This window comes from Numenius arquata, chromosome 6, assembly GCF_964106895.1.
Source record: "Numenius arquata chromosome 6, bNumArq3.hap1.1, whole genome shotgun sequence".
NCBI lineage: Eukaryota > Metazoa > Chordata > Aves > Charadriiformes > Scolopacidae > Numenius > Numenius arquata.
In genome coordinates this window covers 27,588,937-27,874,422 of record NC_133581.1, presented here as the reverse complement: position 1 = coordinate 27,874,422, position 285,486 = coordinate 27,588,937, and the positions used below count along the sequence as shown (strand labels likewise).

Sequence of the window (285,486 nt, the reverse complement as noted above, 5' to 3'; positions counted from 1 at the left end):
CTGTAAGAAATTCCCACATGGCCTAATGTTCAGCTAAATTTAGTGGTGCCAGCTGGGTCTTGTTCTCCGGGTATAATAACCTTAATATCATAGGACTGTCTTTGACAGGGCAAATGTTACTGCATCAGAAATGAATTTTTCATTGCCAGTCCTTGGTGCGCATATGACAACTCTATTTTAGAAAGTCTGTTGAAATAAACCTGATTTTTCAGTTTGTATGTTGCTCTGCATTTGCAGAACCCTGAAGGTCCTTTCTTGTGCCTTTCTACCCTTCTCATCTCCTGATGGACCTGGGTGATCAAAAAGGAGGTTGAAGCTGGATTTACTTCATGCATAATATGTAAGATGTAATTTCTTACTATTCCTGAATCAGGACATAATGTATTTGTTGGAACTAACGCAGTCAGTGCTCTTTAAAACTGTTAGGTGATTGATATATCTGTCTCGTTCCTTTCCTCATTTCCTTCTCCCTTTTTCAAATACCATTTTAACTAGGAAAAAATGTACTTAAAAAAAGAAATGAACATCCTCCGGGAAATGTACTGGTTTGAATTATTATGTGGAGAAAAATAATTCACTAACTCAGAAAAGCCTGCCAGAGCAAAACCAAAAAAATGGCTGTGAAAATCTTTTTATTTCCCTGGGTTTGCAGAACTTTCACAGATCTGAATTTTAATTGCTGAATGATGAACAGTAAAGGAGAGAAGATGTAGACAATGACTCAGTGATCCTATATTTTTTAATGACTGAAATGCAAAATAATGAGTTTTATTCATTTTACGGAGTTGTTTTGACTTTATTTTCACAACTGTAGGCAAGAAAAATAATTTGGACAGTGGCTTCTGCGAAAAAATATTTGGTTTGTCCATTGATATAGGTCTAATCCTTCTAGTGTGCAGCCAGGTAAGGAAAATGCTATGTCATGGCAGTGAGGAAAAGACGTGTGTGTTGCTCTTCTGGTAGCAGTTGGTAACGGTGGTGTCAGCAGTTCAACACCCTTTTCAGAATATGCAGTTCTTAACGTACCAAGAACATTAGCTCTTAAGCTTGTAAAGTGGTTTATTCACTTGGGAGTCAGATAAGGCATAGTTTTTATCGCAAGCAAAAAAACCGTGAAAGATTCAACTACTCCTATAAGTAGAAGCCTGTAAGAACAGATTAATTCATGGTGCCAAAGAGAGAGGTTGTGTATTACACCTTTCAGTGTTAATCTATTTACCATATTCCATGAAGCTAGAAGGACAGTAGAAAAAATCTGTGAAATATAAGTGTGGATATATGCTAGTAAGTTAGTTAACATTTCTTTTATACTTTGCAGTCTATTTTTAATTCATAAATAGATTCATCTGCGCACACCCATCCACCAACCCTTCCACAATTCGTACAGTAGAGACAGTGTAAGTAGTGTAATAACACAGACTTAAACAGGCCATCATAGGCCAAGTGATAAGATTGTTATCTCTCAAAAATCAGCTTTAAAAGTGGGATTAGAAATATTTTACACAATAAGCATACCTTAGTGATCTCAGAGGAAAACAATCAACCAACCAGATGCAACAGTAGAAAATGGTCTTGCCAGGCTGCAAGTTCAGTCAGCAACTACTACAGGAGCACTTGAAGGCTTTTCTCTAGTCATAATTTTTTTACTGACATTATCGTTCCCCTTACCAGGTTTCTGTATAGTGAAATATTCATACCGAACACATTTAATGTGTGAAAACATCCCTGTGCTGTGCTCTGATAACTGATCAGAAGTATCCTGGCCTTACAGTTTTGCAGGCCTGGACCTCTCATGTTGGCTGCACTCCCTATGAAAAAGAGGTCTTACATTCACTTCAAAATTTAAATATTTTCTTCCTCCAAAAACTAAAGCTCAAATGTGCCAAAACTTGTGGGATGTGTGCGTTTTTACTCTGCCTCCTTTTCCTGAAAGCTTAGCGGAAATCAAGATAACCAAGCTTCAAAACCCATTAAATGCTACTCAGCCAAGTCTAGGAGCATGTTGCTATGGGCATATATATATAGTGATTTGCTAATGAACAGCCAGTTCACTTCTGTGGCCAATACTTCTTATTTCCTACCGTAGGAAGTAGGAGACTTGCCCATATACTGGGGATCTATTTTGCTGTGGGTAGTATCAAAACAAAATAAAAAAGGGCTGTCCTCAAGACAATCTGTGAAATATGTTTTGCAAGATGGTGTTCGTTGTATGTGTGTTGCAATTTCTACAGACAGAATTATTAGACTTTTCAGTTGTCTTGTGAAGTCCAAATAAAAAGGGAAAAGGAGGATGTTTGGCTTTTGTGTCTCCTGATCTTTTTTTCCTTAAGTATTTAAAGAAGGAAGAAAAAAAAATTTAAAAAACAAAACCAAAACAAACAAAAAAATCGCACGGCATGATGGGTTTGAGAGAGGAATCAGATGATGGGTTTGGTTTTTTTTTTCAGGGAATTTCACTGTCTTCATCTATGAGAGTTGGAAGCCTTACGAAATGTCTTGAGCAGGTTATGCTTGGGATATGTTAGTCAGGAAGCAATAGATTTGGCCTGTCATAGTAATAGCTTTGTTGTCAGTTGCACAGCGAATAGGTAAGTCTCAGGGAACGTGCTTCACAAGGGCGGAATATAGATAAGACAAGAAAAAAGTAAAAGCAAAAAATCCATCTCTGCATGGTAAAAAAAATGCCCCATTTTTCTAGTCTGATACTTATTATTACTGTTCAATGAGACGTTAGAACCAGGTGGCAAAATATGTGCAATGTCTCTTTTCATATTCATTCTGCATCTTTGAAGGACCTGTTTTATTCTTTATTTCATGTTTCTCAATCCACAGAAGAACCGCAAGGTGATTCCCACAGTCGCATCCCAGTAGGTACGTACATTAGAAGCAGCTCCCCTGTCTTTTTTCAAGGTGGTTGTAGGCACACCCTGCTTCTCTCTTTATCTTTCATCATCTGCGGAAGTCGGGAAGAGCTGTTTTAAATTGGTTGCTGTCCTAGCATGTATCTCTCCAAATTAAAGGATGGCTCAGCTGGCGGGATGCACAGGCGAGGCGCCAGCTTTCTTCTGCTTCCCACCAGCCCCGTGCTGGGGCAGAAGGGAGAGTGCCTGTGAAACCAGGTGCATGTTTTTTGGGGGGGGGGGTTAAGACAGCAGTGTGGAAGGCAGCTTGTGACTGATATTACAATGAAATGCAGTAAAAAGTCAAACCTGGTAATTTTGAGTGCCAGCCTTCTCCTGACACCTCCGACTGCATTGCTAGGCAAACATCCTGCGTGTCGTGTGGAGCAGAAAAAGAAAAAAAAAACCAACCACGAAATCATAGGTTACTGGAGAGGGAATAAAAGAAAAGCCTTCCTCTCCACTCAATCTTTTTCTTTTAATTAAAAATGGTTTTAATGTAAGTAGAAGAAAGCAGACATTGTCTCCCTGCTATTGTTCTAGCTGGCGGGGTTGAACAGCTCTAATCCATAATATCTGCAATATCTCATTAATTTAGGCATATTTCTTGTTTTTTCTCCTTTCTTGTAGTCTTGTTAATTACAGTCTCATCTACAGAAGCAAAGAATATTCTCAAATAATGGAAAGGAACATCTTTTTCATGTTAATTAAGCAAAGGAGTGGAGAACGAAGGGGAAATTGCCATGTATTGCACATACCAGCAAGGAGGAAATCATGCTGTTGAAGAGTATACAGGCTGAGCAGTAATTCGTGCACTCTTCCCTTTCTGATACAACAAATTTCATGTTTTGTGGCAATTAAAGGACCTGGAATTTGTTCTTTTTACTCCCCAAAATGGCATGTTAGGAGGGGTGAGATTGTCTTGGTTTACATGGGATTTATGCAACATTAATAATGAAGTTTTATCCTGTCAGCCCTTCACAGAGTCTATTCTATAGTGTTTGGAAGTGAACACGAAATGCTTTTAAAGAGAATCTGTGACAATTATAATAACAGCTCATCTTGATTATATATTGAGAAATAAGCGTTACATCTGTTATTTATCCCTGTCTTCCTCTGAGCTCTCTATATAAAAATAGCTGTATTTCTATAGCACAAATGTTAACAAAAGGGCAACAGCATATTGTCAGAGAGAACATGCACAGTTGTGGAGATATTCTGTACAATTTCCCAATGCACGTATCAAACATTTCACAACAATTAATGTTTTGGCCAGACTGGTAGGGCGAGAAATTCTGTAAAGATACCTTAAATTTTTTCAAGGTTATATATACTTCCCTGCAGTGGGTCCAGGAAATTAAATTTGAAGGAACAGAGAACTACTGTGCATCATCTTTTTAGCATCCTTTATTATCACAAACTACTGTCACTGATAAAAGATCATAATCAGATGCTTCAAAGAACAGGGCAACTGGTTTTATGTAGTATTTTTCTGCAGAAGTTACTACATTTTATAGTTGTCAAAGATTTGCTTGAACCTTGAAATAAGAGTTAACACTACTTCCAAAGCTCTTGGTTGCCTAGTATCAATAGAAATTTTAATTTTAACTGAATTCTTGGGCAGAAATAGAATTTTCTTTCTTTATTTTACTTGGCAATTTAGTTGAATGCAAAAGAATATCGATTAGTAAATAACAGAATAGATCTTGGTTCAATTCTTCTAAATATTTTTATCTCACAGACAATTTATAAACATTTAATTTATTTGTTTACAATTTGAATTTGTCTGCTCTTCCATTTCATTATAAATTTGTGATGCTGTTTTATGAGATAGGCAGTGCAAAACTCTTTTCTTTGATCTTACCTTTATTATTTGGTAATTTCATAAGATTTAAAAAAAAAAAGTGAAGAAATTAGAGGATTTTTTTTCAACGTTCTTACTTTTCAGAGCATTTGAAAACATGAAAATATTTATTTTTCTTATTTCTTAAAAAAAAAAGTTTTCTAGGTAAGAAAGAAGTATTCAGTTGCCAGGTATTTAGATGGTTCTTGTGATATATTGCTTTTTCATCTCGGTATACATCTTCTGAAGAAATTTTTGGTCCTGTTGGCCCATTTCAGCCAAATTCGTTGGAGAAGTCAAGGACTCAGATATTCAAAGCTTCGGTAAGTGTCAGGAAAATCATAGAATCATAGAATGGTTTGGGTTAGAAGGGATCTTAAAGATCATCTAGTTCCAACCCCCCTGCCATGGGGAGGATGGGCAGGGACACCTCCCACTAGACCAGGTTGCTCAAAGCCCCATCCAGCCTGACCCTGAACACCTCCAGGGATGTGGCATGCACAGCTTCTCTGGGCAACCTGTTCCAGTGCATCACCACCCATGCAGTAAAGAATCTAAATCTTCCCTCTTTCAGTTTAAAACCTTTACCTCTTGTCCTATCACTACACTCCCTGATAGAGAGTCCCTCCCCAGCTTTCCCTCTGATTATCTTCGTGGCCTCCTATGGACTTGCTCCAACAGCTCCATTGGCCTTCTTATGCTTGAGACCCCAGAGCTTCACGAAGCACTCCAGGTGGGTTCTCACCAGAGCGGAGTAGAAGGGGAGAATCAGTTGATGCAGGATAGAAAGTATAAAACCATTCACAGGGCTTTCATGTGCCTCTTTCCCCTGGAATATCTGCAGAATTCTTCTAAGTACCCCAAAAGAAGAAGAGGTTTAAATGGATTTTGCACCTTCTTGTACTCACTTTCCAATTCAGACCCCAAGGCAACCAGGCTTTCTTGGGTTTGATGCTATAATGAATAATTTGTTTTTTCTTTTAAGCTGAGTTCTATGGGTGAAAGGGACATGCAGAGGAGAGGAGAGAAGGCATGTGTAAGTCTAAAGTACACATGTAAGAAGCATAAATGTTCTCCTTTTAATAATCCAAAATCAAATAGCCAAACTGTGATAGAAAGCGATTTTTTACAGGGGGGGTGTGCGTGTAATTTGTGGATTATTTCAAAACTACAGTTGTTATTTGGATGGTCGTACTACAGTTAAACACCTTTGAATATTCTGGCAATGTTGACATAATTTGTTTGAGTATTTCTCTATGTCAATTTGGTTTTGATCTGAAATAAAGTTTTCGTGCCAAGGTGAAATTAAGTTGGAAATATGAAGGCAATATTTTGTTTCCATTTGACACTGCTAGCAAAAGTGAAGAAAGTAAGAGCTGGAGATCAGTTGCCTCATGGATTATTTTTACTTCCGTGGCCAGGAAAGTCAGATGTTTTAGTTCAAATACCTCGTCTCTCACCCTGCCATTATTCCCATCTTGACCCTAATCATTCTGCCACGTTTTACACAGTCTTTTCTTTGGTAATGGAAAAATGGACATCAAGCAGTTTGCTGGGGTATGGTCTGCAGATCAAAACTCATAACTGTTGGAGAGTCCTAAGGATAGGATTTCAGAGAATGGCCTACCACTATACTGTCAAATCATTTGCATGTAAAATGTTAATAGGGTGGTTCAAATGACAATTAAGTCTCTCCAAGCAATTTAATTTTTTTTCTTTTTATTGCATTGCATTTTAAAACCAGGGGATGTACATTTACTTGTCAGCTACCATGTTATTGCAGATGTTTATTCACTATGTAACTTTTTTTGTCTAAGCAAATTTATGGTCATCAATGAGCAAAAGAAGAGGATGAAGTTCTTTTATCATACATTCCACTAGTTTATTATCAAATTATTATGGTCTATTAAGGAGTCAGCACTTGTGAAAAAACCCCTCACTATATTTTGCACATGTATGCAGATGCCGTGGTATTCACAGTCACCTTTTGTAAGAAGTTAATCATCAAAGGAAAATAATGAACGTTTACATTACCTTGCAAATTTTACCCAATTTCCAAGCTGTGTTGTACTTTATAAACATCTTGTTCTAAATTATAAAGTAAATTCTTTGCTTCAAACTTGTCTAAATATACCTCCCACAATCAAGTCCTGTATAATGCACAGAATGTAAGGGATTCCAGTATATTCAGATAAGAAACACACAACTAATTCATTGCTTATTCTCTGTAACCATGAGCTCCTACAGGCAGTTTTCTTGAATTAGAGAGTTGGTAAAACTTGGAACAAATATTCCTTCTTTTTCCATGCAAAAATTTTACCTGTTTCACCCAAAATTCCATAATGGTGGGTATAATAATGCTGGAAAAACACAGGCACTGGCACTCTCTCCTCATCGTGTCCTGTCTGTTAGCGGGTGAAGTGCACTCGGATGTAGAAGTTGTCGTTAAGGAACGTCACAGGCAGCTCCATATCTACAATAGGAGACTTTGGGTGGATCATTCCTGGGGTCAAGTGTGAAATTGCTTATGTTTTCCTCTGAAGCTTTGGTACAAGCACCTGTCAAAGGCAAGAGTACAGGTTACCATGCCAACATTGACATGACTTCATCCACTCTCAATGCTTTTCAGGGACCTTATTTTGCATTATCTTTACCTAATCCTTCAGAGTGAATTCCCATCAGCAGTTGGGGTGCATTAGGTGCCTCCTTTGGTGAAATATAATGATTTAGTTTCACCCAAAATGAATCCAGCTTTTGTGTTTGAAGGTGACACTGCTATGTAAACTGTGCAGAAAGAGGGCAGGTGATTTGGAAATTCACATTAATAGTATAGTCCTGATGTGAACTAAAATCGTGATATAGATGTACCTAATGAGACATCAGTTGGCTCCCACAGTAGGAGGCTTGTTATGTTCTTTGGAAAGAAATCGAGGATGAATGAGGAAATGGTGAAACTTAGATCAGACTTTTGAAAATTCTCTGGGGGTTTACAACCCAAGGATCTTTCCTCTATCCAGTGAAGTAAATTTTTCTCTTTAATGAGAGAGTTAACCTGTAAATATTCTGTCAGCTGGTTGTAGGTTATGTTTTTAAAATTTGCACCTACAATTAAGCAATATTTGTGGTGATTAAAAAAGAAGCTGTCCTGGGTTGGGAGACACAGGACTAACTTTTCTTCTAATGCTGGGGAAAATTGCACTTTTAGAAGACTCTAGTGTCTGAATTTGTGAAAATATTTACATTATAGCCCGCCGGGCTCTGTGGGATTCAAGGTTAGTGTTTTCGAGCCTTGCCAGGGGCAGGGACAAGGAGGAGCACTTGACCCAGGCTGGCCAACAGGATTATTTCATACCATGAAAGTCACATTCAATATAAATTAGAAAAGTTTGCTGTGTAGCTCTCTCTCTTCCTTGATGGTGGCGGTCCAGACAACTCCTTGCCCCGGTGCCGGAGCCCTGAGGCCTTCCCTTCCTCCTGAAGCCATTGCGCTCCCAGTGTCCCACATTTGCTGTCCCTGCTGGGAGCGCACAGCTTCCTGCTGAGAGAACTGGCTGAGTATGATTCCTGTATATCTTATATCAGTATCGGGATTAATACTGGTTCTTTAGTATTATTGTTAATTATTTAGTCTTAGTCTATTAAATCTATTTCTGTTTCAACCCTCGTGTTTCTTTGTGTTCCCCGATTCCCCTTTCTGGGTGGGGGAGGGGTCATCGGGTGATAGAATAATTGTCTACAATCTATTGTTATGCATTCTCTCAAACCATAACAGAAGCATATTTATGTCTTCAACTTACCTTTGCTAGCCAATTAAATTTGTTTATGAGTAGGTTCAAACCTATCAAATTTAGCATGCTATCAACATTATAACAGCCTACTTTAGAGCTTTAAAGAGACTTGAAATGATATTTCTTATTTTGAAATGGAATAAACTGGTGTTGAACGAACTAATTTTGGTTTGTGTTTTGGCTGTGTTTACGAATAATGTAAAAGGGGAGTTTGAATTGTATGAAAACCATTGTACAAAATTTAAGGGCTGCATACATAGCTAGCATCTATATTTCATAGCTGCTTTCTTTGTAGAGCTCTGTACATTTTAATAGTCTGAAAATTCTTCATCCAGTTATGTGAAAGTTTATGCTGTATTGAAATTATTAGCGGAGCTCTGCCCCTTGTCACCTTCTGGAAGACTTTTGATTTGCCAAATGTGCTTAGTGAAAATGATTTTGCACCCTAACACAAGGGAAAGGATGCAGACAGGTAGCATTAGGTTATTTTGATTGAACCCCCATTTCTAGATATCTAAACCACTACTTTCACAGTATTAGGAAGGCTTTGGTAAAGGTGATGAAAATTTTTTATATTATGGAACTATGTCATTTTAACTTGGATGTTTTAAAAGGAACGTGCAGTTTGACTGTAATATTCAGTATCATTCACTCTGCCTTCAAAACAGAACAGGCAGGTCCTTTGATTTGATGAACAGTAGTGCAGAACAAGTAGTCGAACCTAAGTAATAAAGAAATGATCCAGCTTCAGGTCTTATTCAATAGAGATTTCCACTGAAACAGCTGCAGCTGTTTCCAGGAGAATCTGAAATATATAACATACCTTCTGTCGTTGCTGAGTAGCATACAAAGTAAAGATTCTGCTATGTCGGGACTAGTATTTTAAGTTAAGATTCACGTAGCTAAACTAATGGGCAATATCCTTTATAATATGTTGTATCCCCATGCGTGAAAGTGGGTGAGAATTATACAACTGAAAACGATTCAGAGAAGCAGAAAATATCACAGATGAGAAAAACTGACCCAAAACACAACGGACTGATTTTGATATGATTGATCATGATCAGAAGTAACTCCATGAAATTAAATTATTCCTCAGAGTAGTCCCAAACATGTTCTGTGTGCCTTCACAGCCACCTGAGGTAATCCAGCCTTTCTACAGTCTATGGAAAACGTGGGTGTTTTAGTTCTAGGGCTGGGCAAGCCCAGCAGCCTCTCGCAACAAAAGCATGAGAGAAAGATGGGAGGTGGAGTGAGCCAGGAACTCAGACAACCTGTGCAGCCCCTGGCAAAGCCAAGCAGCTTGCTAGCACCTCTGGGCCTGAGGAGTTGTGTGTGATGGAGGTTTATTGTGTCCTCTGTGTGACTTGCAGAGCACTGTAACAGGCCCAAAAATGTTGTGGAAGAAGTGTTAAACCGGACGGCATCTTCTAGAACAGAAGAAAGGGTTTGCAGAGGGGTTTGTTCCCCAGGGCAGTCCAGCCTTTTATGAGCACATCATAGACTCACAAACTGGTATGAAGTGATCAACGATATATATATATAGAGAGAGAGGTATAGTATGTAGTATAGGGCTCACTGTGGGGTAGTGATCAAAACCCAAACTGTTGCAGAGTGAATTGTTTCTGCTTTTTTTAGCTGTGTTGCATATTTGTGACTGAAGATATATATTAAGAAGCTGGAAAGTGCCTTCAGACAAGGTGGTGGAAGGGACTGTGAGGAAGCGAGGTGATGAGTGCTGAAAAAGAGTTTCTTTCCACAGGAAAAGATGAACAGGAAGCAGAGGGGAGATATGGCCCTCCAGCGGAGGGCCATGAAGATGATCAGAGGGATGGACCACCTCCCCTATGAAGACAGGCTGAGAGAGCTGGGGCTGTTCAGCCTGGAGAGGAGGAGGCGCCGGGGAGACCTCATAGCAGCCTTCCAATATCTGATGGGAGCCTACAGGAGAGCCGGAGAGGGACTCTTTGTCAGGAAGTGTAGTGACAGGACAAGGGGTAATGGTTTTAAATTGGAAGAGGGGAGATTTAGATTAGATATTAGGAGGAAATTCTTTACTGTGAGGGTGGTGAGGCACTGGAACAGGTTGCCCAGGGAAGTTGTGGATGCCCCATCCCTGGAGGTGTTCAAGACCAGGCTGGATGGGGCTTTGAGCAACCTGCTCTAGAGTCGGTGTCCCTGCCCATGGCAGGGGGGTTGGAACTCGATGATCTTTAAGGTCCCTTCCAGCTCTAACCATTCTGTGATTCTGTGATATGGTGAAACTCTTGAAACCTTGTGTGAAGCTCATTTCTTTATAAAGGGAATTCTCCACCTAAAGAATCTGGAAGTCAAATTGGGGTTTCTCTTTCAGCAGTCAGGCCAACATATGTTTTCAAGATTGCAGAACATCCTTTTATAATGTGAGACATGATGGGGTGGCAACTGAATCCATCCAACCACCATTGGCAGCTGGTAGGTTCAGGTACCTCCTGGCCATCTGGCCCTGCTCTCCCTCCCACCCAGGTGCCCCCGTCTCTGCACGCCTCTGTTTCAAACTTAGGTTCTGCATGTTTTGCAAACCTAAAAGTCATTGTTTTTCTGACTTTTTTTTTCTCCTCAGTCTATACTCTCTAAATAATCTGAGAAAACAAATACAAACAACTTTTGACAGTTAATTTGTCCTAGAAATCAATCCAGAACTCTCTAGTAACCAACATTAATGTCCAGTTTCTTACTAGGACATAAATCTCTGGAATTCCATTAATACAAACAGACCCCCTGTGTCAAGTAATATTCTTTTCCTTTAAAACATCACAGATATTTCTCACATTCTCCACATGCAGCAAAACTCTTTAGTTTCATTGTAATCCCATCCCTATCCCTCCCCACTGATTTCAGAGTAATTTATATCTTACCCTGGTGCAAGGCAGAAATTGGTTTTGATGGTTCCATCTTTATGTAGATGGGAATTAGCAGAACTTTATATAAATTGCAGGAGATGTTGTACAAAGTTCTTCTGAAGTCAAACACTGAATATGATTATATACAGCAAATTATAAACTGATTTGGGGCTGCAAAGTTAATATGAAAAGTGTGCTATGCTTGTTATAGAGTATAAAACTCATGAAATGAACTTAGCAATAACTAGTTTTTTTAGTGTTTTCAGTTAGAATTATATATCACTAGAAAGTCCTTAAAACAAATTGGAAAACATGGAGTGCTTTCAAAATGTGTATGTGGACAGCATGGAGATATACAAAGACCTAATGATAGAAAAGTGTGCTCATGCAAATTATGCAGCCATGAGGCTTCTCTGAACTGAAATCTTCACAGACACTGTTTCTCTTCAAAATAGTTACATATAGTTCAGATGAAATTCCAGTTTAAAACTGGTTAATTTAATATTTATTTGTTTGTGGAAAAATTGGGTTTATTTTCTTTGCTTTTAATAAAACAGAAACTACTTCTAATCATGTTATGCTTTGTAACGAACATTTAATGCTTGTAAGTATGAGACATAACTGTGGCAAGAAAAAGGTTTATATGGAAAAAAGTAAGAAGTTCAGAAAGTTTTATGCATCATCTTTGAGGGGAGGAAAGTCATACTTCTTAGCAACAGTTTTATTTGTGAATGAGACAGTTTCCTTCATAGTTTATGCTACATTACAGTTCTATTTGACTATTTAAATATGCATACAAATTTTATCATGCCAGTTATGTTTTAAATGTTTATTTTCAACAGCTGATCTGAGCTGGGATGTACCAGTTTACCGTACCAGTATTTTGAAGGTACTGGTGGTCTCTGCAGCGACCAACACACTTCGTGGGCCAACCTCCAGCCTTAACATAAAAGGTAAATATCACTAAAACTGTGTGTGCTTCTTCCGTGACGTAGAAATGAAAAATATCCATTTGCTTATTAACTGTAATGCCCCCAAAGTTTTCACTGAAATAACTGAACTTTTAAAGTTACATTAACAGTCTAAGCCTAATCCAGCATTTAAAGAGTGTATGTGCTCAGTATATGTATATCTCGCTGCAGAGGTGGACCAGGTATGTGAACGCTGGATCATTTGCCAGAGGTAAGACTAATTGTTAATGGCAGGTTCCCCCAGGAATGTTAAGTATTTCTGCATTCAGGGGTTTGCCTGAGGCAGAGGGGGAGGGGGAAGATTTTAGAGGAAAACAAACCATCCCTTATCACTGCTCAGAACTGCAGACAGGTCAAGTCTTTCTCACTGTTAGAGTCATGGATTTCTCCCTACATTTCACTTTTCTGACATTGACAGTGCTTTATGCTTATTTAATTTCTATCTGAAACTGAACAGAAAGGGGTTTTTGTTCTTGGTGTAAAATCATAAATGATCAATGCAAGGAGATGGTTCTGGCCCCATGGACCCTAGAGAAGTTGCGCAGATTCCTGGAGCCAGAGCAGAGCTTCTCGGCAGGAACACACCACGCTCCTCTTGTTGCACAGAGATGCTGACTCTCATTTTGAAGATTTTGCCTGGGAAACTGCTACTGCACTGAAAAAAAGAGGCAGGGAGAGAAGAGGGAGCAGGTTTCTAAAGACCTAAAAGTAACTGAATGTTTGCCATCTGTGTTCATTTTAGGAAGAGAAGGGACGAGTTGAGTTATTTACAGGACTTCTAAGATGCCTGGTGTTACTAGAGTCAGGCAAACGTTTGAAACAATCTATTTTATGACCCCTTAACAATTCTCAGACTTTTATTTCTGGGCACTTTTACAAATCAGTTCATCTGAGCTAGTCTAAGGAGTTGAGAGCTGGGAGCAGCTGACTTCAAAGGCAGACAGGGTGAGACTAAAATTTCTTGCCAGGGAGGAGAGGGAACAGAAAAAGAGGAAGAAGTAGAAAGGAGCTGCAGAAGAAGCAGGAAATAGATGTAGAGGACATTGGGGAAAAAAATATGTATTTGGAGGAGGTGAGAAAGTGAATTGAAGCAAAATGATATTCACAATATATTTATGAAAGCAATGAGGAGATCTCTTATTCCCTAGTAACTGTCTAACAGTTTCCACTGACTGCCATGTGCTGTTCCCACTGCTTGTGAGATGAAAACTCGTGTAAATTCAGAGGCACAATGTAAATCTAAACTGCTTATCGTGTGGGCAACCCCTGGCTTTTCCCATGAATGCACAAAATGACATTTCATCTGTAGGGCCTCCAGCACTGCCCAGAGATAGATGGCATAATGACATAGCACCTTAACATCCATCTCCTTGCTGTGTCTCATTAAATACGTGCAAAAAGAAAATAGGAAGGAAAGTAAGGGAGAAGTGTCTCGCTTTTTCAAAGCTATATGCAATATGAACCAATAAAATATCCAGATGTGACCAGAACAAGTGATACAGACATGCCTTGAAAGCAGATTCATGCAGATCCGGGTAGTCTCTTTTCCTTGAAATACAAGGAAAGAGAAGAAGAGAAACCCCCCCACTGCTATTCATTGTGGTGCCTGACCCAGAGTATAAGCTTTTCTCTGGTCTTGGTAGAGCAGGCAATATTTACAACCAGGAAATATGTAGAGCTGTCCTTTGCAGTAGATGGCTAGTAATAAATTGTCCTGTCACTGGCTGGAGGCTCTCCAGGTTCTCCTTAACTGCAGAAGATGTGACACTTCACTCTATGTATTGTACTCTGCTTTGCAGCACTGTCCAGTGTACTTTGCTCATGTACTCTTCCTCTCGAGAGCAGTTCATGGAATTATTCATGAATTTATTCAGTTGAATAGGTTCGCTCTTCCCCTATTAGAGTCTGGCTTACAGTCTTTACAAAGCATTGCTTGGGAGCTGAAGGACTTCTTACTTCAAACTATTTAAAGAAAATTGTAAAATTAGTCTAAAAAATAAACCAGATTATAAAAAATAAGGACCATGAATGGGATAGCCAACTGTGTGGGAAAGCATTTGCCCAAAAGTCATCCTATAAAAAGATGCAGACAAATGTCGACCAGGTTAAGTGGCCATGAGACAACTGCAGTTTGCTGAGGTTGACTCAAAGGAGACGTGTGGGTGTGGGTCAGGGGGCCCTTGGCAGCAGGACGGGCACACGCAATGCCATGTCCCCCATCTGCAGCCTGAGGGACCCAGCACTGCTGGTGGAGTTTCTGGAAAACCTCAGGTTCTGAGGCACATGCGCCGGCACAACCTCTCAGATGCGATGCTGAGGGGCACTGAGAAACTGGCAGGTGCATATAAACCTTTTATAAAAGTCTAGTGTTATGGATTACCTGTTGCATTGCTGATATGGATTGCAAAGGCTTCATTTCCTGGTTGCTGGTTAATTATGTCATTAATAAACTGCTTCAGTCTTGACCTAGTTTAAACTACAGGAACCACGCAGGTTTTACCTGTGATGTAAATCCACACATCAGTCTCTCACATTTTAGTTACGAGACACCATTTCGTAAAGTTTGATTTGCATGCCCCTGTAAGCCAAATTGTTCACAAGTACAACCAAACATGTTAAGGCGGACAACAAGAACATTTTCTAATCACGTTTTCTTTTTGAAGCTGATGTGAAACTAATTCAGAGCTTGAAGGCAGAAAAAAAAGGGTGAGCTGTTCAATGGGGAAAAAAACCTCATCTCGCATTCTGACTATCAGACTATTTGAACGTCAGCCTGCCCTTCCTGGTAATCAGAGGAAAGACCATCCAAATTCAGCAAAACACTGTCCAAATCTCTTTTGGTAGAAAATTTAGGTTTACATATATGAAAAGATAAGTCTCTGGTGAAGTTGTGTTGGTGTATGGGAGGCAATGGACGTTGCTGATGAATGTGCACTAAATGGGAAAGCTAAATTATCCTCTCCCATAAGCTGCTGGACTCTAAATTTTGTAGAATACAACAACTCTCATTTTATGAGTGAAAGCGCATTGCTTTCTTATATTTGCACACAGAGCCACAGGTCCAGCAGGAGGTAAAATCTGCAACACAGAATCTCTGATACTAGCTTTTGGAAAACTTTGAATCTAATGTTTCAGGTATTTGCTCTGCTTTTGCTGAGAGGTAAATTGGTTTTGTTGTTTAAGTGGGTAGCATAGGAGGAGAGGGACAGGTGGAAGATTAGACTTCGGCAGAACAATGGGATCTCACCACCCTTTTTTGTGTTGAATCAACCTGTCCTGGAGAAGGGAAGTCAGTGTCAGACTCTGGTCTTCATCTCACAGCTAAGATACGGACAGCAAATTTACTTAAATCATGTTGGAGACCACAGCGCAGCAGTGAGGTTAAAATCAGGAAAAAAGGGAAGGTCGTTGGATCAGGAAGAGTAAACGTGGAAATTTGATATACAGTGTATACCTGTTAGAGTATCAATTGCAATATGCTTCAAACAAGAAAAAAAATGATGTTCGTACTGGTTTTAGTGAATTTCCCCTTTTCAAAAAGAGCTGCCTTTACGCTGCTGGGGAGGCTGGGAATTCCCAGCAGCAGGGTAGGTCAGCGCCTTCCTCTTACCTACCAACACTTGTCCACCGAAAGGCAGATTTTCAAGTGTCAATGGGGCAAGTCATGGAGCCAAATGATATTTTAGCAATCACATGCTGAATGGGAAAAAAAAAAGACCCCCCCCCGTACCTCATGTTAGGTATTTTTGACCATTTCCCCAGTGGGAAAAATGTTTATTCATTTTAGTGTGTCTCCTTCTGAATAACAAACAGAAAATCACTTTCATCATTGATAATGGCTATTGTACTTTTTTTTTTCCTCTGTGATATGTGCTGACTTTAATGTCCATTATCTCAGATACGAAATTATAGAAAATTGGGTCTGCAGCATATGCAGTTTGCAGTGTGTGCTGTCACTGCTTTCAAGGGCTGCATTTCAAGTGAAAGCTGCGGTGCTTACTCTCCCCCGAAAACTGGAGCAACCGCCTGTTGTTACACTCTAATCTCGGCATGTAGAGATTCAGCCATTAAACTCCTCTCAAGGTTAATTAAAGTTTTGAAGGCAAAGGTTTGAAATGCAGACATGCTAGAGAGAAAGACATTTCCTCTAAGGATTAAATACAAGTCAGTGGCTGGAGGGAGCTCTTTTCAGCTCCCTGTTAATTCAAGTCTTTGTCCAGGTGATTTTTACGCACCAGAATAAGACCTGGAGAGCTCAGGACACACACTTGGTGTGCTGGGACCCTCACTCTAGCTGAAGCCCCATAAATTAACCAGGAGCTGTCAGCTAGAAGAACATGATCTAACAAAAACTTAACAATAATCTGTTTAACAATTCAAAGATCTACAGCAGTGAGAAGGGAATTGAAAGTCAGATAAAAATATGCACTATGATCTGAAAGCATTTGCATAATCTTCTAAAAACCAACTGAATGCTTTTTCATTCAGTTTTTTTTCTTTGTCCAAACAGGGTGAATATTCATAAAAATCCATTTTTAACAGATCTATTACACCAGCTTGGTCTTTCTAAAATGAAAGAGAAGATTCAGCATTTGAAATACCACAGAAGAAGTATATTAGCTAACTGGATGCTAACAATTTCATACAGATGTCTGCTTATCATGCAAATAGTTTATTTAGATGCAAAGACACATTAGACTCCGCTGATCGGAAAGTGAAAAATGGTCGTTGCTTCATGTTGTTCCAGTGTATGTGACCAGAATTTCAGTGTATTTTCCCTAGTATATCAGATAGAACTGAAATGTGCAACAACAATGAGGGACACAGAAACTGTATACAGCGGAGGCTTGATTTCTAATATAGTGGGTATTAGTGGTAGATGATGGGCTGCAAAAGAACAGATGCCTTTAAATCAACGGACCGTTACGCAAACAGCTGTTAACAAGACAAAGTATCTAATTTCACCTACTGTACTCTTAATTTTACTCCTACCATGCTGATCACATGCTGATTTCAGTATGACATTTAAAAAGAGGTCTCAGCTGGTTTATATAGTACTTTATAACCCCTGATTTGCAAAAGGCCAACTGACTCGTATTACTTTCCAGTTTCAGAAAATAATACAGCATATAGCCTTCTGTGGAACATGAATGGGTTTTCATTAAATCTTAAACCTAAACCGCTTCTTGGCCTTTCCCCAATATCACACCTACCATTTTTCTCTCTAAATGATGCTCAAGCCCTAAATGTTAGTACATCACTTCTATCTATTACTATTCCTGAAGATGATTTAATCCTCCTAATATCTAGTGTAAAGGTCTTGCTTTTGCACAGAGCTGTTGATAGGGTGCATAATGAAGGTCCTCCATTCAAGGATAAGTCAGATAACTGAGTGTCTTATCAACACGTAGCCCACAACAGAGCACTGCTCTCTGTGTGCTAAACGGACCACAAAATGTTTCAGCTCCTGGAAAACATGCCATTTATTCGTACTAGAGGAAGTATTTTTGAAGGCAATGGATGAAAGCAGAAGTTTTTTCCTTGACAAAGATGGGCTTTTTGACTGGTGCAAGTACCTGCAAATAAGGAAAAAGCAATTTCTGATATTTCGCAGTGACATTGTGCTGAAGGGAACCACTCTACATGTCAAGCTAGACATGTAGAGTGAACATATCAATTCACCATGTTCAATGTAAGTATCCAATTTTGTTTTTTCTTCCCCCTCCATTATCACTTATCAAAGCTTAACTGATCATGCTGCCATTGAGGGGGTGGATGGATGTCCTCTTCCACAGCTGCATGGGACCATGCAGGAGGTCACTGCTCTCAGCTGTCCATCACCATCCAAGTAGCTTTACTGGATGGCAGCATCTGAGGGTGCTCGTGGCCACATCCCAGCTCTGTGCGGTGTAACACAAAACAAGGGCTTTCTCCATATGTCATGCATCCACACGTACCTCTGTAATGTTAAGAATCATGTAATGTAAATGTGTGAAAAATGTGTGTAAATGAAATATATCACAGATGAAAGATTTGTGTGATCAGTACCATTTTTTTTCTGCAGTGTACACCCAATATCAACTACTATAAGCACAGTGGAGACTGTGAATCCATCAGAGAGAAAGTCTACAACCATGATAAAGCGATGTCACGTTGCCCTCACTATTAGTTTATCTCTATTTTTTTTTCTTTTTACTCTCTCATAGGTGACAGTGGTGATAAAAAAAACATCTGAGGCAATGTGTTGTCCAAACCTTACTTGTTTCTACAGCATATTTATGTGTTTAAGAAGTCAGTGGTGTCATCAAAGGGATGGCTGACTAAAAACCAAGGCATTTTATTAGGGTGGAATAGAAGGATGTAAATTTTAATCCATTTTTTTTGTTCCTACATCTCCTCAATGAATAAAAAGGCCTTTAACAGACTTAAAATAAAAATATGGTGTTTATCCAAAGAGTTGGTGCGTGTCGCTTTATGCCTTTTTACATGCCTCCTCAAATATATAAAATCTTCTGCATAAAAGTTTTGCACTGTTAGTTTAACCCTCCAAAACAACTGTAATATATATAAAATATATATTCTCATCTTATTTTTCTTGATTTATGACCACTGAAACCCTCAAGGAGTTTAGTGGATTTGGGATTAGACTCAAAAATTGTGGCTGTAACATCTGTTATTGATAATCGTATGAACCATGTTCCTCCTCCAATGTCTCTGACAGCACCAACAGAAACGTTTTTCAGAGGAAGCAGATATTGTTCTCTTGACACAACCTCACCCTGTGCATGAACATAAATAATTTTCTCTGTACTCTTACTGAGGAAGAGCTATGCCTGTGACACGATGGAGTAGTTTTTGCCTCGGTGAGAATGTCTGCATGGAGAATTGAAATAACAGCAGGAGTAGCTGCCTGGGGAGATATGATTGCTTTGGAAGCATCCCCAAAATGTTAAAGTCACTGCTTCTGTCTTTATTTTAGCATCATTTATGTTTTCTCTTTCTGTCTGACTGTACTTAGCTTGGCACTATGCACACTGTGACTGATTCTCTCTCACCTAAGTGCCAGCTTTTCCTAGGTTGAGTGTGAAATTTGTGTCCATGGGATGCTCAGTCGATTTAAGCAAAGATGTCTGAGGTGCCAGACATGAGCGAGCATCAGACCTGAGAGACAGTCTGTGTACATGTCTGAACCCTGTGGATCCCACCCTGAAAGCTGTGCAAAGCCAGTGAATGTTAAAAAGAGAACAGCAACCTCAGACAGATTTTCAGTATGGGGTGTTAAATACATAAAAGAATGGCAATCGCTAAGTGTTTGGGGAAACAGGATCAAGGAATGAATACCCTTGGAGAGGAAGTGTTTTCTCTGTCATTTCTCCTACCCCTGTTGGTAGTTTTCATATTATAAAGCACCTGCTGCTATAGTGACATTTATACTTTTGGAATTAGGACCTGTCCTTCTGACCCAGAAAGCTTAAGTTTAATTGAGATAATGCAAACAGTCAATAAGCGAAAGGACAGAGACAGGTTTCACAACAAGGTAATCAGACTGGTGGAGAGGTGGTGAAGCGTGACCTCCTTCTGCTGTCAACACTGCTGTTCTTTGGCAAACACTTTTCTCTAGCAGAGACTTTTATTACATTTGGAAATCATCATCCAGACTTATGGCTGGGTTCACTGCATTGGAAACCTGAGTGCTGTAAATCACTACAGTTTTAATTGGTTTCACAATTTACATCAGATGTGTGTTTATTTACTACCTGAGCCAACCAGCCCATAAAGAACCATGTTTGTCCCAAGTGACCTGATTAGGAGTAGGCAGGGTGCCAGCAGAGACCAACAAAAGAGCTAATATTATTGGGGAGGCTTCTCATCAGGGCTTGATAGGAATCAGAAGTAAATCGCTGGAAGTCCTGCTACAAAGCAAAACAAAAATGGCTTGGGGCTTTACTGAGATGGCTGCTTGGTTCTGGAGAAAGTACACTAAAGAATGTGTTAGCAGTATTTGTTTGATATTTATTTAGGAAAGCTGGAAATGATTAGACAGAAGAGCAGCAGCAGTGTTTGTTTAGCAATTTCTCTTCCAGTGATGGACTGGAGGGCAGAAAAAAAGAACAGAAAAGGCAGAAGAGAAACTGCCTGAAAGGGCACATAGGTAGTTGCTGTACCTAAGGAAGGGGAAAGAGACAGTTCTTGAGGGAAGCAGCTAATAGAGGGTGGTAGAGGTACCTAGTTTGGCTGCTAGGCCACTAGCTCCCTGAGCAATAGGAAAGATCTGGGATTTCTGGGATTCAGCAGCTCTTTGTCCTGGTCAGTCATGACAGGTGCGATGTTTTGCAGTTGATGCTGTAAGATATCTATGCTTGTTTTCCCCCACTTTCTCCTTTGCAGACAGCTAAAGCTAATACAGTCAGGATCAACTCCTCAGTCAGCTTAAGAAGAAAATCTTTGAGGAGCTGCTTTTGGCAAAGGCACGTGGTCGCACACTCCAAATGCAGGGTGGAAGGAGGACACAGCCTCACCTCACTTCAGAGGTTGCTTGCCCCATAACATGGTTTTGGGCAGGATGAATTCATGCAATTCAAGATGGAGCCTAGACACACAAGTAAAAGGCAAAACAATAAGCCATCAACAGACTGTGATCAACTCAGGAGGGTGAAACCTCTACTACACTGGAGAAGAAGCATGGACAGCAAGGTCAGCTACTGTGAGAGCAGATGAATACGAAAACTCCTTTCTAAAGATCTCAGGTTTCAGAATGTAATCCCCAAAATCTCCTTAAATTACAGTCGATGCAATTGTCATGTGTCTCATGGGTCATCTGGGACCATTTCTTTTACCGCTCAAACATCCCACAGATTCATTTTCTGTATAAAGAATTTGCATTTCAATGCGAGGATTAAAAAGAAGTTTTTATTCTAACCATAGAAAATAAGCTCCTATAAAGGAAACCTTTGGTCCTTGGGGAACATTGGATAAAAAAAATCGTTTCTTAATGAAGAAAATTGCTTGCTGAACTCCAACCCTGAACATTTTCTCCTGTCAGCACAGGCTGAGCATGCTGCATGCATGCTTGTGAAGGATAACCTTAGGGCTGTACATAGGCCAACTAGATTGATGTCTCATTAGCAAAACCTTTGTCCTGAAAACAGTCATTTTCCACAACATCCTGGCACCAAGTGCCACTGAGTGCACAGAGCAAGGGTTAGGGTTAAAGTTAGAGTTAGGTTGGATACAACCATGTGCTCGTGGGCCCTGCAGCAGCCTCTAGCCAGGGCTCCAGCTTCAGGTGGCTGAGTAATCCTGGAGTGAAAAGGTGCTTCCTCTCAGAAAATATCTGGTGGCAAGCTCCAAAGTTACGTTTCAAAGCAGAACCATCTGTTGGTCTAATTTTCAAAATATCCAAGATGAGCGTTCATCTGAAATATCCAAAGCAACCAAGACATCAAAGCAAAGTCACAACTGCCTGACATAGCTACACAGCAGTACAAGTGGGCAAAGTGAACAGAAATTAGGCATAGAAGTAATTCATTTTATGGGTACTTACCTTATTTTACATGGAGAGTGTGAGATTTCCAATTCCTTGTGGTAGGACATCTCCCTTGAGCAACAGGAGCCTGACCCGCTCACAGTTTGGGGTGCCCGCAACTCCCCTGCTCCCTCAAGTTGTATACAACAAAAGCACTTACGGTATTTCCTCCCTCCTTCAGCTTTTATTTCTCCTGGACATAATAAAAATCAGGATATGAAGGAGATGGATTGTGTTCGAACTGCTCTGTGTATAAACAAACGATTTCAGTCTGCAGGGGTTTTCCTTTGGTATCCATCACACTAAACACACAACGAAGGGGCAAAATGCATACAAAAGTAATCGAGCCAGCGAGAAAGTGTAGTGGCTCATTTATTAAATTAAGAAATAAAATATGAAGATTTTTTTGGGGGGGAAGTACAGAGCAGCGTTGGCTTCTAAAACTTGTTATTGGCACTGGCTCAGCAAGTGCCTACAGAATACAGAAAAAACAAGCTGAGAACAAAATGTTTACATCAGTGGTTCTTTAGATGAAGAAGTAATACCAGCTGCAGTCTTCAATGTGTTTATAATTCACTAGTGCTTAAACAAGACACATCAACCAGGGCTTTACACATCAAATACAACGCTAAACTGTAATTTTTCTATATGATAGGCTATTTAATAAAATATTTCTACTCCATCTCCAGTCCCAATTAAGGTTGCAGTCAACAGGAGATGGAAAGCAATTTTGTTCCTGACACATAAATAAGTTTTAAAGTGATTCGATATGCTGATTAAGTTATTCATAACAAAAGAAATGCATATATTTCTCATTAATTTTACCTCGAAGCACCAAAGTACATCCACTTGAGAATATATAGTATTTTGTTTTTATTTATTGATATTGCAAGGCAGTGCTATGAATGCAGCAGCTTTGGTATGAGCCATAAAACTCATCTGTAATAATCAAAGTGCAAGCAGCTGTGGATGTAGTTTAAATGAAAAACATGCCATTTAATTATCTACGTTATCTTCTTTGGCAATTCATGCAGGATCCAATATATATAGATAGTTTTTTATAAAAAATCTAGGAATTGCATATACAGGCAAAAGTCACCTTAGTTTTAAATATAAGTGATCAGTAGTCTGGCATATTTTCCAGGAATCTTGGAAAATTTAGGCTTGAAGAGCCCTTTGGTGGTCATCTGGTCCTGCCTCATTTGCAAACCTGGGACAATGCAAAAGCTGCTCAAGGTGCTGCTCAAGGCATTGCTCAAGGCATTGTCCAGTTAAATGTTGAGTTTCCAAAATGGAGATCACACAAGAGAAAAATTCCTTCTGGGGAAACCTGTCCCAGCACTTGAGGAATCCATGTCATTTTGTGGATACTTTTTTTCCCTTCCCTGACTGGAATATCCCTCGCTGTGACTTCTAACCACTGCCTCACATCCTTTTTCCCTGTGTGTTTAATGTATACTATATAACACTTTGCATTTGCCCAGAGCATCACATCATAGGAAAACTTCAGTTAACTGGTTCCCATTCCACAGGTGACAGCATTTAACACCGATTTCCGATTGATTTCAGATTAGTACAGAAATTAAGTCTACAGAGCTCTTACATCTGTTTGGTTGGCATGACTGGAGCCACATGGGTTTTTTTGTTCTTTACATACTGTATCGACAATGTTGTTGGCTGAATTAATTTTAATTCACCTGGAGAATAAGATTTTATTTTTTGGCATGCTACTTAGTGCAGTATGCTTTCTACACTTTCACCGTCTTCAAATTAATGAACATTCTTTGGTTTCCAAATCCATTGGTCTGGCTTCTGAAGGACTTTTTGCAGTGAGTCCTCCACCTCAATTTCTACTGTACCCATAAATAAAATGAAATGTAGGCCAAAATAAGTTCCGGAGCAAAATAAGTTTGCTGATGTTTTACTTCTCTTGAAAGTTCTTCTTACCGTTTGCCATGTAAGGGAGCAAATAGCTTCACTGCTGTGGAAGGAAAGTATGACAATGGTGATGGACCCAGAAAAAGGTGTGGCTGCTCTTGGGACAAATTTGGACATGGAGCAGAGCCAAGGCTGTTTGGTCCATGACTGTAGGTGCTGCTAGGAGGGGACACGTTCCTCGTTGGTGCTCCTACCCATCCCACTGCAACTCCTTTGCATACCACCAGCCTGTGTTCAGGGCAGCTGCTAAGGATGGAGAAAAGAGAGCAGGTGAAGAAGTAAAGAGGCCTCCCTTTTTACCGGGAAATAAAATTATATTCTGTGAGAGGGAACAGCTGGCAGGAGGTTATAGCCGATGGTGGGTGCAGCCAGATTTACACTTATGGCTAAGTTACAGATGTACCTGTGAATTTATATTCTGCAGACAAGCTTTTTATTGCTCTAATGAGAACCCATGTACTCTACTGTGGAGCATTATTGCAATGTTAGTTAATAAAAATTGCCTTGATGGTTCTTCCTTTTGCCTTGCGGTGTGACTATAGTATTTTTCTTTTCATTTAGCCACATACTTTGTGACTACAGTTGATGTTGTTTGCAAGCCTGTTGCGTTTTAGAGAAGAAATTACTTCTGAAGAAAGCAGCTCATTACCCACGGAACACAGCAAAAGAAAATTGTATTTTTTTGTCTTGAGGGCCTTTGTATCTTAATTCTCCAAATGGCTTAGATACCACAGTTGTATAAAATAAGCCATGCTTGATACACATACAAAAATGGTTGCAGATACTTCTCTTGAGCTGTTTACTTACATGTGTCCTTTAGAAAAACTCGAAGAATGTAGGCTAACTTTACATGAACATGTTTTATTTAAAATGTCATGGATGTTTGTAAAACCATATTTGAATAATCTAAAACATATAAAAATGTGATCTAGAAAGAAGAGTAAAATAAAGTTTAAAAGCCTGGTTAAAAAAAGAGTTAGATCTGAAATGTAATTTAACCTAAGCTAGAAAATATCCACACTAACAGTGGTTGGAAATCTAATTAAGTGAAAAAATCTAAATCCATCTGGTTATTTTAGTAACCTAATAAATTTCAGCACTTCTGTCTGAGAGTTTATTATGATTTAATACATCTGCCTTACCACATTTATGGTCTAATTTAGCACTATAACATCAATTTCTATGGATTATATGTGTTGTAAACTGAATAATTCAAGAACCAGAACACTTAAACAATGAATGTCTAAAGGTTATTGTTATATCTTTCTTTTCATAGATTATTTTCCTGAGATTGCAGATTTCAAAACTATAAGAGAACATTATACATATATTTTTCACTCTCTATGTAAAAATGTTAAGATTTTTTAAAAGATATTACAAGAGTTTTGATAAGCAATATCTTTTTTCTTGGTGAAGGTCTATCTCATAATAATATTTCTCTTCCAAATTGTGGTTTTGACACGTCCTAAAAACAGACTAAAATATAGAAAAGCATAATAAATCTTTTTTTATTTATGAGTGTGTCCTTTCAGCGAGTGACATCTGAACCTAGGGGAAGTTTATTTAAATTTCCTTTAGTGGTGAGTCGGTCGTGCTGTCAAAACTTACTCACCTCTGTCAAATGCACATGGTGATTTTTTTCCTAGCAATCTCTTCTATAGCTATGCCAAGTTATCAACTATTATTTGTTGGAAAGTATCTTATTTTGCAGAATCTGAATCTCCAGTGACTAAAAAAACCCCAGTGATTCCACGGAATGAATAATTATTTCTTACCTTAAAATTGCAGGAATTATTATACACCCACTATACAATGACATATATTCTTTCAAGAATATTTTAGAAAAATAGATTATATGTATAGAAAAGAACTAGAATTAGAATAGAAAACACCTAATTTACTGTAATGTGAGATTATTGTAGACCAACAAGAGAAATTTTATTATCTCAGTTTTTGAAAGGAGTTATATGGATTTCCCAGGGGATTTCAGGGACTACTTTCTCTATTTAGAGCAGAGTGCTGCTCTAATTCTTCTTGTCCTTTGTGGCCATTCCAGAAAGGACAAACATTACTCTCAAACTGTTTTATAATTCCTCCACTTTTCACTTGCCATTTTAAATTTGTCAAAAAATTCAGTTACATTTGAGTGTCTTTATGTGTGAGTATCTCTATGGCATTAACACTTAAGTAAGAGAAACGCTGAATGAGAACATCCTAGAAAAGATTTATCACAATGAGAAGCCTGTTCTCAGCAGGAAGAACAGATCTATATATTTTTTTCTTCTTTATTTCACAACAATTGACCAAACCCCCACAACTTTTCAAGGAAAAAGCCAGGCTTGTTGAGTATAGGATTTTACACAATCTATCATTAAGCTTAACTGTGATTTCATTTGCATTTGTAGTTTTATTCAGAACCTGTCTCTTCAGGCATTAGTGTGATGCTGATTCCAGCCTTTCATGACTGATAATCACATCATTTTAAAAACAATGCCATCTTAACAGACAAAAGAAGCTGAACTGTGCTTTTCTGGTTTTAAACATAAGCAGCTGAGAAGGCATCAAAGCCCGAGCAAAGTTCTACTATAAAAAAATTCTTCATAGGTCTGCTTTCTAGAGCTTATTTCTACTGCAGGTACATTTTAATTATCTTCCCTACTTGGTGAATTAGAATAAATCCTTGAGAAGGGAGGGAAGCAATAAAACACAGCATAGTACAGCACTTGTCAGATCAAGAAGTTCCTGAAAAGTAACAAAGTTCTTCATATAAGCTTTGTAGGTTAATATTAAAATATTAACTTTGTTTCATAACTGTTATTTAAAAGACTAAGAAAAAAATCACCCTGTGCAGTTATTTGTTAACAGATTTCATAGCGACTTCAGGATGCGAAAGGTCTCTTTTAGGAGTAGGAAGTTCAAAGGTACAGCTAAGATCAAACGGGACATATTTTAAGAATATATGTGTTCTCATGATATGAAGACTCCCAGTTCTTAGGGATTATGAAATACAAGCTTTGGGAAAATCTGAAGAAGCCAAGTAATGACTTGGTGTTTAGACTGTGAGATTGTCAGCTCATAGAAAGCTAAAAGACTGACATCCTGAAAGACTGCCAGGAAACCTTAACCTCAGGGTTTTTTTTTCTTAATCTCACTACGTTTAAAAGCAATACATACTGTATTAGGCCCAGTACAGTTATCTGATAGATATTTAGGCAGGGACATCATCCTCAGACATGGCATCATACATGTAATTTTGCCATAAGTTTCTAGCTCATGAAAATGGACTCACTACATCTTTCTTCTGTTTTTCCTGCCAATATGACAATTAAAAATCTTATTAAAACTACTGGGCTTATTAAATTGTAGAAAAATATTGAAAACTAAATATATGAATGCAAGTCAAAGGTCTTACCAGGAAAAAAAAAAAAAAAGAAAAAAGAAAAGAATCACTTGTTCTGTTTATTTTTAATTATACTGCACACTGGCTTACATGACAGGTGAGAAAGAGAAGACTTTTTGGCATTGCATCAAATGAATTAATACACAGTGTAAATGCATCAGGAAGCACACATTGCAGTGGGACTAGATTTTTTTGTTTGTTTGTGGTCACAAGTGAGCAAAATTTTTATATGGCTTATGTGTTCTGGCACAGAGCCTGCTAAAAGACATTCTGCGAGTGCCTGCTACTGAAAACCATATGTGAATTTTAATCCATGTATTCTTACTCATGTCTCTTCAAGTAAACAGTATGTACTGGTTACCAGTTAGCAAAATCCTTCTCTTCCTTTTTAGTATTTTGGTTTAACTGACTTATTGCTTGGAACCGTGTGCATCCAAGGGTCCATTCCACATCCTGACGGTTAATTCTTTGTCCCAACCTGGATTTTTCTGAGAAGGTTCAGGCACTTGTGTTGTACTGTACCAATCTTGCTGGTTGTGGAAGTATGACATAAGCAGGCTTGCCGTGTAAATTTTACTTATTTTTTTTCCTGTCTCTTCTGCTGGAATATGTGACCCCTAATTTACAGAAAGGTGTGTGTTACGGCTCAAAGAGATGGGAGCTCTGGGATTGAGACAGAAGGATCTGGAGTCAGACTCCTGTTCTCACCGGGAAAGAATCCTTTCTCTCCCACTTCAGAGGAATACTATGCCAGGCTGAACTGGCTCTCCAGCCCTGTCTTCAGGTTTACTCTTCAAATGGTTAAACGTTTCTGTCATTGTAGTCTTATTATGGAAGCTAGTTAGAGTTTAGGTTAATACAAAAAATTACAATACTGATGTCAACAGGCTAATGTATGGGAAAAAAAAAAAAAATCTCACCATTTGGGATACTAGAAATTTACCTTCTAAACCAATAAAGCAGCACCTGAAAACTTTTGTGCTGCACAGCCCTAAACACAAGTTAGTCACACCGCATGAACGGGAGCAGAGCAGAATGACATGCAAACAACACATTTTCAGCCAAAACCAGGAAATATTAACTGTTCCACATCCAGAAGACTATATTTGATTAGATATTTTCCTTATCAAGATGTTGGACACCAGCAGAATGGGTATGAAAAATGAGAGAGAAATTATCATTTTGCTGCTGAGTAAAGCCTTGGTGTACTCATGACTTGAGCACAGAGACCAGCTATGGTTTTCTCACCTCAGAAAAGTCACCATGGAGCCAGAAAAGGGACAGTGACGTGAATTCAGGGCCAGAGCAGCTGCCCTGGGAATAGAGAGACTGAAAAGTTGGGATTACTGATGAGAAGCAGGGAAGGTTGACGGAGGGGTGCCTGACTTCACAAAACCCTGGTGGTGATGGAGACGGTGAACGTGGCACTGATATTCACCAAATCACAGCGGCTCAGTTTAAAACAAGTGAAAGAACGTGCATGGTGTTTAACGAACTTCAGTAATGGTTTGCCCTGGGATGCTGCTGTGGAGGTAGGCAATGTCAGCACGATGAAAAAAGGGGTTATTCAGAGATACCAAAAATGGACGTCGGGGTGTGCTCTCCCATGTCCCTGTAGAGCGATTGTGGATGGTGAAGGTAGAGGGGCAAAAGGGACGGCAGAGGGGCCACATCTATATGTGCTGTACAAACACCTGAACACAGCTGGGGAAAAAGCACAAGCCTAGGTGGGCTTAGGGAGCATTTCTTAAGTTCTTATATTTTTCCATTTTCATCCTCTGAAGCAGCACAAAGGCAGGGTGGGTGCAGGCTGGCTATCACCTGCAGCTGGGCTGCCCAGGTGGGTGCAATGCTCCCTGCTGCCACCCCTTAATGCAAAGTGCCACCACCTGTGTCACCTTCTGCCCGTGAAAGCCAGAGGCTGGGGCACAGCTTTGGTTTGGCTGGGTAGCTCAGCCTCTGATGGAAGTCTATAGTTTTGTTTCTGCTTTCAGAAACGACTTCTTGAGCTTGAGCTTTTCAGGCTTTCCTTGTGCTGGACTAATGGGGACTGTGCTTCTGCAAAGGCTCATTTTGGCTGCTCATCTGCAAACAGGTACGCTAAGCTAAGGCCGGTGAAGGTAATGGAGTTGGTTTTGGTATTTCTGCTGCTGGTATTTTCCTTCTGTCCTGGAGGGAAGTTTGCTCCCCAGTTGTCTGGGGGAGCCTTTGCTGTTTTCTGTTAGTTCAGTTGTGAGCTTGTTCTGGAATCGCATTCAAAATGCAGATGTGGAAATGGTAATAAACTGACTGTCTCTAGTGAGGGGTCTGATACCTGAGAGCAGGCTGTGCTGCAACACCTTTCCTAAATGCAGGGTGGTTTTTTCGCCTCTGTTTTTTTTAACTGCTGGTTGTGACAGTCTAGATAGTGAAGTTTGTTTAATGTGAAAAGCAAACCACATGTTAACATTGCACACGTATAGCTTTGTGTAAAAAAGTTATATTTTGAAGCAAAACACTCTGCAGATGTTATGCAGAAATATATATTTTCCTTTTCCTTCAAAACTTTGTATGCATAGACTTTTATGTTCATTATCTTCCCAGAATAGAAAACAGTGGTGTTTCACTTGCATTAACCGAATGAACATTTTCTGTTTGATTTCCTATTTAAAACAATTTTGCCTCATTCTATGTTATCTTGAAAATTTGTGTGGTTTTCTAGTAATGATTGCTGCATAAATTTAGCTGTGCCTTCTCTGCTAGTGCCTGCCAATCATGGTATTACATATAAAAATATCTCAGCTACTATCTTATGATGGGCAGCAGCATTTTATATACAACAACAAAATCTAGAAGAGTGGTTTTACACTTATTAAGTGTTGCAATTAAAATTGTAATAGCATGCAGTGCTTTTGGGATAGGAAAGGCTGTCTATACTGAATTAGAACCGAGCATTGTCCCAGGCAGGTGGCCTGGGATGTTTTATTGCAGGATTGGGCATGCGGTTGACAGACTGTATCCAAATGGCAGGTGGAGAAGGGCAATATTCGTCTAAACAAGTGTGGGTTTTCAGGCTACGAGCACCCTCTCCCAGTCCAGAGTGAATTCTTAGCAGTTATGAGTCCTCTCTAGCAAACATCAGAATAATTCCTTCATTCTATTAAAAAAAAAAAAAAGCAAACCAAAACAATGCTAAAAAACCACTACATTTTGATCAGTTCCAATTTTACTGTTACTCTAGGGGAGTATTTGCCTTTGCTGGCAAATGCAAATGTTTCTTTGCAAAATTTTAATTTTATAGCCTTGATGGTTCTGTGTGCCAGGTCTTTGTCATTATAGCACCCAGAAGCTTTGAACACACCTGTTAGCAAATTTTGATGCTGCTCTTTTGCTATTAGAGTATTTTCCCTTTTCTTTGTAAACCAGCTATTTGAAATCACGAAACAAACAGTACTTCCAGTATTTTTAATGTTCAGAGAGGGGAGATAAGAGAATTTTCATTATAGATCTTAACAAATGCATTTTCACTATCCTTTGCAAAGTCTGGAGCAGAAACTGTGGGTGAATCTAATTGCCTTTTATTAAGTTGATTTATTTATGATTTGTCATGGATCTTGTCTTACTTGGATCATGCCATACTTTGCGCTCAGCAGCATCATCAGCCCTCTGAGAGGCTCTGCCAATATGAGTCTGAGCTTTGGAGGGGATCAGTGGTTGTCCATTAATAAGTGGAATTTGTGCTACTTTGGGAAGGTGTCCACACGTTAAAGAGCATATTAGTCTTCTCTCGTGTTATGTGTATAGGTGGACTAAACTAGCTGGTTAACTATCCTTTTTTCCTTACCTTTACTTTTTCACCTTGATTCTTTAAATAATGGCAGCTAGTTTTGTTTCAGTTCCATTGACAATATACTCCTAAATACTTTATCCTCAAATGAGTTCATAAAATGCAGTTATGGCATAGAGAAGTATATATTTTCTAGAGTGTCTTGGGGAAATCCTGTTTGTATTCATCAAAATGAATTTCAGAATACTTTAACAGATATCTGCAACTTAATGAGTAGCTGCGTCTAGAAATTGGATTTCAGTTTGCAGTGGAAAACTACAATTTTGACAAGAAGTGCAGTGCTTTGAAGCACCAATTTAGAATTTCCTATAATGTAGATATTCTGAGAATTAAAGTTTTTGGGAATTATTTCATGTTTTTTTTTAAGCTGTTTGAAAGAAAAAACAACAAAAAGCATACCTCAAGATTTAGTTTTTTCTTTCCAAAACTTGATTTATGCTTCTTGAAAGTTGGAAAATCTATTTTTTTTGTTGGAAAGTCATTTCATGAGAAGAACTATTGCTATTCATAGTGGATTCTTTGAGACTAAACTAACATTTGAGGAAAGACTGCTTTTAAGTACATCTTCATGTAATCTACCTCCTAAAAGAACTTTCCTTGCTTTTATATTCATCTGTGGTGTGAAGTACCCCTAAAGACCTGAAAAATAAGCTTAAAATTTCCTCAGTTATGATGTTTCATCATAATTTTAGTTATGAGTTAACATGATTTAAAGAAAACTTCCTGACATTGCACAATGTGGTAGTTCATTGTTGTGTCACTTAGAAAAAAAAAAAAAAAAGAAAGTCCTAAGAGTTACAATTGTGATTGTAAAATCATGTCACTTATTAAAAAAAAAAAAAAAACCAAAAAATCCTAATTTTGCAAGAGACAACTGAGAAACTTTGTACCTGGCATGTTCCTTACTCTTTTCTCTTTTCAACCTGGGTTCATAAATGCACAGCAACCAAAAGGCTTGTTTTTATTGTCTGAAGGTATACATATGCTGGTGTTTTGACAAGTTGTGAAACAGGAGTAGAGCTACTACAAACATTTAGTGTTAATCATCAGTCTGAAAGGAAAATATCTTCTGAAACACTGTCGTTTCTTCAGTAAAGATCGCTAAAAAAGTGTGTGCAAGCAGTATTTTTATTCTACGTAAGTTTAGGATAAATCCTATTAAACTGAGTATACTGCATTATGGTATTATTCATTATGGATGAGGAACTTGGATTTAGCAATTCAGGTCATGAATACCCCTAGAATGAGGTGTCTCAGGTGGCAGAAACAGACATTGACTGATACAGTTTTATGAAAGCTGTTTGAGAAAAGAAAAAAAAAAGGAATCTATTGTGTTGTTCTGCTCCTGGAAAGCGATCATACGGAAGTAATATTTTACTTGAGCTGTTCTCTGGCTCTTATAGCCATGTGAGTTTTATGCTTTTCAACAATGTCAGGGTGAGATGACTTCCTATAATTGTGTGTTTGCTATTCACTCTTAACCAGTAGACACAGAAGACGTGACACAAGTATTTAGGAGTGAAAAAGCTTCCTGGAGGAGAAAGGAGGACATTTACTGCCCTGCTTTAGAGTGGAAAAAGCTGAGTGAACTACGTTGCCATTTCCTCATTTATTCTGGAAAGGGAGGACAACACTATTGATATTCTGGTGACCAAGCTGACATATGATAGCTTCTGCTTGCCTCAAAGCAGACCTTGCTTTATACATGCATTCAGAATGTCAATCAAATCCATTTCATTAACCTAAGAACATCATAAATATTGCATACTCTGGACTAAGGATATAAGCCTCATAAAACATCTGAGAGAAGTGAATGAGACTGTGAATATTAAGTCTGTGTAATCTGCCTAAAGTGTACCTGACTGTCAGAACACTATGGTATAGTTTCCTTACAAACAAAAAGCAGACTTTTGAGGAATTTGTGGCTCTCTTAATTTTTAACACACCCTCTACCCCCCACCCCAAATCAGCCCTGTTACTCTGATTTCACAGGAGCTGTGTCAAAGTGACTGCCTTGGTGTTAACAATTTGGTTCACTTTCTTCTACTGCAGGTAGCTGCTAAATAAATATTTGCCAAATTTTTTTTTTTGCTTTTTCTCAGTAGGAGATCAAGGACTGTGGAAATTAGATGATCTATGTTGTGGTTTGTTTCTACTAAATCTGGAAACATCTTTAAAAACCTGTGAGAGAAATATTTTTGTGCAGCAGCAATTTTAGTAGGCAAAGCTTCACGCGAGCCCTTTTCTCTAACATCGGTTCTGACAAATTAGTGAGATGTGACTGACATTCAGTTTTCCAAAGTTGACTTGTAGAACACTCAGTAGGTTGTTATCCTACAGAAGTGCTTTAATCACAGTACTGTATTTGAAACTGGTAGCAGAGGTGTGAGAAAGTGTGATGTAAAAAACGAAGTATATAAGCTCTGACTCCTTGAAAGAAACTTTCTCAATTCTTTAAAAAATGTTGTGTGTGATTGGTTGGAAAAAAAAATAAAATAGGACCCTGTTGTGAACAAGCAATTGAAGGGATTTGTGGCTATATCAAAGTTTCTTGAAGCTCTTCCTCTGTCCTTTCCTGCAAATACTTATCCATGTATTTCTTCACCAGAAAAGTGAGGTCTAACTTTACAAAAACGCATAAACTTCACCCCTGCCAGAGTGGATCTTAAGCTTTCCCTTTGGAGAAACTGTTATTTCTGTGATGATGTTCCTAAACTAAGCCTCAACAACAGGGGGATGGCGTGGTGTTAATGAAACTATTACAGCATGACGGACAAAGCAGCTGGCTTCATGGTGCACAGAGTGTTTGTGAAGTGGGTCACCTTCAAGCACGCATGGCATTCTGCAGGGGTCTGTCCTAGATCTGCTTCTGTTTAATGTCGTTATTAATGGATGAAATGGGCCAGGTGTTTGCTTGTGAAATGTACAGGCAACATAAAGTGAAAAGTCGCACAAAATTCAAACCTATCTTAAAACCTAGGGCCATGGCCTTAAAATAATCTATTATGCCACCTAAAATGGAGAACTGCAAGGTACTACTCATTTTCTACTGAGAGCATGTTCAAATGGTACCTGCAAAACAATCTAAAAAGCAAGCGTAGATGGGAAGAACTGAATGCTTCTTTTTTTTTTTTTTTCTGTCTTTAAGCTACAAATAAGTTTTTAGTAACAGAATTGAAAGAAGGTCCATTTTTTAATATGCAGAAATTACTTCAACACTGGCACCACAATAATATATTCCCTCAGACTGAAGTCTTGCAGAAAAAGCAGCATAATGCACTTTATAAAGTATTTATAATACATGAAAAGCAATTCTGCTTATTGGGGTGAGGAGGAAAGAAGTGAGATTAAACACTTAGCAGACTTTTTATGAACTTCATTCATGCTAGTGTCTTTGGGTTGAAAGGATAGAAAATAACTAACAGTAAATTGTGGTTTTAAACTCTTCTTAAACCAGTGTATGGTTATGGACTCTTCAGAGGAGTGGCGCTGGAGAGAAGTAACAGTGCTAGCCAAATACTATGCTTTGCACAAAATGTGTCTGGGTAGTCTTGAAAGTGCATTCAAAGAGTTAATTTGCAATTAATGTGAATGGAAATTTATGCTTCATTAATGATATTTTGGGGAAAATTGGAGCATAATAAACTGTCTAATAAATATGAATGTAATGAGTTCTGGGTTTAGATACTAGACTAATGGGAAATATGAGAGAAGAGACTGGGTTGTTATTCAAGCTTTAGACCATTTATTTAAACTCTAGATTGTTTTCAAGCAAGATAACACCTCAAAAGATGATTAAGTGCTACTCCTACTGAATTGTTTTCTACTTATACAGTCTAGTTTGCTTGTGAACTTCATTATTGCCATAATTATCTTAGGTATACAAATCCAGTCATTTGCATTTTTATATTAGAACCTTAATAGTATTGCAAATTTGTGCAAGTTATAAATAATGAAAATATTTTCACTTTTTCATCAGGGCAATAAAGCATCTCCTAAAATACAGCTACCACAGCTTCTGTCAAATAGCACTAGTGAGTGCTATAAAATAAGCTGAGGTCAGAGTCCATAAGTTCTCCATGAAGAAAGAGTGTTGAGCTTGTATTCAGGATATGGATTAAAATAATATAAAAATTGGTGAGAGGACACATAGGACACACCCTAAGCCCTCTATATTAATTGCAAACTTTATTTGGAGACCCTCCAGATTTTTATGATTATAAATCTCTGTATTTTTCTTTCCACAGTATTTCTTAGATCACAGATAAGTTATATACGTATGCAAAGCATCAAGTTGTTGTTTACTTTAGTGATTAATTGACTTTAGTTATTTTGCTGTTACTTTATGGCATCAGTATTTATGTGTTACATTGAATTTTTTGTGTGTTATGTGTTCTTCCCCAGTGAGATGAGGGCTTACCCAAAATAAGCAGTAATGACATTTTCCTCTTAATCTAGAAATACAAATCAGATATGTGTAATCAAAGCAAAGACTGTCACTAACCTGAACAGGTTTTGGCTGCTTCCAGTTTCCAGGCATTTGAGGATATTGAGAATAAGTCTGTATTCCCTAGGTGTTCCTCACTTGTAATGTCAGATAGTAATTTTTGGACAGAGTAAAAGGAATAATCTAAAATCTCTATGATAAGAGTTAGAGGTAACAGGGACATACAGATAAGAGTCAGATCAGGTAGAAAGAAATGGAGTACAATAAAATATGTTTTACCCTTAAAGTTCTTGATTTTACTTTTGGGTAATAAACTTCAAATGTTGAACTTTCTACTATTTCCTCTGCTTTTTTGTACCAAAGAAATATTTTTTTTTTTAAGTAAGAATTTAGAAGAGCAAGCCCTCTATCACCTTGATGCAACCTACATAATATTACTTTCTATTCATAGGAGTTAACATAAGATATGGCAAAATTACTTTGATCTTTGGAAAATAAATAGGAAAACTGTAGCAGTGCATTCCCACAAAACATTGCAGTTCTAGCTAAACAGCCATGCTTTTCACCTATTTCTTCCCATCTGCATTCTGGAAAAAAAAAATTTCTGTACCACAATAATTATCCGTTGATAGATATATTCTAATTGGTGTATTTTTCAGATGTAAAAGGTTGTATGATTGAAATGCAGCTCATTTCTGCCTAGAACATTTTTTTCTTGCTTCCCTGTGAGCAGCTGTATTAATGAAATATGTCCTGGCTTATTAGAATTGATGCTATTTAGGAAACTGAAGTAAATATTCTTCTTTTGCATATAACTACTAAGAGTTTTTCAAAAAACCGGGACACTGTGGTCTTAACTGAAAAAAAAAAAAAACACAAACAAACAAACAAAAAAAAAACCCCCCAAAAACCAAACAAAAGCCCCAAACTTAAAATGAGAGACTTTTAAAACATTGTAGTACTTTTTCTAACACAGTGACTTAAATTCTTATGGTCTTAAGTGTTTTCTTTCACATTTTACTTTCAATATAGGTGTGATGGCTTTTGTACACTCATATATGCATAGGTCTCATCAAGATGCAAGCTGATGAGACACGTGCAACTAGGATAAAATGAACTTATTTAATGAATTGCAATTTAATGTCTCTCATTAAGAGCAATTGCTGAAAGCCTGAATGTCAAGCCAGCATGAGTCAATGATAATTGTGGGGGAGAATACTCTGAGTGGGTAAAGTAAATCCTCCTGGAGAAAACAAGAAAAGAGACTTCAGTGGGAGGTAACCAATGTACAGTGAAGAAATATATGATAGAAGGGGAAAGTCCAGTACAAATGGTGTAATGCATTGTTCTAGGAGCATTATCTGTTGTGTTAATATTGATGCAGCAGTACGGAAGACGAGAATTTTTTGGGTAACAGAGGGGAGACAAGTCTGACTGGTGAGTTGGAACTGCAACAGCCATCGGTGTAAATAAGTATTTTCCTTTTCTGCAGTGTGTGTTTTATACTTCTAGTTTGTATGAAACTAGTAGATGTATGAAGATAACAATTCTGCTTGATCTTAGCTATTCATTTTGAGAGATCATAATTCATTTGAAGAGCCTTCAACTGTATGTGCAAGCTGGGAATATCTGTACTAGTTCACTTGGGAATTTAGGCTGATTCAACTGTCTTACTTTAGAATTCCTTCTTTTCTCAGTTTTCATCTTTAAAAGTGAAATTAGTCTATTCATCTTATAGCTTCTGCTATAATAAGTAGGAGTCTGAAGAGAGTTCTGCCTAACAATGACAATAACTAATTTAGCCAATAAGCTGGTCATAACAAAAAAAAAGAAAAATTCTTTCCTTTAAAATCTCTTCAGATGAACACTTGCACTTTGCAGGTGAAACAATTAAATGCATAAATCTCTCTTACGCTAACTCTCATTGAATCCGTATGTGCTGTAGTAATCTTTTTGATGTTATATGTAGGAGTGAAGATCAATGGAACTTTGTCTACCTTAGTGGTATTTGAGTTCTGTCTAGTGGGGTACTGTCTTGCCTGTCATGTTATGTTAATTGTCACAGTTTAATCAAATTCATGTGTGAAGTATTAATACTGTGATGTACAGGGTCTGTTAACAGAGCAATCTCCCTTTTAAATTATTTTTGGGGCAGTATGAATGAAGTTTATGATCAAATCAATATAAAGTCAAACTGAAACACCATTGGTGAAGACTTCAAAATTGGTTAAGCAATTTAAGTGTTGTTACATACTTCTTGACCTTTCAGCACTTTTGAGGCCTTTTCCTCAGCTAAAATTTTGTAGTTGTACACACGATTTATATAAACGTCAACATCATCTCTCAGATGCAGAAGGAGGAAAAACAAGGACTACTTGCTCGTTCAAAACAACGCAAACTAATAATTATGTCCTAGAAAACCACCATTATGTTCAGCAGGCTGGCTTGGAATCCTGCTGTATGGCTAGTGTCTGGTTCCAGCTGCCACCGTGTCATCTTGTTCTTACTGACAGATGGTTATCCATCTATTCCTGGAAAGTTATTTTATTGCTGTAGTTGCCAATGGAATGTAGAAAAGGCAAAAAACCCAGCTTGTGTTTAGGCTCAGTTTGTGATGAGTTTCACTAGCTCTTCTTCACTCACTCTGCCCTTAACCCTCTGTAAGTCCTGACAGTCAAAGCCTTAAGGATTTTAGGAGTATTTGTATATAATGGTGTCTTAAGTGAGATCTAAGCCTCACTTCATCATAAATGAGTTCTTTAGTATCATGACCACAGTTGTGCTTTCTTTGAGTGCAGCATAATTTCTTTTTTCACAGTTTGGTTTCTGCCTGGCTGCATTGGAAGGAACGGAGTTTCTCATTTTGCTTTCAGGCTGGGTAGTCCTGATTTCTTTTTTTCAGGCTGAGAACACATAAATCCCAAATCAGCTGCTCTCTTGACAGGCACTGAATGAGCAGATAAGAGAGATGACCAGCCTTTCATCCTCTAACCACATCTGAAAAGAAGACAGGACCTTAGGTCTCGAGTAAAAGATCAACTTGAGCACTTAAATGCAGGTTCAAGGCCATGAATATCAGACTGAACAGGCAGTTTGGAGTTAAGCATCTCTTCCACAAACTTAAAGTGCTTTGTTGTCCAAGCAGTTTTGTCGCTTTCTTCTGTACTGGTGCACAGGCTGCTCATGGCTATTACTCTAAACTGAGTGTTTAGGATACACCACACTTTGCTTTGGTCATGATATAAGAATAGTGAAAAATGAGAGATGTTTTGCTTGGGAGAAAAGCTGAGATTGATGGTTTTAAATGTGATCATTTTACAGCTGCTTCTGCTTGGGAGGGGAAGTCTGCCTGCTGTGCAGTCATTGACTTAAAGCCTGACTTGTCAGACCTTTCAGCTATATCTTTAAGGATAAGAATAATTAACACAATATTTTCAAGTCTCATTTTGAAAAGAAAATTAATTTCTATCCAACAGAATGTGTGATGCTTAGGTATGAACTTGAAAGTTTTATTAACACATCAGGCAAACTGTATTTCCATATTCTGTATATTCTGTGGTACACATTGACAAGAGTGCTAGAGAGCCTGGAGAAACAGTTAAGATTAATGAAAAATATACCATCTCTTCTATAAAGTACTGATGCTATGATGGAGGAGATAAACTATAAAATAGAGGTGAGAGGTAAAGACAATTAAAGATTCAAATCCTTCTCTTCCTTACTGGTACAAAGGCAGGAGAGGTTTTTTTACTTTTGTTAATTATGATTGCATCTATACTGCTGAGGTATATTATTTCCAGGATAAATTACTAAATATTAACATTTGCTGTATCTTGCTTACTGGCTAATGACTACTTTTTTTGTCAGTTGATAGAATTGAGAAAAATTCTTGACAAATACTTCTTAAGATCGAGCTGTCTTCCAATGATGAGTGTATTGTGTGGGGTGGTTGTAGATAATGAAGATGCAGACTGCCAAACGATTCTTGCAATAATGACTCCATGTTTCATATTGGAAAGTTATTTTTTTTAAATCATTATTCTCCTTCCAATTAACTCTGTGTACATAAAACAGCTAATGTCAGCACTGGGACCTTGGCTGAGTTTACATTGTGCTTCCAGTGTTCCTGGCTTTACAGAAGTTATGGTGCAATTTGTTTTCAAAATCTTCCACTGTACTTTTTACTTTGTCTCTTAGTCTGGCCCAATGTGTTTCAGAGGAATTGTACTCAATCACTTGGGGGCTAATGGAGCATGAGCAATACAACTGCAGATACATCCAAAGCGAGAGAGAGAGTGAGAGGAGCTGGTTTCTGTAAGTGCTGGCTATATAAAGACACTGTGCTGTACATCCCTCTTGTCAGACTCGTCTTGCTCATTCCCTCTTTTTTCCTAGTCTGCTCCTTTCTCCTTTTAAATCTTTACCCCCTGTTCTGTTCATTTTTCCAAATCTTAAATAAATCAAGGAAGCCCACTTTCTAGGGTGGAGCAGAAACATCAAATGTTAATATTCAAATTAAAAAACTATATGCAAGCAATGAAATTGCTTTATTTGTTACTCATTATTGTAACAGAATGAACACTACTGTTTCCCTTGTTTTAGAGGAAGACAATTCATCCTTCTTTTCATGGCGTTTCATCAAGTCAGACAGTGCTGCACGTGAAAAGTTATAAACTGATTTAAGATGTTTTCATTACCCAGTCAATTACTAAGTAAATGATAACATTTGTTATCTATTAGGTATCTAAAGGTAACTGATGTTATGAAATTTGATCCCATTGATTCTGCCCTCATTAAAAACAAAACCACAAAATGGAAACAGCAGCTTTTCAGCAGGGTCAAAGGGTTGTTAAGGTGTTTTGAGCTCTATAATACTGGCTGTTGAAAAAATGCAGTAGGCAGGTGGTTTTAGCAAATGCTTATAGCCTTTATGTAATGCTTCTTCCCTATGGTGCCTATGTTCTGTTTCTTAATGGTAATTTTACAATCCAGATACTTGTTACCCAGGTGACTTCTTCCCAGTATTTGCTTTTCCCACCCTTTCCTCCCCTCTCTTCTTTCTGTTCATCTCCACATTACATTTTGATGGCACAAAGCCCTATGCTCTCCAGTCTGCTCCCTTTGCAGATATTTCCGTGATGATCTCCCAGCCTCTGCCAGCATCCTACCTCAGGTATAAAGGGAGATGGATGACCTGTAGACACCTCGTGGCCCCCCTTGGTCCGTGTGGTCATAATGGACAGAGTGAAATGAGCGGCCTGAGATGCCAAGTGCTCTGATCACCCCTCTACTGCTGGAGGGTTGCTTTGTCCCTTTTCAGCTATGTGTGACAACCCCTCTCCATTTCCTAAATATTGTCTTTTTATCTTCCTTTGGTTTCTCTGTTGCACATGCAGTTCATAATGCTGCCCTGTAATTAGCAGCTATTCACCTAATCAATTAGACCTTTGCTTTAATGCATAAACTCATGTGAAAGTTTATAAACAGTGACAACATCATCAATACAACTCTTTTGAAAATAAATGCTCCACTATGTAATTTCCCATAACCATACTATAGAGGAGGAAAGCAAGTATTGAAACACTAATGTATTCCAACCCTTTAGGACCTTTGGTTACTCCTAGCTTGCTTTTTTTCAGAAAGCTTCTAAACATGATTTCTGTTCTAGCCGGGAAGTCTAACGCAAGTATTGTTGGTGTCTAGTGGCGTAACTCCTCAGCATTTTTAAAGCTGAAGGTGTTTGTAAGGGAGAAGGTAAAGATTTCATTTTTAAGGGCAATGTGTAATAACACTGTATATATGCAACAGTGAGTCCAGGCAGATATTTCAGATCAATTGCTTCACAAAGGTATTTAAAATTTAACAGGTGTTCTGAAGTATTCTGATATTTCCTTTTTTTTACCCTGTGGGTACTTATCATCAGTTCAGATCTTTACTCCCCAGACAACTTTTGGGGCTTTGGTTGAGCTGAGACACGATGCACCTGGGCGTCCTCTGATAGGCATTCTGAAATAGTTGGTCCTGTTAAAATAGGAAACTGTTCCTGGTCATTACCTGGTTGAGATGTGCCACCGGCTAATAATACACACTCCCTTGGGAGTGGGATCCATGGCTGCTCAACTCTCTGCACAACCTGGTCTGCTTTTTCTGTAAGAACTATAAATGTCAAGGTTTCATCCTTTTGTATCTTGATGCAAAGGTGACCTGTGAGCTTGAAAAAAACCCATTTCTTTGGACTCTAATTTACTAGGGTTAAAGGCACGTGTATGCTTTACAAGTTGAACGCTTACAGTGGAGTTTGAATGTTATATTGCTAAGCACCTTTGGCTTTTCATTGTGTTTGGCGATAAAATAATTTCAGCTGAGATGTAATATCATTATTAGTCATGGTAAACTGATCTTACTTTGTCAAGCACGTTCAAATTACTTAACATCATATTTCAAATTTAGTACAAACATTCACAAAGCAGCTGATGCTTTTCCAGATTTCCCCATTTTTTTTGTTAACTTGCTTTCTACACCTTCCTTTAAACTTCCCTCCCACATAAATACATGCACAAATGCTTCTAATAGGTGAATGACCTATGGGAAATGGTGAAAGATAAATACATTTTTTCAGAACAAGAAAAAGCCTGCTGTCTTGAACCTCTGTTTTCCAACGGTGCTGTTCACTTACTGCCATCCTTTGATGCCATATATATGCTTGCTATTGATGTATATCTGTCACCTACCTTTAGTTTGTTCATACTTGTGCTCATGTAATAAGTTGTTTGGTTTTGTGGGCGAGTTGTTTCTCTCTTTTTCCCAGCTTCTCTTTTTTTACTCACTGGGAAGCCGGTGAAAGCTAGCCAGAAAGTGGGGAAAGTTTTAGCAAAATTAACATACTAATCATGCATGTTTAGAGGCATGTCTGCCAGAGCCATAGGTCAAGAGGTGAGGCCATAGCTATGCTGGTCCCTAAGTAGAGGGGATGTGGTGTTTGCAATATGAGGGATCACTTCTCAGCATCCCTAAAGGGTTGTGCTCAGACCTGGACTTTGCTATTTGCATGGAGCATAAAGCCCTAGGTTCATAGCATCTTCAAGTAGTCCTTGAATTATCCCTGCATATCTGGAAGGTATTTTCTGTTCTGTCCAAGCCCTTGGCAAGTGTAGGCTCTGAAATTTTCATTTGAGACATAAGGGCTGTGTAAATATTTAACTTCAATTAACAAAACAATATTGTCTTTATTCCTTTGTTCACTCTTGAAGTTGTTCTGTTAGAGACTTTAATGTTCTTCCTTAATAAACCTGGTTTTATTACACCAATGGAACATACAAAAGGATTTATCCTTCTCTTTATATCTCAAAACAGTCTTATTCCAGAATATCTCGCTACTTATTGGGGCTTGAACCTATGATTTCAAGTGCTCAGGAAGTTCCTAGGCAGAGTCCAACTTATTCAGACACATGGTTAAATTGTGAGAAGTGACTTAACTCTGCCTTCAAGTCAAAAAGTCACAATGGCTTTTAAGGAATTTTTATCTAGCTCAAAATAGAAACTAAATAGCATTGTACACAGGAGTTATTGGCTGCCTTAAATATGGGAGTCTGGGAATGGGGTTTTATTGATCCCTCCTTTGTTGGTCTGAAGCTCCAGAACTTCTTACCTGTAATAACGGGGAAATTGGATTCTGCTTCTCCGGGTAAACCAGCAGCATGACCTGTTTCTGTCTTTGTTTTTTTTCTTTGGCTATGGATGCAGGGTGTTATAGTTATCTTTTAAAAACGTCTGGACAAAATGATTTCCTATCATCATGCTTCAATCATATTTGCTCTCTTAACCGTACATACGAATTTGCGTTCTAAGGGAAACGGATCACTGTCACAGAATTTTTTTTAATAAGCAAATAAAACTTTAAAATGTTGTTGCCTTTTTCCCAGAACTAAAACTATTTGGCAAATGCAACACAAATCCACTAATAGCTTTGGCTGCATTTGAAATGTCTTCTTACCTCCAATGAATAAATAGTTTGCCAAATGTTTATCCCTGTTGTATTTCTGATATTTTATTAATTTTAAGAATATTCATACAGTGCTGGAGCAAAAATAGAGTAGGCTGGTCGGTACCAGTGAGAAAATGGAGGGGATGAGGAGGGTAGCATAGCCTATAAGAAACTGTTTAGGGCAAGTGGAAATGACCTGACACGTAGTTATCATGTCAACTGATATTACAGATACGTACCTTGCTGTGTTTTTTCCTGAATATATACTGAAATTACTTCTGGATTACTTTTGGCCCAAATACCTACGGTAAGACATGACAAGAAGGTTGCATCACTGTTGGTTCTTCATAAGATTTCAGTCCAAATTATGAGTGAATGCTGATCAGGAGCTTGGTGCTGCTCAGATGTGGAGGAAGAGTCAGACAACAAATATTTTGTGTCAAATAAGCTTGTAAGAAAATGGTGAAACAAGCAAGAGGTGTAAAGCCTGTGTAAGATCAGGCCTGTGGGGGAGTTTCAAAAAGTAGTATGCAGGCTATGCAACTATTCTCTCCATGATTTTATCTCTGCTTGGATAATAATACACAAGGAGGGAAGTAAATAATGGAAGTATTGAAGATTTGGTGAAAGAATAGGTTTCCATCTTCACTTTAATAATTTACTGCAGGATATTGTGTTCTAATTTAAAAAAAAAACAAACACTTTTTTTCACAAGATTACCTTTTCTGGATGCTTGTGCTGCTATTGAGGGAAGCCACAGAAAGCTGACTGCAGTCCCAGTTTCTCACTAGAACCTGTATCTTAAATTTCTTGACTCAAAATCTCATTCCTCTGTGCAAAACAGGTGTGAAGAGCAATTGGTTATGATGCAGGAAAGAGTTGCAGATCAAGGAATAGTCTGAAATAAAGTATGTTTTTTTTAAACAAATGGCATGCTAACATCCATCCACTTCGTGGACAGTGAGAGCTTCAGTACAGAACGCGTGGTCAGACTTGGTGGTCTGCTCAACCTCCGTCTGACTACACCAGGCGTAGTTGTCTTCTCTGCCTTCCTGTGTCAAGTAACATGCCTCCTAAGGGAATTTTAAAGAGAAAACCAAACAAAATAAAATTCAAAAAGCTCCCACCAATACTGCAAGAAAGCTGTGAAGAAACTCCAAGCGTATATTTGCTGTGGATCAGTGGGACTACAGCTTGCTTGGAAAGAAAATTAAAAACTCATTCCAAAAAATGCTAGTGGAAGTGTGAAATCACTGTAAGATTAATTCTGGTATCACTTAAATCAGTGGAAGCAACAGTCTTTTATTTGGAACAAGATTTATTCTTAAGCAATTTTATTGTAAAAAGAAGCTTAGTCCACGTTACATAATTCTATTGTGAAACTCGTGTTTTGTTCCCTAAGAAAACAGATGTAATAGTCTATATACAGGCCTTTGGATGTTATTCCCGGTTATCTGCCCAGTCCTTACTCATGCAAAATTATTATTCTGAGTTAGCTATAGCAGTTTAAGTTTTAAAGGGAAGATTTTCAACAGGCTTCTGAGAATATTGGATAGGTGTTTAAGCAGCAAGAATGATTTAAGTTTTGGATTGTCATAGCATATCCTGGTTTCTTCGGTGCATAAAAAAGTCAAGGCACAAATGAGTTGTTGATTGCAAGTTGGCTGTTGCACTAAGTATAGAAATTGAGTAATGCACAAATGAATGCTTGCTGACAGAGGTAACAATAAAGCTATAAAATCACTTTCAATATTGCTTTTATATAATGGAAGCTTTAAGTGGCTGGTGGGTTATAATAGGAAAGTCTTAAATGTTTTGGAGAGAAACAGTTCAATGAACTTTATTGAAGAGTACTACTTAATGTTTTATTTTTCTTGTTGATAATGGAGAAGAAATAGGGGAAAGACATTTTCTCTTATGCTGCTGTAGCAAAGTACTGTACATCAGAGGAGAAAGGTACAGGCCAGGATGCTGAACCTGATGGTTACAATACTAAGCAAATGTATATGAAAACTGTTGTTCTTAACATCTGTTCAAAGGCTAAAATCCAGAGAATCCTGACTTTAAGCAAGCTTCAAAAAAATGAAACTGCTGCATTCATATCTGGCTTTTATTATTATTGCTAATACCTGGCTTTTTCATTTTTAAAACTATTTCAAGGAGGATTAATCTGGCAGAATAATACAAAGATATGCTAAACAATGAAATAATATCTTAAACTGGTTGTAAATGAGTGCCTATGCTGAAAGTGCATGATGAGACAAGCTCTTGTAACTGCTGCCAGTACTGATTTTACCCCAATGTTTGCATTCAAATGAAGACCGTTATTGTTCACTACAGTATTCTCCTTGCTCTCCCTTCAACTCTTAAACACTTTCTTTTTTCCATTCTTAATCCTGTGAACATTTGTCATCTTGGTCTTATTAACTGTTGCTTGCAAGACTCGCTCTTCTCCCACTGGTACCTGAAAATAATTGCATTGGATTAAAATCTGTATACTGTCATATAGAGCTTCATTTGTTGCACAGGTATTGTATAGAACCCAGCATCCAATATTTGAAGCAGATTTTCAAAACTGCTCCTGCTCCCATCAGGGCACCTAACCTCTTCACCGAGACTTTTATCTAGCATTCGCAGTCTAGTGACAGCTACTGCACTTCTTACATTTATGACAATTTGCTCCTTAATTTATTTTAAGATGGAGAAAAATGCTCGTAACTCACATGTTACTTTTGCATGGTTTGGGGGATTTTCATTTTCTGAAATTCAAAAGCAAAGCTGTAGTTTGGTTGGTGCAACTCTGTCATGACAGTTTTTCTGCTCATCTGCTACACACCATACCTGGAAAAGCAGTCAAACTTTGCTGTTGTGACAGAACAAATATCACTTGTCCTTGTAAATTCATTTTAATTTCCTTGTTTTGTAGGGATTTTTGCTTAAACAAATTCTCAGTTTTAATATCTGGCATATCTGTATGGAAGCACAGTAAGAATCTTGCACCTGAAGGTGGTTATCTGTATTCAGTACTAGTTTGGAACAGAGCAGTAAGATGAATTTGCAATTACGACTATTTGTATATTTACTTGTATGTCTTCTTCCAGAGATGCCTGGTTTAGGGCAGATTAAAAAGAATTTACTGCAAAAACAAAGCCATGGTTTTGTGTAGCTCTGGCTTGCTACTTTTTCCACTATTATGAGGAAGAAATTAATTCCACAAGTCAAAAACCAGTTTTCCTTTTGTAAAGAAATTAAACTGTAGAGACTCTGTCTTATGAAGAATTATAAGTACTGTAGCAAATAGACACACGAACATTATGAACTCTATCTCATGTGAAACACATTAGAGCTAATAAAGCATACATGAGTACTTATAAAGCAAACCAGAAAGAAGTCATCATTTCCATAAACCAGAAATATTCTCTTGTTACAACCCAGAATTTCTTTTTTAAAAAAGAGTGCATTTGGGTAGGGGGTTTGCAGTGAAGTGTGTGAAAAGCCACTAGGATGAACTAATGTGCCAAAAGAAAGCGAATTGAAGTTCTGCATTCAATGCCAACATTTCAAACAACACAAATCTTGCTGTTGGGCCGATCACTGCTTCTTGGTTCATTTTAGTTATTTATGAGATAATTATATTCAGTTTTGAGTGTATAAAGCAACGAATTGCTCCCACGGCTCAAATAACTTTGTTTTGTTGCAGTTTAGCAGTCCTAGGCATAGACTGCTTGTTAGAAAAAACCCACACCACCTTATATATCACACACTTTTGACCAGACCATAAAAAGATTGTTGTGGAATTATTCACAAATCCCTAGCTGACTTACTCAATCCATGAATAGTTGATATTGTTTTGTGTACGGCTGTGTCACCGTGGCATGGCTGAGATGGGGGCGCAAAGGGAGTTAAACAGATTAACTCAGGTTGTGGTGGGAGGACGGTGCAGGACCCTGCTGCAGACCCTCTCCCACCTGATTGATGGGGATAGGGAGAATGAGCAGGTTGTGCGGCTTGGGCGTTCAGTGCAGCATAAGCATCCTACACCCTATCCCAAGACTAAGCCCGTTTCTATGCACCACCATAAGCTATTGTGATAGAAAAGGCATAGCTGCCTGGTTATGTCAAACTGCTTAGTAATATTTGTCCTCCCTCTAGGCAAGGATGTAAAAAGAGGAAAAATTGTGTAACCTCTATCTGGTACTTTCTTAGTTTGACACCCATGCACTCCACTGCCAGCCACCCCACCAAAAAAAAGTTATCGGAAGAAGACGGGGTATAACTTCACGAGGAATATTCAACACTAGACCATTGAATTGGGTCTAGAGTATTGAATCTGAGACATTTAATTGCTCTCATGCATTGAATTTAGAGCAAGAAGTCTAAATCGAGGTTCCTGGGATTTTTTTGATTGTCTGTTGTTGTTTTTTTCTAAAATAATTAAGACAATAGGAGAAATATTATAGGCTTTGGGGCAGGAGAGAGGGTTAAGTACACCTGAAAGATTGGTCCTTTGATTTTTATGTATGTCTTCCAAGAGACGTCCTTTGGACATGGCCCTACTCTTCTAAGGATTTAGATGTCCCCCAAGACAAAGTAGTGTGACCGTGTTGGGAGAGAAAAGCATGTCACTAGATACTGACTATTGTAATGAAAGTAATGGCATTTTCTTTATTAATCAATTATTTTCATAATTTGAAAAATGTGATACAGGCTAGCTAATAGCTTACAAGATAATGGGTCTACCAGGACTATGAAACAGTATTTCCTTGTCTTAGTGAGTTTACTGAGAATTGTACCTGGATTCTCCCAGTGGAATCTGTTTTCAAATCTCATGAGAAGTCTATTAGGACCTGGAGTATTAAATTTAAATATAATTAAGAGATATCAGTTTGCTAATTACTCTCTAAAAAGTGCGTATCTGTGTTCTTGCTGAAACTATGGAGTTTTTTCTAGTAAGAATCAAATGTTTAGTTTGTCTTGGAGTGCAATAGTGTTATCTTTGCATGGGACTCTCAAGCCCTGCTCCACTAAAAAAGTAAGTATTTTGCATGGGAAATCTATCTCTAAGAGGATCACGGGTGCTTTAATACACTGAATTAAAAGAGATAAATAGCACTTGCAAAAAAATTCTCTATTTTCAGAAAATATTCAAGGAGTGTTTTCACAAAATAGCCTTTGTGGTGAAAGAAATTTAAGCTTCAGTATACATTTTTCTGTCAAAACGGTTTCAATGGTCCTTTTTTGTCTCTTGGTACATCCATAATGTCTACAGTTGGTGTGTAAAAGGAAGCCTATCACTAGATACCATGGTGATGAGTGCAATACAAAATGATTGACAGGCTCTCTAAAGCCAAGGTGGTCTCGTGCATTGTTCTGAGCCAACAGAACCTCCAAAAATACTTGTAAATGTATCAGTTTTATTTTCATTGAATGTCTAATGAAGAAAAAAATTGCATTTCAAAGTAAAATTACTTGCTAATAAAAGAACAGTGAATAAGATCTTCTGACAAGAGCATGATGATGATAATGACAAAGGGATCGTAAGAGGGAGGTTATGAAAAAGCAAAGTCACGGTGAGTGAGAGAGGTGGGGGTGAGAACCTTGTTAAAAGTCTTTACTGAATACTTGTGACAGCAGGTAAGATAAGAGAGAACTGAAGTATGTCAGTCAGAGCAGAGACCAAAGTAGCAGCAAGCCTGTTCAGATGAAGATATTATCATGCTGGGTTGTTTAATGTTACTTTAAGAGGGGTCGTGAAGGAGAATATTCCTTAAATATTACTAAAAGTGGATGTCAGACTCTTTTAATGGAGCGATTGCATTGCATAAGAAAGATCTGTAGTCTGAGGTAATTATGCTGAGATGGATACTACTGAGAAAAATAGAATATGCAAATTTTTTAAACTGGTGTGTGGAATGAGTGAGGCATGAAATCTAGGCATAGGAGCGCACTAAATATACTCTCTTGGTAAACTTCAAACAACTACAAACCAAAGAATGTGCATTGTAAATTAGAAGACATCTTCTGCATTTTTTTGTGCTTATATTGTATTGGGAAATGATGCAGGCAAAATGAAATTGTTCAGATGGAAAAATAATCCCATCTGTAGTGAAATGGAAACAGGTGGAAATTGGTTTCAGTTTTCTTTCCAAGAAATATCTTCACTTGAGTATACTTCAAGTATAGATATCAAAGGGAAATGAAAAAACTTGAGACAATCAATTACCACTTTTACTTAACTTTCTAAAATTGTAACCAAGAACATCTTCAATTCCCTCCTGTGTACTTCCCAGTCAGAATGTGGCAGTTTGTTCCAATGATGCAGCCCTCATGGGGAGCCAGAAATCAGGCATTCCTCAAGGATTTGATTAATTTTTTTAGGTTTCTAATTTTGAGTTATGATCAAGTGCCTTAATTTTAATCACTCTTCAGAAAATATAAGGTTATAATATAAATGTCATGGTATTGTATTGTCATGACAGTTAATACTGCAGAGGTTTGCAGGATCCTGATTGCTGATCCTTAGTATGTAGCACATATAGGTAGCAATGGATTGACTCTATCAAGCCTTGAAGGAAACAAAAGATATAGTAGGAAGGGGAACAGAATGCAGTCATATACTTAGACATCACTGCAATTGGTGTTGCTCGTAAACAAAATAAGGAAAAAAGTGAAAGGGTTTTTCTGCTTTTTCTTACTAGCTTGCACAATGTGCAAATAATTTTAATCATTAAAAACCCCAGGCCTCAGTCCTCAATGTTTCTTACTCTTAAATTTTAAGAGTCAGAATAATTGATATATTCAGTTATGACCAGAATTCAGAACAAGTTAAACTCCTAAAGGAACACAAGGGATTTGAAAAATCTAACATTTATGTTTATGTCTATCTTTTCTCTTCTCTTGTAGAAAGAATGTAGTATGTGCATGTATGCATCCATTCTGTTTCCTTTAGTATACACCTTTCATCAGTGTAAAAATTTAACTCTACAGCTTCAAAAAAATGTGATTGTTAACTTCGAAATAATAAGGGTTTTGTTATGCTATAAAGTAACCTAAGGATTAGTTTTAGAAAAAATGCACCCACCAGATAATAGAGGCAAACTTCTGGGCCTATAATCAGTGTATTAACTCAGTGATCAACAAATGTTAATGGCTGCATAGCCAATAACTCCTCTTATTTTTGATACAAGTAGTCATTGTTCATTAGGATGAGTCAGGATGCTTTGGATGAATCAGGGTGTTTATTTTTCTGCACTGGTATTAGAAAGACCATACTTGCAATTTTACTGTAAAATCATGACTGTTTTATAGATTCAGATGAGTCAGAAGAGGCAAGCTATTCAAAATATTTTTGAAGTATTAACTATTTCTAAGTTCAAATTTATAAAAATGGAATTATGTCCCCCGTTTACTTTGTGAAACATCTTACACTTACTTAAAATGACAAAGAATGGTAACGGATAGCAAAAGATATTTAAATAAAATGATTAAAGATGAATTATTTAACCTTTAAAAGAGGGGATAAAACAAAGGTTAATTAAACCAATAATACCTACAAAGTGGAAAATAAAAAAGACTAACTTTGGATCAAGACTTAACGTATTAATTTTCCACATGGTTTGTATATCTCCAGCAATGATGGTTGCTGGTGGAAAAATTTGTAGGCTGACTTCATCTTTCATTCTTTTAAGGACCAAATAGTTGGAATTCTCAAATTTCTTTGCAGATGTTTCACTGTTTCTTTGCACTGGAAGTTATTGAAGCCAATCAAGTTGTTGATATGCTCCGCAACCTCCTTAAACAAGAATGTAGCATATTCTAGAGCAAGAGTAGACACAATAAACCAACATATTATCTAGTAGGAGTTTTTAGAGAAATACAGTAAAGAGTAGTATTCTTGATTCATGAATATGTTCATGAAGTTGTTCTCTTTTTTGCCTTCAAATGTACAAAATTGATAATTTTCTTCTTTACTACAGTTAGAGGGAAACTAGAACAACGCTTAAGCATATGTTTAATACTAATGCATATTTGAATACAACTATGCATTTAATGATTTTTACAGATCAGGAATAAGTCAAATTCCTTGCATTCTTTAGTATTAGATCTTTCTTTTCCTTTCAGAGGGAAACCATGCCTGTCATCTTTCACAATGTGTTCAAAATTTATGAAGTCCCAGAAACTGTGCCAATATTGGATGTATTGGTATAGATAACAAAGTAAAGCCTGAAAAATGCAGATACTTTATAAATGATGATGAACTTAGAGATCTTTCAGTAAAAGCTAGACTTCTATCTAATTGTAAAAAACAAACAAAACTAAAAAAAACAAACCCCAATCCACTAGCACCCTGTCCAGACAGTGCCCCCCTCCACAACTTTTCATTCTTAATATTGACTTTTCTTGGATGGGTGAAAGGGGCAAGACAGCAGTAAAAGACTCTTTTCTGTCAGGGTTCTTTTTGTTATCAATGAAGGGAAAACAGATTGAATGTTAAGTCTTGAGTTGTGGCAACTGTGTGAACTTCAGTGAATTGAACAAATGGGATTTTGCCAATTTGAAACTAGAAGTAAAGGAAAACTTTCATTTAATATATTTGGGGTATATCTATCAATGTAACCGCTTCTGCTTTCAAATTTTTCTTCTGTATTTGTCCCTCTTGATCCAATGTTGTGATATTCCTCATATTAAACCCAGCTCTGGAAAAGACAAATTTTTGGTTTTTATATAGATTCTAGAGAAAAAAATAAAAAATAAAATTCTGTCACTCAATAGTCTGTTCCCCAGGTCACTGAGGTAACTCTTACTATTTAAATAAGTAGTTAAAGTATGGCTCACCAGCTTTCTAGCATGCATCCCTTGTCCTTATCTGTTGTTTTCTGCCTTGGAGGAAAGCACTCTTCCTACAGAGAGGAGGAAAATGGTGAGGGCTTGTGGCATGCAACCCTGTCCTCCCAAAACCTTACTTGTATCTTCTGTGCTTACTGTGGCAATAAGCTTAAGTAAGTCCTCAGATGGCATCAGACTAAAGGGTGTCATAAGCAATCAGGGGTATGTATCACTGGAGTTCTGTGATGATCTGTTCGTTCTTAACAGTGGTTGTGCTGCTGTTACTTCTGCCCCCCATCACTTGGGAGGATGCTCACCCAGGGCATAGGGTTAGAGGCATGTCCAGACCTCCCAGGGCAGCAGCTACAAGGTGTCCTGGCTACACCACCTACCTGGCCCAGCAGAAGTAGGTAATTTGGTTTTGGCAACTTAATTCGTGCAATCCCAGCACAATAAAGTTCTGCAGTTTCAGTTTAGTGGTATGGTGCATAGTCGCAATACTGTGACAGTATCAGGAGATCTTATTAATTCTGCAAAGCTAAAAAATTAGTGTCACAAATCCAAAAGAAAAGACTTATAATGAATCTGTACTCTTCTTGTAACTACATTCAAGAATGAGTAGAGAAGGGAGAGGCAATCCACCTCGATCCTGCATGAAAATCAGAATGCACTTTGAAGCAAAGAATTACATACGTGGAAACAAAGAGAAAGTACGATTAAATTATAGACCAGTTTTATGAAAACGGAAACAGTGACTGCCTTGGGTTTTTTTTTTAACTCCATTCTTATACACAATAAATGCAGTGCTGCAATTCAAGAACATCTGATGCCATTCCCTATAGGAAATTGTTCAAAGTGGAGGTAAAGGGGATTAATGCAAAGAGAATAATGACTTGGTTGGAGAGGAAGCTACAACAGGTTAAGCTAGAACCTTCATCAGTGATATTCTTTGCTAATGTTGGGAACCAGAATGTTTCTTAGTGACATGAGAGTAGGAAGAGAGTATGTGTACATGAAATCTGTGGACAAAGTACATGTTGGGAATATTTATAGTGCTCAGGAGGAGCTAATCATCTCACATTGTGTGACTTTGTCACCAGACTAATAGGAATTGGAATGAAACTAATCAAAGGATGAATTTCAGCTGCTAATATGATGGAGCTGTGAAAAACATTAATGTGATTTTAGAGGCTGTCGAGCAAGGTGTTTCTGTTGGAGAGAGGAAAGTGTTAGTGCTGCTGTTTGAGGACATGCAGGATCTTATTTGAAATACTGTGTACAGCCTGGTTGAAATTTTTCAAGATAATTATATGCAAACTAAAACTACTGATGTAAGTGAATGGAACAAATATAAAATCAAAGCAGTTGACTATTTATCTTGAGTTAATAAAATGAAGATTGTTTTGCAAGTTAATTAATAATATGTAATTCTTCTCTCTCCTTATGTTAAGGAAGAGTAGTGCTGTAAGAGTAAATATTCACCTTAGTTCACCATACCATTTAGAGGTCTTACTTCTACGTTTTTAGGTAGTTTAATATTTCAGATGGGACTAGGGGCAGAGTACAAGCTATACAGAGAAGGAGCTAGGTAAATTCATGGGGGGAAGCGGGGGGGAAGCTACAATAGGTGAACTCCTGGAGAAATTACATTTGAATATGATTCCCTGATATCTTCAAAAGCTTGTGAAAGGATCAGGCTGCACTTGCTTGCACCACGTAATTCTATGATTATCTTTTCCCCTGTAGAAGTCAAGAAAGGCTTCTCCTTTGATATGTGATACATTATATGGTTCCTCAATTATTATTTCACCTTGCCTTTCTCTGAAAACTTGGAATTGAATGTCTGCCCGTGATCACAGGGGACTAGACTTGATGACTCGGGTGGTTTGTAATATCCCTGTTTGCTGACACTAACCTGTCAAACTCCACTTTCCTTTGGCTGCAGAAATAAAGATGTAGCTCTGAAACAGAGTTTTCAACAGTAGCAATGAAACTCTTGGGAGGCAACTTAGGTCTCTAAGTTTCAAAATCTGAAACTTAAGTTCCTTAGGCATTGGCTGGGTTTTTGAAGTCTTTCTGTTTCAAGTCTGTAATTGCCTTGGAGAGTGTTACTGCTGAATAGGGTTAGCTAGGCTAGCTAAGCATATATGAAGTGCCTCAGGCAGTTGTCAGTAAACATGACATAATTCATAACAGTTAGGCTTGTTTTGATTCTTTCCTTCCCAAGCTATTCAGTTTTGTGTTTGTAAAAGCTTTTTCCTTTCTCATGCAAATGAATAACCCTAACTTCAGCACATAATACCTTTTTTGCTTTAAACTTTCTCTTCCTCTATAGTTCTTTGTCTCTGTCATGAAAAATGTTCTGTTCCCTTCACTAACATTGACAATGGAGATTGACACTATTTGCAGGTGTCTTTCTGCTTTATGAAATGCTCATGTTTTTCTCTTATTTTCTGAAGACTTGTCATTAAAATTTATCACATATTTCCTTTGCTTAATGAAGATCTCGAGTAGACTGAACTTCTGTGTGCCTCATTGTATGATTTTGGTTGTACCCAAAGCATAATTTTTCTTCTAAGATTAGATTTATGTCCCTTACAAGAGCAAAAAGCATTGTATGATAGGGAGCAATCAAGATGGTGATTTCTTGATAAGAGCACACCCTCGATTATTGGTTCAATTTTCTTCCGTAATTTTTAATATCCCCTAATGTGCTGTTGAATATGAGTGAGAAAGGAGGACTCTGGCCATATTTTTTTTTTTTTTTTTTGCGGTGTGGGACCTGTGCCTGTGGTCTAAGGGATGATCATCAGAACTATAGGAACTATAGTATAAGGGAGTTTTGACCAAACTTTAGAATATCAGTGCGTGGTACTAGGGTAGTGTTGAAAATGTGTTACTCTAATCACTTCCTAACTTGAAAAGAATCTGACTATTATTGTAATTCTTGAGGTTGGTGTTAAAGACAAAAAAAAAAAGGTTTTTGTGGGGAGGAGGAAAAGAAGATGATTAGAACTGGCAGTTGTTCTAAGGCTTGTCATGTTTCCCTCACACCTTCACATGAAACTATTGAGCTCTAACTGCCTGTCCAAATTGAATGCTACATCATCATTTGATACTGAGAGAAAGGAGAAGGAACACCAGGCCCAGGGAAACCCTGAGACACACAGGTCTGGCCACCTCTTTTCAAGATAGAGCTTGGTTCTACAGTTGCAGTTCTGCTGTGGGTTCTGGAGATGTTGCCTAGACCCACCTCACAGAATCACAGAATGATATGGGGTTGGAAGGGACTTCTGGAGATAGCTAGTCCAACCCCCCTGCCAAAGTAGGTCCACCCAGAGCAGGTTGCACAGGAATGCGTCCAGGAGAGTTTTGAATGTCTCCAGAGATGAAGACTCCACCACCTCTCTGGGCAGCCTGTTCCAGTGCTCTGCCACCCTCAAAGTGAAGAAGTTCTTCCTCATGTTTAGATGGAACTTCTTATATTCAAGTTTGTGCCCATTTCCTATTGTCCTATCCCTGGGCACCACTGAAAAAAGACTGGCCTTTTCCTCTTGACACCTATCCTTTAAGTATTTATAGGCGTTGATCAGATCCCCCCTCAGTCTTCTCTTCTCCAGACTAAAAAGACTCAAGTCCCTCAGGCTCTCCTCATAAGAGAGATGGTCCAGGCCCCTAATCATCTTTGTGGTCCTCTCTTCTGTACCCTTTCCAGCAGTTTCCTGTCCTTCTTGAACTGGGGAGCCCAGAACTGGACACAATGCTCCAGATGCGGCCTCACGAGGACAGAGTTAGAGGGGCAGGATGACCTCCCTTGACCTGCTGGTCACACTCTTCCTGATGCACCCCAGGATGCTATTGGCCTTCTTGGCCGTAAGGGCACATTGCTGGCACATGATCATTCTGTTGTCCACCAGTACTCCCAGGTCTTTTTCCTCAGAGCTTCTCTCCAGAGGAGCGAGAGCCTCCTGTGTCCATGCCTGCTCTGATGATGTTCCCTGGCCCCTGCCTGTGCCCACTTTGCAGGGGAAAAATGAGTGCTCATGGGAAGGGATTGCAGGCAGGTAACACTTGTGGAACCACAGGTTTGCAAGGGTTACAAATGAACCAATTTTGAAAAGAAATTTGCTATAAAACTGTCTACTGTAACTTTTGGCTCCAACACTTCTGAAAAGCACATCTTGACTTCAGGGTTTGTTTTCTCAGTTATCTAGGATGTGTTTAATTCAGAAACAACTTTTGTCCTGTGATGAAAACAGAAATCCACAGAATATTAGAAAATATTGAATTTCTTGAGATACTAACTCGCTTATCCTTTTTCAAAATTCATTCAATTATATCTGAACTTGATAGTTATAACAAACCAGATGCACAAGTTACCTTATCAGAAGTCTTTTCCTTAAGAGATTTTCAGCAAGATTTAAATCTCATTAAAGTTAACTCTGAAGATTTAAAACCTTGAAACTATTAAAAAAGGAGTAAGTATTGCATCCTTCAAAGTGTGATACCTTGAACTGTTTTCACCTATGCTAGAACTGTCTAGGCTTTAATTGATACCTCCAAAACAAAAATCGTCATGTGCACCATAGAGGTGTTTTATTGGTCATGTAAAGGGAAAAAATTATGAATGTATGTACATTTGTCAGGGCTAAACTTAATCACAACGGCTGATTAAGTCATAAGTTTGAAATTATAGAACTCTGGACAAAAGATGTGTTAGAATGATAATTTTCTCTTGATATCAACCAGCTAGTTTTGTGGAGATGGGAAAGCAGATGTCTGCCCTTTTCTTTAGATAAAGCATGGTATGTCTTAGCGGGATTATTGAATAATACCAAATTCAGGTAATTAACCAGTCTTTTAGTCCTTTCTCCAAAGGAGAACCTGCTGTTGGGGAAACTGTTGTACCATTTGTTTTGTATGCTTTCGTTTACAGAAGGGTATCAACAGCAGGGGCAGCTGGGGTAATGAAGCACGAAAGAAAGGGACAAAACCGACAAAATTAATGGCACTGCAATAGCTCTTCCAATCCAAGGGTTACAGAAAAACAAAGACTAATATGGAATTGCTATTCCTATGCTTTGGGACTTGTGAGAACATCCCTGAAATGCCAGGCCTGCCTCTGACATTTACTTTTGGCTAGCACTAAGCTCTCCATAGAGGGGAAACTCTGACCGGTGTTGCAAACAGCTCAGTCATGAAATTGCATGGTTTTTTCCCTTGTCTCCTTCACATTGCCCAAAAGAATTCAGACACATGTACTGTGGGCTTTGCTGTTACAAAGAGATAAAGCCACATGGTGTATATTTTTATATGTATATGAAATTTTTTTTTCTTTTGGGGTAAATTGCTCTGTGATCATTCTGATTTCCTTTTTGTTTAGCAACAAGCATATCCTATCATGAAGCGAGTCAGACACCTAGTGTCTAGTTCAAATTCACCGAGTCTATAATGTGCTCACAGTTGTTGCTTGCCACTGAGGAAAATTTAAAAGACTTTGCATATGAATTCTTAAAGGATTAAAAGTGACTTCTATTAATCTGATAGTAAATACAAGTCTGAATCTTGCAGGAATATACTGATTTACAATAAAAGTTACATGACTGGTAGCGTTTTGAGTAATATTTACTGCAATTGCAGTAAAGCAATAAGCATTGCATCCTTCAAAGGGTGATACCTTGCTTTTTAGAAGTAACTGATAATTGAAGGTCTGAGGATTTTGCACGATTTCCTGTTGCCTAGGGAGTACTCAGTATGTTATACTTCTACATGTCAGATTCCTTAACAGGTGGTATCTTTAGATTTCTTTTTCATTAATCTAGACAGCTGTATACTTTCTCAAATACAGAACCTCACATAATAAAATAAGAATTACAATGAGGAAATATCTTTCTATTATAAATGAAATTATAGAAATAATATTATTGATGTTCTGCTTTGCTTGTGAGGAGGTTATTTACTGAATCAAAAGTCAATTCTTGTGCGCAATTTCAAAAATTCTCTGGTGAAGTTCTTATGCAGTTGTATTATGATACTTTTTTTCATGAAAGAAAAAGGCTTCCGGTAAGAATTCACTTTATCCTGTTTCAGTGGAGCTTTTTTATACTAGCCACACTTCTAGTTTTTTGACATGTGTGTATAGATATCCTAACAAAACATCTCCTGTTAAAATGCCAGACTGCTAGAAAACTTGCAATTCATGAAAAATCTATTGATTATCTTAGGAACTCTTGCCAGGTTTGTACATATGAATAAATGTGAATCTGGACAGCTGATTTGACCCTTCTATCTTGAAATTTCTATTAAACGTAAACAAGTAGAACTTTTCCATATTTAATCAAGTCTCAGTTTCCTTGCCAGTGTGATTTGAAATGTGAAATTACCAGATTAGTCTTAGTGAACCTGCCGCTCATCTACATTCCTGTCTGTAAATAACTGATACTCTCTAGACTGAATAAATTACTAGAGAGGCTGGGTTGGATTTTAAGTCTGACACTGGTGTGTGTGAGGTTTGAACTATCACAGAGATATCTTCAAACTCCAAAGCACTTCATTCTACACATCAGTATCTTTAATGGTTAATCATTTCCAAATCACATTTAATTTTTTTATAGCTGAATTTAATAATTATAATAACACTTTGAGTTTAAACTTAATTTTATTAGAATCAATGTTGAAGCAGCTCATTACCAGAAAAAACCACACTTGCATAAGTCTCTAAGGACTTAGTCTGTCAAGTGTTATAGAGTAAATTTGAGAGAAGTAGCTAAGATGCATTTTGCTCTTGGACTTTACCACTGGTTTCCTTGGGGTTAATATTTTGCTGTTTCATTTCTTCATCTCTAAGTAAGGGCGATTACAGGCGTATGGAGATAGCTGTTGTAACATGCCATAAAGTTGAAAAAACATCTTCTTAGATGGTTAGGGAATGACTGGAGGAGGAACTGTCTTAATTGGGTAAGATCTTTTGCCTTTAATATTGGCTTTCTAGCCTTTGCTTTAGGGTACAAGTAACATTTTATTGGTTGAAATGGCACATTGCTTTCACCATATCAAGATTTTGTTGCATGTTAGCAACTGCTAATGGACTTCACGCCTAACAAAGCAAAAGCCTTCCAGTGCATTAGGGAAGCAGATTCTTATCTATGTAAGTATCTGATACCACAGTAAATTCATCTACATATATAGGGAGAGCTGGTGATTATGGGCCTCTTTTCTCATGTTCCTAGTTCTGGGAAATACTTTTTTCAGATAGCTCTGAAAAATGGTTATCAGACAAATATTGTTGGTGTAGAAGTAATTGTTTTGTGCCCGCATTTAGCTTTCCACTGTCAGTAGGTCTTAAGTAGTGGTGCCCTCTTGCCCTTCTGGAAAAAAAAATAATTAATGGAATGTATTTCTTACGAATAAAATAATAAGAGTACTTTCTTTTGGTAAGTCTGTAATGTCAAGTACCTAATGTTAAATCTCTTTGTTATTAACAAACTGCTAATCTATTTTTCTGTATGAATTCAGCACATGAAAAATTAAATACAATTTGAAAAGTACAGACATTACCTGGGGGACAAAATAAATGGCAGTAGTGGACTCCTAAGTCAAAATAGGTGTTTTATAGTCTCAGGAATATAAACTATGTTTCTTTGCACTGTAATGACAGAGGGTGTTCTGGATTAATTTTGTGCGTGTATATATGTTGATGAGATATCTATATAGAAAAGTCAAATTAGTTTAAAATATCTTTAGATAAGGTATTCATACAACTAGGAAGTCTAAACGTTTAAGACTCTTGAGATTTTTTGGACTGAAGCTCATTAAACTTGCCTCCATTAATGGATTTTCCCAAATTATTTTCCTGTTTCACTTCGTAAAGTTCGCTGACAGAGTGAGCTGTCTGGTTGCTTCATTGTTTTTATTTTTTGTCTTCCCCAGAGAGAATGATTGTCAATATGTCTTATTTTAGGATAGGACTTTATTGAATTCTGCAAGTAATGTTAAAAAAGGGAACAATTTGCAGTAAATTCTAAAGGGATTTTTAAATTGTTATGGGACAGTTAATTCAAAATTAAAAATTGTTATTTCCTCCCAACAACACTAAATAAAAAGATGAAGGGTATAAACCTATGTTTTTAAGATTGATTATTCAATATTGCTGGGAAAGCTGTTTGCAAAACATACTCAAGTGTGTTAATTCATCAGCAGAATGTAGCCAAAAATTGCCTCACTTTTCTACCAGCTCAAAAATTATAGAGATTATATAGTGAAATAATCAAATTCCAGTTGTGCCTGCATTGATTTAGCAGACAGTCTCAGGTGTTTCAGGGTTGCTTACAGAAGACATACGGCATTTTCTTGACTACCTTTTTGTATAATACGGATAACTGCTTCTGTTGAAATCTATATGGGTAACTCTTCATTTAATATAGAAGACACCAACAAAAAGTGTGATAAAATATAAACTTTGTTGCTATTTAAAACCTCCCTTGGTTTATTAGAGCATAATGTCTTTATGGTCTCTTTTTCTATTAGGTAAGACAGGAATTGTTCCTTTCTTACGTGTAGATCAAATTCCTTCTGTATGCGTTGAAGCTGTCCTCAGTACGGTTTTTTACTTCTTGCTTGCAGAATACCAATGCTTTTGAAATCACAGATGTTCTGATGTGCCTTAGGTTTTGTTCTAGAGACCCAGCATTTTGTTGTGGAGCAGCGAAGTCCTACATTTTTACATGGTAACCAATTATTTAGCCTTTCAAAGTTGATGTATGCTAATTAGACTTGGAAAGTAAATTAAATCAATGTGATGGGTAGATTTCTGTGTGAAAGAAGGAAATACCCTTTGACCTGTACTTTTGTGAAACTGTCACTGCTTTACTGAGAAAGGATAAACACTCTAATTACTGTTGAAGTCCTACTGGGTACTTGGGTGTTCAGGAAAAACCTGATTTAGATAGCCAACCAGCAATAGCTGGCTTTGCATTAACTGCAGTGGAAAAACTCTTGCATAACCTTTGCTACACATGAAATCTTGTCTATTGTGTGGGGAACCTATTCACACAAAGCTAACATACTTTAAAGTCCAGCAAGGCTTACCCTTGGGTTAGACTGTTTCTTCAGTAAGTTTATAGGCCAAATATTTCTGTCTCCCTTAACTACTTTTCATTCAGCTTTTTGCCTCTCTTGAAGCTCTTAGCAAGAGCTCTGGGTAGGAGACAACTAGGCAAACACACTTTGGGACAGCTCTTTTTTTTTCTTTTTTTTATCCAGAGTGAAGGATCCAGAAATTCTATCTGACCCTTGGTGTGATGGGTCATTACTGTCTGTGTGACTGAAACTGTTGATGAGGATGCTAGACACGTGAACTAGGAACAAGGTCTTGGACAGTTTTTATACTTTATCTTTTAGATTTTTTTGTTAGGAAATCAGAAGTTTCTTTGTTTTTCACAGTTCCACACAGGTTGTGTCAACAGCCATCTCTAGGAATGAGACAGAAATTCATGGAATTTATCAATAAATGCATATCTTAATGTTTCTCTTGCACGCCTGGCTTCTCCCTTTCTGAAAAAATGCAGCCAGATCAAATTCTTACCTTTGAGTGCACTGAAGTTTCTGCTCTTTTGTCTGCTGACCTTAATCTAGTTTGTCCTGACTGCTAAGGCCTTGCAAATTGCTGTTCAGGTAGAGTTTGTGTGCTGAAAAATGTAGTAAGTTATTAGCAGTTGTATGAAAGGTGAGAGATTTCTATTTGCTTCCTCCCTAGTGCTGAATATGCATTCAAATGAAGATGCTGCACTTCTGAGCAGATACCATGCAACAAAATCTGTAGGCTATTTCCCATATTCTTAACTGTTGGGGTATTTCCACTGTGTAATGTAAGGAAATATTGATTGGATCACAGCAGAAGAGAATAAATTTAATTCTGTGTTGGTTTCAGCCTTGTTCTGGGAAGGTGCTGTCCCTTGCTCCTCTGTTTTTGTTTTTGGTTTTTTCAGCATCTGTTTATCTATAATTAAAATTGTTATGATAAGAGATTCAGATACCACTTCCCCAACAAGACTATAATATTTCAGAGTAGTTGCTGGGAATGGACACAATTCTGTCCAAGTAGAGGAGGCCGTTAAGCTTGGATCTTCAACTGCATGAATTCCTAAACACTGATGTGTTGGACAAAAGGAAAGTCATATTAACACTTCCTTTTCACAGGATAAACAGTCACTTCTCTTGTATTAAACAAAACAACACACAGTGCCCCGCCGCCCCCCCCCCCCCCCCCAAACCCTGAAAATGAAAATTTTTTCATACAAATCAGAAAATTCAGTTTGACATCAAGCTTTTTATTTTTTTCTTTTTGAGAAAAAGTATTTATAACTGGACTGTACAAATTAAATTTAACTTAGTTTTGGCATCATAAAAGCTGAATGGCTTAAAATCTTTAAATTTCTTATCTCTCTGAAAAGAGGTATGAAAAAAAAGTCAGTGGTATAAATGCTACTTTCAGGTACATTTCACAACGTGCAAATATTGACACTTTGGCTACACAGTCATGTTTTCAAATTTGGCAGATATTTAGAAGCATGAGATAATAGAAAAACATTAAAAAATGTACATAAGTGTCTAATACCAGATTTATTAAAAGTAATTATTTTTTACACAGCAGCTTCATAACAGTAATCAAATAGCCTAGGCAGATTTTGGAGGAATAGTAGGTTCTGGTGCTTTCTGTTTGATTAGATACATATATGTGTGTATTTAGGCACCTAAATAAAGTTCTGAAAATGACTTATGTCCCCATGATACTTACACGAATCTTGTTCAGATGTCTTGCCAAAAGTGACAGACTTTGATACAACAGAGTGAAAGTAATAGAACTCAAAACTGCTTGACAAATAGAAAGATATTAAAAACACAAAGTTGCTTTTAAGGAAGCTCATGTTACCAGTTTTGACAACTATTTACTAAGAGGAAAAAGGACATGGAAAGAGAAACAGAGGTGCCAAATGAAATGGGCCTTCAGCTGCTCCCAGGCCAACTTAGCTCTGCAAGGTGGAAGCAGATGCAGTGTTAAGATTAGCAGACCTCAGGTTTGCTTTAGCATGAGGGAAAGGTCCACAGGTATTTGCTGCCTTTCAGGTCTTCCACTGACCACTAACGAAAAGTATGGATTATCGCTTATCACCACTAGGAAATTGCTTTCCACACAGTTGGAAATAAATAAATAAATAAATAATAGAATTCTTTGCAATACATAGTCATCTTCTCCATCTTAAAGGATGCCCCTTACCCTTCAGCAGAGTTGGTTGGCCTTTCAGGGATTTTGTATACACTACATAATATGTATAGAGAATAGAACAGTTAGGGGATTGTCTAAATGGCCAAGGAACAGTACACTCTCTTTTGTCATATGTGTAAATGCATAAAATCAAGGAGGGGAAAAATCCGCTTGTACAAATGAAGAAATAATCACAGACTGATAAAGACTTAATATGCCCTTGACTGATCTACATATTCAGTTACATGGAAAACTTTATAGCAGCAATAGTAATAAGATACTTCATTTTTAAATTAAATCACATTGAGATTAATGTCATTGGAGAAACCTAAAACCTTCGGATAAGGATTTGTACTGGAGGTATCCAAGAAAAGTTGCAAGAACCCAGCTAAGTATAGTGTAAAGTTATTAGGACACTGAATGTTGGAAGAGGGATTCTCCCTCTGGGCATTTGTGATGCTTTGTCATTAGACTATTAAACTTCTGCTTTCTTGAGAACTCCATGTAAAATACATCTTTTGCATATTTATTAATAGGTAAGTGCAATAAGTGCAATTCAAGCTATGGATGTTGTTTGGGATATATTGATAGGACAGTTACCTCCTGTAAAATTTCCCACAAATTTAGCAGCCAGCACTTTTGTTTGGGGGAAGTTTCTCTCAGAAGATAAATCAGATTACTTCAGCCAATAGTAATGGCATAAGTAGACTTTACATATTTAAGAGGTACTGAAATAGAGGGCCATTCAGAAAAGGACATAATGTAAGTCTGTTTTGCTGATATTTTGTTTCTCTTTCTTGGTGTGAGCTGTGCTGGATTTGCCTTCCAAACGATGTAACATGTGTTTGTTTTCCCTGCTATATAACCATTTCTAAAGTTATAGTGTTGTGACACTTTAACCAAGCTGCCTTTTTCCTACCCCTGATGTACGTTAACTGAAGTGAAATGAGAAACAGACAATTGCCACATTATTTCTGGCCTCCTTGAAAAGCTTCCCCTGTGATTGATTTTTTTCAGTCCCATTTCTGTGTTGCTGTACTTATTAGTTTTAGCCTCGTTACCTCACTTAGGTCCCTTGCTGTCATTGTAACCCACCTAGAAACTGCCTCTTAGCAATTCCCTTAAGGAAGTGCCCCACTGCTACATTGAATTTTTTTTTTTTTTTTTAACAGCTGGGTGCTGGTTGAGGATACCTTGCTTGTGCAAGCACATGGAATCTCCACTTGCTCCCCGCTGGTACAGAGATTATTGACGGTACCAGCAGCAGCTTGGTTTAAATCTGACTCGCGTTAGCAGAGGCAGCTGTGAGAACACACTCCTATCAAACTGAGTTTAGGGATTTCAGATTTGTCCTTTTTTGCAGGACAAGGGACTGTTTAGTAAAAGTTGCATGGCTGCATAGATATTTTTTTTCTTGCATTATTTACTCGTCTTTCCCACTGAGCAGGGAGAAGCTAAGAAAGTGATAGGGAGCTAATAGCTGACAAATCACCATATCACCTTTTCTCCAGCTAAGACTTGGCAATTTTCCTACTGAAAACTCTCAAGTGATACATTTTCACAAATGACAATTCATACTTTATCATCTCTGCTGTTCTTTAGGGAAATTCAGAGCTGGCAGTGCCTTTACAGACCTCCCAATTCAGGGTGTCTCCCCTGAGCATCATCTGCCCCTTTCGCTGCCATGTAGTTTCCCACCGCCGCCAGTGGGTGACTCTCTTGGCACTGCTTAATGTTCTCTCCGCCTGCCTGCTGGGACAGAGGCTGGAAAGAAACGTATCAGTTCCTTGTCTTGTTGTGTTGAGTTTTATTTGTTTCTAAGGAAAGGAAAAAAAGGAAAAAAAAAAAAAAAAAGAGCTTGAAAGTTTAAACCACTTTCCTTATTACTAGCACTGGTTTCACTGGAAAAAAAACTTCTTAAACTCAAGGCTCTAAGAAATGATTCAGTTATTTCACTTGTTTTCAAGGAATGATGTAGCCTGTGGTCATTTATCTTCCTAACACATCCCAGACAAAGACCAGAGTGTTCACTGAGGAAACAGAACCGTGGCACAAGTCACTTCCACTGTGCAGCTGCCAGGCTCGCCGCTGGGCTGGCCTGCGGGATGCACTTGTTCCCATTGGTATTGCTTAGCCCCTCCCAGCTGGACCAGTGGGTAACAAAATGTGATTTAGATTCCTAAAACAAAGTTAGTCCACAACTTAGGAGATATACAGATGTCTCTACTTATCCTCGCTATTTTTGTAGCAGCTACACAGAAATGCTGTAATATTGTTGTCACTACAAGAACAGAAGAACTTCTTACAGTATCAGTTTTTTACCTTAGAAAAAAGCTACACTATTTAGCAAATGCTGCAGAGCTGGAAGAACAGCTTCACGGAAATACAGTTTCTCAGTCATTGACTTAAAAAGATTTTGCACTATTACAGTTTGGGGAAACTTTTTTTTGTAATAGGAAGTTATTTTTCCCTAAACTGCAAGTTTGAGGAAGCCGAACTTAAAAGTGGCTTCTTCTTTGTTTTTATTTGGAGTTATACTGAGACTGTCTTATGATGTCAGCTGTGATAATTGAACTAGATAAGCTTTCTTCAAATGCAATTGAGAGCAAAAAGGAGTCCAAGTCAAATTTTAAGGAAGGAAAATTCAGTGAGTCATGTGCAGATTATCACGGTTTTCAACTTCACTGCTCGCATTCTGCGCCAGCTGGTAAGTATACATTTATATAAACTATTTCCTCAAATCTGTGTCTATTTACTCATGTAACATGTTGCAAGTAAACTGTAAGACCCAATAAGGAAAACACAGGATTCATTGCTGTCACGTGTATGCAATATATGAAGTAATTTTTACTTTAGATAAAGAATAGAACATATGTCTGTTAAAAAAAAAAAAAAAAAAAAACCAACCTGAATACTCTAGCACACAGGGTACTGCTGGAAGAAGAGCCCTGGAGATTGTTAGCTTTGCATTACCTGGGAGATGAACTTCCCATAGGAGATGATACAGTTTTGTGTAAGTTAGAGCAGCCCCAGCAGGTGCTCTAGTATTAGACTTTGTAAGGTGTGTATATAAGCTGTGCTCTCTGGTGTTTAGCACTGTGGCTCCTCTTCTGCTTTTCTTTGGTATTTTTTTATCACATCAGGGCTTGTGAAGAGGGAACTGCATATGCTGTAGGACTACTTTTTTTTTTTTTATGGCCACTTATTTATGGCCATTTATTATTTTTATTTTGTGGCAGGTGTTACCTTTAGCTAGAATAGTTGCCAAAAAAATCAATTAGATAAACATCATGAAACTCAAATTTCTCTGAAAATTCATAGTCATGAAAAATACAGAATGCAGCTGCCTTGGATTGATTAATATAACCAAGAAGATACATCTGCAGTCAATCAGTGGAATATCAGTTATGCTATGAAACCTTCTAAAGTATTATATAGTCATTCATCTAAGAAATACCTTTTAAGAACAACTACTCTGATTTCTTGTGAATTACATATATATCTTGACTCCCCAAATCCAACGGGAAAATTTCATTTTGATGGTGTTTTCACTCACTTATTACCCCTGGAACAAAGTACAGACAAGAGAAATAGAGAATATCTGAATGTAAGTGACACTTTATCCTGTGACAGGACAACCAACCTGCAGTGAAAGACTGCAACTTTCACTTGGCTAAAGTAGGTAAATATGTAAATAAAAATTATATTTTTAACTCTGTAACAAAGTTTTGGAACTTTTTTTTTAACTTATAATTTCAGTTCTTACACGCTAAAGTGGTCAAATGGTCGGGATGTCATGCTATTTGTTCTTTTGCTAGAAAACCAGATAACTTGTGTTTTCTTAATAGAATTTTTTTCATTTTACTTCTTGTAAAGCCTTCACTAAATTTTGTAAAATACAATTTTCTCAATAGATGCACTTTTGAAAGTCTATCTTGTATGTTTGCAGGTTTTTGCAAGGTCAGGAATTAAATGTCTGTCTGTTCCCCTGGGATCCTATAACATAACTTAAAAATTACCTCTTCTGCCCCAAAGAAGTGCCACTGAAGAATTTATGCCTGTGCTAGCTGATATACTTTGCTACACTCCCTAAATATCAAAGTAATCCGTTCTAGCCTACCAAGTCAATCAAGAGTAAAAATGAACTTTCAGCATGAGCAGCATATTGTTTGTGGAACTATTCCATTCAGAGTTCTGCAAGAAAGAGATATTAAAAAAAAATCAAATCGCCTTGTTGGCATTCTTCCATTTTGAAAAATTATTGTTTTATTTTTAAAAGAATTGTCTTGCAAATATTTGTTGCAAAGACTGTTTACTATTCCTAAAGCAGTAACAATGCTAGCAAGCATCTTTGACAAATGTGTTGTTTTGAAGATTTTGTTTTGTGTTTTTGCACCATGGGAAGAATCAAAAATTGCTGATATATTGTCTTAGTATTTTGGGGTTTTATGAATGATGAATTAAAGCAAGTGCAATCTCATCTTTTGCCTTCTAAAATTTTCTGCCATAAATTTATTTTACCAGTGTTTAAATTAAGCAAGCCCTTTGTAGTTTCCACCGTTGTGTTGGATTGGCTGAAGTCTAAATGGAACAGTGTAAACAAATCTTATTTGGCTTCCACATGTCATTTCCTAAAAGGAATTTCTACTTACTCAGCCATGGCTATTGATAAAAATAAACAGCTTTTGCTTATACAAAATGATTGACACTATTTCTTCATGAATAAGCTATTTCCCAACAATGATGTTTCATATGCAAAATGAAAACTTTGACCTATGGGAAGCAACTGAAATCTTGTTCTTAGAATTTAGGGTTGGTTTTGTTTTGTTTTGTTTTTTTTTTTTCAGATAACAATAATAATATAAAAATCTTCAATGAAATCAACATCCTGTATCAGGGTTCTGCACTGAGTTTTGTTAGTTTTGGCTACACTGCCCTGCATGACTCGGATTCAGTTGCAGCCTTGGGAATCTTACATTTAGGCTCAATGTTTTTTTTTTTTTAGATTTCAGATTACTTTTTTTAAAGAGCATTTAAAGAAATCTCCTCTAAAATCACTCAAATCACCAACAAATAGTAGTATAAGATACATAAGTTACGAAAACATAAATACTCAGTGTGAACGTACAAAAAAGCAGCAACAGATGAGTAAATGTCCTTTTCCTTCTCTTCAATCTGCTGTCCACATACTCAGTTGGGTTGTGAGAGATTTGTTGTTTAAAATTTATTATGCTGTGCTTGTACTATGATATTTTATATATAAAAAGCATATAATCCAATATAGAGAGATTATCACTTAAGAAAAACTTCTCTCGTAGTGCTGATGTGTTAAACATAACACCTAACAGTGCAAATACATGAAAATGAATACTCTGACAAAGCAAAGTGGTATCCTGAAATTCAGTCTGATGTTCTTGGAATGGAAAATTGAAATGTTATGAGAAGACTTGATATCTATTCAGAGTTGCTGGGACCGGAAAATATAAACTATATTTTTTGTACCTGCTTTAACCAAATGCATTGCAATGGGATACAAATGTCAAATTACTTTCCTACATCTTCTTTGTTAAATAAGACATAATACTGTTATAAACAAGCTTAACTTTCCTTGTATTGTTCCATTTTCAATTCTGATGCAAGTACCAATCCTGAGGCATATTTATTTGGGGTCTGCAGATACATTGGAAATACATAGCAGAGAGTAATAACACTAGAATAAGAACAACAGTACTGTTAAATTAACATTCTGTGTGTAGAATACAGACTTTTTTCATGCAGAGTGTTACTGAAATCTTTAAGAGTTTATCACTTGCAGTGTAATTCTGAGACATTGTTTCAAAAGATGAAAATTCTGAAATGCATGACCAAGCTTGGCTGACGAATGCTCCACGAGCAGCTCAATGACCAATGTTGGTTTCCACAGCACTTGGGTTACCTGGACTCTGGGTGAAAGTTTGAATGGAGCAGTGATACTTGAAGACAGAGTGGATAATATGGGGTTGATGGGTTTTTAGAGATGCCAAGCTATCTTTAAGAAAATGAAGCTTTTTTTGATTTATATGCTGTTTATCATGCAAAGAATTTTTAACACAGTATGGTAACATGAATGCCAGTGTTACAGCTATAATTTGCCTTCATCAGTGGACAGCAGAAGGCTATTCATGATATAGAAATTTAGGACCAGATCTCTATATTTTCCAGGGTAGAATTTCTTCCAGGGCCTGGTGTATTTGCTGTTCAGACTTCTCGCAGGAAGAGAGGCTAATCTGAATTCCAGTTGTAAATATTTGTGCAGATTTAAACCTTATTATCCTGATAGATGTTGTTCTGCTTCATCTCTTATTAGCCTGGAGATGACTGAAAACATTCAACCTGCAATAATGGCCTTTAACTCCTAATCTTTGTTTTACAACTATAAGACAAAAAAAAAACAAACAAACAAAAAAAAAAAAACCATGAGCCATAAGTAAGGTGTTAGTAGTGTAAGTGGTAGTGGTGGGGTCAGAGTATAGCACTCAAACTCTCCTGAAATGAGACATGCACTAAATCCCACATGGCAGAGGAATGATATTATGTACTTTGTGATATCACACAAAACCAGAATGCAAAGCAGAGTAGTATTATCTTTAAAAAAAAAAAAAAAAGAGCATTTCCCGTATTGAAATCGAAATATTTAACAGGAATCTTACTGGCAACGAAATCCAAAATAATCTACAGCTTTAATTTGATTTTTTTTTTTAGTTTTAAATTGCAAAGCCCTATATGAATGTTCCCTAACTGAATATATTTTCATCATTTCTGAAACATTAAAATACTTCTGCATACTTAAAATCTGCTAAACCAGTGTTTCTCATTTATAAACTTTAGAAGGTAGTTTAATTGCTGAATGGTATTTTCTGTTTATGTAAATTGAAGTGCTTCACTCATGGTTGCATCACAATGTCCAGGGAACTGAATAAAGAAGTTGTAGCTTTGTGCATAAATCTGTACCACATGCCCAATTTGCCTTAATTACTCGCATTAGGATTACATAGTACAATCAAGAAGGGAGCAGACACAATATACAGGAAATTATGCCTAATGGTTACAATGCAACTGAAGTCCCCATCTTCACGTAAGCTCTGTAGCAAGCTGCAGTGCGATGCAGAACCAGGACTTGAAACACCTACATTAAGCTAATTTTTGAAATGATATATTTACTTGAAGTGTACAAATCTAATGAAGTAATCTTTGCACAAAGATTAGGTGCTGTTGTTCTACTTGTCTCTTCTCTTATAAAACAGAAGGTCAAGAACTGCATTTTTGCATCATTTCAAGAAGCAATCGAGAGACTCCTATCAGGAAGATGAATATCCAGAAATAATCCTTCTACCAGTTATGCCATGTCAAGCCAACACTTAGGTGAAAGCCACCAAGAAACATAATTAATTCAGCAGTAGAGCAGAAATATAAGTTATCAGTAGTCTCCTAACCCCAATGCAGCAGAATGTATTTCATTATTTCTGACAGATAACGTTATTTTTAATTCTACCTTTACCTTGGAGGCAGATTTTACTATGTCCAAATCACTATAAGAAGAATTTTACCAATTTTGAAAATGAAACAGGCATCTTGCGTGGTGATTGCAGGTAGAGGGAAAAGGGTAAAAAGCGTGTTTGTTCGTAGGTGTGTGGAGGCTGGGTCTCAAGGTTACATAGTATGTCTTCAGCCAAGCTGAGACTTCAGTACTGGTGAGAGTCAGTCTTTTTGCTATTCAGCTTAAAGATGTACTACGAGCTACAACTGGAAGATCTTTCTCTCTCTGGTGCTACCTTCTGTACCAAAATTTCATTAATAATATACAAAATGAGCCTGTAGATAATGAATAATTCAGAGATCGCAGAGAGGCCAAATGTACTGAGGCGTTCACCCCTGCCCCCGGGGGTCATGACTTCTATCCTCACATGGCTACAATAAATGGAAACTAAGCTGGATATAGAAATCTAATTTTTCCCAGAGGCATCATTTCTCTTCTGTTCTCTTCCTTCCCCTAATGAGCTATTTACTTTCAATCTGAGAGCAGATAGGTCAACTAACGCTGAGTAAAGATGCTCTAATGATTTATAATCGTGGATTTTATTTCCCAAATTCCCTCAGTAGCAATAGATGAAATATGTCTACACAAAGAATACACTGCCTTGGCAGATATTACTAAAACTTTCCCTGGTTTGAAAGGTGTAGTCGATAATTACAAAACAGATCAGTGCAGACCTGGTAACAAAGGTCAAAAAATGGGAGTGAGAGTCAGGTTTGAACAGCCTTCCTGTAACACGGTATATCTTACACGTGCACAGCCTGAGTACAGCAATGAAACATTTGTATTTCAGTTGTGAGAAGTGAGTCTGTATGCTTCAGTCTCTTCCCCTTGAATAATGAGCATAAATTGGCAAGCAGGTCTCCAGTATAATATAGGATGCCAGATGACTAAGTGTGGATGGGGAGGTCACTGAGGTATTTAAGGTTTCTTAAAAATTTGTCTGGGGATATGTCTGTATATGCTGTTATAACAACATGTTTTAAAAGAACAAGTCTGAAGGTCATGAGTGTTATAAGTAGAGCAGACTGATGGCCACATATTGATAGCTTTGATGGTAAGTAGAGGATGCTCCTCTAGTGATGCAGAATACATTTGTATTCCATGTTTGAACATCTGATAGCTGTGTCTAGACAGTATGCAACAAGGAAACAAATGATGTCACTGAGTACATGGTCTGTAAGCTATTGCTTACAATTATTTTTTCTTGTATTAATAAAGCAACCTTTATTTGGGGTTCTGTTACACCATCATAAATGCATAGAAACTATAGCAGATTTTCTAGACCTTTGTGATATTTATATCAGTTTTGTAATATGACCTAAGTTAATCTGATTTTAAAAAAAAAAAAACCAACCAAACTTCCTGAAAACACAAGTTTAGTAATATTTAGAAGGGACATCATGGGAGAGAGAATTATACAGAGTTATCTGTGCAGGCAGCTGAATGTTATAAATAGAAAGTTTTGAGTGGTGCTGGAAGAGACAAGTGTGTTTTTCCAAAAGAACATGGTGAGAAAGAATTTGGCTGCCTATTAGTCTCAATCCTAAAATGTGCTGGTTTGCTGGTAAAATAATAAATTTAGATGGTATCTTTAGGAATTATGTATTTATATACAGGAAAGTATTAGTAATTATTTAGATCTTTGTCATATTTGACTCCCGCTTTTAGGGAGGCATAGGGAAGTCACTTAGAACCAAATACATCAATCTCTTGAGCCGGTACAACCTTTCTGGCTGTATACTTTTTGTAAAGAGAATTAGTCCCAGGTTTCTGTTTTAAGACTTTTATTGAACATTTTTAAAATACATATGTTCTTTTCTGTCTCAAAATGAAATAGCACATCAAAACATCCTAAATTACATCATGTACATAAAATCCTTCAAGTAAGCAACAGCCTAATTTTGCTGCTATATTTCTGTTTTGCTCTGCAATGCAGTGTGCTTTATGAAAACTCATATTGTAGTCAGCTATTAATACTAATTATTTCAGAATGCTGCTAACAAGAAAGGTAGTAAAATGTTTAGCAAATTTTGTTTGAAGGAACAGAATAAAGTGTGTTCAAGATTGACTGACTGTATTAGTCTTACTTGAGTCCGAAAGAGCAATCTAATTCCTACAGTATCTTTTTCTTGCATATTTTGAAGCAAAGAATTTTCTTGTACTTCCTTCTAGAAAGGAAATTCTCTCTTATGTTTATCTGCAAGGTTCTCTTTGGGTAGTTGCTGTAAATACTCTTTTCCTTAATTTCTTTGTTTTCTCCCATTCTTTTCCTTCTCTGATAAGGAATAACAGGTCAATCATACTGTGCATGGCACTGGGCCTGTGCATAAAAGGTTAAAACTGATTTCTGCTTTCCCTACCTAGGCATTGAGGAAAAGGACTAAATACAAGAATTCCATGAAAGCACTAAAATAACTTGAGCCAGTCCACATTGCAAGCTCTTTCTCATTTCAACTTGGTATTTCTTTACCTTTTGTATTCCAAACATTTTTATTTTGACACTCCAAAGCTGCTCTCACATCTCTTTCCATTCCAAAGTTTTTCAATTCTGCAAGAAAAGATTGTAAAATATTCAAGGAAAACACCTTTGTAGGGGTATTCATTTACTCAGTCTTTTCATCCTGACAACATTCTGCTGAACCCGAGCAAGGAAACTAATGAATTATTTAAGTGAACGACCATCAAGATCTCATGTTGCAATGTCATAGATTGATGCTCCAGACTCCTGCCGTCTTATTCTATTTTGTCAAAGGATGAAACATACAAGGTCTGCATGCTTTGTCTTCCAGGATCCTCACTAAGGCAAACTCTGTTAGTGAAGCTTTAAAGAGACAAAAATTAATAAGTAGAGGATCTTGCCCTGTGGGCCTTGCTAAGCCAAAATGTTGGTTTTTTTGTTGTGTGGTTTTTTTTTTTTTTTTTATTCAATGGCACTTTGACAGACTACAGGCTGGATTACGGCCAGTCTTTCGGAAAGGCAATTTCTGACGTATATCAATCAAGAGTATAATTATATTTATCTGTGGGTTTGCTAAAATGATTGTCATCAAAAATGGATGGACTCTGGACACTGTCTCTGAGAAAAAAAAGGACTATGGAAAGAGAAGCCTAGTTTTGCTAAAGCGTTTGAGTTGGCCACTCATTGTGGCTCTGTGGAATGCCTGGTATGAGGCGCTGATTGTTGCTGCTCACTTCCATTGACTAAATGTTATTTTAGAAACAAAACAGTAGTAAAAATAGTAAGTGTATTCTGGGTAACACGGATATATTTTCTTTCTTTCTTTCTGTCAAAAAGACAAAAGATTGAGTCATTCAGTATTAAGGAACTCTGTGTCTCTCTATATTTACGTGCCCTTTTAATTTTGTTTATAAAAACCTAAGGAGAACATAAATCTTCACAATTCAAGGATGACCCAAAACTAAGTTGAATGAAGTTTATTCCAAATGTTGACATCTTATTCTTCTTGAGAGTGACTTGACCTTGTTCTTTGACTAATTTAACTAAATGATGTAACAAATGTGGCGGTTTTATATCTTTTTTCCTTCACCTCTGGAAGAATGCAGTTTTGTACATGCTTTTCACACAGGATATGCTACTGGCTTGTTCAATTACCTCAGGAAGGAAATAGTGAGGGCCATTCAAAGAAGTACAAATAGGTGTCCCATCTATAGACATTTTGTTACCCTCAAAATTCACAAGTTTAATACAATGCATTTTTGGTGCGTTCTACTCTTTCTCTTAATAGTATCACTTACAGGGAACTTACATGTGATAAGTATTACTCTTATTTGTAGAAAACCTTGTTTCCTAAAGTTATAATTTTGATTGCCATATTCTTTCCTTATGATCTTCTTTGCTTTGCTGGGAAAGCAAAGCATAGAAGATTTGGGAACCCTGGGAGGGAACTGTTATGCTTTTCTGTCCTTCATAGGACTTACAGGAATTCCCATACTGACTCAGATCAAAATCTACCTTCTTTGGTATCCTGTTTCTGGCAGTGATTAAGATCTGCTATTTCAAAGGAAAGAAGAACAGGAAAGCATCTTGTTGGCCATGTTTCCAGTATGTCCTCAAGGATATCCTACCACTTGACCCAACTAAGCAGCACTGAAGTCCTACAGGAGGTATGGTACTCAGCTTGAGAAAAATCCATCTTCGGTTCCACAAATGCAGAGTTTAGTGCTTGAGACAGAAGTTCCCAAACCACTGTGTTTAGTTAGTTCAAAACTGGGGTAAAGTATGCTTAAATGAGTCTGGAGAAAAAAAATAAATCTCCTAGAACTGATCAACTTATGATTTTCACTGAAAACCCTCATAACAAACATTAGGAATTTGACTTGTAACCTCGTATTCACATTTTGGCGCCACTGTTGATTCCTTTTTTTCTATGTAGCTTGTATTTTTCAAAGTTTCACAAGGTCTGTTACTTTTTCTTCTTCATGACCAGAGCACATTCCTCTCTCTCTTTTGATTTACTCAGTATAGAGCATTTGAAACAGTCTTTCTCTCTGCTCAAATTCCTAACTTTTTTCCTGACCTTTGCACAGAGGTAACTTTTCTCATCTGTCCATCCACTTTTTTGATTCAGTTTCATCTCACTTGTGACTTCCCTTCACGTTGCATGTATATTTTTTATTTTTAGGATCTGTTTTCTCACTAGTTCCTTTACACTTCTCACTTCTGGAGTGACAACTTTTTCTAAGTATATCACACACTTTAAACATCTATCTTCGGTTCCTTTCTTAAAACCAGTTGTTTGACTTTCAGGTGCTTTCAGTATCTGAACTTTTCTTAACTAATTCTTTTAATACTCTGGCTTATGTCTCACTAATAAGACATTTTGAGGCTTTCTTTGCTGATGCCAATGACTTGATCCTACTGACGTTAATTACTTCCATTTCTTTCATTCTTTCCTTTTCTATCTCAATCTTCTTTCAAAAAAACCCCAAAAACAACTGTTATCCTCTCTTTTTTTAAAAAGTCTAAAGAATTGTATTTTACATATATACTTTCTGTGAAGAAAACTAAAATAAGGAAGAGGGTTTGAAGTTGGTGTATTTCTAGGCTTTTCTTTGTGAGTACAGTTGACAAAACTACACAAGATATGATGTACACCACCTATGTAAATTTAAATGTCTTTAATGAGGAATTTTCTATGTTATTACTTAGGCATTTTTTTGCAAAATGAGATATGAAGAGCTTGAGGACCCTCAATTAAAAAGAACCAAACACTGAAGCTCCTTCTCATTTTGCACAGCTATGGGTCCACTTAACATTTCTGGAAAAACAGGTCCTGACTTGGTCTGCCCAAACACCATGAAGGAGCTGGTGAGCCATAAACTCTATAGAGCTGCTTGTGGGTTTTTGAAAAGAAAATAAAAAAAAATTGTGAATTGTTCTGATTATATTATTAATTTAGTATGCCTTATAAAGCTCACCAGATGTAGTTAAGCAAGAATAAAATATAACCTTTTCTGCTTCTAGACAGGAAAGATACTTTCAAGGTATTGGTAATCTCTTTTCATGAAAAAGTAAAAATATACATAGAATCAGGATATGCTCTGTTAAATCCAAAGGGAAGGCCAGTATTGGAGTTTGTCATTTTGATTTCCAAGTGACAAGTGTGTTATCTTTTATCTCTCCAATTTTAAAAGTAGGCAGAATAAGGGCAAGGTTTTCTGCTGCTGTAAAGCTGAGAACAGCTATTCATTCACAAAATTACACCTGTTTGCTTCAGCTGGGGGGTTTACCTCAGACTTATAATGCAGACATACATAATATTTAATCCTGTAGAATAGCACCACAGGGAAGTTCAGCTGTGAGCATAAAAATTATCTTGTCTGAATCATAGAGCGAAACTCTTGTTGAGAAGTCATTTGGAGTAAGTGAGGATGTGTACAAAGACAGTTTCACTGTTTTTCCTTCATCAGAGAAAGCTTTTGGTGCAATAAAGTGGTCATTAACTCATATTGCTATACTTTAAGCATTACCCTTTCTCTTGAAAAGAATCATAAAGCAACTTAAGCTATTGGGGAGGAGCAGCTGAAGTGAGTTTCAAAGAGAGATTTTTACTTTATGGGGTTTTTTTTATAGAAATGCAAATAGATTTGTTTTGCGTAATGCTTGCAGATAGCTCTGCAGAAACGAATTTGTAACTGACGGCTTAGAGTGAAAAAAAAACCACCAAAACTATTTAGCTGTGTTGCCCGAAAAGATGAGGGAGAGAACCAAGGAATCTCTTGAATGTGCCAAGCTTGTGGCAATGTGCTTTTCGAAGCATTTTATGGGGTGACTTGAGATCTTGTTAAAACCTGGAACAACTCACAGCACATATATACATATGCTGACTTGTTCGAGAACAGATTGGGAAGGCGACCACTTGACGCTGTCAGTGCTCCTTTGTTCATTGCTGTGTGTGCCATGTGCGAGCAAAACAAAGGTGTGGGTGCGATCCAGGCTTCGGATTTGTAACGGCAAGAAAGACATAATCATATGCCCCAATGTTCCCTCTCAGCTTTTGAGAAGATATTTTAAAATAAGGGATATAAAAACCAGATGAATGCAGCAAATATGAAGCTACTGCACATTCCAAGTCGGCTTGTTAGCTTTGTTCAAACTGTCCTCCAGAAATAGTTCTGATGATAATGCCACAAGTTTAACGTTGCCATGGGGCTATTTCTCTGTCATCGCATAGGGCAGCAGGGCAAAAGTTTTCTCTTATTACTCTTTTTTTTCTAGACTAAGAGAAGAAGCCCTAAATACGCTGTTTGAACACATGAAAGAACACATCATGTTGTTAGTTAATTGGCAAAGCTTATTCAGCCTTGTTCTGCAACACTAGCTTTTCTTAGTAAAGTGTTGGGATTTTTTTATAACAAGGTATAGCAGCTACCTGAGTACAGCCCTGACCAGAAGTTTCCTTTCATTACAGGTACAATTAATGTTAAGAAACGTGATCCCAATAATATTTAAGAACTTGAAATTAGTGTCATGAACCTGATATGAAGCTGCAAAGTTTGTAAGAACTTTCCATCCAATAGTATATTCTCCATACAAAGAACTACCAGCAAGCCAACTCCTTTCCTCTATTCTCTAACAAAGCTCCCAGCGTCCAAGTCAGCTCCAATTGTGCTTTCCTTTCTTGTGCTGAAGATGGTGATTGGATGTGAACAAAAGTTGCTGTGCAGAGCTCTCTTCAGAAATGCAAACGGGTTTTGGAAGAACTGTTTATAACAAATCAAGTGTTTGAGTGTTTGAGTCAAGCTGATAATTTTGTTCCCAAAAGTGGAATCCTACCATTGTCTCATATTTCCTTCTTGCCATTACAGTATGAATTGCATTTTGACACATTTTGTAACTTTGAAAGAAATTCCACAAAGGACCAACCCTCTAAGTGGGGAGTACAAATAATGTCTATTGATACTTCCATGTCAGGGGAGAAGACTTGGCTCCTGAAATTGCTGTTGTGTGAGTAGTCATCTTGGGCAGCCTGTTGCTAACACCACAGCATGGTATCCAGTGCTGCCTAAAGCTCTTGCGCTTCTTCTTGGCACCGTGTCATGTATCTAAATTTTCCGATAAAAGTGATACTGAGTGGCCTGACTGCACAAAGTTCTTTGTTTTCCCCCTTTGCACTGGCTCTAAGGCTGCTTATTTAAGAAATGCTGAGTCTGGGTCTGTGTTCCTCAGCGTCAGCTTCAGGTACCTGCACAACATGGGGATATGAAGTTGAAACGGCAGTCCTATTTACTTGAATGTCAGTTAATGCTTAAAACATTCTCTGGTAGACAGCAGTTGCAGAGCATCGATATACTATGAATATACTATACCTTGAATGTGAAGTTTTTGTTGATTATTCTTCCCTGAAACTTCAATTCCAACAAAAAATGACCATCAAATCTTATGTGGAGTCACACAATAAGTAATTATCAGAACCTAGTCTTTAAATATGAGTAGTTGCACAAGATGTCAAAAAGATTAAATCATCAAGAAGTTCTGAAGGTGAATTTTAACTTGGCCATGTTCTTGCAGCATATACTTAGGCTAAAATCTGATACCAATGTTTCAATGTGCGTAGCTAAAATTAAACATCACCAGGAGTAGCGGGAAGAATTGTAAGCTTAGTCATCTCAAGAAGTTTGACCACTTCTTTCGTGAAGGCTTCATTGTATGGAAACAAGTCGTGAAAATTACATCCTTTAATGACAGTATATGGACATTTCCTGATTAAAGTATTTTGGGTGTTTTTTAACAAAAGTATAAAAAAAAAATCCTCTGTTAGAAAACCAGTAGTTAATAGGTTTTCGGGGAATCAAACAGGAAAAGTATATCAACATTGTGTCACTTATGTATTGGCATAAATTCTGTTCTTTAGATGCTGGAAGCCCTCTTTGATTTACTTTACCAGAAATGGCTCTGCTAATGTGGTGGTTCTGAGACGTTCAGCCTCTGTTGTTATCATGTAATCTTTCTGCAGAACATAAAAATGATCAACATAGGCATAGCTTCATGGCTAATTTCTTTTCATCGTGTATTCCTCTATCGATAACCTTTCTGACTCCCCTTCTACTTAATTAACGTGATATAAGATTTGTACCTTGAAATATGACAATAGAGATCAATAAGTACTGGATAAAATGTGCTTTGTCTGTTTTTAATTCTGTGTTTACAGTATCGTTGATTCATTTCTTTATATGAAAAGAGTGTTGTTACAAGAAACAAAAGCTCGGCCTTTTCTTCCTTCAGATCTTGGAACAGAGAGTTTCATACTCAGCTTATCTGCAGTACAAACACAGCATTTTCCAGAAGGCAAAGTTTGGACTAACTAGCTATGCAATGTCCAAGCCAAGCAGAGTCTAAGAGGGAGAAATGAAACTGGGATCCTCAGAGGAGAGAGACTATAGATTTTTGTATGAAGTGGTGCATTAGTGGTCCCTGCTCCCTGCTGTTCAGTGGCTTCTTTGGAGACCTTTGGTTTTGGTTACATTTTTTGAAGCATAAAAGGCTACTTCTAGTTTGGGTGGTCTTTTTTTTTTTTTTTTGTTACATTTTCCTGCCTTAAACTTAGCCTAGAGGAAATCTGAAGAAGCTGCCTCCAGCAAATAGTTGCAGTAACTTTTTCATGTTTTTTTTCAAGCGCTTTTTTCATGTTTTCTCCTTTTAATATTATTCTTGCTCTCAATGTTCATATTCCAACTCCCATATTGTGATTCTCACCCTCCTTAGAATTTGAAATAGAGGAATGATGTAATTTGATAGTTCAACACACCCTCTTTAACATGAAGAATGAAAAGAAACACATCCTCCCAAGGGTAAACTTATTTAATAGCAAAAAACCTTTTCAGATAAGTTCTAAATTTCTGATGCAGTTGCATATAATGTTTGTATAGCATTGTCAAGAAGAGATAAGTTCTCTAAATTTATATAAATATGGTTTGGTTACTATTTTGTTTTGAACTAATTTAATATCTGTGACCCGCGACAATCATCCATTAGGCTGATTTTAATTTTCAGCCTAAATTATAATGGCTTGAAATGTATGAATGATTCAAAATGTAACTGACCTGCTGTTTTGGGAGGTAAGGCAACAGGGTAGACCCACGTCATCTGATGTGCCTTTTTTCTGTCCCATGTTGCTTTTCTGTGTTGTGCCTCCACAATGAGTGTGTTGGGGTTCCGAAGCCAGAGAAAAAAGATAAGGCTTTTTTACAGCTTTCAGGAATGGAGTTTTTATAGGATCACACCAAGAATGTGTTTAGTCATGACTTGAGAGCGTGTAGGTGCTCATGGGGAAGAGGCATCTCCTGGAATAGTGCTAAAGAAGCAACCTAGGATTATGCCAGTGGTACGGTACCATTGAAATTCATGATTAGTAGTTGCTGACGAACGTTAATTTCTCATGCAAAGAATTTGCCTGGGAGAACCATGTCGTCCATTCAGCGCTCCAGAGACTGTTCTAATAACTTACTGTTTTCCACATTTTCAACAGCATCATATCAGAGACCATCACATACTTGTGCCCACAATTGTTTGATTTGCTGGTAGAGATGGGGCCTCAGAACCTTGGCATGTTAAGCTACACAGAAACCATGCTCATTCAACCAAAATGCCATTGATGAGTATTCTTTCTTGTTGAGTTTCGAGTCTAGAAAGGGTAGAGAAAGCAATTGCAGCAACTGGCTTTTGCTAATGGGACTTTGTGTGTTTATTCTTACATGCTAAGCGCCGATTTCGTACCACGTAGTAGTTGGGGGAGTGAGGAGGGTTTTTTTGCAGTAATAGCTGCCTTTTAGAAGATACACATACTTATTGTTTATCTACAGCATTTATGACTAAACAAGATGACCTTGGAGAAACAGATCTTGAAACTGTACTTTTAATTCCAGATCTGTTCTCCCAGAAATTGCCAGATGGGATTTCTTCCTGGAGGATTAACTGCTGCTTCCTCTTCCCTGTCCTCTTTTCTTAAACCAAGTGCTTAAACAGTCCGGGAAGTTTGACTGCTAAACCCCACTTCTTACTGAGTAATGTTATGTTTGTCTTGTACTAAAATCTTGCTGAGGGATGGTTCCATAGCATCTGGGTAAGGTTAGCCTTTTCATGTCCAGAACTTTGAATCTAATGTTTGTGTTAATACATTCCTGCCTCACAATGGGTCAGATACCAGAGGGATTGAGTTAGAACTCTTGTTCAAATCATCTTTTTCAGATTAAACTGGATTTGCTTGTTTTTTCACTACTGTCCCAGCCTTTGTTTAAAGGGATCTGGCAGTTCCCGCTCCATAAACTGAAGGACTTGCTTGTTTAACCTGAAAGTAGAATCTATTGAAGGGTAAAAATGTAAACACACTAGTTAAATGGGAATTGAAGATTTAGATGTTTTGATTATTCCATTTGTGCTTATTTTTACGGACCCAAATAACTTGAGTTAATCTCACTCTTGTGATTAAAGATGTAGCTGCACTATTAAGTATTTCAGGGGAAAGCACAAGGCATGTATATATATTGCATTACCTGCTCTGATAGCTGTTTATCTGCACGTTCTTCCTCTGCACTACCCACTGCACTATAGCTGAAAATTAATCATCTTCTCTGGGATCTGAATGTGGACATGAGCACTTACCACTGCTCTGTACTACAATGTTTTCTCAATGTTTTCCATGTTGATTTTTTCTCTTAAGGCTAAAAAGTTTCAAAAAACACATCCCTGCTTTCTGTCTCTACCTTTTGATTTGAGCGGTAAATTGGAATAACTTCTCTTGAAAAACTTGAAGATTAATGTTTCAGAGAAAGGTTTATGTTTATCATTTAAATGCTTTGCAGAAGGATTTTTCTTGTTTCTTTCATTTTGGTTTGTGTAGAGAGTTTTTATTTATTTTAAAACTATCTAATTATTTGATAGTGTAAATATTAGCTAAGTAGTTTCAGGTATCTGCCTGAACCCAAACAGAAATCATTTGGGTTTAGGCTTAAACGTGTCTTATTTCCTTCTTTAAAACTCAACTTCTGGCTTGATTTACAATGATCACGCACTACTTTCATGCAAGTTTGAGTCTTCTGGTAAAATTACTTCTAAAGATGAAAGCACCAAAAATACTATGAAGATACTTACATCTACTTGAAGTAAGTCCCCAGTTGGTAAATCCACAAATTCCTCCCCTTCAAAACACAAAATTGTCTAAATACATTTCATAAACTTTAACCTTTCCTAAATCACTCCTTGTGAAATATATTGATACATTTCAATGGTCAAAACTTATCAAAAAATTCAAATGGCTGTTATATGTTCATTATGTTGGGGTAATTTTTTCATTAGTTCTGCCCATATTTACTCATCTTTGGTGTTGATATATTTTAATCACACACCACAAGGAAATCTGGACAAAATTTATGCACTTATTTTATCAAATATGTAAACTCATACTTTTTCTTAGCTTCATAGCAGCATTCAATATATTTTGTTTGATTGAGCTGATATAAATTAATCCTGACAAAACAATAAGTTGTAATGTACTCTGGCCTTACAAAGCAAATAAGACAAGTAAATCCTATAAGAAAATATTCTTAACATTTGGATATAGGAAGAAATGTCTGAAATTGTGTTAAAGAATTCAGTACAGATGGGAGTTCTTATTACGGAAATTTTAACTGTTTGGATATAGACTAGAGAATAAATACCCTTAATTATGTGAAGATTAATTAATTGTAAACATTATATCAAATAGATTTTATTCCACCAATAATTGACACAACAAAATGAGTACTAGGGCAAGTAAATAGAATGATCTAGAAGAATAAGCAAGACAAGGTAACCTGTGGAGGAAGCAAATTATTTCTATCACAATAATATAAATGCAAATCTGATGTGAAGACATAGCAAAAAGAATTTTTCAATTAATTCTTCACTTTCAGAATAGGTATAAGAAAGTATTTGAGGAAGACTTCCAAATAGAATCAAATTCCAAATACTGCAAAATGTAAATGAATTTCTGTTAAAAATATTATGCACAATTTTGGAATGGTGGCTTCCAGGATTTTGATATGCACAAATGAGTACTGAAGACAAGAGGAGTCTTTCATTCTGTGGTGATAAACTCATACTAGTTTTGAAAACTTGAATGTTCTTCCTATGGCGACTTAGAATAAAATGTGAAAGCCATTTATCAGGAGGGGGAGGAACAAAACTAAAGTCCTCAAAACTCCCCAGCTCTTTCTCAGATGAGATTTTTTTTTTTTTTGGTTAGCTTTTGTTTTGAAGGTGAAACAGAACAAAACTAGAATGATGACAGATTTTGGCAGAAAATGTTGTCTATTTATTAACATGTTCCATGTTACTTTTGTTTTCCAATAATACTTTTTGGGGAAAAACAGATTATGCTTATATATTTAAGTCTAATCTAAATGGACCTCTCTTCACAACACAATAGGATTCTTTTTACTTTCTTAGAACCAAAAACTATGTAGTTCTAGACTTTTTCAGTGAAAAATTCAGTGAAATTCATCCATTGCAGTGGGTTTTTTTCTAAGTGATTGGCTTTCTTCTGTATAGTCCACCTTTGTCTGTGTGCTAGAAGACAGTTCTGGTGTTCCTTGACTAAACAGCAGTTTAAGCCAGTGTTACACTCAGCTGTGGTTGATTAGGACATGGCACTTTTGCAGAAGATTGGGTCTCATCTGTAGTGCTCTGTGTGGCTCAAGTTTGCCTGGGATCAAGTAATCAGGTTTCTAAAAAGGCCAAAGCTGTGCTTTATCAAGTCATTTCTGTATTGCAGTAATTGGTTTCCTGGTTCATGTAAATTGATTTTAAAATGCTATCTTATATGCCATCTTTTGTCTTTCAAATGCTATCCCAGTGACAAGAATGATATAAGACGCCTATACATCAAGACGACTCAGTTTTATTGTTCAGAACAAGCTTCAATTTTAAAATCTGGCCTTTCTTATATACTTTAGGGCTTTTTCATGTGATTTTTCTGCCATGTTGAGTTCTGTAACTTTTAAAATTCCATTTGGTATATGGAAGGAAATTTCATTGTTTCTGTAGCAGCAACTTTTCTTGACAAAATGGATTTCAAAGCTATAATTTTACTAATATCTTTGCAAAAAAAGTTATATTTGATAAAAGTAAGTCTCACGAAGTAATAAAAAGTATATTTCCAAAATTTTTAAAGGAATTTGAAAACTTTCCGAGGTGCGGGACTGATTTTCTTGATTGAAAGCTAGATTATTTTTTTAAAATATTTTGGGTCAAAAGCATTTTTGATTGTTTTTAATAGCACAAATTTAAGTTCGTTTTTTTCCCATGAGGCACAAGGCAGTTAATGGGAATTCTTTTGAACCTGTCCCTTTAAATTCTGTATTTCATGCTCATAGTAGGAATTATCATGATTTATTTCTAGTTGCTGGTTTGTTTTTTTTTGTTTGTTTGTTTTTTTATAATAGTGTTCTTTTTTTGAAAGCGGGGTTCATGGCTTTCTCTCGTGTTGCTTTGGAAACAGGAAAGCGGTCTAAGAAAGGTTGCAAGGAGTTCAAAAAGCTGGTTAGATGTCACCTCAGCTACTGCAGGGCTGGCGTGAAGTTTCTCTATTGCCCCTGCTCTTAGATCTTGCCCCAGGAGAGGCCTTGACCAGAAACCACTGGCCTTGGCTATTTTCAGGTCCTTCAAGTCAATGAGACAGTAGCCTGAAGGAACAAATGGTGGAACTGGTTAAAAAAACGTCCTCCTCAAGTTCTTCCTGACCCAGATGCCAGAATGAAATAACTAAGAATTTCTTGCTAGGGTGTAACTCAACTTGGCTTGATAGATGTCATATTTCAAAAGTCCAGGCCTGTCAACGGTTGATAAAATGCTGTCTCTGCCTTTAAAATAAACAAAGTCTTCTGTGTTTAGTTCTTGAAGGGAAGAATTGAATACAATTAACAGTTTATGCATTATATAAACCACATGTTAACCTTTTAAACCTAAGTTTTGTAGACTTTAAACAGTTTAGAAAATTTCTCAATAAAATTATCTGCTTTCTTTCACATACATAGAACGCTGAGAGATAATTTTCTGAAGGGCACTGTTCTTTACTTGCGTGCTTGAAGCCTGAGCTCACTGAACTGAGCTCTTCTGTGGCTGCAAACATGCAGGACCTCCACCTGCATGTCAATGCCTCTGTCCCAGCACCACTCGGTGCTCCAGCAACACCTTGTCCCAGGGACAGTGTCCTCTACTGGGCTGGAGCTTCCCTTCTGCGCCCTCTTGGTAGCATCGGGGTGAAAATGTGGTCTGCTACAACGTCCAAGTGAATTCAATGGATTTTGGATGAGACCCAACATATGTCTATCATGTAGCCAGAAATTATTGATGATGGGATGGAAACATTAAGGAAATCCCTTGCCATCTGGTATTGTTGATAGTTTGCTGGCATGATGTCTTGCAGATTCCCGTACGTGCTGCCTTTGAGAATAGGTGCAAATATTGGTCTTTGCCATTATCTTTGGGAGGAAGGGTGTAACGATAATCAGACCAAGATCAGGTGTGTGCAGAGAAAAAGAAAGCAAGCTCTGCTTTGAAGTAACCTGTAGCTACTATCTACTAGCAACTACGGCATCAACAGTTAACTGCTGATAATACTTGGTATGCAGTACTGGTTACTGTTATTTTCCAAATAAGATTACATGAACTTCAATTTATATTACTACACTTTCAGCGAGAGACATTCTGAGTAAAAAAAAAAAATCTGTAATCTCTCTGGCTAATCTAAGCATAACTGTTTATAGTGTGGAGCAACTGAGGGTAAGAGATTGAGTTCTATAGGCTAGGGTGCAGATCTTTTGGTTTTGAGCCTATATTACGATTTTACTTATCAAAAAATAAAATAAAAAAATCTCTTAATCAGATGGAAAACATATTTCCAAACTCTGATTTTATGAAGAGCAATTGCTGCTTCGTGCCTACCTTTTTGTCTCAGTTTTTTTTTTTTTTTTTTTTTGGCGAAAGACTCGTGTGTACAGAGGAATTTCAAATTCAGAATAACATGACAGTTTCTACAGTCAGAATTACTTTATTAATTGAGAGGTTTCATTACTACTGGCAGGAGGCTTAAAATGTTCATTATTGTAGTACAGATATATGATGTGGAACAGTTGAAGTGACTAATACAATTTGTACCAAACCTACCTGACAAATACCCAGTGCCCAGTTCAGCAGAAAACAACTTCTAATCATTTCACCATGCTACATGCTTTGAAAGTACATATAATTTACACTGCAGATGCATTTCCCTCAATGAACCACTTTTGAGGAGAGGTAAAATGTGTGGACAGATAGGCCAAACTAAAGGTTTAAATTATACCTTTACCAAAACCACCTCCTGTATGATGTCTTTGCCATGCATGAACGACAGTTGTTGAGTTCAGATTACACTGCATGTGTAGATGGCAGTGAAATACTTTTAAGGACACCAATTAGCTTTTGTGAAAACAGACCTGTCCAGTGTACCAAAATTGTTCATGAAAGCAAGTTTTCCAGGAAAAAAAAAAAAGTCTCGTGTATGCAAAACGAAACAATTACAACAAGGCAGGCAATGATACGTTGGAGGTCTGTAAATTTTGCACTTATTTTGAACTTGGCATTTTTCATTATTGGATAGGAATCGAATTCTGCATTGGTGTTCATATCCAAGTGTTCATGCACCTGTTTACAGCTGGTTATGTTATTAGTTATGAACTGGGGGGGGTGGGGAAGTTAGGTCCCTTCATGGCTCTATACCACAGCTGTAACTTTTACACAGCCACTGGTATTGTCAAGCTGGGCAGAACATAGTTTTTCTTTCTGGAAAAAAAAAAATAAATTCAAAGGACTTTGGGTTGCCTTATGAATGTTTAGGTCAATAAAAATAGTGTGATTTTTTTGTTTAATTGCAGAAATATGTAGTTAATGTTCTCATGACAATCATAGTCTATTTTCACTTTTCAAAATTATTCACAATTTTTCTACAGAATTAAGTAATTCATTCTATATGGTATTTGTTGTAGTAACCAATGAACTATAGCGTCTTATATTATACGTGTGCCTGAATTGTATTTGCAGTAATATTAGTGGTGATTTGCTCTCTTTGAAACATTTTGTGAAGTCTTTGAGTTAATCTGTGTTGTTATGTCTGTTACCAACTGCACTATGTAAGATGACTGGAATGTACTGTACAGGAATATTTGCTTTATTTTTTAGGGTTTGCATCGTCAAAATTTCTGTTCACTCCTGTGACCTGATTTTATGGAACAGAGATAAGGGTTCACTTCAAAACAAAACCCAAACAAAAAAACAAACAAACAAAAAGACCCAGAAACAAACAAACAAAAAAACAAAACCAAACACAAAAAACCAAAAGCCACACACAAAAAACCCCAAACAAAAAAAACCCAAGCCAAAACAAAAACCCAACCAACAAACCACAAACAAAACCCCCCCAAAACCCAAATACTTTAACACCAAGCTCTCAGTGTGTTCAACTCCTTTATGACCACTGTGTCACACAGCTGTACTGTCTCCTTATTAGTATTTTTAGGTGAACCCTGGTATTCTTGGATAGAAGCTTAAGTACTTTGAAACTTTAACTCAGATGATCCAGATATGTAGGGAAAATGGTACAATATGTCCTCCCATAATAGTTTGCTAGCATTTGTGATTCCACAGATTTATTGGAAATGAAAAGAACTTTATGGGAGCTTAAAGACGGCTATTGCAAGTAGCAATCTTAATTGTACTTGGAAGCAATGAAGCCTCTAAACTTGGTATTTCCTCTAAGAATATTCTGACCTCAGGATGTCAACAGAACTATTCCCATTTCTTTTCAATCCCGTATAAGGTAAACAAAGGAAAACTAAGACCAGTAGTATTATATGAACCATCCAGATTAAAATTAATTCCAAATGCTTTTCAATACGGCAAAGCATTACTTTCATCTACTTGGTGACAATTAGAAGTGAAAGCTGCATAGTATATTTAGAAACCACTTAAGCAATGTCTGAAAATGTTATTGGCAATGAAAAAAATGAAGTTTTGGCATTTTTCTCCCATTACCAGCTACTCTTGTGTTCTGCTTGCTTCATGTTACTCTCTAACTTAGGATCTCAGATATTTCAGGTACATTTACTGTGAAAAGGAGTAGAAACAACACTGTAAAATCCTGCATAGTAGGATTTATTTTATTATTATGTTTTAGGTGATGTGTGAAAATACAATACCTGTTTAAGCAATTGTTTTGGAATGAAGACACTGATAAAACAGATTTCCTAGGATAAGGAGTAGTAACACTCTGGATCCTTCATTCAAGCAGACAGTACCTAAAGCATCTCAAAGAATATTAGGAATGTCAGTCAAATTGAGCCTTGCTCTGCGCCTGGATAATAGTGGTTAACTGAATACAGAGCTAGGATTTCACATAACATTACAGAATAAAATGATGGTGATAACGACAACTCTACTCTTTTGATTGCTCAGTTCGTTCAGGTTTAATAGTGGCTATATTAACAAAAAGTGTAAAATTAATGAAAGCTCAGTATTCATTCATCTGGCAAGATACCAATGCCTTTGTAGAGAAGAACAATTGTGCTATATCTTGTTAAACGTTCTGGGCCTGATTTTCCAACAAGAAGGGTTTAGATTTACTTTCATAATTTTAAGATAACTTTGCTAGAATAATATATGTAGCTTAATTATATTTCTCTCTCTTTATAACCTCACGTAATGCATTGCAGTGTCCTGTTCTTCGGGACTTTTTAGACTGCTGAGTCAAACTGCAGCGCTGTTACATTTCAGATGCCTAGATGAAGATACTGGGAAACCATGTAGTTTGAGTCAAAGAGAAAATATCTCCAAAAACCTTTAATCCCCACAGAAATACTGTAGAAAGTATGTGGAATACTTCTAAGACATTGCAAAGCTACCAGGTAGCGAAATCTACCTCTTTTCATTGTGACAGTCTTTCTCACTATTAAAATTATGCATTTATTTCAAAACAGCCTTTCCCGTTAACTCGCACAAAACCTTAATGTAAAGAAACACTCTATTAGCCAAAAGATAATTGATGCAGACTAGGTATTTCCATGGCAAATGGTCTGTTCCTAAATTCTAGTCTCATTTCATGCCATATCCTATGGTGGGCTATATCTGTCTAATGGCTTTTTAAAAATAAAGATATACTTAAACAAACTCAAACCAGAAACGGTACCCAAAAGGTATGCTATCTTGAAAATATCTACCACCTCTTGGTATTTGAAGGGCGTTCAAACCTTCAGGACTTTTACTCTCCTGATATCCATAAATACTCATCTCTGTCTTAGGACACATGAAGGCATATTCTGACTTTGGCATTATTTTTCCATAGCTTCAGAAACAGCTGGTAGGGTAGCTGCCAGATCCCTCTGCTAGGTCATCTGAGACTCTTGCTGGCTTGTCACATTCTGCTTCCTGAAAATGAGAGAGATATAGGGCTGCAGAAAGGGGGGACACCCGGGTCTCTTCCTTTGTGCTTATTAAATTCTGACTTTGAATGTATGACACCTGGGGGATTTTTTTTTTTATACTTGTAGTAGTTCGGATTTCCTGTCATATTGCTGTCCTAATCTGCACCATAAGGTACTGGTTCAGATAACTTGATTATATTTTTGCTTAAATTCCAATTCTCTTGTCCAAGGTGACCGAGGCTCACTGTCATGGAAGGTCAGGATTGCTCTCAACACAACCGCTTGCAAGCTGAATAGAAATAGGTAGATGAGAGATGTCCATGATGAATGTTCATGTCTTCCTAGGCTGCTACTTAGTTCTCCAATATTAAGTTATTACACTTACATTAAGTTCTCCAATATTCTTAAAAGAGAACCATGCCTTTTCCTTGGGTTAAATGCTGTTGTTTGAATGCATGTTAGTGTCCTTGCTGTGATCTCTTCAGCTGTATCAGTTTTACGTATGATACTAATTTAAGTCATTAAAGAAAGTAGAGGATTTGAAATAGGAATTAATGTCTCAAATTTTCAGTGATTGTTGGGTTGTTTGCTTATTTGAGTAACTCATAGGCTGTTTCTGCTATAGCTAAGTTTTCAGAAGCAAATGCAGTATAGTAAGAGTTTGTGGTAGCAGAATTATTTTATGAAAATTGGTAAACACTGATGCGAGAAGGTTGCACAGGTTTGTTGAACTATAGCTGTGCTGATGGCTTTTGAGTATAATGGCACATTATGAAAGGAAGGCATGTTGTCTAGAGATTAGACCACATTGGGATTTCTCGATTCTCTTTTCAACTATACAGTCTTGCTTGGGTGGCTTTAAGTAAATCAGGTGAGCTTTTGAAGCTCAGTTTACTCATTCATAAAACTGCATTAATACCTCTGGTCTAAGGTTGTTGTGTGCCTCCTGCTAGTAAAGTTAAAAACTGAATTAACTTTATATTTGTATATTGCTTTTATTGTTAAATATTGGTGTGCTCAAAAAAATGAGAGGGAATAAAATTTTAAAAATAGATGACTCGTATATGAAAGTAACACAAACAGTAATTGCAATTACAGATAATTTAGGCAATGAATGAAGTATAGCACTAACTGCCAGTGGTACAGAACTGAAGGTCCAAATCAAGAGAAACTATAGGGCTATCTAGAAAAAAAATAGTTAAGGGTTATTTATTATACTTTCCTTTGCACCTGTAAAACTGGTGTTGACCTTAAAATTTTTGGAAATTTATTGCCATTCTATGTCATTCTATATAAGTATATGTTAGTCCATTTCAAGGGGTATGGCAGAATCTCATGAAATGTCATGAAATATGTTTGGCTTTTATTGTTGAAATGAAAAACTACTGACATTATTTGGAGATACTCAGCAAAAGCTAAAGCGCATCTGAAAAACCTAGCAAGCTGTACAAAATAATTTTACAAATATATTTTCTTCCCGTATTTTTCTGGCATTGCATATGGGTTTTTGGTGTTCTCTGACTTAATACATCAGGAGTATGGATTTTACGACGACACCAATGTTACGAGAGACTTGTGACTTCGTGGTGGGCGTCGCTGGCGTGAGCAGCAGCCCAGCCAGAGCAGAGCATTGTTCTCGCTCCCCTTCCTGCCTGTTTCCTGTGCTTGCTCCTGTGGCACACAACACGCACCACCTCTCACGTGCGTTGAGATGCTTCAACTTGCAAACCCTGCAGACAACCTTTTTTTCTTCCCCCCCCCCCCGATTTAATTTTCTGTTACGTTGGCTAACTGAAACAGCCCAGGGAGGGATCTGATGGATGCCAGAGCAAGGGAACAGGCAGGAGCGTGTGGCTGGAGGACGGGGGAGCAAGTTTGGTGGGGTGCAGAAGCAAAATGCTTTTGTGACCAGCTGGAATGACTTACTGCTGCCAGAACCATATATAGCTTGTTCTCTCCCAATCAACAGTTTCTCATTTTGTGGCAGATGTCAGTGTTGACAGATTTTGGAGTCTCTCTCCTTAAGTTTGCAAAGAATGCTTTTTCTTCTTTCTTTCATTTTGTCTTCATTATTTGCTTTTTTTATGTCTTTCTACTGTGACCATAAAGTAAAATGATGATGCAGGTATAACAGAGCTTATTTGATAATCCTTTGTCTACACAAAAGGGCACTCTTCTCCTCCCACTTTCTTCATACCATCCGTAATCTCCAGAGGGACCCCTGTGGTACATCATTTCAAGTGGGTGGTCAGTCTGTGCATATTTGAGCGCTCCCAGCTTTGCCTGGGGAAGCTGGAATGTCGGCAGTGTGGGCTCTATTGTTCTCTCCGCTTCTTAGTGACTTGTGGACAACTGTATGACACAATATTAAAAATATTCCCGACCATTAAGCATTTCTTGTCTTTTTCTACTGCATTGGATTTAGAGCTGGTTTTATTTCTTAAGAATTTTCTACATAAATGGCAGGCTGGATAACTGCTTGAGCACTGGGCTATACTTGGTCCCTTTCACTGTTTCTTTCCATAAACATGGGTTAATCAGGTGTGACTCACAAGGAATTGCAGAATCTGAAAGATACAACAGCAGGAATGGAAGTTTCCTCACAGACATGTGTGAGCTTATATGACAAAGTAATTGTTTTTATTAGAACTGCACTTAAAAAATAATTATTACAATACCATGATTTATGGGGCGAACTGTAACAAAGTAGTTGGCTACATTTTCTGTTACACTTTTACCTCTTTTAGACTTTAACAGCACCTCAGAAAGTGTTTTCTTGTTACCCTTGTACAAGTCAAGGGTCAGTCCAGTATGAAATCCAGTTTGTTGTAAACCGAATCCAGTACTACATAAAAGTTTCTTACTCAGTGCTTCTTTGTTTCTTGGGTGGTGTTAAAAGTATTTTCTCCCTGATAGTCTGAAAGAAGTAGAAGGATCTGTGATCCTCCTATGCTTTGACCATTAAAAAAATGCTCACCATCAGTGAGAACTTTTATTGTTGATACATCCAACCACAGAGACTAAGGATTTAATTAATTTATACTGGACTGTTGGATCTGCGCTGTTTGTGGCTTAATATAGGATGAAGGAAAAGTCCTGGTGACATCCATTTCCTTTGTGTTTCTCTTCTTTACAAGCTGCTGCACTTGGTCTGTACAAATGGAAAAGTTGAGGTTTCATTCTATTCCCACTGAATTAGGAAACATTGAACAGTTTAATCTAGGAGGACCTCCACCGTCCTTGCAGAATTTTGGACAGGCAACACATAATGATATTCACTCCTTCAACCTTTAGGTTTTTCAGACTTCCCAAATCTTTCATAATGCAACAAAGTCAGTAAAACTGCTTGCTCAGTCACTGCTAAAAATATATTCTACTTCCAGTCTGCAGTTTTTAAATATGTAAGAATTATATATGCACCTCTTTATGAAAAGATACTGCTATTATTTTTTCTGTCCTTCATTCTACAGGAGATATGTGCTTTCTGTGTGAATATTTTTTTTTGAAGTGTTAAACTAGCCATTCATAGAGCATTACTATTTTCCTTCAATCTTGTGATTTACTAGTTCAGAGCAGTTTATTGTAAAGACTGAAACTCTAAGGAATGGTGAGAGGTTGTAATATTTGTTGAACCCTCACTTTTCTGACAGGATGTTTAAAGCAAGTTCTTCTAAGCAAGCAATAGCAATGTCCATAAAATCTCTTGAGAGTTTAGTCCAACTCACACTGGCAAACACGGTGCTGTTCCTCTGCTCCCTCTGAAGAGATGGTGCCAGTGAGCATGTTTTTCTAAATGTATGCTGATGTCAGTCTTAAATCCTTGCGTTTAGGCTATTTTCACATAAATTGTATTGAACTGTCATCCATCAATTTTGAGTATGTTAATTAAGGATATTATTATGCACACTTGGAGTCTGAGTAACGTGGGCTGGCTGGGCCCCAGGGAGGTCTTTGGCCCAAGCTGATGTTGCCAGTGGGGCTGCCCGTGGGGACAGACCTGGCATGTCCTGAATTCCACGAAGGAGGAGAGTCCCTTTGGTCAGTAAAGTTTATGAATTTTTACACCATAAAGTCGGCATGAATATTTTCCAGGGTACTTTTTCTTCATTTTATATGAAATCTGAAAAGTAGTAGCAGTGATTTTGTATTTTGCCTTGCTGCCTGAATAGATTATGGACAATATTTAGGTCTTTGCTAGAAGTATATTAAAGAAAGTTGAGTGTCAGCCTGGCTGCATGCATCCTAACATAACTGTTGATTTAACCAAAATGTTATTGTGAATAAATGGGATTGTTTGTTTACTTACAATCTGACTTAAAACTATTGTACAAGTACTGCTTGACCAGCTCCACATGTGGATAGTGGTCAAACATGGTTAGCTTAGATTTTGTAATGGAGTTGGCCTCTTCTCCCAAGGGAATAATGACAGGACCAGAGCAAATGGTCTGAAGTTGGGGCAGGGGAGGTTTAGATTAGATATTAGAAAGAATTACTTTACTGAGAGGGTGGTCAGGCCCTGGAACAGCCTGCCCAGGGAGGTGGTGGAGTCGCCATCCCTGGAGGTATTTAAGAAACATGTAGACGTGGCACTTCAGGGCATGCTCTAGTGCCTCAGATTGTTGGTTTGTGTCTGTTTGTGGGTGTGATGTGTGGTGTGGTTTTTTTGTTGTTGTTGTTTTGGGTTTTGTATTGTTTTGGTTTGTTTTGGAGTTTTTTTTGTGGTTGGACTCGATCTCAAAAGTCCCTTCCAACCATGAAGATTCTGTGATTCTGTGACTCCAACCATTCACATCATTTGACATGTACATGCATTCGTATTGACCTATGTCTCTTTTTCAGTCTCTTTTATTTGGAATTTACTGCCAAGAACAAAACAGAAAACAGAAGTAATAATCATGTATATATTGAAGTGAAAGAAAATGTAAAATGGCTAAATTTGACCAGTGTTTCAAATTCATGCTCTTCGATGAAAAATTGAAGGTCAGCATAAATATATTATCAAATGCACATTTCTAATGAAACGATACTTTTATCTCTATCAAAAAATAGCTATCAGTTTGAAGCTGTAGGAAGTTCTATTGTATACGTCTAAATCCTTTAAGAGAGTTAATCTGTATGCTTTAGACGCTGAGATCTAAAAATATGTTTGTTCTACAGCTAGAACATGCTTCTACTGGAAAGAAAAAGTAGTAAGAATTTTGGCTCCTAAAATGCCTTTTTTTTTTTTTCTTTAATTCATGTAGCTTACCAGAGCTTTTCATGTCCTTTTAAAGCCAATGAATTTTCTGTGGAATAATACATCTTGCTTTGAACTGTCCACATGAAATATAGGACTCCAGATAAAAAAGCTGAAATCTGCCAGAAAAGAAATCAATAGAATCCTGCAGCTTTATGGTACAATGCATGCATGCATGGGTTGAAGTAGGCTGGAAATAAAGGAAGGTGAGGTGGACTTGAGTATTTCCAGAAATATCACACAATTGGTGGTACCGAGCAGCAGGTGCAAGCTTTACTGTTTTCCTATATCACCTATATTTAGCTTTGCATACATTAGACAGTATTTTTTCATTGTTTTGTTCAATATAAGATGAAGTTGGTTGCATTTTCTGAAGTGACTAATTACCTGCTGAATGAAAGGTTTCCTGCTGACCAGTACAATCGTATAAGGAAGCCTTTCATTTGGTTTAATGGTGTTTAATACAGCTTACCTACGTCATATAAGGCTTCCTTGGGTAGAATTGCTTGTTGCCATTTTTTTTCTAACTGTTATTAGCTTTGCAGTTTTACTGAGTACTCGAAGATTTTAGCTAATTATTTGTCTTTGACAAAAACTGTAGTTCTTGGGATAAAGAAAAGGTAAGTTTCTTATGATGATGTTGAATTGCTTATCTGACATGGTGAACACTTTAAAAATAAGAATTCAGTAATCTAAGTATAAAGAATGGTTGAGTTAGCTGTACTTTGAGTAACTTCAGCTATCGTTGTTCTGTGTTGCTTGATATTTTTCATTTGCTTTAAAAAAAAGGAATCCTCATCTGTCTGACAAATTAACTGTATTTTTTTTTTGTTTTTTGTTCACACATATCTTTATTTTCTGTTCTTAAAAAATTATTTTGGTAAGTTTTTTGCACTCTTTAGATCCTGTCAGGAGCACAGCAATTGCCTCGCATCACAAGTCGTACAAGCTTGAATCCATGCATTAGAAGGGCCCCAAAACCAATACCTACCTGACTTATTCCCAAAACCTGACCTGAGCAAAATATGAGAGAAGTTCACTTCGTAATGATAACACAGTTGTGGCCACCAGTTTCACCTTTTAATTAGGCTTTGTATGAAAATGGATATGTTTGGTTTAAACCTGTTTTTGAGAACTAAGTGGAGGGAGGAGAATCTTTTCCAAGTCATAATGTATTGTTTATATCAGTGGAAATTCAATATTGAATTTCATCTCACTTTTTTTTTAACCCAGTGACTCAGTATCGTGAAGTCATTCTGCCATTCTTCCTTCATTGACCTTAAATTCTGTGAATAATTTATCACCAGCAACAAATGCTACTACTTCACTGTTCGATCTTTCTTGCCTCCTCATGTACAAGTATCTTCAGCAGCTTAGGTCCCAGTGCATTATTCACTAATAATTTTTCTGCCATTATGAAATCTATCCATTTATTCATATCTCTTGTATCTATCTTTTAAATAGGTACTAATCTATCTTTTAAAAAAAAAAAAAACTTCATTTTTTGGGGGGGTTAAGAAACTTTGGTGTGAGAAATTGCTGAAAGTGTTTTTTTTGGGAACAACTATAGGCTATACTGGGTGCATAGTTCTTGGTCATATGCTTGTCGGCTTCTAGTAGCTTTGTGAAATGTGATTTCTATACTTGAGAGCCATGGTTTTTGTTTTGCTTTTAAATATCTATGCATCTTAGTCTAGGTTTTGTCTCATTATTTGCAATATATCTAGCTAGGAATTTGTACCTATTGCTTGGTATTTCCAGGGTGTACCAGGCAGATGAGTTTAAATAGTGGTCACCTTCTGTCTCTTCATACCTGTTACATGTTGGTCACTTCAAGTGATAGGATAAATCACTGCAAATAATCCTACAGTACCTTATTTGCCTTTCTATAAATCCAAGACCAGAGAATATGCAATTCTACCAGTAATTTTTTTACAAAACAAATTACCATCAAAATATATCTTTTTTTTTTTTTTAAGGTTGCAATTATTTTGATGCTGCAAATGGTTCTATTCCTGAACACTACTTTTAGCTCTGTTTCATTGAATATATCAAAGGCTTAGAAATATGAGCTTACTTTTTACTATTTATTTTTATTATTTATGTTTTGTGTTATTAGTCCAGTAAAAGATTAGACTGTAAGGCACTACTTCATTTGAAGCATGCAATTAATTAAAATTCAGTGGAATAATGAGTGTCCTTAGAGATATGTTTGTTCTGCTTTTTCCTCTATTGAATTTATACCGAATGGTCACATAACCCATTAAAAAAAAAAAAAGCAGATTGTGTTTTTCTCTTTAGGAGAGAGTGATTTCTCCCTTTTAAAACACATAAGTCTTTGAATCTTCCCCATTCTACAAAAAAAAAACTGTGTACCACAGTACAATCAGATCTGTAGGGGAGTTAATTTTGTAAGCAGCAGGCTGACAGTGCAAGCGAATGGCTGTGTGCTCTGTATTCTGTTGCTGTCCTGGCACAATGTTCCTTTCAAAGAGCAGATCAAATGTCACTTCAGTTTACTGAGGACAGTGGAACATAATGTTAAAAGAGATTTCAGTCTTAGCTAGCCTGATGTTTTACTTGTGGGTCAAAAAATCTTCATTCAGATTTCAATCACTATAAGAGAGGATGGTCATAAAAAACTGCTATTACACTTTAAAAACTGCTTACTCAAGAGGACCAAAGAATGAAGAACTCTCATGAACAAGTTGGGTATCACACTGTAGTCCCATGTGTCTGCTTTCTCCTTTTGTGAGCTCACATTAAGTTAATGGAAGTTTATACGCTTGGTGTCATCTGCAAACTTGCTGAGGGTGCACTTGATCCCACTGTCTATGTCCTTGATGAAGATATTAAACAGAAAATAAAGCACGTGAGCCATCCTGAGCATGTATTGTCCATATGGGCAATTTCATGCTAAAGTTAAAAAGTAATGTCCTCTGCCCAGTAACCTTCTAAATTAGATACTAAATTTTTGGTAGGGATAACTAAAGCCCTAGTCACAAATCTTAAGAGATGGGGATATTTTGGAAAATTCTTGCAAAAATCAAGGGTTTGGGGTTTTTTTTCAGAATATGTAATATGTATGTGAATACCTCTGACAGAGCTGGAGCAACATACAGATCTGATGGCTTGTATTTATATGTGGTTAAACCTACCAAGTTAGGTATAAATATATTAGCAGCTAGCTGGCAGAATCTTGCTTTTATAATAGATAAATTTGTGAATGACATGCAAAATTATAGGACCAAACTTATGTTATTGTTAAAGTGCCAGTGGAAATATGCCAATTTTTAAATCAGCTGAGGATTTTCCTGGTTGCTTTCCATTGTTCAGTATTTCTTTCTGATGTAGTCTAGAATTCACAGGCTCTGAAGAACAAAAAGCTAAATTTTTAAACACATAATTTAACAAGAGAAAAAGGATTTGTTGTATCCTTCAGATTAGTCAGATAAATCCCTGAAGCTGTAACTTTGGCTCCATACCCTAAAATGTCATTATTTGTTGTCTTCCCATATTTATCAAGTGCAGTGGAATTTAGAGTACCACTTAGAGTGCAGGACATCTCTTACCACCCCTAGGAAAAACAATCAAAGAAACAAAAGACTGAAATGCAAAGAGATTATTAAGATAATGGTTGCTGGTATACAAAAGTTTATGTATATGGAAGGTGAAAACACATGAAGCTAATAAGCTGAAAAATGAGCTAAACTTATTTAACATATTGAAAAAGAAATATCAAAGACCAGACTAAAAGAAATATTCTGCTTTAACTAGCTGCCTTTTCTGATGTTGATTTTGTCAGTGAGAGTTAAAACTAGAAACTGATCTGACACGTTAACTATTACAAAAAAAAAATTAAGTGATGTATGTTTGAATTAATTTGTTTTTAACTTCCAATTTTATTGGTACTGTGATTTGAAATTTATCTGTAACTGGACACATTTTAAAATGTTGATGAATACCATGGGACAAAAATAACACAATCTTTCTGGAACAACATACAGATTAGTTTGCTCAGAGTGGTGCTAGAGGTCTGACTGCTTAACGTTCACCTATAACTCTAATAAATCCCCTTGTTCTGGGTTTGACTGTAGAAATGAGATGGAGACATCTCTGGAGCTGTAATTTAATTTCAATTGACATCACTGACATTTGCAACTTGAAGGACTGAGAATCTGCATTTCCCATGGGAAAAAATCTTCCTTTGGAGCAACTAAGTGGGCTTGGCCCAAGTATGTTGCTGCTTACCCTACCATCTGAAGTTTCTACTCTTCTTACAGAACCACAGGAAGTCCTCCTACACCATTTCTCTTTGTTTTCTGTCTTTTACACATGATATGTAGAAAAAAAAAGGTTACCCACTTAAATAGTAGTGGATGGTTCTTGTCGCACTAGGCTTTATCATGAGGCAGGGGTGTGTTCATATTAAACCACTGTAAACGCTAAGCACAGATCTTTAACCAGATATGGCAAATCTTGATTGATAATCAAAATAATCAATTGGTAATAAACTGATTTAGTTTGGCTGTATCAATACTCAGGACACTTTGCATAAATGTAAGAAAGGGAACAGGCATATAACAAACAAGACGAGTCATGATTCATGTTTACAAATAACAGGACTGGAAGAGGTTAAATAATTTGTTTTATTGTGCAGTTTGTTCCTTGCAGAAGTGGAAGAGAAGCTCAGGCAGCCCAACTTCCAGAGTCACTGTAGACCTAGTCCCTGCCTTATAATTCAAATAAAGATTGTAAAAAAAATCTTTATGAGAAAATAAAATGTAATGTCAAGCACATCTATCAGTTTAATCTCCTACCACATGAGTTTTCATTGTTAGAATGAAGCAACTTCTCTGTGTTTACTGTAAATCATATTTATGCATTCCTTTCTAGCCCCCAAATGCCATAATTGACCTTTAGAGGAACTCAAAAGCTCCTTATTTGTTAAAGCACCAGCTTGTACATCTGTTTTTTGCTGCATCAGCTGACAGTGGTCGTAACATTAAATATGTTCACAGACCTTCATTTTTCACATTGCTGATGCTGTTTAAGATATCGTGACCACATTAAATTTCATTTTGCATGCGTTGAATAAATGAGAGAAGAACCCATCTTTATGAATAAATGTCACTCTGTAGTCATTTTATTAATTATATGAGAATTTAAGTAGTTAATATCACTACAGTTCACTGTGTTGGGATAGATGTTCAGTCTTTCCTACAGACTGAATACATTTTGTTTGACCTATAAGCCAATATAAAAAAGTCATAGCAGTCATCATATTTTTACTAATAATGAAGACAACTCATACAACTCATATTTTTTCATTGTTTGGAAGGAAAAACGGGAGGAACAGTCTCCAGTACAGTTTCTTCATTTTCATATGAAAATAGTTAATGTATTACTATAAATATGACTTCAGATTTGCAAAAGGGAGTTTAAAGGTATTATTCTCTGAGTGCTTGAATGTTGACTTTTTTCATGTTCAAAAGTTTGATCTTATCTAGACTCTCTTTCCTTCTGATCACTCTAATTATGTGGTACCTAAGCATACTTTATACCTAGAAATTACCATCTAGTCTTGATTTAGATTGATTATTAATATAACTATTCTTCATGGCAGCAACAAATCCAGTGTCATGTTTGGTACCGTTGAGTTTCTATAAAATCAGAATAGCTATTAGGTTTATTCTTTTTATATTTAATGTTATTTTCTCTAAGATGTTGTGAGAACAGCTTCATGTCAAACCTATATAACAAAAATGTAATGCAGAAATATAAACAAGGTGATTGAAAAAAAATTTTTTTTATAACTATAGATTTAGATGTGTAAAACCTGTCTCTGAAAGAAGACAGCACTCACAAGACTACATTTCTCACTTCGGAAGTGTAGAGTCAAAATATTATCATGATTCATTCCTAGTAATTATCCCATGATAAAAGATTTTACTCTGAACAGTTTCTGTTATTATCTGTTGAGGATGAAAATATACATCTTGCTTATCCTAAATTTGCAGTTGTGTAGTGAAGACAAACTTAGTTGCAATGAAGAGGGCCTTTGTTGGGAAACAAATGGCTGTGGCACAGTGATGACCAAGGCAGAGAGTCGATATATTTTTGCATGATCAAATTTAAAATATAAATTTAAAAGCCTAAGCTGAAATAATTTTGCAAAATCAAAATGTCCAAAATTTAATAAATTGTGCTTCTAAAGTTGACTATGAAAAGAAAAAAATTTTTCTTTGTGAGAAGAGATGTAGGAACTTGCCTCCTGTACTGGGCTCTGGTGAGGCCACACCTTGAGTACTGTGTGCAGTTTTGGGCCCCTTACCACAAAAAAGACATCAAGGTGCTGGATTGTGTCCAGAGAAGGGCAACGAAGCTGGCGAGGGGTCTGGAGAACAAGTGTTATGAGGAGCGGCTGAGGGAGCTGGGGTTGTTCAGCCTGGAGAAAAGGAGGCTGAGGGGAGACCTTATCGCTCTCTACAACTACCTGAAAGGAGGCTGTAGAGAGGCGGGGGTTGGTCTCTTCTCCCAAGTCACAGGCGATAGGACAAGAGGAAACGGCCTGAAGTTGCGCCAAGGGAGGTTCAGATTGGATATTAGGAAAAAATTTTAGACTGAAAGGGTTATTAAGCCTTGGAATGGGCTGCCCAGGGAAGTGGTTGAGGCACCATCCCTGAAGGTATTCAAAAGATGGGTTGACATAGTGCTTAGTGACATGGTTTAGAGATGTGCTTTTTTGTTTTTATCAGAGTTAGGTTGATGGTTGGACTAAATGATCTTAAAGGTCCCTTCCAACCTAGACAATTCTATGATTCTAAGAACCTTAATTGCATACAAGGCAACTTTTTGCCCTACGTGAGTGAAAAAGTATGTGCCATGCAATAGCAGATAGCATCATAACAGATGCAGAAGATGCTAATTCAGATTCTACAAGTAACTCTACAGTTGAAATTCTCAAACTTTCAGGTACTTGATTTTCCAAGTGCAATAAAGTTGTTCAATAAAGTTTTTTGTAATTTTTTTTAATTGAAGGTACATGTCAAATGCCATACTAATACTAATTTTTATCAGCTATCTGTGCAGTTTTTCAGGATCTCGGGCATACTGTGAGAAATGTAGGCTGTATAGTAAGGATGTGCAACTCTAAATTTTGTGAGACTTTAAATGAAGCCAAACTGCACAAATAGTATGTAAAAATAATCAAAAAGACTAATGCAGATATATTCCAATAAATCCATCAAAGGTTCAAAAGTACTTGGAGTATCTGCTGCTTCTTGTGGTACTTCGTTTTAACACTTTCATTTATTCAGGATGGGAAAATAACTCAGGAACTCATGCACTTTTGATTTTATTAGTCTGATATATGGTCAAGGACCACTCTAGAGCTGAATTTTGGTTGTTTTATCTATTTATCTATACATCTGTCACATTTGAAATTATTTTTCTTTATTTTTTAAGCTTCAGAAATTTCTAAAAGGACTGTATGCCTTTAGCACTATTGTGTTGAAAGAGTCTCTCTCTTCAGTTTTTAAGTTGATGCGACAAATATAACAGGAACTGTTGGAGTTATGTGGTGAAGTAGGATCATGCTGTCAGAATCTACCACTAAGAAACAGAAGGGAAGAAAATGATGAGAAAATGAGCTGTGGGGAAATTCAGCATTTATGGCTTTGACTTTTTTTTTTCCTATATTTTTACCTCTTGTATTCCAGAGGGTCATTGGGTTTCCTGTTAATTCACTTCACTTTTAGGTGGTCAGATGGTACTGTAACTAGAGGACGTAAAAAAAACCTGTAGGTCTTATCAGTAGCAAAAAAACCCAGTTGAAACACAGGTCAAAGTTTAATTTTTAGTTTAATCTACAGGTCTGCCAGGCTACAAAACTGAAAAACTGAATGTTAGCAGAGCTTATGGCTAGAAAAAGGAAGAAAATCATAGCAAATGCACCTAGTGGGTTATTTTTATGTTCTCCAATCCTTAGTTTACGAGTGTTGAAGGACTTAACACATTTGGGCTACAGGGGAAGTGGAACTAGGATTTTTAAAAGCTAGATTTAGTTAATAGGGAAAATGGCTTTGTATAATGCACACAAAGATATTCAGTTTGAGATGTTAAAAACTGGTTGTATGAGATAGTATATTACTGTCCATGATAGAATTTGTGCGTGAGGTCAAAGAAAAATTGGTCGCCTTAACCTTATTTCAAAATCAGTTTGATCTGTTTTGCTTTCTGAAATATCCTAGGGGGTGGGGTTTGCAGTCTGGTCATGATCCTGTAGCTATTTATTAATATATGAGAATAAGAGACTGAGATGCTTTAAAAAAAAAAAGTGATCCTTTGATAGTTCAAATGCCATGTTTCTGAGTCCTCAAAGAATGGCTCTCAGATGGTATCACTGGGAAACAGCCACTGTAACTCACCCTTTGCTTGCGGTGGCGGGGGGGGAAACGCTCCTGTTCAGAGAGGGCTCTTTCCTGGTTAGCACATATCTTGTATGTGTATTTTTTTTTTGGCTTCAGCCTTTCTCATATGTGTGTATATATATATATGTACATAATGAAAAAAAAAAAAATTAAAAAAATTACATTGATATGAAAGTATGAAAGCCATAATCACAAATGTCTGTGGTCACATACGTGGCTGCATTGGTTCACCTCCTGAAAATGACACAGTAAAATTTCTCTTGAAGCCAAGTAACCTGGACAAAGGTCTGTATTTCAGAAAGATGTTCGGTCTATGGGTCTATGGCAACAAGGCTCTCCTAAGAGATTTCAAGGGCTAGAAATTTCTATTAATTCAGTATCATGTGATGGGGAGCATGAGCTCTGACTAGATGGTAAGTGAAGTGTACATTCAGTGGCTATTAGAGCATATGATCACCTTTTTTGGGCTCCGTTTCTCAGAGGATACAGTGAAAATGTGCTTTTTGCTGAGACAAGTATGAAGATAGATGGTGATGGGCAGTTTTTTATTGACTGATGGACAGCTCTTCTACAAATGTGTTCATCATCAATCCTTAATACAAAATTTTAAAGCCTCATCATTAAACTTCATTTGTATTAATCTAGTTTTTAAAAAATATATAGATTTTCATTAGAATTACAATACTTCCTTACCTCTGAATCTTTACACGCAGATTCCTATGTCTCTGAAGTACCTGCTCTGGGTGATATAAGAAGCAGCAATATAGCAATTTTTTTTTATTTTATTATTTTAATCGGTAAGATTTGTACAGAGATACTACAGCCTTTCATCCCTAGCATCCTCTGCCCAAACGCTCTGCAGGGATCCCCTGTTACCTGTCAGCAGCGCAGGTTGCTCCGGAATTCAGGCAAGTCTTGTACTATAACCTGAAGATGACAAGGCACAGATGGGTTTTTTTGGGGTGTGTATTCTGGAAGAATGCTCCTCAATGCAGGAGCTGCTGTTCAGGCAGCTCTGCCTTGTGCTCTCTTTAATTGGCTGTCTGCTCTTATTGCAAACTGCTGCTGCAGTGAGCCTGTGGATGGAGATTTTCTCTAAGCCAGTGTTGCATTGCTCCAGCACCATTCCTGGCCAGAGCAGAGCTGCTCTGCTGCAGCACTGCTTGGGATCTCAGGACCATACAAAGGGATGTAGGGACAGGCTGTGTTGAAACACCTTATTTACAGAGCAGTGTACCACTGAGATAAGTGACTTTTTTTTTTTTTTTTCTTTCTTGCCTCTCTGTAAATTGAAAAAATATTTCTGATGGGAAGAGGGCATTTGGAAAGAAGCAGCAGCTTTTTGCACTGTAAGATTGTGCAAATGTTTTTTCGTTTAGGGAATTTTAGGGAGTCTGAATATCTGTCTCCAGGGAAGCCTTGGGGCTGCTTTGAACACATCAAGGATAAGGTTAAAGCTACATTCATCCATCTTTTCCCCTAAATCATGTCTTCTATAATACTTGCTGCCTAAAGTATAACACAGGAAAAAGTGTGCAAAAGTCATGACAAAGATGTGTTTGGTAGAACTGGGGAACAAGTACTAGTCTTATGCAACTTCCTATTACATTTTGCAGGTGATGTTAGAAAATCTGTGTAATAGTTGAAATATGAATTCATTGGATTTCAGATTATTTGGTTAATTAGCTTTTTGTGAATATTTAAACTTAATGAGGCACTTTAAAAAAAAAAAAAAAAAAAAAAAAACAAAAACAAAAAAACAAAACAAAAAAAAAAACAACAAAACACCATAAAAACCAAATGAACCCCAAACCATCAGGAATCATTAAATATATAACCCCTATGAGATTTCTTTGGCAATTCTGGGATACTCTCCCATGGCAAAGTTCTGTGGTATAATGGCTGTAAAATGTCATGTCTTCTGGCTGAGGCAGTGTGAAAATGAAACGAGGGGCCTTGTCTTTGACTTCTGGGGCGGGGTGTGTGTGGTAAGAACAAACTATCCAGAGAAATAGCAAGATCCTTGTAATCTTTCACAGCATCCCATGAATACTGGAGTGAATCTGTGGGTTAGGTTTTTTTGGGGGTGCATTTGTGTTTGTTTTTTTTCTCATATGATTCGTTTAGCAAAGTAATTGGATAAAGAGGAAAATATTCCTTCAAGCTGGTAAAACTGTACCAAATCAAATTATGCAATCCCACGCATGCTTACTTTCCTAGTTATAAATAAACTCAGAGCTCCCTCTAGTGAGATTTCAAAATACAATGACAAGTTTTTTATTTTGAGTTCATGAGTTCTAAAGTAAAATCAAACATTCCATCAGCCCATCAAGCAAAAATAATTAAATACGGATTATTAATTTAAATCATTTAGGAGTAGCAAAAATGTAGGAATATTTCTTCTGTAATTCCCGGTTTCTCACTCCCCCAAAATGTTGTAACTGTTTTCCAGTCAGAGTGTCTCCCTGTTTCTTTTCTCTTTGCTTTCATAGACTATTTATAAATGAGCTCCACAGTTCAGGTTCATCTTGGGAATCATAAGCAATTTTTTTTTACTCTTCTGAAGTACAGTGTCTCAATGATTTGAGCCTGTACACTTGCCAGATGTGTTTTCTCATGCATTTTCCATTATTTCCTGCTCCCGGACATTAGCGTGGAAATGCCTTTCCTGTGATATTTTGGTGCTTTAAGGCCTGGTTTCAGTAGGAATATGAAGTGGCATTGAAAACTGTGAAGATGAACTGTCAAGGGGTCCTTCAATTAGGTTAATTTTGGTTTTGTTTTGAGAAATGGGAAGGGGAAGAGAAGGCTCAGATCATCAGTTGATATAAATAAAGTCTATTTTAGGCCCAAATCGGATCTGTCCCAAGTCACTTAGGGGGGAACAGTATCCGGTCTGCCTATATCTAGCCATTTTTTTTCACTCTGTCAATGCCCAGAGAGCCCAAACAGAATCAGACAGTCACTATAATAGGAAAGGCTCGTACATTTTGTATGAGAAATAACCAGTGCTCCCAAGTCCTTATGAGCTAAATATAACATAGATAAGACCTAGGGGAAAGGAAAGTGGCACTATCCATTTGATAAGGGAAAAAGTTAGTACTGCTTCCATAATGGAATCAAGAGTTTGTTCTCACTGTGGGGTAGAGGTACATATGGGCTCGTTCTACCTAGCCCTGAGCTTCCTTGCCTGAAATAATAAAACCTACTGTGAGGAAGGGTATCTGCATTTGGGTATGGTCCTCTGTCAGTGAGTTTAAAAGTCTACTGGACTGCAGCAGATTATTGGTTTGCTGGCTCAGAAACAGATGAATCAAAGTGTTTATTGACTGCATTTGACTTAGATGCCCCTCTCTACTAATTGGCATTCCTCAGTTTTTATGCTGCCAACAATTTGTGGCCCTAACTTAAGGCTAAATCTAGACAAGCTTATTTCTAGCTGTCTTGGCTGTAGGATTTGATCATGCTAGTGTTCATTAAGCGTGCTTCTCCTACTCAAAAGCCACAGTTCAGACTTTGTTAGGAAAGTTCAGAATATAACTGCAGCTAGTAAATGTCATTCATCACTGAAACTGCATAAGCAAATACCTTCTAGAATTCAGTTTTAAAATGAAACACTAAAAAAGTTTGGACTGACTGAGTGCCTGTGACAAATTAACTGTTTAAGGTGGACAGGAGGTATCAAGAAGAGATTCTGGTTTTTTTTCTATAAGATTTTCAAAATAAAAGTAGTATGTTAATTTCTTCTTCACAGGATGTTCTCTCTTAAGTTATCTACCCCTGGTTAGCTTCATGGAGCTGATCTGCATTGACTGTGCTATTAACTGATGCTATTGAACTGATTTATGTGACTCCCTAAGCATATCACATCTCTGCAGGAGAAGCAGAGCAGTGCAGCTCAGCCACAATGATCTTTGACCCCAGTGCATCTTTATGTCAGAGCAATGGAAATACAATTTCCAGTAGCTGTTTCTGTTAAATATACGGCAGTACCAGATCCTTTCTTTAAGGGAATTTTTGTTTGGATATCTGCAGGAAGACTTTGACACTCCTTTGCTCCCTATGTGATCAGGAGATATATCTGACTGAATCAACATTATGTAGGCTTCAGTATGTGATGCTTTGTAGGTTCCTTTTTTTGTTTATTTTTTTATTTCTTAGTCTGCATTTACTCTTGGAAGAACATCTGTGAAGTTTATGCTTTTATGATATGTTTTCCTTAGAAAGCATATAGCACTTATAATGAAATTTGGCCTTTGACTTATGTTCTTTGTCTCAAGTTCCTTTTTAAAATTGTTTCTTGTTTGAGAGTTTAAATTTTTTTTTAGTGGGCACTTCCTGAATGCTTTTTGTAAATAACTATGAAGAACTGGTGCAGACTGGAGAACAATTGTATTGGGAATAGTTGTCAGGGCCTTATCCTATTGATTTCTTTCCAAAGGTCTCTCTGAGGACCCTTTCTATAAGGTCATGACATCTAAATGTTCATATTTCTGACTACTATTTTGGTGTCCTACTCATAGAATCTGTAGGAACTGTGCTGCTGCAAGCTATTTATTAATTTAATCAATAAGGAATAAATAAACCTGTGTTGTTTAAATAGAAAAATTTAGAAACATATTGGGAAAAAATTTTGGCAGTTTTCTTGCATGCTATAATTCTGTCCCTTGGATAATGGAACTATAGTGCGTTACTGAGGGAGGTAAAAAGATGATAGAGAAATTTGAATGTGTTTTTGCAAGTTATTGTAATATATTTAAAATAAAATGTTTTTCAAAAACTTTCTGGACAAAAACAACTTTCTGGCAGATTTCCCAAGAGAATGGCCTTTGACTATTTTAGGTAAAATACATCAGCTTACCTGATGTTGAAATAAGAATTAGAAAATACACAAAGGTGATGTTTGTTGCTTATACCTGGAGTGATGCTTGAGTACATTCTATCATCATGGAGTTAATCTTTTGACTCCTGAGAATCCAAATTAAAATTACTGAAATTAAGACTTCTTTCCTTCCACCTGTGGTCCTATAAGAAAAAATATTGTTGCTACTGAGCCAAATATCCTGCTAACTAGAGGCAGCAATTTTACCCATCGTAACACAAAACCGTGAAGAGGACCTGATGCTTTCCATTAGTACCAGTGAGGGTAGAACTGTTAATTTCATTTGATGTTTTAATTTGCTGCTCTAAATTTTGTGACAGAAAGTTGCTCTAAAACTTTCCTGATGTGCTTATTGGCTAAATAAATCAGAAACGAGTAAAATTCTGATCAGATAATCAAGCGATCAAAAAAGAAGACATACAGAGTACAGAAGATCAACATTTGTCTTTAAGTGCAATTGAACTTGTACATAAAGTAAAATAAATATGTGCTTCTATTTCCAATTGATAAAGTAAACAGCCATTTAAGTTGATACTCTGGAAGAGACAGTAAACATGAGAAAGCCATTCATTCCCCCTGAAGCTAGAGTCTCACAATTTTTCATCTAGCTGATAGGGAAAGCAGTAGAAATCACTTGGCCTTGAGGCAAGATAACTCTCAAATAGTAATAATTCAGCTGTTCAAGCCAGTCTTGTTCATTTCTAACGACTACTGGCTTCAGTTGAGCCAGTTTTAAAACTTACACTGTTCCCTGGAAATTCTGTCGGAAATAACCATTATATTCCCATTTTACTTAAATCCTTTTTTTTTTAACAGGATAGTGTTTCATATTTCTTCGTTTTCATACCATTAGTCTATATGTGGAGAGTAGATTTGATTATCTTTTTGGGTGTCTACTTTTAAGTGGTAATTGTGATAATGGATATTGTCAATCTCTTAGTTTCAACACTTCTAAAAAATATCCAAATGAACATATGGGAAGATTTACTGAAAACTAAAGCGTAACTTTTCCAGATTGAGAATGGTACATGTGACAGTAAACAGCATCCTTTACGCTTCTGTTCTTTGACATCATCGCTTTTGACTATATCAACCTGGGCACACCCTCAGAACTCTGCAGATTCACACATAGAATTTAAACTTGTATGGCTGAAAAGAATCTCACAGGATTTAGCATATCATAGTTTCTATTTTGTGTCACAGGCTTTCTGGTTTGCCAGGATGCCAGCAGCCCCATTGCTGTTGCCCTCCCTCGGATAGGATTATTTAAATATGTTGATCTTTACACTAATACTGCAGAAAATATTTTCCTGTTTATATTATTTACAGAACTATCCAAGAGGAACATGCCGTTTCTAAAGGAACCAAAATTTCATCCATTGGAGATTTATTATTTGCTCTAATAAAGCACATTAAGGTAGAATCTTTGATTCTAGCTTTTATCATCCTAAAATGATAATGTGTTTCATAAATCTTGGAGTGTGTAAAGAAGCATGTGCTTCTAATAAACCTGACTGCTTCCACTGGGAGTCCACCTGAGCTTCTACAATTTTTTCCAAAGTCTCAGGTTCGCTCATGTTCTGGCCTGTGATTTTGATTTACTTGTTTAATAGAAGTTGGGTTCTTTGAGAATCCTGATTTTGTTCAGATCTGCTCTTCTTCCAATTATGAATGCTCTCTGCTTAAAGTGAATGATTAATAATGACAATGCTGGACATATCTGTGAAATGATCCTTTTCTAAAATGCTTATCGAAATAGCCATTTCTGTTTCGGAGCGGGGGAAGCTAAAGCAAAGAGAGAAGGAAGTGTCATATAAACAGTAGGAATATGAGTTTGAAGGCTGCTGGTAAGCTGCTGTATGAGGAGGGGGCTACATTCAGAGAGCACTTACTGGTACATGGATTCGGGCTGCCAAGGTGATCGGGATCTCGGGACTGAGCTGAGTTGAAACTCTTTGATGCCCACACGATCAACCTGCCCTAGCATCATTTTCTTCTGTTGGTACTGCAAAGAAATACGAAGCCTTTTGCTCTGCCCGCAGGTATTGAAAGGAGTCCTAACAACCAGTCTCTCTGTTAGCAGGGGAAAACTCTTTGGTTTTCCATTTTGTTTTGTGTGTTCACTAGTGCTGTGATAGAATTATTTCTCATCTTGCACTCCAGTGCAACTTGTGCTTGGTGTGTCCTTGTGGACAGTGTTGGCTCACCAGACTAAGTCACAGCACATAGATGAATTCTGTAGTTGCCAATGCTAAGGGGTCTGAAAAGAAATTCTGGACTTTCACTTGTCTGCCAAAAACGACCTTTCAGGAGGGACCATGGGAGGGTGGAAGACAACAAAGTCAAAGCCAGACTGGACTTGGGAATTAAACTTTTGTTTTTAATTGGGAAGCTTAGCATGTCACGCATTAATTGCTTGGTATTTCTCTTGCTGGTACAAGGAGAATTTAACCTCCAGTGCCAAGTGGAACAGCTCCAAAGCACATGCTGATCAACACCAGTTGATAGCCTGCTGGTTAAGCCACCCTCAGGAGACAACTGAGACTGGTGGTCCTGCTCCACATCACAGTATGAGGATTTACAAATGGCTTCCACTTCTTTAGTGAGGGTCCGCATTAATACAGCAGGCTGCTCCTATTGAACCATAAAATTTGTGCATATCTTCATGTTCAGTGCTGTATCAAGGCCTGGTTAAGCTACTCAGTACAGGAACGATGACCATGGAAAGGCCAATAGAAACATTGATCTCTATCCAGTGTTTGTGGATGTTAGAGTACAACGTGCACAAATAGTGACTCCCTGGGTATTGTCATGAGTTGAGCTGTTGTTAGCAACAAGAGCAGTTGGCTGCAGTCTGTAGTAGTTTTAGGATTATTGCATTTCCGAGCATGGACTTCGTTATTCACAACCATTAACTACGTTTTAGCTTGCAAATGTATGAAATTAGCTATTTGAAAATTCTACATTGTACTTTCCAAATATCACTACTTTTTCATGTGTCTACAACATTTCGCACAAAATTAAATGCACAAATATGCCCAAACGCAACGGTGAACTTTTAAAATTTTGCATACCTTTATAAGCAGCAGGAATTTGAGGTACCTCATAAGCACACATTTGTATAGACAGGTAAAATTCTCTAAGTCCACATTTCTGTCAGCTGCAGAAGACCTGAGATGGCACCGTGTAGTGGTGGCAGGGGAGCTCCTTTGAGCTGAGTTTCCAGTGGGATAGATCCATGCAGTGAGTCCATTCGTACCCCGTGAATATAAGACTGGGACTTCTGTTTCTCCTTTTTGAACAGTTTTGTGTACTCAACAGTAAGGGAACAAGGGAAAAAAACATGCGATGGATGATTTCTAATTTGATACGCCTTTAGAAGTTTCTCAAAAAGTACATACTTTTTGAGGTGGTTAATTTTTGAGAGTTCCTAGACAATGAACTGGTTTTGTGTTTTCTAACACTGTTGTCTTTCGACTAATGACAGTCTGAAAGACCTGGTGTTTGTGAGCAGCTGTGGAAATACCCATTTTAAAATGTGTTAAAAAAAAATAGGATGGGCAGAAACTAAAAGGGATGATTTAAATGTTACATCTTTTTTATCTGTTTTATGCGCTGTTTCTATAAATTTCATGACCTTTCAAGGATGTAGAGATGGTGCAGTTGCATACCAGAACATATCAAGAAAAGAAATCTCTGAGATTGCTACCTTTTAAAATAATTGTCTGTTATTTCTGGATGAGGGAACCTGGAGTGTAGGAAAGCTGCTGTATCAGAAAGTATGCTGTGATAAAAATATAATATTTAATTTTGGAAACTGGAAAACAGAGTTAGATCTTATGTTACTTTTAGGATCTGCTTAGAAGGTTGATTTAAATGACTGACTTAACATCCCAGAAAACTTATAAGGGAAAAGAGGGATAATTCTCCAGGACTGTATGTATTGACACAATTAGTTTTTAGACCCCCTAATATCCTTTTTCTTTCTCTAACTTTCATTACTGTTCATAGATTTCTGCAATGAAATAAAAGGAAAGCAAATCTTTGTTACTGTACAGTCCCAGTTCAGCTCTAGAGAAGATCAGGCCTGAGAACATTATTCCAGTTCTCTGCTACCAGTGACTTTCACTAATTAAATTGTATATAACCCATTTTAGTTTAGATCTGACAATTTATTTTTCTCTAGATACTGGCATTGTAGATACTAAAGTAGTTACATATAGCCTCAGCATAAGCATTTGCCCCTACTCCAATTTTTCCTTATTGCCATCCTTATAAATTAGGTTTGAGTTCATGAAATCACAATTTATGAAAATTCCTTTTTCTTTTTTTATTGCTGTAATCTTTCAAAGGAGTTTAAACTTAATGCAAGAAGTTGTTTGCCAATGGCTTTGTTTCAAGAATCAGATTACACCATATTTTCCAATTATTCACAATGTTAAGAAGCATGTAGTCTATAAAGAAGCAAGTCTATAAAACCATCTTACCTGCCTGTCATTTATATATATATTTTTTTCTTTTAGATCTGTTTTCCTAAGTATGTAGTTCCTTCTTCACAGATTTTTATTTTTAATGTCTTATAGTTTCCACGTTCTATCTTTTTTTTTTTTCTTTCACCTTTGTAAATTGCAACTCATGTATTTGGAATCTGCCTCAATTCCTTAGATTTACAGGATATAAGGGGGTTGCATGTATTTGTGTGTCAGTGAGTGTGTAATCAATTTTTGCTAGTAATTACAAATGATATTCAGGTAGTTTACCTTTATTTTGATCTCCAAATGTGTCTTTCTTTTGGTAGATGCTTACAGGAAAAATGGTATTGGAGAGCTGCAAGGGAGATTTTTGCAAAGATGTTGGAGGTAACTTGGTTGAAAATGGCAGTTAATCTCCTTTCATACTTTGCTGATCTTCTCAGCACCACCTATGGCCTGAATCCAGCCGAGTTCCTGTCCCAGCTTCCATTTCTTTGAGCAGAAGTACTCAGAGCAACCCTAGCCCTGCAGGCAGGCAACCCCACACCTGCTTTACTGCTGCAGTCTGGTGCTGTCGGCGTGTGTCCGCAGCCCCTCAGCTGAAAGTAACTCCCACCCAGCACAGCTCCCCAGGAAAGTTTTTAAATGTTTTTAGCATGTAGGCACCAGTGTTCCCACTTCAGCAAGCAGCTGGGGGTAGGGTCATGGGCTGGGAAAAGAAAAATGTAGAAGCTGTCGTAGCTGTCTGTGACAGCAGGGGGACAACACCGTGTTCTTAAAAGATTCATTGAGTGCTGTGTCTCAGAGCTTATAGCACAGTGTAAACCTCCAGAATTCCAAGTGTCTCCTATCTACCAGATGTTTCCTTTTTCTTTTACCAAAGCTGTTCTAAGAGGTGCTGGTTCATATAAATATATTTATCATAACAGCGATTTTCAGCCAGCTGAAATCACATGCCATCAAATACCTTCTCCTCTGGTCACATAAATATTTAATTGGTTTGAAGTGGGCTTGGGGAGAGCAGAGATTTGAGTTATTTCTTGCACTTTCTAGAAGAACATTTATCATGAGACTCATGGCGGTTTGGTGCTGGTAGATGCAGCTCCATTAATAACTAGGGGAAAGGGGAGGAAAACCTGGGACTGAATGCCCAGGTGTGGGTAGGGCACAGATGTTCCAAGGCAATGAAGGCAGACAAATGAAACCTTGGAGTTTCTTTGAAAATTAAAATACTCTTACTCCACTGCTTCTTAAAATAGGGATAACCTTAGCAGTGTTGATCCCTAGAGGACAAAGTTCATGAAACATGATGGTATGCATTTTTTAACTGGATTATTTTCATGACTTTTGGTTGTGATTTCTGGTTTCAGCAGCTTCTGTTAAAAAAAAAAAAAAAAAAGAGCTGAGATTTTCACCTACCGGTATCTCTTTAAATATACAAAGCTGTGGTTGAAAAACAAGCACTATGAACAGTGAATGGTTCAGTATTTTTAAAATGAGGCCAGATAAGGAAACAGAAGCAGGGCTTCTTTGTGAAGGGTGGAGTAGTTTCTACCAGCCCTGCCTTCTGCAAGCCATGGTCCACTTTCAGCCCACCTAGCAATGGAAAATCTGTGTCCGTGTTATTGTCATGCTACCTCTGTGGCATTCGCATAGTCCTCTCCTTCCAGGCTTGTAGGGGAGGCTGCGTCCATACACTTCATAGGCTGCTTCAAGACCTGCCTCTTATCTGTTTTTTATTTTTATCACTTATGCTTGAGTCTGTTTACGCTGAAAGGGGGACTCTGTAGCACAAACAACTCAAATAATTACCTGATTTGTCTGAAATAAATCTGAGGCTCTCTAGGAAGTTGCGGTATGCTTCCTCTTCCTGATGCCTCTCCCGAAATCTGCATCCCAGACAAAAGCAGTGGAATAAAAATGACAAGTGCCTCCTATTCAAACAAGCAGCTGTTGCAGGGAGGTATCAGTGACCATTTCCTCCTACCAAACTTGAGCGTTGTTTTGTGCGTTTTACTTCTCCAGTACTGATAGAAGGACAGAAGTGAAAGTCAGAACAAAGTTTAACCATCTAAGCCCACATTCCCCATTTACCTCCTGTTCTCGTTTGCGGCATTTTCTCTGAACACAGACTCCTTTTCGCAGCATAAACAGTTTCCCCATTGTGACTCCTTTCCTGCAGAACAATTCATCAACACCAAGATTAACTGATTTATGTTATTACCATCTTTCCTGCCACATGTCACCAGGGTGGTCCTCCCTTTTAAGTCCAGGGAAGAAGTCCAGATACACAATGTTTGTAGCAATAGGGATTGTCTTTATTTGTGTACATTCCTAACAGGGTAGATAACTGCAGAGAATAGCTGTGATTTTTCTTTGGGAAGGGGAAAAAAAAAAGAAAAAAAAGAAAAAAAAATGCCAGAGCCATAATTTTTAAAGGGATGGTGAAGAACTTTACCTCTGTTTAACTTCTTGACAACACTAGTTGTGAAGTTAGATTAGCCCTCTTAAGCTTATTCAGATTTTGCAACATTTTGTTCAGAACATGAATACATCTATATATTGGCTTTATGCATATTTTCTTATTGTTTTGCTCCTTTTCCATTTTTGCATGAGCCATCAGTAAACAGGAAAGGGATTTATAATCTTTCTTTTCTCTAAATTTTACTTTTACCTGATTTCTCATAGAGTTTACTTTTGACTTTCTTGAAGGGTGGTTATCTTGCAACTCCTGAACTTTAAAACATCAGCTGATCTCTAATGGGGTGTATTTCCTCTACTCCTCATACTCCGTACTACAGATACACGATTTTTTCTTGCTGTTGCTTATCATGCTATATTGTTGTTATTATATTGTTATGATACTGTCGTTACCACTGGTCTAAATTTGCCCTAGTAAAAAGAGAATCTCTTTTTTACAGTATCCAGAATTTAGTTCAATTCTAAAATGCCAAGGAATTCTATGTAATTATTTTCTTGGTGACTGAATGACTGAAAAGCAGATGTCTTCAGAATAAAGAAGTATCTGATCATCGTTACTGGTTTTTTGTAATCGATATTTCTTTCCACACTATTTTTCTTTAGCTGTTATGTTTGATTTACTTCCCTTTTTTATTTTAGTTTTATTTATTTTCATTTTATCTCCTTAACTGAGGAGCCTAGGCCTAAATGTAAAATGTGTGGTGCTATAGTACCATAATCCCTAATATATTCCATGTTTCACTGGACAATGAACAGTCAGTTTTATTTACTTTAATACCAAATACATCTGTTTAGATATTTAAAGTCCTTATTAGTTTAATAACTAAGTCCTATTCAGCAGCAAACAACCTGGTGCTATTTACATTGGCCAGTGGGTGTCACTGTTACAATGCAAATGTAACTAAAAATAGCTATGGATAACTTTGACTAGTGACATCAATGAACCAAAAAAAAAAAAAAAAAGGCTTGTGTTTCTTAATAAGCTGTTATTGCTGTGATTCATTAAAGTTGGGGATGAGAAAAAAATATAGGCAATTAACCTATTCCGGCTGTTGGTTGGGATGGGGTTATTTAGTCTGTCTGGTGTGGAGGCGTTTGCGGAGCAGCCCTGGCAAGAGCCTCCTTATAGCTCCGGCACCGTGATGTGACTGGGAGCATTTTGTCACATACGCACCTAGTCACGCAATGGGAACCATCTTTTATTCAGAAGCTACATTTGCATTTGAAAAATATGGCATTAGTGCTGTTATAAACTCTATTCCACATATACAGGGCAACAAATTTGTTGATAGGATATAATGTACGAAAAAAGCAGAAACAACACGGGGTGCCAGGCTTGTGTGTTTTCTTGACATCTTTTTTGCTGCCTTTTGCCAACGAACCACTAATCACAAAATTCATGGCTTTCATTCTTCGTTGCCGTTACAACACCCGTTAGTATAAACAGAACGGTTGCTTGGAGCGATGACAAATATCTCATACACACATATATATACACAAATTATACATATGCATATATATTTTTTTGTCTCAACAACCACTGCATGATTCAAGAAGTGTTATATTTGGAGGGCTGGCAAAGAGTGGTTAGAAAAAAAAATGTATGACTTTCAGGGGGCTCTGAAGATAATTTTTCACCCTTTTCCTCTCCTCACCTCCACCTGCCTTTCCCAGAAGAACCTTTAATCCCTACACACTCCTCCACTGCACTCTGTAGCACAGGATGCTGTGTTAGCGTGATTCTTTTCCTGAAAAGAGTAGTGAGAAATATGCATATTTGTATGTATGTATTTGTGTAAAAATATGTACACAAACAGCTACAGACACAGAGAGCTTGATTTGCTGACAGTTTGCAGAGGCAGCCTGAGCTATCCTAGCCAAGCCAAGCTGACAGTTTTCAGAACCTCATGGATTCCTCTAGGCTGTTATTTGCTGCTTTTGCAGCCATAAAGTTTCTCGGGTAAAATTCTCACTTGGTGTTGAATTGAGCTTTGTTTGAGTCACAAGAGAGTTAACAGCAGAAACGTGGAAAAACATGGGCCTTTCCATTTGGGATAATATTTGTTTAAAGGTAAATCTGCTAATAATGTGCCCTACCTCTCTTAAAATATTCAGTTTGTAGCAATCATGCTTCCTCTACATAAGCACCTCACCTTTTGTCGTCTTAAGCTCTATCATGTTTTGCGTTAGTCACACCAATTTACTCAACTGAGCTAGAAAATCAAGTTTTGCTAGTCATATGGCAAAATATTTTCCTGAAGTACTTAAAAATTCGACTCTGCTTCTCTGAAGCTTAAAATAGATGGTAGAATGGTTGAAGCTTACTTACTTACTGGCTTTTCCCACGCGGGCTGGGGGAAGGCAGTCCATTTGTCAGGTTATCCTCTTTTTCTCTCCACATGAAGTACTGGGGAGCTATTCTTGAGTATTCCCCTGCACTGTTTTGGGGAACCAAAGGATTGGGTTCAAGCGACACAGTGTATGCTTGCAACTGTGCAATTTATACAATCTTAATGGAATACCATTTCTTTAAACTTCTAAAGGAATACAGGAGAGAATGCTTCAACAATGACTTTAGACAAATGTTTTTCCCCTGTTCTGTGCACTGATTGCACATCATAAAGCGATCAAGATATTCTGTAGCACTGACAGTATGTGCTTTTGAGAGAAACAGTGAAACAAGAAGCATGTGACAGACTGAGGTGAACTGGCATTTTTTATCTTGAGAAACTGCAGTCCTCAGATTTGGACAACAACATACAAAAGTACTCCATATCTCTTGTTTTCAGTTTGTAGAGGAAAATAGTATCTCTCTGATTTCAAGTGCAAAGCTTTTGTATATATTTTAAAAACAAGAAGTTTCATGAATATGTGAAAACAATTTACGGATTTTGCCTTGGGTGCATTGGGACCGACAAATATTTTTCTGCTCTTCACAGCTTAGTTCATCTGTATAGTTCTAAATGATGCTGAAATAAGATACAGTACAGTCAGTCAGCTCACGTTACTTCTGCAGCAGTAATAGTCAGGAACTACACTCACTTAAAGAGCACTACAAACCGTTGAACACCACAGAACAGAGACACAGCACTTTAGAGCATGCGAAATGAAAATGTTATATACAAGCAACATGTAGGTACGTACTGGTATTTTTTTCTATTTTCTTTTTGTGATGACCAGGGAAATATAAGTGATTATGAATGTCTCTTCATGCAGCACCAAATATAAGTTTTTCAATGAATAAAATGTATGCAAATAAATTGAGAGATCAAAACTGCTACTGTCTTACTGATAAGCATTTTTAAAGAAGTTTTTAATTTACAAGAATATGTTTTCAGAGTAACTAGCATGGATAACTTCCTAAAAAAATGAAGCATTGTGTAATTAATCAGTATAATTCTATATTAACACAATAATCGTTAATACTTACATTACAAAAACATTGCTATTTCTAAAGAATTTGAATGGCTAGAATCCTATCTAATACAAACAGAAAAAGTAGATGGGGAAAGTTGTGTCTGTGCATACACTATATTATTACCTTACTTAATAAGATGGTTGTAAATCATAAGAAATGCAATTCCATAGTTTGTAATTCCCCTTTGAAAATAATCAGCCTTTTTTCAGGTTGTTTAGAATGAAGTATAGAATAGCTGTTACATTGATTTCACATGAAAGCATTTTAAAAATGGATTTGGAAATACAGAGTCCTAAATTGTCCTACTAATGTAAAGGTAAATAACCTGTTATTCTTAAATCGAAGGTATTATATACAGTGCTTCCAGCTTTCTGTTAATTCAGGCCTGCAGGGCAGCATAAATGGATGTAGCCAGTGGGATGAAGCAAAATGGAAATCTTGGTCTGAATTTAAAAAGATGCTAGATTCAGTTATTGGGTAACTCTATTCATGATAACATTCTGTTATCAGTATAAATACTGTCATTTTTGTTAAATGAAATGGAGATTGTTAACTGTTCCTAATGAAGTAAGGACAAAGGCTTTATGAACTTTCTACCTAATCTTGAACTCCAAACCTCTCAGCCACTCTTACACTTCTCCATCAGTCCAGTCCAACCCCAAAAACTAGTAACTATAAAATGACATAGTAACAAATTTCCCAATAGATTTAGCAACCCAAGCTGTAAAAAGTGGGTTCGGGAAAAAGCATTCATTATCCCTATTTCTCTGTTGAAGTGGGAAGGAACTGGAAAGTTCCTCTTCCCCAGGGTGAGCCCTGGCAGCAAGTTGGTCCCCTTACCAGCCCCCAGGAGCCTGCAGGAATGCCTTTCCTACTTTACATCCGATATAAAGTCTATAGACTATATATAGAGACATATAGATAGTACCTGTACGTATTACCTTTTTATTCTCACCCCACAGTGGAATGAAAGTATGCCATCCTTCTTGCATGGATGCTTTATAGGGAAAAAGTGAGGAGAAGGGAGGCAGAACAAAGTATTTGCTTGTTATTAGCTTTGTCTAAAGAAAATAATGTTTAAAATGATCTATGCCCTTCCATCTACTCTAAAAGCTAAAAGAAAAATGTCATTTTTCTCTCAGGAAAAAAACACACATTTATCCTTTGCATTGGTAGAGAAAGAGAAAGTTAAGCTAGAAATGACCTCTTCAGAGAAGAAAACCTTCATTTCCCTGTAATATCTTAAAAAATTTCGCCTAAAGGTATATGAAACTGACTGTGTTTTTCTATTGTTTCTGTGGCCACACACAACTCATTTTTTCAAAGGATGACATCTTTTAAATGCAAGAGATTCAGTATAAGAAGGCTAGAGAAATACAACGCTGCCTGAAACTGAAACAAAGAATTTAAATTGGGAAAGGGGGAGGAGGAGGAAAAATCAAAAGAAATCTGTTATTTTCTCTAATTTTGATTTACATTCTGCTTTTGCAGGTGTGTCTGGTGAGTAGTCTGTAAGCCCCAGCGTTCGTACTCCTGTTTATTATTCTTTAATAATATATACTAAGTGTTCCAAGAGATTATTCTTTTTACAGTGTTTGGCATGTAATTACTGCTTGTCCAAGATAGGAGTAATGTACAAATACCCTGTCTGCAGTGAGTTTATGTAAGAGGCGTAGAAATAAATATATTTTCTGAGGGTAAGCCATGTTTTACCAGAGTAATAGGAACAAAGTGTAATCTAGATATCTTCTGAAATAAATCCTTGAGAACATTCACGGCTGATTTGACTTGAGTCCTTTCAGCTCATATAGAGCCTAAGACAGTGCCATTCAATTAGTGTGGAGTTTGTAGACAAGGAAAGTGTTCCTCTCCCATTACCCACTTCCTGATGTCTAATTTTTCCTCTAGTATCATGCAATACTGCATTACTTTGGCTTTCTGGGTTGCAAGTTCAACAAGAGAGTATTTAAATCCTGAGACATTTTTTCTTCGTGACTCTTTAAAACAAAAATATATAAGCCTTTTTTATTATTTGAAGTTTTCAGAGACTGATAAATCACAGGCAACTTAAAAACACAAGGTTTTTTTTTTTTGAAGCCCACATTATTGCACTTGGATGTGATGTTAAGGACACTCAGTGAGATCAATTTTATAAAAAAGCATCTGCAACATTACTATTGCTTATCTTCTTGTTGTGTAATAGTATAGTTCTTCCCAGGTCAGAATATAGGATCGCTAGGCCAGATGGCACCATGCTAATTTCTCTGCAAAACATTGCCTGTAGCATTAATGTTAGGAGGTATGAGTCTTGTGGGAGTTCACCTGGTACAGGCAAGCAGGCAAGATCTGTGGTGGTGGAATGCAGAAGCCTGTGGGATAGGATAACCCACCTCAGTATGTTTCTTCCAAAATGATGGGGAGGCAATTGATGCATGGTAAATGTGTGTGTGGGCTTGCAGCTCACATGTTTGGCATCAATCCACTCTCAGATGTTGCTGTCAGAGAAAATACATGCTGAAGTTCTAGCGGAGAGCTGGAATGAGGACACAGTACCCGGCATGGGGTTATGCAACCATGGAGGAATCTAGTCATGCAATTGGAAGAAAAGGCCAAAGCTGCACGTTAGCATGATGTTAAAGAGAGAAATTTGTGGGAAGATGCTACGTGAAACGTCCCGTTATGATTTCATTGATGATGCTGCAATGAAGAAATAGTCATTTTTGAAGAAATTCTCAGTAGTTCTTTTTGCTTTAGAAGATGGCAGGTCGGCCGACAAGGAATAAAGGCGTGTTGTAAGATAAATTTAAAAGTAAAATTACCCTATCTGAACTTCAGTGTTTTACACAAGTTGGAAAAGAAAAGTTTGATATTGCTATGCAGTAACATTACGTTACTGTACTAGCTGCTGCCAAACGGATATCCTAATTTTTTTTGTTGAACCAGTTTTATTCATATTACTGAAATCCTAGAACTTTCAGCTCTGGACTTGGACTTTGCTGTTCTGAGTTCTGTAAAGAAATGTGTAACAGGAAAGACTCTTTCCTGAATGAACCGTATCAATCAATTTTGCTTCTCCCTCATGTGCAGATAACATGTCAAACTTGCATACTGTTGCCTTACTGTTTCCATCCTGATGTGAGAGAAAGCAGCCAAATGACATGCAGGTAGAGGTTTTACATACTAAGTGGCTGTCCATGTTCATAAACTGCATTCATTCCTCCCGTTTCGCCTTCTAATACTTTGTAAGGTGTGTTTTCTTGGCTTTTTTGAGGGGGAGAGAGAGGGTAAAAAATGTGGTTTGGAAAAAGAGCAGGTATGTGGCCAAAGAAAACCAATTAGTAAGAACTAAGAGGTTCTAAGAGGAACTCGCTTGGAGGTGATGGAAGACTTGGCTGTCAGAAATGCACTAAGCAGTAATAGAGGGTTAATCTCTAAGCCGAGACACTGATGGACCAGGAAACAAAAGTAAATCTAGGAAGAAATGCCTAAATGATAACTGTGGAGTTTGGGGTGGTTTTTTTACTGTAAATTTAGACTATACAGCTAAGGGCTATATTAATGTCTTGTTTCTTAAAGTTTCTGCTACTGTCACTCTGGAGGCTCCTGCGCTGAGCACATGGTACTAAAGAAAAGATGCACAGATTTGCAGAACAGGTTTATACAGTGGAAATATAAATAAGATGATGGATAACTTCATCATTAATAGTGGGTTTTTTTAGTCTATCTGATTATTTTCTTCCTTACTTGACATATTAGGCTGCTAATCAGAAATAGAATTCTATTGCAGCAGTTTGGTAGCTGGTACTGCAGAGCTGGTTAGCAATAATCTTTCTTGCTATTTGCTTCAGATAAAATGTGAAATAATAAAACTGAGGCGTATAATAGAAAAGCAAAATATGACAATGTAGAAGGTTGCCTACCTGGAAAATTTGGATAGGCATGAATATTGGATGCTGCTATTATTCTGTTTATCCCTCTTCACCTGCTTCTTGATATTAGTGCTTTGTTTATCATCTCTTTGCGTTATTATAGAATGATTTTTTAACAAGCTGATATTTCACCATCTTTTCACTTCTGTATAGGTCTGTTCATTGTACACCGGGCACAAGAATGCTGAACTCCTTAGAATTCTAATTTGGCATTTTGACCCAAATATTTTAGAACAAAATTGAGCTGCTTTGCTGAGGGAAATTAATTTTTCCTAAACATATGAACTGTATGTTTCTTTCTGTTCCTCGTGTGAGCTGGATAAGTTAAGGCCAAAACTGGAAAAGTGACTCTATTCAGGGGAATGATTAAAATGTAAACGTGAATCTATAAAACATAAGCTTAAAGTAAGCAATGCAATTACAGTGAGCTACAGAATCAAGGCCCAAACACTTTCTATCAGTCAGAAAACACAGTCAGTTCCATGGATATAAGAAAATTCTGTTTCAACAGAAAAGTTCTCTTAAATTACCATAGAAATGAAATATTAAAATATGGAAATCAGTGAGATTTCAAGGGTTAGTGTCTTAGCAACACAAAGTAAAAACTTTACAGAAATGTTCAGTTTTTTAATTCATCTACTACACAATTAAGCATGCTCCATAATCTGCTTTCTAGACCTTCTCCATAGTGACTGACAGCTTTATCAGAGCTAATGAAGGGCCTCCTCATAGTGCTAGGGTCTATGGCAAAATTCCCATTGTTTTCAATAAGATCAGAACATTTGCAAACAATTTTACTGCAAATATTGAACAAGATGTATTTTGTATTGCAGACCTTTAAATAGTACAGAACTGCACTCCTTGAAACAGCTGGACTCAACCATTCTGTAAACATTAATTTTTCATACCACTTAAATGTATTACGTAAAAATTGATAGAAAAATCAATAATTTTGTGCACCGCTGTAAACATTTGGTGCCCTCACTCAGACAACATTTTAGACTAAGGAATCACCCTGATCCCCCAAATCTTCTTGCAAATTGTTTAGAAATTGTACTTTGTGAGAATCTTAGAAATTGGTATGTTTGAGAAAGGACATTTTATTTTGAATTTATATTATAGACCATTTAATATTATCTTGCTATTCGGCACTTTAATGACCTGCGTAAGCATATATTCAATAAAATCCTTCATTACAGATATGAAAAAATAACATCACTTTATCGTTTCTTTTAACAAGAATTCAAAATTGTGTGTCTACCTCCTGGTTTGAATTAGTCTGTTTGCAACTCCCTTGCATTCGCTTTTTATTACATCCTCTGTTATAACCATTGAAGGTCATCTAATCCAGTGCCCTGTTCTGAAGCTTTACCATTGCCATCGCTAAACTGGCTCAGACATAGCTTGGTTGAAGTAAATTTCGGAAACCTTCAGGGATAGATATTTTACTATTTTGTGGGTAACCTGTTCTGACAGTGTATTACCAATGCTGTAAAAACTTATTCCTAGTGTTCAGTTTGAACTTCACATGCCATAATGTGTGGCTGTTGTCACTAATCAGATCATTTAGCACTAAAAAGAGTTTGGTACTGTCATTTTTATAAGTGACTTTCAAGTTACTGTAGGCTGCTGGAATTCTGTAGTTTATTTTTCAGATTAAATAAACCCAGTTTCTTCAACTTCTCACAGTTTATATATTGTAGACCCCTGAGCATCTTGGGTAACCCTTTTACGGACCTTCCCCATGTCTTCCAACACCTTTCCTGAATTGAGAGGATGTGTAGCAGGAAAGCTAGACACAATATTGCAAGTGCAGCTACAATCATGCCAAGTCAAGGGTATTAATAACCCTCTGATCTGCTGGCTACATTTCTCCTAAGGTTTGCCTTATTTGTGATCCAAGTGTGCAGTTGGCTGGTATTCAAGCTGGTGTTTCCCATAACCTTCAGGTCCTTCCCATCAGAATTGCTGCTCAGCCTGATCTATGGGGTTTTTCCAGGTGCAGAATTTTGCACTCACTGAACCTCATGAGTTTATTTTGACTAAGTTTAGGGTTTTTTCTGGGAAATAGTTAACAGCTGGATATAATTAACTTTTGAGATGGCTATATTTCTCAAGGAAATAATTGTCATATGCCACTTATCACAGGCTAATTAGGTTTTAAATTTAAGGTTCTATTTCCTGTGACTTTCTGAAAAGTACTATGGGAGTACAAAATTTAATTTAAAGCCTATCTCTCTTAGAGCCTGTTTTAGTAGCAAAACAACTTCCTGATGGAAGGTAAATCTGGAGACCCAGTCTTCCTGCTCTTATGAGGCAAAATTTTTACAGATCCCAAGTAATACAGATATACATAGAGCTATACATATTATGATGAAGCGAGGCCAAAATAGCAAATTGTACTTTCTAATCTCTCCTGACAAAGACTCTATTTCATGAAAATAAGGCATTTCTATCTATAAAACCAAGTTAATCTTAATGTCAAAACTCAATATCTCAAAACCGAGCGAAAACTGACAGATACGTGGGTACCTCAGCCTCAACCTTTTGAGTCATGATTTTGGTTCTGTTGACTTGCAGAGAGGTTTAAGTCTGGTTCTGTTTGATCCTGATCTCTTCCCTAAGTTCAGAGTTTTGATCTGTTTATAAAATGTTACAAAGTGATAATGTGAGACTTAGCTTAATATAACTAATGATTTCAAAAGCTAGAGTATTCACTAGACAGTGAGTGAGGGTAGATTTTTATTTTAATAAGCTTCAGAGCCAACGCAGCCTGTGCATATGAAGCTTAAGAATGTGTGCATTTCCTACATATCTTAGCCATCAATTCATAGAATCACAAAATCATAGAATGGTTAGAGTTGGAAGGGACCTTAAAGATCATCAAGTTCCAACCCCCTTGCCATGGGCAGGGACACCTCCACTACAGCAGGTTGCTCAAAGCCCCATCCAGCCTGGGCTTGAACACTTCCAGGGATGGGGCATCCACAGCTTCCCTGGGCAACCTGTTCCAGTGCCTCACCACCCTCACAGTAAAGAATTTCCTCCTAATATCTAGTCTAAATCTCCCTTCTTCCAATTTAAAACCATTACCCCTTGTCCTGTCACTACATCTCCTGACAAAGAGTCCCTCCCCATCTCTCCTGTAGGCCCCCTTCAGATATTGGAAGGCTGCTATGAGGTCTCCCCGGAGCCTTCTCTTCTCCAGGCTGAACAACCCCAGCTCTCTCCGCCTGTCGTAATTGTTCTGTTGTCTGCGCTCTAAAAATACTGTTAAACCAAACCAATCTCTCCTTATTTACTGAAGAATTATCTTTCCAGATTCTCATATTATCATATTTTGCAATTACCAAGCTTAGTCAGGCAACAGTGTGAAGGATTTAATTTAAAACACCTTTGTAGAGATATTTTTTCTCTTTGCAGACCTTACCCCCAGCTGTCGTATCTGTAGTTTCATGTGTATGTGCTATCTACTGCTAAAAATAGAGCTTTATTATTAAGAAACAAGTAGAAAAATAAGTCTTTTCTGTCCTCAGAATTTAATTCTTCTGCTGAGTTTCTGAGCACTGCCTTAGTTTGGCTTTCTCTCCCCATCATTCTGTGCACTAATACGGTCAGATAAATCTGTTTGAATTCAGCTCTGTAACTCTCTACGGAGGACTCTGGACCAGAAATTAGATGGATGATGCTGAGTCCCAGGCAGCTGACAGCCTCTTTTCCAAGAGTCTGTGAGATAACCTCCTTAGGTTGTAATTTTACTTATCAGCACCTTTTCTTCCCCTCTGCATTTTGTAGATTATTATCATAAAAGAGCAGATAATGGGCCTCTTTTGTTTTCCTCTGGTAAGGAAAGGACCATAATGTATGCTGCTCTTCTACTTCACCTGCAAGTCAAAGGTGTCAGCCAAGGTTTCTCGGAGAAATAGCTCTGGCCTAGAACCTTACAAAGGTTTAGACTATTACAGTGAAAGAACTATACTTGCTGTTTGCAGACTACATATTATTAACTACTAAGTTTATAGTTTGAGTTATGCTTTTTTTTTCCCCTCTGGTGACTGTCAGTTGCTGGATATAGATTTTGGTTTTAATTCCTACTTAGCCATTCTAATGTCTACATTAAAACTTGAAAGTAAACAAGGACTTGATGCTACCTCTTCTTTTGGCTTGCTCCTTTTTTTCCAGCATTTGTTGATCAACACAAGAGCCAGCCTGGCTGGTCTCCACTTGCCTTATTCTGCCATGCAACATCTATAGCGCTGCTTCTCAGCAGGAAAGAGCTGCTCCCAGCAGTTTTCCTGAAATTGCAGGAGTGCAGAGGAATGCCTCATCTATTACCTTCAGTGTGCAGAAATCCACTGGAGACTGAGAAATGAGTAGGATAATGTCTTCACAGCACCATAGCTTCTGCATCTTTTCTTAAACTAACTGACAACAAACCTTCTGCAAATGTTCCAAACAAACCCCAAATTTGGCCAGCTATCCTGAGGAGGTAAGGTTGGTTTTTTTCCCCTTACGGTAACAGTTGGATGTCTCAGCTGTGCGTTACATAAAAGCAATGAATGGTATAGTCTAGAAAAATGTGCTGGAGAACACCTCGCTGGTCAGGATGCAGTTTTTATTTTATCTATCTACCTAAAAGAGCTCTTGTATGAATGTATGGGTTTATATATGGCTTTTCAGTATGTTTTCATAGTGGAAAAACATCCTTATACTACAAAAACCCAAACGTGCATCAATTGTTGTTGTTTAACTAAACTTATATAGACAAAGTAGTACAACCTGATAGTACAGACCGGCCTGTAGTAAGGGGTGGCAACCATGTAATTTTTTAAGCAGATGGTACGCTACAAGCCCCAGTCAACTATGGGAAAGTTCTAGCTTTGCTTTACTATTGGAGGAAATATCTAGTACATCTTCTAGCACACAAATGGAGCCACACACATTGAAGTAGTGATACAGATTTTGCCACTAGCTGCAGAGGTTGCAATAGGTGATTTAATTAACTTCTGTCAAGTAAATAATGTGTGTATCCCTAAACGGAGAAGAGGAGACAGGTACTCTAGACACAGGCTGGAATAATGAACAGACTGAATTTTAGAGGACTGGAAAAAGAGGTGATTGTGGTAGAAAAATTAAAACCAAAACATTTTACAGAAGTTGAATGATACTATCATGAAACTTACTTAGAATCCAGAGAGAACAATCTCAGCAGAGGGAGACAGGGAAAGAAATTAAAGCCTTATAAATTTGAATCTTCTATCATCTAGAATGAGCCTCTTGGCATACACTGTGGACAAAAGGGAAATTATAACACAAATAACATAGAAATAGGCCACATCAGGCCTTGAATGTGCAATTTAGTGTCTTTTTGTAAAAAGCCATCTACAGTAAGATTAAAACTGTAAGTTTTATAACATATATGAAAACAAAAGCTGGTGATGCAACACAGGCGTATGGTGCAATGATGGGGTTGGAGGGGCTGACATACAAATCTAGCTCACAAAACCTCGATGTAAATGCATCTGTTACTATGTAAAGGAGGTGCAATTTATACTTAGTTTCCCTTTACAAAGAATCACAGAATGGTAGGGGTTGGAAGGGACCTTCCAAGATCATCTAGTCCAACCCTCCCTGACAAAACAGGGTCACCTAGAGCAGGCTGGACAGGAATGCATCCAGGAGGGTTTTGAATATCTCCACAGGAGATTCCACAACCTCTCCGGGCAGCCTGTTCCAGTGCTTCGTCACCCTCAAAGTAAAGAAGTTTTTCCTCATGTTGAGATGGAATTTTCTTTGTTCCAGTTTGTGCCCATTGCCCCTTGTCCTGTTGCTGGGCACCACTGAAGAGTCTGGCCCCATCCTCTTGACACCTGCCCTTTAGATATTGCTCAGCATTGATGACATCCCTTCTCAATCTTCTCCTCTCCAGGCTAAACAGGCCCAGGTCTCTCACCCTTTCCTCATAAGAGAGGTGCTCCAGTCCCTTGATTATCTTCGTAGCCTTCCGCTGGACTCTTTCCAGTAGTTCCTTGTCTTTCTTGGACTGGGGAGCCCAGAACTGCACACAGTGTTCCAGATGGAGCCTCACCAGGGCAGAGTAGAGGGGGAGAATGACCTCCCTTGACCTGCTGCCATGCTCTTTTTAATGCACCCCAGGACCATTGGCCTCCTTGGCAACAAGGGCACATTGCTGGCTCATGGGCAACTTGATGTCCACCAGGACTTCCAGGTTCCTCTCTGCAGAGCTGTTTTCCAGCAAGTCTCACCAGTAGCTCCCCAGTAACACCTGATGTCTTTTAAAGAGAGGCAATGGTTACAGAGAGGCCACAGGAATAAAAGACCAACCTGATCATGGGTTTTTGTGCCATGCTGGGCTTGGGCCCGCACTCCCCTTCAGAGGGGCCCACACAGACTTTGCTGCCCAAGGGGCGGTCGCACACCCTGCCGGTCCCCGCTCTGCGATAGCATTGAGGATGGCCGGGGCTGACCGAATCATAGAATCGTGTAGGTTTCATCTAGTCTAACCATCAACCTAATTCTGACAAAAAAAAAGCCCCATCACTAAACCATGTGCCCCAGCACCATGTCAACCCATCTTTTGAACACCTCCAGGGATGGTGCCTCAACCACTTCCCTGGGCAGCCCATTCCAAGGCTTAATAACCCTTTCAGTGTAAAAATTCTTCCTAATATCCAATCTGAACCTCCCTTGGCGCAACGTGAGGCCATTTCCTCTTGTCCTATTGCCTGTGACTTGGGAGAAGAAACCGACCCCTGCTTCTCTACACCCTTCTTTCAGGGAGTTGTAGAGAGTGATAAGGTCTCCCCTCAGCCTCCTTTTCTCCAGGCTGAACAACCCCAGTTCCCTCAGCCTCTCCTCGTAACACTTGTTCTCCAGACCCCTCGCCAGCTTCGTTGCCCTTCTCTGGACACACTCCAGCACCTCCATGTCTTTTTTGTGGTGAGGGGCCAAAAACTGCACCCAGCACTCGAGGTGGGGTCTCACCAGTGCCCAGCACAGGGGGACGACCACCTCCCGAGTCCTACTCACCACGCTGTTCCTGATACTGTTCCTCCCCCGTCCTCGGCGAGTGAGGGAAGCCGCCGGCTCCAAGCCAGCCCCTCGCCGCCCGCCTTACCACCTCTCCCCGCCGGGCTGCTGCTGGCGCCATTCCCTCGGCCTCCGCTGCGCGGCGGGCCGGGCCGCTCCTCCCGTTACCAAAGCAACCGCGGTGCCGGGGGCTACGGGCCGGGCCGGGGCGGGCCGAGCTGGGCCGGGGCGGGCCAGGCCGTGCCGCTGTGTTCCCGCCCCCCCCGCCGCTGCCGCCGCCCCGCAGCCGGCGGGCTGGCAGCTGGCAGGCTGCCGTTCGCCAAGATGGTTCACCACTCGGGCTCCATCCAGTCCTTTAGGCAGCAGAAAGGTCAGTAGAAACCCCTCTGCCTCCGTCGCCCGGGGAGGGGGGCGGATACGCCGCTACCAGCGGCTGCGGGTCCCCGCTACGGTTTCCGTGCAGGAACGCCCCGGGGGGCGCCAGGTGCGTCCTCTGTGGGTGCCCGCATGCGGGTCCTGCTGTTGATGCTTTCGGGTATTTTACCGGTTTTCAAGTCATGAGGCTGCAGCCTACGGGAGGGACGCCCAGCGGGGCGAGCTGAGCCGCCATCCCGCGCCCCAGCGGCTGGGGGGGCTGAGGGGCCCCGGCCCCGTCCCTACCCGTCCCCGGCCCCGTCCCGACCCACCCCCGGCCCTGGCCCGGCTTCCACCAGCCGCTCCCTCGGCGGGAAAGTTTTTCTCCCTGAGAAAAGGTGCTGCTTTGTCATTTTCAGTTGTTGTACAGGTGATTTGAGCGATGTGGACAGGTCGTTCAGCCTCGACTGTTGTTTCTGGGTTTGTTTCTGGTTTTAGTCTTCGTATCGTGCTATTACCCAAGTGGAAACCTTAAGAAGGAGTAGTATCTGTCATTGTGAGGGGGGCTCTAGCATTACAAGTGCAAATACTGCTTCGGTTTAATCCTTACATCTGGTTGGTTGAATTGTTTGGGGGTTTTTAAATGCAAAATGAAAGCTTTTGCTGGTTAACAGATACGCGGGTAAATTTTCAGTTGTGATTATGCTCTCTGTAAAATCTCTATTGTGTCTGCGCTAGAAAAAAAGATAATTCATAGAATCATCATGGAACGGTTAGAGTTAGAAGGGACCTTAAAGATCATCTAGTTCCAACCCTCTGCCACAGGCAGGGACACCTTCCACTAGAATTCCCACAATGAAATTTGTTTATTTTTTTCTTGAACCTGAAACTGAGATTTTTACTACAGTTTCTTTTCTCTACCATTCTACTTTGACAGATAAGATGAAACCAAGATTTTTTTCTTTATGAGCATCCCTTTGCAGTCCTCCTGTTCTTTTAGTTGTTAACAAACTTTTTTTTTTTTCTTAGAGTACCGTATGCCATAAATTATGATTTAATGTGGTATGCTTCATACATAAATCATGGTTTCACTTATTGGATTTTGCCTCATTCAAGTTCTTCTCTTTGAATGGTTAGTGGAAAATAAATAATTCAAAGCACTTACTCCATTCTGGTAATTCCATAATAAATCTAGTTCCTTGTAGAGGTTTTGCATTTAATGCCTATCTTGTGTGCAGTAATGAGTCGTGCTTTTTCAAATTGTGAAATGTCTCATTTAGTCAGGTTCAAAGTTAATTAAGTAGTATAACACACACAGCCCCCTTTTTTAAACTGTCATAGATACATTTATAAAAGCATCAGATGACTGGGAGTGTTACTCCTCAATTTTTTGTAAGAAAATGTTTCTTATATTACAGTAATGATTAGCAAGCTCCAGAGTCCCCGTCAAGACCCTTCAGGAGCTATTCAGCTCTTCTGTAATAATCTTTTAAAAAAAACACCCCAAAACTAACTTTGTTATGTTCAACTTCAGGGATGAAATTTAGATGCTTGAAACTAAGCTATGCCATGTGATTTATGAAATTGTATGTGTGTAGTAGTCATAAAACTTCATAATAACCTAGTGGGTTCTGCCAGTTGCTTATTGAGAAGTAGATTGTTGTTCTTTCCTCCTTATTCCTGAAGAAATCCTGATTAGGGTGCCTTGCCAGTCAATGCTTTGGAAAAGAGAGGATGCTCTTATGGAACTATGAAGCCTGGACAGTATTGACTAATTTGTGTACTGCTTTCCTGAACATCTCATATACAGTGTGATGTGTACTGAATCCACCTGAACGAGTTCAGTCTGTTTTTCTCAACCTATGGCTTTTAGGGATGGGGGAGGATAGCATGAAATCTTGGGCAACAAGCTACAGAGAAAACAAGCAAACATAAATCATAATCAACAACTCGTCATCTAATCATGAGGTACTTAAAAGAAGCTGAGACTCTGGTGCCCTGAAGTTCGTAGGCACTGATCCCAGCAGCGGAGAGCATCGTGTCATTTTGTGTAGTTTTTTTTAATTTGGTATTATATGTCATTCTTCTACTTTAAGATTTCAGTTACTGTCGTTTCTAAATTACTGTAGCTGAGATTTTGACTAAATGCACTGTTTGTTTTCTAGCTGCTCAAAAACCAGTGCCCTAAATTCTCTTTTTTACAGAGTCAGTGGTAATCCTCATGAAATGGCCAACTGCCCATCACAGCTGTGCCTTGTATGCTTCACTTGCATTAAGACCAAGCTTCATTTCTTTGGGGGGATTGAAAGGGCATTATTTTCATGTGGATTCTGAATCATATAGGAAAGATATAAATCAACCAAGAGAATAGTTCATGAGAACAAATAGAAATTAATTTTAGCCTTTTTAGAAACAGAGCCTGTACCTATTGCCGGATAACATAATGTTCAAACTCACTTGCTGAAGAGAGGTAACTTTTAAGATGGGAGGTCGAATGGGTTAGAGAGCATTTTGTTTCTTTACCTACTCTGAGCCCCTTGATCTAGCTGAGAAGGGAAGTAGTGGTTTTGGGACCACAGCTGCCTTTAAAAGGCTTTGAAGAATAGAACCAAGTTTTTCAGTCTCTTGGGTGTCTAGGAATCTTCAATAAGGAGGAAAAAAAGAAAGAAAACCCCACATTTATAACCCAAGGATTTGTCTCTGATTTGAGTTTGATGGGTGTTTTTTTTTTTCCTTTCTTTTTTTTCCTTCTTGACAGAGTGAGGAGGTGTTCACAGTAGGAGGCTGCTGTTATAATGTGCCTCCATGGTTTTGTCTTGCTCTTTGTTCAGGTTGTGTATGCAGAGTGAAACCTTCAGTTTTCAAAAGCTGCAATAGAGCTCAACGTAGTGTTATAAAAAGACACTGAGAGTTTGGAAGAAAAGAGTCTCATTCTTCTTCACCCCCACAATTTTTGTTCTTCTACTTGTATCCAAAGGCATGCCTATCAAAAAGAGCAGTGTCCTAGAGGCAGACTAATCTGTGTCTCTGCACAGTAGTGTGTTAGATCTGTTGAGCCATCTGTATAGTATTTTGTGGCTATTTTTAACCTCTACTGTGGCAGAAACTGCTTTTTCTGAAATTACTTTCCTCAGTAATATTCTCAGATAAAAATTTTGTTATTAAACATCTACCTTTATACTTTTTACCCCTTCAAAAGGTGATGCAACCTATGACCTCTGAAGAATTGTGTCAGAGAAAAAAAAGGAAGAAATGTTTCTTATTTACTAGTTTTTCCCCAACCATCCTTTAGAAAAGAAAAATCTCCATTCTCGGACACTAATACACAGTTTTGCTTAAAATTACCAAGTAATAAATACTTATTCAGGAAGGAGAAATAAGAATTAGATAAGGTTGATGAGAACAGAGATCATTTCCATAGATAATTTGTAGCTTAATAATTCCAGGGAAAGACAGCTCATTAGGACTTGATATTTGATCTCAGTCACAATTGAATAACAATCTTTTAAATGTAGGACATAGAAGGATATGGTAGACTTTGTGTTTTCCATAATGTGTATGAGACTGGTGCAAAGCAATTGCTTTTTTTATTAGGGAGCTGTATTGAAAAATTATATTCTTCAGAAGGAAAGGCAACCTAATTTCCAAGAGGCTCTTCTTTTAAGAGATACTTGATACTTTATGTTTCTGGCCTGACAGAAGGTAAAACCTGCATTTAGGGTGCAGGTCAAGGTAATGACGATGCTTAAAATTTTAAATATCTAGGACTTTAGTCCTGATACACAGACTGCAATTTCCTGCGTTCTCTGCTGGGTGCTTTTATTGACTATTGTTCTTTTTAATACCCCTATCAAAGCTTTTTAATGAAGGAGTTCATGGCTGGGAAAAAGAAAATATGTCCGTGCCTTAAAATTGAGTTTCTTTTAGCGTGGTGTATGAGTTTTAGGAACGTGGACTGCAGATTAAAATCCAATGGGTAATTTGGAGTGCTTCTCGGGCTTCCTGTTCAAGGTGTGCAATGGAGTTCAGCAACTTCAATACGCATTATGTCTTTGATGAGAGTCTCAATGGATTTATCTTGAACTTGCATGACTGAACAAATCAGATATCTCCATAAAAGATGTATTCCTAGATGCATGCCAAATATTTTGTTTCATTTTATATATTAGCCATCCGAAGCTGTAGCACGGTTTAGGTGGATTGAGGGTTGTGTTGCAAATCTCTAAAAAGCTACAGTCGTTCTCCCTTCATGGAGGCAGTTGTTACTTCATTAACTGGTCTTGTTAAATTGCTTTGAGCTACTTAGAGGACCACTGCTGTTGTAGAGTACAGGTTTTTTTGTTATTGTTGTTTTACTTCAATTTTTATATCTTAATGACCTGCATTCTTTATAAAACAATTTGTGAATTTAATTTGCATTTAACTTGTGAATTTAAATGAGGGTTTCTAAAGATCACATTTTTTATATTGCACCAGAGTTTTCAGTATTCAGACACTTAGACTTGTAATTAAGATTCTCATGGAGAATTCTCCAAGGATGTTTGATACTTCAGTGGCACCAGTGAACCTAGTAAGCTTCATAATCCAAAGAGACTGCTGAAATTACTAGAAGATGCAATTCTGTCATACAAAAACTTATGAAATTGTGACTCTGCTATTGTTCTCCAGAGCAGAAAGGCCAGGTTTCCTTGTCAGAGTGAGTAAAGGAATTTTTAGGGCTCAGCTCTTTCATTTGCATTCCAAGGAGCACTAACATGTACAGAAAATTTCAAAGCTATCCTCATCTTGACTCTGAAAGCTGAGAGCAATGCATCTATTAATACACTCCCTTAAAATGATACCGTATTCAAATAGTGCCATTTATAGTGCCCTCTTTCAGGGCACTGAAAATCAAGGCACAATTTTTAATGAGATTTACCTAGCTGTATTTGCTTTTATTTTTGTTGCCAGGTACAGCTGCACAACTTAAGATGTACTTCACCTTTTTCAATCAGACACCTTAGAAGGGCCCACAATATGTCTTTTTATTCTGGATTATACTGTTGTGGGTTGTAATTTCAATAAAATATAGAGCTTCATTGAAAATAATCATTAAACATATTAAACCTTATATTATGCAGGTGCATGAATGCTGTAGAAATAAGTCAAATATTTTTTCTAATTCTTTTTTTCACTGAATTAATATTTTAAATGAGAAAGCTAAGGAAATGTGAAATTTTTGGTTTTTCAGATAACTCTGCTATCTGACTACAGACGATGACGCTGCGGTAGGATGTCTGGGCATTAGCTTCCTACGTTCTGATTTAAGTATAGCTTGATATAGTATTATCTGTGGAAAAATCTTGTACCCATTCCAAAGCTTTTCAAAACTTCCTCAGTAAGGGCCTGTTAAAATAGGCAACCCCCACCAACGCTGATTTTCTTTAGAACTCTCATTTTACCATTTATATTTCATTGAGTATCACCACAAAATTGCATGTCCCAGTTCTGCCTTCATATTTTATTTGGTTTATTCTGCTTTTTGTCATTCTTGAAACGTGCTAAATGAGGACGATAAATGAAACAACTCTGCCAGTGTAAATTCTCTTGAATATTTGCAATAGTAGTTTCAGTATAGCAGATTTTGTTAGAGTGTTTTGCAACAAAATTAAGAGTAGTCAATATATTTTATGATTCAGGGTATTTTACAGCTCCAACAATCATGAGAAATTGAAACGTCATCCTAACCATGTTAAGAGCCCTGCATTCCAAGCAATGCAGGCAGCTAGGTAGCAACTGGAGAAGTAATGATGGTTGGGTTGTTTTTTTTTCCACTGAAAAGTGAGCAAAAAGAATAGCCATTCGTATTGTAGACATACTGTGGTAGCAGAAACTAGCTATGCTAAATTTACAAGCTTGCTGAGCAACATGAAGATCTCTTGTATTCTACTTGAGCCTGCCTCAATTGAAGAGAGTTTTCTTGAGTTGGACGCTCAAGCAATGATTTTTTTCTGAAAGCATCATTCGTGGGGTTACAAATCTTAAAGTCCCTTTACCAAGCTCATTCTAGAATTAGTTCAGTGCTATATATCCTAAAGCATATGTTACAGTAGATTATTAACTGGAGACAACTGTGACTCAAAACTAAGCTACAGTGTACAGCAATATGTTTTAACAACTCTGAGCCTCAATGAATGCAAATTCATCGCTGTTTTCTCAGAATGAGATTCTGAGTCTGCCTCAATTTGGGTTATCATCTGGCTTGTGAGGGCTTGAAGCCAGTGCGATTACTTGTGAGGAATTGTTCATTTGTCTGACTGGTGAGGTCACAGTTTAATTCACAATCCATTTGGGTATTTTAAATGGGGTTTTGAAGAAGCTGATATCGTAGTTTCCTTTCCAGTCATCTCTAATACACAAACATCAGGCAAATCGTAACATCTATGTTGTGACTGTTTGATCTGCTTAAACAAATGTGGAGGTCGCTTGAGGAGAAAAAAAAATCATGAAAGCATGATGAATTAGATTAATAGAATCATAGACTGGTTTAGGTTAGAAGGGACCTTAAACATCATCTGGTTCCAACCGTCCTACCATGGACCGGGACACCTCCCACTAGACCAGGTTGCTCAAAGCCCTGTCCAGCCTGGTCTTGAACACCTCCAGGGATGGGGCATCCACAGCTTCTGTGAGCAACCTGTTCCAGTGTCTCGCCACTCTCGTAGATTCCATCTCTGCAACTCAGGAAAAGGAAGTGTAGTTTGAAGAGTATCTGCAGAAATCCCTTTTGAACAACAGATTGCCACTGTTCGTATGGTTTGTGTTTGTTTCTTTAGTAACAACGTAGGACAGGAAGATGCATGGGTTTTCTTGCTTCTTGGCTGTGATTCTTGCTGGATTTCTGTGTAGTGCTGGTAGCTCAAGAAGGATACACAAACAAAGGAAACTAGAGCTCTCTCAAATCTGTGTTGAAAAATTCATAAGTACATCACAGTTACTGAAGAGCTGTAGCTCGTCACGTATTGCTCCAGATAACTCCTGTGATGATGGCAAGCTTTGGAGTTAAAAAACATTCAAAATGTCATATTCTATTCACTGCTTGTCTCATTCAGTAGGATTACTCTTGCTCAAAAATTTCCTTACTCCTTTCTGTTTGTTTAGTAACTACACCTTTCTAAGCCAGAAGGTCTGATGTATATAATATTTGCATTCTGTTATCTTTCTGTTTGATTAAACTGGTGGAGTTAGGACTTTTAATGAATTAATTTTCCTGAACCATTAATGAATTATTTTTTTTTTTTGCAGGGGGACTCCCTTTATATCTTCAGGCTATTTTGCGGCAGTCCATTAGCTTCCTCTTCTGTGTGTTTTTTCTAAAAGTAACTTAATTGCATGAGAAAATAGCAACAAAAGAGCAAATGGGATTAAACAGTGAAAATGCTAGGAGAAGCAGGCAATCCTAAGAATTCCCCAAATTATGAATGAGTTGAGAGATTATAGGGAGGACGTTTTAAAGGGCTATTTAAAGGTAAATAAAAACAAATATAGAAGGATGAGTATTGATGTGGAGACATAGGAACGGTAGGTGGGTAGGTCGATAAATAAAACAGTAGCCTGTAGTGAAAGCAGACTGAGCATATTCAAAGGTCTTCAGTGTGTAAGCAGTGCTCCTTAGCTGGTTCTGCTGAAGTAGGACTGTACACCAGGGATTTGCAGATATCACAGCAGAACCCCCCTCACATCTAGCCATGTCAGCAGCACCAACTTCAGCACTGAGTATTGATTTCAAAGTCACTTGCTAAAAGAAAGAGGACAAAGTAGCTTATAGACAGATGGTATTCAAATTTCAAAGAAGGTGATACTGTGAGTGTGTGAAAAATAATGAATGCAAGCGTGCGTACAGCCGCCTTCACTTCAGAGAGAAACAGGTACCACCTGAATGCAAAATCTGTATGTTTGAATATTCTGCAGAGGCTGGATATTTCAGCCGAGACAAGCACAAGACCTATGCTTTACCATATAGTCTCACATAAAATGCTTCTGATTTGTATTGGCATCATACCTAAAACTGAAACGTGGTAAAATGTATTGCTGAATTTTGAATAGTCTCAGTGGGGACCCAAATTCCTCTGGTGTGGAAAACTTCCATTTTGTTGATACATGTAAGGATAGATAGGAGATATACATATTTATATTTTTATATATTTTTAAACATTTACTTTTGATATATGTTAAGCTTTCAATAAACACTTGTACATCTCTGAAGGTTGACCCTTTGCAGAGGAAGGTTGTCATTTCAGAGCTATTCAGGTGGAATTCCACTGAACACTGTCACACCTGACAGGCTTTGAATCATTTGTAATAAGATTTTTTTAAAGGTTTTAAAAGACTCAGGCAAATATTCTGTCAGGCTTTTTAATAGCACTTGGATATCTAACAATGCAGTAATTGTTAGGAGTTGCACCTACCACTTTGCGAGGTGTTGGAATTCAATGTGCCCCAATACTTTAAAAAGCTGACCCTAAATATCTAACGCTTTTTTAAAACAAGTTGATGTTCACCAGAAGGTTCGATTCCTTCTTAAAAAGATGAATTTAGACCTGAATAACTGTTCCTGGTTACCTCTTCTATAGATGCACTCATTATGGTGTAGTCAATGGCTATGCCCAGAATTCTGGCTTAGGCAAACTGCAGCCTTCATCATAAGTTGTCTGTCCTCCTGAGTGCAGTGTGTAGATACTGTGTGTATATCGTTGAAGCAACTGCAAACTAAAGAAGATCTAAAAGCCAGGGATCCCTGGCAGCAGCTCTCTGCAGCCCATCGCAGCTGGAGCAGTCCCTGCCTAAGGGCGTGGGGACATCATGGGATGCAGGGGGAGATCCTTTGAGGACCGTACCAGACTTGTTAGGGGAGGAACCAAACCAGGGGAAGAGGAATCAAAATGCGTTAGGATCGACATTTTACAGTCGCCACAAAACCTTTTTCTAATATGCAAAAGCAAGGATTTTTCAGATAAAAATGTTTTGCACTGCATTTTGCTTATATTACAATATTATGAGCAGGTGCTGCTGTTTATTTAGCAACCAACAAGGTATTGCTCTCACTATTGTGAAGTGCCTTGGTGTATAGGGTTCAGTAAAAAAGGAGGAGAAGGATTTTTAGAAGCACAAATAGTCAGGAGGAATAAATGAATAATGCACAGGAGCTTAACCATGTTGCTATTAATAATTCACACTTTTAAGAAAGGCAAGGCTGCAAGGCTTTGAAGTTGCTGTTTTAGAAATCCAGCATCTAAATAAAATGGAAAAACAGAGTGGAAAAGCATCCTGTCATAAGAAAGCACTTATCATTATTGCTCTCCTTCCTGAAACGTGGTTGGACTCAAAGGTATTTCATGATGATTGATTTGGTAATTATCTTGAGCATACTTGAACATAAATAAAACTTTGCCATAAAGATTTTATGGATGTAGTCCACACAGAAGCCTCACATACTCTCAGTGATAACAGTGGAATTTCAATGGATGTACCTGAGAATTTGATTGGATTTGCTTTTATGGGGTATAGCTATGAATAAGAAATGATGCATCCTGTATCTCATTATCAAATGCAAGTAGTGTATGAAGAGGAATTAAAAAGATGATATTAGTCACGCTCCAAAATCATAAGGAGAACAGGCTAACGAGGAGAGAACAATACTTCAAATTTTGGCCTTATATAAAGAGATGTTCCCTGATCTTTATCTCCTGGACTGCCAGAGGTTTTTCCATGGCTGAGGCATGAAACTACTTTTTAGAACTACTCTGAAGTAAATATAATGTGTTGTTAGAGTTCAGTCTGAACTTTCTATTATTCTATACTGTAGGAAAGGAGCATCTCCAAATTTCTATTATTTTATATTGTAGGACACCTAGAAATAAACATGAGATTGACTTGCATTCAGTCTGAGCAATAAACAAAGTGTTTTGAAATTTGCATTCGTAAGTGCTTTTATGTTCATGGTAAGATTCTCTTCAGAAGGAAAAAGGATGCTTCATGTTCTAATGACTAGACTGATTCATGTTCTATGACTAGATTCATATTCATATCATATGACTATTTTCTACATTCATATTCTATGACTAGTTTCATATTCTATGACTAGATCTGTCTGCTGTCGATCTGACTGGGCTGTTTTCCATCTTGGTCACCATGTGTAACTTTATGTCCAATTCTGGTGCATCGGTTCTGGAGTGAGTTATCTGATTTGGTTTCTGAGGTGTTTGGGCTTTGTTTGTACTGAAGTCTAGTGCCTAGCATCCAACAGTATTAGCACTGCAGTTGTGATTATTTAGTGAAATAAACAATCTTTTATTGTGTTGCTTTTTATTAGATTTAATGATGCGGTTTGGTAAGATTTGGAAATTAAAGCTTCTCTTCAGAAAACGTGGAACTTCCCTAGAGCTTTCTGGTGCTGTTAGGTTTCTCACAAGTCTATTAGTTGGTCAGGTGAAGAAGAGCCTCCTTCACTTCTTGCATCACTTGCTAGCTCTTGGAGGATCTGGGCACAAGTCAGATGTTCTCATGGGCACAATAAACACGAAGAAGGAAGCTGTACTTGTTGTCTACTAGTGCCATCATCTAGTTAGAATCATAGAATGTGTTGGGTTGGAAGGGAACTTTAAAGGTCATCTAGTCCAATGTCCCTGCAGTAAGCAGGGACATCTTTAACTAGATCAGATTGCTCAGAGCCTCATCAAGCCTGACCTTGAATGTCTTCAGGGATGGGGCCTCCACCACCTCTCTGGGCAACCTGTTCCAGTGTCTCACCGCCCTCGTTGTAAAGAACTTCCTAAAGTCTAATCTAAACCTACGCTGCTCTAGTTTAAAACCATTGCCCCTTGTTCTATTGTTCCACTCCCTGATAGAGTCCCTCCCCATCTCTCCTGTAGACCCCCTTTAGGTACTGGAAGGCTGCTATAAGGTCTCCCCAGAGCCTTCTCTTCTCCAGGCCAAACAACCCCAACTCTCTCAGCCTGTCCTCATAGGAGAGGTGCTCCAGCCCTCTGAGCATCTTGATGGCCCTCTGCTGGACCTGCTCCAACACGTCCACGTCCTTCTTGTGCTGAGGACTCCAGAGCTGGACGCAGTACTCCAGGTGGGGTCTCACGACAGCAGAGCAAAAGGGGCGGAATCACCTTCCTTGACCTTCTGGCCACACTTCTTTTGATGCAACCCGGGATGCAATTGGCCTTCAGGGCTACGAGTGCATATTGTTGGCTCATGTCCAGCTTTTCATCCACCAGTACACCCAAGGCCTTTTCCGCAGGGCTGCTCTGTCACATCCTGCCCCAGCTTGTATTGATAACGAGGACTGTCCCGACCCAAGTGCAGGACCTTGCACTTGGCCTTGTTGAACTTCCTGAGGTTTGCACGGGCCCACCTCTCTGGCTTGTCCAAGTCCCTCTGGATTACATCCTGTCCCTCTGGCATGTTGACTGTGCCACTTAGCTTGGTGTCATCACACCGTAATCTCTTAGAAATAATTCATTTCATACTTACGGCTATCCATAGGTATTTGCTGTCAAAGTTTTTACCTAGGCAGAAGGAGTCCAAGTTTCTTAACGGGCTGGAATGAAAACAAGGCAAGACAAGGAATCAAGAAATTGATGAAACTGGCTATTCAGCAATTTTTTTCCCTTTAACAAGGGAAAAAGAAAAAGAGATAAATGCCTTCAAAACAAACCTTCCTTTAACTTAGAAAAGCATTTTTACTAGTGCTAAATTCTTTCTGAGGTTAACAATCACCACTCCAATCCTGCAGTTGTTTTACACTTTTTTGAGAGTAACCTTGGGCTGATAAGAAAGCCTTGCAATATAAGGAAAAAGAACAAATGTCTTTGGTATAGATGGTTAATGAAAAGTACAATCATAAAAGTATTAGGCACAACTTCTTGACTAAATACTATGTAAAGTTCCAGGAAAAAGAGAGAGGTTTGGGAAAAGACAGCTAAACACATGGAAACTGAATGTTTTTTAAGATGAATATTAAAACAAGTTTGTGCTTTCTGCTTCACGGGTTTCAAATTACAAATACATGAGGACTGTGTCTCACTCAAATCATCAGTCTGCTTTATAATACACCAAGCAGTATAGAAAATGTTTTTTTCAAAACAATGAATATTTTTACATGGCTGTTATTTTTGTTCAGTTCTTTATTATCTTCTAGGCAGGCATTCCTGTATGCCACAGAAGTTTCAAAATTCAGCCATAAAAAAAGAGCACTGGGGATGTTCTTCAGTCTTTCTTTTTTTAGCATGTAGAACAATTAGTTCAAAAATACCAAAATCATTAGGTAAAAAAGGTAATAGAAGAAATAGTAATGTGATGTTTGTCCATGACTTAAGGGGAAAGAAAAAAAAAATTGGTTTTATAGTTTAGAGTACATCAATGGGAAAAACTCCCTCCACTTCCCCAGACTATGAAGCTGTGGCTTTTTAAAAATCTACTGTTGAAAAAATTAAGAAGATATAACACTCTTTTTATTTTCCAGCTTTTAACTGTGAACACTTTTCTTGTTCACACAGAGGCTCCCAAGAGTAATGAATTTTAAGATATCAACTCAAAGTGCTATGCAGAGGTGGAATAATTAGGGTATCATTTTAATTTTCTTTCTGTTTTTGACAATTATTCACTTGTTTCTACTGCCAGTCATTTTCTTTCCACTGGAATTTTAATAGGCTATTTTGAAAGCTGCATTAGTGTGACTAGTTGGAAGAGTTGATCAAATTTCAAGAATATTCTGGTCCCATGAAAATTTGGACTTTCTACTATAGAGTCACTGTTTTTAGCATCTCTGACTGGTTCTGTTGGTGGTGTTATCAACTCATGACTACATAGCTAAAAAGAGTAAAGTTCTAGAAGGAGTGCAAAGATACCTCAATTGGTGTCTGGTCAGGTGGGAAATGCTGTGAAGAAAGTATCTTATAAATTGAAGACTTAAGATAGATCCTCTCTTTTGCTCTCTGAATGCTCTGATAATCTGATCTTGTAACCCTGGAGGTGCTGAGAAAAATACCAGATAGAATATACAGGGAAGAACCAAGAGAAAATTAGCAGGTTTATTCTGTTATCTCTATTGCTGCCTGAAATGGTAGATGTTTGAAGTGACGGAAGTGACAGAGTGTGCTCCCCCACTCCACTAAGGACAGGACTTCATAGCTAGGTTTCCCTACTGTGCAGCTACCGGTTCTTGTATTTTTCGTAATTAGGTCATTCTTTGTGACCAACATATTTATATAATTTATTCTTTTATAAGAGATCAAGTTACGCCTTTCCTCCGTTCCCATCCCAGCTTTTCAGATAGTAGAGGAGAGAAGTTTTTCCACTTTCCCTTTCAACTTTCCAGTACTGTGTGTAGAAGACTATGTTATTAGGAAGAGTGTATGAGAGGTATCTGTTGTTTTGTGCTTATCAGAGCGCTTCCATGACTTCTAGAGAGAGAGGGAGAGAATAAATGATTGGAAAGAAGGTCGAAGCTCTGGTAGCTGTCTCTTGCTGTTGAATATGTGAAGCTATTTCTTCCTCTGCACTCATCTGGGGATCCTTGAGTGACATTGGGGCCTTGAAATAGCCCATTTCTACATGATTATGAGGTTTTAGTTCATTTCCAGCACTCTTGCTAAGCTGCCAAATGTACATTTATATTTTATATGTCCGGTATATATGTCCATACCTCAGAGAAAGGAAGTAGCTATCAGTGAAAAGATGCTAGCCTCTTAAACCATCACTCTTACATTAATTATGTGAGCATTAGTACACCATGAGGAAGCAAATGATGACAGCCGAATTCAAACCAGCAGCAGCTTTGTCCAGAATGTTTCATAGATTTCATCAAGAACATCCTCAAAATTTATACTCTCATGAAAAATACATTTTAGTTCAGAGATTTTAGCCTTATAGTTTACTTTAGCCTCTTTTAGCTTCGTTAGGGTATTTTCCTCGTCTTTTTTCCTCTCTTCATTTGTAATTCATGGTTTTCAGGAGGTGCCGGGCTAGAGAGGAGAGGGGCAATGCTCCTATAGTGCATTCTGTTGTTGCTGCTTCTATCATTCAATTTTTACTCCTTGTGTTTATTAGTGGATTATTTAATATGGTTTTCCCTAGAAAGTGTGTATTAACGTGGTTGTGGTTATGTGCTTTCTTTCACATGTTCTTTCGCTTTTCATTTCATGTGTTCATTTTTCTTGTAGTCTATCTTTTGTAAACACAAGGTTTTCCTCACTGATTCTGCTTGAAATTTCATTTTATACTTCCTAAATACTTGGGTGCTGGAGTCACTGTAAAAAAACCTCTAGCCTAAAAATTGACAATAACTATTGGATGAAGACATATTTTATGCTACACAATAATTGTTGAGTTACCAATTTTGTGATTTATTTTTTGTGAGGCTATAAGGTTGTAACTGCATCTGAGATCCTTGTATGCTAAGAAGTGAACCAAAGTAATACATTTGATGAGAACTCTTTTAGCGTCTGTCAACAGCACAGTATAGCTCTGGGGTACTGATAGCAGATTGCCTGTTTTTTTGCCTGCAGATTGTCTGAGTTTTAAAGTGACACAGCACTGATGGTCCAATTCTCTTCAGATTTGTAAAATATGCTTTTTTTTTTTTTTTTTCCCAAGAAAACATAGATAGCTAGGAACCTAACCAAACATTACAAATCATTCATGATAGTGGCCAAAATAAATCTGAAGGTACTGATTAATCTGGTTTTTGGGTTTTGTTGGGTTTTTTTAATTTGTATGTTGTTTTTTTTTTTTTTTAAATAATCCAGGCTTCTGGGCATCCAATAGGTAAACATTCTACACTGCATTATGGAAGCAGGTGGAGACTGAAATACTGATGGTTCCCATCCAATAGCCTGCACTGTGAAGTGGAGATGGTGGAAGACTGAGAAAGGAAGATCCTAGCCCTTCTAATTATATCTACAGGAATAGTTCTTCCCAATGCAGGAAAAAATACTACTTGTCAGGATAGGAAAGGACACTTTTTTAATAAATGCCTTATGAGAAATTATTCTAATCAAGAAATTATTTACTCATGATCCTCTTCCTATTTTTCTCTCATGAATTTCTCTCAGATTAATGCAAATCTGCTTTGTAAAATTTTTATAAAATTGTGATGGGTTATAAGTTTTGCATGAATTTTAGTTCATGAAAAAGGGACTATTGAGGATGGTACCAGGAAATGTGTGACAACTGCTTAGGGAATAGAGCTGTTCTACAATCTCACAACTGTAGGGGCTAAATATGATGTGAAGTCAATTTTCCACAAATAATATTTTTTCCAATGCAGGAAGTCATGCAAAAACTCAATCTGTAATAGTGGGAAACTGACAGTCCTAAATGCAGCATATTCTCGCTTTCTTGGTAAGCAGATGGATTTTGTAGAGAGATGTCATCTTGCTCTATTTGGAAGATGTTGTTTCACTGAGGATAGTTGCAGCTGGAGTATTGCATGCTCATGTAACTGCAGAGTTTAGGCAACTTTGTTTGTGGCCGAGTTCTCCAAAATGGACATCCATAATTTTAATAAAAGCACTTCTCAGTAGATCACTTAGGTAAACCTAAGATTGTAGAGAAAAGACTCTGAATTTCCATTTCTTCATTTTACATAGCTGTTACATTTTTGGCAGTACACTAAAATAAGAAACTATCCCTAAACTACCACATAGTAAGAATTGCACACTTATCTTTAAAGTAAATTTGCATAAATACTACAAAACTCAAGACTGAGATACTTAAACAGTAAAATAACCCTTACAAATGTTGTGAATATAAAAAGAGGTGTAGTTTAGTGGGATCATCTATTACCATATTTTGAACCTTCATCGGTTCCACCTAGAAAATACTAATCTTTTGTCTTCATCCTGCTGTAGTTGCTCTATTAGCTTAACTCGTTCTTCAAGCTTTCCTTTTCTCTCTTCCTTTTCTTTTTTTTTCTTTTCTTTTTTTTTTTTTTTTTCTTTTTTCTCCTTGTTCCGAGGAAAGCTTCCAGAACTGTACAAGAAATTAGGTCAGAAGTTGTCTCTGGAGGCATCTAGACTAAAACCCTGCTCCAAGCAGCCCAACTTCAAAGCTAGGTCAGGTTGCTCAGGATCTTATCCAGTCAGGTTTTGAAAATCTCCTGTTCCACAGCCCTCACTGTCACGGTGCTTCACTGCTCTCAGTGCGTTGAATTTTTTCCTTATGACCAATTGAAATTTTCCATGTTGCATCTTGTGACTGTTTTCTCTTTTCTTTTTGCTGGGTTCCTATGTCTTTCTTCTCTCTTTAACTCCCCTTTTTACGTAGTAGAGTTATCTGCAAATATAGGCCTGGACGTGCAGTTAAGTTGTCCTTTAGACTTTTCTGGTGAAGCGTTGTTTCACCAGCTGCTCCTCCTGTGCCATGTGCTCCAGCTTCTTAACCATCTTAGTAGCCCTCTATTGGGGTGTCTCCAGCATGCTGGGTTCTTCTGAACAGTGCCCGGTTTCATGGCCTCCCTGTACAAGATGTGGCCACAGGGGGGTCAACTAAAGGGCAATAGTCCTCTTCCCTTGACCTCCTGGCCTCACACTTGTCAAAGAGCTCAACAAGGAATGAGTGTTCATTTCTGCTGACTCCACTGGGAGTCAACGTTTTGAGAGGTGCACTGTCAATTTTTATAGCCAATAGCCATCACTGTGATTTTCTAAATTAAATTGTTTTGTTGGTTTTGACTAGTATTAAGGCTTTCACCATCAAAGTAAGCAGAGAACTATTCATAAGAAGTATGCATGGCCCTATCATTTGAAGTGAATGATGAATGATTTGGCTGCTGGAGTGGTTAACGTTTGTCTTTGAGAAGGAGAAGCTTGTAAAGTATTTGAATAGGTAAAAATAGAAGACTTAGATTTCAAGGCTCCAAATACTGAATGCCTTCTAATTTGAAGTCCTGGCTATAGGTAGTTCTCACAGGCATAGATGACTCATAGAATGGCAGGTCACCAACTGTAGATGAGCTCTGCTATTTTTATTTATTTTAACCCAACACACCTAATGAATTGGGCCTTGAAAGCTCCCCAAAAATTACTATAGTCAAGTTGTGTATCATACCAGTAGCAAAACAAAAACAGCAAAACGCCTTCACCCTCCCCAAACCAACCCTTCAGAGCTTTTCATGAGGCGTGAAAAAAAAAACCAACACACTAATGGGAGACTTCCCAACAGTTTGCTAATCAGACATAAGACTCTAGCAGTGATTTGAGTAGTTAAGAAAACTACATTCTTAGGGAAAGTGGTCCACCCACTTTGAATGAAATATAGAAGTGCACAGAGTTTACAGCTAGAGCTTTGCAAAAAGACAATTGAATGCACTAAAGAGAAGTAGACACATCTAACAGAAGCAGATGAGGAGCCTCAAGAGATGCAAGATACGTGTCTATAACTGTTGTCATTTACCTTGGTGTGCAAACCAGGAGCGTCGAGATGTCTTTCCATGCAAGGCTGTATTACTTGCTACAACTTTCCAGCAAGAAATCTGAGTTGTTTTGGTTGGGTTTTTTTTCCAAACCTTTTTATTGTTTGTGGGTTTTTTAATTATTTTTGAATAACTAATTAAAACCTGTATGGCAGTAGTAAATCATTCCATTATTGTTTATTGATCATACCTAGGATTTAAATCACTTATGAAAATATTTGCTGGCTAAATCTGAAGTTATAATTATCCTTTTATTAGCACTGTTTGAAAGAAAAGGAAAACTTTGCACCCAAATTGGTTTTGTTGATTAATGTTAGCACTGACTCTATTGAATAGATGTAGCTTTACTGGACTTTTACAAGAATTTTAATTATAAAGATTTATGTGAGAGAATATCTATTTTCTCAGAATTTTTAAGATGCTTTTATTTGACACATTTTTTTGGAATAAATCCAACATTTAATGTATGGAATGACTTTTCAAATCACATAAGTAACATTCATTGTTGTAACAGTAATTCAGTGAAGGCAAAGAACATTTTACATTTAGTTTGAGGTTCCATTTATTAAGCATTCAAAAGCTAATTTTCTAATCTCAGTTCAGTGACCATTCTGTCCTCCAGAACTGATTGGAGATCTCTTAAGAAAATTTCAGTTCTTTAAATGTGGACCGCCTTGGCACTGCTTCTTCCAATCTTGCTTGAAAATTTTAAAAGATAGGAAATTGCAAGCAATTTTTCATTCAACCGTTTTTCTTCTAGCAAAAAAGAGAAGCTTCGAAGATGTTTAAATTTCAGAGTAGCAGAAGACAAGACTTTTTTCCTGAAGTTTTCAGTGTAGAAGTTCTTTTTCTATAAATTAACTTAAAATATAAACAAAGGTTTTTTTTCTATTTAAATTTTCTATGAGACAAAAATGAATTATTTTTATCACTCAGGTGTATCAGAAAAAGCAGACTTTAAATGAACTGAAAGACTTAGATTTTTTTTTTTTTTTTTTTTTCTTTTTCAGGCTAGTTGCTTATATGCCCCATATGTACCACCTTTTACCATTATGCAGAAGCTAGTTCTATACAGTGTTGTCAGAGCTTTAGAACAGAAAGCCGTTCTTTTGCATCTACCTCACTAAAATTTTGTGTGGATATTATAAGAAAGTATAGTGCTTTTAGTTTGTTTTAAAAAGATATTCCTTTAAGTTGTATTTTTCTGATGAAAAGATAATATTTATTTCCACTGTCATCAATATTTCTTTGTGCTTCAGTAACTAGTCCAGCAAGAATGTAACCAAAATGAACAGCTATAGTGATAAAGTGTCTCTAACGATATTGTGCAAAGGTTTTCTGTCAGTAAAATGTATTTCCTTAGTATCTGGTAAGAACATTTGAAATCAAAGGCTGAAAGATTGTGGAGACAGACAGCTGGAATCGCTGCAGCAGAAAATGTTTAATCTTTTGGCCTCCCTGCAAATGCCAAATAAGAATATTTTTTTATTTTATCCAAAATTGAATCTAAGCTGTTGGTCGGATGGACTATTATGTTATTAATTCAGCAGCAGGGCTGAAAATCCTTTTGGTGAATTTGGTTTATTTGAGAAGTTTTGGATTTCTTTTTATGGTGGAAGTAGAAATGTAGTTCTCATTGGAAAGCAGTTTTGCTTTTATAAGCGCTGGCCAAACTTCATATAATAAAGCACAATAATTGCTTTTATGTAATAGCAAAAAAAAAAAAAAAAAAGATAATAGAGTTGAGATTCCCTTTTTTCTTTTCTAGAATGTATTCGTATTTCTTTTGCTATTTTACCTGAAGGAATATAAAAGCAGAATAGTGGGTACAGCTGCAGTGCTTTCAGTTGAAGCAAAGGAAGAATACAGAAATTTTACTGTATCAAATGAAGGTTTCTATTGACTTGCTTCACAGAAAACATTTTATAAGAAGTTGATTTTCCCCTTGTTTATGGCAGTCAAACTCCAAAACACTTTTTAAAACAGTGAACACATAAAAGTTATTCCCCAAACTCCTGTCTTCCTTTTGTCTCTCCCTCATATAATGCCATCTTCTTTCTTTTGTTTCCCCCCCCCTCTTTTTGCTGTTTTCTTTTAGGCAAGAAAAACTTACCCAAATGTCTTAGGCATAAAAAACCAATCATACCTTAAAACCAACTGCTGATTGATTTTTAATTGGTTGCCATTTGATTTTGGCTTATTGGTGTGTAGTTCTCCTTATACTTTATGATAAGGAGTTCCCTTGCGTCTTTTGCATCCTTCTATTCAAGCATCATTATATGTCTGCATCTCTGCTCCCCATTTGGAAGTAGAGTCAAATCTTTACCGTGTTTGGAGAAATTGTTTTCCATTTGTGTTTAGCAAGCCATTAATACCATTTCGAGTGTGAGACGATTTTGTTTCTGCTAGTTTATAGCCTGTTTTTATTAGAGCAAATAAATAGAAAAAAGGATTTGTTGTCTCATGTTTCCTCACACTCTTGCCAAATTTTATGAATATAGCTCAAAATATTAGCTCTGGACAAAATGTGTCAAAACGAAAGAAAATTTTAAGCAAATTAAGATTTTTAATTTGTTTATGATAGGGAGCTGCTTTCTTGCCTGACAATTTCATTATCAGAAACACTAAACATTTCATAAAGATGCCTAAACTCACAGGTACTCCTTGCTAGTGAAATCCTCTTTATATGTTACTTCTAGACTACAAAAATTCCCATTCCTCACCCAAGGAGTTGTAAGGTCCCGGTCGGTTCTCATGTCCAGTTTCTCACGAGTTCCATTTTTATACTTGTGCATATGAAATTAAAAAGCAGGCCTATGTCAGGATAGCGTCACCTGATATCCTGATTACTTTGTCCCCACACATAGTTTTTTGCTTCCACAGTAACTTACTTGTACTGAAATAGTACAAAGATGTCTTGCATAGAGGGAAAGGTTTAATTTTCTTAAAAGTGGAGCTATGCCTTGCCCCAATAATGAAGTCTTTATGCCATGCCTAAAGCACACTAGGTAGCATGACTCCTCTATGCCTTCCTTTTTTATCTAAGAGAAACATTCAGAATTATCGGTGATTATAAAATTTTCTAAGTGTCGTGTTAAATGTTTTATTTGATACCTCAAAGAAATGGGATTGTTAGGGACGTCCATCTTAAATTTTTCAGGTTAAAACAGGAGGATGACAGATTTCTTTAACAAGAGGGTGGTCAAACACTGGCACAGGCTTCCTAGGGAGGTGGTCGATGCCCCAGCCCTGTCAGTGTTTAAGAGGCGTTTGGACAATGCCCTTAATAACATTTTTTAACTTTTGGTCAGCCTTAAGTGGTCAGGCAGTTGGATTAGATGATCATTGTAGATCCCTTCCAACTGAAATTATCCAATTCTGTATTCTATCCTATTCTAAATTTCTTTTCTTCTAGTGACACTAGGAAGCTCTTCCCTGCCTGTTTCTCTCTGGGGGTGGCAGTTTTCTAGGTGTTAAAGCTTATAGCACAAACCAAGAAGTTTTGTGCTCTTTCATAATACCCAAGGCATTTCACTTTCTCCTAGTACTGAAACAGAGTGTGCAAATTAACCATCATCTTTAAACTGCTTTTACTTCACTGGAGTCCTCGGCAGCCCCAGGGTTGGAGGTTCCCACGTGGTACTTTAGACAGCCTTGGAAACACGCTTGCTCATGCAAAGACCCACCTCTGCAACTGCCTTCTCCTTAGTCTTCCTTTTGCCTTCCTCCCTAAAAATGCCTCTGACCCCTGTAAATGGCCTTGGAAAGACGTGGGCTAAGTGTCTTCTGTAATAACCCGACTGGGACAATCTGTCACTGGTCAGAATGGGACGTTTAGGGCTGTTGAAAAGGCAGCCTGTGGCTCCTGTGGGTGGGGAGGACAGGAAAAGCAGGAAGGTCCATAGCTATGTTCTTAGCAGCCTAGCCAGGACTGTGTCATAACAAATAATTAGAAAGACCTTCTAGCTATGAAAAAAAAAAATTGAAGGCATCTTTCCATTTTATTTGGAAAACACTTATTTTCCTATCTTTGAAGGGTTCTGCATAGCTCATGAAGTGAAAGGAGACATCTATAAAGATAAATTATTAGAAAATAATTTTCAGGTTTTGCAAATCATGGTTTGTCATTGCTTTGTATGCTGATGCTTAGAAATGGTTGTCAGCTGAACATTGCTGTCTTTAAAATTAATGTATCATTAGGCTTTTTGATGAAGTGTACTTGAAAAGAATCTTTGTACGTTTTCAGTCTTTTTCTCTCTTTAGGGATATGTTTCTTTCAAAAGAAATCAGCCCTTACAATTTATTTTGGAGTTCTGTTTCTGCTCCTCCTATTTTCTTTATTTTATACTAATCTATTATTTGTGACTGGAAGCAAGATTGCACAGGAAGAGGAGGCACTAGGGCATGATCTTTCTACTTATGCTAATTTCATATTCATTGCTATTCTTTACATATCTACCTATAAACTATGTTATAACCTCTAAAAAAACGAGGATTTTTTTAAGCGAACCTCAAATACCAAGTCAATTTTGCATGTTTGTGTATATATATCTATTTTTATGTTTTACATAAAGCTTTATGAAAATATTTCTGGCAAAAGATTCTTAACATTTAGAGGTGTTCAGCCCCATTATCTTCAATCAAGGTACTAATTTTTATGGCTGACGTCAGCAAGAGCTATTGATATTCCCCTTAGCTGGGTACCTAAGCAATATAAATCTGGAAGAGCGCTATAAAGTTTTGTCATAGCACTGGATCAAAGTTTGGACCCCGTTTTGTTGTCTTAGCAAGTTATGATAGAAAGGCCGATTTTGGTAGTCGGTTTGATGTAATGATTTGCCTATATGCTGGGATGAAGAAAAGAGTGGACTATGAGAAACGGTTTGGAGTCCTGTTAGCACCTGGTCTCATTGTGTCTTCTTCAGCATGGCCCCTTATTAGAGATAGCTGTCATGATGAGAGCGTGCCGGCTGTGATGGCTAGTAGGATATAGATTTGAAGTAGAGTTCTTTATTGGGCATTAGGGCTGGAGCAAAATTCAGAAAAAAATCCCAATAAACCGAACAAAACCAAACAGACTTTCGGCTAGCAAATCCCAAGGATTGAAGCATCCTTATTGCTGAAGTGCCAATATGATTGACCCATCTACTCTGTATTCAAACCTTAATATAGGTGTTCATTAGGTGGTATTCTCCTGTTCAATCAATATTTTCCTGAGTCAGCATCGTTTTCTTACCGATTCATATTTTGGTTTTTTAAAATAGTTTCCAAATCCTAAAACATTAGTAGTAATTGTAAAAAGGCCAATAATTGCCTGTAGAAAAGCTTTTCATGGATTTAACTTAGACTCTGATTTTGTGTTGGATATAACTCTTCTGCATTTAATTACACAGAATATAATAATATTAATAATTCTAAAGTCAGCTCTAAGTGCAAAAGTGAGGCAAGTTTTGCAGTGGTAGAGTCTTTTATTAGCTAGCATAATTAGAAAAGCTAGACAAGCTTCTAAGGAGATAAGAACTTTTTGTAAGTCTGAAATAAAAGCTGCAAACGTCAAATGTAAATTAAGAAATTGTTGTGAGATTAATAACTTCTATTAAGTAGGGTCCACTATCTTGTTTTTCAGATGGTCTAATTGATTTAACTGATTTTTAGATTAATTGGGGGCTTCTTGGTATTTGGTAACTCTTATTCCACTGTGGTTGGAAATAGTTACAATTTCATGCTGTGATATTAGAAAGCTATGCACGCACATTTTTTTATTATAAAGTTTGATGTTAATGAACATAATTTACACAGTATTGAATACCTCTTGAATCACTGTTAACTCTGAGCACATGAATAGTCCTCTCAAATAGTGCATGGGACTACGTGCTGTTAAATTGATGCTATGTACATTGCACTGCAGTACTCGTTATTGTGATAAATGCTCTGAGAAATGCTGTAAGAAAAGTTGTTAAACCTTTTCAGGTTGCCTGTCTCCCTTTCCAGATATGAAATCAAGCAGTTGTGGGTTAATAAAAGTTTTGACTTAAGATTTGAACGGTTTCAAAGTATGTTTTGCTTTCAGAATACTTTCCATCGAATTTTATATAACTCCAGCTGCAGTGTCTGCTGAGAGCTGTTCCTTAAACAGTACCCAGAAACTGCTTTTTGATGCATATTTGAATTTAATATCTGTGAATTGTTCTGCCTATCCTGAACACCAGGATGTTCCCCACAGGCAATTTCTCTTTCTTGTGTTAAATGTGATCTTCTTCCCCCCTCTGCCCTATAATCTTCTTCACCTTTTGTAAATGAATGCATTCTCTGTTTTTGAATATTCTAATAGATAAGCAGTATAGTAGCATCAACTGTGATTATTTTTTTCTCTTAATCTTAGATAACTGTATAGCCACAGGAAAAACAAAAGAAGCATATTTCTGTGTGCATTTGGCATGGTGTTACATTCTGGTCCTTTTGCTGTGCTCTCATCTTGTTATAAACTAACTCTGTTTGATGTGACAGCAATATACTGTATAAAAATGTGTTGAATTTAAAAATTGCCAAGCAAAGAGAGGAACATAAACTTTTATTTTTAGACTGTACTCCAAATCCTTTCTGGAGTCAAATGTATTTTCATGGGCTTTCTAATGTCCTCACTATCCACAGGCTTCAGACCATGAAGTTACCCTGATCCTCCACTGTTAAATTATTTTTTGTAGGATGCTAAAAACACAGAACTCTCAAAATACGTTGAGACAAAATTTGAAGTGCTTTCCTGGTCCCCAGTTGGTGTATGATTCTGTATTAATAAGACAATTAAATACAATCTGTGATACTGATTATTGTGAGATCATACAATCTAACTGAAGAATAAATCTCTGATTAATTTCATGGTATTTGTACCTCCAAGTTACAAAAAAAAAAAAACCCCACATTTGGGTTTGAAAAAGAGAAATAAAAATTATATTCTATGTGAGCAATTCTGTAATTTCATAAAGTTAAACATTAATAAAAGACATTATTCTTGGTCTGTTAAAAGACATTATTCATGAAAAGAAAAAAGTATCTTACAGTAATATTGAAATCTAAATCAGGTGCAAAGATGAATATAGAAGAGCTGCATAGTTCTGTACATTTTGCTTAATTGTATTTGTTGAAAGGATGTCATTTTCTCTTTAAATCATAGGCTTTGAAAGAGCACTGGTAAGCGTTTTTTTCACATATTTAACCTTTAGAGTTTTTAAGTGCTTTAATAATGATCTCAACTTTTCCCCTGTAATTTAGGAGAATTATAAAATTACAGATTTTTAAAATAGTTCTGTACACCTCCACAGCATGGCTCAGGGCACATTGCGCTGTCTACGTGGGCCTAATGTTCAGGTAGCTGACTTGGGTTTGGTACAAAGGTTGTTGAAAGAGGCTAAAGAAAGCCATCTAATTAACAGCCTTTTCATTGTATCTTGCTCTAAGCAGCCTTTGTCACATGCTAAATCTCATCAGTCCCTGAAAGCTAACAGGGAGCTACAGCGAAGCTGGTAAAGAAAAAAATCACTCGGTTCTCCAGTCTCACCAGTTGTAGTGATCCACAGACAAATTCTTAGGCACACAATAACTGCACAGTGACGAAACCCATATTCGTCATGTGTTGGCAGTTGATATATGGCCTGTGAGCAACAAAATCACATCTCGGTTTCTTTAAGCACGTGCAAACCAATGCGTGAGTACGAAAACTGAATTTCACTTTCATAGGGGCAAACTGGCAGCTGGGGTTAAGGAAAATCTTCGGTTCTTCTGGGTGTCACAACTCATTGATGATTCTGAGTATCTTATCAACTCACTGTCTGCCTCTTGGTCAACTTTTGTGTCTTTGTCTGTGACCTCAGACGTGAAGTCACCCATTTCTGCGTCGTATCCAAAGCGTTTAGGAGAGAAATGTGTGCAGCTCTGTTTCCAAATAGTGTTATGTGATGCTCGGGTTTGATTCTGTCGCCAATGTTGACTTTATGCAACAAATATGTCAGTTACAAAGCTTGCGTTTTTAAAAGCTTGGGAGTTAAGCTAGATTTTCACAGTGAAAAGTAAAACTATTGAACAAGCATGTTAAAAAAATCATGGTCATAGAAAGGCTTCTGAGCTTGCTCCATCCTGTAAAGGTTTAGAACAATCTAGATCTTGGTCTTGGTCCAGATGGAGTTACAGTCTATCCCAGGGAATGCGACTATAGTGCATTTAGTTGCATTTAGCAGGAATTTCTGTTCCTTGCTTTTCCAAAGCAGTTCACACAGAACAAGAGTAGCGTTGCCCCTACTGAATGGAGGACACCGTCATCTTTGGTTCAGGAGAATGGAAGTCTTGTCTGGCTGAGGCTCCTTAGGAGAACTTGTCCGCGCAGTAAGCTTTTCTAACATTATTCTTGTGTACTGTGTTTTTAGTAACAAGGTGACTATGAAAAAGATGTCTTTTTTAATTACAGACATTGATTAGGAGAAATAAATGTTTTCATGAGATAGCTACACCAATTAACTATTAGTAATGCCAGATGTTAAGGTCTTCTTAGGGCTTCAGATCCTTCATACTAACCTTACAGGCAGCATTTTTAAAGAAGCAGTATATTACATGTACTTTCTCCTCAAAAACTTTTTAAGACCCAGAAATATAACCTAAGCATTTCAGATAACCCTGCGACAGAGAAAAAATATCACCATAGCGGCTGAAAAACAATCTGCCAATATACAGAGCTCTTAAATAAACAAAATAAGCAAGTTGGATTGAATTCTCTCAAGACTCAACTTGATTATTTATCTCCGGTGTAGGTGCTGCACACGTGGTAGTAGTTTCAGCCACCTGCCAGCGCATACATGCTGTGATCTGATGGATGTCCTTCTGGGGAATCGGTGCTAATTATGCACGTGACCAGGTGTTGCAACTCAGTCTGTTTGGTGCACATTTTATTTTTTTCAGTCAGAAAAACTGGATACTAATAGAAATAACTCAATAAGTTACTGAAGCAAAATTGTTGCTTTTATAATAATGTAAATGGATGAATGGTATCTTTGACACCGTATGCAATCTCGAGATAGATGATTCAGAACCAGAGGATCTGAAATGTTTAGAAATTAAACTTCTAAATACTTAAATGGATCACTGATTGCACATCTCAAGAAATCATTAATAACAGTTTTGCTTGTATCCTATCTGCTAGATGCAGGCAGGAAAAATGCTAGAAGCAGGTAGGAAAGGACCTAAAAATTATTCCTGCTAATATGGGAAGAAAAATATGACAAGTAACTGGAATATTATACAGACAGTTAGTCCCTTCCTGGTCACATCTTATAGTAGAAATCGGACTTTAAAATAAATATTATTTCTTAACCAGTAATAGATAAATATAATTTTGGGCCTCCTCTTGAGAGCTGAAAAATATCTGTAATATTATCATTCACCTAGATGTTAAAGACAGTGATTTTGTGCAAACGGAGGGTAGCATCAGCAAGCTATTAAAACCTTGTAAAATGAGCCATTGAAAGCTTGAAGTTATCTGCTGACTTACTCAGCTAAATTTATATTGGGGAGTATAAATAAAAATTGGAATTGTTTGAGGTCATCCTGCTGGTTGTGGATAAAGTCACAATTCCAGTAATGTAAAGCAAATTACTCTGGACGAAAACTCCATCAGAGTAAAAGAGAACCGTGGGAACAGCACTGAAACCCACATAACTACAATAAAAAGGGTAGTGAAGAGCAATGAAAATAAGATACCAGTGTAAAATGCAAATGGCCAATAAGGCAGCTAATGTAATACCAGTGGTCAATAGGGTTTAAAGGCAACAAGACAGCATTAAAAAAATCTATTACAAATGAAATAAAGTGAACAAAATGCTGCTATAAGGGAAAGAGCCCTTTTTTGTTACAGATTGAGATCATGAAAAGCTAAACAATGAAAGTCAAAACAGTAAATATTTTTGTATTTTGAATGAAGCAGTGCTTCACGTTTTGGGGTATGCGTTATGCTACCAAAAGAAGGTATTAGTTTTTGCAGTAGAGGTCTGTCTGTGCCTGCATGGTGTATCATAGTCCTGATTTGCATTGGGAAAAATCCCCACCCACTTCCCCTTGTATTATGGAAAATGAATTTTTGGCCAGCATACTTGGAAACACCCTACTTACTGAAGCACTTGTGATGGATGGTGCCACAAGTGCCAACTGTGACATGGTCTGCTTTGGCTTGGTGGCATGTTTACGAAGCTTTTTGAGAATGGATGCCTTTGGGGCTTGACCTAACCTAATGGAGTAAAATTCAGGAACCTGCGCAGTATAGTGGCTTAGACTATGTGATTTCAAGTCTTTTAATATGGTACCTTCATAGCGGGAAAAGCCAGGCATACTAATCACCTCCCTGGCTAATAGCTTTTCTGGGTTGGTCTCTGCACAGAGATACTTGAGTCTTACGTTCCAAGTGCCATTGCCTTTCTCAGTGCCCTCTGCATGCACCTGCTCTGCATTCCTTTGAAGTAACATTGTTTTCTTTTCTACCGGAGTTTTACAGAACGGAAGATGGTTATTTTAAGTGTGTTGACAGCTATTTTGATGTATCATTCATTTATAGTTTGCCCCATCTTAATGCAACTTCACAGGACCTTAAAGTAAAAAATAATGCAATGTGTATATTTCAGTATATTTCTATGGCAGGCTTCATTTTGTTTTGAATTATTTTTCAGTTTTTACTGAAAACTTTTCAAAATATAAAACTGATACTAATAAAGACCACAGGAAAGTCTTAAGTAAATGAAATAAAATTGCTTAGTGAACGTGTACCTAGAATTTAGAAGAAATTTTTCTTCTGACTGCAGCAATCAAGGTAAGCATTGCACTTAACGTAAGAAACTTAATTATCTTCCTGCAATGCCAAAGATGATAGCTTTTTTCCAGGATTTGTAAAACTATTAATGATTTTTAGCCTTCAGGAATGCCAATGCTACATAAATATCAGCAATCCAGTGTCCAAATAGTCTTTTGACTTAATAATAGTTAATAATAATAATAATAATAGTTAATAATAATAATAGTTAATAGTCTATTAAAAAATAACATTAGTAGTCTGGTGTCCCTCTGGTCTTACTGTAATGACCCTGTCATGCTGAGGGCTGTATTGTGGGTGTTAGTTGCTGGCTCAGAGAAGGGTGCTGTGTGGTGCTCTGTTTGTCTCTAGGTTTATTATTTTATGGTCTGGATGGTTATCACAGATCCCTGCATGCAGAGAATGAATTTCAAAACGAGAGATGCTATGATAAAGCTGCTGCAGGGATCATGGCTATTTTCTGTGCGCTGGATGTGACAGAGTGTGGCTGTTCCTTGGAAACATATGAGCAAGCTTCTATATTTCTCCAGTGCCTCATAGTATTTTAAAGTCACCGCTGCAGTTCTTCAGCTTTTCCTTCCTTCTTGGCGCGTATACCCAGACAGGGATCTTCACATGGGCCATTATCAGAGTATTATGTTAGATGGAACATTTGCAATGATAACAGAAAATCTGTAGAATTCAAAACCATGAACAAAAGTAGTAAGTTCTTGCTTGCAGTGGGTTTCTTATAGGTGTTGGGACCTTGTCCGGATGCCGAAGCTGTCTGCCTCTTTGTATTCCTTGCGACGTGCCCAGCAAATTCACCACCGTGCCTGATGCAGAGCTCAGGAGTGTCACAGAATCACAGAATCATCATGGTTGGAAAGGACCTCTGGTTGGCCGGTACTCTGGTCTCCTGACTTACTGATCCAAGTTATCTAGTCAGTGTCATAAATGGCTTTCAAAAGATGGATAGTGTCAACAATGTTTTTTATTGGTTTCCCCTCCCACCCCACAATACAGTACAAAGGGCTTTCTGACTGGTTTAAGGGGACCTTTTTAAAACAAATTTAAAAGATGGCTGAGACTTATCCTAGGTTGAAAACGCAAGGAGAGCAATATGTATGTGGTGTATAAGATGCCAAATGCAGGTTGCAGTCATGAAAATACATTTCTTTTAAAATTCTCATGCCAATCTAAATGATGTTTAATGAAATGTGGAAGAAGTATTGTATCCTCTAACCAGATAATATTAATAGGAATCATTTATAATACCTCATTAAACATCCCATCCATGACATATTTCATCCAATTTCTTGCAAAACCAGCATACCAGCAAAGTAGGAACTGTCAATGATTTAGTTCTGAGCACTGCCTAATGCCACATCTGAAAACAGATGTATGTTACTTTACTCAGAAGTGTGCTTAGCATACAAAGCATTCCTTCCCAGATGTCGGGCAGCAGTCCATCACTGCTTTAAATCTCAGCACACAGAAGAGTTATATAGGAAGGTAAGTGAAATCATTTGTACAGGTACTAAGGAATCTGAACAGAACTGCTTCACTCTAAGTGATAGGAAAATGCGAGAGGAGAATGAGTTGAATAACAGCAGCTATAAGTCAGAGTAAAGGAAAAGTCTCCTCAGGGGTGATATTAACGTTTACAAGAGTAAGAACAGACTTCAAAGATAGACTGGCAGAGCTCCAAGCACCAGCTCCTGTTGTCTTTCTCAAAAGCAGGGGCACTGGCCTGCCTTCCAAACAAGAGAACTTGAAAAATGCATGCATAATTGATTTTAAAAGCCATCCAGAATACATTTCCTTTCCATGTGGAAATGGAGATGTCCAAGAGTAAATGGGATAAAAGGATGTATCCAGCCTTTCACATTTAACCTGGGCGCTTCTCCCTTCCTAATATTCCTCTGGGCCTTTTCTTCCTCCTCCTTTCACCTCAGCAGCGATAAAACAAAAATAATGATGCCAGAACTCATTGAACAGTAAGAAATGTTTGCTTAAACAACTCTGCGTTGGTTTCACTTGTGATTGTGTTTTCTTCTGATGAACACCTCATTATAATGTCATATTTACTCTTGTGCTAATATCTGAAGACAGTTGTTTGCTGAGACTTCTTCAGATTTTTAATTCCTTTTCCTAGTCCTTTCCTGACTGCACACTCATGTATTAACACTCTTGTGCCTTCAGCGTGCATTTGAGCAGAGTGACAGCGGTACCGGATTGCAAACAGAACCAGGATCTGGCACTTCACTTTTGACTTGCAGAAATTCTCAGAAAATGAGCAGAACTCAAACTGTGAAAGCTCATCACTTTGTGGAGCCTGTAAATATTCTTTTGTTTTGTAAAACATTATTCGGAATCTGTCTTGATGGTCCACAATATTGATTGAGTAGTCTAAGTGGTCCAGAAAAACGCAACCAATTTCTAATAAGAGATCTTGGTTTTCTGTCTACTCAGATTTTGCTGCAATGGCTTGCCTCTGTGTGACAACACTTTTGTTTGGTTGGGGCTTTTTAAGTGCTACATTCCAACATTATCTTTAGCACTATAGGCCTCAATATTTCTCTCTTTTCACCACATTGAAAGCTCTGATACTGTAGAAGTCATGCTTAAATGGACACATAAATTTTGCGCACACATAAGTATTTTTCAGAAGACATTTATTGCCATGGTCTGTGCTGTCAACTGATTCACGGTCAAAGGGAACAGGAACGTGTCTCGGGGTGATGCCTTATGGACAGTCTTGCTTTGGGAGGGTAAAAGTAAGTGCTGGAGGTTAAAATCTCAGGAGAGACAAAAACAGGAGCATATTTGCTTTGCTATGGCTGCTTCATTGCACAGCCAAGGGGTTTCATTGGGGCAGCAAAATCAGGTTTTGTAGTGAACTGGTTTAGTGCTGCCGTGCTTCAGTCTCAGCAGTGGGGTAAGGAGCCAGCAGCAGAGGGGCAGGGCAGAAAGGTGGGAATAGAGACTTTGGAAAGTGATGCAACTGGTTTCGTTTCAGTTTGGAAAGGCAGACTTAACGTATTAAACTATTTGATCTTCTCAGTGCAGTGTGTGAATTAAGCGTTACACGTACCAATAATCACCCATTTCTAAAATTGCTGGTTTAGCTTTTAATGCAATTTAAAAGGACAGCACAAGCAATAACAATTGTGGGGAGATGGAAGAACAAAAAAAACCCAAGCAGTTTTCTCTGTTTTGTTTCTGGTTGATTGTTTTTTTTTTTTTCCAAAATGTGAACCATGTTGCTAAGTGTGTGCTGTAGTCATCTTTAACAGGTTTTACCTCTAAATATTTTATAAAGGACATCGGAGATTTCCTTCCTCCTGCATGGCACTTAGATTTTGAATTATCTTATGGTAAATCACTTATTGAGTATCTAAGCTTGAAGATTACTAATTCCAATCAGAACTAAATTCAAACATCGTCTGTTAAGATAACCTTAATCATAATTTCTGAAGGCAAAATTGACAGCTTTAAGTATATGTGCCTTAAACAACCAAAAAGACATATTATATGAATGTGGGAGTAGGATTGTAGTATTGCACAGTATTTGTAGCTGGTTTTCAAACAATGAGCTAAGCCTTCCTATACCCAGAGAAGAACAATATAGGATGAGTGAAGATTTAATCCTTACTTCACTGAGCACACAATTAAATTCATGGTGACCTTTATTTTTCCCTTGTAAATACTTCTTAGTGTGTGCAGACTTTGAATCAGTTTGTAATACAGGAGGTCCATAGTATGTCTTCATTCACCAGAGACTGTCTATCAAGCCATTGGCAGACATGCCAAGAAAAGTAGTTTTTCTGATCTTGAACCCTTATCTTCACATATCTGCACATAAGTAATGGGTAATATAATGTCAGCTTCTGTGTTCGTTTAAAACATTAAGAGTGATTTCAATATGATTCACTGCTTTTGTTCTCCTCCACCAGATTTGAATTGATTTCCTTTAATTGAGTTTACTCTTCATACGCTTGAGAAGTTTTTCTTCCACCACCAAATAAATCATGGTGATTCCTGGTCTCAGCTTTATATACATTTTGTCTACTTTTATTATGTGTTCCTTATCATAGCAGTATTTAGACACATTTTGAAATGCATATGACCATATAAATACATATTAAAAGTCTGCACAAAGAGCTTTGAAGCCATTAGTGTCACTTTTGTAGATAAGTACTTAGGGGTTCTTAAATCCAGCGATTATTTGATTGCTTCACATGTTGAGCCATTAAATCCTCATGTGAAATGTAGTACGAAATTTTGGGTGATTATGGATTAGCTTATCACAGAGTTTAGCAGCAAACTCATTTGTCTTCTTTGAAAGTAGAAGGGAACTAGTAAGTTAAGCAGACAGGAAAACTGGCTGATCCTCAGCTGTGGAAGCACACAGGAAAGTGAAGAAAGAACAAACCCCTCCAGACACTTAATTTCTGTCATGTCTTAAAGTTCTTCTGAGAGGTTTGTCCAAAGCTTCCTTCTGAAAGAGTTAAAGCCTCTAGCACAGTTTTTGTTGCCGAGATAAAGCCTGCGAGGATGTGAATCCTAATGGAACTATTGTAAAAACTAGGCCATCTGCAGGAATGACTTTGCTTGTATCAAACCCTTAAAAGCACCATGTGAGCATGTCTGCAGGGATGGGTTCCTCTGGTTTCTCCAGTCTTTTGTATTTCTTCAAATCACATTGACTAATGTATTTTTTTTGTAGTTTTGAGTACCAGAGACTGGAGAAGAACTTTTCCGAGTCATCTGTTGAAGGCAACTTAAAAATAATAACCTGATTTTAGCTTAACGTGCAAGGTAAAGGGAAAGTAGAAGATGGGATCTCAGTGTGTTGAACTGAATCCAAGGAGTTTGTTGACTTAACTCAGAAACAGTTTTTAAGAAATTAGAAAAGTTAATAGGGAAATTATTGAGAACATAAATCATAAATGGCTGGTATTTTTCATATTGTAGTTAATATAATGCTGTGTTAACTCTTATTTATTCCATTATTACTGGAATTCCTTTCATATGCCATTACTGTTATTTTTTTTGGAGACTGTGCAGCGCTAATCAGTTCAGAAAAGCCAGAACATAAATGGCTTCTCCAGCTTTAATTGCAGATATCGTATTTTACATCCTATTGCATTTAATCAGCTCTCTTGTGGTTGGCTGCAGAAGAACCTGCAGACTCAGAGGAGCTGGATGGAAACACTCCTGGAGGATGCTGAAGTCTGAGCCACTGCCAGCACACCTAAGCAGAAGAGCATCAAGCCTCTTAACAGAACTGCAGCATCCCCTGAGCATGGCTATCATAGCAGAGGGCTGAAAGGCTGTTCCTCATCCACAAGTTAGGATTACTATGTTATTTCTGACAGATATTTTTTTAACCCTTTCTAAACAAGAAAAAATGGAGTTTTTTAAAAAAAAAAGTTATTATACACTCTTTTTTAGGCCTAGCTAATGCTGCCTGTTAAGAAGTTTTTCCTAGTTTAAGTTGGTTTTTGCAACCAAACTCATGTCATTTTCTTGCGACTAGAGCTCACTGCTCTTTTCCCTGACTACTGCAGAGAGGGAGAACTATTGGCTTCCCTCTCAAATATGTGATTGCTTACGTATTTGAGGACTATTACTACGTCTTTCTTCATTCTTCTCTTGACTAAGCAACCCCGGTTTGTTCAGTGCCTCTTCATCGGATGTATACTAACTCCAATTCCATCCCCTGTGCTCCTTTGTAGACTAAGTGATACATTTTTCCTTTCTAAAGTGAAATACCAAATATTTCAATATATTTATTGTGTCATAATTTTTAATGAAAAAAAGGCTATTTTTTAAACCTTTGTTCAGAGTAGTAGTTTGCTAGCTCCTTTTGAATTCATGCTATGACAATTTTGCATAGCCTCCGCAATGAGGATTTCATATAAAATATAATCAAAAGCCTTACTAAATCAAGGCAGAGGATATACTATATGCTTCTCTCCACCCGTGAGGCCTGGTACTCTTATTTTAGAAAGAAATAGGGGTAGCGTAATCAGATTTGTCCCTGGGAGATAGGTACTGGTGTCTGCTTGTCTTTCTGTGTTCCTTGTAGTCAGCGCTACACAACCAGCCAGCTATAGATCCTTGCCATCTGAAGAGGTTATGAAAAATAATTAACATAAGGGAGCCTTCTGTCAGAGAATTATACTCTGTGACCGGTGTTTGTATTTGCAGTGTTTGTGTTATTTCGAGGGCATTTTAACCAGGGTTTCTTTTTCAGTCTGTTTCATATGACTGCACTCATACCCTCCCCCTAATTCTTCCTGGGTGCCAGCAGCTTTCAGCATCTTATTACGGAGTTTCCCAGCATGTGTGTCAGGAAAGCTGGACAAAAGGGCTACAGCACGCCTGAATTAGTAGTGTGCAAGTTGACAAATGTAGAGGGTGAAGTGGATGAAGCACATGGCTTGGGAACAAATTACCTAACACGTACTAGAGATTTTTTGGAGTTTATACTTTGACCAAACGTGGGTGTATTTTTTTCTGCGCATTTAAAAAGCAAGGCTTTTTGCAAATTCATATATCCCATTCTAAAACACGTAGGCAAGATAGCTATTCAGTGAAAATGTCAGAATTCCTTTTAGCATTAGCAAATGTATTTTTTTCCAATGTTTTTGAAACAGCTAAAGCACTTTTTTTTCTTTTTAACTGAAACTGGCAAAAATTAAAAAAAAAAAAGCCAGGGGCACATGCCTTCTGTCAAAATGGATGGAGTTAGACAAAATTTTATGAAACCTAAAAATGGAAATTATTGGTTGTTAAACTATAGGCGTTTTTAGGCACCGATATATTTTATATTAATGTATTTTGTAATTTATCTCTAGTGTTGGAATATTTTGCAAAAATGTATGTACCGTTGCTGCTATTTACTGCAAACTATGAGAGGAACCAGTACGTAACAATGCAAGGAGGATGAGAAGGTCTATATTAGAGGTGACATTCTCCCTTCTGCGGTGTTCAGTAGCGCAGCTCTCGCCCAGACCTGTCGGCGCTTTCTGCAAGACAGGGCAGACACGCAAGTGGTGTGGGATGATCAAGCACCGTCTCAGGAAACGGTGATTTCATGACCTCCAAGTTCCACTTGCTGTTACAGTACAGCTTAGGTTTCTTGGAGGGACCTGTAAAGTCCTGCTCAGCAAAGAATATCCCATCTTATTTTCAGTGTATGAGTATTGCATTTAAAACCTGGTTGCATTTTGTTGCCTGCTGATAATGTTGGTGAGCATCTTTCGGTTTATGTAACTAGGTTCTGACCCTAAAGTCTTGACTAAGAAAAGCACTTGCACCATAGCTACACACATGGTTGTGCAGCGAAGCACATGCTTGTTTACTTCCTACAATTTGAAATTGTTTATAACTGAGTAGTGGTGTGCTTAAATCGAATCACATGGCTGAGCTCTTTGCAGGGTTCCCACCATGGTGGCCAGGTCCCTGGACATGTGAGGAGAGATGGATTCGGTACAGCAATTTCACCCCGATAACTAGTTATTAACTACATAACTAGTTATAACAGTTATTAGAAAAAAACACATAGACCCTTTCATTTGCCTACACAGCATAAATCACAAATCAATGTAAAGGTGGAAGAGGAGTTCCTGATCTTTTTCCTGTTATTGGACAAATGACCAGAAAATATACAAGTTATAAAGAAGGTGATTTAGAAAAGCGGCAGGGTAATTGATATACAAGAATGGAAATGTGTGAACCCTCTTTATCGTATTAGTATAGTGTTCAAATAACAGATTTCAGTTTAAATATCTTTTAAAATAACTTATGTCCTTCTTTGTGCTGTTAACCTTTTGTTCAAGTTAACCTTTTGTAATTTTTTAAACTACCTCAATCTAAACAGTGTATTAACGCTATTAGGTGCTTTCTTCTGACTATCTCATCTTAGCCTGTTTACTTTGATACTGCTCTTTAGGTTGTATGTTTTTATTGGACCATTTCATGCCTCTTTAATGAGAAACTTACATCCACAAAAGTGAGAATGCTTTATTTCACGTTAATTACACCTATTATGATAAAGTAATATCTTATACCAAATTTCATCTTTCCTTCAGTAAATGTTTATACATATTTTGTTATTTGAAACCATTCAGGCTGTGTTTATACTTGCATTTAAAAATAGATTATTTTACACTGCAGTGCTTTATCCTGTGCCCTGCATGTTCTGTAACCTGCTTGGCCAAAAGAAACACGACCATGCTCAGCCTGTTACAGGACTCCGCTTTCTGCAAAAGGACCATCCCCTCTGTGCGGTACACAAAAGTTCATGTTTAGCAAAGTACAATGCTTTTAACTTCTGCTATATCATCCATCCATGCAAAACTGTCAATTACTGTCTGATTTGATCTCTCTTCATCTTAACATTTTTTAAAAATGTGAAAATCTTCACAGAGTGCTTTTTTTTTTTTTTTTATTTGGCACCAAAAAAATGTTAAACTTGATTTATTCTTTTGTGCTCATTTATTTTCAAAGTTTATAATATTTGTATTTTTCCACCATCTCTTTCATTGCACCAGTCCATCTGCCAAGTATGTACTAATCCTTCTCAAAAAATATTTGAGTTGTTCTCTGAGAATACTAGTTTTCTGGTTATTCTCTAATATATTCCGCTATGATCTATAGCAGAATATTATCCCAAAACAATTCTCTTCTGGCATGAATTCAGTTTTTTATTCAGTTTCTTTGCACCTCTTTTCCCATGGAAATACTGCAAGCCTAGGTCAAGTTGTTGTCCTGAGTTCCTTCTGCCTAACTGCAGTTCTCAACTGAAGTTGTGCAGGCATCAGCTTTTCAACTGAGTATAATCAACCTACTTGCAGGTTTCCTTTGAATTGGAATCGTAGGACTGAGGGCTTGGTGTTTGTTATAAACCGCAACCAAGTCTGTCTCTGTAAATGAAATCTTGGGACAGGGAGCAGTTTTTCCACATCTGACTGAAAATATATAGAGCAGTATTGCTTATGACTGAAGATACAATAACCAAAATAAGCAATGACTTTTTTTTATGTTGGCAAATGCCTGACCAATGTTCAGGGCAAGACCTGAAGCAGCACTGTGCACCTGATATAGGCGTAGTTAATCAGCCATTCCTAATTTTGGATCAGTTTCTGGAACTGAAATACAAATTGAAGTAATCTGCAGGTTGATTTTTTTTTTTTTTTCCTGTTGCCCAAGTCTCTTACAGAACTAAATGCCAGATAGATTTGCACCAAAGTCTGAGGAATATTGGGTTATTAATGTTCTACTGACTGAGCAGCTCTTTTTAACTCTGATTTGCTCTGCACAACCCGTTATCCTTTTTACCAAAGGCAAATCTCATACAGGTTTTCTATATTGCTCTGCAAAGATATATGCAGAAAGCTGAGTGTTAGGTCACGGTCACTGAGCAAAACCGGAGCTTTGTAATCATATTCCTATTGATTTTTTTATTTAAGTACACAAAATAACATAGCTTGGTAATATGCCATTTGTTTTACATGAACACCTTTATTGTTGCATCAGTTATAATCTGAATTAGGTCATAGGACCGTACTTCCAACTTGTGGACTTCTAATCTGACCAACTGTAACAGAAGACAGAAGGTGAATAAAGACATTTCACAATTCATCTTGCTCATAAAGGAGCTGGTTGCTCTCAGACCTTTCATCTCCTAAAGCAAAAAGGGAATGGAGCCACTTGGATAAGCAAGTGAGAGAAGTACTAACATCTTGAGTTTTATGCCTTCTTGAGCTGTTCACTCCGGTTGTTTGCTATTCTGTTTGGCTAGCACATGAATATTACAACCTGTCTCAAACCCCTTGACACCTCTTCATTTTATGCTTGGTGCATTTAAGCCATATCTTGCTCTATTAAAAGGCAACAATGCACTTTCTTCCTCTTCCGTAACCTCATTATGTAGTTGCTAAATCAACTCAGTTGTACCAGTCCTGCTCTCATGGGGCTGCTGTGAGAAAGCATTTTTCTGAAGAATTCCAAGAATGAGGCCGGGGGAATAGGCTACTTTGAGGAGGACACACAGCCTTCCAGGGGATTTACTATGTTACTGGGTTTGGGGGAGAAAATAGAATTTTTGTTGAATTTCTTATATTTTCTGGCAGATACATTTATAACAACTTTGGAGATCTTCCAGACTAGTCAGCAGCCTTCTGAAGCCTTTTAAATCCTGTGTTCAATTAAGCACAAAAATACTTAGCGTTATTTGCATGCAAGTAGTATTGATTAGTCAGGCACCAAAGTCATTCTGTTAAAATTAAAGTTCGATTAGGTACGACCAGATAATCACAGAGAGAAAATTTATAAAGGGTATTGCGTAAAGCTTTAGAATGAAATCACTGTTTAAAGGTATTTAGTTCTCTGAACTGTGCAAGTAGACTCCCTTGGCAAAAAAAAAATATGCACTCTGCTTGTCTGAATTGTGCTTTACTTTAAAACTGTATTTCTCCCACATTTGTTGGGAAAGATCAAATATATTGGCTATTGTCTGCAAATCAGAGACCTTAAAATGCTTAACTAACCCACTAACATGGGTAATGTCAGGAAAGTGTATAAGCTTCTTTGTAATAGTGATCATGAGCCCATCTCAAAGTTTTGTACAAAATTAACAGTATTCTGTAATATGTTAAATTTGGTATTAGTCCTGCCTTACTGATGTGGTACTAAACCCAACATTTTGCATTTAACTTGAATACAGTTTTTGTAGACAAAAAATAAAGATCCATTTTTCCTTTCCATTTTGACACTCTTCAAAATCCATAAACTGAAATCTGTTTCATTAAAAGTAATTTCCTTGTGGACAAGATGAGAAAATGAAGTCTTAAAGCAGTTCTCGATCAGATATAAAGAATAGGTTTGGGGCCTGTATCAGATAATCAAGAAAATAGGCTGAAGTAGTAAAAGGTGAGGATGTGAAAAATGAAGACGGCTGAATCATATTGATTCCGAAGTAGGTAACGCGGTTGTACTTAAGTGGGAATACTAACAGTTTTTATGTGTATATGTGGCAATCCATACCATACAGAGGCCTAAAGGACTTCAAGTAGGAGCTTTTGGGGACAACAAGAGGTTGTTTGTAATAGAAGCCTTCATTTTTGCCAAATTCTGTGAGCATAAGGTATGACAAGACTGCTTGGAGATTTCATGAGATAAATGTCTTTATTTTCCCCAAAAGCCCCAAAATATATTTCTAATGTTTTAAAACAGCGACCCTTAAATATTGGCATCTTATTGGCTTCTTCCAATAAATCTTGCCCAATAAATTGGGGACAACTTTTTCTGTATTTTGTAGATTTATATTTTCAAATCACAAATGAAAACATGTTTATACTTTTTTTTTTTAATTTTATTTCTCTCATTCTGTGAGTTAATTATGTAATTTTTATCAAGGTAAAGCTGTTGAAAGGAGTAGACCTCATTTTAACTTTTCAGCTGATCATTACAGGAATTATCCTGGTAGGTGCCATGTGGGAGCAAGGCCAACCTCCTATATTTAGAAGGAGAGGTTTGTGCAGGTTGCAAGCAATTCTTTAATTCTGGCAGTTGAATTTCCTGCTGCTTCCACAAAGAAATAGGTCTTTGCTTCACTGTCCTGAGTGCGAGAGCTTTATAATGGAGGAAATGTAATTTCTCGTTCTCCATGAAAGCACTGTAGTACGTCTGTGCTTGGGGTTTTTATTGCTTATTTGCTCTGCTTTTGGTATAGTTATGAGAAAAATAAGGCCATGACTATTTGAAAAGAGTTTGCAATCAAAGTTACAGAATCGGAGAATCCTGTTTGCAAACATAACTGAAATGGGAGGAATGTCTTCAAAGGTCTTTGCATTCTTTCTCTGGTTGCACTGTTGGTTTGCTTCTCTAGCACAAAGGGAAAATGCTGAGGTGAAGATGGTGTCACTAGGGAGTAAAGAGAGTTCTGTAGTAATGGGGATATCAAATGCCAACCCAAACACAAATATAAAACTTAAAAATAGTAAAACAGCTATTCATGAGTTTTCTTTTCCAGTGGAGTCCTCTAGGGATCATTTTTAACCCTAGCTGATATTTTAGAAGTGACCTGGAAGTATATGTAAAATTATCACTACACTAGCGTGCAGAGGACAGAATCTCGTACCAAATTAAGCGCTGGCCAACAGTAAGCATTTCAGTACAGAAGCTGGAGACTTTTCCTGGGAAACAGTGTCTCAGGAAGGGATTTTTATTTTTGCAAGGGGCAGCTACTTGAAAAAGAAAATCACTGTCCACGGAAGGCCTGTAGCCAAAAGGCCTACGTGACTTTTAAACCTTTGTGTTTGCTGTACTTACAGTGCTTTTGGGAAGTTGAGTGCTGCTGTATTGTCAAGTCAAGAGAAAAAGCTGAAATATTGATAGGGTTCCATTAAGCCTTCCTTATAGCGCTATATCACAGTAGTTCTTTTGAAATAGGTCATCAGAAAAATAAATGTTATGGTTTTTTTTAAAAAGATGATCTGTTATCAAATTCTATGGCTTTCTAAATAAGTAAAGTAAGAGCTTTCTATTTCTTATCTAATGGATAAAGTATTATAAAATAAAAAATTAGAAACTGAAGCTGTACAAGATGTTGATACTATTTACAAGATCTATAGGGAAAAACTCACCGTCTCTGAAAACTGTTACACCAGGATTCAGTGTTTTTTTTAAAATAATCACTAATTGAACTAACTATATTTTTTTTTTTAAGTCCTGTTGTGTGTGTTTTCTTGGAGAACTTTCAGAAAATCCCACCAACTAGCTTCCTTTTAGCTATGCTTCTGTATTGAAAGTTATTTCTTATGTGTCTAACTTGAGAAAAAAAAAAGCTAGCATGAGTATAGGAATTTACAGTTTACTTAGTTATTTGTGTTCCTCTTTTCACAATACTTAAAACTGCAAAAGGGTGAAGTAAAATCATGGTATTTAATGGAAGCAGTCATCAAAGGCATGATTGATGGTGTCATTAAACTGCATATTATTTCATAAACATCTTCATAAATCAGTGTTATTTGGGTAGTGGGATGGAATTGAAAAATACCATCACAATGACTTACTGTCATTCAGGGTGTATTTATTGGCAAGCCTAGCAGTTACACTCACCCAAGTGGCTACATTTGGAACATTTAATAGGAATAATGTTTGACTCGATGATGTATGGTTGGACTCAATGATCTTAAAGGTCTTTTGCAACTTAAATGATTCTGTGATTCTGTGTTGACCTGTTTGCTTCCTAATGGAAAAGGCATTTAAGGTGATTTGAAAAAATACCTTTAGAAAATTGGGATTCTTAAGCTTTCATGATATACTGATATTATTGATGAGAAATAGAGTTCATCCTTGAAGGCTCTTTTCTCCCGTGTTTAGTGTGTGTCTTGTTTGTTGGGTTTTTTTCTTAAGAAAAGGACTGGTTTGCTTTCTTCAGTTTTGATGAGGCTTTTTAGGTGTGTTTGTAAATATAATAAGAATACTTGATGCATTTTGTTTTTTTCCTGTACGAATATAAAATGAATTCAGAGGTTATCCAGTTTGATTGCACCTTTTACATAAAAAAGGAAAGGATGGGTTCATTCCTGACTTTCTCAAATACAAGTCTAATATGTGAAACTGAATACCCTTTGTATCTGTTGAGGTATTACAAATAGATAGGAAAACTTTTGCTGTTACTGAAATAATTTATTGCTTCTTCATTATTCAGTGTCTTTTGCTTAAGGTTTCTTGGGATTTAATAGAGTAATTATCCTACATTAAGTTTTCTTTTGTAAGCTGCTAATCAGAGTAAGCTTATTCTTTAGCAGTAAGTACCTGCTACATCCATTGAGTATTGAAAACAAAAGGCTGCTCAAAATTGAGCTGTTTTGTTTTGTACTTGATACTGTAGAAATGAGTTTTCACATTAAACTTAGATGTCATGAAAAGCGTTGAAAGCTTTTCTTCACATTTTATGTGATTAAAGATTATTGTTATGATGATGCCGTTGACAGAAACATTTGAGATTTATCAGGTTCTTCAGTCTGTTTAATGCATTTTATGAATGACATTTCAATTTAATTAGTGATGTACGGTATGTGAAGCCAAATGCTTTACAGAAGTTTTGTTTACAGTTAAGAAAGTATTTTTCTCAAGCAAACTTGTGATGATATGAGGAGTTGGTAAGACCTGCATGTTATTGATATTGATTTGCAGGCATTATAATACAGCATATCTCTATAAAGCTGCTGCTATTGATTTGACTTATATAGTAGCTACTCCTGTTTTATGTTAAGGTTTATGCTGGATTAAATGGACAATAGTTACTTGACCCTTCTTTGTGAAATTCACACTGGTCCAGCCTTGCTAAAGGTGCTTCCAGTGTTGGGTTAACAATGCACATGGACTAGCTGTCAAACTTTCCTCATCTAAAATTAGGAGCAAGTGAAATAGAATTATTTTTTTTCTCTTAAATAGTAAAGAAATGATTGTCTGTATCTGTATCTCACAGAATGAGGCATAGGAGAATTTTCCCTTTTGTTTCTAATCGCCAAAACCTGGAGGCATCTGAGAGCTGGCTTCATTTAGAGTCTTTCTGGATTGGCATAATGTTGAGCATGCATTAAATTATGCATACTGATTTAACAATCAGAAAAGCTTATCATACTCTAGCTCCATCTTTCCTGCCTGCTCTGCCAGGAAGCTATGAGAAGCCGTAGTACAGCTGGCTATTCTGGCTTCGAGCCATGTAGGGATTTGCCTACATGACAGGAATCCCCAGCTTCCCCTCGGAAAGAACACTTTCCAAGGCAGAAGTGCTAAAATAAAAGGCAGGATCTGATTCAACCATAAACTTTAACCACCTTTTTCTCCAATGTGAGAAATTTTTGTACTCGTGCTATACTTATTTCCATACTCATGCTAAGTGCAAGAGGAATATTTTGTAGGGAAAGAAGCAATAAATGCAGTTCGAATAGAAAAACAAGTGTATGGTTTTTTTTGCTAAGTGTATACGTGTCTTTTATTGCAGATCCAAATTTCTCTGAACAAGCCAGGTCTGATTAGCAGAGTCCTAGTTGGATAGGTGCAGGTTCTAGAAAACACCCCTATGGAGAAGAGAGGAAGGAATAACAATAATTTCAGTAAATCAGTTTAGTGACCCATTTGATGATGTCAACCAGAAGCTGTTTGTGTGCCAGCGCTGGGTAAGCGTTGGCATGCAACAGCAAATGCCAGCAATCACAGAACTGGACTCTGACACACTTGCAGAGAATAAACTAACCTGTTAAATTTCAGTCATGAAGGTAGGTCACACTCCTAGCGTTATGTGCAGCAAACGTGCTCTGAGGTTACTTTGCTGTGAATCTCTCTCTCCAAGCAGAAGAGCATGGTATTAAGGAATCTGTTTGAAATCGCACAGAGAAATTTACAGTGAGAGAGAGCAAAAGGGAGTAATTTTCTTTTAAATTGAGGCAGTGCTTCATAAAAGAATTATACTCTTTTTTATATGTATCACTTAAATTGTTGTTAAAATTGAATGACAGTGTGTGTTATTTGCATTACTGTAAATTTCTTTGGTAATAAAGTGATTCATCTTGCTACACACAGTGACTCCAATATACATGCAAGAAATATTCTTTTTTGGCAACAGTAATAATTATGTGCTAGGTGCCATAATTACTGACAGCATATCACAGCTTAAGAAATTGATCGTTAAAGCCATCCAGAACAATTACGAGATACATCTTTTTATATATTATTCTATATTACCCATTGCTATGTCTAACTACTGTAGATTTTGATCTAATAAGTGTGTCCATTTAGGAAGACCTGCAAAGAATACTTATCAAAAAGACCAGGCTGGATGGGGCAACTTGGTCTAGTGGGAGATGTCCCTGCCCATGGAAGGGGGGTTGGAACTCGATGATCTTTAAGGGTCTTTCCAACCCAAACCATTCTATGATTCTATGAAACCTTGCAAGTAGCGTAGCAGACACGTTATGTAGCATTTCTCTATTCTGAGCACGGCATCCTTGGAGCTATAGCCCAGTGCTATTACCTGCTCCACTGGCACAGAGCGTTCATTTCAGAATTATTAAGAAGCAGAGTCCTTTCTGCTCGCGCATATTTAAAGACCTGTGGCACCTTCTGAGGCAGCAGAAGCTTACCTCTATCTGCTTTAACCTCCTATTAAATTAATAATCTGTCGGACCAAGAGCAGGTATGCTGTGCTGCAGATCTGAAAGAACTGTCCTCAGTGGACTAATGAAGTTCTGCATTTTTTGACGGAGCAACATTTGTGGTGAAGCAAACGTGTTCTGTGAGCTCCCTAAAGTTTTTCAATGAAAGACCCTTTTAAACCTTAGCTATTATACTTAAGTGTGGAGAGTATCCTACCAATCAAAGTACCTTCTTTGCAGACTCACATGTTGAGATTCAGATAAGAGACTTGCTGAGTGTGATGTCCTTCCTCGAGTGGCACAGATTTTGATGGGGAAAATTCCTTGGAATTTCATGGCACTCCAAGCAGCAGAAATGTTTAGATTACTTCTTTCTTTCTAGCACAGAGAGAGGTAATATACATCACTAAGAGTCTAAGATTTATAAGAACATGCTGCAGAGTAAATTGTGCTGTCAAGCAGAGAAATAGCGTGGTAAAACAGACTCTCTACACTAATCTTCTGAGGATCTTTGACACTGTGTACAGCAATCACAGAAGATCTTCTGATCCTGTACAGACAGGAGGCTTTTGCACTCTTCATATCAAACCTCATGTAGTCAATTTTCCTTGGCATTGAAACCGTAGTTATTTTGTGTTGGTTTTTTTTTTTTTTCCTCTGCCTTATATTTTTGCTAGAGGTGAATATTAATGGATATTTGTAATCTTCATTTATGTGAATATCCTTATTCATAACGATTTCCCAGATAATTTGGGGACTATGTTTTTTTTTTTCCTTCTGTGGTGTGTTTCCACCTAGTTCACTTGGACAGGAAGGGCAGCAGTCTCTCAGAGGTCACATATTGTTCTTGATGGAACAACGTGAGGCATTTGAACAAGAGAGTAGCAAAAATTTCTGGCATTAACTTCTGAATACATCTACTGGGTCTGGCTGGGATGGAGTTAGTTTTTTTCATATCATCCTGTGAGTGAGTGATTGCCACTGCATCATTGTTTTGGTTTGTTTCATTTTCCTTATTTCCTTCACTTATTAAACTATCTTTACCTCAATTGGTGAGTTTTCTCACTCTTGCTCTTCCCATTCTCTCTCCCCATCCCACTGCGGGGAGGTCAGCAAGCAGCTGTGTGGTGCTTAGCTGGACACCCAACAAACAATGCATTTGTCTTTGAAAATGTATTTCTAATTTTGTAAACAATTTAAAGCTTGGTGCAAAATTAAGAATCCCAATGAATCATGCAACTAGGTACTGAATTAGTGAGGGCAGTATGAGACCTTGGAAAATAAGTGCAAATATATTGGCCTTTTTTTTTAAATTGTATTTTTAAGTTGTGACAATCAGTTGCCCCGGGGCAAAGATTGACTTGCCCAGCTGCCTCCTGTCCTTCGCGAGTGGGTCTCTTTCTCCCCAGCTTTCAGGCACGCTCCATTAGTTACCCAGCTCCTGGGATGGCCCCGTGCTCCAGCATCTTCTGCCTGACCTGCCACTTGCTGGGGTACAGTGTGACTGTAAGCAAAAGCAAGAGAAACAAGCCCTGTCCGTCATGGAGCTGAATACAGTATATCAGCTCTTTTACGGACTTGGGTTTTGCTCAGTGTTGAATTACTCAGTTTTTACAAGGATAGCGTGCATCGGGGCCCCAGATTGAGTCAGAAGATGTATAATAATGAGTTTCTCTTCCTTTTAAACTTAGGAAAGCTACTTAATTTCCTTCTATCTCAGAAACAAGTGTAAGAGTTGGGCTTTTTCCAAATCATTGGCACAACTGTTTTGTTCTGACTGACTTAGAAATGTGGGGGGTTTTCCCACCATGTGCTTGTACAGTGTTTTTTCATAAAGGTCACCCAACAGGTAAAAGGATTAAGAGCATTAGTATAATAAAGTAATGGCGAAGGGGAAATTAATTTTGTAGCTTTGAAAGGAAAGTGTAAATATTTTACAGAATGGAATGCCCTTAGCATCTTTATTTTAGCTGCTTTTTTTTTTTTTTTTTTTTTAATAAAGTCATACCTTATAGTGTATGAGAGCCTTTCAGGAATAATTTTAAGTTTTCATAGTGCCTATAAGCCATCCTTTGTGCCGAATACTGTCAGACACTTTGAGGCATACTTACTGCAGAGCTACAGTCGTAAATTCATATTGTCATTCTATAATCATTATTAAATACTTACTATCTGTCAAACCTGAACATTTAGAAAAACTATATCTAATATATCTAATTGTAATTACTAAAGAGGAATAATGAACATATTTATGGATAATGATAGCTGTATGTGGCCCTGTTTTTGCAAACATTGATGGGTTCAGATTTCAGTTGTCTGACAAATTCCTGAGATTTTGGGAAGAAATAGAAAATGGGAGTTAAATGGGATGAACACTGATAACATTATCATCTTGAAAGGGTAGTTGCGTATTTCTGGTTGTAAATCATTATCACACTCAGAATAGAGACAGCCAGTCGTACAAACAAAATGTGCTGAAGTAGTACGTGCTACTTTGAAAACTGAATTATTGTTAAGCAGTGTAGCACAAAGTCAGCTGATTTAATTGTTTAAAATCTCAGACTACATTTTAGCAAGGATGCTATAAAACAGGTTCAGTATTATAACTACTAAGTCATTTTTCCACAGTCACAGTTTTTTATTTCAGTGAAGAAAAACTACATGCAGCCAGTTTTATGGGTTTTTTGTTCCTTTTCAGTATATTAATAGAGAAATCGTATTGTGTGGTAGTGTAGTAATAAGAAATAGTTAACAGAGTCTGAAGGTCAGCAATGGATAAACAGAGGAATAAAAACATCTTTTCTTCTCAGAAAAATCTGACTTTTTGATAAACATCAGATTTAGAATATTGTGAATTTGTATTGTGGGATGTTGATGAAAGGGTAGGTGAAAAATTCCTGGATTTTGTTCCCAACTCTTTATTCCTCTTTGAACTTTAAATATTTTAAACATTTTTGTTTAGTTGGAGAGCTGCTTGTTAAGCGGATGAATCACCTTGAGTTTTCATAATTAGCTGTGTGTCTTTGTTGTTCCCTAATATGGCAGAGCTTATGTTCTTTTTCTTTTGGCTTTTTCAGGTATGAATACAAGCAAGAGTGAGACAGTGAAAGAGCATCCATTAAAACCCTCTAGAAGATCTATGCCATGCCTAGCCCAGAGCCAAACACATCCTCAGAGTCTGAGCAAGCATTCGTCTTTTCTGCAGCCAAATCGTGTGCAGCCACAGCCCCGGCCCCAGCCTCTAAGTGCAGGGACATCTACAGCTACGGTGGATGTAGTGTCAGAACGAGGTAGGAGGTTTTTCTCTTCCAGTAGCTTGCTCCAACACTGGGAATAGAAGGAATCTATGGGAACATCGCTTGAAGTCCTGTGGTGTCTTAGATACAATTTTTTAGCATCTTTCATTAAATTATAGGGACATCTGATAAGCTTTGTTTAGATGTCTACGATTTATTGGAGAGAAGTTTTTGCACCAAACAACTAGAAGAACTAAGATACTGAGTTCTTGAGTGAAGCTCTGTAATGTTTGAAGTGAGACAAAGTAATTTTTCTTTTATTTTTCTGAATTACAAGATTATTTCCCTCTCACTGAAAACAAGACAAGAAAGTGCTCCTGTATGCTGGAGAAGAGCATGAAGGTTTCTGTAGTTTGTCCTAAGAGAGAGAGAAAAAATAAATACTAGGCTTTTAGCAAGAAATGTCTTTAAGCATGGACATGTAGGAGTAGATGTGTTCATGAAAAGCAGTATGGAGAGATTCAGAAAAAAGGGAGAAAATCCCTATGAATTTTGGCTTGTGTTTGAAAAAAGAACTACTTTTATGTTAGGATTTCTATTTTAACAGACAAACATGCCTTAACAAGGAGACAAGTCTTGTTGGAGATCCCAATCACGGTGTGTGCCACCTGTTGCCAGTTATTGCCATACACTGTTGCCAACTGTGTGTGAACCTTGATAGAATAAATTAAATTGGCTGGCTTCTGCTACTAAATTTTGATAAGTCCTTACTTAACGTTGATAGGAACTAATTATTACTCTTATTTAACGGAGTTGTACTTCTCTCAGAGTGAAAGTCTTCACTAAAGTGATCTTGTTCTTTTTTCCATCAATGGAAAATGCTCTTCAAAATTTCAGCCTAAAGTTTTTCATTTGAGTCACTGACAGCTTTAAAAAAATGTGTCCTTTACTTACAAAATACACGTGAACGCTGATACGGTTATTGCATTTATTCCAGCTAAAGTGATGGAGACTTTGGAAAACAACTTGCTTAAGCTGTCTAATACAGAGTACAGCGATCCATTTTTAGGTAAGTCTATGCCTGAACTGAAATAATAATAAATGAATGATTCTTCTATTACACTTGCAGTATTTAAGTGTGGAAGGCCATACTTGCCCTGAACTGCCAGGTTCTTTGAAAGAGGAGACTAAATGTGACTAAAGAAATACGCCCTATCATAAATTTCATGATACTTTCTCACCTCTTAGACTAACACTAAATAGGGACTAAAGACAAAGAAGTGATTTTTTCATACATTCAGTGTAACTTTTTCCCTTAACAGTCTTTCATAATGCAATCACTTGGAAGGATATATTCAAAATTCCTTTGAAATAGTTATTATTATTGAGTTATTATTCCATTATCATCATGTTATTCAGTATTGTCATGGCTGCAGTTGTTATTTAGTTGTTTTTGCTTTAGATATTCATGTATATTTGCTTTAGGCATTCAAGTATAAAAAGTGTTCCAATTTGGCAAAAAAAGCAGTAGAAAAATAGCTATAATTGCGGCATATTTGTACCTGCATTCATAGAATAATCCTGTCCTTGCGACTGTAAAATGAGCCTGTGTATACACACGTGTAGTAATTTGCAAGTTCCAAAATTAATTAATTTTGAAATTCCCTGGCCATGTATTACTCATCTAGGATTGCTGCACCTTGCACAACTACTGTGAAAGATCTTTTTGCTCACAGTCAATGTATTATCAGACTAGAAATTGCATCTTCACGCTAAATGAGAGAGATCTGCTTTCAGAAAGCTATTTCTGCTCTCCTTTCACGTTTTACCATTCATTTTTCTCGATGCCCAAAATACATGATAGGTACGAGGCTCTTCACAGTCTCCTAATGAGGTAGCTACTGGAAATATGAGTGAAATTGATACTTCCTCCAAAACAAAATCAAAATGTTCCAAAGTCATGACACAGACCAAAAACTTGTCATGACGTTTTTATAAGAAAGTCACATGTCTCATTAAGGTTCCAGTTGAAGCTACTGCATTCTCTTAGTGTAATTGGTTTCATTGGGTAGGCAAGCACGGGTACTAGAAGATTTCATTGTTATAAGTTGCTTAAATATTTTTTTTTTAATATCCTGTTCTATTTTTTACTAATTGATTACACACATACGTGCTGATATTATTGCATATTTAAGTATGGCAGCAGGAATTCTTTCTTATAGTAAGTGATGCGCTGTTTTGCAATCACATCACCTAGTTTAACCTGAAAAGAAACATGGAGGGCTCAGCGATTGAGGAGAAGATAGATTAAGTCTCATCAGCTCAAAATTGTATTAAACTTTGGTGTGAATGTTTCTCCTCTTTTGACTACAGCTATGCTCTTTGACAAGACAGAAAATATTTAAATGATAGCCCTTTGATAACTCGATTCATTAATTTGCTCTTGTTGAGTTAATCCCAAATTAGATCACTGAAATCTGTATTTTCTGTATTTACAGAAGTGTAATTGGTTAGGATGTTCAGCTACAAGCCAGAAAGGAAAAAGTATTTATAAAGAAATCTCAAAAGTCAGTAGTAAGAATTGCCTTAGATAAAGTATCAGCATTATCAGTTAGGTTCGTGAAGAGAAGTCAGGGACAGTTAAAGGTACGTTTCAAAAAATGGCCTTTCAATAAGCCTTCAAAATACTGTTTGTTTGCACTTGAGGATTGCATTTATGTGGGTAAGAATTTGTCTCCAAGACTAAAATTGTTGATTTTGTCCTGAATCTGGGGAGCAAGGATTAAAAAAAGGGGGGGGGGAGAAAAAAAAGGAATATCGCTTCTTGAACTTTGATCACCAAATAGGTGAAAAGGATGCAGCACTGCTGCATGCTTTAATCAGTGCTCTGGCACTTTGATGGAGTTTGCAAAATAGACTGATTAATGGGTATCATCTCCTTAGTGAACCTTTTCAAACTGCTCTCCTGAGAATGTGAAAGAATGCCGAATTAAGTGAGTGGTGAATTTTTAATTAGGCAGCATCACGGAACTGTACTTAAAATAGGGCAAATGGCTTTTTCCTCTTCCAGAATTGTGTCCGTAGACAAACTATCTTCTTGTGAGAAGGGGATTAACAGGAATCAGATAAAAGATTTCATAGGAAAGGTTCTTATTCATTGCAGTTGACTATAAATCAAGGGGCCATAGATCTGTTGGACTTGTTTAGTCAGTGACACGGATGGATTTATAAAAGAAGAAGATAACGTATTACACCTTTGTTGCTAGTAACACAGACAGACGGGATGAAGGACATTATGGATTTATGTTCTTGTCAGTTCTAGGTGGTAAGTAGTGTTTTTAGCTTCAGGAATCAGTAAATTCAAGCAAAATAATAGACATTGAGCTTCTATAACTTATGATGTGAACTGTGAGGTTTCAGATGCACTGGAGTGCTCGGGGCTTAGCCAAAGCTTCATGGAAACTCCCACCCAGTGAAGGTTATAATCAGGGCTTTTGGACCTTACCCAGGTGGAAATCACCTATTGCTTGGATCTGGACATTAAGTAAACCATTACACCTTGTGTTTCTCAAAGCGTAGTTGTAGAATTTGGTGTTCAGTCCAGAGCAAAATCATGTTGTTGCTTCTACTTCCTTGAAAAAGCATTCTCTTTTCCTGTGTGTTCAGGTTATAGAAGAGTATTAAGTTCTGGTTTAAGTGATCTTTGTCACTTGTTGTGCCTTGAGTTCACAAAAGATAAAACTAAGATCAGAGTTCCCAGTTCACCGAAGAACATTAATTCCTCCAGCTCCACTGCTGCTACTTTTAAGATTCTTACTCATCAAATGAGTGAAAGATTCCTGCTTTTTAACTGTTCAGAAAATGTCTCCAAGAAACCAATATGCCTGCTACCCAGTATAATGTAGTTAGTAAAAAACTAATTACAGCGAATTTATTCTCGACAAGAAGACACTTTCATTTTTGTTAACTCATTTAGCTGCAAGTAGCTAGTCAGATCCTGTAACCACACACATGGGGGAATTTTCAGAATAAGATTTTGATGAGACCATTCCAATTCGTCAAGACTTCTTCAGAAATATTTACGCAAGGTTAGAAGTGGGTAGGATTTCTCACCATGGAGGAGACCACCGCAGAGTGACCAGTACGCTGCTGCTGAAGCTGTGGGTGAGCGAAATGGAAGACTGAGGTTCCAGTTACTGAATTGTACAGGAAAGACCAACTCTGTAACGTTGTCACAGACTGTCTTGAGGTAATACTTGAAATTTTTCCTGAAAGATGCCTAAGGTTTTTGTTCTAGTATGAAATGTGAAGACTTCAGAGCGACTCTGAGAGAGACTGCCTAGGTGTCTAACCTTTGATGCCGGACACAGGAGAGATGCTTATGCGAGTTGGCAGAGACAGTCAGGCTAAGTCTCACTCCTGTTTTAGGTAACCAGAACAGTACACGTATGGTACAGGACTTACCTGGACTATTCTATCATGTTGATGCAATAGTCACAAATACCTAAATGAATTAGTAAACCAGGAAAAATATTTTTCATACTTTTTTAGAATTGTCAGGATCTTATAAGAGGCAAATAAAAGAAAAAAATGAAAATACTTGTGTTGTGTTTGTAGATACATGTAAATACATGTTGCACAAGAATCTGGATGTTAAAGTCTGAACTCATTGCTGTAACAGTATAATTCTAGTGTCATCCATTTTTTAATACATTTGAAAGTTACACCAGTGACACTCAGACATTTGACATTCATTCTCTCAAAGGGAATTCACCATTATACTTTTTTTTTTCCCCCCAAAGTCTTCTGTCTGTGGATACTTGCTTAAAAATGTAGTGTATATTTGTATTCCATTCTGTTTTTACTGTGATTTTTCTTCTGAAAGTCATGCTCAGTAATTACTTTGATTGTGCCAGCTGGATTTAAATGACATAGCTTTAACTTCAATTACTGAATTTCTGGCTTTACTGCAGCTACCAATAATAGCTCATGGCTTTAGTTGGAGCCGCAAAAAATAAGCGGGGAATAGTTCCTAGTAGCTACATAGGAACTACATACAGAAAGTCACATTAAAAAACAAAAAGAGGAAAACATTTTTTTATTAAGTTCTAGAAACATAGCAGAACTGCATCCACATTAAGGTTAACTAATGAGTGAGTTAATTCAGGAGCTGCTCCACTGATGTGGGGTATATCTGTGTGCACGTGCATGTGTAAAGAAACAGTAATTGATAGGTTTTTAAAATAACGCTTTTCTTTTTCCTTAAAGGCCATCATATGCATAAAGGGAATGAACCTTGTCTTTGAACAATCACGAATTTGGCTGGCCATCTTTTCTAAGAGAAATCTAAATGTAAACAATTGTGATGAAGGTTATTTGCACTAGAATTTTATCTCCATGAACAGTTGAAAAATCCTGTTCGGTAATCTCTGTTAAAATTATAGGAGTTTTCAGTGTGCTTTTTAGAAATCAATTGGTGAGTTTAAGAGAAGTTAGCAGTTCTTCATTGTTGAACTGAAAATGAAGTACTCTTAAGTTAAGCTGAAGAGAATTTACATGATTTGTAGAAGGATTTGTTTTACTTCATGAGTAATAAGTCCCTTTTTCTAAGAAGAATCCCTTTTTCCTTGCTGTAACTGAGATAAATACGTTCTTCTAATGCATGGTATGGGTGAGAAAGAACTGTGTAAGGTGCAAAGGCTCACAAAAATAGTGAATAATATTGCACTGGATAGTCTGATCATTTCTTAAATCATCCTTTGGGTTTATCAAAAGGAATAGAAGGACAGTGGCAGTATTTGGACTGTACGTGACGTGTTTTTCCATTTGCTAGGTCCCTTTCTGTTGTTAAAATTATTATCATTAGTGTTGCCAGGTTTTACTTCCTTTTTTTATGTTTACTTTCAAATACTGTGACCCAGATTTACAAACGGGATTTCTTATTACAATACACATTAATGCCTTTAAAAATCCAGTTTATCACATACATGGCTAAGGCATCAAGATTTTCAGGAGTTAGGCCATATTGGAAATCCAGTTAGACTTGCAGAAAGACTTGTGAAATCTGATAGTCTGCTTGTTAACTTAAAAAATCCCATTTGCTCATTCTAATGCAAATAAGCATATAAGTGGCTTTCTGCAGATCCTACCGTCAGAAATGACAGAGGATCATCAGAGGATCTGCCCTCCACTGTTAGACTGAAATATTTCATTTCAAGTAAGATGTGAAAAATGAGTAATTGATAAATACAATCAATAGAAATTGGCATTCAGGGTTTAGATGTAATGAGTACCTAATTTTAAGTTATTTGACAAATAAAACCAATACTCAGTAGCAAATAAAACAACACTAATTAATTTATTCTGGGTTTTCTTCAGAATTAGGTTAATTATGAGCGATTTATGCATCGTAACTCTTCTTCCTTAGCATGACATGAAATCCTTCCTAGATAAGAACTTGATCATGAACAATGTAGTTCATAATTTTGCTGTAACTGCTGCCTTGTATTCTGAATGTATCCTGAATCCATCGTTACAAAGGTTATATGTAAGAAACACCCTTGTTTATGTGCCATGCTGCAATGTAGTGAACTGAGAAATAAGACCTGAACCAGAAGTAACAATCCAACAAAGCAGCATAATACCTATATGATAAAAACTTCTTTCAGTGCTCGATTATAGGAAAGTTTGTAAGTGAATTTGATTAAGTGATGTTATGATAAACAGAAATGGACAGAATAGCCGGTGCAATACATACAATGTTTACATGAAAGGAGGGGCTGAAAGACCATGAAGGATATGAGTCAAGAAAACCAGGTTCAGTTTCTGCTTCAAGAGAAACACGATGTTTCCATTGTGACTTTTAGAATAATTTTTTTCAGAAGCTTGTGGCCCTTAGGCAATGCCTGCCATAGGTAAGGACATCACATCTATTCTGACTGTGTTGTGAGATGGCTGAAAAGCTGCATTAGGACAGGGAGTGTGTGGGGGATTTGTCCAGCTCCCATATTAGAGCCGGTTCATGCCCAGAGAGCTGGCAGCGTGGATGAAGATGCAAGCCGTGTGATCCGTTATGAGCCTAGTGCTCACTGAAACTAATAAGAATTAGTCTTCGAACTTAATACTGAGGTTTGAAATACCAAAGTGCTTTAGGCATTTAATCTGCCTGTACCAATTTTGTACACAATTTTAACTCCTCCAAAAAGCAATAATACAAGCCTGACGCTGTTTTTAAAAATGAGAAATAATCTGTATAATGGTTTCCACTGTCTGAAAGATCACGAGAAATTGTACATTAAGAAAAAAGCCTGCACTTGTCTGTTATAGTAGGTTTTGATACATAGAATGATAGAATCGTAGAATTGTCTAGTTTGGAAAAGACCCTTGGGATCATCGAGTCCAACCGTCTACCCTACTCTACAAAGTTCTCCCCTATACCATATCCCCCAACACCACATCTAAACGTCTCTTAAACACATCCAGGGATGGTGACTCAACCACCTCCCTGGGCAGCCTATTCCAATGCCCGACCACTCTTTCTGTGAAAAATTCTTTCCTAATGTTCAGTCTAAACCTACCCTGTTGGAGCTTGAAGCCATTCCCTCTCGTTCTGTCGTTAATTACCTAATAAATACACATACACTGGTAGCTGAAAAACCTTTTATGTTATGTATACAATATAGTATTCCAAGTACACAGCAGAATAAAGTAAGAAGACCTAAATCCATCACAATGTGTTTATACAGGTTTTAAGTGATATTCTTCTCCAGGTTATTTGTTGTTTCTAGGACTAAAATTAGGACAAAAGGGGATTAATTTCTTAACCAGTAATCTCATTCTTACTAAAGCTATGCAAGGCCTATCCCTAAATGTATAAAGGCTCAAAGGATTGAGTCAAAAGTCATCCTATCAAAGTTTGTGAAACGGAAACTATTAGGAATAATTTTTATATTAATTTTCCTTTCCATAACTGTGCCACATTTCAACTGAAAAATATTTGCTGTCCTACACTGCCGTTATCTAAAATATATTGGTGAATTAAATGTTACAGAGACATCGGGGCAGGTGGTTTTTGTCCCGTAACTGTCATAGAAGTATAATGCGCTCTTGGCCCTTCAGAAATATATGACAGAAAGAAAGGTAGCCAAGCAGTTAAGAAGACCCAAAAATGAAGATGATAAGTGTGGACCTAGAAGTCAATTTCTAAACTAAATGCTTCTGCATTGTTAGGTAAAAGACTCCCAGAAATGAAAGCATCCTCCAGCATTTTATCCTATAAGTGCCCTCTGGGCAAATCTTACTGTCATGCATGAAGCATAGCAAAACTAGGTGTCAGGGAATGTAGACAGATTTTTGTGATGTATGAAGACTGAAGTTACTCATCATCTCCTCTGTATTACAAGACAGCAAAACAAAGCCACTACTGGGATGAAGAGATCTGTTATCCGCTTGATTAATGCTTGAATCTGTTTTACATCACTTTATACTTGGTGTGGATCCAACCTGACAGAACACATTACTTCGTTACATGTTTTGGGATGCTAGCTATTATAGGTATATACCTAATTAAAAGTAGCTATGTACCTAATTAAAGAGAAGTCCTTGAATTACTGAATTGAAAAGTGAAATTCCCATTGACTTCATTGAAATACGATTTGGTCTCTGCCTCTAGATTTACAAGCTGTCACCCTTGTCTCTGATTTAATATCCTCGTCTTTATGTTGATGTGCTTGAGGGTCGGAAGACTCTACAGAGGGATATGGACAGGTTGGGATGAAGGCCGATGGGATGAAGTTCAATAAGGCCAAGTGCCGGGTCCTGCATTTCGGTCACACCAACCCCAGGCAGCGCTACAGGCTTGGGGCAGAGTGGCTGGAAAGCTGCCCAGCAGAAAAGGACCTGGGGGTACTGGTGGACAGCCAGCTTAACATGAGCCAGCAGTGTGCCCAGGTGGCCAAGAAGGCCAACGGCATCCTGGCCTGTATCAGGAACAGCGTGGCCAGCAGGAGTAGGGCAGTGATGGTGCCTCTGTACTGGGCACTGGTGAGGCCCCACCTCGAGTGCTGTGTTCAGTTCTGGGCCCCTCACTACAGGCAGGACATTGAACTGCTGGAGCGTGTCCAGAGGAGAGCCACCAAGCTGGTGAGGGGTCTAGAGAACAAGTCATAGGAGGAGAGGCTGAGGGAACTGGGCATGTTTAGTTTGGAGAAGAGGAGGCTGAGGGGAGACCTCGTTGCCCTCTACAACTCCCTGAAAGGTGGTTGTAGAGAGGTGGTTGTTGGCCTCTTCTCCCAAGGGAATAATGACAGGACCAGAGGAAATGGTCTGAAGTTGCAGCAGGGGAGGATTAGATTAGATATTAGGAAGAATTACTTTGCTGAGAGTGTGGTCAGGCACTGGAACAGCCTGCCCAGGGAGGTGGTGGAGTCGCCATCCCTGGAGGTATTTAAGAAACGTGTAGACGTGGCACTTCAGGGCGTGCTCTAGTGCCAGAAATTGTTGGTTTGTGTCAGTTTGTGGGTGGGTGTGGTGTGTGGTGTTTTGTGGTTTTTTTGTTGGGCTTTTTTGTTTGTTTGGTTGGTTTTTTGTTTGTTTGTTTTTGTTTGTTTTGGGGTTTTTTCGTGGTTGGACTCAGTGGTCTCAAAGGTCCCTTCCAACCATAAAGATTCTGTGATTTAAAATTCAGCCTTTCTTTTCTATCTTACTTCTGCAGTGTTAGGGAAAGCTAAACATTTTAATACAGAAACATTCCTTTTTCTGACTTGAAGTTGTTATAGCATATTAATTTTCCTCTCTGTAACAGGTCACTTGGGGCTTGCAAATTGTAGATCTATAACTTCAATGATTTTTAAAATAATTTTTTTTATGTTACAACAGTTCAAAAAGCTTTCAAATACCACATAAGTTTTAATTAACATAACTAAGTGAAATACATCTGCAAGATACTATTATTGGTGATACTAATTGCTTAAAAATGCTTTATAGTTACATTATATATTTGTTTACTCAGTTCTGCAAGCACATAGTCTTTTAAATATAAGATTTTTGTAGGATTAATATTTAAATCTTTCTCCTTCTTAAAGTAGGTACTCTAAAAACTCATATAAAGAGGTCATGTACATTCTGTTTGCATTAGCAATAATAATTTGCCTGAACAGCCCTGGAAAAAAAAATTAATCCTACTAGGAGCTCAAAAGCAAAAAAAATAAAATAAAAGAGGGGTTAAGAAAGAAGGCAGTTGTCCTTTAAATGTCCTTGTCACTTTGAGGACATGGATGTGAATATACAACAATCCCATCCTCCCATTTGCAGTCCTCCCACTGAAGAAGACTTTTTTCTTTTTTACACAAATCATGCTATTTTTTCTCTCCTTTTTTCCCCCTCTTTTCTTTAGATCTCTTAAGTTTTAGCAGAGTTTCAGAGTTTTTCAGATAACTCTAGATCTACCATTTACTTTAACATTAATGTAGGAGGGCTGCTTTTAACCAAGAGTCTTCCCAACAGGACAGAAATTATTTAAGTTTTGGTCTGTGGTTTGTTTGTTGTTTTTTTTTTTTTTTTAATTGGATTCTGCAGTAAAGGAGAAATGGAGAAGTGTTTCATAAACACTTATTACACTCCTTGCCATATTTTTACATTGACTAAAGGTTTTTTTAGACGTTTCTGGAAATTAGTGTTCACTCTAGTACCTTACTGAATTAATAGCTGCAGTGTAGATTAACTGAAAGCAAAATATCTGCTCAGCTGATATATTTCAACGTATAAACATTAATCAGTGGCCTTTGTAGAACAGTTTTTTTGGTGATTAGACCTACACAGCTGAGAATCTGCTCGATCTTTTTTAGCTCTGAAAAGAGGGGGAAAAAAAAATTAAAAAAAAAAAATCCAGCCCACATTTAATTAAAAAGTCATGAACATTTGGAAGTCCCCTGGCATATAGGAATGGGACTCCTGGTTCATGTCTTTCAGATGTCCCAGTAAGGCATAGGTGGGGCAGCAGTTATTAACAGCGAAGAAGATAACACGCACTTGGGGAGGTGAGCAATGATCTGAGATCTGTTAACGAGCCATCTTTCTGTTAATTGGTGTAAAAGCCTGAGCTTCTAGAGCCATATGAACTGGATTTGAGGTTTTTTTTACTCTCCTGTGGCTTCTTGCCTACACCCTCCCCCTCCCAAAGTCAAGGAGGCTCGTTGTGGTAGTTGGCATTAGAGCCCATCCAAGAACTACAAGAGCAGGGAGAGCTGGCAGTTGTTCTCGACAGTAACAACCAAATGAGTTGTTATAGGCCAGGGAAGGGATGATGGGAAATAAAAAATTAAGCAAACATTAGCTTTCCCACAGAGCAGAGGGAAAGAACTTGAGGCAGCCAAGCTTTTTTCGTGACATTTTGTGGAGCTGCAGCCAGATAAAGACTCCGTGTTTGAATTTAAAGATGGATAGTTTTAATACAAGTCAAATAGAAAGACTATTAGTCCATATCATTGCTTTTGGGGTATGTTACATTAAAAACATCCTTGGGCAGTACAACTCCAGCCACAACATTCAGGAATGCTATCTTGGTTTGGCTTGTGGCAACCCCAAATGGCAGTTAAAATGCAAATCCGAATAATAGAGATTGTGGAGAAAAGGATAGCAGAAAATAGTGTTCCTTTATAGAAAAATGTTATATAAAAATGTCATGAAAATTTAGAAACTGCAGTTATTGAAGAAAGATTTAAGAAGTTTAGTCACGGTGTATTGTAGTGCCCATTGGTGACACTAGGAATGATCAAGGTCGAGTTAATTTAGATCTTGTAAGTTTATCTTCAAGAGAATGTAATCTTGGCTTGGTGGGTGGGAAAATTACAGGAGAGAGACTTTCTGTTTTTATTACAGTGGTGGGTACCTTATTACAGAAAAAACACCTGTTTATAGAAGAATACAAAATCATAGTTGATGCTACTAGTGGCAAAGTTTCATTTCTGTGAGCTTCTCTCAAGATCTTTTTCTAAGCCCAACATATTTCATTCTCTGTTATTTAAAAATTTTAAAACTAATCAAAAGAAATTTACAAAAAGTTCAACTTAAGAAATAAAATGAGCCCCACCAAACACACACACACACTGCAATTATTCTTTCTAACCTGTTGTGGTACAGAAATATGATGCAATCCACTGAACTTTCTCTTTGAGTATATTTATATTAAAGATTTTGTTTTAATATGTCCTGCCGAAGAGGCAAATGGGACTGCTAGTCTATTCAAAGTATCTGCAAAGCGTACTGTAGGTGTTTTGTTGACATGAACGTTTAAACTACATTAATGTTAAGATAAATGCACACTCTTAAATATAGTTTTAAAATATGGATTGTAGGCTGTGTTTTTCGGTCTGACATTTTTTCAGATGGGTGTAACAAATGCCTATTCAAGTGCAATGTTTAAATGCTGTGTTTTCATCTTCATTCCACCCCTATTTTTGATACCATTTGATACTGTGTAGGACAGTGCTTTAGCTGCATAAAATAAGTCATCAGCTCCTGAAAGGTACAATAGCAAATATTGTTATATTTTATACAAGAAATATACCTTTTAAATTCCAAATTTCTTTATTTTTATGGGGCTTTTTGTTGCTAAACCCTTTTTTGACTACTTTTCACACAAGATAGCAGGTATCTCTAAATGGAAGGCTTTTTTTTTTTTTTTTTTTTTTTTTTTTTACAGAAAATACATGGTATAATTTACAAGTTATGTCCTTGAAAACATAAAAATGCTTAGCAGGTAAAAGTGTGTTGAGCACTAAGGGAAGACTAATTTCGTAACTTTTAATTGTTTGAATAAAACATTATGTACTTTTGCAAAGGTGGTGGTGTTTTTGGTTTTTTTTTGAGTGTTAGGTGTATTCATAATGTCTAATCCTCTAAAACTTCCCTCATAAAAATAGACATTTTAATGTAAGTAGAGTCTTTCTTTCAGGGTAAATGGCCTATCTAGATGCAAAAGTTTAGGTTTCATAGGCCTGTCTCTCCTTTTCATTTTACTGGCTTCTATTACAGGACCTTGATCTTTACTAAAGCTAAGAGCTCATCACATCTGGGCATGAGTCAAATCTGTAAAGTTCCTTAAGTATCCCGTTTCCTACTTTGGATACCAACTGCTTGAAACCTTCTTTACAGTCATTTTACTACATTCCTTGCATTACACAGAGTAACCTGTATATTAGGTTAAAACATTGTTTAAAATAAGTAAAATCTTTGAGTTTTGTGCCACAATTTAAATGGGCTATTTCATACTTTGAGAAATCCCTTCACAGATTTACTGAGGTTAATATCAGTATCAGAAATTACTGAGGGCTCGCTTTGTGTAATCATTATGTAAGCAGCTAAATTGCAGGAAAAGCTGCTCTTGGTAAATGTTGCGGTTTAATATTCCATCTCAGAAATGTCTAGGCTATATGAGATAATTGTGGGTTGGTTTTGTTTTTTTTTTTTTTCTTCTGTACGACTTACTGTGGAGAATTTAACTGAACAACTTAATGGAGAATACTTTGTTATTGCAGAAGAGCTTTTATGAATATAAAATTCAGGCAAGTCAAGATTGTGGTTCCCACGGCAACCATGATTTGTTTCTTGGCTTCTATTTAGGGTTTAGAATTACTGGGCTAAATGCTGTTTCCCGTTCCCCTGACTTTTCCCATGTTGATGTGAAAGCTGAGATGAGAACTTGGCTCAGGATTTGTGGGTAACTTTTTTTGTCTGAGTATGTTTCTATTTCCAATTTGTCCAAGATACAATTGTGTGAGGATAATTATTCTATCTTTTGCATCCTTAAAATATTTTTTTCAAGACTAACCATTTTCTAGCATTCATTAAAACTTACACAGTCCAACGTTTTACAGGAATTACCCCTCATTTTACTCCTGCTGAGTATAAATGGTAAGTATTGTCATGATTTTTTGATAGAGAATCTTCAAGAAAATGAAATGTCTGGAAAAAAGTCCCTTCTGATAGAGGATATAGAGGGACTCAAGGACTTAAGTCCTAACTCGCCTGCAGTGATGATGCAGGAGGAAATTTAATCATGAGAGTGGGTTTTAGTAAACTTTAAGGAAGGTCTTCAGTCACCTGCAGCTATCTTAGGATACTCAACTAAGTTTTTATAAAAACTTTTGTTGAGCAATTAAAAACAAATGCAATGAAGAAGGAAAGCGCTTTCTTGATAGCGTCAACTAATCTTCTGCCACCATCATATACACCTCTTAAAATGTGTTCTGAAGTGATCACTGCAATACCTTAATATGCAAACTTTCAAATACTATATCTAATGATGAGCAACATGTGTATAGGGGAGTCGGGCATTTAGATTTGCTTATTTAAATTTAAGACATGAGATCCTACTCTTGTCTCCGGGATGCTCCTGTCTGTCTGTTTGGTAACACATTTTGAGTCTTGACAATTGCGAGCCAAGCACAAAAGCATTTGGATATTTGGATTATATCGCTTTGTGTTTTGGGGTTTTTTTTAAACTACTGTGAAGAATGTTGTGGGCTTTTGGTTTGAATATTAATAGAAAAAAGTTTCTGTAAGCCTTCTGCTAAAACTAGAAGTCACTTCTAGTTTAAGACAAACATGATAATATTTCAAGTAAAAAGCTTTTGCAGGAAAGGATAAGAGTACGAGTTACTGAAAAGTGGATACTTAAAAGGAATATTCAACTGTGGCCGTAATAATAGTGTTAGTTTCTCGCCACTATAACCTAAAATGAGCCCACTGTTTTCTTCTGTTTTTCCTTCAGACACAGGAAAGGACAAAGACACATACACAGATGATTCAGAACATGGAAATTATGATGCTCGTACGGATCAGTCATTGCTTATTCAAAACAAGCTTACCAGACAAAAAACAGAACCTCGGACTAAATCATCTTTAAAGGTAATGGACACAAAACTTGTTGTATCCATTGTCAGAATGTGCTTAAATATTTTAAAAATATAATTTTTAGGGGATTAGCTAAATTGCAGCTTAAATAAATAGGCTTTTCAGGGTAAGAAATTTAGGTGGCTCCCATATATCCCTCGCCCAAGAGACCAGCTCGAGGGCAGGTGAAGCGCAGCCAGGAGAGCCGGCAAGGGGCTTGTTTTTTGAGGCTTTTGGAAGCCGGGGGAAGGGGCGAGCCCGGGCCGGTGCCCGGCAGCTCCCGGGGGCGGAGCCGGCACCCCCACCCCCCACCCCCGGCGGCAGATTTAAACGAGGCATAAACGCTCCAACGGTCACTCGCTGAAGAGACCGGCTCGAGTGCAGGTGAGTCCGCGCTGGGCAAGGGAATCGCGGCCGGGAGAGCCGGCGAGGGCCTCGTTTTGTGAGGCTTTTGGAAGCCGGGAGAAGCGGCGAGCCCGGGCCGGTACCCGGTACCTGAAGGACTGCCGGCTTGGCCACAGAATAGCGGTGGTATCCAGCGGGCAGAGGACGGTGGCGTCTGTGCGCTCTGCACGCACCACTTCGGATGCAGCTTCCCAGACAGAGCTCCTGTGGGAACATGCTGCTACTCGGACATCGGGTTGTGGGGTGTGCCCTGCTCTTACGCCGGTGTCAGGTGGCGTTGGTGGGCACGCCTGTGGGAGATGTGCCCAGGTAGAAGAGCTCCTCCTCCGCTTAATGATGGAGCTCAGGGAGAAGGTGAGCAAGTTGAGGAAAATCAGGGAATGTGAGAAGGAGAAAGACTGCCAGAGTTGCACCCTGCCTCCCGTAACAGAAACCAAGCAGGCAGGCAGAGCTCTTGCTACAGAGAACTCCCTGTCCTCTCTCTGCCAGGCTGAACAAGGTAACTTAGAGGATAGGGGGCTATGGGAACGAGTTCCTGCCCAACGAAGCAGGTGTGTCTCCCCGGTAACTCCCTCACTTCCCCAGGTATCCTTAAACAAACAGATACGAGGCTCTGCAAAGGGAACCCGGTCACAACGAGGAGGATAATTCAATGTCTATGGAGGTGACGCCAAGGTTAGGTCAGACTAAACCCAGCATCAAAACATTCTCAGTTCAGAAAAAAAGACAGGTCATTGTTGTAGGCGACTCCATCCTCAAGGGAGCGGAACTCTCGATGTGCAGACCCGACCCACTTCTCAGGGAGGTCTGCGGCCTCCCTGAAAAGGGACATGAAAAAGACATGAAAAGAAAACTTCCCTCCCTGGTAAGCCCCTCAGATTATTACCCCTTACTCGTTTTTCAGGCAGACAGAGACAAACGGTTAACCAGAAACCCGAGGGTGATCAAAAGAGACTTCCAGGCCTTGGGACAACTGGTCAAGGGGTCAGGTGCACAGGTAGTGTTCTCCTCTGTCATCCCAGTCTCAGGGAAGGAAGAGGAAAGTAACGAGAAGAGCCAGCAGATCAATACCTGGCTCTGAGCCTGGTGTCAGAGGCACAACTTTGGTTTTTTTGAGCACAGGAAGCTTTACATGACACCAGGCCTGCCGGAGACAGATGGGGTACACCTGTCTCAAAAGGGGAAGAAGGTCTTTGCGCAGGAGTTGGCAGGGCTCATCAAACGGTCTTTAAACTAAGTTTGAAGGGGGAAAGGGAGGAATCCATTAGCAGACACGCAAGGGTCATCGATGGATTAGGAACTATTGCTGTGTCTGGGAATGGTCAGGTAGCAGTTAGGCCTTCCTACGCCAAAAAAACCACCTACACCATAGAATCAGTGATTGTAATGATTTGCATCAACTCATCTAAGAGGCAGTAGCCTTTTTTCAAAAAATGTATGTTGCACAGAATTTAGGACATAAGATTCCCATCATGGAGGGAAATTCATGTCAGCTGGGAGACCTCAAGAAACTAGGAGAGTTTAGAAGAACTAAATTCACATAGCAAATGTAGTAGTTGAAAGTGATCTAAAGTGTAGGAATCTCTTTCTAAGAAAAATCAAAATGATAGCTAGACGTCTTGAATGAAAGATAAAATTCACTAAATGTATAGGAGAGTGTAGGAGTATTTTCAGGAGATGCAACTAAAGCATTGGGAAAGCCATCTCACCAGATAAAACTGACATGTTACCTTGCTTAGTAATTACCCCATCACATTATTCATCACAATGCATTTTCTACAGCAGTTCATCCACTATAATGCCAAAGAACTATAACCAATTTTCAGTTCAAAACATATTCTTTTTGTTCTCTCTCTGGACTGGGAGACCCTTAATTATTTCTATTAAGCGTAATTGCTTGTAAATGTAGGACAAATGACCTAACCTCAAGAAGTTCTGACTAATTTTCTTCTTCAAGCACTGAAAGTAGTGTTTTGTGTAGCACTTTTTTTTTTCTACCAGCAGTTCTTTGATTTTGAGCAAATAAAGGCATGACTAATCCCATGCTACAAATCTAGAAAGGCTTAAATTGCTTTAAGATTCTGTGCTTTAGATAAAGTATACTCTTCAGTAAGCTATTATACCGTCTCATCGATTTTTGTCTATGGCACTTTGTGATTTTAGCATTGAATGCGTATTTTACAAGACTCGTGCAACCATTGTAGAGCTTGTTCTCTCAGTCACACTCATCATCGTTACTACGGAACACAGGTAGCAAGTTGATTTGGTATCTGAGACTTCATTTCCTGGGATGCTTTTAGAAAAAGAATATAATAATAGCTGTCTAATAAGTTTTAGATAGGTTTAATGGTAATCATATTTACAGATCAGAAATCTATGACGTGAAAACAAAACTTTGGTAATGACAGAGAAGAGTTATATTTTAATCTAAACAGTTGCAATGAGAATTTTTTGTTTCCAGACTTTTTTTGTCTGTTTCTGCAAGGGTAGCTGAATTAAAACAATAATAATAATGAATGTTCTTGTTTGATTTTGTTGATTAGGTAGACAAAGCCTTTTGTATTAAAAGTGGTCTGAAAGACAGAAAAAATAAGGCAGAATCTTCTGTATTTAGACTATGTTATAAAGCACTAAATATATTTAATAACAGATAAGGCTGCTACCAAAAAAAAAATCTAGTAACAGATTATGTCTGTCTAGTAACAGGCATTTCATTGTGCTAAAGCAAAATATTTCTTGCATTTTCACGTCAAATATAAAAGCTAGCTGTGTTTTCTCCAAGCCCTGCACTCAGGACTGATATAAAGTTTATAGGCAGCCAGTAAGCTAACTTTCTTTCGAAGTTTGAAGAGGAGCCTTGTATTTGTCTTAAGTTTAAACAAAACCACATTTTTTAAATCTCAACCTTGTACGTCCTGACCTACCGAACGAAGTGCTTTAGAGTTTACAAACAGTCTTCCGAAGCCACATCTGGCTTTTAGCCTTGACAACTCCTTTTATCACAGCAATTACTTTCGAAACTTCCTTTTGCTTTTATACTGGTTTTGCAAATGAGGCAACCAAGCAGGATCCTCCTTCTGATTACTATTTGCCTGCCTCCACAGGAAAAAGGCAGAGGGCATTTAGGTTAGTCTTACATTAGGAAAGAAGGTTACTATTTTGCCTTTGGATTATTGTACAAGTCTTTGTGGCAGTTAGTGGAAGATGTCTAAGGGAAACTTCTGTCCAAAATGCGTATAAAACTAGCAAAAGGAGGCTTCTAATTCTTTTTGAGACTGAAAGCAGAAAAGACAGCTCTAGAGCTTTACAGCTGGTAAGTACTCTCATATATTTGGAAAATAAACCAATCTGTCATGATTAAAAAAGTCTCTTCAGTCTGACCAGAGAATGAAAATGAGAAACACCACATTGGCGAAGCTTATTCTTATTCTCTGCCTGTTAATGATTCTAATTTAGGCTTGTTTTGGGAGAGTTGTTTTACACCTGAGAGACTCGGGGAAAAATTGCTAAAAAAGTTATTGCAATTAATGTTTGGTACCATTATCTGTCTCAGTGATGTCTCAGCAATACTGAACTTGTCTTACTGGTATGATGAAAGCCAGTACACAGGGTTTTTTTCAGGAATTGTTTATTGTTTCAGGTCACATACATGATGCGCCACTTTCCATAAATCTGATTTGTATTGCTGCAGTATTAAAGCTTTGGAAACAGCAGATAATTTTGATATAGCATCTGGATGCCAACATTCATCTTGATAGTCATCTACTTTTCTCATTCCCTTGGTTATGATTTATAACTCATAATCTCCTTCAGTGTAGGTTGGTATCGTTTTAGAATCCACAGATTTAACATTGAAAAATTGTGAGTCTTTCAGACCCATTAAAAAGCTGTCTTCATTATCTATCTCTGTCATCTTTTCATCACAACTGCTGTTGAGATTGTGTAGAAAGGATGACTTAATGTATGTGATTCTGCCAAAGGATCTCATGCAGAGGAATGATGCCAAGTGGCTGCTGAGTGAAGTATGGAGTGGGTAGTATCTGCTATTGCAAGGGAAATGTAGGAAATGAGAAGATCCCTTATGGGAAAATTTGATATTTGAAATGTTCTAGTTTCACTAAGAAGGGAAAGCAGACTAACCAGACTTTATCACTCCAACAGAAGGCAACATTTGTCCAAAAAACAGTGAAGGCAGTAGCAGTGACTTCTTTTCTGTACCAATTACTATCACATGTATAGTGGCAAGATAGGAATATTTCAGGAATTACACTTCCATTTCCTTTCATTCATTACATTACTGTTACTCTCTGTGATCTGATGAATTTTTTATCAGATGATTTTTTTGTCTAGGTAGTGTATTTTGCTATTTGGCAAGTAAAGAAATAATCCGTAGAACAAAGTTCACATATTATCACTATGGGTTCAGGAACTGTAAAGAAATACTGCCTATACATTAGCCTACTTTACTGCCTTTTTCTGGTATCTGCCGATAGCCGCTATACTATTGCATGTCCAGACTAGGTTTGTGTTAGATAGGATCTGAAATGATTTCTCTTTCAGTCTCTGGAAACGTTACAAAACTTCTAAGGAATTTAAAATAACATCTTAAATAAGCAATTGGCTAAAACATATGGTGAATTGTATCTAATCAGCTGGACATATTGCTGAAAATCCATTATAATTTGAGCAAAAGTCAGTATGATCAGTGTAGATTATTAAAGGATAAATCTACCCATGAAAACCTAAAATACATTATTTAGACATTTTATTGGATTCTTTGTGATTTTGGACATATCTTTTCATTTCTGTCATGCAAAACAAGTATTTTGCTTACAGAGTTTCATGATGGTTTTGAAAAATGGAATAAATTAAAAGTCACATCTGCAGAATAAAAGTGTTATTCGATCTTAATATTTTACTTTCGATGCTTTTGCAAGAATTATTTTCTGTTTTAATTTTTTCCTGTTTAAGTCCATGGCTTTCACAGTTGCACAGATTTGTGCTATATGTTCTAATTCTGTCAATTTATCACTAGTTTGACATACCTTGTTTCCCTCATAATCCAGCTCCTTTGTTCAGGGAAAGTCAGGCATGCATACTGAAAGAGAAGCTTTGGCAATAAAATGTTCTAGTTTATAAATAAGAATAAGATGTAGATGATAAGTGTACTGGAAAGGAGAATAGCAAAGGGAGCCTGATAGATAAGGAGTAGTCCACAAATGCAGTCTAATAATACTAAAGTAAATAAAGTTTAAAAGGAATGATAACAGATAAAATCATTATCCCAGAATAGAATGGCATGGTAAAGTGCAACAAAAGTTTACTTCGTGTTTACGCTTCTAATGCATGGCTCTCATCTGCTGTGAGGATGTTTAAAAAGAAAAAAAAAAAACAAAACCTCAATATTTCAGGAAATGCAGGGAAAGTAGTAAGTGATTTTATCATAAATATGAAAGTTTTAAAAAAATAAATATGCAAAGAAAAATTTTCAGTGATCATGTCAGTGTGCTTCTTATTAAGGCCTCCCTAGTAGACATAAAGAGCAAACAGAAGTCGTTAAGTATTAAAAATGGGAAGCCTCCTCCTGTCTCCAAACAACCTCCCTTGCTGCTTCCTCATACAGTAGCACTGAACAGACGTCCTTTCAAAATTTTGCATGAGATCACCTAAACTTACTCCTTTCTTGAAGCAAAATACATGCAAATGTATGTTTTGTGCTTACTCTGTAAGTCTGAATAGAACAAAAACGGAAAAAAAACATCCTCTGTAAAGAAGCTAAAATGATCACTAATTCTTTAGTTTACTCCTAAAAAGTTAAACTGCAGTTTTATTGGAAAGGTCAGGTATTTCTGGTAGTCTTCCTCTCTGTTCAGAAAACAGCTGGGTTCTGCACAGTGCAGTGTAATATACACACAAGTACATTAGCATGGGTAATTCCGGCAGCCTGTTGTTGTTAACCAGGCTGTGTTGTCTTTGATGCCCAAGAGAGTTTTGGTATCTTTGCATATTCAAGTATGTCCCCAATTTTCTTTCCTAGGTTATTTTTTACAAAAGAAAAAAAAACCAAAACAGTGTACACTTAAAATGAGTCAACCTATACTTTTGGAATTAAGTAATTGAAAGGATGAGTACAATAAATTAATTTCTGGCTTATGCATTCCAAACCCCTTCAAACACAAAAAGATGATTGCTAACTTAGTTGTGTGCTTAGAAAATTTCTCATAAAGCACACCTTGGAGTATTGTTAAGCAGAGTATGATTTTTAAAATGTAAAAAATTATTACTATTTTAAAATATTTTTACTATTTTAAAATATCGTAGTTGGTATCGCAAATATATTTATTTCCAGAAAATACTTAAAGGTAAGAGTTGAGTCATAAGGTCTGAATGTAGACACTAACCACAGAAATGGTGGCATCCTTCAGCGGGAATCGTACTGAAGATGTTAATGCAAAGTTCATGGTAACAGTACTAGGGAGAATTAGTAATCAAAATAAAGGAGGTGGTTTTCGTGAATCAGCCAGCAATCACCCTGCTTAATAGCATCTTATGAAATTCTAAGAACAATAATAAATTTTATTGGAAGAAAGTTTTCTTTCATTCTATTCAGAGGTAGAACAGGAAAGCTATTCATGTAGATTTTGCAGTTTGAAGTAGTTACCGTGCCCAACAATTTCACACATCAGACTCTACCTCTGTCAAAATTCCTGCCCTAGTTCCTCAAATTGTTTCCATGACTACTTCTGTCTTATACATGATTTAGTAGCCGTGAACTCATCCATTATTATCTCTGAAACATCTCTTAAAAGCCAAGACATGAAGAGATACAGAAAACGTTTTCCTTGCCCCGCCTCTGATAGCCAGTGTATTTTCCATTGTAAACTTCGTTCTCCCCCTCTTATTGCTTCATTCCAAGCCGATTTTCCTAGTGAGTGTAGAAAGTGATTTTATATATGTGTGTGTATATACATACTTATATAGGATGTTCCTTACTGTCCTGTTTGGGCTGTAAGACTCCATGCCAATAAACTTTATGGTGGTGTTTACAAAAGTTTTATGAGTCAGAGTAGGTCAGTGAGCATGTTGTTGTTTCCATGAAGAAGGAAATGCATTTCAAAGTCTGTTTCCTTGTCTTTCGTTCTTCCTCCATTGTTTTCTGGTTCTACAGCTTTTTCCTATGTCTTTGTCTCTAAAAAATGCTACTGGCGGGGTGGTGCTATTATGGAGAAGTGATGCTGGGACTCAGTGATTCCATTTCCAGTAGCAGCATCACTTTTTCGACTGGTAGATTCTTTCCTTGCCTTCTTGTCTTATAATTTTCCTGGGGAAAAAAACCAAGACACTTGGGTAAGTCTCTCTTTAATATGTTGCTTCATTATTTTTAAGAGTTTATCAAAGCAATTTTTCTCTAGCACATTTAGCTGTCAGAATTCACAAGCTGTCTTAGGGAGGAAATGAATGTTCTAAACATCATCACCTTGAAATAAAATTATTTTAGGTAGAGAAATTTAACAAATTTGGGGTGCAAATTGTAAAGAATACTGAGGCCCAGCTGTGTGCATCCATCTATCTTTTGGATCCCAGATACTAGTCTGTTGGTATATTTACTGTCGTTTCCACAATCTTACAAATCTAAATCCAAATTACACCATCCACACAGAAGAAAGATGAACTTCATCCTGTCTACTGTGGTGGCAAAATAAACATACCGTGCTGTGGGGGCTTAATTCTTGTGCTCCGTATCAGTTGGCACTTACGTAAGTGAGTACTCCTGTTGTTGGTTATGGCTGAGAATTGATGTTCTCTGTATGTTTATATAAATATGAAACTTCCTTATTATTATCTGTAAATCACACATCCACAAGCAAATAAATAATTGTTTAGAATTTATAAAAATGAGTAAGCCTGTAGGGATTTTGTCAGCCTTCAAGCACTTGCGGGTATGTTAGCCTGGTTGAGGCTTGTCAGTGGTTGAGTGGAGGTGAAATGAATGGTTGCAGCAGATACTTGTATCTACATTTGGTTCTAGTTAACTTCCTAGTAGTAGTGCATACTATTCATTAACTTGAACTTTTCACTGGTATAAAGTGGGGTGGAAAGGTATTATGTTACAGTGTATTTTTCACTAATTTTCAGTAAGTTTCCAATTTTTCTAGTGGTTTTGCTACTAATAAAATACTGTAAAACTGAAGCCTACTGTAACGTGTGATTTACTCTTACATGGACCTAAAATTTGGTTACTGTTTTGGGAATGGTTCCAACTCGCTCTTCTGGAATATTTGTTTCTACATATGGGGTGAAAAATTGGCAAAAGTTTCATCTACAGAGCAGAACGGTAGACTTAAAGCAGTGGCGTTGAAATAATTACAATTTCTGCAAATTGCACTGTTTTAATTAATTGGGGAGAGAAAGAGCCTGTAAAACGGGTGCCCTCACTTTGTAAAGTAGGCATTGCCTATTCATTAGAATATGAAAAATCGTTTCTTGAAAAATCCTTCCATGTTGGCTAAATCCAAGGAAATTCTTCTTGTACCAGATTTGAATAGAAATATTTATATAATATATATGCTTTATAACTTTTCTAAGTATTTGCAGTATACTTTTGTTTCACTGTTTTGCTTGAGCAAAAGCTTCTGATTCTAGGTAAACTGATCAACTTTTGGCATTTGAATGGTAATGTCAGTATTTTGAATTTTCCATTGTTTCAGACTTCAAAGCAGGGTGTTATTAAGCATGTTATTTGTTATAATAATACTGTTGAGTGAAGAAGCACTTCACAGCCTCAGTACACAAATCGATAAGATTTAAAGTTTTTGTATTTAAACACTTGGGAAGAGCAAGGTGAAGTTAAAACTTGGGTTTGCAAACTGAACTATGTATAGCAATAATCTAAAAGGAATTTCTCAAATCCAACTTCGGTAACTTTTGATGTGTGTAAATGTAGGAAAAATGACAGGTGGATACTGTTTCAGAATACGTGGTAAACTAAGAGGGTAGAGAGGATGAGGAGGATTAGAGAGAAAAACAAACAATGATCAGTCCTCATTATAGACATTTTTCTGGCAAAACAGGAAATCTCAAAAAGAGTAGAGGAGAGTAAAGGCTTTGCAGAAAATATTTTTTCTGGTGCTTTTCTCCTCCACTGTGTTGAGAAGAAGGTGAAAGAATGAATCAGAGATTTATTGGTCCAAACCAGCAGATAAATAATAAATATGCTTTGCCTGAATGCCCAATGTACTAACAGACTGATTCACTGTGCTGGGTGTAGATAGAGGCCAATATACCTTGTCTCATACTTTTAGTTGAAATTACTGCTCCCTGTTCTCTGTACACATTATGGAGCTCTTTCAGATCAACTGAAAAAACACCTGAATCACCAGATAAATTCTTCTACTGGCACAGGTATTCCTGCTAATGTAGGCGGGCAACATTGCTTGAGAATTGCACTAAAGTGAAGCTAGTGGTGCCAGTACCATTGAAGTGAGTCAGTCCTGAAATAGGTAGAATATAGGTTGGGTTCACTGCATGATTGTGGTAAATGGCTTCACTATTGCACGGCTCAGCCTGTGGTGGTAGGACTCTGAAAGTTGTCCGAGATTAACAGATGGAAAATTTCTCTCCACTATTGGTGCGGCTCGTTATTTATTGAGCATTGCCCCCAAAGAATTTTACTTGGTGCAGATGAATCTGAGGGCATATTTGCATACTGTTGTTAATCTGAGAAAGAAAACATGTTTTTCCAAGACTGAAGAAAATCAGATGTTTTAGAAATGAGGAAAGAAAGGCTATAAATAGTAATCCAAAGAAAGGTAGAAGTGTGTCACAAAAAGGTAGATTTAATTTGCAGAATATCTGTACAGAAGTTGCATGAGCAGAAATTGTATTAGTTCCAGATCTCCCCTTTGGGGGAGTTTTGGCCAGGCTTTTTCTATCTGATTTTGCCTGCTTCATGGACCACAAAAGCAACTCTAGTCTGCTTTTGTGAAATACTTGTGCTGGAATTCTTCATTGTTGCTTGTGTCTTAAACCTGAAAAAAGTTTGGGTATTCAAGAACTTGCATTTTCAAACTTGCACTATCAAACCTTTATTCTACTACCTCATCTTCAAAGCTGTGTATCTTGTATCTTTAGATCATTACGTTTATGACATTTAATAAAAGAATAAAAATTAGTATTTTTACTACCATCCCCATTCAGAATTCTTAGAAAGGGTGACAGACCCTATATTCAGTGCACTAATAATCTTTCTTAACAATCTTGACTACCTTAATTTGGACTTCAGATACTATTTATCTGAACATCTTGAGATAAATAGAAGAATGTGTAAAAAATAAAATAATAGAGTATAGGGTACGCTATTCTTCAACAAATGTTTGATCAATATATCAATGAATATTTTTTCCTTATTTTTTATGTTATATTTAACTTAATTTCTCATGGGAATAAAAAAGGAAAATCTGAAGTCAAAGGCCAAGCAAAAGGAAAGGATTTTTCCTTTTTTTTTCAAACTTGTGAAATGATTTAGGATTGACAAACTAGTCTTTTCCGTTTCTCCTAATTATTTTCCAGTTTCCATATTGTTTCACTTGGTTATGTTGGATATTTTGTCTTCTCTGCCTTTGTTCCTCTTTTCTCTAGATTTAGTAGTTTGGGTTTGTTGGGATTTTTTTGGTTTTAGAGGTTTTTTTCGCGTGTAGGAGGTCTATATAATAACCCCTACCATTCTGTGATTCTGTGATCTTAAATTAGCATTTCCTCTCAGTTAGGCTAAGGGCAGGTATTCAGAGATTTCTGAATCCCACATTATCTATTATTTTGTGATGGAGGAAAGGCATCGGTGGCCTGGGCGTACAGGAGGAGACAGGCATGGCAGTGATCAGCCAGCACTTGTGCCCCAAAAGCCCCAGTATCTGATCTCTGTGCTGAGTTAGTTACACATCTCACAGGACACTGCACGTCAAGCAAGCGGAAAATTCTGGAGACGACAAATGCCAATTCAAAAAAGGATAGAAAAGGATACCACTTTTTTTTTTTTTTTTTCTTAGAAATAAAGATGTTTACCCAGGCAGTAGAAGACTCAGGTTAGTTTTGGCTTAGCCTGGAGGGATTTGAATTCACCTCTCCTGTGTTCCACAGACTGAAATTGCTTCCACGTCTGGATGGTTGCACCTGAAACAGCGTATGAAAGTGACAGCATAACTCTAGCTGAGAGGGACAAAGTTGAGATTTCTAACACACCCTTTTTGTATTTACAGACTTGTTAATAAAATATGTAAGCAGGTGTGTAGCTTGGAGCATGTAACAGAATGCTATTATGGTTCATTTTGAAAAGTGTCATCTGGAAAAGACAGACAATTGATGACATCATCAGCTGCTGAGGGGAAAAATAAGCTTAATTGTACTTAAATTGAAGCTTAATGTACTTAAATTATGTTCCCAGATGTGTGATGATGCGCTCCTTTGTAACACTAGTTGGTCTGAGAATGACTGTTCCTTGGGTTTTGCTTTTGGAGTTAAAAAAGCAGAGAAAAAAGAACTATCTTGTTAGAAAACTGTAGTTTTTGCAGACTGAGGAACTCTCAGAAGTAGTAAGTATTTAGAATGATGGCAGTGAGGTACATGGGAGTAAGAAAAATCTTTCACATACAAAAAAGTGATCTGGTATCCTGTATTTATACTGATGATATCATGGACTAACACTTGGTTCTATTTATCAATAGAAAGCGTAATTATTGGCTATAACACTGGGTATTATAAGTTTCAGATCAAATAATCCAAATAGGATGAATTTCTAAGACTAGCATCCTATTAGCTAAAAGATACAGCATTCGTGGACTTTTAGACCCGTATTTATGGGTGTAATGTATCTTACTGCAAATTAACATACTTGTTCTGGACAGTTTATGTTAAAATGAGTGCTGTATTCTCCAGAAGATGGTGATAGTTTCTCAGTTTACCTTTTCATATTTCAAAGTCTTCATAGTCTGACACCAGTTGATATAGTCACTGTCTGTTCTGAATCATGCAAAACACAGAGTGCAAAAATAGCTTGCAGCAGCAGGATGTAAAGCAGGGTTTTCCATATCAAGGTCAGAGAATCCCTTGTGTTTGCAACCACGGTGGGAAGGAACTAGACAAGATTTAAACATCGCTAGTGTAGCATTGAAAAAGCAGTTCAGCTAGAATATCCAGGAAAACATTCCAAACAATAGCATTTCTTTTTTAATTTTTTAGATTTATTTATCTATTGGAGAAAATTCAAGTACAAAATTTGCTCAAGCACAAAGCTGGGAAACTTGATTTAATCTACATGCCTTTAATTTTTTTTAATTCCTACTGGAAAGTAAGGATTAATAGACATTCATATCAATATATATCACACAATAATTTTAAGGTTTTTTTGCACAGCTGAAAGAAATGGCTAGAATATGGGTATTGTGGAGCTATTTTATTTTGGTTTGTTCTAATTAATTTGAAATCTTGAGTATCTAGTACTTCTGAACTGCCTGTTCTTGTGTCTTCTTTATGTATTCATCCTGTAGATACGTGGACATCTCCATGCTTTAGGAAATACTGTGGTACATGCAGTTCATGATAGAACTCTTCATTTTCATGGATGCCATATTTAGTGTATTTTTATTTTATGTTCCACAGACTGATGCCATGGCATCATCAGGACTCTTCTTCAAAGATGGTAAAAAGCGCATTGATTACATCTTGGTCTACAAAAAGTCAAGTCCACAGGTAGAAAAAAGAAGCACGTTTGAGAAGAATTTGAGAGCAGAAGGGTTGATGTTAGAACGAGAGGTGAGTCTTGTAGCTTATGTGGCATAAAAACCGCTTTGTAATATTATCATGCTTTAATGAATTTATAAAAGATTCCTGATAATCTTACAAGCTTTTCCAGTGAGGCTGTTCCCACTATTTGTTTAATACTATTAAATTAATAATAACCATTGTTTGATAGTGTGTGTTCAACATGTTTTGGGGATGCATGCTTGTACGCAGACACATGTACCCTACACAGCTGTAGTGCAGTACAGAGGGAAAAATTCTAGCTCCTTATGCTTCCAGAACAGAAGAAGCTGCAGAAACTCATGTTGTTGCTTTAATATATAACCTCTATGTCTTTCAGCAGAATGCCTGATACTAAATGTCTCTCTGTTTTTCAAGGGCTTAAGATTGCCAGCGTCAAGTTAATCCATCCCATTAATGACAGTATTAATATAAAAATGAAGGAAAACAAAGCCACAAAAACAGTGTTGGATTTTTGCTATTTTCTTAATTACTTATAAATCAGGCATATATTTAGTCTGTCCTTAAGTAAGCTCCTGCACTTCATGTGTCTTTCATCCTGTCTTTCATTATTCTATGTTAAAGCAATGAGCATTTAAGTGTTTTGAAGTCTTTGCAAGTTCTAGCTGACAATGAAGCAAGTTGAGTATTCATAAATAACTAACCTGACAGTGGATTAAAATTTGAGTTTAAGGCTTTTAAAAATTGTTAGTCTAGTGATAAAAATATCTGGTTTTATTCTGATTTCAATAAATACCCCGATCTCAGCTGCTGTCGATTCAGAAGTATTGACACTTCAGGGAAAAAAAATGTTTTTATAAGATTATTATTCTAGATATCAAGTGTTTTAAATTGTCTTCCAGTAGCATATTTTTATCCACATCTTTTGAGAAAAATAAAATCCTAGAAGTAGTGTTATTGAACTGTGATATCACTTTATGGAACTCTTAGGTAGAATTTTGAACGTTTTAAATTCTATTAACCCTTTAACTAAATTTTCTTCTTCTACGAAACCTTGCGTTAGGCAGGTTTTTGGAAGGCTTTAATCAGACTCAACTCTATCAAAATATTTACTTATAAAAACTCAAGGAATTACAACTGGTAAAAGGGTGCAGAACTGAAGTTTTCATGAGAAAAAGATAGGAACCTGCAATACTGAAACTCTTGGTTTATGTGCAAATAAATTAGTCATGAAAAACGTTTTTATGTCTCCCAATTACTTAACCATTCCCTGGAGCTGCCATGTTGGCAGAGTGGGACCTGCAGCCTTCTCTCAGCTGTTCTTATGTCTCTAGCAGCTGAGCACTCTTCTCCTTAAATGGGAGATGCACAGAATGGTCTTCAAACTGTTCATCTAAGATGCTTCTGAGGGGATTTAAAATTAATTAATTTATTCCAGGTCAAAAAGTGCTACATAAAGCCTGACTCTACTTCTGCTGTGTTTATGAGCAAAGATCTGTCCTAATGATTGCTTTTGATAGTTACTAGTTTACTCATATTAAAGGTTTGGGAGGAAAAAAAAAAAAATTATTAATTTTCCTTTGACTTGCTCAGAGCGCTTACAGTGTTTTCTGACTTGCATGGACACTTCAGGCCTAAAAGCAGGATTTGACCCTGAAGAATGCTTTGGGAAAGCTGAATGCCATAGAGTTTTGAATTATTAATATGTATTTGTTTGTTACTGCTCTTTACAGCCAGCTGTTACGAACAGTGATATCATGTTTGTTAAAATTCACTGTCCATGGGAGACATTGTGCAAATACGCAGAAAGGATGAACATCAGGATGCCTTTCAGGTATTGTGGAAACTATTTTAAGAAACTTGTAATTTAGTGCTTAATAGTAAAAGTTCATTATTACTTTAAGGCTATAATGGAGTCTTTGCTGCATTGTGGTCAGGCATGCTCATATTTAAATTAGTGAGGTGAAAGGGAGAGAGGAGAAACAAATAATAGGCACTGCTCTTTTCACATTTACCTGTGATACTTGTTTTCAGAGTTACCTTCCAAGTCAAATGGAGCATGTGTCTTCAGAAAATACTGTTCACACATTGTTTTGGATGTCTTTGGCAGAGTTTCGGATAGTCTTCATCTGAGCTCAAGTATAGTCCATGATTTGGGGGTATTTCTTAATATTTTGGCATACCTTGAATAAAAAGAGATACCTTTATTTCTTGGTCCTCTAGCTTTCCTTTGGCAGAATAATGAACTGAACCGAGTTCCTTTTCTATGTGCTAAACAGATTCTGTCATATGTTTTTGCAATAAATACTTGTTATTTATTTGTAGGACATGTTAATATCTCCTGCGCTAATACAGAAATTTTTAAAGGAGAAAATGTCCCTTTTCAAATTGTTTAATAATGTTCTTCCAGAGAGAGAAGAGCATTTAGTGTGCTGCAAACCTCATCAGGAGTTGAAGTGGTAACTAGATGCCAAAGCTGTATGACTCACGGAAAATACCCTTACAGCACTCCTTTCTCACTTGAATTGCCAAGTGCTGTATCTTTCATGTCCCTGCTGATTTCAGCTGTCGCAATGTGGCTCCCTTGCATTGGTCCTAATCCAGAAACAGTGATTGTGAAGCATCCTTTGCTCAAAACTTGCTTCAAATACCCAGATCTATATTGAGTTGCCGCATCATCCCATTAAGCCTTCAAAGTCCTTTCCATAAAATAAAATGTTTTCTGTAACAGTCATCTTCCATATGTTTGAGAATATTATTATAGTACCATTTGAGCTTCTCTAGTTTGAATAATACTTGTCAACATTTTAAATATAGAAGTGTTTGCATATGTGTGTACACACACACATAAACAGTCCAAATTCCAATTCAAAAATAGTTCTTGCTTTTCATACTTGAAGTCACAATTAAGTTAGGATTTAGCAATGGTTTTAATTCTTCATCATTTTAGTAACTTCATAGATCAGTAGTGCTCTTCAGGAAGAAAAAAAGGGCTGACTTCTGCAATACTACTTTATTTGGAAGGCATTCAAAGTTGTGTATTAACTGACATGTAAATATATTCCTTTTTTTGTTTGTTTTTTTCAAAGCATCTAATCCATGTTTCTTTGTTTCTGGGCTGTTGCTTTAGCTTTCTTTTATCCCACTCATTTCACCAAAAGGAGATAAATGCTAAATTTTTCTGCTTCACCTTGTTGGCAGTTTTGCTGTAGAATGAAACACGTTTATTTGGTAAGAAAAAAGTCCAATGTCCACCTTTACGTCCATAATTGAACTATGAGAAATAGTAAATTGATCACCGTTTCTTTTCTCTTTAAAAAGATCTTAATAGGAATTTAAATGTAATTTAAATCAAAAATTTGTGTGAATGTTTCAAACAGGCTATTTCTTTAATTTTCTCACTTTTAAAAAAATAAAAGATAGTTTTATTGTGAACACAAAGTGGACGTAGCAGAATAGAACAAAGTCTGTCTTGCTCTGCCAGTAGCCTGTCTAAAATGTCTAATACAGAAGCCAAGCAAATCTAAAGCAGTTTCATGATGCCTTCTCTCTTTCCAGAAAGTTGTGGTTTAGAGACTTTCTGAGGCAGAGTTTCATTTCTTCATCTTTGTTTATATTGGCCCCTGATGGCTTTTCATGGATGCAAAAATAGCCACCTACACTTCCATAACAGCATCCTGTGACCAGGCATTTTATAATTTAATGACACATTCTGTCAAAAGCACTTTTGTTTGTTTTAAGTCTTGAGCTTGCTTGTTTAAATCAAACCTTTCTTAACTGGATGGCATATATTGTTTACCTGAGGTAACTGTTTTCTCCATTCAATGGACAGAGGAAGCTCAAATCACGCAATTCTCCCACAATGACAAGGAACTAGAGTAGTTCCCTCCCAAGAAGTTTTAGGTAGTCCTGTGAGGAGCACGGAGTTGAACTCGATGATCCTTATGGGTCCCTTCCAACTTGAGATATTCTGTGATTCTAATAACAGATTATTTCACTCAGCCTTTATCTGATTTATCAGTGGTTTCTGACTGTCCATTTTTAATGCATAACTGAGTAAGAGAACTGACCTTCCCTGCAGTACTTTAATGCAGTTACACCCTGGTTCTCTTGCACAGTGGTGCAAAATTTTGGCTTTTGGTTATGGTCACTAAAACATACCATATGGCAATATCATATGTAAACAATACATGAAGAATTAAACTCATACTTTTTAGGTTCATTTTGCTCAATCCAGGAATGTAAACAAAATCAATAGAATTATTGCATGGGTTAGAAAGTATTTCTCTCTGTTGCTGAAAAGTAAAAATGTTTTTTTCTGACCCAGGGCATTACCCAGCACCCCAGAATTGTTTTAGCATGGCATTATACCTAAATGTGTTGGCAGAAATGTACTAAATGTCATGTATGTAATATGGATGGAATCTCAGTGTTTCAATTACAAAAGGAAATTTTTCCAATGTTTCAAAAGACCAGTCTGTGGTAACCACTGTTGTCTTGCATATGGTTTCAAACAGGATTTATGTTGGTACCAAGGTTAGATCATGACTGAATATACAATTTATGGATTTTTTTTTTTTTGAGTATATGGTCTGTCACTAGAAATGAAACTCTATTATATATTTCTGGAACTCGGACAAAAGTTTAATTTTATCTGTGTCTACAAGTTTCTCTTGTGACACAATTATTTTGTGTGTACTGAATAAATTAATTGTATCTGTAGCTTTGCTGGACTCCATCTGTGCAAAACAGCTAAGGGCAATTAAAGGGAATGAAGGAAAGGGTTTGTTAAAAAATGTAATGTCTGAAAAGCCTTTAATAAATCTTCATTCCTTCGTTTACAGTTCTGCCTTGTAGTACCAAGTGTCAGGCGGACAACAGCCTGCAGATTGGTAGATACGTAGGTTTCCAATGGCCATGTATTTTTCAGCCATTTCCTTCTTGCTCATTCTAATGTATTCATTCATACTTTGATTAAAGTACATTACTAAGATTGATCTCAAATGCTGCCCAGATGGGCAGTGGCAGCTCATTAACTATGTTTGGATCTAGGATAAGAAGTCATGGAAAAGTATCCAGAGTGAAAGTACCATTTTTGTATATGTTAAAATGGAGTGAGGGGGATAAAATACCAACTGGAAATAATGTTAAACTTTTATAATAATGTATCCAAATAAGCTTGTTTTAATTCCTCCTAAAAAATAAACCTTGCAGAAGTAGAAAGGATTTAGACAACTTAAAATTGAACTAGTGAGGACCAAAGCCCCTGGTGCTGAACGTCACTGTCCCCACATGAGTACTATGGTAAAGATATGGGTACCCCAAGGAATCTGCAAGATCAAGGCCTTTGCATGGTTGAAATATGACGTGAAATGATAGGAGGAGGCCAGAAAAAAACCACTGAAAAACTGAACCTAGATGTGCAAAATATTACATTGCAGCAAATATGTCTCTATATGGTTTCAAAGTAACTGTTCCCAGAAGACTTTACTGGGAGTTTCTGGTCTTGTTTCTCTAAGTGTTTATGAGCAGTGAAGGGTGGAGAAAAAAGAACTTTTAACATAAAAGTTCTTTGTTGCAGTTAGTACTCTAAGATTTTTAGGGCTGTGTATTGTTTTTCAGTTGGATGCAAAATATCAAGGGAAGGTGATGGTATACCACTTCAGAGAACAAAGACAGGATCTAATGTCATTAAGTGTTTATGGTATTTAATGCACAGAGTGCATAAAGCATTTAATAACATGGAAGCACTGGTGATTCTTCTAAAATGAGTTTTCTGAAATAAAAGCTAAGAAAGATCATATGAAATGAATACTAGTGTGACACCATTGAACCCTGTCTGATGGGTGTCTTATGATTAAATTATTGATTAGCTATTACTATTATTATTAGCTACGAATCTAAAACTTAATTTTAACTCAGGAACAGATTTCAAACTTCAAAGTACGTGAAATTACAGCATTTTAATGACTTATTGGATTTCAGTTGCCTTTTTAAAGTGTTTTTCACCTTTCTGCCTGTGAAAATGCATGTTTTAACATGTCCAGTGTTCTTTTATAATGTATATGTCCTTTTCAACTGTCTCCTACTTGATTATTCTCAGCTGATTTTTGCTGTTCTTTCAGGAAAAAATGTTATTACACTGACTGGAGGAGCAAAACCATGGGCAGGTTGGTGGGTGATGTGTAGCTTCTAATTTTGTCAGATACTCACCCTGCTAAAGAAAATCCATTCGCAGTTGTAAATTTATCGAGGAAACTTGGAAAATTAGATTATTTTCCTGAAAACCCAAAATATGCTAGCTCAAAAGTGTTAAAATATTCATCTGTACCAAGATGCAGTACTTCAGAGCTTTGCCAGTTCTCATTTTAGAAATGCAAAAATGTTTATGCCAGGAAAAAAAGAAATGGCCTTATTCTGACAGCAAAGATTTAATACTGGAACTATTTCTCCACTTATGTCTGCTGTTACCAAGGCATATTTCATTAGCATGAGAAATACTTTGGAGTGTATGTCTCAGATTCTGGTAGTCAGCTATATCCTTAGACATGCAAACGTAACTTTGCTTATGTGTGTCCCGGTGATCAGAGCTAAATCAATGCCACAGACAGAAGGCTGTTTTGAATTTTGGTGTGGTAGCTGTCAGAGTAACTTGTACACTGCAGTGAAAGCTGTTTAACTCTCTGGGAGGCACACACATTCGAACCTCACCTGCAGTGGCTGCTGCTGCCTCTGTCAGCCAGGAGAAGGGTTCAAGAGGCCACAGCAGACAGTGAAAGGAGCCTGGGGGAGCTGGGAAGTGAGAACGGGAGACACTGGGAGCTGTAATCACTCCCTGTTGCTCTAGTCAGACATAATGATGTCTTGTAAATCCTAATTACCTGCAGAAAAGATATGAAAATTTTTACATGAGGGAAATCTCCTGAAAAATTTTTCTATCGTGGGTTTTCTCAAGATGAATCTTGAGATTAGATTACATTTGATTCAGGTTCTCCCGTTGTTACTTTAGATGATGAAGAGCTCTCATTATTTCTCAGGAACAATTTAAGTAGTCTCATGATATCAGTTTGCAAGAAGATCAGTTAACAAAAATAGACAATGCACTGTTGAACAGCAAAGTGAGAAAACTTTAAACACATAATGAGATAAAATATATTAAAATAAAACATTCTATAACATAAATTTACAACTGCATTTTTTCCCTCTTCCCAGTCATTCCCATGCTTGCTCCATTTTAGTGTGCATTAGGAAAAATGTAAGTGGTGTACTTTGTAATGCAAAGGCAAAATCAACAAGCTTTACTGCAAAATTGTCTCATTTCATCTGTAAGCCGTTTGGTGAGTCTTAGATATTAAACACATTTATTTTCCTTATTTAGATGGACAGATGTCTAAAACATGCAACTGAAGTTGCACACTACCTGTGAACCAAGTAATAAACACTTTTCGTGCCAGATTGTGGTTTTTGGTTTGTTTTGTTGTTTTGTTTTTTTTTTTCATTTGAAACAAATGTTTTTACCTGTGATTTACTTTGTGAGAATTTGAGGATGAGTATTTTTCTGAATATTTTTTCTGGCACTTTATATAATCCAGTGCACAAAGGAATAGTATGGGGGGGGGGAAGAAGCTACATCTAAAAATGAAAATAAAATTGCTGACACACATCTCATCACTTTAACTTCTACTGCTGTCATTGTTTCTTTGCATCTTATAACTTTTCAAACTTACCTGCTTCTCTGTAATTTTCAAATGTTTCATTAACATTTCTAAGTTATTAAGTGGAGTTTACAAGAACTAGGATGACTACTATATTAAAATCCTTGTATATCAAAGGTAAAATTTTAAGGCTATAGAGTTTCTATAATTCAAGATAATGAGGTAACATTAGTATATTAGACCTTGCTGTGACATGCACACTTTTCTGAATTTATGCCACGGTTATATGGTAGATATATATATCAATAAATGTCCTTTAAATTAAAGTCTGCAAAAGATTATTAGGAGCATGAATGAAAGGATATAAGATAAATTTAATACTTACTGGTATACTGTCTTTCTTGTATGTGATATCTATGTGACATCTCTCTATTTCTTTATTTACATACTGTAAAAAAACCCAACCCTTAACGTTGTACTTAATCTTTGAGCTTGAATTCTATTCATAGGGTCACACTGTAGAAATAATTTTATCACACTCCTTAAGAACAATATTTGGAAAGCCTTCAACAAATCTCTTCAAAGGAAAGGAAGTTGTAGAAGTGGGATATGCAAGCAAATAATGTAGGTATCAAAAATTTGTCTGAAGTCTCAGCTAAGACTGAATGATCAAATGAATCAGTCTTGTGTCCGCTATATCAGACACACCAATTTCATGCTGGTTAAGAACGACATTGAGGAAAAGAAAATTAAAAGATAGTTTGCTCTATGCAGCTTCACTCTGCCTGCTAAAATATTTAAATAAATTTATACTTTTAAGGATAGAGAACCCAAAATGACTTTGTTTAGCAACTGAGCTGCAGTAAGTTTGCTTTGCAAAAGGACTTTTAAAGCCTTCTGGATTTCAATCTGTCCACTGCAGTGAAATTGTTAGTATCATTTCATTGAACAAATACAGTATCATTTTTTTCCATTTTTAGTGATGTGTCCATATGTTGATTATGTCAACAATAACGTGTTTCCCATTTCAAAACATGGGAGCATACCACACCCATCTATTGGTGGCAGATGATTGACAATTCTGGTCAGTTTTGAGAGGTGCAAACATCGAGCGAACTACCAGGTGGTGATTGCTGTTAAAAATACCTGACATGACCAGTGGCTGTTGCTTAAATCTGGTATCTCACTCCACAAGTCTGATTAGGTAATTCCAAACTCACCTGTACTGTGTTTCTTTGCAAAACAGACCAACCAAATAAAACAGAACAGTATGGTTGAGCGTGGAAGTTGAGCAAAGCTGAAATTACAGGCATCTTCATAAAATACTAAATTTTATAGCTAAGAATAAGATATATATGTGTTTCAGAGTAATACCCCATAGGCCAAGGTGCATAAAGCTGCAGTATCGCCAGCTGGAGTGGTTTCAATAAGAGCGTACCTGAAGTAGCAACCCATATCTTTGCAGCACTGTTCCACTGGGACGTTTCTGATCTCACTGTGTTAACTCCTGACTTCATGAGTGACTTTACCAGACCAGCTCTGTCTGCATTTACTCTTATTAAATAGACTACTTGGAATAGATTAAGTCAGGAACCTGTTTAAACTGCTACTTTTGACCTAGAAAGCCTCTTTGGGTAAAAATGCTAATACCTAGTCCTATGACTTAGGCAAAAATTTGTCTTAGATTTGTTATCTCTTTGAATGAAAGCTCCATGAAACTTCAGTTTCTTCTTCAACTGTAAAATAATGTAAGCCAAGAAAAGAGGTCTCTCTTGCTCGATTATTTTTGTACGTGGTGGGGGATGTACTTTTCAGCTGAAATATTCTATGCTACCTGAAGGCACTACGTTATGGAGTGATCAACCATAAGTGATGTAATGAAAAAACAATCACACCTTAGATAAAAAGCCTTTTTTCCTCAGAAGAGAAATTGGAAATGTAATGTGGACTATTCCAATAGTGTTCTTTATTACTTTATATCTTAAAAGGAGCAGACATGAATTTTAAACAAGAGCTAATTTTTTTAAGATAATTATCTACTAATTTTTTAGATTTTTGGAGGGGGAAAATGATCAAGACTCTTCACGTAACCAATTTTAAAGGAATTTCATAATAAAAAATTGGAAATCAGATGCATTTTTTTGGTCTTCTTACATCTGCAAAATTTCCTCATTAAAGGAGAGCCTAGGTTTTGACTCAAATATCAACACAACCAGCATGTGTACAACAGAAAAAAAGATGAAGAAAATAAAGAGAAAACTGTACTTATATACAATGTGTATAACTTAGTGCTGAGAGAGCTTCCACTGTAACCAATAAAAATAATCAACTTGTGCAGTAAGGTATTATTTGAGTAAAAGAAACACTCAAGGGATGCACCTGCCTGGGAACTGGATTCTGTGTTTCAACTTTATTAACATAGTGAAGTTTTTTGACTCATTAATTCTTCATGTCAAATACAGCGGTGGCCCTCAAGTGCAGTAGAGTGTGCACCAATTAATACTGTAGCAGTATAAAGCAAGAAGAAAATTTTGAGTATTTTAAATGTAAATGTAAAATTCTGATCCCGCGTTCAGCTTAGATTTCAGTCTGTCACTGTGTCAAATAGGGGTAGAACTTTTTTTGCTGATAATAAGAGGTACAATTTTACAAAGGTCACTTTGTTCCCCGAGAGCAACTTACCATGTCATCACTTATTACTCTTAATTAGGAAATGGGTAGCTGTGCTTCTGCTTAGCGTGATCAATTAAGTACTCACCTCAGATAAAAATAATCTGATACTTAGCTTTACACTTTTCATTAAGGCCCAAATCCCTCTAAACCAAAATTATTTACAGAATGTTTTTCTAAAATTTGGACTTTTTCTGGATCTCTGATATTCTTAGAGAGTCATAATATAGCACTCATTTAATATGAGACCTACTCCTGGGAGATAACTTCTAGCAGTTGCTGGAAAATTAACTGCGCTTCACTACATTTACCCATCTATAAACCATGTTCTGAGACACCATTTAGGCAAGTTGCGAGTAGAAGAAAGCCCTTTATATTACCAGTATATTATCTAATCAGGCATACAAAAATTATGTTCTATTTGTGTTTTATAATGTCAAATTTTAGGAAACTGCAGGAGGCCATATCTAGTTTGGTTAGTTTTAGTCTAAATACTGTATAACCATATCTGTATAACATATTCTTTACTCTATTTGATGTTTAGGTATACTATTTTGTAAGGCAATATCAGCCCATGAATTTTGAGGAAAATTTTGCAGGGGAAGACTTTATTCAAATCAGAAAACCATAAAAATTTGATGTTAAGCAATCTCGTATTTACTTTAAAATTTTATGAATTTTAGTGTCCAAGTTGCCAGGCAAGGGAGGGAGGAGGAGTTACCCTTGCCTTGTCCAGTGGGGCTAGAGAAAGTAATTAGATATGTTCTTGAGAAAGGCATGAGCATTCACAGTTCTGTCAGATGGAAAATTATTTTCCCCTGGCTCAATACTGCTGTCCCATCTCAAACCATAACCACACTAATTTTAGGATGAGTTGTGCTCAAGTAAAATGTGCAAGATAGATCACAAATAAATTCTGTTAATTTTGCTCTTTAACTGCTTATTTTCTTATAGTTACATACTATGGAAATTTCCTGATTTCATTTAATTTCGTTGCTATTATGATGTCACTAAATATGCAACATTGGAGATAGAAATAACAAGCAAGTGAGAGTGTGTAAATCTGATTTTTTTTTTATTGGCTCAGTTTGCAGAGGAATATGAGAGAGCTGAAAAGTTGGTTGCCCAGAAATCCGATGAAGCTTGATAAGGAGGCCCTGCCTGATCTGGAAGAAACAGATTGCTACACAGCACCCTTTAGCCGTGCACGCATACACCAGTAAGTGCTGGAACTGGAAAGGCAGCACCAGAGACCACAAGCATTTTTTTATTTTCTCACTTCTTCTAAGCAAGTGCCATAGAGGCAGCCGTTAACAGATGGTCACTGGCAAATACCCAGTATCATATTTGCTATCTTCTATGGGTTTTCTCTTAAAGCCAAACTCTACTCTCTGTTACTTGCTATTTGATGGTCACTTGGGAGTATAGGCAGAAATTTGACTGAAAAATGAACACTGCCTTCTTGGTCTAGAAGTTTTTCTTTCCATTACATTACAGAATGCAAATACTTGTGCAAGTGTGCTTTGCTTAATTGCATATTTTACTTAGCAAAACCTGAGACAGCTGTGGAAATTGGGATTAAACCTGGAGGCAAGCTAAAACCAGTGATGATTTTTTTCTTTCTTACCAGATCATCTGCATTTTAAAAATGCGTTTGCCTCTGAAAGTTTAAATATATATAAGTAAATAAAAATTGTATGTGTTGAAATCAGCATGTTGATGGTAATGTGGTTAAACTGTGCCACAAATTTTTTTCAGTACCAAAAAGTTAGATTTTAGAATTCTGACTGTATCTTCATTTTTAAAGTATTTTGTGATTATTCCTTTAGGAGAGAAATGTTAATTTAAAGTAGAAGTATAAATTAGGCTACATAGGACTTTTTCTTCTCAGTAAAGAAGCTATATGCTAGTGGACTTACTTTCCCTGGAAAGGCAGATTAATTGCATTATTATTTCAATCTTTTTTTTGGTAATTGACTACATTGCATTGAATCTGATTTTGGTGTTATTTCTCAACCAGCTCAGCTGATGTTATCAATTCTAATAGAGTCACTTTTGGCACAGCTGAGTAGGCAAAAGCTCCTGCATGTCAGATTTCTGGCATCCGGAATCCAGAACCATCTGGGAAAGGATACTTTATTTGGCTCCATCCTAGGATTCTCTAAGAGAAAGTGGTTGCGGAACTACTACTCAAGTGTCCAGTGCATGGAAATATTTTATTTTTTTTTCCCTTAATAGTAGTTCTGGTAGTTCCAGGTCGCAGACATCTGCCAACTCATAAGTAACTTGAATTTGAGAATAACCACTGCTTCTGAAGATTTTTTTTTTTAACTTATATCCAGACCATAAATTACCTAGATATTAGGATATTTTAGAATTTAGTTTTAGTTGTTCTGTTTTCCCAACAATAATTTGTGATGATGCTAAATTTATTGGACCTGAGGAGATGCTCTAGGGATGTAAAAATTTTATACCTTGTGCTGTAACCAAGGAGGATAAAATCCAATAAATCACTGTAAGAAGAAAACACTTGAGCAGCTATGTTTGAACACCTGTGCATTGTTTTGAATATTAAAAGACGTTCATTATTTTAATAGTTTTACGATAAACAACAAAGACAGCTTCTTCAGCAATTCCACAAGAAGTAGAATTGTGCATCACATGCTACAGAGAACTAAATATGAAGATGGAAAATCCAAAATGGGTGAGAATGCTGTAGTTTTTTCCTAAGCTCAAGCTATTAAAAAATTTGTATCTTTACTTGCCTGACAAAGTATCATTTGAGTAAACTCAATTAATTTTGCCATTCCTTGAAATCCGTTTATTCACTCACATCAATTTTCTTAAACAATTCAGAGAAAATTGGCAATATTTTTCACCTAATTACTCATTTTTTAAAATAAACTGGAGCGATTATGATAGCTTTATGTCATCAAGAGTTACAATAAAGACACCGTATACCTCAGAAAACTGTCAAGTGTTTTCTAGGACTGGTCGTAGTAGTGCTACTACTACCCAGCAGTTTCAGTCCAGCAGAATTAGTGTGAGCTTCACTTAACTTATTTAAGGTCTCTATGCAGCTCAGGGACAGTTGACCTGAAGACTAAATTCACTTCATATCAATTCTGGTGTAATAATATTATTTTTTAGGAAGTCTAACTATTCATCTTCATTTGCAGTGGGCAGGGGATGTATCTGTGATTTCCTATTTTCTTTGCAGGAATTAAATTAAGAATGAAATAAGATCATAGAAATTACAGAAAGTTGCTGCTTGAGTTTCTGAAGAAAAGCAGCAGTAAGAAAACCATAGAAAATGAGAGATCAAATAAAATGCCTTTCAAGTTGATGGTGGCAAATTTCATTATGAGATTAGTTTAGCATAATTTGTATATTTGAATGAACAAATCTGAAATCCGTTGTAAGTACTTATTTCTCAGGGAAACTGTTGGCTATGAGTGTGGTCTTGCAGGCTACTGAATCTTTTTATTATAATTACTAACGGTTATTTATCATTTATTTTTTATAACATGCTTTGATAGTACAACAAATCTGTTTGTAGGAAGACTCTAGGAACTACTCCAAAATGCTGTAGCCAGTGTGGTGCCGAGCACTTCTCTGATACAAACATCTTCAGCTGGCTTTATATTTAAAAATAACACCAGGTTAGCTCTCAACCCTGCAGGGGTTTTGCTGCCAGAAGGATTGTCCACACCACTTTCTGCCCATGTCAGATCATCTGGTCACCCATAAAATCTGTATCATATGCTCTGTTGAATGCAACATGAGTGTAACGATCTTCTCACACTTGGTCTGGCATGAGCACCCGACCCTGAGAGAAAAGTTGCAGACATTGGGCCTCAGAAAGTTTGACAGAGCCAGAAACCTCAAGGGATCAGCAAGACCTGCACAAACAGCTGGTGGGATTATTGATTATTGTCATGTTTAGCAGCATCCTGAGCATCTAATATTAAGCTACATTCTCAATATGTAACTTGAAAATTTGCACTGCTTGAAATTGACTGTGTATAAAAATTGCTGTCAGAATTAATGCTTTTTTTTCTTTTTAGGTATTAATAGATTACTAAATAATGGAACATATGAAGCAGCATTTCCACCACATGAGGTAACCTGGTTAATTCTGTATTTGTATTTATATTTAGATTAAAGCTTGCACTAATGTTTTGAAATCCTACTTTATTTTTAATTTTGTCCTGCAAACTTTTAATTTCACTACGTAATCTGTTGAGACTCTTTTTTATTTATAGCTCTTACTTTGATATTGACTTTTAAAATTTTTCTTACATAATGTGTTATAATAACTTCCTGGGGCATTTTCTTGCTGAACTAGAATATTATAAATCTTTTTTTTATTTTTATGAACTGGATGTTGCCTGTGAAGTTCTTAATGAGATTGTCAGTTGTTCCAAATTCATTGCGTTAAATTATTTTTGCCTGCCACCTATGAAATGTTCTGGTTTTCTAATAGCATGTGTACTCAATCACAGTTAGGGAGACTGGTTAATTATTTCCCATTTAGCCTTTTCTGACTAGTTCCGGATAACTTCTGCTTGATGTTATCTTCTTCAGTAGGTCAAAGTTTACTGAAGACTGTAAACCCAAGAAGTAAATGAAAAACTTCTGTTTGACTTCAGAGGGTTTTCAGACAGTCTTTGTGTATTGAAAAGAAAGAAGCAAGCCACACATCTTAAAGTCATTTTAAATGCCATCAGTAGCATGGTAATTGCAGCTGTGAACTCTGTGGTTGCTCAGGCTGAATATTGTGACTTGGTCTCGTGTTTCAAAGGACTGACCTGTGCTTTACAAATTGCTGAGAGTAATTTTTTTATATGTTATTAATAATTAAATACTGGGAATATAGAGAAGGAGTATTTTAGATAAATAATTGAACATCATTTTTAACGCTTCAGCTGCACATTACTGACTTCAGGGAAAAGCTGGCCATACTACCAGAAAAAGCTGTGAAGCTTTCTCTGGCTGTCAAAACCAAGCTGTCATATCCATTTTATGTATATATTCCTTTGTTATGGCATAGAATCATAGAATCATTCAGGTTGGAAAAGACCCTTGGGATCATCGAGTCCAACCGTCTACCCTACTCTACAAAGTTTTTCCCTACACCATATCCCCCAACACCACATCTAAACGACTCTTGAACTCATCCAAGGATGGTGACTCAACCACCTCCCTGGGCAGCCCGTTCCAGTGTCTGACCACTCTTTCTGTGAAGAATTTCTTCCTAATGTCCAGTCTAAACCTACCCTGTTGCAACTTGAAGCCATTCCCTCTTGTTCTATTGCTATTTGCTTGTGAGTGGCATAAGCCACTATTTCTGGTAAGGTTAATGAAGTCATATTTTTAAGCCACTCTTACCATAATTGCGGCTTGACTGGTGCTAAGGGCTGGTGATTGAACACTCTCCTTTTTTTTTTTTTTTTTTTTTTTTTAATTGTTTTATTTTTCCTTGATTGCATGAGCAAATGAGAGTGAAAATTCAGTCCCAGTGGGAATGCTTGGACTCTGTTATGGATAAACAGTGCATAAAGAAGCAGGGGAAAAAATAATAAAAAAGATTTAAAAATATGCAATACTGGGTAATGCTTTATGCATTGCAGTAATTCACCCAGCTGACTGTGAGGATAAGTTGATGTTCTGTTCCGAGGTGTTCCTAGACGTAGGCAAAGGTCACACTGTGTTGACATTTTTTGTATGCTTCTTTGATGACTGTAATGAGAAATCAGTAGAATTGGACTCTTTGCTATGTTTAGCTTTGTTTTTTAACTCATTCTTAAACCAGAGGGTCAGCAGATTGCAACACGTAAATAGTGTTCTATCAATTGTGTGGAATGCTCAAGATTTCAAATAAATGGTAAAAATCTAAATGGCTAAATTACATGGATCTACTGGGATCAAGAATCTGTCTGATCGCTAACTTTGAAGTACTGCTCTGGGGAGCTCTGTGCTCTTCCCAAGAAATTATTTGGGTCACTTGGAGTTATTTGATGAAAGATTTTCTTCACCATAACGGAGTAGCGGGGATTTTGGCAGGAAAAAGTTCAACTGAAGGAGATCTCTCCAATTCTGAAGCTGGAGAAAAAGATAACACAAACATATCTCAAAAAAATTTGAAGCATTGAAATACATGGAAGCATACAAATAAGCATATATAAGTGAAACACTGTACTTTAAGCCATATGAGAGTTGAGTATAGTCTTGTACCAGTATGGTTCTACAATTAATTCTTAGAGAAAGTGGCGATTTCATAAGCATATGTAACCATATCTCTTCTGTCAGGATTATGTGTTAGCTCCAGATGACACGTCCTAGAGATGTACGTAATATGAGACCTATTTATTAACAATAGTGAACTCCTCATTTAAAACTATAATCAAATACCTAAGAAATGTGTCTCTTTTCCATAGTGCCTAGTAGTATATTTTTTTTTCTTTGCATTTTTTTAGGGAAGCCACAAAAGCAGACATCCCATCAAAACACATGGAGCTCAGAATCACAGACACCTCTTATATGAGCGTTGGGCACGGTGGGGAATGTGGTACAAATACCAACCTCTCGATTTAATCAGGTATTAGTACTTTGAAGAGTAGCTTGTTTCTGTGATACAAATTACCTGGTAACATTAACCATACTGTTAAATTCCTTATCCTTATGCTTTGCTGTAAAACTTAGCTGTTCAGTATTCTCAGATAAGATCGGAATTCTCTAAGTTGCTTCTTTTGGATGTTCTTTTTTGCAGCGCAATTAATTTCAAATACTTTCCTCATCTTTGATGTTGAATGCCAATAATTCGTTTTGCCTTGCTGTCAGTTTTTATTCCTGATCTGACAGTCATAACTGATCATTGTGCCCAGTTTGTTCTACTGAAGGCTGTGGAGCTAAGCATGCGCCACGGAACAATTCTGTTTTGATCAAATAGTATCATGCATGATTGTCTTTCTGATCTCTGCTACTTCATCTCTTCTAGCAACATATAGCCAATTTTTTAAGAATTAAATCTCAGTCTTCAACTTGTGTTTTCAATCCGTTGTTTTGTCTAATAATAGTTAGATAATCATGTAATAAGACATATTTCAATCATAAAGGTTTTTTATAATAGAATACTTAGCTCATACCAACTTACTTTATCCCTTTCCAGAATTTTTTTGGGGCTGTGTTTGTATATATAAGTGCGTACAAATAAAATGTGCTACATTTAATAATGTTGAAACTAGTACATCTACTTAGTCATTTCAAGGACATGAAAATTACAGGGTACTTCAGTTATATCTTCATAAAATATATGTTCTGGTAAGTCTGCAATTAGTGCCACTAGAATGTTATGCTAGCCTGAAATGAAACTTTCTGGTAAACTGAAAAGAATTTTACCATAAACTTGTAATGGTAGTTTTTCATTAGTATTATTCTACTACTGTGAAGATAGATAGAGGTCATCGTAAGTTTTAACATTAAACAATGTATGTGTTTCCTTTCCATGTAGGCGATATTTTGGTGAAAAAATTGGCCTGTATTTTGCCTGGTTGGGATGGTATACTGGAATGCTTATTCCTGCTGCCCTGGTTGGACTCTTTGTTTTCCTCTATGGATTATTTACGATGGATTCCAGCCAAGTAAGGTAAAATCCCATTTAAAAACATAATAGCCTGTTGAAAATTAAGAACAGTCTGGTACAACTGAGATAATTATTATACTTATAAATGCTTTATAGATATGGTAAGCATTTGAAAATAACCAAGTAAAACACTGGGTTCTTCAGTCAAGTATATCCACTTTGTGTATCTGTTGAATGAAGCTGGATGCGTACCATTCACAGTGAGTGCTCTTACAACTGCATCTGCAGTGATTCCCATTCTGTATCTAAGGAAAAACAGCAAATACCAATTCTAATGTCATGGGTACTGCAATGTATGTCATTCTAGTCAAGGCTAACAGGTGAAAAAACAGTCAGATGTACTCCCTCTTTATCTCCATCTTGCCTATAAATTCCAGAGTGTAGTACAGTTGCTAAACTTCAACTTACTTTTGTGTATGCCTGTAGTTTTTCTTAGTGTTAATAGTGGTAAATGTTGAGTCTAACAAAATTCTTAACTATGTCAGTGTGAAATGCAGCTAGGAGACCCAGCTTCAGGGAGATTGCAGCCACATGAAATGAACCTAGTTTTCAAGTTTCCCACTGTTGTGATTTTGCTCAGGGAGGGATTTATGTCAATTTAGAAATAGTGATGAGGGTGCTCGACTTAAGTGCTGACTGTATTTTTAGGAAGCATTTCACAGGACGCACCCTTATTACAAAGTTTTCCATTAGATGTCATCAGACACAACAGTATCAGTGCTCTTACAATTGCAACTATTCCTTCAAGCAGTTTGAATGCTTAGGCTGTAGTTATACTTGGAGCCTCATTTCATAGGAATTGTTGTTTCTTGGGCATTGAGCAGGACTATTTCACATTTTCTTTCTGGAATTGTCTTTATTCTGTTTCACAGTGAGTTATTGTGTTCTGCAGTGCTGTAATTAAGGCTTTTTTAGGCTTGCTTTCGTACAGCAAACTCCTCAGAGACTTTACAACTTCAAACTGCATTAAATGGAATAAATGTATCAGCTAGGAAACAATGCTATCTTTAAGATATTATTCTCCTTATTAGGATTGTTTTGCATGATAAACATCTGTAAAATGAAATGGATGTAACGCAGAGGATCAGCCTGTTCCTGGAGCACAGGACTCTTGAACTGGAAATCTTATATTCTTCACATGTACAATGGCATGGTTTCAACAAGGGGGGAACAAAGGGTCATAATCTACTATTATCAGCATATAACTTAATATTTTAGGCACTCTTTGTGGAAGAGAAAGATTTGGCATTGACAATCTCCAAGAGAAAGAACAGAATTTCTAAGAATTTATTTTTTTCAATCTGTAAACTATTATGTGCTTGTATATGTCATACACTCCTACCGAGAAGACCTGGAGATGCAACTCCTGCTTAGTTCTTTTAACAGAGACACAGTTACCTTGCTTGCAGAAGTTTGCAGGGTGGAAATTGCAGGGACGCAGAAGTAGGCTGGCTTTCATGTTTTCCTGTCCCAAGTTTTTCCCCTTCACTGCTGTTGAGTAGCTTCAGACAGAACATGCAGATTTTATGTTGCTCCCAGTGGGGGCTGGTTGCGTTGGGTCCCATCCTGAGGTGCCTCAGTGTCAGGCTGTGCTACAGAGAGCGCCAGGGTGTCCATCAGGGGCTCCAGACTCTGTTCCAGAAGCAAGAGCCTGAAAGTTAGGTGATCCACTGTATAACACCTAGAAGCCTAAAAGGGAAGGGAAGTACTTATGTATTTATTATAGCTAATATTAGCCAGTGCTCGTTTCAAAATACTGACAGAGGGGGTTAATGCAGAAGTCCTAGCCCAGCATCTGTAATCTGGATATGTTAATTCAGAGCAGGAGATCCTCTCTGCCTTTGGTGGTGTGAATCTGTGCAGTCCCTCTGCTTAGTCATGACACGATATTTCATATCGGTGCCTTGCTGTGGCCAAGTTAGTAAGACCTGCTCTGAGACGTGGATTCAAGAACAGAGCTTATCTAACTCAAGCTGATTGCGACTGGCCTGATAAAATGTACGCAGATGTTTTCTGCATCACCTTGTGTACTTAACTAATTCTAAGGGCCAGTGATAACAGATGCTGTTCCTTGCCATATTTGCTTGCTTTAGCCTGGAAGGGGCTAGTGAGGGTTAGACAGAAACCTCCTATCTGGAGCAGACCGGAGTTATTCATTAGCAGGCAGACAGGCTGCACCTTCTAAACGTTCTTATTCTTGCCATGTTCTGGGACTGTGAGATTATTTATCTAGTGTTTCTGCAGTCATTTAAAGAAAACTGCTAGATAAACATCCATAAGAGTTTTTAAATATATCATTTGCTTTTGAGCACTGCAGCTACCGCAGTATGCAAATGCAGTGTTCAGCAGCCGTCAGGAAGAAACAGTCAGATACGTTATTCTGACAAAATCTAGACACAGAAAACCCAGTGGGAATTAGGAGTTTAAAACTAGTGCCAGGCCATTATGGCAATGTCATAATGGCCACATTGCCCCAGATACAATATTATTCAGTATAATACTACGTAATTTGAAACAGGTTTCATCCTATTAATGCCTGTTGTTAGGAATCAGTGGATGTTAAGAAATTCTGATTTACAATATGATAAATTCTGTCAGAAAAAAACCTATTTTTCATCTGCCTTGTGTACCTCAAAATTTGGACTTATCAACTGATCAAATTATTTTTGCAGAAGCATACTTTCCTCAGTGATATCCCATCACCTCCCGGGCGCAGGGAGCTGCCGTGAGCCCCCCTCTAGTGGATGCAGGCAGAAAACGATCGTTTTCTTCTTTTTCCACTGAGGTCCGGCGCAGTTTAAGCGGAGAAAGAATGAGGAAATACACAAGCATACATTGCCATAGAGCCAAACGTTGCTTGGGATGCCAGCCATAGGTTTTGTGCAGCAATAATTTGAGGGTTATGCAGAATGATGTTGCACCTAAAAGCCAGTTGATACTGTTTATGACTTGTACAAGTGCCTGCCTCTGCTCCATGCTTGGGGTCTGTCGTGATACCAGGTGGCTCTTTTTATTTACATATAAAACCATTGTATAAATATATCTATCACTCTGTCCGCCTATGCCAGGCATGGGGCTGTCAGTCCCTGCCCCCTGTGTAAAGGAAAGATGCTCTGTGTAGTTCAAAGTTGGAAATGGTGCGTTGCTCCCTTTTGGTGGTACCCTTCCTTCTTTCCCAGGGCGAGTGCCCCTCTCACACTGCCTTTTGCCCCTTGTCATGGTCTCTCTCTCCTTTCCTCAGTTAAATATAGTTTTTAAATATATCAGTTTTAGGGAAACAATATACTTTCAGCCCTGATTGAATCATTCAATGATTCAAATGTATTGTACAGGGAGGAGGAAGGTGAAATAAGAATGGAAGACAGAAATGGTGCATGCACACTGTCATTTCAGAGACTAGACATTATATGAGCAAATCTGCATATATGTCTCATGTTTAGAAACAGAAGTTTCTTCATTCTACACGGTCAGGGACATTTTTCTTTTCTATCACAAAATAGTGTTACTGAAAGCATGTTGGAAAGGAGGACGCTCTTTTTCTTGCATGGTTTTGGAATAAAGCTTGGTAATGGTGTGGTTGCCAGGAGCCGGCACTGAGGTCCCCCAGGGTACTGAGATTATAATGTTGGCAGCTTCTTGCAGGATTCCGTTTTGAGATGAAGGTAACCACGAGAAAAATCCAGAAAATCTCTGTTGAAGAAACTCCACAGTAGCTGCCACAAATATAACTCCACAAATATAATCCAGAATATTTGGATTATATTCATAGGGCTCAGACATGCAGAAACAAAAATGTTTAGCATCAATTTGTATTTCTTGTTTCACATACTTTTAAATATATTTTGATCCATTTGCCCTCCCTGGAACTGGGGGAAAAGTGAAGTGGTGGTCAAATGGAAGGGCTTAAATAGTCATATAGCAGTCCCTTCATTTGGGTTCTCTTCTTTCAACAAATTATGTGCTATATCTATCATTTATCTTGATTCTCACATTAGATGTCAGTCTATCACATGTTGATTAGTCTGTATAAAAATAAATCTAATATTTTTAAAGAGTTTGGTCTTGATGGGTTTATGCGTGTAATTAATTAGCACTGTTGTAAGTTGTCCCTTTGTTGTCAGTCAAACAGAAAGGCTGGGCATGAACACAGCATAACCTGAGGTGTCTCAGCATCTTGTGCTGTAGTCAGATTTCAGATATATAAGTGAGGACAATACAAAGAAGCTTATTTTGCTCTGTTATACTGAAGATTTGAGTTGCAGTAACAGTTAACATAGCACCTGTCACAAACACTTGTGTAACAAATGTTATTGCCTTTGCAGAGTAGTGCTAAAGCATGTGACCTGTCACTGTCAGTATAATTTTGTGAAACTTCATATGTTATTAAAAACAAACCAAGATTTTAACTCAAGATTATAAAATACAGAAAATCTATCATTTATAATGTTGAACTTAAATTCACAGTACAGTACAGTTTGGCCTTATATTTGACAGCAGTTTGCATTATTGTCAAACCATTGTAACATATTGCTGGAAGATGATTTCCTGTGCTTAATCATTTGAATGAAAATGCAAGTAAGAAAGTTCTCTGGTGTGACACACTGTAAGATTCTGTTACTCTGCAACTCTGAAATGACTGGCTGTGCTCATCCTGGCTTAAGGGTTACTTAGGACAATTTCTTTGTCAGGTCCACATTAAGGTTTAGGGTTTCAGTGAATTAGTGATTCTGATGTGTGTGAAATATGACCAAAGATTACAAAAGTCACATCTGGGCATCCAGAGTCTTATTTCTATTTACTGTTATGGCAGATAGGATTTAATAGATGCAGTCATTTGGAAATAAGCATAATCTTCCACACAGTAGTAGAACTGTAAATTCAGCTTTTATGAGGAGGAGAGTGAAAGCACAATGTTTATTAAAACAAATCAGTAGAGATTTCCTGGCATTTGTTTATACTGCTACTTTCCTAGTGTGTCATAGGATCATCTCAGGCATGTCAACATTGCTAAAGGATAGGGAAATGTGATTGCTGAGGTTGTTTGGGAAGCTTACTCAATGCAGTTAAAATATGCCTTAAAATTCATTTTTGCACTTCTGTTAATTTTGTTTTGCCTTTGTCAAGACACTTAATTAGGTACTACATTTTGAATGTGAATGGTCCCAGTGACAGCAATGACTTCATCTTCCCGAATCTTAGGATCTTTATGCAGTAGAATTTGTTTGAAGATATTTTTCCCCAAAGTTAAGATATTAAAGTGTTGGGTTTTTTTATTAGCCCTATACGTAAGTTCTTCTGTAGGAAATAAAAATGCAAAGGCTTGAAATACTACTTCTAGAAATCCCTGTGAATGGATTTTTACATGTGACTGATCTCAGTGTGCATGCAATCATCTTGTAGAACAGACCTTCAGCTGACGTAAACAGCCTAAGTTGATTGAAATCAGTGTAGTTATACCAGTGATGTTCATTCTCTTTGGTATCTTCTACATCGCTTAGAAAAAATACGCAGTAAAGGAGTTGGAAGGTAGTGAACAATGTTTTGTTCTTCTGTTTGTGGTATTTGGGAGAGAATGGGATATTCACAAGTGTGAGAAGTGCAGCACGATGTCCCAAAATACTGCATGCTGCTCTAGGCCCCATAATTTTCAGGCTACTGATTTGGGATTAGGTTTTTCAAGCCAAACGCTCACTTTTAATTTATTTTATTGAGCCAGTTTTGTCGTGTAGACGTGCCATTAACAGCAAACAGCATAACTTCAGAAAATCTGAAGAATGTTAAAAGCCTTTGTATAACCTTTATTTTCCTGTCTCATACTAAAGCAAAGAGATCTGCGAGGCAAATGAAACCATCATGTGCCCTATGTGTGAACGCAATTGCACACTACAAAAACTCAATGAAAGCTGCATATATGCTAAGGTAATTATTGTCTTATTGCTATCAAGATATCTTTTGTTTAAAGATCCACTTTCATTGTGTAATGGCTGCCCTTGTTTCAGCAAAGATTCCTGCAAAACAAGTTGTTTCTCAACAGAGGTTTTTTCAGCCTTTGTAATTCATGTTTCTAATAAGGGCATGCTCTGAAGTGATGATTTTTCTGAAACTTTTTTTACTTTCTGTAAGCATTTCCTTCATAAATCCTTACTATTTTCATCAATTTATAAACTCTCTGTGTTTAACAAAACTTTTCTTAGAAGGTTTTTCCTACTTCCCCTATAATTAACTACTTAGCCTATTTCCCTTGCTGTGTAATTGAATTTCTGCTCCTCCTAAAGGAATTCTCCAGCATAATATGCCTGTAATGTGCTTTGCTCTGTCTGCAAAGATTTTACAAAACTAAATATTTTGCTACAAGAAGCTATCATTCAAACTTAAATAATCACAAGTACTTCTGTGTACGTGCAGTGTTTTCAAGTGAGCAATATATTTTGATGTGTGGTATGTTCATAACGCTGGAAAAGCAGACTTGGTATTTTTCTTGGAATTCTTTAGCCCATAAGATAAATCTTGCTCTGAAGCCTGTATTTATAAAATGTGATTGTCTCTGGGCCATGGCATTACAACAACACTGCAGCAATGTGAAAGAGAAAATCAATTTTTGTGTTAGATTTTGAAATTTGGTATAGGCAGGACCAATGTTGAGTAAAACATTTAGCATTGTGGCATCCCCTTAACTTTAGGTCCTGTTATTTTAACATCCGCAGTTAATAAGAAGCAGGTTTTGTCTTATTTATATTTACACTAACATCCTGTGCTTATATCATGCAAATTTCACATTTTAATGATTGTGAAAAATTAATTGTAGCAGAAAAAATGTGCAAGCCCATCCATCCATACTTCCATGTATTTTCAAATCAGTCACCTTGAAACAAACTCAGATGACAACCAGGGATGACAAGCAGAAACCACTCATATTCCATCTTCACAGGCACCCTTTTCTGATGTTTGCAAATATTGTGGAAATTTGTGTAAGCTCCTGACTTATCCTGCCAAGGCTTTTGCTCTGAAAAAATGATCAACTTTAGCTGTCTTCTGTGTTCCAATCTAAAAGTTGTTTCCTTTCAGGAATTTTCTGTTCTGGGTCTCCCCCAGGTGAGGGAGAGTGAGCCTTTTCTTTGGGAAGAAGTAGGATTACCATTTGGGCACCCAAATTGCAAAAAAAAAAAAAAAAAAAAAAAAGGCCCAATGAGGCTTTTTATAACTCTGAGGTTAAAACTTTAATGTCTTCACTCACTGTATCGTCTTTAAAGAAAAGTTCACTGCAGGTTGTCTCCTTACCTTCTTGGCTAGGAAGCGTCTGGTTCCCAGCAGGGGCTGTGATCCTGCTGGGTGCCACTCTGTTGCTCAGGTTGAGCAGCATGTACCCAAACACATCTCAGCACTGCCACTGTGTCTGCATCCAAATTAGTGAATGAAAACAATCTATAATGTTAAAAAACTACAATCCGATTTCAAATCAAATGTTTCTTTGTACTTTTTGAAGCACTGTAGTAATATAAGTAAGTGGAACTAACATATTTAAAATAAGACATCAGATCTGCTCTCTGGGGAAAAGAAAATGGCATTTCCTGCTTGTTTTCTTGTTCCTGAGATGGAACTTGTCAGCCTTTCCCTCTGCTTTTGTTGTTGTGGGAACATAACTTACTTTTCTGTCTTCCTTGCACGCAACCAAGGGAAGGGAAGCTATCACACACAACCGAAGAGCTGATATGCGAGGGGAATCTATTCCTGATTCATTCTGGGCACTGGTTATTCTGGAACAAGCATTTTAATCCTTATCCATTCAAATAGCTCATTGTATACAAGTGCATAAGCAATGACTACGGAAAAGTGAGTTCCTTTAAGTGAAGTTTATCTCCCCAAACCTGCTTCCGTCATGGGACCTGCCACATTTATATAAGGCCTTGTGCTCATGTTCCACGTTATTGAAACCGCTGTCAGGGTTTCTTTCATTAAGTATCTGCCAGATTTCCTTTTAGAGGAGCACTTCAGATAGAACAAACTAATACCAGAAAAATCGTATACTTCAAATGTTATTTCTGCCAAGTTTTTTGTAAAGCTGGGGACAAAATACAAAAGATGCCTTTTTCCTTCTCGTTACTGCCCATTTCTTTCATCCCCTCCCTCTTTATTCCATTTCCATTTAAAAATACCACATGGAGGTGAAGTTTATAATTTAAGGGAAAGGCATGCAATATCCAAGTTGTCTTCTGAATTGCCAAATGCCCAAGCTGTCATTCTTATCCGCGTTACATGGACTCTTTGATCCGTGGGTGATTAGTGTGGTGCAGTTGGGTTCTCTGGGCTGGTCCTGTGCCCAGCACAGGTTGTCCTCAGGCCCCAGGGCTGGGTGTTGGTTCAGGGTGGATTTGAAGTGCCTGAAGTCTTGTATGATGATGACAGCATCAGACAGGTATGCTGATGGACTAGCAGAGAGTCCTACAGTATTTCACTTCTGCTTACAGGCCTCTGGCCAACACGGAGTCTCAGGCTATGCATTTAGCCTTTAAGACAGTCAAATCTTAATTCTGAGTGTGGTGCTGCATGACTACAGCCCAGACACTTTTTATAAAGACAAAACCAGATTAGGAGCCAGATGTGCATTTTCTCCTTTTAGTAACACTAATTTGGTTGGGTTGGGGTTTTTTTTGTTTAGTTCATTTTGTATTTCCTTGGAAAGGTGCACTGTTTACTGAGCAGAATATCCAAAATCACATCCTCACACACATCTACATTCAAAACTGAAAATGTTCATTGGGTTTATTGCACTGCTTTTGTTCACCTCTCATGTTTTCGGTCTCATACCCGTTATGCTTGTATTTTCCTTTATGGAAGCAAAAGAAAAACAAAGCAAAAGACATATTTCTATGTACAATTGATTCCACTGTATGATTCTTGCAGGGAATGTATTGGATTTATGGATATCCATTGCCAAATAGTCAATTCCCATTTCAGAACCTTAAAAAAAGAAAATAAAATCAGAACAGACATACAGATAAAATATATGTTTTTAATTTAAATTCTCACAATGTTATAATAGTTTTACTCGGTAAGAAATAAAATAGAGGCAAGCAATACTGTTTCTATTAACTTTTTCTGCTTTCCTGAGTTAATTTTCTTAATTTGCAAGGCAGAAGCAATAATGCCAGCCTTCTCTGGAAGAATTAAAATCTGTCAGCAGGATGAGCTCTTGCAGCAGGCAGCTCTCACAGGATCAGGTTAGGTCACCTGCCCCAGGCGGGCTGTCAGCCCTAGTGTCCCGGCACACCTCCTGTACAGAACATTCCTGCTGGTCAGAGTAACTTAGACGTAAGCGAAGGTCAGAGTACAGCAAAACTGACTCTGGTTACCTGCGCCCTTCCTTTTGCATAAGGATGGGTTTATTTTCATGCTAAAAGCTTTAAAAATGGTCCTTAGGTCATCAAGAGAGTCAACACCAATGAAAATAAAGCCTTTCCAAGAATATTCTATTTAAAAACATTCTATTCTTATTTCCTCTCTCTTCAGATTCTTTTTCTAACATACACCTGTTGATGATAAGTTAGTTTGCTCTATTATCTCATAAAGATTTGTGCCTTTTTTTTTCCAAATAGGAATATGAAGTCTGTGCTATGCTTACTGATGCTCAAAAACATCATAAACTACCTTTCACTAGAAGAAATGTAGTCCCGTTATCCCTGGATAAATTACAATGCTGTAAATTGGCAACTTTAAATCTGTTCAAAGTACATGGATCTTAATTTCAGCTTCCTAAATACTGTTTCATACTGTGGCTCAAATAGAAGTAGTTCTGGATTTTTGTAATATAAATTGTCATGTTTTCATAAGTAAGAAATCAAATTTACCCACTCAGATGCTTAGAGTGATCGATAGGTGTGCAAAAACTAATTACTACTAATTTTTTGTCAGTAAGCCTTGGACTTTACAGCAGAATATCTATTATGCCCAAAAAATCTTATAACAAACAGTAAGATAAGGGATAAATCCAACAAAAAGGAGAGTATTTGTGAGCTGAAATTAAGTGCACAGTTTAGAACTATGATTTTTTGGGGGAGTATTTAGAATTTATTTAATGTTTGTGGGAGTTTATTAGCACTAGCCTTTCAAGAAGGATAATATGTCAACAACTGTAGAGGCTGAGATGTCTGGATAAAAAGGAGTACATACTATTCTTACACACTGAGAAATTGCAAGATAGCTTGGGAGAAGAAAATGGGATCAAAAGAGAGTAACTAAGTAATAAACAGAGAATGAAAAGTGAAAAGGCAGAAGTTATTTAAGCTTATAAAAACCTTAAAATATGAAATGTTGAGGTGAAATTTGACCTAGCATATGAGTAGAACTCTGGAAGAATTTTTAGCCTGTCTGGGCACAGACAGAGCAGTTCTTAGAGTCTGTGAAACAAATAGACTGGAAATGCGTGAAGTGACAGTCTGGAAAACCAGAGTTCAAGTTATACTGAAAGGCAGAGTGGGACAAACATTGGTAGAAGAAACATGCAAGTAGGACTTCTTATTAGAATGCTTAACTTTTAGTTTCTGACACCCATTATATACTCTGTGAGTCTTTGGGGCAAAAGATAAGGTGGCAGTATTATTTGTTCCTGATGTATTTATTTTCTATTCAGGTTACACATTTGTTTGATAATGGAGGGACTGTCTTCTTTGCTATTTTCATGGCAATTTGGGGTAAGTACATTTTTATTTGGTTTGTACTTTTAGTTCACCTGACCCTTTTATATGATTACTGGGTGAAGGGAGATTATAGCTCTTGATAGAATTTAAAGAAGGATTACGATTTTGTCACACAAACTTATTTTCCCTGCTTTCATCAATTTCTGTGCTAGTAGTGGGTGAAGATAATACCTTTATCATTAATGTAATGACTGTCTTTAGTGTCGCAAATGTCTTTAAGCCTGAATTTTATATCATGCAGACGGAAGTCTTTTTAGAGGCAAACATGTAGGTGAATTTATTGATCTGGAGTCAATATAAAAATCATGTCTTGTAGAGAATTCTTACAGAATAAATCAAAATGTTTTTGTGGGATCTAATTAGGGGGAAGTATAGGAGAGATTTGATGTTAAGTGCTTACAGAGATTCAACAGTTTATATTCAAATTCTCCATCTGAATACCTCATTATTGTCATTCTGACATCGCACACATCATGTCATGGGGCATGAAGTCAAGCAGGGTGATACCCACAGAGGCCACTGCTGAACAGGAATTACAGAGAACAATTTTGCCTTTATTAGAAGGTCAGCGTGATAGTGGCATGCAAGACAGATGTAATGGTTCCAGCATGAAATGCTTGATGGAATTAACTTTCACTGCAGCTAATAGAATTTTGCTGCTGAAAAGTAGGGAAGACTGGTATTGGAACAAGAGATAATTAATTTTACCAATGTAAATGTTTGTCTATGTAAGCCCTGAGAAAATAACACCAGTTCACATACAGCTGTCTGAATTCAAGCCAGAGTTTTATAATTTTAAATAGAGTCAAATGGCACTCAACAGCTTTATTTACGTAATATGTATGAGTAACTGTTAATGATTCTAGCTTAAAGGGAAGGATGAACAAATGTCACAAATTTTGCAGGCTGGCCTGGTAAAAACAAAAAACAATATACAAACAACATCAAAACATCAAAGAGGTACGTAGACAACATAAGCACATGCACATATGTACAGGAATCATAATTAGATTGTTAAAAATTAACACCATATAAATATAACTGAAGGGCACATTTTGATTGCTTCCCTTGGTGATATTTATTCGTTGGCTCCTAATCCTGCTGTTACAGCCTTGCAATTAGTAATAATTAGTTTCATAAATTCCTAAAATACATAGCACTTAGTTATATGGTTACCAACGTAGACAGCACTGGTAGCTTCTTAGCATCTCTTCATCTCTGTGTTCGAGTTCTCCTTAGAGAGAGCTCTTTGCATTTTCAGCTGAGACCAAGGTTGAAGTGTAAGGAGTTTTTGCTTATATGATTCTGCTCTACCGTAATCAGGAAAGAGGGCATAACATGTGCTAAGGAAGACAAAAGCTGAACATTACATTTTTTTTTTTTAGTTTCAAGCAGCAGAGTGGTACTCTCACCTAATGCAGGTGAACGTGTCTCAGATTTTTAGTCTGCTATCCAACCCTCTGGATACAATGATAGAAATCGGTTTCTGGTTTTGATGGGAAGTGTGCTGATTTCATGATTGACCCCTGTAGGAATGGCAACACTGCACATATGCACTCAATTCTTTAATCTTTTAAATACTTTGAAATAAATACCTGGTTTACGCATGTGCAGTGTGACTGCCATTGTTTCTCTTTGGTGTGTGTCTGCATGTAATTTACATATCCAATGAACCCTCATTACAACATTCACAATCAGTTAGTGAGATAACTCCATCCACGTGATCCACAGTCTCCACACTAAATAAAACATTGTAACAGAGTCATAGTAACGACCACACATCCCATGTGAGTAGTTATTTTCTCTGTACTTTATTTTCTTTATTCTATGCCTTTACAAGTATGTCTTTTTCATGTTCTTTCTTTCTATTTAGACATGTCTGGTAATTGCAAACAGATAAACTATGCAATTATTTGCATTATACTGCCATAATTTTACTCTTTAGCTGGACAAAACCTGACCGTGCTTTCTAGGATATCTATATACATGGCGGAGATAATTTATTTCCTTTCATGTTAAGTATTTCTTCTATCTAACTTGTACCAAAACCTTTTACATCATTTGTATAGATCTAGCCTGCAATCCAAACAATAGATCAGTTTGACAGAGGAACGGAAGCTTGTCTTCTTTTTTTCCCTTCAGTTTTAACTCTGTGTCATCATAGTCAAAGGTTAAATGTAGTCCCTGTTGCTCAGTAGTTCCATTCTCCCCAGCAAACTTTAACCTCTGAGTAATCCAAGTAAATCTAACTTTTGGTCCTATTTACTGAGAAAAGTGCAAATGTAGAGTGGGGAAGATAATACCCTGAGTCATTCATCAGATAGGAATTATATTTGGACAGAATAGTTTCACCTCAAGGTAGTTAAATGTGGGATTTTTTTGTATTGATGCTAAAATGTCATTGCAACCCTGGTCAGATTTTACTGTTAAAATGTCTGTGTTCTTGACCAAAGTTACACAAGGCAGAATTTGACCTGGGTGCTATTTGTTTATGTTATTCCTAAGAAAGCCGGTAAACCTTAAGTCCAGGAAAACTGTAAGTTGATCATTTAATTACAAAGGGGAAGAGTGGTGCTCTGCTACTGGGCCCTGCCTGTTGCATATCAGTGTATCGTGTGATTTTTCCCTTGCTTTTTTTGTTTGCACAGTGATGGCTGTGAGGTAAGGGCTGCCAGATCATTTTGGGAAAAATGAAAGCATATAGATAACAAGCAAGAGTATAATCTGAAGCAAACATCACGGTGAAAGGTGGGATGGTGTCATGTCAGCCATAGCAATGCCATCGGATGGGCTCCCTGCATTGTCTTCCTTTGCCTTATCTGCTGTGCTGGTTGTGTCATCCGAGGCACATCCAAAACTTGTATCGTATGGTCCAAGCGAGTTGTCTAAGTGGAGAACTGAAAGGATAATGTAATTATTTTTATATATTCCTTGAAAGGTTTTTATCTCCATATGCTGAGTACCTCAGTTTAGTTCAGCAGTCTGTCACAGCTAAATCTATTTAACATCTTCCTTACATATAGGTGAGCAAAAAATGAAGGCCCTGATTCATGATCTTCTGAGGATAACATGCATCCTGCCAGTAACACCCATTCAGGACTACATGGGTGGTCAACTTTCAAAGCCAGTTCCTAACCTGACGTTCTGGCAGCTTTCAGCTCTTGCATTTGATCCAGATAAGGCGTATTGCCAAAGTTTTATTTTGATTTTATTTTATATGAGAAAAAAGTGTGGTTAGCCTCTCAGTGTTTGTTTAAACATTTTGAAATAAAGTCCAGGAACATGATGTAAATGTTTGGACACTGTGTGATTACATTTTAATACAAGTTTATACGTATTCCTGGAGAAGACAAAAGCAACCTTCTTTTTAAACCTCTTAAAAATATTTTTACTCCTAAAACCAGATGCAGCTTCATCCCTCATTCTGTAATTGAAGTTAGATGAGCAAGGAGTCTAGCCTTTTTCAGTTAATCTAAGTTTGGGAGAGCTTTTGAGCTATGGTTTTGAACCCTCCTGTAATACTTTGAAGAGAGGTTCAGTGATACAAGATACGATATTTCCTGATATTTTGGAGGTTAAAAAAAACCCAACTTGTAAGAGGGAGACACAGTTCAGGGGAGAACTGGTTAAGCTAAAATTTAAAAATAATAAAGTACTGTCACTTGAAAACTATTTTGACTGGAGTCGATGATATAATTCCTAATAATTCAGTAAGACCAGACTATTTAAACAGCTCTGTGCAGAAATAAAAAAATGTTCTTGTGCAAAGCACTTGTGCTATTCCTTACCTGGGTCATTCCTTGTATCATCATAAAGCCGTCTGTGGGAAAATGACTCAGACCTTTTCTTACCACATATAAAATATCCAATCAGACCAATTAATACAGATACCAAAATGGCTCCTACAATGACACCAACTATTACTCCTCCTTTGTTGGTTTTCTCTAGAAGAGAAAGAAAGAGAGAAGAGACAGCTGAATGAGAATAAATCTGTAAGATCAGATACTTCACTCTTGCTTTATAGCAGTCGAAGGCTTTGTGGAATGAATCTTTTCACCACAGATCTGAAACACTTTGCAGACTGTGACTAAACCAGCCTCTCTGCAGAAACTCTTTGCCTTTGTAAAAGAAAATAGACATCTCCATCCTTGACTTCAAAGGGAATAACTGAGTTTTTTAAGAAAAAACAGAAGGCTAAAGGAGTTTTTCTTAAAAAAAAAAAAAAAAAAGTTCCTAGGTTTAATTACAGAATCAGCCACTATCCTTTTATTTAAAAAAATAGGCAGTAATTGCTCTTTGAATGCAATTATATGTAAGCATTTAAGCCAGCAGTTAAAATTGCTGCCTCTGAATTTAAAGTGATTAAGTTTTAGCATACCAGTTCTTGAATATGCAAGGTAAGAAATCCAGTAATGCTTTCTGCACCTCTTCAGTTGGCAGAATAACTACATTCTTCCAAGTTTTTCCTCACGTTTCATAAAACTTTTCTTCAAAGTTTTCTGATTTTCTTGGAACTGAACTTCCTCTCCCACCCCCCTTCCTTTTCAGTCGTGTTACCTAAAAATCAGGTACATTATAATTATTAGAACTATGATGGGAAACGTGAAAGTTTGATGCTCCTTCAGTTCTTAGTACAAACTGTACTCTACTGGTTATGATGGATAAGCCTTTCAGTCCTGGGTTAAAAGCTTGAAAGCTAATTAATGGCAAAAAATTACTGTGTCTTCTAATCTTCCCCTTTCTTTTACAGAAGACCTGATTCAGAGCAGCAGGATAGAAAAGGGCCCATGACAGTTTTATGCTCCATTGTTTTCCCACGCATACTCAACTTGATAATTAAATGCATAATGAGTAATTCCTTTGGAAGCATTTATAAGAAGTCGTCTTTGGTCACAAAAGTTTCTGAACTTAAATAAGTTGACGTGTTCCACATTTAAAATGTTATTTCTACACATCTGCTTTGTAGGTCCCCTCCAGTGTGAATAGGCGATACCTGTCATTAGGTTCTCCACTCTTGGAAGTGTTAAACAAACAAGTTAACAGCAAATAATTTTAAAAATATTTTTTTTTATTTTGGGTGAGTGTTTGTTTTTATCTGTACTAAGTCACACTAGCGACTAGTTCACACATCTTATGAAGTCTCCTGTTCAGTCGAAAAAAAGGTTTGATTTCAACATGATGATTTTATTAAACCAGTTGGACTTTAGTGAGATACATACCCTCATTGCCATCTTTTGAATTAGATGAAGCAGTAGAATTGTTGCTAAAATTATGATTCAGCTCTGTTGTCTGCTGAGTGGGGTTTAAGTTTGGTGTGGGACTGTCCTTTTTTATCATGGTTGAGGTCAGTGTGATACTGGTGGGGAACAATGCAGGGGGGTTGATTGAAGGGTTATCACTGGGGAGTGCCGCAGCCGAAGAGGTGCTGTAGGTGAATGTGGAGTTACTTGGTGTCACTGTGGAGGTGGAAGCAGCTGCAGTACTTTTGGTCACTCCAGAAAAGTCACCCACTGATGTAAATGTTGCTAGAGACACTGGGATTCTGCTGAAGTTTGTGGCAGACTTATTTATTCCACCTTTTGATACCATAGTGACATTTGAAGATAAAGTGTTGCCATCAGTGGACCTCAGGGATGTGCTCTTTGGCTGACTGCTCATCTCTGTTCTTTTAGTTACATTTTCTTTGGCACTGGCAGTTGTTGGGGCAGCATGGCTGGCAATAGGAGGAGTTGTGGCAGTAGTCAATGACAGAACGAATCTGTGTGAAGCTGGTTGCACTGTAGACTGATTGTTATCTGTAACTGAGCTATTTCCATTATTTATTTCATTTGCTTTTGTGCCCTCAGTATTGCATTTGTTCCATTGCAGACTTGCAAGCAGAAAAATGAAGATTATTCCACAGGAGGGTTGCATGGTGTTGACTTCAAAGTTTGTTTTGTTATGTAGAGAACCTGAAAGAAATTCACTTTTGTCTATTATTTCATTTTGCAAAACAAAGCTTCTCAGTTAAGACACAAATAAGCTGGTTAAAAACTTGGTGTTCTACTGTAAAAGTCCCAGTAGTTTACCACGTTGATGCTGAAAACTTTATATTCCTGACTGTTAATGACTTGAAGAATGACCTAATACAGTACTGTTGATCAATAAAAGCTTTTTGCACAAGAAAATTCCATGTTTCTCTAAACAGGCCTCATACTCAGAGGGGAATAATTCAAAACCACTTTGCTATAGAATGAGGTAATGATACATACTTGGATGGCACGCTCGAGGCAACGTTTTCTGGGCAGGGAGCAACTCCAAGAGCAGACTAAAGAGTTATGCTCCATTGCGAAGAAATGTAATTGTTACAATTAGCCCTGAAAGTTGATGGATAATGTTTTGTGACCCTGAGCAATGAGTGTCATATGAACGCTGCCAGGAGCAAATTGAAAACTAAATCAGTCCAGGGATTATGGATGATGCTGAATTTCTATGGAAACTTCTTTTCCTATAGGAAACTGGAGGCTGTATATTATGCATTAATTTTTCAAATGTTAGATTGAGAAGGATGAGAAAAACTCATCTTGAAGTCACTTGATGGTAGCAGGTATGCTGTTTGGTGTATCTGTGGGGTTTTGGCAAAGGGGGTGTTTTTTCTGTGCATGAGACAGGTTGAGATCATGCAGTTTTTAACTCCCACACATAACCTCTCATGTGACAGCACAATAAAAAGTATAATAATTTACATCTTCAGCAGAGTTAATTAGATATCTATGTATGTGGGTTCTTTACCATCTGAAGAAAGGAGATGTACACCTGGAAAAAGTAACTATTTCTTTCATATTCAGCCTTACACTTTTTCCTGTAGGTGTTTTGTTTGAGTTTTCTTGAGGGGAGGGGACAAGGGCTGTTATGCTCTCTTGTTTGTTGGTGCGGGTTTTTTTTGTTTTTTCATTCAGTTGTGCATTTTCCCCAGGTTAGTTTCTTTGTATGTAACACTGTCAGAGCAATGGAAAAGTGCACATACAGTAGCAGTAGATAGCAGTCAGCTATGGGTAAAGTTATATCAATGAGTAGATGATAATTAAATATCATGTCATTGTATCTCATTTTGGCTTTATTCTTATTTCTTTTGTGGTCTGTTCTTACATGTTTTCTGTGTTTAGTGGTTAGAAGGTGGTACCATTACCTGAAATGCATGTGTATCTATAAAACGCCATTTAATCTGCTTATTAACATATGGTCTCCTTCTCCACAGTGCTTATTTCCCAAGTAGAGGTCAGGTATATGGCAGGAAGGACCTATGCTTGGAAAACACTTATAACTTATTTAGCAAAAAATAAAAGAGAAACCTTCTACTTCAGGATTGGTCAAACCAAGAATAACCACTCTGACCCCAAAAAAGCAAGCCAAAACCTCTTTGGATTTCAATAATCAGCTCCAGTTATGTTTACAGTTTGTTTGTAGGCCTTCAGATGACTATGAAATGCTATGCAATCTGAATATTAGATTTTGATTTGGTATTACCAATTATAGCTGCAAAACAGTGAAGAAAAAAAACCTTGCGTGTTACAAAGTTTTCAAACACATGCTTTCATTTTAATGGTATTACTGTTTTAATTCAGGGTCATGGTTTTTCCTTCCATGTATCATCATGTTAGTGAACAAAGTGGATTTGGTCGTATCGCTTATTATCCCTTCGCTGTAACTGAACTATGTAGGGAAATTACACGCAATTCCCTTTAACTGTAATCTTCATTTAAGAGCAGCGTACAAAGGAGTCAATATTGTTGCTGAACAAATTTGTTGTCATTTTTTCTGATTGGCTTATTTTTGTAATCTTCTTCATGGGAGACCATAAAGAAGAAACCTCCTTTCTTTGAAGACTGTATTCTCTTGGTTCTCAGACTGTAATGAACTGCTGCCTGGAAATCCTTTTGTGTATAATAATTAACTCTTCTTTTTCTAGTGCAACAGTAATATTCATACAGTTTAGAAAACATTTAAATTCTTTAAAATACTCATTGCCTTTTGAGCTTAATATGCAAATAGCGCTATTGCGGTACAACAGCAGTGCTATAGATAAACCGAAACTTGCAGGAGGGCCCAAACTTTAAATTAGCTAGTGAAGTAAATGTTTAAGGAAGCTATGAACAGATTATTAGTGAAAAAAAAATGCATCTCGCTTTTTGATTCACTGGTATTCGCGTTACTCGGCACCAGCTCGGTGGAAATCAGTGCAGTAGGCATAGCCTGAAGTGTGTAGAAATGACATCGGCATGGGATTAGGCTGCAGTTCAATTACCTAGATTATCTCTACCTTGTTTTATCATGAAAATGAGTTTTTTACATAGGATGGTCACTACCATGTTTCTTCAGTGGATTTTGCACTCTGCATTTGTTTCTGTGCTGCTAGAGTCAAATTTCATCTGTGACCTATAGCAGCTGGGTAGAAAAAAAAAGTCATCTCCAGTAAAAAGGGGAAGGCTAAAATTTCTCCTTCAGTGTATGGGTTTAAGAAGAGATGCAGTGGCCCCTGTTGGAAGAATTCACCAAGATGTGAATGCAATTTCCCATAAATATGGCCCTCCGGTGTGAACTGACTGAGGATGTGCTGGTTGCGTCTGTGCTGGAAAATGTGTAGCCCAGTTACAAGAGATATGTAGAGGTGCTGAGGACTTGATACCCACTCTTCACATGTTTCTGGAGGGATTTATTCTGAATTTGCCACAATCCTTCTCCATTGACTGAGCACCCTTTAAGGGTTGGATTGATGTGGATTAAAATGCTAATGTAGGTGTAGCCACGTCGAGGAGACTGTTGTTCTGTATCACACCAGCTTCTCTATTTTAAATGAAGTAAATTGAAAAAAGGCTACAAAAATCCTTGTTATTCTATTATTAATAAAGATTAAATTTGCTTTACAGCAGAAAGTATGCAATATGAAGCTGTTGGTTTACATACATGAACAACTGCACACCTACACTCTGGGTGAAGCCCTGGTTCCATTCAAATCAACCTCCCCTGGGTCTGTGGGCTTCACCATGAAGGTTGCATTGAGATTGCATCTGGCCTTGTGTTTTCCTTAAACTGTTGAGAGTTGCACTGAGTATTTCTGCAACAAGGAAAAAAAAATGCCCTAATAAATTTTTATATGGTGATTTTTGTATAAATGTATATCCAGTAGTATATTAAGTACTTAAAAGCAGATTTTTGGCATGTTAAAGTGATTGCAATGTGTATTTCCTGAACACAACCCAGCACCTGCCAGTGGTAGGTGTAATGTCTGCAAAACCTCTGCACTGTCAAGAAAATAATTTCAACAACTTCTTATGGGTAGATAATACAATCATTAGGATTAAAAATTCAGAGGACATTCTTTTGCACATCAATAAATTGAACATTGCACTGTTTCCCTCCGTTAGAGTAGTGGCTAGAAAGCACTTTAATCTATTTAGTGAACAGTGGCATGATGAGCAAATTATTAATGCCACGTCTTTGTTTCTTGTGGTCTGGAGTAACGTTCATATTTGCAGAGCTTTCACACTTAACTGTGGTTTTTAAGCCTCATAAGGCAGATTATTTTTACCTTTACGGCAGTGATCCAAAAATAGATGGAACAAATATAAAGCAAGATATAGAGAATTTATATTCTAGAATTCAGAAAGAAATAATAGCAACTGATGGTCCCAGAAATGTATTGGATTTTTGCTGCTGTGGCTCTTCACTCTAAAATTCAGATTGCCTTCCAAGGAAGAGATACTTCTAAATTTAATGAGCAATGAATATTAAATTTTCAAGCTTAAGTGTATTTCAATTTTTGTACTGGGAGAATAATTTGTAAGTTTTTAGTGAATTATAGAGGAATATAAATATGAATTTTATTCCATCTTTAATATTTTCCCTCTGTTGCTAAGTAACAACCTGACAAGTAGAAGTGCGCTGGCTGAGCTTCCTAAGTGTGTATTTCCTGTTCATTTTCAGTGTAACTAAACTCAGTAAAAGCAAAAGCAATGTAGCAATGCCTTTCCTTACAGAAATTTGGTATAAAGTAGCATATGCAGAATATTTCCCTTCACCAATCCCCCCCAGCATTTAAAATGGGCTCTGAACTGACTCTGAGAAAATCTATACTTGCTTGAGAAGAGACAGAAATAACCAATAAAGAAAAGTGTGAATTGGACTGAAACATTGTTCACGGTTCCTACTTCTCTGCTTTAATGTTTGAATGGCAAAACTTCTCTTTTTTTTTTTTTTTTTTTTCAATTGCTTTCTCAGGAATATGCTCTTAAGTAAAATTTGGCTACAACAGTACAACAGCACTGATTGGCTTCCCAAACACTATATAAAAGATTATTAATTGGATCCACTAATAAGCATAAAAAACACCTCAGACTTACCTTTGAGCTGTAAAAAATATGCAAGAACCTGTTGAAATACTGCTCTGGCCCCGAGCGCAATGAGTCTGGCGGGAAGAGGGGACCGCAGGTACTATAAAGGTGGCAGGGCGTCACCGGTCAGGAACGCACCGTGCAGGCGAGGTGAGGTGGGGCAGCCCTTCGCTGGGAACCAGCCTGACCGACCTCACTGCTGTCACGACCTGGCTCTGTCATTACAGAGTCCACAAAAATTGCAGTATTTATTGTAAAGTGGGTAGGCAGTACTTATTGCCTAATCCTTTGAAAGTCTTTGAACTGGTATTTCAGAAGGGTGACTGTTTTCTGTAAACTATAGAAGCTGTTGTTCCATGTACTGGGCAACTATTCATTTAACAAAAGATAGGTTTTTATTATTGCAGAGTTTCCTACAGAGTACTTTGTGAGATGAAAACTGGAAAAGGTGTGTCTTCTACAAAATAGAGCAGCAAAATGAGTTCTATTAAGAAAAACATGCTGCTAGAAACGGGTCTGATCCGATCTCCAACTATTTTCACAGTTGTAATAATTTAGGATAACAATCTAAATTCAAATTTTCTGAATTTATCAGATGTCATTATTTCTTACTTTGGAATACCTAACCAGATAGGGATCTGAATGTGACAACTCTTAATCCTTGCTTTAGGTTTTATGTAAACAATACTGCATTAAAGTAAGAATGAGGAAGTCAGGCATGTCATATATAACTTTTAATATGCCAATCTAGTAAACCTGTGATTTTTTTTTTTTTTTTTTATTCTTTATGCATATTTATTCTAGGCTGGTATGTGAAGAGCAACTCAAAACCATTTCTGTATTATGCGACTGTTTGAGTGGAATGCCACAATGTTGTTATCGGTTTCCCCTTTAAATTTTTAAGGAATCAAGTGCAAATACTATTTCGTAACTTATCCTTGAGATAAGTGTGAGGATATGGCATATACAGGAGCTGTTTTTATGGGAACAACTAGTGGTGTTTTCATGAAAATACTGCAGCAGACAAGTAGAAGGTTTTCTGTGAAATGGATTAAGTTCTACCGTTTAAATATCCCTTTTGGGGAAGTAAGTTATTCGTGTGGCATGTGGTGGGGTGGTCTGTGAGGAGGGAGGATGGGGTATGATACTGTGGGTTTGATTTTCTTTGGAATCTAGCATTCTGCTAGAGGAGGTTTTCTGCAGTGTGTATCAGCAAGCTTCCAACTCATACTTATTGCTGTGTCTGGGTGGACATGCATTGAACAGTTTGACCATGAGATCTGAAAACAAGCACCACGAATTTGTGTCCAAATTTGGATCTTACGCAGCATTAACCAAATGACAAGTGATATCCTAGGGTCAGCAGTATACTGCACACCAGCATGCACACATTATGGTGCTGAGAAGCCACAGATACGAATATATCTATGAATAGATACATAATATTTGAAGATAGCAAGACCTTAAATATATAAGGCTGCAATTCCATTAAAGTATATCTACTTCTGTGATGTGAAAGTCATACCCCTTCAGTGCTGCCCTCGGCTTCAGCATGAGGCTTGGGAAAGTGCACTCACTCTCTCTTATTTATTAGCAGTTTCATTCATCTGTTAGGAAAAGTAAAAGCTGTTTACCTGAGTGACAATGCTAGTGGAAGACGCTGTGTTTGTGACTCAGTTATTGGCTGAGCATGGCACACCTGCAGCGTGGTGGCAGGATACTGGCGCTGAGTCCTGGCCCACTGTTCCTGGAAGGCAAAACCTCCAGAGGTGAGCCCAAGCGTGAACAGATTCGGGGCTGTGACCATATGGAGAGAAGATGATGCAGAGTGCCCCAGGGCTGGGAGGTGAGACAGAGCTATGATTCAGCTGTAGCCTGTATTTACTAAGCAGCAGTTTGAATTCTGAAGAGTGTGCCTCAGTAGTAGGTGTGGTACCAAATCTGTAGGACTGGTTTTATTGCTGTAAAGGAGTCTGACTGAATTAAACTTAAGAGGTAATTGAGCAGAGTATTCTGAAGGGGCCTGGCTGGCCATGCCCAGAATCTGGGGAGAGGCAGAGGAGACAGTCCCCTAGCTCCTTACTGAAAATACTAATTGCCATAAATTTTTAGGGAAATAAACACGCCATTCATTTTGACACAGTGACTCTTACAAAATATTTGGAAGAGATGTGCTCACATAATGGTCTCAGGGTCTTGGTTTTGTCTGGGTCTTTTTCTTTCTCTCCTCTCTTCTTTCCTTCCACAGCATTTAAGAGTGACCATTTATCATTTCTTCTTGACAACATCAAACTTCTGTTATACTTAGGATTGTAGCAACACACAACCAATCTTTCCTGTCTGTCTTAACCATCAAGCATCATTATTGTCTTCTGAAAGGTTGAAAACTGTGTGAAGCACATGCCTAGAGATTTTAGTTCTTCATCAGTGCAAGTACTGGCGGTGTAAGGGCAGTAAACATAAGGTAACTTAAATAAGAATTAAACTTCTGGAAGTGTACAACAGGCAGAACTGCAGACTGTATTGCAGAGCACTGAGCAACAAATCCCTAAATGAGTAGGTCTATACTAAAGTGCTGGACAAAAAAAGAAAGCACAATATATTGTGGGATTTAAAATTCAGAACGGCAATTGGAGCTGTAAAAGAGGAAGCAATGTGCCCTGGAAAAGGCAGGAGAGGAGGCACCAGTTAATGTTTTCTGTAGGAAGCTGGAGGCTTGTGTGTGACCCTTTAAACTCTAAATTATCCAGAACTCTTGAGAAGCAGGATTAGGCACAAAGAAACTGCCAGGTGAAAACGATGTTAGAACATGAATGTTCTCATCTTGATGTTCACGTGGTTGGATTAGTCATCTATTGTATGTCTTACTTTTCTGCAGAAGTAATTGACAAAAGTCAAGGCTTAGCGTTTTCAGAGCTGGGAGATGAGGGTAAGAGATGAATCAGTAAGAAGTGCCTAGCAACTAGGAGTGGAGGGGCTTGATTGCACAGAGAGCAATCGGAGATGGGTGGCGTTAGCAGGGTGATAGACTAAAATAAAGGCAAGCCAGGAAGGATCCAGGCCTTCTGTAGAACTGCACAAATACTTGCATTTAAAAATTCGGATGTTTTTTCACAGTCATTTAGACTAGAAGGTTACAGCACAAGAGAAGTTTTGTGAATTTTTTTTTTTTCCCAACATGCTGGGTTTTTTTTTTATATACTTACAACTTTTGACACTACTTTCTCAGTAGCCTTGCAGCACAGCAAAATTACCATGAATTCTCTTCTACTGTGTGAAAGGGAGTATTGCAGCACTTTTTAAGAGCTCAGGTGAGTCTGGGAAAGGTGCTTTAGTTGGCAGGTATAGTTAGTGATTGGGCCTCACTTTCTTCATCTATGTGTATTATTTTCTTGATCACTGCAATATCAAACGCTTCATGTATATAAGTAACATAAAAGACATCATTTATTATTATTATTCGTATTACACTAGAGCCTATTATTCATGCTGTACCAGAGCCTGAACTTAGAGACAGATCTTGATTTAAAGAATATGCAAGTTATCCCAGATCTTGGGGGACAGACAGAATGAAATAAATAGCATTATAAGATTTGTGTATATTCAACTGAGGACACTATTTGTCCACAGCCTATTATTATGTCTGGACACAGCTGCCTCATTTTATTTCCAAAACTTCAACATATATTTACACAAGCTAGAATACTTCCCAGTCCAAAAAAGTTGCATGTATTTCAATAGCCCACCCTTCTGTATTCTTTTCTTCAGTAATGGCACTGGTGGAAAAAAAAAAAAGCCACTAATTCAATTGCTTGCTTTCAGTTTCTCCAATTTAGGTATTTGAAGTCAGTGGGATTTAAAAGTCATTATTTTATTCCCGATAACTGGGGCGCTTCCTTAATTTCTATTACCTTTGAGTGTAACTAAGTGAATTATTTCATTTGTGCAATTACAGACATAGCACCTTTGAAACAGGGCTAGCAGATATCTTGAGTGTGCTTCCTAGAGCAGCCTGAACACACAGAGGAACACCCAACACCATGTTTTGCAGAATGCGTTGTATTTCTCATACCTATTCCATCACATAAGAAAAGTCTTGTTTCTTTTGCGTATTGCCTGGGCTTACCTTCTGTAATATTTCTGAGTCTCACACTACACTGGTTGTGACAGTTGCCCGTCACTGGCAACTGGTTGTCACTGGTTGTTACTGCTGCCATAATAGGAGAGCTGTGTGCCGTTCTGGTTAGGAGCATCCAAAACGTAAATGAAATCTGTGGTGAAGACAAGATCCATGCTTGGAAGAATAAAAGAACATACTACCTAAAATAATATTCAGGGACAAGTTCCTTTCATTCAACCATCCGTTATTATGGGTAGTGATATGGTGAAATTCTGCTAACTTCTAGTCATTGGGCTTTAATAGAGTATATGGATGAATCATATATATGCATATACATTAAGTGATGATAGCCATATATAATATATATATATAAAATCCCAATAAGATGTTAAACATAATACAGAAATATAGAAAAAGGTAGAAATGTGAGACTATCCTATTCAGCTTGAGTTAGAAATCCTCCTTCTGAGCAGCTGGCTTGCCAGAAGGAAGCAAATTTTCGCACTCCCTATTTGAAATCACTGTTTTCTAGGCAACAGTTGGACAATCCCACATTTTGTCAGGAATCCCACCAAATCAAGGCGTCTTGCCCTCAGTGGCAAACTACAGTGTTTGGAAAAGTTGGAGTTATTCATTGGTTGTAATTATTTTTATAGGACCTACCAAAACCACTAAGTACATGGAGAATCTAATTATGATCTCACACAGAGATTATAAATAATTGTTTAAAGAAATATTTTAGTAGTGAAGTTACTCCAGTATAAAGCTGGTATAGCTGGGAAAGAAGTGAGGTAGTCTTGGTTCAAACTGGATAAAATTTGGCTCTTTACTGATAGATACCATTGTGTATGCATATCCTTGTTTCTTCAAGGAACGATTTTAAACCATATAAGTTTTGAATAAAATTAAAAGCAAAATGATGATCTAAAAGGGATGGCAATGTGTCATATTGACAGGCGCCTGTCTCTCCTATGAAGATATAGCGGACAGCAAAAAAAATTTAAAAATTCTTAGATAAACATTGTAAATTAGTGTTCCAATTTTAACAGTGATTATCATGAAGTTACTTACAGTTTTCAGAATCTTTGGGGAAAACAGCCAGAAAGTGGCTAATGACAGTTACCATGTTACATATTTCTGGTTTTCTTGAGATCTGCATGGCCTTTTTTCTTTCTTTTCCATAATTAAAATGCAGTTGATGATTTCCACAGCTACAGTCTTTCTAGAGTTTTGGAAAAGACGGAGAGCTGTATTAACCTATGACTGGGATCTCATAGACTGGGAAGATGAAGAGGTAAGACTAAACGGAAGAAAACCTGTAAATCTTGCTATCAGCATGATTTAAGTGTAAATATCAATACGTATTGTATGTCAGTAATCTGAATTTGCAATTCAGATTATATTTGCATTTATAATGCTAGTTGCAGAATAAACAAGTATATTTGGGACTAAACAAGTATACGTTGCCTTCTGCAACTAGCATTATAATTCCAAATACAATTCGACATTTATTAAAAGTATCCTTTGAAAAATTGAGTGGAAATAAGGGACCTACAGAGGACAGGAGCTACTACTGATGTTGGCACAGATACCTTTCAATTCTATGGTTTCTTATACTGGAAGTTCCTAATCCTAGTTAAAAACAGGACCAGGACAAGCAAAGGGACAGAAACTAGATTTTGTATCCTTCTGAGAGGCATAACTTACCTTTTACATTCTACTATCAGCATCAGCAGTAATCAAATTCTTTTATTCCTTTACTTCATAAATCACTAGTGAATATAGCTGTAATTTAACTATATTGGTGATTCAACTGCAGTCTGTCAATAAAGACTTCATCATTACTTGCTTTATAGCTTTCCCTAGGCACATAGGTACAAGCTGGTGGCTTTTAATAGAGGGTTTCATATCACAAAAAAGCACCATCATAACTGGCATTAATATATAGTTTTCTTATCAATTTCTGCAGAGAAACTACTGTTTAAGTCATTGTTATGACCCATGATCCTTTTAATACCCTCACACAGTGAGGAAGGCTGTTACGGTTTATTTTCTTTGTTAGTCTCTGGCACTGTTTCCAAGGATTTTCAAAAGAGCAAATTACTTATTTTGAGTTGGAGCATGATAAAAAATATAAATTCCCTACTTGATAACATGTCTTTATAACACGTATGTCTGAATTTGATACTTCAGTGAACTAAGTAGTACAACAAATGGAATCTACCCTGTCATTCCAGGAAGAGCTGCGCCCCCAGTTTGAAGCTAAATATTCCCAAGTGGAAAGAGTAAATCCCATCACAGGAAAACCTGAACCTTTTCAGCCTTTCCCTGATAAGCTCAGTCGACTAATGGTGTCTGTCTCAGGAATATTTTTCATGGTAATGTTTAATAATACTGGAATTGTTGTAGCTTTAATCTTATTCTGATGTAAATGGTAACTTAAGTCATGAGTGCATTCATTAAGGTTAGTGGATTTACGTAATATAGGCAAAACTGATTGTCTCAGCCTTACTGCTTGTTTATGGATCTCCTTTTTTTAAAAGATGTAATATAGTTATTTTGTAAAAGAACTGTAAAGAAATGTTTTAATTCATCAGTCTAGTATTTTCATTCTCTTAAAGTCTGCTCACCCAAACAAATGCTAATCTTTAAAACACTCGTTAATTTATTAATGCAATGGAAATTATTTCAGATATGGTTTATTTTGTTCTGATATCTCTATTTATAAACACCTACCTGTAGATTTCACTGGTCCTTACTGCAGTTTTTGCAGTTGTGGTGTATCGTCTGGTAGCCATGGAACAGTTTGCTTCTTTCAAGTGGTATTTCATCAAGAAGTATTGGCAGTTTGCAACATCTGGCACTGGAGTCTGTATCAATTTTATGATCATCATGTCACTCAATGTTGTAAGTCTTCCATTCTTTTAAAAGAGCGATTAATGTTAAAGAGTAATTTTTACAAGGTTATTAAGTTTACTGTATATCAGACACATGTATGTTCTTGGTTATTCATATAGCAGTGCCTGAAGCTAGTATTTCAGGGGCATTTCCTCTTCTAATACTACTTTCTGTAGTACTACTTACTGTACTTACTGTAGTGTAATACTTTCTGTACTGCCTACTTAATTTGTCACTGCACATCTTTGCTTATGTCACCAAGTCACAGTGGTACAGACTACTGCTTTCAACATTTGTGGTTTTGTTTTTTACATTACCTTTTACAATACATCTCTCATCTAAATGAGATTATTTTCTTGGCTGAGAAATTTCTTTCTGTTTTTTTTTCAATTTATAACTTTGAATTCTTCCCTTCTTATTTAAAACGCAGCTGTGAAACCAGTGTTGCACAGTCCTAGAACCACTGTGATACGTAATTTTGGTTTAAGCTTTTCCTGTCACGTAACAGCACGGGTTTAACCATTTGCTGTGGTAACACAATGTACATTGATATAAACTTTATTCCTTTTACTGCAATAAAATTTATCATTTTTCTATTCCTGTGCAGGTACAAACAGGTAAAAAGAAACAATACCACAGCAAACAATGGCTTTTAATTCTGTTAAAGAGATTGTGCACTCACTGCAACCAGAAAGCATTCTTCAAAACAGACTGTCATTATTTCTGTTATTGTATATGCTAACTCTAAGTCATAAAAAGTACATTCAAGTGAACAACCACACAAAAGCTATTGAAAATAACTTGCTATTAATAGTAAATATGAAGGAAATATTTTTCAGAGTTGGTAGTTACCTTGGGCTGTGTCCTTTATGATAATCAATATATAGACAGATAAGGAAGCTTTCATTTCAGGGCTGATATCCCCACCAGTATGCACATTCGTGCAAAGGAAAATTGTATTGTATAAAGGCTTTTGCCTACTTTCAGTTCAGCAAGGTTTGTTCCTGAAGTTAGGGAATAAGCATCTAACTTGGTATCTGAACATTTCTCTTGACTTATTGGCTCTTTACCGTATATTTAATGTACATACATCCATACATACATTTACATGGATAAAGACAATAGGACAATATTAGTTCAATTAAGTCCTTATAGGAAACTATACCTCCACACTTGGCTAGGATATCACCCTCCCTTCTCTGTCCAGATACCTTGATGTTGTAGGGCTACAGAACACCTATGCATTTGATGCTTGTTTTCATTCTGGATTTGACATCGCAACAGGCAGCATGTACCATACTTACACCACCTCTTATTTCTGTTTTAGGTATATGAAAAGGTTGCCTATCTCCTGACAGACTTAGGTACGTATGTCTTTGCTAGTTGTATGGTTCTTGCTAGTTTGGCATATACCTTCATATTTCCATAAAGTAGGGTTTTGAAAACTACGTGTAGGACAATTCTGGCATTTTCCTAAGCAAGTGAGAAATATCAGAGAAATAAATGCTATGATTATTTCACTAAGGAAATGACAGAAAAGAAAGGAATGTATTCTTATACTTCTACATTTTTATGTTTTGTAGTATAAATTGAAAAAAAAGTCATGTGAAGCAAAAGTAAAAACATTCTTTCTTAGAATGCTAAAACATTATTTTTCCGTTTTTCTCAAATCCTTGCATATTTTTATTATAATTTTTTAATTTGAACTTTTGTATGGAAAAAAATGGGTTAAGATAAAATGAAGTCATAAATTTTAAATTTATCTATATCTGTCACATTAAAAATTTATACTGAAGCCTCTAGTTGTGATTCAGTCATAGAGGTAAAGCTCCCTAGCTTATAGAAAACAAGACAGCAAAGACATCATTTCAGATCTCCTACTATGCAAATATATTACCTTTTAGTGTTTCTTCTTACATAGTCTCTTTTAGCCTATGTCAAAATATGCAGTTGATCTTGTTATAGTTTAAAAGCAAGCTCGCTGCTTAAATTCAACAGCTCCCTCTTCTGGTCAAAGTATTGAAGAGCATGCATTAAACAAGATGCTCAAAACTTTTATGTTTCAGATAAAAGGCAGTTGGATGGGTTAGAAAGATTCAGAATGTATAGTCAACTTACTCAAATTATTAAAATATTTTAAAATATTTTTTCAGATCCCATTGATTTGTAACCATATTGTTACAGACCTGGGTATGGGAAAGAAAATAATGATTCCATTTAAGTATACACGGTTATTTTCCCCAAAATATATGAAAGAATTTAAAAAAAAAAAAAAAAGACTTCTTGAATTAAGCATGATGGGAGCATCAGGTGTCTGAGCTAGGTAGCTCACTCCACTTTGTTTTATGTCAAAGATAAGGAGGACATCTTAACTTCTGAGGAACCAGTGTCCATATGTAAAGCTACTATCCTGTATATTTGTATCCTGATTTAGTCAGCATTAGAGCAAAGTAATAACATAGTACAAATTTTAACTGAAAAATCCAGGAACTTTAGACTTCCAACTCATATAAGTGCTTTAAAACTTCTATGAATGTACTATATTCCAAGTCTGATATATATTTTCTATATTTTTATATATTTTATATTTTTTTTCTTCCATCAAATAAATTTGAAATTTTTACAATAACCCAATTAATTTTAATTATTATCACCAAGTTCTATTTCAGACATAAATAATGTTCTACAAACCATAAGGAAAACATCCAAGGTAGTGCAGATCCAGAAAGAATACTTGTAGCCCTACTACACATTTCTACATTTCTTTAAAACAAAAACAAAAACAAAAACAAAAAACCCCACAACAAACAAAAAAGCCAAAACCACAAAGAAGAATCTCCATCCTTTCCTCGTTGAATTGTTTGACTCTAATGCTTCACAAGCATTATGATAGGGCAGTCTTGAGGATGAAGTAGGGGTCTTACAGAAGTATTTAGAAGGCAAGATGCTTGGGTGGGAAACCAACTGCCTGTTGGTTGTCTCTTTTCCCTCTGCTTTCCTGGGCAGCCCCTCTCTATTGCTCTGCTGATGCCAAGTGCTTTTCTATTTGTTTGGGGTTTTTTCTTATTGTGTATTAAATACTTTTTTTTAATCGAGATATATGTAACCTTAAAATTAAAGACTGACTGATTTCAGAACCTTTTCATGGACATGGAACAGTTATCTTCCCAGAGAGTTGTGACCTATTCTGTACCAAGTGGCTTTTATCTCCTGTTTCCACATAGAACCAACCATAGTCTGAGCTAGGGTAATGGTTTGTGACCTGCAGACTGAAGTCTTTGAGGAAAAAAAGTTAATTACAACTTGATGGGGAACCATGACTTGAAACTGTCGCTTGTCTTGTTAGTGTTGATTGATGCGTGAGCAAAGTTAAGCATAATTCAGCTTCATTTTTGTTTATGTAATGTATATCGTGTCGTTTTGCAGAGCACCCTAGAACTGAATCTGAGTGGGAAAACAGCTTTGCCTTGAAAATGTTCCTCTTCCAGTTTGTCAACTTGAACAGCTCCATCTTTTACATTGCCTTTTTTCTTGGCAGGTAAGTTACCATTGTTAACTGCTCTTAAAGGAAAACTAGCACAGAACGAGTAATCTTTGCTAGTTTTGTAGGTTTGAAGAAAATACTGTGACAGTTCTAACTGCAAGATTTAGATCAAGTCAGTTTCTGAGGATAATCAATAACACAAAATTTATGTTTTTAACTTTATGTGGGGGTTGGACCCTTGAAATCTTTACTCATGAATCTAAGACAGTAAAACGCCTACTTTTTAACTGGGTCTATGTACTTGACTTTACTACTAAATGAGAATTCAGAAGCTTTGAAAATACAACCACTTCTTCAATGTGGGTCTGCATTTAGCCCTGTGCTAAATAGGCTTTATTCATTTTTTTTCTTGTTTATTCCCCTTTGGTTACATTTCCCAGGATCCATTCCTATAAATAGTAAATAGTGTCTGGTAGGTCTTATACAAGAGAAGGAGGCAGAAATTCTGGCTTCAGTTTCTGTGTGTATCTTTAGCTCAGAGCATGAGATACTGGACAGGTTTAACCTCGCTTCATCTTCACTTCAGTTTCATTATGATCAGACTTATCTTTCCTACAGAACCCACAGAGTATTTCAGAGTACCTTCTATAAATTTTATAGTATCATTTCCATTTGAGATTGTTTGAAAGAAAAAGCCCTCTAGTAAAAACTGTTGGTAATATCTGCTTGTCACATCCAGTGATGCATTTGCCGTACAGTTTCTAAACTTCTTTGTGTCTTGCTGTCTTCTGTGCCTCGTAGGACCAGGCATGGGGAATTTTCTCTCTCAAATATAACCTATCACTGAGGTCATTAAGAATTTTGATTCAATTGTTACACAAGAATCTGTTAGATCTGTAAAAAGCATTTAGTTATGATGGGTTTGGAAGTGATTTTGTGCTTGTATGTCTGAGAGTACAATCGAGTGCACACTTCATGTGGGCAAGCAGAATCCCTGTGCTGCAGTAAATTCCTGTGTATTGCAATGGCTTATCTTCTTAGAAGTAGATTAGAGAGTCTGAATATCTAACATCTAAAACCTCTGAAGCTAGGATTTTTGTTTTGGACATAATAAAAGCTTAAGATCGCTTGCAAAATGGTGGTCCTTGTTTGCATTCTGAAACTACCATATCCTACAGACATCAGCTTTAAGCCTGTGTCATTTAAAGTGTTTGTATGTCATGACTTTGTTCAGTGGATGTTGTAAAACAACTAGGGATACAGGGTGTTCTTGGAATGTCCATTGAGAAACGGAAATCTTATTTTCTAGATTTGCAGGCCGCCCAGGAAAGTACAACAAGCTTTTTAACAGATGGAGACTGGAAGAGGTAAGCAATCCTATTTTGTGCTCTTGTGAAATTTCTGTAAGTAAAAAGGAAATGGCTGAAGGACATGAATTACATCCAGTCTGAAAGATTTATCATTCCATCTAAGTGCAGTGAAGAATAAACTCTTATTTATAGCAAAGGATAGGAAATAGGAGATGTGTTTTTCCTTTTTCGTTTTTCACTGTGCCGAGTGACTCTGCATGAGACACGCAGTTCTTTCTGCCTCTCTCTTGGGGAAGAGCAAACAGTGATAGTCCCTTACCTCACAGGCACTATTGAGTCCTACATAATTGGAATCTCCTGGGTCTGTGGATTTTTTTGGGTAGAAGACATAAGTATAATGCCATCGGCTTTTTTATCAGCTTCTTAAATTTCTGCCAGTGTAAAAATACTGATCTAAAAGAAGATAAATAGCATTTTCAAAATCTGGCTTGAAAGTGTGTTAGAATTGCACCTCCCTTGATATCACTAGCATGCTGAAGTTATGTCATATCTCTGAAAAACAGGTTTCTTCTGTTGAACCTTGGTAGCCACAGAGTAAAATAGAACAACTTTGTATTCCATGGTCTGAAAAAATACGGTCCAGTTCTCCAAGAAATAATATGTCTAAAGGTTGTTGAACTAAAATCTGTGTTAATATTTCTGTTATTAATATTTCTTTTAATATTTCTGGAGGTTAGTGTTTTTCGCCAAACATATTTGAGTATTTTCCGTTCACCCTGTGGACAAATAAAATATGAAAGGAATAATAAATTAAATAATAAATTAAAAATTCTGTTATTTTAGCGACTGATACTTTTCCATTTAATTTCAGTGTCATCCTAGTGGCTGCTTGATAGATCTGTGTTTGCAAATGGGAGTTATTATGGTTTTGAAACAAATGTGGAACAACTTCATGGAGCTAGGCTACCCGTAAGTTCAGATGTTAAAATTTGTTTCACGGTGCTTACATATTAGTGATAGGGAAAAATAATTCTTCATTTGAGTGGAGGGCAAAATTTCATCTTTAATTGAAATTCATTATCATCATTAATTGATGAAAACAATGAACAGCTGAAATACTGATCTCTGGAAGTGTATGTTCATGAGCACATAAAATGGGATCCTTCAGCTGGTTCAAGTTTACATATTTCATGTTATCACTCAAAACCTAATCATCAATGTTGATTTTCAGCCTTCCCTGTCGGGTGAGGAGGACTTGCTACTAGTGCTTACACAAGGCTTGTGTTCAGTAGTAGCTCTGAGGACTAAAAATACAGTTGTTAAATACATAACTGGGTCTGCATTCTTCCCCTACGTGCTGTAAGAAGCATAGAGTATAAATAGTCCACTTTTGCCAAAATAACTATTTTAAGTACAACACATGTTTGCAGAATGTTTCCACTTTTTGCATCTCTTATACTGTAAATTTATTCCCGAGGGAAGCATTAACTGCTGCTCTAAGATAAAGATTCTTGGGGTATGTTAACCATCTAAATTGTTTATTGTGATTTCATTTTCCATAATACAAACAGAGCTGTTCAGCTGCTGAAGAGGGTAATAGACTAAGAGTCTTACAGCTTTCTTGAAACTGGAAGAATATGTTTTCAGTAAAAGCAAAAGGTTGCTCATCAAATATTAATTTAATCAAAGTCTCAACCTTGAAAACATGTCAGAAAGGGTTACGCTCACAATGTGCAATCATTCTGCAAATGAGAGGCAGTGCACTGTATTGCTGTGAGACATGAATTTCTGAAAAGAAGAAACCCGCTTGAGGTACCAGGCTTCCTGTCGTCTTAGCCCAGCAGCATCTTCACTCTGTCCAGAACTTATTTTGGAACATGCTCATAGTCCTTTATGGAAAGCAGTGTTTTGTTTTGACAAAGCCAATGTTTGCCACTAAGGCCTTTCAGTAGCAAGAGAGATCAAGAGCTGAACACTAAATTAGCTTGAGGAAAACATAGCAGCCTGTTAATAAAAATATAAGAAAATTATTTCCCATCTTCAGTCTCTTTTCAGTAATATCTAGAAACAAATAATAGTCTTTAATTGCCACCTGTGTCAGTACTGGATAATATTTTTCATTTGTATAACACTTTAATTTGTGATACTATTACCTGCTTAATATTTGTAACTACTTGAGGTAGGTGAAAGGACCTCTGCACACCTTTTATAAAAGTAGTCTTAAATATTTGCAGCTTCAGCAGCACCTCTTTAGACACTTTTTCCTGCTTCAAGAAAATAATATTCTGTAGAGTATCTAGATCTTTAGGTTTGTGCAAAAAATAGTAGACATATTCTACTGTTTGATTTGTTCTAGTATCATAGAGTTCTTACTGAGCTCCACTTATTTGATCTACGTTTCACAGGATTAAAAATAAAGCATTATTTACTATTATTTACTGTTTACATTATTTATAAAGCATTACTCTCACTATGCATGATCTTTTTCCTCTTCTATTTTTTTATTTAGGCATGCAGGTAGATCCTATCAAAAAAGTCTATGCAAGCAAATTCCATATTCTGAAAAGCTTATGTGTACAAAGCCTAACATGCTACGTTAAAGACACAATCAAAATCAGAATTGAGAAGTTTTGGATGTTCTTTGATTTGTATCTTACATGATATTGTGAATATTTCCAAAAAATACCTAAGTAAACATTCACGTGCTATTCAAAACAGGCCCACTTACTTTAAAACAATACCAGCAAGTATTGTAAATTACCAAGCAAGTACAGTCAATAATGCTCTCTTTCTCTAATAAAGTTTATTACAGAACTGGTGGTCACGACGAAAAATGAAGAGAGGAGGGCAATTAATGGAGCATAAAATTTCTCTGCCTCAGTGGGAAAAAGATTGGAATCTGCAGCCTATGAATCTCCATGGTTTAATGGATGAATACTTAGAGATGGGTGAGCAAATTTAGGGAGATGGCATTTTTCTTAAGAAACTGGAACTACGTTGCATTTCCAATTTCTAACCATAGAATTGCCTGTCTAGTTTTACAGTTTGGTTTTACCACCATCTTCGTTGCTGCCTTCCCACTGGCACCTCTCCTGGCGTTGCTTAACAATATCATAGAAATACGGTTAGATGCCTACAAGTTCGTCACACAGTGGCGGAGACCTATGCCTGCAAGAGCAACAGATATAGGTGAGAGAACCTAATGACTGTCACTGTCAGGTACCACCTCTTTGTGTTTCCTTCCTTAAGGTAGCTTAGCCCTTGAAATATTTTATGCATCAAGAGTGAAATTGATAGTGTAACCTACAGATCTCAATGACAACTATCCTGTTAGGCAACAAAAGCGTACTCAGTTGCTTAACTAAGAGGACTCCTCAAACTTGCTTTCCATTGCCCATTAGGGATTATAGCAGTTGGAATTTCGAAAACAGTCTAAATAGTATTTTAGGCTTCTGATTTGCGGAACACTAGGTCTAAAATGCTGTCCAAAATAACTTGAATTTAAAACTTAAATATAAGGAATAAATTAACTTTTGGTTTAAAACTGAATTAAATAAAAATAAGAAATCTCTTTGCAAAATCTTGTATTTGTCCTTTATAACCAAAGATTATGGTTATACCTTTGTTGCTTAGCTATTTCTTCTTGGCAGGGTGTGCCTTCTGTAAGACTTCATTCAGGGGGAGTGAGTGGTGGCAGGAATGTGGGATCATGGCTTAATCTTGACTAGCTTTTCTGACTGAATAATTTTTTCTCAGCAAGAAAGGAAAACTGTACAACTAATAATGACTTTAATATCACTGGTATGATTTTATATGACTTAATATGACTGTTAAAACCTAATTACTTTGTTGTCATTTGGCTTGTTTCTAGGTATCTGGTATGGGATTCTGGAAGGAATCGGTGTTCTGGCTGTTATCACCAATGCCTTTGTTATTGCCATTACTTCCGATTACATTCCACGTTTTGTCTATGCATACAAATATGGTCCCTGTACAGATCAAGGATACAGACAAGAAAAGTAATTAAGATATTCTTTATATATACATGTATATATTTCAGTACAAGCACACTTTTGCTACTGTCTTCTGTGTTAACATTCTTAACATACATCAGTAACATTTTGCCTTTTGCATCGGTGCAAACCTTCACAGATGCTACGTGCAAGTAACTCAGCCATTCCAGAGATTTTGCACAGTTACAGAAGTGGAAAGTTGTGTATTCCTTTCTGAATGTAAACAATTAACTTCAGTATACACTGTAACAGGTTTCAGGCATTCTCTTGATAAGCTTTTCTTCTTTTCTGCAATAGTTCTGGACTGTCTTCTCCCACCATGCTCCCACACAAAGATATATGTTCTTGAACCCTTTTTTTTCTTTTTATCCAAGGCTTTTTTATCTTAAGCCTTGTTCACCCTCAATCCCTGCACCTGTTTCTCTTCAGAAATCATAGAATCATAGAGTGGTTAGAGTTGGAAGGGACATTAAAGATCATCTAGTTCCAACCCCCATGCCATGGGCAGGGACACCTCCCACTAGACCAGGTTGCTCAAAGCCGCAGCCAAGCCTGGTCTTGAACACCTCCAGGGATAGGGCATCCATAACTTCTCGTGGCAACCTGTTCCAGTGCCAGAGCCTTCTCTTCTCCAGGATGATCAACCCCAACTCTCTCAGCCTGTCTTCATAGGAGAGGTGTTCCAGTCCTCTAATCATCTTCGTGGCCCTTCTCTGGACTTGGTTCAACAGGTCCATGTCCTTCTTATGTTGGGGGCTCCAGAGCTTGCAGCCAAGCTCTAGCAAGATTGACCTTGACACTATTTAGCCTAACTTCATATATAGTGAGTCTTAGCTTCAAGCAAGGTACCCTGCCTCTTTCTACCAGCAGCCCAGTTTCCTGCATTTCTCTCCAAACGCTTACCAGTCCCTCTGAACTGTGTGTCCATGGTGCTCAGTCTGCTTTTCCCACTGTCTGTCATGATGTTTCACGTGATGTAAACAAATCACAGTATTCATGGGCATAGTCTTTCATTTGGAGACTAGTGCCCTTCAGGTGGTTTTGGAAGGTTTTTTTTTAATATGTGAATCAGGGTTACCTCCAGAAAAGGAAACATCATTTCACTAATACTATAGCACATCTCACAAGCACAACTTATCTTCTTTATTGCACAGGAGGAAGGATAAAAGTGCAAGCATCAACGCTTGTCCAGCAGGCCAGTGCCGCCGCGTTCACAGGCTGTGCCTCGGCCCAAACCACAGAGATTTATCCTTCCTTCCCTCATTGCTCCTTCTCTAATAATTCAATCGTCAGCAGCCTGTCTAAAGTGTCTAATACAGAAGCCAAGCAAATCTAAAGCAATGTTTCATGATGCCTTCTCTCTTTCCAGAAAGCTGTGGTTTAGAGTCTTCATCTTTGTTTATATTGGCCCCTGATGACTTTTCACAGATGCAAAAATAGCCACCTACACTTCCATAACAGCATCCTGTGACCAGGCATTTTATAATTTAATGACACATTCTGTCAAAAGCACTTTTGTTTGTTTTAAGTCTTGAGCTTGCTTGTTTAAATCAAACCTTTCTTAACTGGATGGCATATATTGTTTACCTGAGGTAACTGTTTTCTCCATTCAATGGACAGAGGAAGCTCAAATCACGCAATTCTCCCACAATGACAAGGAACTAGAGGAGTTCCCTCCCAAGAAGTTTTAGGTAGTCCTGTGAGGAGCACGGAGTTGAACTCGATGATCCTTATGGGTCCCTTCCAACTTGAGATACTTCTGTGAAAAATATATACTGTGTGATAAATATATACTGTGAAATACATATATAAAAAAATAGAATCAGTGAATATATATACTATGTACACTGTTTCTGTGAAAGAGATATACTCTTCCTGTGGTATCACAGGAAGAGAGAATTTAAGGGCAAAAAGACTGAGGCAGGATAGGATGAAAAGAGACAATAGCAGAAAAATGTTAGTGCTTAATGTGCACTACCCATTTAATTGAGAACTATGTAATTCTGCTTTTTTTGCCTTTAGTGATTTGAGGTGTCACAGCAAACCGGAAGATTCAGTAGATATAAAAGGATTCCTGATGCATCTCTTTTTAAATGTTCTTTGCCTTTCAGAAGGCTCTTTGTTAAATTACAGGACAGATTTCCAAGAAGATGGGATGTCTTCCATGTCCTTGGTCTTCCAGCAACAGACAAAAATTTCACTCCTGCCATCATAATTCAATGTATTTATGGGATTTCTGTGTTTAATAAATTGTCGCTTTTAAGATGGCTGTTTAGTATATATGTACTGTTCATTTTACTGTTGGTGAAAATTCTTTGATTCAACTCATAAAACCTGCCATTTTTTTGATATATGCTGCATGATTGGTGGCAGATTCTGCAAGGATGTTAAATTACTCTCCTCTCTGTCTCTGTAGCCACCTTTCTAAGTCCAGTAATTTTAGGAGACAGTGAAGAGCACTATAGCAACATTTTTTGGTTTATATCTGCTGGTAGATGAGAAGCAAAATGTGAAAAGTACTAAAAATAGATTTTTAAACAGTATTATCCCTGAAACAAATGTTCTTTCTATCCAATAAAACTTTGCTTCTCTGCTTAAAATTTTAGAGTTGCTTTTGCCTTCAGAAGCAAATAAAATAGTATGCTCACACTACGTGATAGCAGAACATGTTTACATACAGGATCTATGCTATATAACCACTTTATGAAGAAGTCCTGACCCTGTGTCTTTTCCTTTCAGATGCTTAAAAGGATACGTCAACAGCAGTTTATCAGTATTTGATTTGAGTGAACTCGGGATGGGATACTCAGGATACTGCCGGTATGTTTCAGTGCTTTCCCTTCTTGTAATACCAGCATAGACATTAATACAGACATGAAATTGAAAATCAGTGCTTAAATTACTGGCAGAATAGTTTCTTTTTTGCCTGCAAAAGCATTGGAATTCAAGTTTGTTCAACATGGAAGTCTCAGGTGCAAACACTGTGTGGTAGGAAGCAATGCTAACACGCTGGAAACGTGTGTTCTGAGTTTTTCCAGACTCTTACAAGCCCTATCTTTCACGCCTCTATGAATTATTTCATTTTTAACATACCCCGGCTGCCAAGAAGGGTAAAAATTCTCACTTCAGTTTGGTTAAGCATTCTGAGGTCTATTAATTAAAATTTTTTGTTTGGCTCTAACCCAGGTCAAGATCCCAAGCAGTTATGCAAGATGAATACAGGAAATTCCGCATAAAAATTAAATATCACGTTGCATGAGCACACTCCTTCTGGTTTCGGATTCAGTTTTACAGTGAGAGTTAGCTTGAATTGACTAAGAAGTTACAGAATCATGTTACACTTATGTAAGCTTTGTCTGGAGATTCTCAAACGCTTATAAGCAAAGGCAAGAACCAATTTAGAGTCAACACACTTGAACTTAACAGTCCAAGGTGTCAGCTTTGTAACAACAAGAGAAATTGTTTGCTCTGAATTTTTGGAAGCAAAAAGTGCCATCTTATAAGCAGCCCTACTTAGTTGCCTGTATTGTGGACTATTCTTCTCCTTTTCTGTTTAATTACTCTTGAAGTATTCTTTTACTTCAGTTTCTCTCCTTTTGGCCAGATCTGGGATGCACAGGAGAGTTCTTCACCGCGTTCGGGTTTTTGAGCACAGCCTCACTTAACGGGTTTTTCTTTACAGATACAGAGATTACAGAGCCCCACCATGGAGTTCGACTCCATATGAATTCACTTTGCAGTTCTGGCATGTCCTGGCAGCGCGGCTGGCATTCATCATAGTATTTGAGGTTAGTCATGGAAAGGAGCAATTCCTTTCTAACTCTTCAAAGCCCGAGTTGATTTTTTTTTTTATACTAGTCCCATAAATAAATTGTCAGTGTCATCAACTGCTTGTTCATTACAGTCAAGAGAGAGAGAAAAAATAAATCGCCCTCCCCAAACTATTGTCAATCAGCTGCTTCAAACTGAATTGGCAGAGCATGCACAGACTTTAGAGTCCCTCCAAAATCATATTTCCTTAACACTTGTCTTATAAATCATGTTGATTCCCAATCAAATCTTTCATGTTTTATTTAAAAAGAAGAAATGCAACTTGTGTATACACTGAGCACAGTTATTACAAGTTAAAAAGCGTGTCAGGAAAATGATACGTGATTGTAGCCTAATATAAAAGTAGCAATGTGTGTACTAACTTGAAGAACGTTTTACATACTGTCCGGAAACCTGGTTACTTACTTCAATTACAAGCTCTTAGCAAAGACTGCTTGTAGGTAGTGTTTTCTGTTGTTATTCAAACTAGCATATCCTGCAGTCACATCTTCGTGTAGGTCACTACCTATGTCCTTAGTTTTACTTTTCAGAACACTTCAGCATTTTCACAATTCTGGTAGACCATTCATTTACTCCCATGTGTGTGTGTATATATTAAAAAAACAAGGGAGTTTCTTTTCAGTCATGAATTGAATCTCAGTTCCAGTTTTGCCACAGATTTTTAGGCCCTAGAAATGAATATTTATGCATCTTTGAAGCAATTGTTTTTTGTTCTTCTTTTCAGCACCTTGTTTTTGGAATAAAGTCTTTCATTGCCTACCTGATTCCAGACATGCCCAAAGACTTGTGTGACAGAATGAGGAGAGAGAAATATTTAGTGCAGGAAATGATGTATGAGGCTGAACTGGAGCATTTGCAGAGAGAAAGGAAAAAGAATGGGAAACAGTATCACCACGAATGGCCTTAGTCATTACCATGCTGCAACAAAAACACTGTTTGGGAATTGAAGAGTGCAGTTACAAAATTAAGTCAGAGTCTGGCATCAGTATGCGAGATTCGTGGTGTATATATGTTCTTGCTGGGCCGTACAGTTGCAGACTTCGGTGGGAACTGGAAAATTGATGCTTCCGACGAAGAAAATGAAGAGCCTTACCTGTAACTGGTCTGTGGCAAGCACCAAGAAGAATTTGCGCTCAGGAATGTGCAGACAGATTAAAAATTTGGACACTCTGGTTTAAAAAAAAGGCAATGAATTTTCACGCTGTTCATGAAAATGCTAACAGCATAATGAAAATAAAAAATTACCTGTGAACTTATACAGTAAGGGCATGACTAAAACCAACTTACATGATATCCACTACTTCTACAGCTTCTAATTGCTCAGCTCCATCTGTAATGCCTCTGAAGAAAAGAGCAATTGTTGCCTTTGTGGCCATAATTTGATAGAAACGATCTTTCAGGCTTACTGTTTTGTCAGGTTTGTCCTAGTCTCTTGTTGAGATTGTGGATGTGATCCTACCCTAAAAAAGGGGTCTATGGCTGCTTAATATATACTATGCAGTTTAAGATTTGCACATCAGTGTCATTAATTTATCCTTCCAGTTGAAAACCAAAAATTCTAAATTCAAAGAGAAAACAGCAGCACTAAGAGAATGCATTGCATTGCCCACATTGCAGCTATATTTGAAAATGACATGGCTGTTGAGTTGTCTTTCCATTTTTGTGTGCAGAAAGGCCACTTCCACACGCTTCCAGGATGAAAGCTCTGTCATTTTCATGCTCTGATGTAGCATGCAGGTTTCTAACCATGTTACTGTTCCCTTTGACCTGTCTGGGAAATGATTCCATGACTTCACAGAATGCTAACTTGAAATATTCTCATACAGCGCAAATGACTTTGTCCTGAATATACAATTAACTCTTTATAGTATGCAAGCTTATGCAGATATATATCAGACATACAGTATAACATTGTGACTTGCTTGTTCAGGGAAGGAGAAGCAGAGCACTTTATAACGATGCTCTTCTTATTGTAATAGTAAATGTTCCAGTAATGTGCACTTCTTTTATTGGCCTAAATAAGTCAAAGCATGAGAGTTAGATACAGGCAGATATGTATACAGGTTGTATATAAATGCACACACAGTGGTTACTTTTAGATTTTTTTATTATTATTTGTATGCCTTCTTACAGTTGCGGGGGGAGGGCTTTTTGGATAAAATCACTATGAAAGGTAGATGTTCATGTAAAGGATCAAATTTCAGGTTTTATGTGCATACAGCAGTGTTGCTTATGGTTATAGTCACATTTTGGTGATGAAATTGTCTATTACTAACATTTCATAATCTGTGAAAAGATAAGCACTTAAACAATTTAAACAAGTGTGCAGGGTTCACTTGCAGAGAAGGGAGTGGAGAAACAGGTACAGTCATTCTGTTTCTCTTCTACAATTTTAAATAATGCTTCTCTATATTGGATGATAAAAATTTAAAAAACAAAGAGTCAACAAAGCACAGTAACTCTAAAGGCTGCAAATTTTAACATTATTTTTAGGGATAAAGCTGCAGCAAAATCGCTGCTGACAGATATGAAAAGACCTGATTTTTTACTTCTTACAATACCCTATTGAACCAAAAAGTGTGATTCCAGTATTCACTTGCATGTATTAGCACAATCGTTTTAATTTATCATGCCACAGAAAGTTAACTTTAAGAGTCGAGAGCCCATCAAAGGGGATGAGTGGGATCTGTTGTATCCAGAGGGCCTAGCATCAGACCTTAGGTTCTTTAGTCCTTTCACCATGTTCATAAGATTTCTCGGTTAATTCCAGCTCTCTGTGACCAGACAAGGCAACTATAGGAGTATCTGCAGTGTTGCACAAAGGAGGAAAGAAATTGGAAGGTATGGTCTAATCAGATATATTATCCTTTAGTTCTGTGATAAAGGGCTGGTGGAACTCAGCTTCCCATATTTTGGGAAGGCTGTTTTGTTCCTTCATATTCTGGGTTGTGCGTTAAGGCCCTCAGGAGTCTTTATCAGAAATAATTAATGCACTCTCCTCAGTGCTTATAGAATCACACCGTTTGATTTAATTTACTGCCTCTCTCATTCTGTGGATTGTCAAGTACTTTTTGACAGCATTAATGGTGTCTCATAGCTTCTGTTTCTGTGCCTCGTAGCAATAGTACTTCAGTTCTTCAGAAGGTCACAGATGAGCTCTCATTTTAATGTTTTCTCTAAAAACAAAATGCCTTGGCTGGCCCAAGGTATAAAAATACAGGATAAAATTAGGCAAAAATCAGAAATATTGATTGATTATTTTAAACTTTCCTATTTCTGCTGTGGATATTAAGACATGTCAATACATACTTAGGCAAATTCCAATTGGGCTTAAAAAACACATAGGAAAGAAAACCTTTTTGTATTTAAGATTTAAATATGTATATTATTAATGATTTTCAACACTGGTGTATAGGAGTATATCAAAGGCAAGTATGTAGATCTGACATTGTGCGTTTTACACACTGGAAAAGCACAAGAAGTTTTAGAGAAACCCTGTGTGTGTTCCTTTATTTTTGGAGGACATGAACAATGTCTAAAGGTTTTGCTACTATCTAGCCATTTGCTTAAGCTGAGAAAACTTTTTGCTAGACTTTGTTTAGTATGCTCTTTGCATTGACTGCACGTTATTTTACTAAAGTATAAGGCACACACTGTCCTCAGGAATAATGTATTTTATGAATGGTGAATGATCTTTTCATATTCTAAATATTGTCTTTCCAAACAAATGACCAGTATGAGTAGACTGTGCATGCAAGCTGCATTTGTGAAATCTGACAAAGCTTTAGAACTTCAATTTGTGCAAAAATGCTTTAGATCGTTGCAGATCTAATCTATGACAACTTTGCTCTATGCATGCGCCCTTAGAGAGACTGCATGAGCAACTAGATATTTGTAAATACAAAGGATTAGTCCAAAATGTCTTAATTATTACTAACCAAATTCTGTGTCTTGACCCAGACAAAAGAAATTTCCATTTCAGAAATAGCAAAAAGTCCACATACATTATACCCATCTCATTTCTTATGAGCTCTTATTCTAAATTTGTGCCTAATGTGTGAGATCTGAATTCTGGTGACTAAAAAGGGAAACAAAGAGTTCTGCTTCATTAGCCATCCTAATGAGAAGTTCCTTCTTAGAGCTCAGCGTCTGTCTCCATAGAGGGGGATGCATTAAGAGTTCAGCATTCTCCACTGAGTGCTAACAGGGCTGCCTGAAGATTGAGCACTGGAGATTGCTGTAATTCAGTTTCCTTACCAGAAACGCAGCACAGTGATTGAGCATCCTGATAGAGTACTAATATTTGGAAACAAGGCAAACCACGTGATGGTTTTTTTTTATTATTATTATTTTTATTTCCTACCCCTTGTACTAAAATGATTTATAGAGAAAGTTTAGATGAATGTCGAAAGTTAGTATTGATGGTAACGAGGCTAAAATTTCCATAGTGATGATGGACGTTAAGTGGGTTTTTGTTAGTTGTTTCTTTGAAAGTACACATCTTCATTACAACAAAACACACACCAACTGTTGCTATGCCCTTTTCCAACAGCAGCTTGTCTTAAATTTAGTTCTGAGGATCAGTTAGGCTCAATTGTGTCCTGTGGAAAGCTCAAAAGAAAAATGTCTGGAGGACCTAGTGAAAACAGGTTAATAGATACATCCCTTAATGCATAAATTCATAAATCTCCTGAGGTTTCCTTCATAAAAGGTTCTGCAGAAGGAAAAATATCTTGGGAAACACAGCTTTAGGGTGAGTGTTAATACAGGGAAACGCAAGAACTTTGGTGATATTTTATTCTTAATGTGCCATTCAGATGATCGGTCTGATATAAGTGGTGCACATCTGCAGTTTCCTTGCTGCACCTTCTTCCATTGCAGACTCCAAACGGGAGAGCTGCTGGAGAGAATTTCTGGAGCCATGGGATCCAGTGGCATTGCCTGCAGAGTCCTACGTGGCATCATGGGACTTACTCATCTTTTGTATTATGTCACAGTTTGTTCAGGGGCAAATTAATATATATATACTTATTTAGAACTGTCGTATCATTTGGATTAACTGAAAATGATCCATGTCCATAAAATGAAAAGGAATACTTCATACATGGTTAACTTACAAGTGACACATTTTCATTGAAACTGTTATAAACTAGAATTTTTTACAAACTGCACAGTCGCCATATCAATAAAACTCATTTTATTGAAACAGCTAGATATGAAGGCAGTAAAGTTAATAGGAAATCAAACAATCACATTTTCTACTAAGTGTTACATAGGAGAAAAAGAACAGAGAGAACAATAGTGGTATCAACAATCACTTACAATGCAGTAGCACGTCTAGAAGCTATGAGGATTACTTTTGTAGTTCTCATAAACTACTAGTGTTGCTTATTTGAGGGTAAAGGTTGAAATAAATATACAGCCAGCCTTTCATAATAATGTTTATTTGGTATTAAGGTTGACACTAGAATTCAAACAGAATTGCACATTTAGACAGACTTGTTATTTTGTTAGTTCCAATACATACTTTGTCTGACTAAAATACGTGCAGGGACACTTTTTGAAAGTGTTTAGTTGACTAAATTCCCATGGCGGAAAATTTAGCAGCTTTAAAAGACCCCTAAGGCTTTTCATACTCAACCTCTTGCTCACAAAGCCCACCCTACTGGGGTGAAATGCAACAAGGCAGCATTTTGAGGTAGGGGATGAGCAGAGGAAGTAAAGGGCTCCTCTTCACTACAGCGAGTTTTGCTCCGGAATCCCGACAGGTTCTCCAAAAAAAGGGGTTGAAGCTGGAGCACGGTGACAGCCCTCCTGATCCTTTTCCTTTTCTCCTCTGGTTCATTCTTTACTTATCCTCAGTGTTTTATTAAACGTTGCCTTCTTGCTGATGGTCAAATTTCTAGGGCAATTCTGTAACTGCAGATTTTTTTCCAGACTCTTTTTGGATGTCCCTAAGTGTGAGAAGCCAAAGCAGAAAGTGCACAGATACTGTTTTTTCTGCTGCTTTTTACAAGTTGGTTTGCATTGGACGGAGCGGTGCGAGGAAGCACAGGGTGCATCTACATGTGCCATTAGGCCACTCGTTTCTTGATCTGCCCCTTCAGCCACTTTCCCAAGCATTACGTTTTGCACTCCTTATGTCCCTCCTTGCACCCACACAGGCGTCCTAAATACCCTACACAATCCTAGCATTTTAAAATTTATATAACAGACGTATATTGATAATTTTTTTCTAATATTGCCTTTGCAACCACATTTACCAGAAATTTGTATTGGTGTGATTTTGGCATAGTCGTGATAGCACAATGTTACCACAACAGCACAAAGTTCTAATGGCACAACAAGGAAACGTAGAGAAGTCACTTCCTCATTCCATGTTATACAGGAACTTTCGAAATCCAGGACTGGGATTTAGTCTTGAAATGTTAATGGTTTATTCCCTCCTCACTACACTGGAAATTAGCTTGTGTCAGTTCTGTTGGCTCGTTCTGACGTTTTGCCATAACCTCTATAACGTTATATCTTCTCTGTAGTTTGCATTCTTATTGCCGTGAGCTAGTTGTTAGGATGCACCTGGGTGAGAAATTAGGATTAAACCCAATGCAGTCTAAAGCTAATGAGATTCTAAATACTGAGAACACGACAATTTTTCTGTTAATAACGAAAAGAAATTCAGATCACCTTTTTATTTTGTGTTCTATTTAGATGACTCAGAGTTTTGTATTGAAAAATCTTCCAAACTGTTGGCTCTAATTTTTACCTAGAGTAGTACCACTGAAATTTCAGTTCTTTGAAATAATGTCATGTAAAATCTAAACTGAGTAACATAGTTCAGTCATTTTTTATCTGATCGTCCTGGCTAACTTGCAATATCATGATCGTAAGAGATTTCTTAAAATGTGTATATATTTGAAATTTATGTAATATTTAAATACAACTTGGTTTCTAAGAAAGGAATGAGAATAAAATTTCAACTATTTTTTCTATTCATAAATCCACACTTTGTAAGTAATATTTAAAATATAGATTACAGTATCACAGAGCGTTTCAGAGAAATTGACTTTTATGCACTACAAGCTAGAAGTTTCTCTGGCCTGTCAGCTTTAGGTTTCTTCTGTGTTTTAAGATTACTTTTACAATCCAATATGTACCCCAGAACTAAAAAAATTCACTGAGGAAAAAGTTGTTGATCTGATTAACTACTGTAAGACACTTTTGGCATAAATTTGTTTTTGAGATGCTGTTTACTTTATCAAGGTTTACATGTACAAATGCAACTACTTACTGTATCATACACATTTGAATATTGCATTTTTTCAATAATAAACTTGGATATCTTTGAAAGAGCCTTTGAGCTTCATTGTTCCTTGTGTTCAAAGTTAATTAAAAAAGATAAAATCATACAATAGAAAAATGAGTGCCAATGTGCCTTCAAACCATAGGAAATCATTTAGGTGTTAAACTCGGCTTGGATAATTGTTTAACTTTTAACAATTAAATACTTGCTTACTGTGGTCTCAAGGCACATATAGACTCACTTTTCAAATTTATAATCATTTATTACTACTGCTTTCACTAATTACTAACAATTTCTTAAATTTAAGATCTGGTTTTAGAATTTACATATTCCTAGTTTCTTAATCTCATTTTTTCAATTCAAGTGCACAGGCTGGCTCTTCTCTGGAAGGATCAATGGCTCAGGATGTAAATGAAACAAGAAGATAAGAAGATAACTGTTAACGACACTGACCTGAATATTAAATCAGAGTGGTAATTTTTTCTGAATTCCAGTTTTGCTAGGCCACATCCTTAAATCTTTGTAGAAGACTGAATAGTGAACTACTGGTTAATGATTTTAGCCATCATACTTAAGTCCACGTGTTGGAGTTAATAAAACTCTGTGAAATGCCTGGCTCCTTTACAAATACAGAAAACCCTTGGGCTTGACGAGCAGCTTTAGTTGAAATAAAACTAGTTCAGAAATACAAAGTTGAATTCTTCAGGATATTTCTTCAAAGGCATTTTGAGAGAACACAGTTCTAGTCAACCTAACTCACTTTTTTTGACACTGAATGGACAAATTAAGATTCTCTTTTGTGGCAAAGGACTTGAAAAGATCCTAAGCCTGTAGTGAATCCAATGTAAATGTGCTGCTAAACTTGTGAAAAAATACTGAAAGATGGAACCTATGCTTCTTCCAGCACACAGAGCATAACGATACTGCAACGAGTAAGTGTCTCAAGAAATATTCAGAGCAGACTTGGTTATTTTCACAGTTAGGTGTCTCTGAATCAGATATCTTCCAACTACCAGTAGAGAGATTTCTTTCATCCACCGTCTAACTATGTAGCTTCACGTTGGTGTTTTGAACCACTTTCACTCCAGAATTATTTTACATCCTTAAGCGTGATAGTTAGGCTCTCTTAATAAAACCTAGAGCAATAACGTGCGTAGCCCTGAGCTATAAACGGTACAATAGTATTATTTACTGAGTTTCCGTCTCTGCCTTGGTATCCATATCAGGTATGGAAGCATGACCAGACAGCATGCCATGTGAGACAACAGGCTGCCAGCCTGACTCAGCTCTAAGCTTTTATGAGACGATAAAAGTGGTGTAAAAGAGATTAACACAAATATTGACTTAACTGTCAGTTTGTTGACAAACTGTCCTGCACAAATGAGACAGAGTCACATACAGACTGCTATTTCTGGCCTCGGATTGACTATCCTGGGACCATTCCCAGAGGGAGGGCATGAACACAGGCAGGGGAAGTAACTTCAAGGACCAGGCTGACCTAGTTCTACATCATAAAGATGGTTGCTGATAAAGCAAAAGCAATAGCTGGGTTCTTCAAAGCAGTATCGGCTGGGTCTATAACTGAGTTGTCTTTGATATTTTCATTCAATTGTGAGTTTTGTTTAAAAACAAATGCACTCATCCAAAAAACTACATCCCGAAGTTTATCTAGGTGAGAAGTGGTCTGTTGAGTTTGGTTTACAACAGGCAAGTTTTGGAGGAAATGTGTTTCATTGAAACAGAGCACTTAGTGGACCTAGTACCTTCTTCCAAGACATTTTACCAGATTATTTTGCTTAATTATGTGTCTTTTTTCAAAATTCATTATGGATTATCAATTAGAGGGCATCATCATCAAATGTCATTTTATTTTCTTTATTGCATAGAGGGAGTAGATGGATCTTTTCAAGCTGAAATGATGTCTTTCCAAGACTAACATGGATAAAGAACTATCCTGAATTCAAGGTAAAATTTGTTGCTCTCTCCTATAGGTTTTACAATAAGCCATTATAAAGAAATCTGAGTTCCACAGAGGAAGCAAACATGATTAACTCAGTCACTAAAAGACCAGTCTGGTCTATACAACATTCCTGTGAAGAGGCTTTTTGCAATACCTAGGAATAGGCAGAGAGCAGCTCAGCGTGATTTCCCTCCTCTCCCCTCCGTCAGAGGGCCCGTTCACATTCTCCCCTTAGTGAGAGACCTCAGGAACTTCTCCGAAGTCTTGCTTTGTCTCAAGTTCACCTTTGCACGTTTCCCTTCAATGAATAGTTACTGAACAAAGCCTGTGATAGAGACGTGTTGCAGTTCCTTCTGAGCAGGAGCCTCCATGACAAGATTCATGAAACATTTATTCTGACATAGTACTGCTTCCAAAGCCCTCCTCATCCGATGATTTCCCACTTCTGCCATGAAATTCATAAATAAAAATCTGGCCTTTATTGCTATAGAGAGCAATTGTTCCCTCTTGGTTATCTACAATAAAAAGAACTCTTCATTTCTGAAGCCGGAGAAATAAAATTTGATTAAATGTCCCTTGTCCCTCCATTTCTAGAGACGAGATTCTCTGCTTGTATTAGTATAGGATTTTTCTTCAGGATTGTAACCAGGGAACGGGCGTTTGTTTTCTTTGTTGATACTATTCTTGAAGGTGTCATCTGTTCCAGCTTTATTTGCAATAACTTTAGGCAGATTTTTTTCAAAGTCCACCTGAAAGAAAAGAAAGAAAATACCTTAGTAGTTTGAAGCCTGTATTTGCTGCTTTTTTCCTTTTTTTAGAAGGGTATCTTGGTGCATTTTGAAATTTTGACATCTTTTCTTATAAATCTGAGGAGTTACTTCACCACATTAAATGACTGTCAGAGCTACAAACAGGAACTCTTTAGTTCACAATCACTGACTTTCTCATTCCCCCATGGAAAGTCTTTGGCAAAAAAAAAAAAAACAAAACCATTTTCTCACAACTCTTCTGTTCCTATATAAGTCTTGAAATGTGCCTTCAGTGCACTCCCAATCACTTAAATTGAATTTTTTCATTTGCATATTTATCTACATTTTGGTGGATTGGTTTTTTTGTCTGGGCTATGCTTGCCTCAGTGGCTTAACATTGCAATTACTTGATTAATGTTGTTATTCTGCATTTTAAGCAAATACAAGTGGGTAAATGCTTATGTGATTTTTTTTTTCCCTACTGCTTTTATTGAGGTTATTTTTTTTCTCTGAAAAAGTTCTGATGTTGAGCACCTGAAAGCCAAGTGAAACAGCTGAAGCAAATCTAGAGCCACAGCTGCTCTCCAAATTAAACCATCAAACTTAATGTCAAACTTAATGCCAGCTGGGTGGAGAGACAACTTCTACCTTATCGCTGCATGCTGTGAGCCTTGCAGCTGAAAGATTACTTTCAAGATTTAAAGGTACCTGTAGAGCTGAAAACATGCATACTGCTTTATGTCCCTTTTCTAAACCTAGTAGATTTGACTAAGATGGAGCAATGTTGTTTTTCTGCAAAACAACGCTGTTGTTCTGTTGTAACACTGCAAGAAAATGAGGTGCTCATTCTTCATGGCTTGTTAATGAGCTATGAAGCCCTGAGACACCTGGGGAAGAGGTGGTTCTACTTCTGTGGAGGTGGTGGTGGGTGTAGCTCTGCCTGGTGGCTGACACTGCTGGTCTGGAGGGGAAAAGTCCAGGAGGGGAGATTCACCTGCCAGGCCTGGAGGTGGGGATGGCAGCAGCAGGAGAGCTTCATGGACATGTGAGTGTTAAAGTCTTTCTCTCTGCCTTAGGTGGGAGGAGGCTGTAGCTCTTTGAACTCCTCCCTGGGGTGTAAAGTGCCGTTTTGTCCTGCTTGGCTGCCAAGGCAGGGAGAGGGAGGTCATCCCCTGTTTCACCGGCTGCTGGCTGTCCTGAGGGCTGTTTGTCTGGAGACCCTGAGTCCCTGTGTGCTGCATAAACAGGGGAAATGGGTAACTTATTACTGACTAGCGCTGAGTAGGAGGGTTTGGCTGATCTCGCTTCCGGTCCGTGGTGCCTAGGCAGCATCCCTTGCATAACTTTAAAGGGTGATGGTGGAAAGCTGGGCTGTTCTTGTACGTATGAGCATGTATGCCCAGTGCTCCTGGGCCCTGGTAGGGCTGAGCTGATGGGTTTGTGTACTCACCTCCTGGCTGTTGTGCCGCACGCCGCACCAGAGGGAAGTTTGGAGTCTTTCGGACCAAAAGCAAAACAGGTTGCAGACTGGTTTAATTAACACCGGGGGGACATCTTCTCCTTTAGTAGGTCCTAAAAGGAGAAAATAACGATACCTAAATCTATGGAAAGCTAGGTGGGAGCCTCAGAGCATGAAGTGTGGGGGAGCAGGATTGGACCTCGCTGTCCTGGAACAGGTTGCCCAAGGAAGTTGAGGAGCCCCCATCCCTGGAGGTGTTCAAGGCCACGTGGAATGGGGCTTTGAGCAACCTGGTTTAGTGGAAGGTGTCTCTATCCATGGCAGGGGGTTGGAACTAGATGACCTTTAAGGTCCCTTCCAAACTAAACCATTTTGTGATTCTTCTCCTGAATCTGTGTCTTACGAGCTGCTTGCTGGGCTTTTTTAAAGCTCTTTTAACAGCCGAGTCAGATTCTTGTGCAAAAGCTTTGATAGATAGATAGACATGTTGAACACCAACCTGTTACAAAGCTTATCAGCAGTCCTGTGATGACACAGCCGAGACAACCGATAGCACTGAAGTACAGGTAGGACAGGGAGTACCAGGTGTCTGCCAGCAAAGGCCTGTGAAGAGGTGACAAAAGGGAAAGAAGTAGCTAGTGATGACCAAGGGCTGTGTTCACGTTGTCTCTGTGACTGCACCAGAAAAACTCAGCTCGTGCTGCAGTCAGTGTTTGATCTGTGCTCTCAGCAGCTACCAGCTGTACCCCAGACACACACCGTGCCAAAACGCAGGCTGATGTGGTAACGGTGGGGAAAATACCTGTCTGGGGTCGCCGTGGGAGCCACTGTCGCCAGCGCCTCGGTGCTGTTGGCCAGCGTGCAGTTGAGAGTCGACAGCTGCAGTGGAATGGACTTTGTCGGTGGTGCAGGGTAAATGAAAGAGCCCGTGCCAGACCAAAAGGCTAAGGTGATCCCAGCTAAGAGGCCTCCAGTAGCACCCTTGGCAGGTATAGAAAGATAATGTTAAAGTCGATGCATAGGAAGTGCTTCTTTGCAAATGTGGACGGGGCAGGAGTAGCTGATGATGGGTTACAATCTCTGTCCGTGGAAATCAGTTTTGTTCTCTCTCGACCAAGGTATAAAACATAATGATTTATTGCCCTCTAGTAATAAGAGCTGAAGCAAAACTGTGATGGTCAAAGCTGCAGTTCAGAGTTTAGTTATATCTCTGGGTAAATGTGATGGGACTGCTTGTGGGGCAGTATGAAATTCTGTCACCTGAGTTAGCAGAGGCAGAGCAATTGGAATCACTCTGCGTATCCCAAGGTGAATATAGGCTGGGGCAAGTATTGAATATTTTTTTTTCTTTTTAATGAAAGAGGAAAAAAATCAGAAATAAAAATAATTTTTACAAAACCCCTCATGTGGATCTAATCACCAATTATTTCACAGTTGGATAGAGTTGAATTCAAATAGGATAAATTCAGACAGTGGAAAGGGACCTCTGAACAGATCTTGGATTCCTCAGGCTCTAAATCTGAAAAGCAGCCCAATGACCAAATCTAAAACACCCAAACAATTTTTCAAGAAGGAGTAGTTTTAACAAAACAACATGAAGACATTTTCTTTTAGATAAGGAATACTTTTTTTTTTTTTTTTTTTACCTTCCAGTTAGCACAAGGAAACACAATTCCCAGGGTAAATAATCCCAGCATGGGGCCCCCACACATCCCGTGGATGGAGAGGGAAGCCTGTGGATGCAGAGAAGAGACTGGAGCTTAGTAAGTGCTGCAGCTGGAGGGAGCGTGTGCAGTTCTGGTTTGGGTCTGTAATTTTCAGTGGGAAGTGTGGGGGGGAGAAGGGGCCAACAGTGATTTCAGTGCACAGTTAAAGAAAGAATTACACTCTCTATTGTTTCCCAGCAGCGAGTAAACAGCGAGGGAGTGGAGGGATTTAGGATTATTTTTTTTTTAGTTGTTGTTTTCCTAGTTATTCCTCTTAGCAGTGCCCACAGAAATTGTTCAGGTAATCTAGCAGTCCCCAGGGGTGTTAGTGTTATTCAGTTCATTGCATTTCTGTTCGTTCATGTTCAGTTCATCGCATTTCTGAAGCAGGAGATACCTGTACAACTCCTCCCAGCAGCGATGCTGCTGCAGCCATTGAAGTGCACAGGATGCCGTATAATATACCTGGAAAAGATCAGGCAGGGAAGTTGTCAGTGCTGGTTAATAGTGTGGATAATTTCTAATTCATCTAGCGTCTGAAGTGACCAGGCAGGAGGAATTTGCACTTTGGGCTTTGATGCTTAAAGCACACCATTAAGGACCCGGCGGCGTCTGGCATGAAGTTGGGTTTTTGGTTGGTTGGTTTTTCTTATAAAACAGAACTTAGCAATGAAATTAATTTAGAAGTTATGCCTCATGTAGAAATGTTTTTGTTGCCTTGAAATAACACTTTTGATATAATCTAATGAATTAATTGAGCAATGATAAAGAACATGGCTTTCTCCCTCTGACACCAGTTTTAGCTTTGTGGCAGACAAAACGCTGTATGTAGCAGTCTTGAGGAAAGCCAGTCAAAGCTCATCATTTGTGCTGGCACACCTTGGTACTGGAGGTAAAAATTATCTTTCTAGGTCCTGAGTGCAAAACCTAAGTAGAAAAGCAGGAACGGGGAAAGTTGGAGACAGTTACAGAGATAGATAAAGTACTGGTTTGGCTCTTCTGTGATCTTCACAAAGATCAATAAAGGGTTATGATACTATCACAATATTTATAAAAAGTTTACGCGATTACTGCAATACTTGTAAATAGCATCTTAAAAATTCAAACCGATTTGGATGCTTGATATTTTGATGGTCTGGTTTTCATTTGTGTTGTTACATTTTTTTTTTTTTTCTCTGAAAACTGAACAACCTACTTAAGCAATACTCTTAAGTTTGAATAGAAATGTCATCTTTTACTGCTAGAAAATACTAGTATTTAGTAATACTACTATAGAGTAATGTGGTAATAACTACATTGATGATCTTTCTGTATTGTAAAGAAGATCCCCGACTGTTCCCCAGTATTTTCAGTAGACAAAACTTTTCAAAGGATTTTGAGTGTGCTATGTAGTGCATGTGCTTAATTTTCCTGAAGCATCATGCTGACATTCATCCTGAGAGTTTATACAGGGTTGTGTTCCTGTGGAGGCTTCCTAAGCACAAGTGTATTTTTGAAGTAGTGTCACCAGACAGTGCTCTTACTACTCACAGAACTGCTCTCGGAGCCAGCTTGAGAGTCTGAGACTCTCAAGGCTCCGAGTATATGAAATCCTGCCCTATTTCCTCCTGTAATAATAGCAGCTGGGGGGTGGACACCTTTGCTGTTAAACAAATGGATTCCACCTGGGGTACCTACATAAGCCTTTGCTGGTCCATGTGCTCATCTTCTCAGAGAGGTTTGGGAAACCTTTCTTGACCAAGTCTTCAAAGGTAACAGTTGCTAAAGCGTTGATGCTGGCAGCTACCGTGCTGTAGAAAGGGAGAAGAATGTTAAGTGAAAAGGAAGCAAAATAGTCTGAAATAAAGTTGTATTTATAGAGTAATGCCACCTCTTGTTCAGCATCAATACTGTAAATTGTACAGTTCTTGAAGAGTATTTTTCACGTGTAATGCTGATGCTGTTGAGGTGTCTGTCTCTTCTGTGATTGCTGTGGTCCTGCTTCAGGCTGGCACAGAACAAGATGAAAACTCATCCTGACTGACCCTTCAGTCTACCAAGCTGGAAAGACCCTAAAAACATAGATGTGTTCCAGAGTCAAGATACTGTTCCCTTACAAGTCAAAGGATGTGCAGTGACCAGTAGTTCTTCCACAAAATGTCTGTTCCATTTTCTCTCCTAACAGACAAATATGGAATGGGAATACTCTGATTTTTAGCTAAGTGACTATTTCGTGAGTACTATCTCTGTGAATTTGTTGTGACAATACGGCAGTGGCAATACCTACAGCACAGTATTTGGCTTGCACTGCCCTAACTGTTCTCTTAGTGTCCTGCCAGGAGCTGACAGTGCCTTTTATGCAGAGACTTCTTTGTTTGGGGTTGGGGTTGTTTTTGTGGTGTGGTGGGTTTTTTTCCCCTTTTTTGATAGTGCCCTCCTGCTTTTTCTACAGATAGCGGTCTTTAGAAACAGCCTGCTGGAGATTGACTCTGTGGCATTTGAATAATGTCACTGTGAACTTGATTTTTCTCTATTTCTTATGTCCCATGAAGTGTTCGTGTTTGGCCTGTAGAGGGTAGAAACTGCAATAACACGATGCAATTAGAAGAACACACAGTTCTAAAACTTCTCTGTGCAGACATCTCTTTTCCTACTCTAACTCTGTTTCACGGGCACTCAGGTTAAGTAAAGGTAATTTCAGCATGAGTAGCTCCAAAGGTATTTCAGGAAGCTGAGCTCAGTTTTTCTACTCTTTTGTCTGTATTGATAATGTTATTGTAACACTTTGGGATAAGAAAGATACTGGAAAGTGGACCTAGACTTTGTCATAAATATAATTCCTCAAAGCACTACTGCTGCTTCCTAGAGCGTGCTAAGGAAAACAGCTAGCTTTTCTTAGGGTTTCATGTTTTGACTTCCTTCTGGGTCCTCAAGAAATCAACGGTACGCAGCTAAAACGTCATTTTGGATTCACAGACCTTAGTGTTCCACTGAAAGCACAGGCGACAAACAGTCCCGGGACTCCTGGCATCGAAGAAAAAATGTCCATAACAAAATAGGGCATGAGCTGGGGCAGAAGAAGCACAAGAGAAACACAAGGAATTAGTTAAGATTTTCCTGGGGAATGGAAGAGAAGTAGCTGCTTCTGAGCATGGTGCTGAATTCTGGTTTTGTTCCAGTTTACTAGAGGTGTCAGATCTTGAGCTAAGGGGATGTCATTTGGTGGAAGCGGTCAACCAGATTAGTACTGCAGGAGTGCCAGAATACATCTATTCTAGCCCTGATTCAGTAACCACCTGAGAGCTGAAAGGACATAAAGCATCTCACAAAACTTCAGCTGTCTCTATACGTGCTACATCTGGGCCCAAAGCAGCTGCTAATTACAATAATGGGTATCTGAACCTGATCGGGTGCCGAAATGAAACTGGCAGTCCAAGGGTCACAGCTCTTGTAATGCGAGTACATCACCAAACCACAAAATACTGCACACACTAGGACTATCCAAAGTCCCAATAAATTCAGGTAGAGTGCCCTAGAACAAAGGAGAGAAACTGTTTAATAGAAGATAAACATAGAAAAGCTGTTACAAGTTAGTTATTTCTAATTTTTTAGGGAGACACCTTAATCCAAGCTGGTTATATAATTAGAAGCTAGCTGTATAATATCTTAAAGGCATCATCAGAGTAAGAAATTGTGTGTAATACTGATTGCAAAAAACCATGGAAAAATGCAGCCTCTTTATGCAAGGATAAAAGTTCTAGGTAACTCTCTACAGCTGGAAGAGACCAGTAACTCATAGGCAGAACGGGCTGCACCGAGCACTGGGTCTGTTTCTCCTGTGCCCTGTAAGAGCAGATTTTGTCAGTTGGGAGTTGCTGCTGCTGGATTCCCTTTAAGCCAGGCAGAGTATTATTTTGTGTGGATCCTGTTGTGGTTGCAGTGCTGCCTTTGCAAAATGACAAGCTTGGTTGGGTTTGGTTTTTTTTTTGACTAATCAATGAAATGGATGTAGGTGGCAGCATCCGCTGGGATGGTTGTGTGGCTGCCGTTCAGTAATCCTCTGGTTCCTGAGAGCTGCCTGATTTTATAGAGCCTACATCGTGTTTGGGCATCACCTTACGCAAGGTCTCTTGCCTGGGCCAGTTCAGAACTGTGCTACTGGGACCTGAAGGCCTTTAAGGATTTGTTACCGCCGACGTTCTCACTGTTGTGAGTTCCAAACGTTTTTCAGAGACTGAATTTCAACAGGATAAATTCATATAATCTGTCATGACCTTAAGAAAAATTAGTATGATTGCAGCTAGCAAAAAAGCTCTTTGAAGAAGGAAAAAATTACCGCCTTTATGCTTTAGCCAAGTGGGCAAGCAATTAGCACTAATCATGAAAAAATCTGATTATTTAGCAAAATGTGCATCTAGCTATGCACATACTAATGCTGAATTTAAGGAAGGTAGTGGGCTGGAGACCTATATGTCTATATTGTGAAGTTTCACATGGTTCTTTGCTCTTTATTCTAATTATTCTTTTTCTAGTTCAGAATTTCAATAACTTATTTCATTTTATTTAGATCATGACTTGTACTATAGTACCCCATTAAATCAACAACCACTTTGAATACAATAAATGTAAATACAATTCCAACAAATACATTTTTCCAGTAAAGCTGTAGGTAAGGCAACAACGACGTGGGCATCTTTACCATGCTCTGCTTCCAAGGATTAATTTGACAGCCTGACCCCAAATTAATAAACTGCAAGAGGTAGATAACTACCTGGTTTTCTTTCTGCATTTACTTATGTCATTTAGGGCTAGAGGAAGTAAGACTTTCAGGGCAAAATTAACAAACTACCACCCAGTGGGTTCCCGATATTTATTTAACATAACCGACAAACTGTTAGTATAATTCCATGTTAGTATGTTTGATTTCTAGAATAGGTTAATGGCAGGTAGCTTACAGTTTAGCGTGCTTTTCCGATTTGCAAGAAATGCATCTCTGTATTGTGGACTGATTAACTCCATAGATCCCTAGCCATGTAAATGTTCCCCCAATAACAATTGTCCAAAAGGTATGTCGCCTCAAAGGATCGACGTCAAAGCTAGGAAAGAGAAGGAGAAGCAATTCAGTTCACTTATGTAAACACATGTTTATTTAGCAAGAGGTAGGTGGTTTTTCAGAAATACCTGGTATGTCCTACCCTCTGAATGAGAAGCACCATGTTGGCAATACTGTCTTCCAGAAGAGACAACATCTAATGTGTTTAGATTTAGATTTGGAAGTTTTTTTTACTTTTATATTGGAACACATTACTGTCAAGTCAGGATAAATATGTATCGCGCAGACTCAGTCAGAGCACCAATTAATTGAGAGAAGTCGCATTTATAAGGCTTCTTATGCTCAGATTTCAGATCTGTGTCCTATTGCAGCAATAGACCTGTGAGACATCCTGCCTGGGACCCTGTCCTCTGCAAGGAGAAAAGCTGCTTACTAAACTCTCAAAATCTTCCAAACTGTTAGTTACATCATCTTGATGTGTTATTTCCTTTACAAGAAATTGCTTCAGGTGCAGCATTATCTGTTTTTAACAACGAAATGTTATTTATTACTCAGTAATTTTAACCACTACAAGTACATCTTTGTCTTGCATCTGTCGTCTTTGCAATTCTACTAATCTTGATATGTCCAGCAGATAACATTTGACCTTGCTGCTGGATTCTGGTGGTGACTTGCCTTGACCAATGAACTTTTCAGGCAAGGCCACAAACAGCCAAAGGAAGGTCAGTTTGCTATCCCAATGCATTGGTACACCATTGCTAGCTCCTGTGGTGATTGTTCTTAAAATGCAGCTTCAGTTTTATGAATTGGAAATGAAAGATATACACAAGTGGAAGGAATAATTGGGCTGCGTTTGTAGCGACACAAAGAAGAAAGGCAAAGCTCCCTTTCAGTTCAGCAGGGCTTTGATTTCTTTGAAGAGGTTAACAGAAAGAGGACTTAAGCTCTCCTGAAGTTTAGCTGCATTCCCAAGAACTGAAGAAAGAGGGAATGGACCTCTCTGAGTCACCAAGGTTGTTCGCTGGTAGTATAATAAGTAATAATAATGAGTATTTTTGGCTTAGTGAGGGTTGAATTTCTAAACATTAAATATACAAAAAGAAAAGGTTTGCACCATTCATTTCTTACTCAAATATGTTTAGTCGTGATCCTTCATAGGCATTTTCCCAGACTTTGGTTGTTCCACCATTCAGAGTAGTTCCTCGAATCAGAACGGTCACAAAGCCAGCCACCATGACAATCATTTGAAATGCATCTGTCCAGACAACAGCTTTTAATCCTCCCTAAAACAAACAGAAACTGTATGCTCTCATCTTCTTTCCTGTTGTACAAGTACAGCAAAAGGTAGAAAGACCCCTTATTTCAGGAGCTCACGAGCTGTATGTGTAGCATCTAGCAAATCAAGCTTTTTCTTAAACTTTCTTTATATTCTTCTATGAAGGTCTTATTTTTGCAAATCACAAAATGACATGGAGACTGAATTGTTTGTCTAAGCCACGTGAGAGTATTTGACCTCCAGTTAAATGCTTTTCTTTTTTTTTTCCCTGCCTCCTTTATACGCCTTTGAAGAATGTATGTGTGGAACAAAAGCTTAGGGAGGGCAAGTTCGTCTGTGTTTGTTCTTCCCGTGGCACTCCGTACGCGTCTCAGAGCCCAGCACTCCACAATTATCCTAACACAGAAAAACAGCTCCAGAAAGTTTGCAATTCAGCTTTCCTCCATAGCTACTTTCATATTTGATCAAATCTGTGCTAGAGCAATGTACTAAGTGTTTTCAACAAGGATGGGCTGAAATATTGGAAAAATCCATTAGTGGTAATGAGAACGGAACTTAGGTTGTGTCCTGAGCCCTGAGGCTCTGCCGCTTCCACTGCCATGTATATCTTTTGTAATCTGGAGTCTCGTGTTGCTTCCACTCAGAGGCAAAGCTCTCTATGACCTGTTGATCATCCTTCCTAGGCTTTATCACTCCATTCTTGATCTGGGAGGCACTTTATTCATTACAATGTTTTTCAGCCCGTAACTTGCAAAAGATAAGAAGAATCATCTTCTCAAAAGATTTGCTATGGCAGGGGCAGGTTATCGCTTCCTTATCTGGACTCTGCCTCCCACTGTCAGGTTTAAACCTTGAGACATACAGCAGAGGATTTGAGAGGAAATTTATTTATTTTTTTCTCCAAATAGACTAACTTGTACCACAGAGTCTAAAAGAAATTTATCTCTCTATTCTATTACTTTAAACTTCAGTCACTCAGGCTGTGTTTAGAAGCCTCCTGTCTGCAATAGCCCGTCATGGATAAAGGATGGTTGAATTAACAATCTGTGTTCCAGCTGTTTGGATGTGCCTGTTACGTACCAGAGTGCAATAGAAAGTGCAGACCATTCCTGTTGCCACTACAGAGCCCCAGAGATCAAATCCAGTGACTGTGAAACCAAAGAAAACCAATGGTTAATGAAAT

At 37.3% G+C, this 285,486-nt stretch overlaps 3 protein-coding genes across 4 annotated transcripts in view; 1 reads left to right on the top strand and 2 right to left on the bottom strand.

Annotated features, from left to right (window-relative positions):
- Nucleotides 1-66,147: 66,147 nt before the first annotated feature.
- On the top strand, nt 66,148-265,728 carry ANO3 (anoctamin 3). 2 transcript variants are annotated; one of them, XM_074148861.1, is made up of 27 exons: nt 66,148-66,301; nt 177,920-178,132; nt 179,076-179,147; nt 192,849-192,985; nt 206,030-206,182; nt 207,865-207,965; nt 212,257-212,301; nt 217,544-217,675; nt 219,054-219,160; nt 220,524-220,579; nt 222,936-223,057; nt 223,970-224,104; nt 229,924-230,020; nt 234,729-234,789; nt 250,497-250,579; nt 251,523-251,663; nt 252,028-252,192; nt 253,511-253,547; nt 255,610-255,721; nt 256,977-257,034; nt 257,849-257,946; nt 259,780-259,925; nt 260,014-260,166; nt 260,849-260,996; nt 263,730-263,810; nt 264,673-264,778; nt 265,546-265,728. In XM_074148861.1, the coding sequence occupies exons 1-27, from the start codon at nt 66,148-66,150 to the stop codon at nt 265,726-265,728; spliced, it is 3,096 nt and encodes a 1,031-aa protein (XP_074004962.1). The 2 variants fall into 2 exon arrangements, with proteins under 2 accessions (XP_074004962.1, XP_074004963.1); XM_074148862.1 differs by lacking the exon at nt 66,148-66,301 and adding an exon at nt 198,743-198,745 and having other exon boundaries at nt 177,922-178,132.
- Nucleotides 237,532-240,708, bottom strand: MUC15 (mucin 15, cell surface associated). Its single transcript, XM_074148623.1, has 3 exons — nt 240,015-240,708; nt 238,584-238,739; nt 237,532-237,692 (listed from the first exon to the last, which is right to left on the bottom strand). Exons 1-3 carry the CDS (start codon nt 240,706-240,708, stop codon nt 237,532-237,534), a joined length of 1,011 nt encoding a protein of 336 aa, XP_074004724.1.
- Nucleotides 265,729-274,671: 8,943 nt separating the features above from the next.
- The window catches only part of SLC5A12 (solute carrier family 5 member 12), a 15,941-nt gene continuing 5,126 nt past the window's right edge, over nt 274,672-285,486 (bottom strand). The window contains exons 4-15 of the mRNA XM_074148950.1: nt 285,384-285,451; nt 284,156-284,310; nt 282,930-283,070; nt 281,377-281,506; nt 280,953-281,041; nt 279,673-279,785; nt 278,393-278,460; nt 277,936-278,022; nt 277,092-277,270; nt 276,789-276,892; nt 276,281-276,402; nt 274,672-274,830 (exon numbers count right to left, since the gene is read on the bottom strand). Coding sequence (XP_074005051.1) covers nt 274,672-274,830; nt 276,281-276,402; nt 276,789-276,892; nt 277,092-277,270; nt 277,936-278,022; nt 278,393-278,460; nt 279,673-279,785; nt 280,953-281,041; nt 281,377-281,506; nt 282,930-283,070; nt 284,156-284,310; nt 285,384-285,451 — 1,415 coding nt within the window. The remainder of the gene's footprint in view (nt 274,831-276,280; nt 276,403-276,788; nt 276,893-277,091; nt 277,271-277,935; nt 278,023-278,392; nt 278,461-279,672; nt 279,786-280,952; nt 281,042-281,376; nt 281,507-282,929; nt 283,071-284,155; nt 284,311-285,383; nt 285,452-285,486) is intronic.

Bases quoted from the DNA above. Each gene is read 5' to 3' on its own strand.
- MUC15 (XM_074148623.1), bottom strand. From the start codon at position 240,708: ATGCAACCCTCCTGTGGAATAATCTTCATTTTTCTGCTTGCAAGTCTG. The intron at 238,740-240,014 runs GTATGTATCTCA...TTTCTCTTCTAG, and splicing joins TTCAAAAGATGGCAATGAGG to AGAAAACCAACAAAGGAGGA. The intron at 237,693-238,583 runs GTAAGGAATAGC...TTATCCTTTCAG, and splicing joins TGATACAAGGAATGACCCAG to TTCTCCACTTAGACAACTCG.
- ANO3 (XM_074148861.1), top strand. From the start codon at position 66,148: ATGTCAGCTGTGATAATTGAACTAGATAAGCTTTCTTCAAATGCAATT. The intron at 179,148-192,848 runs GTAAGTCTATGC...TTTTTCCTTCAG, and splicing joins GTACAGCGATCCATTTTTAG to ACACAGGAAAGGACAAAGAC. The intron at 250,580-251,522 runs GTAAGACTAAAC...CTGTCATTCCAG, and splicing joins TAGACTGGGAAGATGAAGAG to GAAGAGCTGCGCCCCCAGTT.